The sequence below is a fragment of the Gymnoscopelus braueri genome (genome assembly GCF_963280865.1).
Source record: "Gymnoscopelus braueri genome assembly, chromosome: 24".
Classification (NCBI taxonomy): domain Eukaryota; kingdom Metazoa; phylum Chordata; class Actinopteri; order Myctophiformes; family Myctophidae; genus Gymnoscopelus; species Gymnoscopelus braueri.
Window position 1 is genome coordinate 26,894,210 of NC_137626.1, and position 254,735 is coordinate 27,148,944.

The following is a 254,735-nucleotide window of genomic DNA, read 5'->3' on the forward strand; positions in this document are numbered from 1 at the left end:
TAAACTCATCAGTCTAAACTCTGTACGTTGAAACTATACAAATTATAGGAAATTACATTTTAACCTAATATCGATCAATTCATTAAATTGTAATCGTTTTGACAGCCCTATTAGAAACATTACACCTCTGTATTCTGATAGTACTCATTGCTATCTGTGTTTGTTCAACAGGGGTGTCCCTGTCTCTCCTGCTCTTTAATAAACAGAAAATACATTTTCAGGTGGGTTACAAATTTCATCCAATCAGGAGAGAGAACCCCACAAAGGTAATTTATTAGCTTGTAGCCTACTCCCGTTCCAATTTTGTCTGCTCATTTATTTGTTTCATCCTTTCACCCTTTGAGAAGCACTATCATTATGACTGTACAGACAGTGTTTACCACCCTAAACAACATAACCACTGAACTGCTGACAACAGTTCTTAACTGTTTAATATTATGTACATGTTTATTAAAACCATCTGTAGCTTATTCACCTTTGGTTTCCTACTCCTTTATTGCATCCTATGTTTGAGGGTTTCATGCCAAAGTGACGATTCAGTGATAAGTATGATTCCATTATCACTGATAGAGACATTTAGAACTTCATAAATGACTTGGTTTTAATTACATTATCATCTCAGAGGTTTGATTTGTTTTAATATGCCACACTTTGAGACCCACTGGTGTAGCAGAGTGTTTCACAGACATCCAGTGAAAGTGAAAGGATCGATCGTGCCACCTTAAATACACACAAAACAAGCGCTATAATCTGGCAATATTGCTTTTTGCCCCGCTTTTACGAGTGTTCTGCAGATCTCTTCCGGTTACATTACAAATCATAGAGATTTCTTTTGAATCAGGATTACTTTATTTACGTGAGTATAGGAAAGCCTCACGGGAGAAGTTGTGAAAATTTAACTCAGTGTGAAACGTGTGGGCGTTCCACATCTAACATTTTTCACGGAAAATACTTTTGAACTGGAATCACTTGTTCAAATAGACTCGTGTCTCTAGACTATGAGTCTCAATTGTTATGGTATTTGGCGGTCTCTCCAAATGTCTAACACAAAATATTAGTATACTCTAATATTTTAGACAACATTTAATTTTGACATCAGCAGTCTCTCTGATGTCCATTAATTTATGTCCAGCGTTCAGTTTTAACATGAGCAGTCTATCTCATGTCCCTGTTCGGGCGCCATGTAACGACCTGCGAAGTCTAAACCAGATATGCCACAGTAGTCTGACTGGCTAGATTTTATAGTTTCGTCAAAGACTTAACCGTTCCCAAAGCATAATGGGACTATGCCTAAACAGAAATACCCCAGGTCGAGTGTAGCTGGGAAACTATGAGTATTCCTGTATAGGCAAACACTACATGCAGTATTCTATTAATAGACACACACTCACCCATGGTCCACGGTGAGGAAGTTGAACCCACAGGTCCCTTGAAGAATTCAACCCTTACAACTTCTCTCATAGGAAAACGAGTTATATTTTAAAACTCAAAGTGATACAGGGTATGGCAATAGTATAAAATAATAAAAAAGGGAAAGGTAACATTTCTGGTAAAACAGACAACAGACCCCCAAGCTCTATGTCCAAATCCTCAATCTAAGGTGCCCGGCACAGAGAGAAAAATACCCCCAGACACTTAATTCAACCAAGATACAGGCTTGCCTAGAATTCTTGATTGAATGTTAAATCTGGATAATATTCCTCAATTCCTGCAAACTACACGGTCCTTGACAACATATCCCCAGAGTCAGATCTGGAAAATATCTATCATTCCCATGCAATAGGCTACCTCAGATAAAATGACCCAGCAATCGGTAATGCTAGGAGTTGAAAAAAATCTCTGTTTATTCAACCAGATTATGGGCAATGCCAAGGTCCCAGTCAAATACAGCAAAATTAAATATCGCTCCAAACAGCATCGTTGCAGTCTGGTCACCAAGACGATCAAAAGGAGAGAGCCCAATGGAATATTGGGGGGGGGGGGGGGGTATGGGAGAAGCTCCGTACAAGGCTATGTCCCTCGCCCGATCGTAAGTCGGAGGAACATTTTGACACCTCATACGCACACCAGGCTCCTCTAACCAACCCTCCGAACAGAATTATACAGCAGTATTTATACAATTTGATTACATCCGACAAGCTTAATATGGCCTTCCTTCCCCAAAAGTCCCCCATTGCAGCTAACACCATAGCAACGGGTCATAACATACAGTACGTTGTCGGAAACAGCAAGTCATTGATAAGAGGAAGTTTTGGTGTATGCCGTTCTGATGCAATCATGTCTGGCGGACCTCGGGCCCGCTCATCTTCATCATGGGGAACAGGATGTGGGTCAGATCCACACCCACGAAGACCCAGTCTCCTCGACAGCACGCACGATGATGAAATTGACCACTTCTGTAACTGCTCACTTCTCTTTTTGTAATCAGTTTCCTGGCAAGTAGTGTCAAAATATGAGATAGTTTCATAAGCCATGTGCAGTACAATACTGGTTTGTAAAACAGACCGTAGGGGTCTTACCCTATAGATTATCATGTTGGGGCCCTTTAATTTGTATTTATTTTATTGTATTTGTTTGACATATGAGCTTTCACTACTTATTATTGTTATTATTATTATTTCTTTAAATTACAAATATGAGGGCCGCTGTAATTAATATTCCCAGGCTTCCAGTCCACCCATGACATGAAGTTGGTGATGAAATTGACCACTTCTGTAACTTAGTCATACTTCTCTTTTTCTTCTGTCTTCAGTTTTCTCCCATAAAGTGAAACAAGCTGTTTCATAAGCCTGTGCAGTACCATACTGTATGGTTTGCAACCATCTACAATATACAATTTAGGCATTTAGCAGACGCTCTTAATCCAGAGCGACTTACAATAAGCAAGGTAAACACATACTTCAAATGCATAGAGACAGTGTAGTGCCTCAGTAATAGGATCATAGGTCAACCAAGAACCTAGCATCAGTCTAAACCCTAAACAGCACAATATCAAAAAATAAATGATCTGTACGTTGAAACTATACAAATTATAGGAAATTACATTTTAACCTTTGCATAATATCGATCAATTCATTAAATTGTAATCGTTTTGACAGCCCTATTAAAAACATTACACCTCTGTATTCTGATAGTACTCATTGCTATAGAGTGTTTGTTCAGTAACAGGGGTGTCCCCGTCTCTCCTGCTCTTTAATAAACAGAAAATACATTTTCAGGTGGGTTACAAATTTCATCCAATCAGGAGAGAGAACCCCACAAAGATAATTTATTAGCTTGTACTCCCGTTCCAATTTTGTCTGCTCATTTATTTGTTTCATCCTTTCACCCTTTGAGAAGCACTATAATTATGACTGTACAGACAGTGTTTACCACCCTAAACAACATAACCACTGAACTGCTGACAACAGTTCTCAACTGTTTAATATTATGTACATATTTATTAAAACCATCTGTAGCTTATTCACCTTTGGTTTCCTACTCCTTTATTGCATCCTATGTTTGAGGGTTTCATGCCAAAGTGATGATTCAGTGATAAGTATGATTCCATTATCACTGAAAGAGACATTTAGAACTTCATAAATGACTTGATTTTAATTACATTATCATCTCAGAGGTTTGATTTGTTTTAATATGCCACACTTTGAGACCCAGAGGTGTAGCAGAGTGTTTCCAGTGAGCCAACATGCACAATATCAACACCCTGACTCTGTTTGACCAGAATGGAACAGGGCCTTCCTTAGTATCACTGGTACGACCCCGTCGTACGACGAAGTAAATTCGGCTTACCGGTGCACAGGAATCCTGTGGAGTCTGGACACCCACACAGGGCGTAGCCATTACGCATTGAATAAAGCGTTCTTCTATTGATTAATTTAATTCAAGAGTAGTCTATTTCCTTATTGCTGAATCCGATTGCTATTTATCATTTGATTAGACCCATTGCAAAGTGGAAGCGGATGATATGATCCAGTGAAAGTGGAAAGACTGGTGATGCGAGGTTAGTGAAAGTGAAAGGATCGATCGTGCCACCTTAAATACACACAATGCCGACTTCATAAACTCACTAATTTGCAAGATTATTCTCGCAAATTTGCGAGATTATTATTCTCGCAAGATTATTCTCGCAAAGTTTCCTGTCTCTCAACGATGCAGAGTCTACTACATCATCTCTCTAAATGAGAGCAAATAAACAAGACAAGACACATGAGAACAGCATCTAAATGCCTAAAAATATATATTTGAGATCATGTGCAAAGTGTTGCCCTGACAACTGCACTCTGCATCACAGAATAGTGTCTTGTATTGCTTTTTTGTACAAACCGGAAATATACTGTAGACTACCAGAGTTTTAGCTCCGTTCTGCTGGCAGATTTAAGACTTCCGGTTCTTGAGCTAGCACATATAAGGTTTCCAGTTCAAAATAAGATCATTGTGGGATCGCTAAGGCGATCACACTAATGTTATCTTCACTATTTATTTATTTATCTATTATTCCGCCAGTTTTTCGGCCCCGAACTAGTAATTCATACTTTTAGCTCAAACCTTTCAAACCTTTCAAACCTTTCAAACCTTTAGAACCTCAAACCTTTCAAACCTTTCAAACCTTTAGAACCTCAAACCTTTCAAACCTTTAGAACCTTAAACCTTTCAAACCTTTAGAACCTCATACCTTTCAAACCTTTCAAACCTTTCAAACCTTTCAAACCTTTCCAAACCTTAAACCTTTCAAACCTTTAGAACCATAAACCTTTAGAACCTTAAACCTTTAAAACCTTTAACACTAATAATATTTTAACACCTTTAACACTTGATAAAACTATCAATTCTCAATACTCAATACCATCAACATTCTTAGCGATCCCACACTGTTTCTTCAGGAATAGTACTTTCTAGTTGTAATTAATGTTTTTTTAAAGACATTAATTTATTTTAAAAATACATTTATGATGTATGTCTTTTTAAATGGATTATACAAGACCAGAGGGTACTCTTATTCTGAAGAGATTGCCCACCGGAAGTCTTAAATCTGCTGGCTTACATCTGCAACCGGAACACAGCTCAGACTTTTGTGGTGCTCCCCAACACCAATCTCTACACATTTTCAGTAAGGCCATTTCCTAGTGTCATTTTATTTTATGATCAGAACAACCTGGTGAAGTAATTGACTTGAACTGCTGGTAATCATGACTAAAAACGGTTTTAAAATGATGCTCATTCTTGTTTTTCTCATCTTACTTGACGATATATGTCACACCACTGAAGGTAAGGCAAGTTATGTTACAAGTTATAGGTTACTGTTATGTCAGCTTCCTCGTACAGAACATGCAATAACTGACAACGTTTAATGTTGAAGTTACCGTCTTCACAAATTTTAGGAGGGACTGTTTGTTAAAAATAAACTTGTCATTTAGGTTCCTAGATTTACGTATATCCACAGTGATCAGTGGCGTAGAAAGACAGTGCAGCCAATGCGGTTGCATTGGGACACGGGTCCCCCACTAGGGCATGCTTGCGGAGAACGGTCCATTTGCGAGTGATTCAGATTGCTGCCTCGAAAGTCTGCACGAAACAACTTAGCTTAAACTACAAAAAAAGGTTTTGCTGCCATTTGCTATATACTGTATACTCAAAAAACGCAAACCAACCCATCACAGTCATGTATTTTTTTTTAGTTTTGGCAAAATAGTCTCATAAGCTATAAATCTGTAACTACAACTTTATATTTATTGTTACCCTTGTAGCAATCCACAGAATGGAAATGGGGGGGGGGTTGTGTTTGTCAGTGTATAGCGTGGGATCAATACCTTTTTCTGGTTTATGATCCGGTCGAGAGTGGAAGTAACCCTACTTCACTACTGGTGATGAAGGGGTCTCCTAAATTGCCTGCACTGGGACCTGCCTGATATTGATAAAACACAGTTAGAAGATTATAAAACAACTTGCCAGCATGAGACAATATCACTCTTTATAACCTATTTTGTCTACATCATATTATTTCATGTGCCACATGGAATGCCCAATTTGTTAAACCACAAGTGAAGAATTATTTTTATTACAGGATTAAATTGTTGCATTTCATTTGTTGGAAGTCTGATGTCATATCTCAATGTTGCCAATATTATTGTACTGTGATAACAAAAATTGCCAAGTGATGTTATTTGCTATATTTAAATACAGAAACTGGTTATTGCTTGCTCAGTAAAATATATTTCCTAATGCAGTGTCTCTTACGAAAACCATTGGTGAAGAACCAGATGCCACTCCAATATGCGCCAATGAAACATTTGATGTCATCAACAGTATAGGATGTAACATCAAAATGGCAAGGAATGGAGGAGAAGAATGTCAACTGCTGTATAACTTTGAGAAGGGCATTGAGAGTTCTTGTGGCTCTAGCATCACACTGTTAAAACAGAATGAGAGAATGTTTCTACACCTCAACAAATTAACACCAGCAGATAATGGAATCTATAAATGTAGTTGTTTTTTCCATGGAGGAAGGCATTTGGTTGAACTCAATGTTACTGTGAACAGTAAGTCATTTTTGTTTTGTTTTGTATTGCAAATTATCACATACCCTACCTTTAAGCCAAGACTGAATTATATTATTGTCTCTGCCAGGCCGAAAGGCATTGGAATTTTGTTTCAAATTCTCTTCCGTCTCTCTCCTAGAAACCCTCACGGCGCAAGTTGAGGAATACATTGTTCCTTTACAGGATCCCACTGTGTTAATCGTGGTCATATCTGTCCCGGTTCTCATCCTAACTGGGATTATTATCCTGTGGAAAATATATCAAAGGTATACAAATAACAATCAGCACCATAAATTGTATATCTGAGTTATATTAAACAAAAAAAGTCCTGTACCTGTGTCAGTAATTATTTATACTGTAATTAAACCCTGTATTGCAGGCCAAAAGGAAAACACAAAACGGATGCTTTTGAAATTAAATTTCAAAATGTAATATGACCAAAATTAAACAATTAAAAATCATAATTCAATTCAACTAAGCAATCAGTGCATTGACGTTCAAAATACAAATGAACAGAAAAATATCAAAGCCTGATCTTTTGTCCCTTCTTCAGTTCCTGAAATTACTTCCTGATATTCCAAAGTAATCCAGTAATATCCAACAAAAACTAAACATCTTCTGTCTGTCCAAAAATCTGGTAATCCTCAGTGTCCAAAAAGAAAATAGCAATACATTGCATTAAAAAATATATATATATTCCTCTCACCCAACCTCTATGTCAGGAAGCCCCAGGAGATTCCTTTGTTCTGTTTCAGTTCATAATATCCACCATCATAATATCTTCTTAAATTCAACCAAGTTTCCCTTATTAAAGTCTATCGAACACACTATTCAGTAGTTAAAAGTTCTGTTTTCATTTGGATTACAGTGTAGGCTTTAAAGAGTCTCTTTGTCAAACTACCACACCAAACACTCTTTCATGGCCAAAATGGAACTTCAGCCAGCGGCCGCCTCACTTCCTGGAACTTTTCTATCAGTTATCACTTCCTGGAACTTTTACTACTTGTGCTGCTTTTTCCCCACAGCTCCCCCTATGAAATGAACTCTGACAACAGAAAATGAATGGCTATATTCATCAGAACAAAAAATAATAATTCCGGATATAAATATTCAACCATATTAAATCTTTTTAACCAATATATTCCTTTTGTTATCACCAAGTATGTTATGTTTCTTTTAATACTCATACATGGACAGGACAGGATATGAACTCTTTCACACTTTTATGTTGCAGTGTTACATACAGAGTGATCTCAAACTAATTAAACATTTCAATTTGCATTCATTCTCATACAATTTTGTGATTACTACAAACTGAGGCTCCATATAAGTGGTACTGTTCCTTTTTTCTGTATTTCTTATTGTTTTATTTATAATAAGTCTATTTTGATCCTCATATTCATAGCAGTAGCACACTAACTCTGTTGTTTTCTGAAACAGAAAAACAAACCCAGAAGTCTCACCCATCACAGCAGCAAATCTTCATTCTCCAGTGAACAGTGTATGAAGTTCACGTTTCAAGTTTCAACAACATAAGCTAGTCTAGTCTGTGCCATCATTTGTTAATCCACATTAAACATTTTAAATGTGCATTTTCATAGGACCCAGAGGATCAAGACACATACACTGCTCTCCAGCATCCAGACAGTGATCTCTACCAGACTGTCTCATCAACACTGTCCAGTCAGAACCCGGTGGTTCTCCCTGCCAACCAAGACACATACACTGCTCTCCAGCACCCAGACAACGATCTCTACCACTCTGTCTCACCCATCAGAGCAGCAAATCTTCATTCTCCAGTGAACAGTGTATGAAGTTATTTTTTCAACAACATAAGCTAGTCTGTGCCATCATTGTTTAATCCACATCTAATTAAACATTTTAAACGTGCATTTTCATATAGGATCAAGAGGATCAAGACACATACACTGCTCTCCAGCACCCAGACAACGATCTCTACCAGACTGTCTCATCCATCACAGCAGCAACTCTTCATTCTCCAGTGAACAGTGTATGCATTTTTTCTGTACATTTCAACAACGTAAGCTAGCCTGTGCCCGTTTTTCATCACATCTAATTAACTAAACATTTTAAACATGCATTTTCATAGGACCAAGAGGACCAAGATACATACACTGCTCTTCAGCACCCAGACAGTGATCTCTACCAGACAATCCAGGCAGGACGCTGCGGTTCTTCTTTCCAATAATTGGCTGCTCCGAAGACCAAGAAATGTGCGGAGGGATGTGATGTTCATTGACTTAGTGGAACAAAAAGCTGAATATATGAAAGTCCCTGAAGGGTTAGTAGGGTTATTTAATTATTATCTGAGGGAACATTAAAGAAGAATAAAGAAAACTAAATAAATGTAAAAGTTTACATTGTAAAACATGCTACAGTACCTACTTAGAAATGTGTTTAAAAATGGTAGCCTGTGTTCTCCAGTCATCACATGATTTTGAACTTTGACTTGAGGTGACGCTTCTTGCTCTCTCTCTATGAGCAGCCGTTTGTTTGGGTTCCTGCCTTACTTTCATTTCACTTCACCCCCCCCCCCCACACACACACATCCACCCACACACACACACCATACTCCACTCATCCATACACTGCAGACACGGCTGATACCTATATCATTTATTCCCACATCATTGTTGTTGTTTATGTAAAAATTGTTTTACTTCATAGTAGTTCACTTTAAATAAATTACATTTTTTTTGGCTTAATGGTAACAGGGGATTAATGGTTCCAAAACTAATGACCTAATAACCCATCTCAAATCCTTGACACCCCAAGTCCCAACACTGATCATGTTCACCACCAATAAACAAACCCTTTTCATTTAAACCAAAATCTAGGAACAAAACAAATGCTCCTCTCCTACCTCTAGATTCAGACCAAAACAAATAAATAAAAAACCCTGCCTCAAAATCAGCACAACTCAAAACTCACATGCACGTGGAACTCCCAACACTGGCAAATTAAATTAGTCTCCTATCCGCACCCAAAGGTGCTACCAGTCAGACTATTTGTAATCAATTAGCTCATCTATTACCAGACTGAGCCAAAGCAAGTCCTCACAGGAACAAAACAAATGCCACCAACTTAAACCAACCCTCAAACTAGAGAGTACGAGTTTACACATGAACCCTTACCAAATAATATGGGCATGCCCATACTGTATGGGCATATACTGATGACATCAGTCATCTCCATATATGGACATAAAGGGTCACAGGCAGATAGACAGATACAGAGATTATCTGTATCCGTATCTGTATCCATTGATTTTTCCGACTCTGTACATATAGTGTTATTTTTTCTGTATTTTTGTGATACGTTGTTTTTCCAACTCTGAACATATAGTGTTGTTTTTTCTGTATTTTTTGTGATGATCTTGAATTGTTTGGTGCTATTTTATGTGTTTATGAATTGAGTACAAGGACCGCAAGGACCTTTTTGGACGGATCTTTTAGACAAAGTGTTTTAACTGTACTTGTGCTGTTTTTATATTTTTGACTAATAAAATATTCAATCAATCAAAAAAGAGATCTCTGTTTATGGGCACAAATGGGACACCGCCAGACGGGTACAATGGGTGTTCTGAAAATAGGTACAAGGGGTATAGTATAACCGGGCGGGGCATGCATTCCCAATTTGCATCGTTCCCAAGTATGATAATGATTAAGTATATGTGATGATGTTTAATAGATAACCCTGTTAAAAAGCCTGTCAACAGCAAGTTCACACTTTTGAGCGTGATATGCATGGTTGGCCTAAATTGTAAACCACACTTCATACCCCCATTATGTCTCAGAAATGCATGCTGCTGTGTGTTATTAAGAATTTCCTGTTTTTGTGCCCTTTATACTCTGAATACTTGAGTTGAGCATGGTAGTTCCCGTTTCTTGCTAAAACCACCATCTTATCAGGAGGAAAAACTAAATAACGTAGCCTTTGTATTGAATGAGAGCGGGTGGAGATCGAATGTGGTTCAGCAAGAGATAAATGAGAGAAATTAGCCCTGTACAGTAGGCATAAAAAAACTGCACTTTCTCCTATAGTATGAAGGCCATCGGGTAGGTGCCATATGTCTGACTCAAGTGATGGAGTCATGCCACACAGGGAGTCACTTTTAGTGATGAATTATGTTATGGACTCATGAAAGCTGTCAATTTTGTCACGAAGAATGCTTTGCATGCAAACACATCTCCTCTACCCTCTGCTGTGGGAGAACAACACACTGCTCTACTACATCATTCTGAGGTTTAATGGCTTTCACACAGAACAGGGTTGTCACGAGTGTTGAAGTTACGCATGTTTATTCGGGGGCTTTCACTTCTCCAATAATGTGCAGAGCTAGCAAATTTCAGTGACAATGTCTGGGTCACTAAACTTGCATATCGTGCAGAAATTGTTTTTTATTTTGAACTGAACAGACTTAACAGTTCCATGCAAGGCCACATGCTATTCATCGTTCTGTATCTATGAAATAAAATAAAAACGATGGAGGGACTGAGGCCTAGTTCAATATGCAAAACTGTACACTCTACTGTACCTTTAATACAACGTATTAGAGGGTCCCTCCCTATTTAAGGGGTCCTTGGCCTGAAAATATTAAAGACCCCTGAATCACACATCATCATAACACTGCCACAGCACAACAGCCACAGCACTGTTCCATCACAATGTGAAAGAGCCTTTCAATCATTCCTCCACCACCGATTGACTGAAGACTTTTAGTATGACTCCTTAAATCTTACAAGTTACCTTTTTGTTTATGACATAAGAGACTTATTTTGACATAGTATGACTTATTTTATTTTTCTGATGACAGTAGGAGATTCCTTTTACACTATGGCACCACACCAGCTATGGTTGTGAACCGTAACCTTTATGGCCTACCCGGGATTTGATCCATGGACCCCCACACAACTGCCAGATTTACTACTGCTGAGCTAGTCACATGTATTACATAGACAATTGGCACTGGGTGTAAAAAATAGGGTTACAAAATCGTGGGATAAAAAATAAAAAAAATAAAAACACAGCATTTCATTCAGTAAAATTAGTCCCTGATTGTAGTTTTAAGTAAATTGACCCTTATTTATAGAACTGGGGCCTAAAATGTTATCTTTCTGCCCTAACTCTACAAGTGAGAGTGACTAATGACATGTCATTAGAGGTTGGATGTATCACTTTGAAACAAAATTTCGTCTCTCCTAGATACACACACACACACACACACTACTCCACTCATTCATACACTGCAGATAGCATTATTCACACATCATTGTTGTTTATGTTCATTTTTCTTTACTTCATAGTAGTTCACTTTAAATAAATTACTACTTTTGGGGCATTTAATTCATGTGTGGACTCCCTCTTTGTCACTTTCTACACCCGGTATGTGACAAAAAGATCACCAGGCCAAGAGGCAACCAAATAGACCCAAGCACCCAATCCCAAATAACTTCAGACTCAAGTCCAAATGTGAACCCTCAAATTAGCTTGGTATCATGCATGAAGTCCAACAATTTCTCCCTCATACAGCGTACTCCAATTACTCCTCTGCAGGAGTAAAATCAGCACAAGTCAAAACTCACATGCATGTGGAACTCCCACTGGCAACCAAACTTATCTCCTATCCGCACCCCAAGGTGCTACCAGTCAGACTATTTGTAATCAATTAGCTCATCTATTACCAGACTGAGCCAAAGCAAGTCCTCACAGGAACCAAACAAATGACACCAACTTAAACCAAAAAGTACGAGTTTACACATGAACCCTTACCAAATAATATGGGCATGCCCATACTGTATGGGCATATACTGATGACATCAGGGATCTCCATATATGAGGATAAAGGGTCACAGGCAGATAGACAGATACAGAGATCTCTGTATATGGGCACAAAAGGGACACAGCCAGACAGTATACAATGGGTGTTCTGAAAACAGGTACAAAAGGGTATAGTATAACCGGATGGGGCATGCATTCCCAATTTGCATCGTTCCCAAGTATGATAATGATCAAATATATATGAAAATGTTGATAAAACCTGTTAAAAAGCCTGTCAACAGCAAGTTCACACTTTTGAGCGTGACATGCATGATGGCCTAAAATTGTAAACCACACTTATACCCCCATTATGTCTCAGAAATGCATGTTGCTGTGTGTTATTAAAAGGGTTGCATAGCAAGTGCTGATGACAGGATTTCCTGTTTTTGTGCCTTTTATACTCTGAATACTTGAGTTGAGCATGGTAGTTCCTGTTTCTTGCTAAAACCACTATCTTAGCCAGTGCTGATGACAGAATTTCCTGTTTTTGTGCCTTTTATACTCTGAATACTTGAGTTGAGCATGGTAGTTCCCGTTTCTTGCTAAAACCACTATCTTATCAGGAGGAAAAACTAAATAACGTAGCCTTTGTATTGAGTGAGAGCGGGTAGAGATCGAATGTGGTTCAGCAAGAGATACATTTGAGAAATTATCCCTGTACAGTAGGCAGAAAAAAACTGCACTTTCTCCTGTAGTATGAAGGCCATCGGGTAGGTGCTCCAGAACTGGTTGGCTCCATATACTATATGTCAGACTCCATAAGTGATGGAGTCATGCCACATAGGGAGTCACTTTTAGTGATGAATTGTCATGTTATGGACTCATGAAAGCTGTCAAATTTGTCAAGATTTTTTTTGCCTGCAAACACATCTCTTGTCTACCCTCTGTGCTGCTGTGGGAAAACAACACACTGCTCCACTACATCATTCTGAGGTTTAATGGCTTTCACGCAGAACAGGGTTGTCACGAGTGTTGAAGTTATGCATGTTTATTCGGGGGCTTTCACTTCTCCAATAATGTGCAGAGCTAGCAAATTTCAGTGACAATGTCTGGGTCACTAAACTTGCATATTGTGCAGAAATTGCTTGTATTTTGAACTGAACAGACTTAACAGTTCCATGCAAGGCCACAATGCACGTGCTATTCAACGTTCTGTATAACAGAATGGAAGGATTTCTATGAAATAAAATAAAAACGATGGTGGGACTGAGGCCTAGTTCAATATGCAAAACTGTACACTCTACTGTATCTCTAATACGACGTATTAGAGGTACAGTACAGAGAGGTATTAGAGGTATATGACTCTAATACAACGTATTAGAGGGTCCCTCCCTATTTAAGCGGTCCTTGGCCTGAAAAACATTAAAGACCCCTGAATCACACAACATCATAACACTGCCACAGCACAACAGCCTCAGCACTGTTCCATCACAATGTGAAAGAGCCTTTCAATCATTCCTCCACCACTGATTGACTAAGACTTTTAGTATGACTCCTTAAATCTTACAAGTTACCTTTTTGTTTATGACATAAGAGACTTATTTTTAATTGACATAGTATGACTTATCTTATTTTTCTGAAGACAGTAGGAGATTCCTTCTACACTATGGCACCACACCAGCTATGGTTGTGAACCGTAACCTTTATGGCCTACCCGGGATTTGATCCATGGACCCCCACACAACTGCCAGAATTACTACTGCTAGTCACATGTAGCCCAATCTGGGAACCCATTTGGTAAAAAAATAAAACGGCCAAATCTGTGTTGAGAGATTACGTACAGCCAGACACTCTGAGACCCCTGCTTACTGATACATGCAAAGGGATGGGTGAACATTTTTGTACTGGAGTTTTTCTCGTTGTTAGCTTTCAAAACATCCTTCAGTCACAGTCATATGATACTATGTTGTCAAAAAAATGTCATACTATGATGTAAAAAATAAATAAAACTAAGTTATTGGGAAACAAAAGAAAACAAACAAATGATACTAAACCTTGTTGTCAAAAAAGCCAATTGGCATAATAGCATCTTGGTATTTGGGTATCTTCATCTTCATCTTATTTCAGATTTCACATTCTTCTAGCCTAAAGAAGGTGGAACGCTGTGGAAATATTTGATATCAGAGCATATATCGAGTCAAAAACGTCATGCTATGCTATGTAGACAATTGTTTTTATGTAAAATATTTGACATCATCATACTGTAATACCAAAAACATACTATACCCACGTTACTCCATGTTGTCAATAAAGTCCTGTTGTGGGGGGAAAAAAAAGCATAGCGTACAATAACGCATTCAAAAAGTTAAATCATAAAAACCCTTCTATGACTTAAAACCGAAGATACAGAGACAGACAGACAGACAGACAGACAGACAGACAGAATACACACTTGGCCATTAGTGGCAGCAGGTATGAAAGGCACATTTGATTTATACAAAGGTTTTATTTTAGGAAATGCAGCATTTCAAAAGACACGTCAGGAAAAATCTATGAAATCTATAAAAGTTAATACACATCTTACTGCATGATAATGTGGTTACAACTATACAGGAATACCGTTCCATACTTCCAACTGAAAATGATGAATGACACTTTGATACAAATCAAGTGACATTTTTATATCAGTGTCCACGTTCTCTCCGTTGGACAATTGGGTAGCTAGCTACAGCACAGTGCATCATCATTATGAAAAAAAAAAAAAACTCCTGCAACAAAACGTTTAACAAAACAAAACTAAAAACGATGATTCTTATAAACAGTGCATAGACAAGAGAAACACATTATGTCTGATTCCTTATGTGGTATCTGCACATACACTTAATTTGGAGGCATATTATAATGTTTCCATGTCTCCCTTTAAATGCTATTACAGTAGCTCTCTCCACTGGAATTGCCCCTCAATCTTCCTGCAGGGTTTCAATATGCAAAGGCAAATTTGTGTAGAGGGTTGAAATATTTACCTGATGTGAGACTTTAATATTAGATGTCCAACTTGATTTATTTGTGGAAAGAATACATCACTGCACAATCGATGAAACATTAAAACTACTTTGTTAATCAAAAATAAATACTCCTTTGTTATTGCTAAGACATTTGAAAATATCTCCCCTTGTATGTCGATAGTAAAATAAAAAAGGCTGTTATTCAAGTGCTACTGGTTGTAGGTTATTATAACAGTGTATACAATTAAAACAGAAGATAATATTTGAAATGAATGAACATGAAGCTTGACAATGGAATATAGGCCTTGATGACCATACCGTGATATCCATCTTCCAATTCACTTGTACAATTGTACAGTTTGGTGGAGGAGATATATAATAATGGATATCATTATTTAACACATGACATTACCAACACTGTTTTTGTCTAAACTACAGCACAGACGGCTAGGTTTGATGTGTATCACACAGTTGTTTGGTCAGCTGCTGTCGTTCCTGAGTGCAGGAAAACAGGGGAATAATTAGGCTAAGAGTTTATTTCTCTTCTCTCTGGTGTCTTGAATTCGTTTCACAGTACTTAGTGGGGAGCTGACCAGGTTCTGGTGGATTTATTTGGACAGCTGAACACAATGACGTGCCTTCGTTTGGGGTTAATCAGTCCGATCTACAACAGATTTGTAATGATGTACAACACCAGAAGTAGTTTCTACCATAGAGATCTGACACAGAGTGTGGACTGGTTACTAATCGTTGTGAGCTACAAATCAGAAGATGGAAGACCAATAACAAAATGTGGTATTTTAAAGCTACAATCCGTACGTTTTATGTCCTTTGTCCCGCTCTCCCAATGGAGAGAGGTCATTGCAATGTCCAAACTATAATAAAGACGGTGGCACATGTAGTGTCCAATCCGTTGTAACTTGTGTGCGGTCTGCTTCAAATACCTTTATTGACATTGTTAACCCTAACCCAACACCAGGGTCTAAATTTCTTAATGGAAGAGTAGGGAGATCACCCCCAACCACTGCAGATATGCTAGTAGTACAAGTAGTCATATCAACATACTCTACCATATCGATCGGTTAAAATGACATTTCATATTATTCATTAGATTACAACCCAGATTTTAGCTTTACCGTTGTTACCTGTTCCTTCTCTCAAAAAAAAAAAAAAAAAAATCAGAATGGTCGCAAGATGTGTAGATACTGCTGTAGGCACATGAAAGCAAGGTCATTTTGTAGACCCTCAACTCAGACTGAATTTCTGATTAGTTGAGGAGAAAATGAAAATGGATAGCCATGACCATGAGATAAGCATGTTCTGGACAGCTGCGTTCTGTTTGGCTCTTAAAATGGGAAGCACAAGTCCCCCCTCCCCACAAAAAGTTCACAATTATAGGGGACTGAGGTGCACCCCCTAGTGGATGGTCATTGTATAGCACCATATATGAGTGGATTTCAAACACAAACTAATAACTATTTAGAAAAAGGGCATATTTACAAACCGCACCACATTTTGTGCATACGTTTGTGTGTGTACTGTGTATTGTACGTGTGTGTGTGTGTGTGTGTGTGTGTGTGTGTGTGTGTGTGTGTGTGTGTGTGTGTGTGTGTGTGTGTGTGTGTGTGCGTGCTCGCGTGCACACACACATGCGTGTGTGTGTGTGTGTGTGTGTATGTGTACGCATGCGTGTGTGTGTGTGTGTGTGTGTACTCACACTGTGAGAATTTCAGTGTTTGACTGCTTTAGTAAATTAAGAGGGGCCTGTCTAGTTGATGTGGCCGTGTATAATGTATGTGTCTATGTACAATATGCATGACGTATGTGTGGAAATGTATATGCAAGTGTGTGCATAACATATGTGCCGGACGGTGCATGTACTCTCATGGGAAGGCCTCTCTCAGACTGGCTGGTGTAACTGGTGTGTTTTACGTGAATTCAATAAAGTTATCAGCTATACCTCCAATCTGATATTGTGGTAGGTGTTGTGTGTGTGTGTGTGTGTGTGTGTGTGTGTGTGTGTGTGTGTGTGTGTGTGTGTGTGTGTGTGTGTGTGTGTGAGAGGGAGGGGGCCTATCTCTTGGACGCGCCAACATAGCTGTTCTCGATGCACAGCACGACGAAGGAACTCGAGCAACTACTGGAGCTCTGCTGCAGGATGCTGCCGCCCCCCTGCAGGGGCGAGGCCACTCCGGTCAGCGCCATGTCGCCCACGCGCCATGTCTCGCAGTAGCTGTCCACCTGCCTGTGCCCTGCCGCGGTCGCGCCGTGCCACATCATCTTCTCTGGCCTGGGAGATAAAAGGTTCAAGGTGTAACTTTGCTGTTTAATAGGCATAACTGTGCTTAACTTTAGTCCCGCTTTCCCGGAAGTGTCATAACCGCTCCCTGTTCACTTGATTGGTGTGGCAGCACATTTAAACACTGTTTCCGGTTTAGATCTGCTGCTGTGCCAATCAAGCGACGCTATGGGAAACTGAACCCGTCAGGATAGAGAACTCAAACAGAAGTCAAATTGAAAGTGATGAAACAAAAAAATTAGCAGACAAAATTGAAACTGGAACATTGTAAAATTTGATAAATTGGTATTCGCTCCTGATTGGATGAAACTGGCAAGCCACCTGAAAGATTATTTTGCTGGAGAGATTGGTAGACCGCTGTTACTGAAGAAACACTCTATAGCTATACATAGAGTTCTAACCTCTTAACAAAAAACGTTTAGTTTAAACCATAAAATATCACAAACAGCACATTTAAGGCTTAGCGATCACTTTATATTAATTATATTATATAACTTTTCTGGATCAGGGCCCACTTTAAAACTTTAAAAGTGTTCGTAGCTGCTGTGTTAAGTGGTCAGATGGGTGGGCTGTGTGCATTTACACAGCATGTTTATTTTAACGATCAATCAATTGATTGTGTTCCAGCTTTGATCAATGGAACTAGTAGGAAATAGTAGTTCCTATTTATCGGTATCACAATGAAAACTAATTTGTCAAGGTTTTAAAGAAAAAAGAATAAATATATATTACGATCTATTAAAAAAAGAAAGGAGAACTTTTTTTATAATATATACTGTATATATAAATTGTTTTTGACTTAATGTTATAATATCAATAAAATATTAGTGTTTTGCCGGTGTTTTGCATGTGTGCAACCATGATGGCACTGTTCAAAGCCCACAATCTTTGGCTCACCATGCACTGTCAGTGAGGACGTCCTTGCCGCCGAAGGAGTATATCGGTACGTTGTCCTTCACTCTGCCGTCGTTGAAGATGGAGTCCCAGTTGTCAAACAGAATCTCATCCTGGGCAAGAAGAGAGAGGTTAGTTGAACAGATACAAGACAACAAATACAACATTTTACCATGTATCAGTATACACAAAATGTTTAATGGAATCCATGTAGAGGTGGTCGGGAACACTATAGCCTGTAACATATATTGTATTAAACAAAACATTGAAACCCCTAAAGGTCCTTACACACCGGGGCGATTTTTTTCATGCGAATATTACGTTTTTTTTTTTAAGTCATTGCAAGCTTCCGTCTTTTAATTATTCGGAACGAGTCCGAATTTTGCGTATATTCGCATATTCGCCGGTGTGTAACCGCCTTAAGGCTGCCAGTATTGGTGTCATGCACTAAGATACATACAATAGGATGACACTGACATGAATTATAAAGTAAAATAGGTATTATAATTACACACTGAAACAGTGAGAGAAGGAGATAGATGGGGACAGAGAGAGAGGAATTTGTGTCAATTATCAATACTTTACTGATTGGAGTGTTTACTACCCGACACCAGGGTCCAAATTTCTCAATGAAAGAGTAGGGGGACCACCTCCAACCACTGCAGACGTGCTAGTTGTATTAACATGCTGTACCATACAGATTGGTTAAGAGAACGTTTTATTCATTCAAATAAGTTGCTAAATATCGAACAGGCTACCTTCAGGTTGACGATGGGCAAACTGCCCCGATCAGTCTTGCGGACGATGCTGTGTAGGTCTTGGAGCTTGGACGACAGGAAGGCCCGGAACGTCCCCGTCATCCCGATGGCTCGGGCCTGCGTGAAGCACATGTAGTCTGCCCCGCGGATACCCCGCATGGACCCCGTCTGGGCACTGTTGAGGGCCATCAGGTGGAGCTGGAGGGGAAAACAAGCCCATGGAGAGATGAACTCTCATTCATTGCAAATGGAGAGTGTCGCGCCTAATTTCCTCCATGGATCAAATCAGTTTAATTGACTGAGTATGTCCATTTACAAAAGAAAGAAGACTCGGTTGGTTGCTCTCTCTCATTCCACACAAATATAAAAAGGCAAAGTAAGTCATAAATCAATTCAAATAAATGTAGAAATGTAAATCAATCATTTGGAAATCCAGAAGTACATTTCTTTGTCAGAGATATTGGGGGAAAATGTGGAACCATGTGCTGCTGTTTGTGCATTGTTTGGGGTTTTCCCTTCTTTACCTTCCCTCTCTAAAGCTAAGAAGGATGCTATGGCCTTTGTCACCTTATTGGCTAGGAGACTAATCTTGTTGAAATGGAAATCTCCTGACTCTCCCTCCCATACTCATTGGATGAGAGATATCCTGTATTTTCTTAAACTGGAGAAAATTAGACTGTTCTTGAATGGTTCCACCGAAGAATTCTGGAACCCTGGAAGGAGCCCCCTGCTCATTTTGCAAGGGTCGGATGGCTCAGGGTTGAGGACGGAGTGCAACTTGCAATGGGCCTGGTCTACAAGATACACCACAAGATACCCATGTACCTGTCAAAGTACTTCAAAAACGTAGGTAAGTCCACAATTACACACCAGAGGTAGCTCCACTGATCACATTCAACCCAGATTTGGTTTTTGTTCTGCAAACTTCTAAATAAAGTATTCAAAAAAACAAGTCCTTTCTTCCAATATGTGCAGAGGATAAACTTTCCTTTCATTCCAGATTGTGTAAGGTCTGGTGGTGTGTTGTTATTAAGGTGTCGTTATCTATATGGTTCAGCTTTGAGTTGGCTTCAAATTGGCCACCCACCCACCACCCTCAAACAAATCAGCCTCAATCAATTTCAACTCAAGCTAACCAGCCTCAAATAAATGAGCCGGATGGACAGTCACATGCAATGAGTACAATAATGCAAATCAATCAACCGGATGGAATTTCACCTGCAATGAGTGAAATAAATCAAATCAATGAGCCAGATGGACAATCACCTACAAGCTGACTGATGTGTGTTTTTTTTAAAGTTCCTGCTTTTGGTTTTGTGTATTGTTGTTGATTTTCTTTTTCTTTGTATCTTATTTCACTTTTGTCTTGCAAGACTCTAGTCCTTTGTGCTTTTCATTTGGGGGGGGGGGGGAGAGACAAAAACAAACTTGTCATGTAACATTTCTTTCTTAATTGGGCTCTATATGAGGCAATGCAATGCTATATGTTGCTGTCAAAATTCAATAAACAAACGTAAAAAAAAAGAAGAAGCACAACATCATAACCGTTTCACACATCGAGTCTGACCACATGCATGAGTCCCTCCACTCACCGAAGGCCCCGAGGTGTGCTCATGTGTTTGAGGTTCTGGGGGGCTGGGTCGTCGCTGAGGAGTAACTGGGTAGCGGCCGTCCGGGTAGACTGGGCGCTCCTGGGGTGGCTGGTGGGGCTGCCGACTGTCCGGGTTGTTCAGTCGCTCAGTGAAGCTCGGGTACCGCGGATCTGTCGGCGCCGGGTACTGCGGGTCTGGCAGTGTGGGGTACTGCGGGACTCTAGTATCGGGCTCGGGCTGTGGTTGAACCTGAGGTGGATATCTGGGGTCTGGTTGTGATGGGTATCTGGGGTCTGGTTGGGGATGGTATCTGTGATCTGGTTGGGGTGGTGTGTATCTGTGATCTGGTTGGGGTTGGTGTCTGTGATCTGGTTGGGGTTGGCGTCTGTGATCTGGTTGGGGTTGGTGTCTGTGATCTGGTTGGGGTTGGTGTCTGTGATCTGGTTGGGGTTGGTGTCTGTGATCTGGTTGGGGTTGGTATCTGTGATCTGGTTCTGAAGGGTATCTGTGATCTGGCTGTGATGGGTATCTGTGATCTGGTTGTGCTGGATCAGGCTGTTGGGGGTATCGGGGCTCCACAGGGCTCTGACCCTCTTCTCGTCTCTGAGGCTCCTCTGTGGGGTGTGCCCTGTGGTCTGGGGTGTAGTGTATCACTGGTGGGGGCTCCACAGCAGCAACCTCATTACCCTTTAAAATATCACACGGCACATGGGGGGCATGACATGAATGTAATACACATCATTCAAGGAGCAAGGTGTATATTATATTGTAAAAACTCACCTGATCGTTGGGCAAGGCAATGTAAGGCCCAAGCTGAGAAAAGAACAAAATAAGAATGAAATTAGTATAAAAGTATTGAATTCTCAACGTTGCAATGCTTTGAGGCTGTACCCTGGAGAATGAATGAAGCCTATCTGTGGTTTCCGTAAAAAGGCTCATTGCCTAGTGCACAGGAATGTGTGTGTGTGTGTGTGTGTTTGATAATCCTGCAGCTAATCTTTGATCAGCAGGTAAAACTCCTTGCTCTATAGTGATTAGATAGACCCAATATTTCCTTTTTATTGTTTTCAACAAGTGAGAGTACCGCACAATCATCCTCACTGCTTGACTGTTTGTTATGCAAAACGTTTGCAACTAATAGTATAACGGCAACGGACTCAGTGTGCAAGGTGTCTGTGCGTTTATCGGATGACAGATTTCTTTATTTTATAGCCAAATTAGCCAAACAAAAGTCCCATACTCTATATGTGAGTAGGGGTGGGACGATATATCGATATATCGCGATACTTTCTCCCGCGATAAATAATCGATATGCTGCCGAAAAATATTGATATTAATTTTTTATTTTGTTTTGTGATACGTTGTTTTTCCTACTCTGTATTTGTGTAATGATGATTTTGAACTGTTTGGTGCTATTTTATGTGTTTATGAATTGAATACAAGGACTATCGTGATATATCGTTGGTGAATTTTCATGCAATATATCGTGATATCGCAATATATCGATATTTTCAGATATCGTGATATATCGTTGGTGAAATTTCTTGCAATATATATCGAATATCGTGATATATCGAACATCGTCGAATATCGTGATATATATTGTTATCGTGGGCCTAATATCGTGATATATATCGTATCGTGAGGTACCCATATCGTCCCACCCCTATATGTGACATGTGTAGGATGTATTTTGTGTGATCATTGCATAGATTATCTCGACCGTATAGCACAGGTGTATATTTACATCACAGGGTTATGGTTATAGCACTGGGTTATGTTTACAGCACTGGGATAATGTTGTACCTGCACTTGGCGGACTCCGTCTCGTACTCTTAAGTAGAGGTCTGTTTGTTCCTGAACATACACCAACGTTCCTTCCGCTTGACTTCTAGCGGTGGCTGCCATGGTGTTGTAGGACCTCAGCACCATCACCTTAAACACAGTTTAAGTCAATGCACAACACCATGCAAGGTTCTGCAAAAAACAGCTTAGAACAATTAGAACACGTTCCAACTCACTCCTCCTGAGGATGATCCTGGGTGTCCAGGCGCTCCGGGGGGTCCTGGGGGTCCTGGGACAGTGATAGCTAGCACACACAAGTTACATGTCAACAGAGTTCCTATCAAACTGAATAATGACATTATCTTGAGAAAGTCTACCTTTTTCTATGTGTCATGAATCTAGTGGACACACATGCACAGAAACATATACGAAATCCCAGTGTGTGTGTGTGTGTGTGTGTGTGTGTGTGTGTGTGTGTGTGTGTGTGTGTGTGTGTGTGTGTGTGTGTGTGTGTGTGTGTGTGTGTGTGCGCGCGCGCGTGCACATGCACATGCGTGTGTGTGTGTGTGTGTTTAAATAAGACTCACTCTGAGTGCCCCTGTAAGGTCCTGGTAGTGACCCTCCTGGAGGTCCAGGGGGCCCAGGTGGGCCAGGATACCCCGCTTGTCCAGGATGCCCAGGGTGCCCTGTTCCTGGAGGACCAGGTGGGCCCTGGGGCCCCGGGGGTCCCTCAATGGAGTCTCCCTGGGGTCCCTGGTGGGACAAAAGAACAGATTTTCACAGCAATCAATCAAGTGGAATTAAATTCTGCTCTAAAGGAAATTACATTCACTTGGTAAATTATCTGATTAATATACCACAGAATTATTGTACGAATCCTTCGTATGAAAATGTGTATATTTACTTTTATGAGGTTTGATCAGAACCCAGATTAACAATGTCTACAGTATATCTTTACATTACAGAGAATATATTTCTTGTTTACGGGACATAATGTCATGGTTGCATGTTAATAGCTATTCTCTTCATTGTTTTCAGTTAATTATCACCGTTAACATGTATCAATTAACATTAACACAATGTAGCAAATGAAGTAATTAAATTAATTACTAGGAGCAAGTATATTTATGAACAGTGTAGTTTAAAGGAAAACTGCAGAGTTTGTCAATACATGGTCAATACTGCCATCGCTCTCGCTCTCTGTGTTGAGGAGGCAGCATTATGCAAAGTTGATACAGTTAATGTCCCACAATGACTAAACATGCACACATTCTTTATGTATCAACATCAACAAATATGGTTTAGAAAAAGTGATCTTACCGGAGGCCCGGAGGAAGCACTTCCGCCTCCATATCGGGGGTCATAGTGCCCACCTCCTGGCTCTCCTTTGTCCCCTTTAAAACCTGGGTCACCACGTTCCCCTTTCATCTCATTCTGGTGGACAACCAGACACAATAAGAAACTAATTCAAATGTGCACTAAGTTCAAATGAGTTACAATGTAGTCAAATAGGAGACACTCTTATCCAGAGTGACATACAAAGTCCACGTAAATGCCATGAAACTTTATCAACTAACGCATAGCCATATGCCATGGAGTTTAACATTACATTGTTGAACCAAATGTGTGACTATCATAAGCCATATTGTTTGCCACAGAGCTTTATCCAAAACTCAATGCAACAATTCCATTGGCCCACAAGATGTCATCCCTGTAATATGCCATTTACTTTGGCTACTACTGTTCATATTGTTCATATTGGAGCACTTCTAATTTACATCAATGTTTGGGTTAGCAACAGCACAGGGTGGAATAGTTTACAGCTTACCTTAAAGGTGTAAATGTCAAAGTTTGTGGTAAGACCTAGAACAGAAAACAAAAATTGTCACATTGAATTTGTTTAAGACTGTTAGGCAGGTCAAATCCACATTGAAGTTGCAATTTAAAATGACAATTTAGGCCTTTAGCAGATGCTCTCATTTGGACGACGTGCAAGATCAGGGCCATGAACCATAGTCATCCAACAATGGCGTTAATAAGTGGTCAAGGAAGTTCTTGTAAAGAAAATGACATTTATAAGCAGCATCCTACAGTACATACTAAATGCTGTTGTTTAATCTACTTTATCCTCATATATTAACAGCGGAACCATGAAACTACCTGGAATTCCAGGTATGCCCGGATTTCCCCGGTCACCTTTATCTCCTTTAGAATCTGAAACAGACAGATTCAACAGAACACAATCTGAACTGGAATTCTATAAACGGGTACTATAAATGGGACAACATAACAGCTCACATGAAAATGTGCAAATAATAATACATAATATCATTATTACTATTAGTTTTATAATTAAAAAATATCATGTTTGCAAAGCGAAAGAGAGATCAACCAGGTGCTTAATGGAGATAACAATAGAGTAAAAAAATGTAGATTGGTGCTTCTAGGATGAATGGAAACCATGATTTGAAAAATAAGAAGAGCTCCGACCACTCAAAAATGAACAGAGGAGAGGGCGTAAAATCAATATACTTTAATCATGTCTACTACAAGATTCAAAAGCCAACATGTTTCGACCGAACTGGTCTTCATTAGAGTAGTATGACAAGTATGCCTACTTGCCCTGAAGAAGGTCGAAACATGTTGGCTTTTTTGAGTGCTTGAATCTCTTCTTCTTCAAAACAATAACAATTTCAAAACAATATCATGTTGTTGATGTGCATTTCAGTTAATTGTTAGTTATCATAGCTTATATAAACAAGCAATATTTCTGATACTGTCCATACTGACAGTATAGTATGGTGACTGTGTGCCTACAATTCCCATAATGCATTTCATGGGCAAGTATTGGCCCCACAAGGTCTATGACCACCAATACTATCAATATAATACTATTATTTTATCTAGTCAAGATTGTTATTTGCTCTACACACAGCGAACAATGTTACGGCTACTGAGAGTACTGGCTAAAAACCAGTTAGTATTCATGTTCACAGATTCTACCCCAGTGACATCACTGGAGTAAACTTCAAAGCACAACTTTGGCAGTGCTTCAGAGACATACAGAAGATGCTCGTTGAATGGCTGCAAATGGAACATTATAAAATCAATAAAGATTAGGTTGAAATTATGACCTTGTCCCTTTAACGTTACCACTCCAGCAGTCATAAACAGTCTTTTATTTCACATAGGGCACAATATGGAGTTAACTTACCAGGATCATGCCTGGAAATGTCTGTGTGACCCTGAAATCCAACAGAAGAACAACAATATAGTGTCAATGCTCAAAAATGTATTATTATTATTTTAATAAATGTTTCTTTTAATATTTGTTTTCTAATGAACATAGATATGATTGGTCCATCTATTCTCCACCAGATATGAAGTTGCAGGTCAACTAGAGGTGGATTGTGGGAAATGGAGTGTGGGAAGTGACAGGCGGCTCTACTCACACTGAACCTGTCAACAGGAACGGCTGGTCCAGGAGGTCCTGGGGCTCCGGGTTGTCCTGGGGGACCCTGGGAGACAAGAGAACTGGTTCAATCTGTGGTAGTTATATGGCTTTGTGTGTTTGGGGTAAAGTAATTAAAACTAGTTCAGGACTAAATCAGTGAGAAACTAGAAAAAGTGCTCCTCGGAGCACAGGTCTCCGCCAGGTCAGGTACCTTATTGTGGCCTCCTGGTGGCGCTATAATAGGCCAGTGTGAAAAGGGGGGCATTTCTTCTTAGGCCTTTCACCGCAATCGGACACTGAATGCATGATTTGAGCCATTTTGTTCCAAAAATGTGTTTTGCTAAATTAGACCTGCTGGTGGCGCTATAACAGGCCAATGTGAAAAGGGTGGCATTTCTTCCTCGGCCTAGTGGGAATGTGCATGTGAAATTTCACAGAAATCGCAAGCTGCGTTCATGATTTGAGGCATTTTGTTCAAAACGGACCAATCCTGCAAACTTTGGAAGCCAACCTTAGCCAATGAGGATGGAATCTGGAAAATCGGACAGATCCGGGTTGATCACATGACTATAGAGATACTGTGTACGGATTTGCATGACGTTTGGATCAAATCTGTAGGAGTAATATTAAAAAATGGGTTTTGCACAAATCGGCCTCCTGGTGGCGCTATAACAGTCCCATGTAAAAAAATCTGAGGTTCTGAATTGGCATCGAGGGAGTGTGTGTGCACAGTTTCGCAGCGACCGGGCCAATGGTGCCGGAGATTAGCTGCTAACTGAGAAAAAGTTCTGAATCCGACCATCAGAAGTTCTGAATGACGTCAATTTGTAGTTATATCACCTGCCTTTCCGAAAACTTCGGAAGGAACATGTTTTTCGCTTTAAACTTCTAAGAGGGATAGACGTCCTTGTTGATAAGCCGCCAGTACAGTGGTACAGTTATACAATAATGCTAAAAGGAGAACACAAAAGCCCAGAGGGCTTGTTTCCATTGTGGTCCTATATATTCAATTCATCAAGACATATAAAGACAGTACTATACAAGAAATCATCAATAGTAGGAGCAATAAAAGTATATTTACAGAGGGGGGGGGTTCTAGTGGCAAGCTAGACAACTTGTCTACTCCCAGTTGAAAATTGCAGACACAGATCGTGTCATCTGTGTGTGTGCGTGTGCGTGTGCGTGTGCGTGTGACTGTGTGTGACTGTGTGTGTGTGTGTGTGTGTGTGTGTGTGTGTGTGTGTGTGTGTGTGTGTGTGTGTGTGTCATGTTCCTCATGATGACAGTTTCTGCCTGAAAGGGTTATAAAGTGTGTACAGTATGTACGTGTACGTGTATCTGTGCATTTGTTTGTGTGTGCGTGTACATGTACAACTCACTCATTGGATAATCAATAGAGACGGTGCTTCACAGTGCATTGACGTAGTGCAAACAGAACATTTTAACTTACTGGATAGCCATGTCCACCGTCCCCAGAACTTGAATCTCCTTTCTCTCCCCTCGCTCCGTTCAGCCCAGGACGACCCTACAACGAAGCATGCCAGTCACAGAATAGTCTTCAGTATGTACATATATGAACAAAACGGTGCTGTTCTTTCAACCTGCCGGCCCTATTTTGGGCATGTCATTATAGGAAAAAAATATATACTTTTTTCTAAAATAGTGAAAATAACAGATCTATAAGCTCACAATGCATCGCAATTGTGAGTTTGTAGATCGGCTATTTCTCGTACGATGATGTATATAGGGCTTAAGTGGTTAAAAGCGATTTGATCTGTGCATTCGGAATCTCATATTTATCTGTATTGTATTTGTCCCATACATTTCTCCCTGTCTAAAAAAATATATTAAACTTTGAATATGTATGGAAAGTGTGTGTACACAGTAAAATTTACAGTTTTAATATTTAACACTTTCAGTGTAAAAAAATTACACATTTGACAATGTATTTGGATGTTATAATGTATAGTGGACTGTAGTAAAACCTACTCACCGGTCGACCTGGAAATCCAATTTCTCCTTTAGGGCCAAAAGGCCCAGCCGGACCCTACAGAACAGGGGATAACATGTATGTATTAAAATCAATAACACAAAGAAAAGAAAAATCTGTTTTTAAAAAGGTGTAAAAATATTGTTTTCCCAAAATAAATGATCATGATGATATGATAATATTTCAATAATTTTGTCGGTCCAGCAAAACCGAATCATAGTTTCTGAAAGGCATGAGCTGGTGGCTACCATTATCCATGTGTTTTTTGTTGGGTAAGGTATTTTTTCTTGCAAGGAAGTCATTGTGTTACTACTGTACGTATGTTGCAAATAACACTGCCTTATAGACATGACAGGGAAATAACAAAGCATACAACAGAGGAGTTGTGAAGTGCGAATGTTGTCTATTGCTCCTCTAATGTTGTACTGCACTGTTAGCTGTTGTATGTGATTGTGCACACAGCACTGAGCCTAGAACAGAGTTAAAGTACTACTGCACTGTTAGCTGTAGCTGGTGAATGTACATGTACATGTAGCACTTCCAGGCATGCAATGCTCATTTGGTATGTTCTGGCACTCTATTTCAATGACGTGACGCGCACGTCGCTTAACACCTACACTGCAAGTCACACAATGGACAATTGATATGCATCTAGGCTTATTCCTATGTTAATTCGCTAGGTGTGAGTCGGGAGCCTTTGAAAACTTTGTTGAGGTGCGAATTTAAAGTAGTTTTAAATCTATGCGTGTGCTCCTGGTCAAATAGGTTCCGGCACGGCGTGCAAGGCCGTCCAGTGAGCATTGCACCCCTGAGCACTTCCAAAGTATAACAGGGTTATACATATACATATATATATGCTACTTACAGACGGTCCCAAAGGTCCAGGAGGCCCACTGTCTCCCTGTAGGTACATACAATTTGTGGTACAACATATGAATGACTCCACCATGCACAAACTGAGTTATAGGCTACACATCTTCGGTGTTAATTTAACTCAGAGAATGTACAAATGGAACCAAATGGACCCTGACAGGTCCATTTGGTTCGATTTGTACACTCTCTGAATTATGGGTGCATTTGGTAAAATTTCTACACTCTCTGAGTTAAATTAACAATGAGGATTTTAATGTGTACCACAGTATAGGGTTGTTTACCTGGGGTCCCCCCAGCCCACCCAGGTACAGGGGTCTTCCATCAGGTCCCATAATAATACCAGGCTCTCCCTTCTGGCCCTGAACAAAAACATAAAAAAAAAAAAATCTTTTAAAAATGACATACAGTATCCACTATTTGAAATGAAGTGAGAACTGCTCTTACACAATTAATGCTGGCACAATGCTGGCTTAGAACAGGGGTATGAAAGGAGAAAAACGTTGTAATATGCCTGACTGCACATGGAGTAAGCACACTTTTTATTTTTCTCCCAGTTTAATCACTACACCATGATTTCCCCCACACAAGTGTGTAGTCTTGTCACCGCTGACCCCTACTGGTTGATCTTCAGAATGGTTTGTCCTAGGGATGGTATTGAAACCATCTGTCTCCTCCGATGTACATGGAGTTGCCTGCCGCTTCTTTTTAGCTGCCAGTGAGGAGCTTCAGTGGGAGGATGCAGTGCATGCGGAGGAACATCCTATTCCTCACGGTTCAACAACCCTGCAGACAAGCACCCTTGACCAACCTGGCCAACTGTGTTTGTTGGAACACCATGGCGGAGGCACCATGGAGGATTCAAACCCCTAGTCTCCAAGTTTTTGACCATCCTACCAAATTATTGTAGCCACGTGTCATGTTGTGTGGTCTTTGGTTAATAGACAGACCGTTGGATACAATACAATAATCATTATGCACCAAGGAAGCAAACATCCGACACACAGTGGCTTATTTTGTCAATACATACAAAATAAGATTATGAATCACTCTCTCTTACAATAAATGGACCTACCTGTATGGTATCCCCAGCAGGTCCTGACTCCCCTCTGTCTCCCTTGGGTCCCATAGGCCCCTGTATCAAAACAAACATACCTTTAATTTTACTCCAATCGTTGGTTTTTATGACATTTTTCCAGTTGAGTTTTAAGTCAAACAGACAGTCAAAACATTACATACTGGGAATCCAGCTCTTCCAGGAACACCTGCTGCTCCTCCCTTGATAACAAAACAAAACAAAACACACACATGAGAAAAACTCATCTTCACTGATCATACATTAGAACTTCTTTACACAGTAACATAGCCCATGCTAGGGGGGGGAATACACTTTATATGTATGTTTCAGGAATATACTAACTAAATTAATGTTATTATTATTTTTGACAATATTTACTATAGCCTACTATTACTTCTGGATTATAATAGATAATAGATATAGATATACTGTATGGCCTCTCCACATATATTTTTCAAGAGAGACAATGTTGGTATATTTTGAAACATGTAAAGTGTATTTTGGGTCTGTATGGGAGGTTAACAGGCTGGAGGGTGAATGTACTTACCTGCCACTCGTCGTTCCCAAATACGTCGTTATACTACGGCGGAACAAAGTTAGGTCAGTTAGTAGGAGTAACTAAACAGGTGAACAAGCAAAGTGAGCAATTGTTAGCAACTACTACGTGCATAACTGAAAGGAAAAGAGTGAAGGAGTGATTGAGTGAGGGAGGGATGGGGGTCAGTGAGTGAATACTGGAGTCAGTGAGTGAGTGAATAAGTGAGTGAGTGAGTGAGTGAGTGAGTGAGTGAGTGAGTGAGTGAGTGAGTGAGTGTTATTTCTATGGTCATAACAAAATGAGGGAACTTGCACAAAAACAAACAAATTGTTTTTTTTACCACTGTTTTTACCACTTTTTTACGGCTGTAAACCTGCGATGTGACAATAAAGCTGAATGAGATACAATCACAGGCTATGAAGGTTAATCTCTGAACAAGTTCAGGCGTCACACACTCTGTTGTGTGACACGCAACTCACATCGCCTGCCGTCGTCTGGCGAACGGCCTCCCCTGGAGGCCCCGGGGGACCAGGGGGTCCTGGTGGCCCTCCGTCTCGTCCTGGCAAACCCTACACCAGTAATGAACACAAGAACAAAAGCAAAAGAGACTATTCTTATTACCAAGTACAACTGAAAGGGAAATGTAACAGTGAAACCCCCCAGATAATGGCTTAAAAAGGTCTCTTCCAGTATTTTTCAGCTGTTCACTATTTTGTAGTCCATAGGGTTGCTTTTTTGTGAATTTGGGGGAAAACAGTAAGGGTGGGGGGGGGGAGTGATAAAAGCTGAAACAATTTAGTTCAAAGGTATTATGACTTACACATAATAGTCAATGACTGAGAAATAAATTGATATTTAACTTACAACTCATAGTACATAGTAGCCTTGGACAATTTATCCAAATGGACACTGTACCTGGATGCCATGTACCGTAATTTTCGCACTATAAGCCGCACCTGAATATAAGCCGCAGCAGCTAAATTGAATGATTTGTACATATATAAGCCGCACTGGACTATAAACCGCGGGTGTAAAATCCATAGATTTAGGAGGTCCCCTAGTGGCCGTTAGCTGTAAAAATCCATAGATAAGCCGCACCGTTATATAAGCCGCAGGGTCGAAAAATGGGGAAAAAGTCGCGGCTTATAGTCCGAAATTTACGGTATTTCCTAATTTCATCTGCTGCGCTACAACTTCCGGTACAGATCGATATAATATAGCTCAGTGGCACAGACAGGATTAAAACACCTCTTTATTGAAACATACGGATTCATATAGCATGGTACATGGTACACAGTTGGGTAACATCCGTGGCTTTACTGTAAGCATTTCATATTTTGTTTATGGAGAAATACTGGCATTACACCACAGAATTCCAGTGGCTATCTGGGGAAATGTCAAAGACTGTCAGAGATACACAAATGTCAGAATTGATCAAAGAAATCTCTGTCTTGGTCCAAGGCTAGGTGCCCAGGTACTTTTCTTCAATTGTTTTAATACTGTAATGATGTCGGACATGCTTTGGAGAACAGAAGCCTGGAAGGTTAAAATTGGCAGAGCAAAACGTAACAGTGACTCACCAGATCTCCTTTATCTCCTCTTTCTCCCTTTTCTCCCTATGGAAAGATCATGAGAAATTGTTAATGAATTATTAATATTTTTGTAAATAAATAAAGAAACAAACAAATAAATATGTTCCCACCCATTGTCCAGGGAATCCATCCAGCCCCGGTGCTCCCATCGGCCCTCTTGTTCCCTCTGCTCCCTTCAGTCCAGCAATACCTGGGAACCCTGCCCTTCCCTAGAGAAAATAATACATTATTTATAAGTAACAGCAACAGAAACATTATCCTACTATGCTACTACTACTATAAAATGAAGAGAACTCTGTCCATCCGTCTGGCTGTCTTGTTAATTTCCTCCTCAGTGGGTTGACCAATCGATCTGAAATTGCACATGGGCATTGCCCAACGGCATATACAGGGAGCGACGATGTCAAGTTTCCCAGGCAGGGACCGCCGAAGATGATTTTTCAATATTTGTGAACTCTGTCGCTCAATTAAGACAACACAAAAATGTATAATCACGCATATGATCACAGCAGTACTTACTGGCAAGCCTGCAATACCAGGTGGACCCTGAAACAGAACACAGCACAGCATTACACGGTGCATCCACCACAACAGAGACACAACACTATGGGGAGTGTGAGTTATCTGGTCACCTGTGGTCCTGGGGGTCCTCTCACTCCTGGCACACCTCCAGATTCGTCCTATAGGACGAGCAGCGGAAAGGATATCAATTACAGGAGTTGATCACCAGCAATGAGACACTGTACAGTAGTGTGTCTCATTTCTAGTGATGAAAAAACTAAGCCAAGTAAATCTGCACAAGTATAGTAAGTCTGATTGGTTGATGGCCGTGTCCATGTACAAAAGGTCGACATTCAGAAAAAGATGAGTTTGACGACCTTGAAAAAAATAAACAAATGAATAACAGCGCGGCTTCCATGTCGCCGTCATTTACAGTATGAGGTCAGTACTATGAGGTCTGTACTATGTCATCTATTATCAAAACATCAGATGTAACCTAATCTCTCTAGAACAGATCCATAGCTGCGCTTGGATCTTTCGGGAGCCGTGTTGACAACCCATGCACATTGGCTACAAGTAGGCGTGCCTTCAGATCACGAAACAGGGATTTACATGTGTGCGGCTCGCTTCCCACTGGAAACAAACCGAAACTCATTTAACAATAGCGTCCTCGGAGCCGGCAAAACCACGAAAAGTTAGTAACATTTTAACTTGCTCTTTCATCATAGAAACAAGTGGGCTTATAACCAAAACGATCCATGTTCTTTGGGAGAAATGGTGTTACTGTTCCGTGGAGAAATATTGTTAGTGGGAATGAAAACATAGGCGCACCACCGGAGGTGGAGGGCTGAGGGCAGACCAAAACCCCGGTTTCCTGTGAGCATGGGTCCTCCGTACAGCTCCGCCCAGAGAAAAATGGAAAAGTGAAAAACAGCAGAGGGCGCTGTTTTTCCTTTTTATTTGACGATGGGTTCCCAGATTGGATGTAACCTAGCAACTATCCATCAATTCATTCCATGACTCTGCATCGAGGATTAGTACTTTGTATGTTTAACCAGTACTTACAAAGCCTCCCGTCCCCGGCGGTCCGGGTTGTCCCGTAGGTCCCATGGGTCCTGGCAGCCCATAGCGCCCCTCCTCCCCTGGGGTACCTGGTTGTCCTGAGGTACCCTGAGAACCCTGAACTCAGGCAGAAAGACGCATGAGGGTGAGAAAAAAAACCAAAACAACATAGGCAAGAAAACAGAGTGTGTTGCGTTGTGTCATGCAGAATGAATCAAACAGGTAGTGTTGCTGTCTTCACAGATGAATAAGTGAACGGTGAAGATTAGGTGTTTGTGCAGAATCATTGCTGTCTTTTGAGTGAACGGTGAAGATTAGGTTGAACACAAATCAAGCGCATGATGGCAGAGAGCTGGTGCAGAGGTTAGATTTTAGAGTGAAGTCAAGACATGTAGTCATGGAAACGTGCAAATAATAGCAGAGTATCATGAAAACAATCAAAAGCAGGAGATGACGAACAGCACAATCAATTCAATCAAACCCTCTGCAAGTTAACTCAATTCATTTCAATACATTACATCAGAACAAAACAGCCTTAAAAAAAAACGTTGAGTAAAACATGTAAACTCGGGTTATTGCCGTAATCACACTTATGCGATGCATGTCTGTCAATGCATTAATAGACGTATTGCCATAACCTGATTATTCACAGTAACCAGTGTTTTAGTGCGCATGCAAACACTCACTGAAATATGGCCAACATCATGCATTGATAACAAGGAGAAAGGACAGGACAGAGAGTCTATGACTTTGCTGTGATGGGGTTAGTAAGGAGATAGAAGCGGCAGAAAATAAATAGAAATGGAAACCAAACCAAAGCAGAAACCCAATACCTGTTCCCCGTTACACGCAGGAGTACCAGGAGTAAAGTAAGACAGGAGACCGGTGAAAAAGTCGGAGGCAGATGAGTCTTGCTAGAGGAAGGTAGATATCAGGGAGAGAAACCCATCTATTTTTGCACCAGCCAGAAAGTAATGTTCACTTCAGTTTAGGGAACAAACCTAGGATTTATTTCCACTGGAATTATCACAACTGTGGTCTAAGCTCTAAGAGCTGGAGCCCCCTCCACTAAATAGATTTTCGATTCCTCTGTAAATGCACTACAGTAAATGCGCAAGATGTGCATTTACGGCATTTAAATCCATCAGATTCCTGTTAGTCATGTTCAGCCTGAAGACAGACTTACTGTAAAATGAATCCATCTGGGACAATTATAAAACTCACCTTCTCTCCAGCAGATCCAGGAAGGCCAAGGTCACCACAGTCACCCTGAAGAAATAGAAGAAATGAAAGATCGAACAGAGAGATTTATAACGCATTTTAATCATCTGTTTCCCTGACAGGAGTCAGTTGAGCATCAACACATCAGGTTAAGTTGAAAACACTGTTTCTCAATGTTGGGTCCAGAAAAATGATTGATAGTTAGGACTAAATGGACCCATTGCTGGTCTATATTTCTGAGAGTTAACTCTGAGGATTTTATAGTGTAGCTTGGGGTCTCAGAGATAAAAAATAATATCAAATGGGGGACCATGTCTGCAGGTCTACTGCATATTAAGCTGGGGGGGGGGTTACTGAAATTAAAAAGGTTGAGAAAAACTGGTTGAAAAAATATGATGAAATCAACTTGTAGTGTGACACTGAGGTGACATGATGACCTCAAGATCCTCCGTGGGTTTGCACTGTAACGCTGCACACTTGCATTTATGATTTCAGAATATTTGAATGTTTTACTCCAAATGGTGGTCCTTTTTAAGCGGCAGAAGATAAATACAGCAATGTAATGTATATAGCAACTAACAAACTTCATCTTCATATACTGTAGCTTTAAGAGATGTTGAAATCTTGAATTCAGATAACGACTTTTCACCCAGATTAGATGTATATAGTATAACATTTTGCTTTCCAAGTCCTCTGTTTGTAGTGCGTACGTGCTTGCGTGCGTACCTACGTATGTGCGTGTGTCCGTGTGTGTGTCCGTGTGTCCGTGTGTGTCCGTGTGTGTGTGTGTGTGTGTTCAGCACACTCACCTTCGCTCCAGCAGCCCCAGTTGGGCCTACCCGTCCAGATGGACCTGGAGGTCCCTGAAACAGAAGACAGATATAAAGTGAGACCATCACGTGTTCTGTAAAGTAATGTACAGTGTCTATAATATAAAATACAAGATTTAGAGATGGAGACAAAGTAGTAATGCAGTGAAATATTGTGTTTCCCCACTGAAGTGCAAATGATGCCATAACCAACCAAACCAATGTTGTTATTCACATCACATTTCAAGTTGGAAAGTGGAAAATAAAATGGCAATGCTTGGATGTCTGAAATACCTCACCTTATAAATAGCGTTTGATGGGTGTTTATTAATTAGGCATTTTATTGCTCTGTGGGCGCCTGCCTTGTTTTCAATGTTTTTTAGCTGACCTATTACAAGTTGGGAGTGAGAGTGACACTTCTGCATTGTCAGAGGGACTAGCGGGAACGTTGAAAAGCGACGAGACAGGGCTGTGTCAAACGGGTGACAGGGTTGAATCAAATAGGTGACGCAACGGGTGCCTTTGCCACAACTCGCGAGTTGTCACTATAGTACGAAGTGAGAGTGAGAATATGTTGCTGTGATGCATTATTTTGCATGGTGCAACCTGCAATATCACTACATCAAACTGATGTTGATGACGTGATAGTATTATAAGTATGGTGCTTTCTGCCATTTTAAGAACATTATTTAAAGGCATAGATAGTACAGCTGAAGGGGAACTTTAAGAGGAGGCAGGGAATGAGGAGATGGTATTCAACGTAGGTCTTGATTGTTTGTCTTGATTTGTACCCATTTTGTCAGTCAATTAGGTCTGTGTTCTAACATTTAATAACTGTGCAAACTTTATAACATCATGTAATCAGGTTCTCAAAGAAAACACAATGATACTCACGGGTAAACCTGGCACTCCATTATTCCCTGGAGGTCCGGGAGGTCCAAAGGCTACAGGGCCATCGGCTCCCACAGCCACCGATCTACCAGGGGGTCCTGGAGGACCTGGGGGTCCTGGAAGCCCCTGGAGCCCCTAGAGAACCACAAAAAGAATAATTAACCTCATGTATTACATGATGTCTTATACATTTGCGCTATGTGGGTAATTAACCCATTAATACCGGGAAAGCATCTGTGTCATTTTTAGACTTCTTTGGGCTATCAAAAAAATTGCAGATACACAAGCTCATAGCACGGCACCGAGTGCCGCCTATGAGCTTGTAGATCTGCTATTTTTAGAAAAATCGTGGAAAATGTGTGCAAATCTATAAATTTTTTAAAGCGAACATTTGTAAAATATCTTGTTCCAGGGACCTCCAGAAGCAAAGATTTGAGTTAAAAATGTTCGCTTAAACAATATAATACTCAAAGATTTGCACAAAGTTTCACGATAAAAAAGATGCGTTCCCGGATTGAAAGGGTTAAATACAATTTATTATATCGAATTTATTGTATCCGGAACATTCAACCTACCCGTAATCTGTCCAAATCTGGGAAACCGGAGCCTTCCATGTCAAAGAATGTCTATGAAACAGAATTAAAGCAGCATTATAGAAATTACATATACTGTACATGCCATGTAAAGTGTAATCCTCACATCAGTGTTCTCTCAGAGTGCACCTACCGGCCGGTCACCAGTGGAAGGTCCGGCAGCTCCAGGTGGCCCTGGGGGACCCCGCGGCCCTGGGCGACCGTCGCCGCGCTCTCCCTTGAAAGGTCAGAGGTCACACACGTTTCCATTTTTCACAAGCCGTTACGATCTCATTCCCAAAGAGCAGAAATACATTCTGCACAATGTATCTACATTTGTTCATCCATCCATCGTTTCACAATGTATCTAACCACCCATTAATTAACCCAATCCATCCATCCATCAATCCATCCATCCATCCATACATACATACCTTATCTCCTCTGAGTCCAGAAGTGCCTGGTGTTCCTGGAAAACCTCTTGGCCCAGCGGGACCCTGGACACCATAATCAAATCATGTGTCATACTGTATATTCACATTTTTTAAACCCATTTTGAAGTGTCATTCCAGGGTTTTCAATGAGAATTGAAATGAGAAAAACTTACCACTTTCCCATCCTCTCCTGGATCTCCCTGTAAGATATAATATTTATAATCAATGAGTTGATTCATGCTTATGCAATACATCATCATACATGGAGGATATGAGTGACAAATTGGCTCTTCATTGGATCTTAAGTTTAGTTTTAGTTATATAAAACAGTCCAAACGTTCAAATCCAGCTACTGAATTGTCTATCAACTACGTGGCAAGGTTTCTACCCATGAAGCCACCACTCACAGCTTCTCCCTCAGCTCCTGGGGGTCCCGCGGGCCCTTCCAACCCTGGGGGTCCCACTGGCCCCGGGGGTCCGGACACCTGCTGGACGGAAGAGCCATCGCCAAGTCGGACCACCTCCGCTGCAGGCCCATGAGGACCAGGTGGGCCACGAGGTCCGGCTGGACCACGGTCTCCTTTGTTTCCAGGGTAACCAACCCCCGAACCACCCTGGTAGGAGAAAAAAACAACACCGTAATGTTGAAGACTGAATGACTTGTGACGTATTGTGTAGATCTACAAAAATGTTAATATATAAGTCAGTCATACTCATAAGGTCAGTACAGGATGACTTTCATCCCAATGATTATGTGAAAATTGGGATTGAACGTGGATGGAAGAAATGACAAATTTAAATGAAATTGATTTAAGAGAACATACCTTGGTGCCTTTGTCACCCTGAAACAAAGAGAATAGGATAAAGTTGATTACAAACTAGTATGTTTTAGTAATTTCTGTCCTGCAGCAGTTTGATCACTCATATTTTGCAGATATTCAACATTCCATTCTTCATATGGTTCAATAGTATATTGAATACACCACTGCAGCGGTTCCCAGACCTTTTCTGGATCAGAACCCACTTGAAAATCTCGAAAGCATTTGCGGCCCACCCATCTGACCACTTAACATGGTAGCCAATACAACACATGATGTGTTCTCAGAGCAGTTTATTTTACTGATCAATCAATTCTTCATTTTAAAATGTAGTCGTTATGCCAATTAATTCCTCCCCACACACATTTCTGTGTTGTCACTGTTGTTGTATCCTACTGACTCACCTGCCAGTGAGGAGCCCCCACCGCGAGGACATACAGTAGGGCCTTCATTCCACAGGTAACACCCCACCCCAGCCCATAGGAGTACATGCAATGACCAATATCACCCTCTCCGTCCGGCTTCCAGAATCACAGTGATAACACATTTTTCAAGGTTTAAAAGAACAAAATGCCATGAATTTTTTTTAACATTACTTTTTTATATTATTATAGAATGGTGCTTTGCCAATGATTTGGGGGCCCACTTGCACTACCCTGGAGGCCCACAGGTTGTGAATTGCTGCTCTTCCCATATGAGACAAGTCCAGGTGTACCATGGGATTTTCTGACAATCACATTTTATTACTGCAATATACTGTTTGACTGTACTTTATATTATTTTTTGTTTACTATATCAGTACTTTGTACACACATTTTTTTTAATTTACTTTTTACAACTTCCAACCTGGCGTCCCTATTTTGGGCATTTAAAAATAAATTTAAAGTGATTAAAATTGTAATATAAACAATCCTGCAACTTGTGCCTTGAGTTTTGACTTGCCCATTGGTGTGCACTGGGCACAAAGATGTTTGAAAACCACTGCTCTACGTAAATAAAGTTTATTGACACACTGACAGGCACGTACGCACGCACGCACACACGCACACACACACACACAATACCTTTTGCCCTCGTTCTCCTCCACCTCCTTGTGAGGAGGTTCCAGATCCGGTGCCGGAAACAGAGTCTCCCTTGGGTCCCACAGCGCCTGTGTCCCCTCTACTGCCCTTCTCCCCTCTGTCACCCTTCTCACCTCTACCTGCAGGGCCTGGAGGACAGTCACAGGTCAAAGTCAGGATTAACACACACAGACCCTCTGTGACCTAGAATCGCAGAGAGCAGTTTGTCCCAGTAGTGAAACTGAGCGATGTCAAGTTTATCTCCTGTAATTTTAGCACACAAGTATTAAGGGAACCGTTTTGTAGTAGTGTATACTTTGGCACAGTTTGTATTTATATATGATTAAAATCCTTATCATGACCTGTGACCTTTAAATAGACAATTGCCATTGTTGCATGAGGGTACTCTACTATTTGAGTAGAGTGTGGGAAAACATAAAGTACAATACAGTAAGTGCCTTGGGAACCAACATCTCCTGAGCCATGTGGCCCAGAGGTCAGGAGCCTATATCCTGTTTCCATAGCATGAGGCAACATTGCAACCAATAGAAACTAGGTTCTATTGCACATTCTAAGATCCCTATATTAAAAGATGGCTTCTCATTGTCAAACACACATTTGCCAGATGAAGTCTGAGGCTCTTAACATGTTTTTTTCTCCACTAAGAAATGTTTTGGTTCCAAATATAAGAGAGAAGGGCTCGCAATTCACTTTTAACACTCCAAAGATTTTATTCAAAACAGCACGTACGAAACGATGTTTCAACCTTGCGGTCTTCTTCATGTTAATTTCAAATATAGACATTGTTCAGGAGTTTGTAGGAACTGAGCCATGAGACACAAAACAAAATGTACCAAATATTGCTTATACTGCTTATATGAATATAATATGACAGATAACTAGAAAATGTGCTCCTCGGAGCACAAGTCTCCGCCAGCAGACTATAGCAATTATATTATCATAGCAATAACTAATGAGATACAGTAGAGTAAAAGATATATACTGTAGTTAAATAAAAAGGTGTATGTTAAAGAAATATTTATTTAAAAAAAAATGATTTAAAAATCATATTTTGTCTTCTAATGTTTAAAAATATGTTTAAAACTAGAAAATGTGATTGACACCTATTTATAGAATTGTATTTCGTCATGCATTCCTCTAGCCAATCAAAGGCATTGGTGTCAACATATTAATACGTATTAAGATTTCGGTCTTGTTGTGGGATCAATTCAACTCTAGTCCTCTTCTGTGTTACTGTTGTAGATGAGTATGCTTTCTTAGCTTTGGCCTTCTGCGCCTTTGCTTGACCAATGTCAGGTGTTCTCAAAGGGACACACACACGCACGGATGGGTGATTTGGACTAGAAGATACTGTTCCAATCAAGACTGATTGATCCTGTCTTACCTCGCTTCAAAAACGTAAACGGCTTTTTGAAGTGACTAACCTTTTTATTATAGGATTGTATTTCGTCATGCGTCCCTCTAGCCAATCAGAGACATTGATGTCAACATATTGACACGTATTAAGAGTTCGGCTTTGTTGTGGGATCATTTCAACTCTAGTCCTCTTCTACGTTACAATTGTAGATGAGTATGCTTTCTTAGCTTTGGCCTTCTGCGCCTTTGCTTGACCAATGTTAGGTGTTCTCAGAGGGAAACACACACGCACAGACGGGTGACTTGGACTTACTGAAGGTACTGTTCCAATCAAGTCTGATTGATCCTGTTTTACCTCACTTCAAAAAGTAGGGGCTTTTTGAAGTGACACACCTATTTATAGAATTTTATTTCGTCACGCGTCCCTCTAGCCAATCAGAGGCATTGGTGTCAACAAATTGACACGTGTCACGTGGAGCTTGCCCAATGTTAGCTTGGCTAACAATGTTTGCTCACACAAAGCGAAAACATATTCTCCACCTTCGGCGGAGACAATTATTAGATAGCTTTACTCTTTAGTGATATCTCACTTTTCTTAACAGTCTTTTGTGGCACGGTGTAAAATAAATAGAAATAGTAGACATGACTTGGTTAGTAGAAGTAATGTAATGTAGTGTCCATTAGATGGCGATATAGCATAATACATACCAATACTACAGTAACCCCTGCATAGTTTTCATATGTGAATCAAATGTACAATATGCATAGCATGATAATTTATTTCTCCGATAATGTTGCAAATAGTTTGTTTTCTTTGTTGTGGGCCTATCAAGCCCTTTGAGACTGTAACAGCGATTAAGGGCTCTACAGATGAATGTGATTTGACCTGAACCCTTTCTTCAATGCATGGACATGCTTCTGTACAGGATGCTGTACAGGCAATTGCCATTATGTCAGTCAATGGCATTGACTTTTTTATGGGATTCTGTAGGAGGTGAGCAGTCTAGAAATGGGTCAGTCTCTGAGTGGGTTCCCCAAGGGAAATGGGAAATACCTCCCATTGGTAGGGGAGGTACTGTATTCCCTATTCTTGCTTGCTCCCAAGGTGAAATTCTTTTAGTACAGCATTTCAACCTGAGTTGACCATAAAGGTCAAAATGTTGTACTAAATATATGTCAGTTTTGGAGAAACAAGATTCACTGTGCGCATAATCTATCTTCTTCTTGCTTGTACTATATATTTTTCATTTTGCACCTGTTTAAATTCTCGTTTGGATGCACTTCCTTGGACTGACGTCACACGGACATGAAGTCCGAGATCCACATGAAGCCTCGCTGTTATTAGACCCCATCTTATGGTGTGGCTCTGCAGGAGTCTAGCCATTTATGCAGTAAGAGGGTCGTCTGTGTGTCTGTGTGTCCAGAGGTAATCTCACAAACCGCTGGACCGATCAGCACCTCTTGTGCACACTACCAGTAGTACCTAATTTTTCTTTTGAAATATTTGACTTTAATTTTCTAAAGTAAGTCAATAAGGCTCTGATCAGACTGAAACCTTGCCAAGATTTGAAGTCATAATTACATAGATATGTCATAGACGGCTGATAGATGACTGTGATGTCCCAGGCTGGCCACATGAATCCTGAGATCCACATGATAACATTTTTTACATTAAGCGTGACTAAATAAGTAACTACTATTTTGGAGATCTTAATACAAAGCAGTTAGTTTTGCACCACTAACTGCTTTGTATCAGTCATTCATTTAATATGACAAATCAAGACCAAACTATTAGCCCAACACATTGTCCATTCTATACTGTGATAGCAGGACTTTCAAAACCAATGAGCTGTGAATATGAATGAACCCTTCAATCCATTTGATTTCTTCAGAGGCAGGTTGTTGAGCCTTTGCTTTCCCAGTGACCCATGTTTGTAGTCCACAGGGGGTTGACGAGAACCGTCAGCCTAGCTGTCTACAGTGCACAAATACAACACAGACCCATGTTTTCCCCGGTGCCTACCGCTGGATGCACGAAAGCTGCATGTACCAGCCTGCACAGAGAAGCCTGTAAGACCTTGTTAAAATCTCCACAAATGTCTTGACTGAGAAGTGATGAAAGAAACTATCCTTGTTTTAAGAAGCTTTCAGTCTTGTTCATATAACCAGATTCAATATAATGCACAGGAGTGTACAGTACGTACAGCATATTGACTGATTTGAGTTTTTTACAGTAGAGAGACACAGGAAAGAGGGGGTAGAGACAGGACATCGCAATGCTGCTTTAAGTCATGAGTTGTTCAATTGAACCCTTAAAGATTTAAGAACCCATGGATTCAAGATTTTATTTATCACATTTATATGCAGTTATGCAATCGTAAAATTCTTTGACCTTTACACTGCATCACATGACACGTTCTTTTTTTTCTTCACAAAATAACTAGTCTCCGATTCATCTTTTTGGTTGAAGATCAGTCAGTTATCTTTGCAAGCGATACAGTCGCGTGACAAAGTATAAATTGGGCTTTTGACACGCCACAAATCCATGCTATATTACCTAGTAGGAGTGGCTCGAAAGTTGAAAATGTACTTCTGACAGATTGTCTTGTTTCCCTCTGCTGAACCTGAAGCATGAGACCTGATCAACTGTCCAATACCCCCCATAACAGGTCATTCTGCTTTCAGTCTCCCCTTGAGGGCGCTAGAGAGCTTCATGTCCACATCACTCTAAGCTTACTGACAACTACTTTCACATGTATGTCTTTAAGATGGCCTACTACAGTATTTTAGTGTAATTTTAGGAAGCGTTTTTGTTGTCAGAACAACTATATATTACAGTATACAATGTATATTTCTCAACGGTTCAAGGACAGTTGTCCTTGAGGGGGTTCCGGGGGGTCTCCATCTAAAAGATTGATAGTTAGGAACAAAATGGACCCTTAGAGGTTTATAACTCCGACAGTGCACAAATGGAGTTAAATTAGCACTGACAATTCTGCAGTGTAGATTGGGGTCCCAGATATTGTCAGTAAATTGTATCAAATGGGGGTCCATACCAAACTGGGAGTCCTTGATGTTAAAAAGGTTGAGAATAACTACCATATATAAATGACTGTTGAGATTATATGACACTCAATACCCTGAAGAAGACTCATGAAACATTAGTAGCTTTTATTTAATACATCTTTCTTGCATCGTGGCTGCGAGTGTGGCTTCCTTCATATTTGAACATTTCCACTACCCTTTTCCACAATGTATGTTCCTCAGTGATAAAAAGAAAGAAAGAAAATATTTCGACCACCATGAACGCTGAGCTAAATCTGCTCATATTTACTCTAAGTGCAGCCGACTAAATCCATGTAAAGATAAACTACACGACCACGAGTGATTGAGTGCTCATACCTGAGCCTGCTGAGACTCTGGAGCCCTTTGATGATGTCAGGCTGGGCTCTGGCACCGGCTGAACTCGAGACGGAGGGGTGGTCTGTGGGACAGAAAACACAGAGGAGCAGAGTTAGATAGAGGGGTGGTCTGTGGGATGGAAACACTGAAGAGCAGAGTTAAATAGAGGGGTGGTCTGTGGGATGGAAACACTGAAGAGCAGAGTTAGATAGAGGGGTGGTGGCCCGGACCGCTGGCCTTGAGGTCCGGGCACCTAGGCTGCAATGGTTCGAATCCCGATCACGACGACCTTTGCTGCGTGTCACTCCCCGTCTCTCTCTCTTCCCATTTCCTGTCTATCTACTATATACTATCAATAAAAAGGCAAAAAAGCTGTGGTCTGTGGGAGAGACCAGAACATTGACAGACCAGAGCGGAACAGGACAAGACAAAACATGGAAACTATAGAGGTGTACAGCTGAGTCGCAAGGCTGTGTTTCTGCCCAAGTTTGTTTTTGTGTTTTCAGCACCCTCTGGTGGACAAATCTGTGGACAGAGTGACAGACAGACAGACAGACAGACAGACAGTATTATAAAGACAGACCTTTACTCTGGTATTAGTCTGTCTCCTGTCCCCATCTCCACTCCCAAAATCACCTGAGCCCTGAGAGAGAGAGAAAGAGAAAGAGAAAAAGAGAGAGAGAGAAGGGGGAGATGTGTCAGGCAGGGGTTAGGCGCTGCTCAGTATAATGGCAAATTAAATTTCATTCATTAATATAGGTCCCAACTCCTTGGGGTGTTTTTTGTCACTATACATTTGCACATACCTGAAATTTGTCCTTTGCATTTACCCATCCTATAATCACTATAGGAGCAGTGAGCAACCATTGTGTGGCGCTCGGGGAGCAATTAGGGGCTTTAGAGTCAGGGAGTCACATCAACACATTGGAGACCTGGCCTGGAATCGTACCTGGGACAACCAGGGGCTCTGGCTCCCCCAGGCGGGCTCATGCACTTACCACTCAGCTTATGGCCATGTCTGGAATTCCTTTTCTACGTTCTGACAAAGTGGTGTGTTCCATGCATTGTCTATGGCGAGGAGCCATTCGTTGCGACAGCCGGCAAAAAGTGGCGTGTGAAATAGTTGAGGAAAGTTCTACTTTTTCATTTACGTCACACGAAATACTCACAGCATCAGTGTCATCCTCGTCATCGCAGAGGCGCTCCGCGGCCTGAGGGTTCCCCACGACTTTCAACATGGCAATGCCACCCTACACACACACACACACACACACACACACACACACACACACACACACACACACACACACACACACACACACACACACACACACACACACACACACACACACACACACACACACACACACACAACATTGACAGTGAGCTCTTCCGTTGTGAATGACAAAACTCTTGTCTGTTATTCCACAGCTTGCAATCAATCAGGTCACAACATGAATCCTCCATGAATCTCCTGAGAGGTGGAAAATGCGAGCGTGGCAGAGACATGACTCATAGCATTCACAGTCCACAGTAATACCCTCAGTGTTATTGAAAACATCCGTACACTCTCCGAGATAATTGAAATGGAAAGACACATTTGACATCACCGGGCATACACAGAGAAAATCACAGAAGACATAGGGTGTTGTTTTGTATGGCGTGGTTCTGCAAGAGGCTAGCCATCTATGAGAGAGGGTCTTTGTGTGTGTTTCCGTGTGTCTGGGGCTAATCCCACAAACCTCTGGACCGATCAACACCAAAGTTAGCATGCTCAATGCACGCCACAGAGGTACCTATTCACATATCGTCTCTGTGTGCGGTGGAAATCTCATACAGTATGTCCAAAACTGTTACTTTTCAGAATAAAAAATAATAATAATGCAGATCTACGAACTCAAAACGTGGCGTGTAGTACAGTGTCACACTTTTGTGTGACACTGTACAGTAGTATGGTGACTACTGTACTGTAGTATGATCAAGTAGGGTTTGAAAAATCCCCCCCCCGTGAGTAGAGGTTAAAGGTGGTACAGGCTGCAGACCAGATGGATTATGACCTTTGCCCCTGGGTGACAAAATGGAAACAAAAGACGGAGTTGTACATGTAAAGAATGATCAGACAGGCATTAAATGGAAGAATAGAATAGAATAGAATAGTGTAGAACTGAATAGCAGTGTTGAGTTTTTTATCGTCGTCGTATGTTTGACAAACTGTAATCAAACAAATAAAAAGATCAAGATATCTAAATATATACACATACTGTTGCATAATACCAGCAGATACAGTATGTACATGAGGTTAAGCATAAGGTGTGAAAGTGGTAACTCATTGGTAGGTCCACATAGTGGCAGGTATGTGCATGATTAGACATTAGGTGCAAAAAAACACACATGGCAGAAACTTTACAGGGGGAAAAGTGCAAACCCATGGGAGACATTTGTTGGAAACTACAGGCCACGAGAAATATTTAAGGATTTTAATTACCGCCAGTCTTCTTTGTCACTTCAAGGTTCATGTGACCATCACATGTGGTCAGCTGGGTCACTGATTGGGCACAACTAAGGCCAGGGTCAGAGGTGAAAGGTCATGTCATAGCTTTACAGGGGATAGGAGGAGGATTAAGTCTGTCTTTCTTGTTAGCACTGACCCAGACACTTACAATGCCACAGGGAGAGCTTCAAGTAGGGATTTAGTCTGAATTGGGATATAAATTAGGTTTTCAACATGTGTGCTAGCTCAAGCTGTGCACGCTCACCAAAACAAATCTACACAGGCTACTGCTAACTGCACACAGATGCATAAAGATACACACATACAGTACACGTGCGTCCACAAACAATTCTACATAAAGAAGGCCGCCCTGACCCAAGAAGTGATGCAGAAGTCTGCATCCTGAGTCCCGTTCCGTGCAACAAGACAACTTTACCTGCAACACACTTAATTCTACCAGTCTATAGGCCAATAGCCATAGTGAAATCAACATTATATAATTCAGTTCTCAACCTCACCAACTTGAAAAGGCTGGTCTCTGCATGATTGTATGCAGCAAAAAACACAGTGTAATTTTTTCTATATTAAATTAACTAATCGATTAGTTGACAAATTCCCATGACTATTAGTAAGCTAAGAATAATTTTGATCGAGGACAGCCCTACATCCCTGTACTGCTGGCAAAGACCCCAAGCTGGCAACCTTCATTTATTGCCTTATTGGCGAATAAAACAGATTACAGTTCTGATTCTGAAATATGAAATCAATTTAGAAAAGGGTATAAAGCATTTCAGCTGAATTATCAAAAGTGGTTAGGGCACTGAAACGATTCAAAAACACTATGCAGCCCCACTGACAGTTATGATCCACATGAAAGTCTGACGCGCTCACACATTACCTGGTAGCGGTCGGGGTCAGCGCCGCCCGCCTGGCCCACGAAGATGCCCGCCGCGGGGTCCAGCTCCATATCGTCGGGCGAGCGCTCGAACTTCACCACCTGCGGCACCGAGTCACATCCCTGGTAGAAGGTCACCTGGTCCTCAAAGACAGACAGCGAGAAGCGCGTCCAGGTCTCCGTGAGGCGCGGCACGTCGAAGGCGGCCGCCTCGTACGACTCCTCGGAGTCGGGCTCGGTGTAGAAGAAGTGCAGCCGGCGGTGGGTCCCCCCGGGCGCCACGCGGCTCAGCTTGACGCCGATGTACATGAACTTCTGAGGGCCGTCGGTGATGGCGAACAGGACGGACTGGTCGTCGGTCGCCGGCTTGACATGGAAAAGCAGGGAGAAGTGGCGGTAAAAGGGATTGGGGACGTGGGCCAGGGCCGGCTGGCCGGCCGCCGCCGAGGGCCCGAAGAGGTAGGCCATGGTGCCGCCCGGCCCGAATATCCTGGTGATTTCATTTGGCAGAGGGTCTCCAATCAACTGGAGCAGAGAAACACCACTCTCTTCTGTGGAATAAAACAATTAAGATATTCATGGTTTTAGAGGAACACAAACAAAACAATTTGTTTTTATTGAGTTATTTAAATCTTAAAACTCTAGACAAGAAGTTAATATTCACAGACACAACAACATGGGTAAGTGGTCAAGAAATTAAGAGTGCAAGAAAACAAAGATATTATAGATACCGATATTATGGTACAAAGTCACACGGATAGCAAGTAAGCATATATACCTATAGCATCTGGGCTGTCTAAATGGCCAGTGAGAAGGAAGTTCACATAAGTAGTAGTCAATTAAGTCTGATTCACTGAGTCGACCAAAATCCCTCAGGTCATAATGTGGTGGAATAATACAAACGTCTAATTCGATAGGCCAAACCACCCGTAGCCCCCTGAGGTCAAAATGGTGAACCACAGACCTCAATGGGAAAATCCCACCGACATGTTGACCGCACATTGACCACGACTGGTTTAACTGATGCTGTGTTCCTGTTGTTTTAAGTTAGTCAAGCCTATCCCCGCGAGGATGAATTCGAAACAATTCAGTGAGTGAATTCTCCTTCCTTGTGGCTTCTTCTTATGTCTGATTTATACATAGTTGCGCGGCGGTGTCTCACACCAAAAATAGCCGTTCTGCCAGACCACAATGCATGTCGCAGCGCAATGTGTTGAGTGCTTGTAGATCTGCTGTTTTCTGAGCGTGACACCTACATGCAACTAAGCATTACTCAAGCTTTATAATGCCATCTACACCTCACCCAGAATGAAAAGCCAAAAAAACAAAACAACTAAGTATGGCTGGACCCTTAACTGCATCATTTTCAGTGAACATGATATGAATACTTATTGTTCAGTTTCAACATGTAGTTCAACATGCAATCTACATTTCTTTATTAAATTCCTTTTAAATTCATATTGCATTAATATACATCCTAAATGTCACCGATAATTTACAATATAAGATGCAATTTTTACAATTCTATTCCTCTCACTTCCACTCCACTCTGGCCTACTTTGAACTAATTACTGACTGTACGTATATTAAAAGCAACAATGTCTGTCTTTGATACAGTATGTGCTCGGAAATCTTCATGTTCACTACACCACATGCGTTCTTTATTTGGGTATTTCCATTTAAGCATTTATTCAGCCACATTTAGAGGAAAATACAAAACATTAACTACATTTATGAACCAAGAATGTGAAACACTTTCAAACTTTAAGCCTGCCAGCTGTAAGAGGAACAAATCAAATATACACACAAACAAATACTGGACCTGGCTGTAACCTGTGTTAAATAGTTGAATGCTCCCAAACAATGAAATACTAGACAGCAGGGAGTGATAAGCTCCAAATACGATTTACTGTTGATAAAGAAGAATACCTCTGACTATAATGTATAGTTTCTCACTCGTATTCAACTATGTTTTGACACTGACTTGGCGTATTTTCAGAAGACATAGGATGCAGGAGTTTTTCTATGCCTATATTGTATTGTCTGCATTGCACCAAACACCTGGTAGATGCACTTGTATTAATGGTATGCGCATAAACTACGTTTTGAAAACTTGAAATGCCACTCTGACACAAACAACAATACAATTACAGTACCTTTTCACACTTGACAACATTTAACATTCAACGGTTCCAAGTTTATTTCCTGTTGCAGTGTTTGTGAATATCAGCAGCATGAGAGGAAATAAACTTGGGCCAAAGCGGTTAACTAGCAGCAATGCAATTCCACTGACAATGTCTATAGGGACTAACAAAATATTAAATATCAAAGCCTCACAAAAACACTTCAAACTTAATGCACCCATGGGATTGTGATAATACAAAACCAGCCCTGACCGGACTACATAGATGTGTCCAGACATTAATGATTTCACTGCACCATCCGCCCAGGACAAACAATTAACATATTACTCATCAGAAATGATTGAGGGGCATTTCACTTCTATTTTCACACAAACACACAACCCACGGCTGCTGCTATATTGAACATAGTGTGCCTAATCTAAACAAAACTGTACATCCCATAGCCTGATGTGCTATTTGATACTTTGTTGTTAGGTCAACCGAGGATAGACTACATCCCATTGCCTAGAGGGTTTGCGAATGGCTTGTTTGATGTTAGGCCAGCCAGCCGGCCGAAGCTGTAACTTCATCACTCAGTGACTGAGTCACTCAGTCGGTCGTTCAGTCTGTCAAAAGTCATGCGCATCTGTAGGGCTGGCCCCACTGGTCCAGCCAAAATACAACAGCAGATAAATACAGACATAAGAAATGTATGAAATTTAGATACAGAGAAAGAGTGATCAGAAAACTGTTCAAAAGACATGGCAGAGTAAAGAGTTGAACAGCCAGGATAGAGAACATGTAGGATGGTAAGGTTTGGCGTGCAGACATAGACTGGGAATGTCTTGGTTGTGGTCATCGACAACAAGACGCTCAAGGGCTTTTGGGAGAAACAGGGACTTTAGAAATGCATCTATTGTATAATGGAGACTGCATCCATTTTTTTTTACAAAATAGTCATGAGAAACAGTAAAATAAATAGATACACCACAAATACCATTCTCAAGTACAGAAATCATACAATATCGGAGGTGATATCTATTCCATATTACTATAAATGAAAACAAATCATAATCTTAGAATTAGAAGACTCATGCACAGTATATTTTTATCATCTATTCTTTCTCCTAAAAAACTAATATAATCATACATTGCACGGATGAACACACTATGAATGAATCATGTCATAAATTGTAAAAAAAAAAGAAAAACTAAATAGTCAATATACAGTGTCATCCCAGACACTTGTTGTGAAATAAGTGAACAATCAACTCTGTGTTGCAACAATATGGACTCTTTCCTAGTTTCCATTCTTGAAATGGAAACTATGCACTTCATTCTTGCTGCATAGCGTGTATACAGTGTAGCACACACATTATGGCTAACTCTGAAAACATTTCTATGCTGGACCAGGGTACTTTAGAGTTACTTTTGGTACATTTAGTAGTCAGTTCAGTATAATTATTATCCCTGTTACAGTGTTAATTTCGTCGACTAAAACTATGATGAAAAATGTTCGTCGACTACCTTTTTTCACTGATGAAAACTAAATAAAAACTAAATAAAAACTAAATAAAAACGAAGCTATGATGACTAAAACTAAGATTATATATATTGACAATTTCGTCAACAAATAAAAAGTAGAATAAAATGTTAGGGAAGGACTAGTTGAGAAGAGATCCAGCAGAACTAAAAGACAAGTCATTTTAATGTATGTTTGGTTGCGCTCGGCGGTGTTGCTCTCTGAAAATAGCCGATCTACAAGCTCACAACGCGCCGCCACGCGTTGTGCGCTTGTAGATCGGCTTTTTTCAGCATGCAACCAAGTGTAAAATCAGCCATTGAGACGCCATCAAGGCTGCCTAGTTTACCATTAATTGTACGAAGAAGCATATAGTCCATAAGCAGTTGTGCAGTATATAGTGCCATAAGCAGAAAATAACCCCCACAGAAAATAACCCCCAATTTTTTTTTTACAAAATCGAACCCTGCATGAATTCATTACAAGCTTAAATTAGTCTCTGAAATGAATGCATAACTTGACATAGTTCCTGTAATAATACATTATCCATTAGAAAAAGTAATGCGCTGCAGAAGTGATACTATTACATTGTTAGTAACAATTTGTTACTCATGAAAATAATATGGTTACATAATGTGTTACTTATGCAATGCAGTAATACCCCCAACACCGATGTTGACTACTGTATGGCACCTTTCTGTGCCATGAGAAGTGTAAATCAAATGCACACAACACATGTGCAATCATAATTCATGCTGCAGCATACATGCCATAAATTGTGGACAGTACTTCCTGCTCTGCTCTCTGTCGGAAGACCCCTAGCCTTTGGCGTGTTCAGACCCCCTCCATCTCATCACAGTTCCTGTTTCATAAGACACTGCAGCCCTCCTGCAAAGATCACTAACAACACTAACCCTGACGTCCCTATTTTGACAAATGCCTTTAAAATATATATTTTTTCAGAAATAGCAACAAATAGCTGATCTATACCAGATCGTAGAGCTATTTTCAGCATTTGTTGTATGACAAAGTATAGGGCTTAAGTGCTCAAAGAACAGCCTTTAGGCCCTGTTAAATCAAATAAAGAAATGCATTTATATATTATATATTTATATAACATATTTGGTACTGTATGACTAAACCATTTGAAGGCAGTGATGTAATTTCATGGGTTATATTGGTAACACAACACATGGGTTATACAAACATGGATTAATCACAATGAATATGATTAATGTAGTCTTTAAATGGCAGGTATGCATGATAATGGCAATCTACTAAGCAAAACAATACTAAAGCGCCCGCACTTCAGAGTGAGTTTCGGTGTTGGTGAGACAGGAAGAGGTCAAAGGAATATTTTGCGCATGGAAAAGATTTGCTGATTCAGTTCCCATAGACTGAAATAGCCTTTAGGGCAGAATGAGCAGCTATCTGTGAGACTATTAGATTCACATGAATTCTCACCACATGGGACCAAAGCACTAGATCAGCAGATACAGTAGTTCCTAACAACAGCGTCTCGAGGGTGGCCTGTCACAATAAATTCATGACTACGGCCTTTTCTCGATAGGAGCTGACCAAAACGTCCTAACTGCACATTAAAAGGTCACTAACTGGTTACAGACTATAGGATTTTCCCAAGCTTTTGTTAGCTAATGGTGCACTGTATAGTGTATACATCTCTGCTTATGACAAATGTAGCACAACTGAGTGCAGAGGAAGCTATAACTCATACACAAAGGCCGTCTGACAGATGCCTCCAGGGTAGAGAGCTACATTTTCCACCCATTGTCATTAATGACTGTCAAAAGCTTTTAACTGTACAAATATGATAAAAACCATTGTGTGAAAGAGGGCTCGCACACTGGCTGTCAAGCCGTACAAAAGCACTGTAGCTTGTAGAATAGATGTTCACTAATTCTGTGCAGAAAATAAAAGCGTTTTGACTTGGACTTCACATGGCTGTCTAGCAGAGTAGCCCTGCCACTAGCCCACAAACCTATTATTTGTCTTGGCCAGGGCGTTTGGCTGAACGGTAGTTGGTTGGTTTCCCACACAGGACACCGGGGTTGCAAATCCATGTGGTAACGTGCAAATTACCTGTCAAGTTACGCTGGGAATTGTACTTCTTCGCCTTTCAAATCCCAAAATGTGAACTTCAATTTTTAACTGGATTTGTCTTTTGTTATCTTTAAAACAGAGGTCCCTAAATGAGCCTTGGATGGTTGGGGGTGTAATGAACACCTTCAAGCAGAATTCAGGTATAGTGAAATAAACTGGATAACCACTGAAGCCCTTATGTTATAGTTCATTGTATGAACAGAACACACAACACCTCGAATCAGGATTCATTGTGAGCTTGTAGATTTTGGCTATTTTGGAAAATGTTGGAAAATCTTCACCTATATGTTCAGTATGTTGAAATGCTCAAAATAGAGATAGAGATAGAGATGGGCCATGGTTAAGGTCACATTAATTTAAACTACTGTTTTGACATGAGGACATCAATAAAGGCAATAAAGCAACATCATTCAAATAAAAGCATCAACCTGGCATCACCATTCACCAAATTAAGGGTTTGATGTGAGGTATTCACAAAGCATTTTTGTATTGTTCATTCACCACATTCCCGGTGTTAGGTAATTTAATGTGGTTAAAATCGGAACGCACTTGACCCTGCATGACAAGTGACTGGGGACCTCTGTTTAAAAATACATCCGAGAAATGACAATGCTACAATTGAAGTGAAGGTAAATTAACTACATTTCTTTTCCTTACAGTGATTTATGAAATACTGCCTAGCACTGACTGAAGCGTGACTAAATTAGTTGCTGCTACAATCTACACTCCGCTAATGCAAACCCTTCGAACTTCCATCACCGGCATGGCAAATGTAAAGTGCTAAAATAAATTCTCTGGGGAGTTGTGTTCACTGCAATAATCTTTCAGTGCAATAATCAGTTACAGGGTGATAACAGTGCCATTATGAGTCCCTTGGGGCAGAAGCTGTCATGAGAACTTGTCAATGTAAATGCATGGTGCACACTAACTTCTGACACATCTGCAGTGGATAACTTGAATCTGTCTGGGTTAATGCATAACACATGTTTTCACACACTCGCACGCACACACACATGCGCGTGTAGACACACACACACACACACACACACACACACACACACACACACACACACACACACACACACACACACACACACACACACACACACACACACACACACACACACACACACACACACACACACACACACACACACACACACACACACACACACAAAGTGCTGAGTGGTCAGTGACGTACTTCATCTAACATACACATCAGCTAGATCTGTGTGGGATTTCAGCCATTTAGAGCTGGAGAGGCGAATATGGGTTACAATGATTCCCACAGAGTGCACCTGCTATTGGCTAATCTCACATGGCGGCAGGTCCCGTCCAGCTGTGGTCAAATCATAGATATAGAATGAATAGATCAGAACGCTATTTCCCAGACAATGAGTTTTAAATAAATATCCCTCTTTTTTTGTCTCCTACGATTTATTTAGAATTGCCCTTCCTGTGCCACCACATAGTGACACCACATGGTACAAGTGTTGTTTGAGCGTACATAAGTCCTGTAAACAGGATAATTTGTTCAAAAATGCATTTCTGAAATGATTTAAAAACCGATATTGGAACAATGGGAAAATAGCATAACATGAGCTCAAGCTTGGACTTTCCCAGTTTTCTGGTTGGGACGGTTGTAATATTACACCCAACCTCCAGTTGAATGAATGCTCATTTTGCAGGCCAAACATTCCTCGTTCCTGAATCCCATGAATGAGTAAGATACAGAGGGAGAATCTCTAACACAACGCTGCCAAAGAACATTGTAAGTTATTCCATCTAGAAGAGTCCAAAGGAAAGCACACACATCCAAAAAGTACAAGCGCTGGACAACAATAAAATCTCTATACAGTATCTTTCTATAAATGTCACCAACAATTTTCTCACAAATTTTCCAAAATAGCAGATTCACAAGCTCAAAACACATTGCATTTATGAAAGTATGAAATAGGGTTAATACTAGTGAATAAAAGATAAACGTTTACAAAGCGATGATAACATGCAAATTTGGAGTTTCAACCTTTTGCAGCTCAAAATACAACTTTGGAGAAAATATTTTTGACTTGAACTGATATATCTGATTGATAGTTGATCTAATAAATTAATAATGGTGAATGTGCAGCATAACTCATAAAATGATTATAATATTCAAAAGTAACGCTTCATATTTGAGCTCTAATTTGATGGTTAATTTGGGAATTTCCAATTTATGGAACAACAACGCTGAGGGACATTTTACGGCCTTGCAGACATTGACCCAGTCTACTTCCGTAGATCATTGAGATAGGGTCTCTGTATTTTCCACACAGGAAATGCAATGAGGATACCACGAAAAGACAGGTCTGGTGTACTGTAAATGTGTGTGTGTGTGTGTGTGTGTGTGTGTGTGTGTGTGTGTGTGTGTGTGTGTGTGTGTGTGTACGTACGTGTGTGCGTGTGCGTGTGCGCGTGCGTGTGTGTGTGTGCGTGCGTGCGTGTGTGTGTGTGTGTGGCGAGACATGCAAAAGACAGAGTCTAAGGAAATGCATGTCCATGGGAAAGCTCCAAAGTGGACCATGAGGGAATCGGTACGTTGTAGCGCACATACCAGTCCCTAAAGCCCACAATGGGCTGACGCTGCAAACTACATGCCAGCTAAAACACACTCCATTAGTTTCTTGGGACCAATGGTCTGCTCACGGGATCTTCAAAGTGTGAGCGCGCCTCCCCAGGGTGGCGCGAGATAGTTTCATGTCTGTTGCAGAGATGTGAGAAGAAAAATAAACTGGTTTTATTCCAAAATGGGAGAGCCATCATTTGAAAAGGAAATGTGACTCGAGTCCTACAGTATAATGAATATATGACAACTTAAATCCAAAATCACATATTTACAGACTAGATGCTCCTTTATTTTGTGGATATTGATTACACCTCATTTTCAAATCCTCAACTGTGCAGAAGGATATGTATGACATCAAAGTAGCTTTACTGTCTCTTTCCATTGGCATACAAATTGGGGCCTGCCTAAGTTGAAAAGCTACAATTAGAAAGCAAGAAGCTGGCCTGCGAACGTTTGCGCTATGTGCAACATTTAAAAACAAGAACAATCTCTTTCAAAGACTGAGAAAGCTGAGAAAAATACATTTAACCATTAAATCCTGGACTGCTCTAGAGCATTGGTTCTTAAAGTGGGGTCCGGGGACCCCCAGGGGTACTTGAGGGGGTTCCAGGGGGTCCCCAGCCAAATTAATAGTTAGGAACCAAATTGATCCTTATGTGTATGTAACTCTGAGAGTGTACAAATGGACCCTAACGGGTCCATTTGGTTCCATTTGTACACTCTCAGAGTTAAATGAACATTGATTTTACAATATATATTGGGGCCCCAGAGATAGAAATGCCATAAAATAGGGGTCCGTAGCCTTATGCATGCCAAACTGGGGGTCCTTCAATTAAAATGGTTGAGAATTGACTGCTAGAGCTGTAAAAATCATCTCTTATGGGGGTCCCTGGCATATCTTTTCAAATGGGGGTCCACGGGCTAATAAGTGTCAATTTGGGGGTCCTTGACATGAAAAGGTTTGAGAACCACTGCTCTAGAGAGACACATCAGACTTTCACTATATGTCAGGTCTAAATATCTAACACTTAAATTCACACCAAAGTCAAGTGACCCTCTTCCCCTCTCCCTGTCGAAGACAAAAGCCAATGGGTTCAACCATTAACACACTCAAAGGTAATTGTACACGCTGGGGAAACGTACCAACTGGACTGAACTACTGAAAGGGGGGGAGCACAGGCACAAACTCTGCCCATCAGTTAACGTTTCAAAACAGAGGCGACACAGCTGGGGCGACTCTGTTCCCCCCCGTCAGCTCTTAATCCATGTTTGGTTCGCCAAGAGCACGGGCAATTAAAGTTGGCTGATAGGGGGATCAGGGAAAACAAACGGCAGCCTCAGTTTGGATGACATCAGCCCTTTTGTCAGTGCTAGACTTTGAAAGGGCATCTTTGCCGGTCTGAAGCACTACTTGGGTCATCTCTGCTCTGATCCAGTCCAGCATTATTGTTCCTCCGAGTGGACAATCTGGACACTGTGTAGAGATGACTGCTTTACTGTATGCTGCTCCAACACTGATGGTTAATATACTGTAAAGTTGACTGTGTACTATTATTATACATGTTGAATGATATGTATTGTTTACTATTAATATTACGCCACGGCTCCCTTTGTAATTTGATGTCCCTTGATGACACCACGGGTGTTATGATGTGCAGTACTGTTGTGTCTCCGGACGAATGCCTATTTATTGCCCTTGCTGTCTAAAGCGATTATGATTGGGCTTTGATCTCTTCTTTGGACAGGAAGACTGTATTTCTGTCCTCGACAACAAGTGCAAACGAGTGAAAGACTGTTTCCTGCCGACATAAAAGTGTCTCTTACATGGTCACACGTTCACCCCTGTTCTGTCTCAGCTCATCCTCTGATGAGCAGCCACAAATCTAATTACCGACCATTCACTATAATTGGTTGCTATTGGCAGCAACTGCGTGCATGAGAGGGTGGGCAACTGGCCGTTGCCCTTTGACCCCTGATGGAGTCTTTGAGCAGTACTGTCTCATCTCCGCCACAAGGATTCCCTTGTTATCAACAACACCACCCTCGCCCCTCTCTCTCACACGGGGCGACACAATTGCAACACTCTTCCCAAGATCATTCCCCCACCCACGGCCTGCATCATAAACCCAAAAGACCCCACCCCCTCCTAAAAATCTGGATCAGATAGCGCTATTGTTTCTCTATGTCTTTAGATGCTGAGACCCCAGAGCTCACTAGACGCATGGCGCATTCCTATCCAGCTGATGGTGGACCGCAGATTGTGATCCACAACAATCGCACAGTGCAGAAGATACTCTAGATATGCGTGGCATGGCCTTGGTAGTAGGATGCGATCACAGGATAAGGGAGCAATGCCCTCTGATTATCTCATCAGCAGGCTGTGTTGCAATGGCAGCCAGAGGGCAATGTTCTGACGGCGTACGGACAATGCTATAGACTTGTGTTTTCAGCACGAGATGTCTACACAACAAGTAATAGCTGCACTCCACACTGAAATTAGATGCGTTCCCATAACATGGATATAGAACATACAAGATACGGAAAATCCAAGAATCCAAGAAGTTTATGTGCGCCATTCTCTGTGTTAATGTAACCAAATGGATTTTGTTATAGTACACTCAGATAAATGAACACTGGGTTTTACTGTGTCTAAGCACTAAGGTGTTTGGTGTATAGCCAATATAAACAGTGAACTGTCAAGCACAGCAAGGTTTGCTATCTTCCCTTGTCAAGTGAGACAGCATATACTCAAAACCGTATATGGAGAAGTCATTTCCCCTGTACTTGTCAAATTAAACATACAGTAAGCACAAATTATTGGTGGACAATGCACAAAAACTTGTGTTCATTGGCACGTTGTTTACTACTTTGCAAAAGTCTATAGGAGTGTGATGTAAGAGCAAAATGGCTGCTGTTTGTATTCACTCAGACTGAGAACATGTGTTATGTAAAAGATGCAAAGGTTATCCAAACAAGAACCCTATCTGGCATAAAGTGGCACTTCACATTAAAAGTAAAACGAGTTGACGCTTAAAACCAGACCTCCTACTCTTTCCAACCAGAAACCTCTATGGGAAAAACAAATTGCTTGATAAACATGGAAAGAGTTGTCATTTTATGTGTTAGAACACGGGCCATCAATTCCCATATGAATCGTGTATAATGTGCAATTTATGGAGCTGCTAAAAGCAAGTTGGCCTGACCTCTGAGGCCCCGGGAGTGTTTCCTGTCTTAAGGGGCTCTGCTCAGGGGAATGGATTTCTGGCCATTTTAAATCATTTACCTTTTCTACAGATTCTAGCCTCTACAAGTGCACTGAACATGGCAACATACTGTAATGACTTTTTCCACAGTGTGAGCTGTGTTGGAACAAGGCATTACATCTCTCAAAACCTATAAGGTCTTTTACTGTTCCCAAAAACCTTTCCTATCAGACACATTCATTTGTTCCATTCCTATAAATAACTAATGTAACATTCTTGGAATGTACAGTATGGTAAAATCAGTGTTGCAGAATCCCCAAAAGGCTGGAGCGCAATAAAACTCACTTGCAGTACATTGCATTCAAAATGTTGCATTATCACATATTTGTGCTGTGTATTATAGCTGTGGTCGGTGCTTAGCTCAGGGTGGGGCTTATTGCTGTGCAGCTGACAGAACAGTGACAGAGGCATAGCATGCAACCTGTGGCAGTAAGTGACTTGATGCGCGGGCCATGCTTTTGCAGTCAAGCAACTTCTCTAAATGAATGCAGAGCAGAATGACAGTGACAACACACGATTAGGAGTGATCACCTGCAGCTCCACATTTATAGCCAGAGACCAAAAGCATTGGAAAGGGACCTTGTGATCGGCCAAGACACAGCACATGTTCAAAACGGAAATGCTACACGCAGCCAGCAAAAAAACGACAACAAACAGCAATGCACATCATGCCATCCACAACGATGTCAAGGCAGACAACATCGGATTCAAAATGTATCCGCATGGGGGACGGATACATTTTAACCCGCCGGAGTTACCTTTCCGGTTACTAACTGATACACAGGGCGGCCACCCGGGCTCCAGCTCCCTGTCAGGCAGGAGATCGCACTCTACGGGGAGCCGCCCGTTCTCCAGGGCCGCCCAGCAGCTGTCTTGCAGAACATGGCAGAAGCTGCGGCAAGGCAGGAGGCGGGGGGCGGCGGCAGCGATCTCCCGGGCAGACGGCGGCAGCAGCGAGGCGGGCGCCTCGCCGCCGGGGGACTCGGGGCAGCCGGGCGCCAACAGGAGACAGAGGAACCACTCTGCGCCGTGGTGACACCCGGCCTTTGCCAGCCACGCCCACTCCCGCAGCACCGCCCCCACCTGCTCCACAGAGGTGTGGTTGAAAAAGTTGGGCAGCGCGAGCCGCTTGGACCCCCTGCCAGAGCAAATGGGCCAATCAGAGGGCGTGGGTAGACACGACGGGTCAGAGCCAGAAACAGAAAGCGCACCTGAGGCGTCCAGGGAATCGACCCCGGATCCTGACCCGTCCCCTGCCCCAGAGCCTTCCTCCCCCCCTCCCGCCCCTCTGGACCCGTCTGTATTACCCGTGGTGTTAGGGGTCTTGTCTCCCAGTCCTCCGTTAGTAGTCCACACGGTCGGGGTCTCGTCCCACTTCTCGACAAACTTACGGATGCCGCTGGCCACATCGATGATTTCCTTCCCGACCCCGGCCAGGTCGTCCTTTTTCTTGCTTCCTTTGGGCGCCGTGGGGGCGGCCTTCTTGGGTCCTGGCGTGGTCGTCGGGTCCGGATCCTTGACCCAAAACCACGCATCCAAGGTCCCAGTACCCAGAACCAAGAGTAGGAACCACAGCTGGATCCCGGCCATTCCTGCTCGCTCTCTGAGGTTGTCAGGGTATGAGTGACTTCTGTGACGTTGCACCTGTTAGCCAGCGGGTCAACAGTTAAATCCCTGCTCCTCCATGGGCCACTGAGGAACTGCCAAATGATGCAGACACAGACAAACACCTCACTGCACGCTCAGAGACCCTCCCTCTGCCAGAGCTCTGTGCGCTCTCAGTCTGACACACACACACGCACGCACACGCACACACACACACACACACACACACCCACACACACACGCACACGCACACGCACATGCACACACAGCGGGAGACCCCAGTGTCTAGGCTTGCAGAACTCATTGGCTGATGAGTGATGAGTCACACCGTGACTCCTCCCCTCCTGTCCCCCCTTATGTGGAGTTGATGAGTGGGTCTACGTCTCCTCCTCAGAGTGTTTCCAGCATGAAGAGAACACATGTGTGCATGCAGCCCTCAGCTTCAACTGCACAGACATGCTGTAACCTTCTCAGAACGGGTTTCAAAACAACGTTTCAAAATGTGCAAATCATGAGTCTGGAAAGGCGCTATAAGTAATTACAGAGACAGACCATGTCATTGAAAAGTCACATGTCTGATCTCCGTGACAGCCATGTTACTTGGCTAAAAAGCCTGATTTATACTTCGTTGTACAAGGGAGCATAAATTAGGCATAAGAGTCCCAGGGCAGAACTCTAACATCCTCCCTGTTAAGATACTTTGGATAAGAACCTCAGCTACATTCGCCCAGCGTAAATGGATGAGGAAAGCAAACGTGCAGACGCCTGCACTGACATACGTTTTTTCATTAGGAAGTGAATCCCTTTAACAGAGATTCATTTGAATCATGCCTGGCGTTTGGTTCAGTGCAGAAGGGAACTTGTGAATTGGAATAATACCAAAATGGTGAACTTGAGGATGCCAAGATTTGGGTGAAAAAAGGAGCACAGCTTGAAGGACGAAATGAGGGGTAAAGGTTGAGAGGACCACCTACTATGTTCAACTTTACCTAAAAAAATCTGCTGAACATCTCTTGACAGGCCATAGCACCTGACGGTGTCAGACGACGTGCTTATTATTACACAAAAGAATGACAAGATGTTGTCGTTCAACAAGACGCCATGCTTCTCCTTACAACTGTATATTTTGGCTTGAAGGGTGGTGCTAGGCCATGGGGTCATCTATATCAGTAGGGTTCATCCTGCAATAGATTATGAGACGTCTTGCATGCAAATTTGACAATTTGTCCTGAGGGTGGCGCTAGAGGAAAGGTCATTGGGTCATCATCAGTATTCTGTACTGTGGGGAGCATGAAGGTGCATAGCAAATGCCATGACGATCCAGCCAGTAGATTTCGAGATATCTGACCGGACGGACAGACCAGCAGATGAAGTGACTGACCAACAACATTACCATCCTCAAGGCCTCGCTGCTAGAACTAAAAACACATAAGTAGGGAATGCCGCCAGTAGTTGATTACGACCACATAATTGCAACATCCCCGGTTCAATTCTGTGTGGACACCTGTGTTGAAGGTCTTTTCCAGTGTTGCTAATTTTGGAAGTGGGGGAGTGCACTTCTGAAGTGCCTCTCTGCTCCTGCTCAATTTCCTGTCTCTCTGTCTACACAGTCCTGTCTAAAGGCAAAACAACAACAACAACAACAACAACAAAACACACAATTTACTCCTATGCCTATGGGTTCTTGACAGTGATATATAGCCATTCAGATTGAAATTAATCAAAAAAGGAATACACTGGAGAGAGAATACTCAATATTCACTAATAGAAAAGAAGCAGATAACCCTAACATCCTTATTCTGGGCATGTCATAAAAGAGTTTATGTTTATGTTCAGCTTTCAGCAGTTGTTTAAAAAGACAGGTGCCATTAAAAACACTGAATTATTTTGCTGATTACATAATAGGTGAACATTTGGCAAAACTAGCAGATCTACCAGCAATTTTCACTACTTGACGTACAACTAAGTATAGGGTTCAAGTGGCAAATAAAACGAAAGCAAGGGTAGCTTACTAAGGATGAATACAACCCAGCATGTGTGTTGCTAAATGGGTGGACAGAACACCAACAGGAGATGTGCAAATCATCTTCAGGAAGAGTGAGGGATGAATGAAGCACAGCAGCTGACAGAATGAGGCAGCAAGGGATAGGGAGAGAGAGAGAAAGGGGGGGAGAGGGAGGGAAGGCGTATCTGATGGGATGTAAGTCTTAAGCTCTGCTCCCCGGGGACAGAGCTCATTGCCTCATTGCAAAAAAGCCTCCGTTAATTGCCCGGCTCCCAGTTCCCACAGATGGGGCGGAGGGAGGTGTGGGGGCTGGCTGGCTCCCCTTCCTCTCCTCCTCCTCCTCCTTCTCCTCCTCCGCATGGCCCTGGGTGCCCCCATCATCCAGCTACCCAGCTCGCCTCCCCGTCGCCCTCATCTGCCAAGCCGGCACTTCCAGCTGCTGCACATTCCAGTGCGTGGACCTCCCACGCCCACACGCAGTCACGCACTCTGTGACATTTGGAGGCCTGAAAGCTGCTGCGATATCTCCCCATAAGCTGCACATTCACAAAGATCCGATATCGGTGTGAACCAGCGTTCTCATGCACCCTGACCGGCTGCCCTGTCAGCAGATTAATGTATGGAGGATGAACTGTTTGAAGTGTGGAAAATATAAGACTTAATTCATTTATCATTACCTAGTTTGAAAATATGATATAAGATTCTAACCCACACAGACGTAGCATTAAGTGGGCAGAAGGATTAAAATTGTGATTAAATGGAACCATCGGGCTGCTCCAATATACCTGTACAGTATGTTTGACTTTCATGTGTGCAATCATTTTGTAAGACAAGGTGCCATATTTTCTTAAACTGGTGGAGATCTTAATTTGGACCGAGAATCTTCTGGGCCCAGTTGTTCAGATATAATCTGACTGGATCAAATCTTAAAAATGTATTTATAATAATTCTGAAATCAGATTAGATCATGTAATTACACTGAAGCTTTGATCTGGATCAAACCTTCAGTGTGCCGAAAGGGTGGATTCAGGAACAAAATGTAAAAGAAAAACAAATAAGAATTGATTTCAATATATCAATATGGATAGCAAAACATGGGATTTCCAAATCCAGATTTGTGTTATCATTTAGGAAACCAGCTGTCTGAGACATCCCAGTGCAATGAAGTATTTAGTCAGTCAGGCATTACGTCAGATTTTCTGCTCAGGGCAGATTTATCTTCTTAACTGAATCTGAGAATCTTTTAATCTGCCACTTATAAAGGCTATGATGCTACCAGAACACTTGCTTCTTGTACATAAACATGGGATTACATACAGTACAAAGAACCTGACAGGGCCCTTTCCTCTACTAAATCCCACCCTCTGAAACTGATCTCTCCCTTGCTCAGATCAGGAAATCCAATCCTTCATAACAAGACAGTGTCTAATAATGGTGTGGCTTCTCTCTGACATCATGTTGATGACGTCATATTCATGGCAAAAGTCTTGCCCAAATATGGAGGGATAGCAGGAAGGTGCATCTAAGGTTATGAATTAACAAAATGTGAACAGTATTCAAATAGAGATATACAGTATATTTTTGCAATATGTGAACAATATTCAGAGATTTACTTTGGCGAACGCGCACAGGAAATTTGGCGCTGATCTGTCCAGCAGTTTGTGAGATTGGTCCGGGACAGACAGACACACGGACAGACCCTCTCCTAGACAGTTCGTCTAGTAGAAGCATGGCGTAAAAATATTCACAATATTCCTTGGCGTAGTAGTCCAGCGGTTTGCGAGATTATCTGGACACACACACACACACACACACACACACACACACACACACACACACACACACACACACACACACACACACACACACACACACACACACACACACACACACACACACACACACACACACACACACACACACACACACACACACACACACACACACACACACACACACACACCTTTTCAACTCTGTTTACAATATTTGATCACATCTGACTAACTGGTGTATTAAATTGTCATTTTATTTTCCTATGCTCGGTTTTGCTTTTCATTTTACCATTAATTTAGAAAATAACTGCTATACTTTCATGTGCCAGTGATTCATCTCTTCAGCAAATTATAAGGGCTGGGTAGGTGAGGGATCAGTGCCCTGCTCAATGGCACTGAATGATCCATCCTGTTCAAAACCTGCTCAAAAGGACACACTGGCTGTTGTGGGGATTGAATCTATACACTTTTGGCAATGACCTCTGTGGTGTTGGCATTCAAACTTGAGAAAGAAGAGGTTGTGTACTTTTGTAATGATATACATACAGTATATACACGGTATACAGTATATTTACATAGCGTATATACACATGTGTATACTGTGTGTACAGTATGTACGTGATTTGCCACTTGTGATTTTGCCACTTGTTTAGACATGTACTGCCAGCATGCACACAGACACACCAGCATCCATATTATTTCTAAAATATACGGATATTCTAAAATAGACGATCTACGAGCTTACAGCGTGGCGTCCAAGTACTGAGCCAACTCGGTTCCAGTTTACGAATTCTAAAGGGTTCAAGTGGTTAAGTGGTGCGTCATTTTTGAAGAATTGCATGTGGCAGGAGTTTTATACTGTATACAGTACCTCTTTTGAAAAAAGTCATAATGGACAACACCGTACTCGTACATAAACATTGTGATATCACGGAATTCAGAACTACTTCTTTAGCATGTATGTAGGTCCATCAACAAAAAACCTAACTTTACAAATCAAATCTACAGTACGAACTGCAGGTATCATTAAAAAAAATATTCAAAACAGGTATTCAAAGTATGTACTCAGAGCGAGAAGGAGCCTGCTGTATTTCAAACAAACGTCAGTGTACTGTATGAATATAGATGACTAACCTCTCCGTGGTGCATTCCATACGGTCTGAGACATCCCCCCCCCCCAGCCCTCCCTCCCTGTACCTCTCTGAGACGCTGCTCCGATGCATTTCATCAGAGTGGAGACGTCAGAGACACTGACCTGGACGGGGGGCCAGTAGCGGGGCAAGTCAACAAACCGAGGTCGGTTCAGTGACTCGGTGGATGTGAGTTATAGAGCCACCTGGTATTTACCTACCGCTTGAAATGTTCAGCGGCAACACCTATAGGCGCATTCCTTACTGCAGAGAGTGTAATTCGAGTGTACAGCCTGATTTATGCCTAGTTGCGAGCCGGTGTCGCGCACCGGAAATAGCAGATCTACAAGCTCGCAGTGCGTCGCAGCACGACGCGTAGTGAGCTTGTGGATCTGCTGTTTTCAGTGTGCGAGACGATGCGCAATCAAGTATAAATCCGGATGTGCACACACTCCAAGGCACACATGCACATTTGGTGCATACAGGCCGGCAAGGCATGCGTGCCTGTGTTTATGTGTGTTTTTAAACACGCGTGGCCGTGGGTCTGAGTCTGTGAGCTGAATGACACCTCAGGGAGTCGCAATGAGACATGACACTCCGATTATTAATGATATCTATCAATCGCCTATGAAGTCCAGGGACAGATGGATGGGATCATATTTCATCAAATAATAGAGAGAGAGAATAAAAGAGAGAGAGAGCGAGAGCGAGAGCGAGAGAGAGAGAGAGAGAGAGAGAGAGAGAGAGAGATACTGTAGAGCATACATGGGCAAATGGCGGTCCAGGGGCCACATGCGGCCCCCATGTGGCCCACAGGTTAATATTGGAATACTCATATATTATTGATTTCAGCTGTTCCAATTACAAATATGCAAACATGACCCGCTTTAATTACTTCAGTCTATATTAGTAGTTTAATGACTAGTATTAAAATGATATTGTCAGTTTTTTATGTCCAATGTATTTGTATTTAAGTTCATTAAGTTAACATACATATAACTAAATGCATTAAATAAAAATGCTTTTCAGGATTCCAATTAAAAATTTGCAAAAAAGAATTCAGGATTCCATTCAAAAGTAACAAAAATAGCAGATCTACAAGCTCAAAACGCATGCGATGTGATGCGTTTTGAGCTTGTAGATCTGCTATTTTTGCTACTTTTGTGTGACATACTAGAATGACTAAGTAGGGCATTAATTTATGAAAATATGGAGATAAGACGTTTCTGCCCGACAGTATGCAACACTATGCAATGCGGCCCCCTGGAATGAGTTTGGATATAATAGTGGCCCTCTCCATCATCAAAGCTGCCCACCCCTGCTGTAGAGTGAGTGAGTGAGAGAGAGAGGGAGAGGATGGTAGAGAGAGAAAAGGGGGGCAAGAAAGAGGAGAGAAGGAGAGAGCAAGAGGGGGGATTGAGCAAATGTGTGTGTGTGTGTGTGTGTGTGTGTGTGTGTGTGTGTGTGTGTGTGTGTGTGTGTGTGTGTGTGTGTGAGAGAGACAGACAGACAGACAGAGATTGAATGAGGTTAGGGCGTTAAAGTGGTACTGTAAGTAGGATACAGTGGCTCTTGTTCAAATGGGTGTTAGTTAGTAGTAGATGGTTGTACAGATGTAATTGCTACTAATCGGTGACTTATTATATGTTGCTCCCGCTTTCAAGGGACACTATACGGCACGCCACGATCGTATCCTGGATTTAATTGTTAAAGATTATGTGGTTGAGAGCTCTCCTAATATGCCGTATGGGATCATGATTAATGACACCACCAAGACTGTTTTTATTTTAGAGATTGGATGTTCCTTTGACATGTACATGCATGGATACTTGCTTCAGCTGTAAAATACAGAAATACCAATCACTTGCACATGCCATCTCTGCATGTGGGTACAATTGTAAAACAATTGCTTTGATATTTGGCAGCTTAGGGTGTGTGTGTGTGTGTGTGTGTGTGTGTGTGTGTGTGTGTGTGTGTGTGTGTGTGTGTGTGTGTGTGTGAAAGAGAGAGTGAAAGAGAGACACGCAGACAGACAGAGATTGAATGAGGTGAGGTCAGGGGGTTAAAGTGGTACTGTAAGTAGGATACAGTGGCTCTTGTTCAAATGGGTGTGTTAGTAGTAGATGGTTGTACAGATGTAATTGCTACTAATCAGTGACTTATTATCTGTTGGTGACAAGTCTGAACACACACACACACACTAGGTGCTGTGTTTGGCAAAACACAACAAAAACAATAGAGGATTTGTTCACTTAAACCACAATGTTGTACTGATACAACCATAATTATGCACTTCCATGCAACCACACACACACACACACACACACACACACACACACACACACACACACACACACACACACACACACACACACACACACACACACACACACACACACACACACACACACTGATAGAGACGAGAATGATGGTACAGAGATAACAAAGATAGAGAGAAATAGATTGGGGGAGAGAGAGAGAGAGAGAGAGAGAGAGAGAGAGAGAGAGAGAGAGAGAGATATTGGGAGAGAGAGTGAGAGACCCCCAGCAGTCCCACAGTTCTGGAAGTGTCTTGTTGCTGTGACGATTAGTTCAGGTTAAAGTAGTGATTTAGAGTGAGCCTGTGACAGGGCCCTCCACCAAAAATCTAGCACAGCTGCATGAACACACACACACACACACACACACACACACACACACACACACACACACACACACACACACACACAATGACTTCAATTCCTTCCATATCCCTGTACCCTAGCACTTCCTACTAAAGCTGCAATCCAGAAGTGTATTGTCCATGTTCTCCCTCTCCCAATGGAGAGAGGTATACTTTAATTTGCAAATAAGTAAAAACTACAATTAAGGTGTCAGTCCATCTAGTGTCCAATCCGTGTGCACTGTAAGCCAGCTATTACCAACCTGTGGGCCAGTGCGCCCCCAAATGATTGGCAAAACATTAAGATTTGAATGATGATATAAAATGTATATAAAAATGTTTATATAAAAAAGTCATGCTAATTTTTCTTTAAAACCTTGAAAAAAATGTTTATTGTGATATCGATAAATAGGAACTAGTACACTACATTAGTTTGATATTTAGAGCACACAGGGAGGCAAAGCAGTCAAAGTAAAATGTGCTGTGAAGATTATGTCTGCAATACTGACACTGGCCACAAGATAGAACTATGGAGGCAGTGGTGCTTGTCCACTTGTAATCAGCTACTGCAGGACACCTGGTGTCACCTGTCTAAATAGCTTATAATAAAACACAATATATTTAGGTCCCCAGTACTGGAGCTCCAAAGTCCAAAGAAATATCCTCCACTTCACTTTTATGTTACCCAAAAAAGTGAAAAGATTCTAATAACCATATTATTGTTTTATAGTCTTGGCTTTACACACATATATTTTAAAAATAAATAATAATAAATAAATGTCCCATTTTCCCCAAACATTTTACTATCCTATTGTAATCACTAATCAGTGGACAATAGCTAGAACCCTCATTCAATGTTAATTCAATTTAATCATTTTATTTTATTTACAAGCAAAACTGTTTTTACATTGATAACAGAATGAACTAAAAACCGCATTGAGGTTCCATACAGTCAAGATACTCGACTGGTACTGTCTATGCAATAAAAAACTGGAAAATTAAAGATGATGAAATGCCGCCATCTGCTGTTTGGGGTATGTAATACACTTAAGGCCTACATGGGCAACTGGCGGCAAGAGGGCAACATGCGGCCCCCACCTTCACTTAATGCGGCCCGCAGGTTAATATCGGATTACTGATATATTATTGGTTTCAGCTGTATTTCCGCTTTAATTACTTCAGTCTATATTAGTAGCTTAATGACTAGTATTAAAATTATATTGTCTTTTTGATGTCCAATGTATTTGTATTTAGGTTCATAAAGTTACCATAAGTATAACTAAATGCATATTCAGGATTCCAATAAAAAAATAGCAAAACAAAAATGGCCGATCTACAAGCTCAAAACGCGTCGACGTGTTTTGAGCTTGTAGATCGGCTATTTTTGCTACTTTTGTGTGACATAGAATGGTGAAAAAAGTTAAAATACGGAGAAACAGTGTATGCAATGTGGCCCTCTGGAGTGAGTGTGGAAATATAGTGGCCCTCTCCATCATCAAAGTTGCTCACCGCTGACTTAAGGTGTTAAAGGAGAAGAAATGCACTTTGAGGCAGATATACAGACCTACACAAACTCCTTATCAGCTTCTCTTTTTGTAAAGCATGAAAGTGGCTTGAGGTGACAGAAAAGAGGGAATGCACTTGGAGGTAGATCAGACAGACGGACAGACAGACAGACGGAAGTACAGACAGACTTCAAGCCTTCAAATAAATGAAACACTTTAAAGTTTAAGGTTTAAAGCAGCAGTGCTTCTTAACTGGTTTCACACCGTTCATGTTTACCATGCAGTCACGCCCCAAACTCTATGAGACCACACAACGTTCCTTTATGAACACTGGTGTCTGTGACCGTGCCAGAACATCTCATGTCCCATCTCTCCTCTACAGAGTGAGGAAGAAAAGAAAGCCGCCCTGCGTGACATCTTGGCGGATGTGAGGGAGAAATTAAATCACCAGCAACGCCACTCTGTTTGCCTCTTCACCCTCTCCCTGGTCGCCATTCTCGCACCCTGTGGTATTTTGAAGTGGGTTGTTTGTTTTTTTGGCAAGGACAGCGCCGGGGCATTTTCATACGAGAGGGTGTCAGACGGATTAGCTTGGTTTCATCCCAAGTAGCATTAAATAAGACAGGAGGGTCTGGATAAACCCAGACAACTCATCCTTTGTTATGGAGACAGTTTGTGCACAAACAAGAACATTTGTTTGTGCGAAATGCAGCTGCAATGATTGTGTGAAAAGCTGTGTGCCACAATTGCACTTGCACATGAATACATACAGCCAGCAGAAAAAAATAAACAAACAAATACAGTTCTTTAAAAAAATCATCATCATCTGTACATTCTACGATGGGCGTTCCTGTTTTGGGTATGTCATTATAGCCTAAAATCTTGAGAAAAGAATGTTCAAAGAATTTTAAATTTTCTAAATTATTGGAAATTTGTGAAAATAAAAAGTAAATCTGTGCTTGCTAGGTCTGTTAATTTAGGGAGGAGGGAGGCAGAGGGAGGTCATAGGACTGATGAAGTAAAGCAGCGGACTGTATTCATGAGGATATGTAGGAAGTAAAACAGCAACTGTTGCATTTATTTAGTTGAGTTATTCTCTCTTAAAGCTCGCAATAGCCTAATAATTTTCTTCTATTATCATACCATACACAACTGACATATTTTTCTGACAGAATAAAGTACTGAATCCTCATTCTCCTGTTTCTGCCGAGCGTCCCTCCCCAGTCGTCTTTCTTTGTCTCAGGCTCTCCGCCTCTCACCTGTCAGTGACTAATGCATTCTGCTGGAGCTTCCAGTGGGATGTGACATTCAAGTCAAGTGGAAGAGGCTGGCTGTAAACCCTGTCAGGCTCACTGCTAGGGTTACATTCCAGGGCAGAGGAGCCTGGTTACTGTACACAATGATGCATGAACGCAAGAATCCCTCGGAATCCCAGCGAGACAGGGCCCTGTACCATCTGGGGTATAGATAAAAGGCAAGCCGCAAGGACATTGTCTCATCCAGGGCACATGCGCAAGGACAAGGACACCAAACCCAAATTAAGAAAGACCACACAGCTAAATCTAATCCCTGAGATATCTGAAGATATAATCTAACTCTGAGCTACAATGCGATACATTAACACTGAGGATTTGACTGTGTAACAGTGATTATCAATGGACAAAGTAAAGATGTACTCTGTGTTGCTTTTGCACTTGCCAGGGTGCAGACCATAGACTCTGCCCACTCCACTGAGTGGACTGCTTCTCTTCAGACTGATATCAGGATCGCTTTCGCACAACAGCTGGTCTTCAAATAAACATACGGTATCCTGTATGTCAGAGAAGATCTTGATTTCCTATAGTCAAGTCAAATTAAATTAGTGTAAATGAGTGTAAAAACAACAGTAAGATAGTACAATATTGTATTGTCTGTCTCCCACATACAAATTATGTATTTTTGCATAGTTGCTCCTCCTACTCCTCCAACACAATTCACTACAGTCACTAGTTGCCACATTTTCTGGATTAACTCTAGACTGGCATAATCACGGACCGCAACTCTACTGTAGCTTGGAATAAACACCAGCCACAACTCTAGATTGGCATAAACAACAACCACAACTCTAGGCCGGCATAACTCTATACTGGCCAGGCCTAAACACCAACCATGACTAGAGTTCAAAGGTGAATCGCTGGTCTGTAAATCTGCTAGTCAATAAAAAGACAAGCTGTCCTCACAGGCACAATGTGATCCCTTCATCCAACTCTTTTTTTTTGTCATTCCTCAGTGGAGCAGTCGTGGTGGTGGTCTTAAGTGGTTCATGGTCGCCCCAATTCTTGGCAGCTGGCCAGTTCTCGTGGCTGATACAGGCATGGTGCCCCGTTTGGCCCACAATGGTGGAAATGATTTAAAACAAACTTCCTCCTAATGTCGCTCTCACATGTCTCCTCAGCACATTGTGTAGTGCCACAAAACATGCCAAAAAAATGTGGAAAGAATGAGATGGAACCATCCTTAACCTTTGGGTTAAGGAGGCCAAAAAAAAGAAAAGAAAAGAAAAACATACAGGTTTGGAAGAAAGGCAGTGCCACGGCTTGGGAGTTCTTATTCAGGGAGAAGAAGGTACTGGCTAACTGATCTATGGACAGTTTCCCAGTAAAAGCACCACTGTTGCTTGTGCAGTCAAGTGAACCGTAGATATCTAAGGTCCTTTATGTGCATTTCAAATGAACTTTCAAAATACCTTCAGGGTTGAGTTTTTGGTATATATATATATATATATAGTATTAATTTGTTCTCCTTCTTTGCCAACACCTGCCCCTCCAGCATGTGTGTGTGTTAGGACATGATATACAGCATCAAGTGAAGGTGGCAGGCCTGGAAGAGGAAATTACACCTACAGTATTTATCAATGCGGTTTTACTGAATAGACATAAATTCCATGAGCTTATATGTGGTTTTAAGTGGTACACTTGAATCAAGTCTGTCATCCTTGTCGAGGCACTGTCACATCACGATGCCCCAATAGGTAGAAGGCCTAATCTAGGCTTCTTCACTGATCAGATGTGAGGTTTCGGTTCATGGTCGATGGAAACATCTTATCTGATCATGACATACATTTATATATATCTAAATTTATACATTAAACAGCTTATATTAAAATTGCCTGATGAGTGGACCGTGAGCGGGCATCACAAACGTAAAATGCCATATATAGAGACCACCAACTAAATTAGATTTTCATCCTATGATAGTCGCAAGTCGTACGATACTTTGCCATCGTACGACGAAGTATAATATTGCTTAAATGGTTAACTCAACACCCACTGTCTAAGTACATAATAGTTGGAAGGACCATCATCACTGGAAGACCACAGGTGTTGTCCTTGTGACATTCAATGTGTCCAAAAACAGCTCCTGTTCTGCATCTCCTTGCTCAAATGGACCCCTGTCGGCTCACTCATTGTGAGATGAGGGCATCATCTAAATATCTAAAATGATAAGTGTAGTCAAAAAGAGCTGAATAGGGAGGAGATTCATATCTCTACCCTCATCTCAGTGCAGCAACATTTAACCAAACCACTTCAAAGCCAACTATCATCTTTGTCAGCAGCTGGGGAAACATTACATTCCCCACTGTCGAAGATTAATTATTCACTGGCCAGTTGAGACTGGAGATCTGATAATAGTGCAAGAGCGAGCCAAAACATCCTCTCACCTCTCAAAATCACCTAGTACCCTCGTCTCTATACTTCCTGTGTACGATTCTTCTCAGCCTCATAGACTGCAGAGAAGACCTTTACTCACAAAATTGATTATACTAATAGCTGTCTTCACAATATTTGACTAAATAATTGCTCTAATCCCCAAATCGTGCACCACTACTTCAGATTTTGGATTGCATTTTTGATTCAAAGTATTTGTTTGAGTCCAGAAAAGTCTAAATTTGCTTCTGCCAATAGCTCAGTAAAAACAGGCTTTGTCAAGGTCGGACAGGTAAAACGGTGCAGACAGAGGATAAAAGCAGTAATTACAAATGAAAAGGAAAATCAGAATATGGGAGTTAACCTTACTAAGAACTCTCCTCAAAGCTGCGTACAGATAAGGAGGAGTACCTCGACTTTGTCTGAGAGAATTAAACTTGTGGGAAGCACACATTCCAAGTGTATTAGACTCTTCTCCCTCCTGGCTCCCAACTTAGCTGTGGACTGACTTCCACCTGTCAGGACTGAATCGCTCCCTATTTTCTGTCAGTCTTACAACTCAGACTCTACCTCACACCCTAGCAATCCTCTCTGCTTGTATTCCTTCTTGTCACCTATTTTACAAGTATTACAGTACAAGAACGAAATGCAATTGTGTGCGGTCTACAAAGTACTGTGCTACAACAACAATGACAATAGTAATAATCAAAACTAATTTCATCCGCTTTTTAGCACCTGTAAACCTGTGTTTTGACAATAAAGTTTATTCTGAAAAAAGAAAAACTAAGACTATGAAAAAAAATATGAAGAAGCAGTATCCACATCAGTATAATATAATAAGTGCAGGGAGAAAAAAAAGGCATATAAATGTGCATTGTGTAAATTGTATACTCATCTTTCAAGCTGAATATACTTTCTTTTAATCATCGTTTCCATCTGCTATTTCAAACTACAAGCAGTAACCTAATTTGAAGCTCAAGCTATAGTATATTCAAGACAGCTTCATATCTGGGGATTATTCTTGAATCCAATTCTTAAAGGCCCAATCAGTGATACAAACATAAACAAATGGGTAGCTCCACGATCCACCACCAAAAATATTAAATAACTCTAGAGACATGTTTTATGGCAAGGCTCTGCAAGAGGCTAGCTGTCTATGAGAGGGTCTGTGTGTGGCAGCTAATCTCACAAACGAGCACTTCACCTATTTTCTACCTACGTTAGAAGGCAGAAGCCATTGTTGTATTAATAAATACAAAATAAATAAAAACTAGAAAATGTGCTCCTCGGAGCACAAGTCTCCGCCAGCAGACCCGTGCTATTTTAATAGCACGGGTCGTCTTGGTAGAACGGGTCGTCTTGGTAGAATGCGCATGGTTTTTGGTGTTCTGCAGGGGCGACTGAATATGTAGTGTCTGCATCTAAAAGATGTTCTTCTTGAAGCAATGTGTCATATGGGAGTCGTCGTAATTGACTGGTTTGTTCAAATGCTTGTCTGTCTTCTTCATCTTCATTGTCTTGAACAGTTTCAGCAGTTGATTGGTGTGTTTGATCTATGTCAGTTTTCTCTAGTGCTACATAATGTATTTGATCAAGGCGGCCAATTGTTACAGTATTAAGACTTCGGCCTTGTTGTGGGATCAATTCAACTCTATAGTCCTCTTCTGTGTTACTGTTGTAGATGAGTATGCTTTCTTAGCTTTGGCCTTCTGCGCCTTTGCTTGACCAATGTTAGGTGTTCTCAAGAGGGACACACACACGCACGGACGGACGGGTGATTTGTACTGGAAGGTACTGTTCCAATCAAGACTGATTGATCCTGTCTTACCTCACTTCAAAAGACATAAATGGCCTTTTGAAGTGACACACCTATTTATAGGATTTTATTTCGTCATGCGTCCCTCTAGCCAATCAAAGGCATTGGTGTCAACATATTGACACGTGTCACGTGGAGCCTGACCAATGTTAGCTTGGCTAGGGGCCATGCTAACACACGGCGGGACGAAGCGAAAACATACTCTTAATTTCATTCCTTCTCTCTGTTTCTTAGCTTTGGCCTTCTGCGCCTTTGCGTCTTCATCAGGTTTCAGATGCTCATTTGCTGCTTCTTTAGTTTGCATAATGGGAGTTAGTTACACTGTGTGATCTCAGCCTCCTGTTTATATATTTATATTACATATTGTGATGTCACGTAAAACTGACCAATGTTAGGTGTTCTCAGAGGAACACACACACGCACGGACGGGTGATTTGTACTGCAAGGTACTGTTGGTAGAATGTGCATGGTTTTTGGTGTTCTGCAGGGGCGACTGAATATGTAGTGTTTGCATCTAAAGAATGTTCTTCTTGAAGCAATGTGTCATATGGGAGTGGTCGTAATTGACTGGTTTGTTCAAATACTTGTCTGTCTTCTTCATCTTCATTGTTGTCTTGAACAGTTTCAGCAGTTGATTGGTGTGTTTGATCTATGTCAGTTTTCTCTAGTGCTACATAATGTATTTGATCAAGGTGGCCAATTGTTACAGTATTAAGACTTCGGCCTTGTTGTTGTGGGATCAATTCAACTCTATAGTCCTCTTCTGTGTTACTGTTGTAGATGAGTATGCTTTCTTAGCTTTGGCCTTCTGCGCCTTTGCTTGACCAATGTTAGGTGTTCTCAGAGGGACACACACACGCACGGACGGGTGATTTGGACTGGAAGGTACTGTTCCAATCAAGACTGATTGATCCTGTCTTACCTCACTTCAAAAAACGTAAACGGTTTTTTGAAGTGACACACCTATTTATAGGATTTCATTTCGTCATGCGTCCCTCTAGCCAATCAAAGGCATTGGTGTCAACATATTGACACGTGTCACGTGGAGCTTGACCAATGTTAGCTTGGCTAACAATGTTTGCTCACACACGGCGGGACGAAGCGAAAACATACTCTCCACCTACGGCGGAGACAATAAATAAATCTTGTTTGAAATGACCAAACCTACTGTACCTACCAATGATTTTACTGGTAGGTAGGTTTCGGTAATGACCACAGCTCTCCTCAGACATAGAGCGAATGATGCCATCCACAATGAGTGAGGACCAATTATATTAAGATAGGTTGAAAATGGGTGAAGTGGTCCATAATGGAAGGCAAGGGTGAAGTGGTCCATAATGGAAGGCAAAGGGGCTGTGATGTCACTGAAAGTTGAAACCCTGCCCAAGTTTGGAGTCATAGCTACGTCATAGACGACGTCATGTTGATGACATCAGGTACTCCAATAGGGATTTACAGATGTATCTATATTTTTGGACAACCACCCATCCAACCAACTTCCCACTCAGCGCATCACTCTCATGGGTTCTTGGCGATACGTGTTTGAAGTCAATCGGTCGGGCAGTTCTCGAGATACACGGAGGAAGCACTCTCTCACACGCACACAGTGATTTCGTGCATTTATAGAAGGATGATTGACTCAGCTCTTGATATAAGGATAAATACTACAGACAACAAATAAATGGTTTTAAAACTGTATTTGCTGTATTTGTGGGCTGTAATAGGGTTTGGTTACTTATGTTGACAATGTTTGTAAACATTGGAATAAAACAGAAATTGCTTCATGATGATGAGGTAGGAAAGTTCCAAATACCGTATTTTGTCCATCTACAATCTACAAATTAGTTCAGAATATATATGTGAATTTATATGCTCAAAATAACTCTGTGCTGGACCTTTAAACAGCACAGAGAGAAGCTAGATGCTAATGATCCCGACATGCTAAAACAGAATCGAGCCAGACGTGTTTTCTAGCCATGCCCAAAGGGCTGGATTCCTGCTCATAAGTACCCTTTTACACCATAATGAGCAACAGAGGAGGAACCTACTGTACAGTACATCTGCCTCGAAAAGCAGCCTTCATTGCCTTTAGGTGCATTACATTTGTGCTTATCGTTTGTACGTTTCCTGTCAGTTTTAATTGATCAATTATTCATTGGCCACTATAGCATAGTCAACCACATCAATCATTTCAAATAATTAATAATACAGTGGATTATCATAAAAACGTACACCACTCCTGATAACTCCAGAATGTGCTATGACTCATCTTATGAACTGCAGTACATGTGCAGTATGTTAACAGTATCTCATAAAAGAAACAAAACAACTGATTAGACAGTCTGCTTAAACTGTCTGCATCTAAATGACATCCACATAAGCTGTCTTGTCTGTGGTCGTACAGGTGGCTTACATACAGTACAGCAATTTCCCCAAAGCCAAGCAGACAATAACGACAGACGCTAACGTTCGTCGCAATTAACTCTTTGACTGCCAGAGTATTTTCATAAAGTACTCCCCCAGTGCCAGCAATTTTCGTGTTTTTTTATTTTTATATTTTGAATTTTTCTCATGAAAATAATTTAAGGACACATAATGTAAAGACCCAGCACAATTCCGCCACTAGAGCGCAGCACATGACAGCTTGATCCATGTCGTTGGGTCTCTCTCACCCTTCTTCATAGATTAGACAAGGAAAAACATGAAAACGGATGTGACGTCCCCCCCATTGTTTTGATCAGCGAAAATTACGTTGTGATATACGACGGCGATGACTGATCGTCACCCAGACCATAGATTATAGAAGAGAACCGTTCCGTTTGTCCGTTATACCGTGTGAAAACCCGTTTATTTACCTATTTTGGACGAAAATGACTGGGGAAAAGAATCAAAAACCGGAAACGGAATCCAGGTCATGGAACCGGATGCAGATGTCCGTGAAGTAAGTGGAACTCGAGAATAACATTGAATATTAAGCAGCATAGCGCAATCAGAGATTAAACAATGAACGCGCGTCCAGCGCGTCGAGCGCGTCGACGGCCAACTGGACAAAGTAGCACTTGACGCGTTATCGCGTCGTCCGCAGTCAAAGAGTTAAGATGCCTAAAACCCACAACACATCAACATGTCAACCGACAAATATAGCTATAATAAAATGCAATGAGAACAACTGTGATGGTAGAGACGTGACTCGTGTTCATACAGGTTTGAACCAGCTGTGCAGTCAGGAAATAACCCATATTTATACACCATATATGATCCCCAGGTGTAATTATACCATAAGATTCCCTATATTACATCTGCCGCTTCATTTCCGATGTATGCTGTAGGTGAAATAGTTATGTACATCACTACGGAAACAGCGGTAAATAAGCTTTTGTTTGGCCAAATACGTAGGTTGGTGGGGAATGGAATTGAGCTTTTTAAACGTTCCCGATAAGATTCCATATTACATCAATCTTGTTTTAGTACTTATGGGCAGCTGTAGTCGAGTAGGTAGAGTGGCCGTTTGAATCATTAGGTCATCGGTTTGACTTTCGGCTGGCCCAGTCTACATGTTTAAGTGTCCCTGAGCAAGACGTCTTCTTGCGGTGCCTACGCTCATCTAAGCCATCTGAGCAGCCATGTGCTGGGTGACGCAGTAAAAGTAATTTCCCCTTCTCCAGGGACCAGGAAATATTCCCTTTATCACACTTTGCATCCTACGTCTGAAGTACTGTATTTTACTGTCTGGAAAGTGTTGCAGACAGTAGCCTGTATTGTGGTCCAACGTACAGGATGTAGCATCTCTGTTTCCAGACAAACAGGTGGAGAAGGGGGACTTTGCTTTTGTTTGTCAAGGGAAATAAAACATCTGTTCCTTGTAATGTACTGTAACCCGGTCAGAGAAACTCATATGTGAGTAGAGATAAGTCGAATTCCCCAGAGAGTAGGACTTCATGTTCAAGCCACTACAATACCAAAAGAATCTACTGAAATGAAACGCCCGTTATTTCCAAGCCTGAAGCAGCCCTGAGGCACTTTGGTTGGAAAAGAAAAAGGTCATCCATCCACCCCTCTGTCGTGACTGGTTTTGACATAATGTCCACAGTACAAAGACTGATTATGGTGGATCCCCGTAAATCATGTCCATGCCCGCACACACAGTCTAATAATCTTCTGGGTGGCTATAAACAACAATCCTCTGTGGACATGTGTGTTGCATGTCTGTTTCTTAGAGCGGACAGCTCTCATCCCCTAAATTCTGAATATGAACACTTGCCTTCCGACCAACGGTTAGACTAGAGGCCCCTGCAACAATAGGAACACATTCTCATTTATTCCTACTTCCATTCGTGCCATCGCTGGTGGAAGCAGGAGGAGGTAGCTGTTGTTCATGGGGACAGTTGACCGGCCCATCTCCATCTGGGAGGATGGTAACGATGAGCTGATGTGTTTCTGTCTTTAGTTGCTATGGTGCAATATGGTCGTAGTCTGCTGTCCACAATTATGGAAGTGGGTGGAGAGGATGGTTGTTGTTACACCATGTTCTTGTATATGTATGTTTTCTGTGTTTTAGAGTTTTTATTATCTGCTGTAACATAAATTGCCCAGTTTGGGACATATTAATAAACTTGACATTGACATCCCACTGCATGTGGACAATATGCACGTGTCCACCAGTGTATGTGCATGGGTGCATACATGCCTGCATGTCTATCTATGTACACATACAGTATTATCTATCTGTCTGTATGCATGGTGCAGATGTGTGCAACTATATGCATCTATAAGCAAGTGCAATACAGTGAAGGATTCAGGGTTGGGTCTTAGTTTCGCTCTCATGGGTGTAAAAAAACGGACTCTGGTCCATGCAGCCGCACATGGTGCCTGCTGCTTCAACAGGAACAGGAAACAAAAGGCAGATGAAGTCAGGCGAGGGGATGAAGAGCCGTCTGTTTCCCTTTGGAGGGAATGACAAGCCCTGAAGAGGGGAAAATCTGAACTCACCGCAAATCACCACCCTGTGGGCAAATACACACACACTTTCACTCACACTCACACAAGCAGGCACATGCAAACACACTATCACAGACTACAACAGTGCAACACACACACACACACACACACACACACACACACACACACACACACACACACACCTCTCTAACCCCCATACACAGACACATGCCAAACACACAATCACAATAACTTGCACTCACAAGCCCATTCAGTATGCACATAACACACACATGCACACAAATTGGCACTCATGTCTGTCAGTGCTTTAAGGCTGGCTCCTGCATGCCCTTTATTTCAACAAGAGGGTTGGTTCGGGTCTGATTTAGCAGAAAGTCAGGAAACTAAGATTAGAAGAGGCTAAATCCAACTCGTGAATGTCTCTCATTGTTGCAAGACTTAAGCTGGAGGTAAATATACTACTCATCCTTGTAAGCACTTTACTAGGCCCCATGCATTGCATGCTCTAGCCCAGTGGTTCTCAAACTTTTCAGACCGTGACCCCAAAAATAATCATATTTGAACTGGGGACCCCCCACCCTGACAAGCACTTGGAATTGTAGGAGTTGAAGCATTACATTTAGTTGGACTCGGTTCCACATGTAAATATTGTGAAAATAGCAGATCTACAAGCTCACAACTCATCTCAATGTTGTGAGCTTGTAGATTGTCTATTTATATATTTTTTGCCTATTTCTTACATTATTTGACAATTTGGCCAATGTTTGACCAGTTTTTATGGTAGTTTGATTACTTTTGATGCAGTCTTGGTCTTTTTTCATTTTTTAAGTATTAAAAGGTCTTAAAAGTCCTTAATGGTCACTTTACTGTCATCTGGGGACCCCCCCAAGATCATGTGAGGACCCCCCTGGAGGTCCCGACCCACAGGATGAGAACCACTGCCTCTAGCCTACCTGGCCTGAAGAAACAGAAAATCAACTTCAAACTCAACATTAATGAGCGAAACATTCATGTTTTCCAAGAGACAAGTCCAGGCATTTAGGCTACAAACAACCTCGAATCCGCCCTCAAAAACCAAGTGCTGAGATATCAATATCAACGCGCTTTCCTATCATCATCAAATCTAGCCATAGATCACACGACGGTCGTCTGTCACGCCCGTCATGGATGAACTTCAACCTGGTGTTTGCACTTTCTCCATTTATGGCCCGTACATCTATATAAACGTTCAAATTTATATTATTAAATCTTACCCCGTGGCAACGGATGTTACAATTATTTACGGGCCCTCAAAAGTACCCGTATCTTCCGTATTGCTCAATAAAAAGCATTTTAATCCGATCGGTGGCCATTTTCTTCGTACTTTTACCACATGCTTTCAACTACACGACCCTATCGGTTGGGAGGTGTATTGCACTCTGATAAGTCATAACTCTATGAGAAAATGGCCACCGATCAGATTAAAATGCTTTTTATTTAACAATACGGAACATAGGGGTACCTCTGAGGGCCCGTACACAATTGTAACATCCGTGGCCATGGGGTTTGCACTTTATATCATGGGGTTTGGACTTTGTATTTGAAAGTTTGTATATTTAAAGTGCAAACACCAGGTTGAAGTTCACCCATCACGGTCGTGACAGACGACCGTAGTGTGATCCATGGCTACGCACTTTAATTCCTAATTTCCTATCATCATCAAATCAACAATCATGTATTCAACCTGACTGTCTATTTCCGTTTGAATCTGTGAACACAACACTGTCATTTAAAGTAATAAAAATGTCTCTAAAAAAAATCCAAACAAACGCAAGTTGTAGCCTATGTCATGTTTCTTTTTCGATATTGCACATTAATTAGACTATTAATGCCCTCATTTATCCTGCGCAACTTCCTAATCCTCCTTTCTGTAGCATTTAGAGACCATGTTACACAAAATAAATGAATAGCCTATGGGAAATTATAACTGTTTAAAACACTATTTCCCAAACAGATGGTCGGGACCCATGTTTAGGTCGCGGACCAATTTTTATTTTTTTTAAATTCTATTTTCCATCAATTAAAAACATTTCCAAAAAGACTTTCATCAATAAATAAATGGAGAAAAAAATACATTCCAGAAAAAATAAATTTAAAACAACTTTAAGAAGTAGTGAAAATAGCAGAGCTACAAGCTCACATCCTGTGGCATTGTGACCCATTGTGAGCTTGTAGATATTTTGACAAGTTTGGGTCCCCGGCTAATCTAATTTATCTTTTGGGTCTTGAGCAAAAAAGTTAGGGAACCACTGATTTAGAGAGCATGTTACACACAAAATGTATAGCCTAAGGGAAATTATAACTGTAAAAACACATGTGATCATGAATGATGCATTACCTCGTCGCTGTGCATTGATCGGTGAGACAACAACGACCAAGAGGAGGAAAACGAAGGGGATCGGCGATCCGATCGACCACCTGTTGGGTTTATGCATGATATGCTGCAATAAAGCGCTGAAGTCCTTTCATATGAACGACTGAGAAGTTGTCCTCCGTCCGGGTGGTTGCAGCTAGATCCAGAAGATCCTGATGATCGTGTACCTGCCAGTGCAGTGCTGTAGCCTACTGTATGTGAACTTGAGGCTCTGCACCAATTGACGCGCAACTGTCTTGTCCAAGCTCTCCAGGAATTCGTGCAGAGTGCGCGCTTGGGGCAAGACACACACAAGACCCCAATGGAAACAAGCCATAGTGCTTTCTTGGGTTTAATTCTTTTAGCATCCCTTTGTATAGATCAGTACTTTATATGCTTTTTTTGCAAACTGCTAAATAAAGTATTCAATCAATCAAATCAATCAATCAAAAAGATACAATCAGTGATGGAAGAAGTACTCAAATGTTTTACTTAAGTAAAAGTATCAATACTGCAATGTAGAAATACTCTGTTAAAAGCAAAAGGCCTGTGTTCAAAATGTTACTTGAGTAGGCCTACAAAAGGATTAGCATCAAAACATACTTAAAGTACCAAAAGTAAAAGTACTAAATTGTTTGAAAATAGCAGATCTACAAGCTCACAATGTGTAGCATCGGGACACTTTGTGAGCTTGCTATTTTCAAATAGCCTATGTATAAAATATGGGCTAAAGTGGTTAATGTATGTTTTATGATATAATCATTTATAGTTACTAGTTACTGCAAAGTAACTAGTAAGTTTTCAAATAATTGTAGTGGAGAAAAGTACAACATTTGCCTCTGAGATGTTGTGGAGTGAAAGTAAAAGTACTGAAAACTGGAAATACTCAAGTAAAGTAAAAGTACCTCAAAATTGTACTTAAGTAGTACCTACAGTACTACTTTACACCACTGAGTGCACGCCTGGGGCAAAGATACAATATTGAATGAACTTGAACTTTGTGAGGCGACTTATTACCCCCAGGTCCTAATTAAAGGGTTGTAAAATTACTGTCAATCTTCCAAGTGATTGATTGTCAGAAGACGACGATATTAGCTCACAGTAGTCAATACTTTCCGGGGCATTTGAGTTAAAATTTCTGACAAGGTCGATTGCAAGATTTAAAAGCCATGGGTTTTGTGTTGCCTTGAGGCGGGGAAAGTGCATAGAACACACATACACACACACACACAGTAACGTAATGGGAAGATAAAGTCTCTAAGGTTTAACATTTCTTCATTTACTTTACAAGAGGCTTACATTTACTTCATGGTAGGCCAAGCCAGCAGTCATTATAATTGTGATACACAGAAAATGTGCAATATAAGCAGAGGGCATAGCATTGCATGTATTTGACTATACCCCTGTCCAGACTTGTTGGCTTATAGTAGCATATACAGCACCTGTCTGAGCTCTGGCCTAAATACTGCATTCCATAAAGATAGAGAAAGGCTTGAGAATGACAGATCCCACATCCACCAACACAGTCTCTCTCTCACACACACACACACACACACACACACACACACACACACACACACACACACACACACACACACACACACACACACACACACACACACACACACACACACACACACACACACACACACACACACACACACACACACACACACACACACATCTACCTGGTCAACTTTAATGTAGAAGCCAGCAAGACAAATCCCAGCTCTCATGATGATATACAGTAAACTTTATATCTGTCATTTGAGTAAGCTAACATTGTCCAAGTAATCTATTTGAAGACATTAAGTCACTGCATAATGCATGGTGAGCTCGTCCAGGTCACACATGCCCACATAGATCACTCAACACAATAGAATAGAATAGGGCATTCTGAAAGTCCTAACTTGCTTTCATTTCCCAAACATTTTGCTGGATCTAACCTAAGAAAGTTTGTTTTCCACAGCACAGTGAGCCAAGGTAAGTAGGCCTAAATATCAGTGCCTTTTAATAGGGTCTGTCAGAACATGCCCTCCTTAAAAGAGGCGAACCATTACAATTGAACAGAAGAATCCCTTTGACACAACTCCCCCTGTGGATGCAAAGTGTCTCTCTGAACCCCCCCCGTGCTCATTTCTAATGTCAATCCTGCCTGTACATGTAAAACCCAAAAAAAGAAGGTCGCTATCCGCGGTGATTTCACCACACTGCTCCGAAAATCCTGCCCTCGGCTGTGTTTCACTAGGGCCCTCCGTAGAGCATCGACATTCCAGCCGTTGTCTTTGTTACCATAAGCTGTCAAGAACTCAGGAAGGGCAATTTCGGAGGTGCCACTATATGCTGCGACCTGTGTGCGACTGTGGTGAGACACAAACGCCTGTCAGGTAGGACCGCCACCATCAAGGAGATCTAACCTGGCATAAGTGGAAAGCATTTTTGATTGACAAGAAAAAGAGGAGATGTGGCAAGGTTCACACAAAGACACACAAAGTTGAACACACGCTGTATACCACCGGGGTTGAGAACATCGCAAATTCAGACAGATTACGAATTACCTGCATCAGTAGTCTAATAAGTATTGTAAACTGATGCATTTCAGTAACTACAGTAATTACTTCATTTAACAGTGTATTCTGTTGATTTTGGAGTACCCCGTAGCCTGAAAGTAATCACATTACTTCCTAATTACAATGACAGTGCATGCAGTTAATTGGTTATCTGTTACATTTTGAACGCAATGTAACCCTGCATTTCAGGTGACATTTCAAGTATTTCTATTCAGTGACTTAACCACTTCAGGCCTATAGCCGATCTACAAGCTCGCGGTCACAACGTATCGCATCGCGTTCCCACCCAGTGACATCACTGGAGTCAACCTTTCAGCCCAGCTTTGGCAGCGTTTCAGAGACACACAAAAGACTGCTTAGTTGTATGGCTGCAAATGGAACATTCGCCCTGCAGCAAATTATATAGCGATAATCTTGCAAATCATAAGTATCATTTTAACATTGAGCACAAAAGCCCTCATTCCACACAAGCAACCAATTGTTTGAAGTACATAGGCCAGAGTTACAGTAACCGGATTATTTTCTTCTAATCCTGAAGGAAGCAGAGAAAGAAGTGTTAAAAAGTGAAGTATACATTTTATTCTTTTCAGGACAAGGGCACACAGCACATTGTGAATCCGGTTAATCCTAGGATAGGATAGACAGGACAGATTAGGATAGGATATGTCAGGATAGGATATAGACCATTACTAATACAGAGAGAAATTCTGTCGTCATAGCAGTACCACAGTAAGGATGAAAAAGTAGAGAACAACACAGAGAAGTAGTAACACTAGTAACACAATAATATCAAAGCATAAAGATGACTTAACATCCAACCTGGCCTTCTGCACCAGGACTGCTCAGGTGTGCATACTGCACAGTGTATCGGCCACCAATAGGTGGACATGGCGGCGAAAGTAACATTAAGTTTGCAGTCACCTCACTAAACCTCTTCTATGTGGCCGGTTTGCAAAGACACACATGCACGCGTCATGCGCACAGACACAGAGATACGTTCACCCAAGAAAGGGTGTCAGCACTTGTGTTCTTGGCAGAGGTGAGCCCTATATCTCTTTCTGACAAGTGTTGTTTGACTGTAGCTGCTAATGCAACAGTAACTTACCTACCCTCAGGCAAAACAAGTCTTGCAACTCAGAGATGTTGATCCATGCAGTAGCTAATGAACAAGAAGCTTGTCCTGGCAATCTCCTTGATCAGTTCAATTGAGATCAGTTCAATTCAGTTCAACATAATTCAGTTCCAAAACAAAACAATGTTATATTATATTGTATACAGTGCAAAAATCTAAACAAACAAACCACACATTACTCACTATATCATGTTAAATCACTTCCTGTGCAAAAAGAAAACAATGAACGTTGCCATGTCTCTCATTTTAATTCTCTCTGGATTAGAGCATTAACTCCTAAGTGCTTGATAAAATAAACCTCCTCTCCCTCCAAATTACTGCTTTTCTTTTGTAAAAATGTTGAGACTTTGATAAAATCATGGTTGGTTCAGCTAGGGTGAGCATCTACACAGCAACCAACAGAAGCTTTGATGTTGGAGGAAAATACAGTGTTTCTATTAAATAAATACATGTACATATCAGTTTTTATCTGCCTTCTATTAGTGAAGAGCACATACTGTTGTTGAAATCCAATCACTCAACAGTATGATTTTGATTCCTAGTACGGTTGTCATACTGAAGCTTACTAACAGCTGTTGAGGGATGACTGTGGTGGCTATGAGAATGTCATAAGTACTGATCACCTTATGTGGAGTGGTCACTGTGGCTTGAGACCTTCAAACAGCACTAATATATATAAAGATAAATCATTGCATCAATACAGTCATGTTAACTGAGTTCATTGTTTTCTTTCAAGCTGTTAATAGCAGTGTAGATAATCACTTAATTTCTATTCAATACATTTCTCAGATTTGAGGGATTTGGACTTTCATTGAGTGCCGTTTTAAAAATGGTGACAATTTGTCTGACAAAGCTGGCATGGAGAAAACACTTAATGTCATCTAAGGGTCTTTGCTACCTAGAGACCATTATCTGCATTGCTGCTTGTGAAAATAATCTACTCATCTATATGGGGTGAGGAATTAACTTTTTGCATTAAAACTTACCACTTTGACACAAAGAGTCCAGTTGAAGATCCCAGTTACAAACCTTCTCTCACCCAATACTAATTTCTTGAACATCCGAGGCAGGATACTATGTACGCCCTAATTTAAATATAGCACAAAAGAAAACTGGAGATATCCTGTAGAGAAACTTACATTATAGAAGAGACTAGAGGATCACCGCCCTTTCCCCCAGGACAACACGGTCTGGTTAGATAATAAGGAACACAATGTGATTCTCCTGTGTAAAGCCAGTTTGAAAAGGAATGTTGAGTGTTGTCAGTCAACAACTGTCACGCAAATAAAACAAAGGAAATGGAGATACGAGACCTCCTTTAAAAGGTCAAATGCTGATGATGACAGCTTGCGTTTTCTATCAGTCTTTGGGTGCCCAAACACTCCACTTCAGTGACAGCTTAGCGAGTTATCGTCTGAGAATGTGGACGAATGCGTGTCAGCAGAGGATTCAGACCTGTCACAAAGGGTGGCCGTTTCCTTACCGCACAAGTACCAGTGACACTGAACAAGTGTTAGAGGTTTAGACTGGTTTAGAGGTGTAAAGAAACAGGTGAAATTAGTTTTTGCTTCATATCAAATCCATAAAGCCTGAGTTAAGGCGGTTACACACCGGCGAATGTGCGAATATACGCAAAATTCGGACTCGTTCCGAATAATTAAAAGACGCTTTTTCGCTTCGCTTTTCCGCTTTTTCGCGCCATGTACGCTTGCATTGACTTTATAAGGTTTTAAAAAAAAGCGTATTATTCGCACGAAAAAATCGCCCTGGTGTGTAAGGACCTTTATACTTGAGATAGTTGATTGCCGGTGTCTACAAGCTTGTAGATCGTCTATTTCCGGTGCGAAACATGATGCACAAGTCACAACCAAGTATAAATCAGGCATAACGGCCTGGTGGTGAGGACTCTATATATGCCAGGTCATAATGAACCTCAGTGCACAACATACCCACTGTCACTTCCTTATCTTTGTCCCATACGTTACTGAGTGAGTGGTCCATACTGGCCTTATCACAACAAATGACGTACAGGGGTCCATTCCATTCACACGTGACGTGACACATGTGTCACTCACAACCTCTCGACTCCATTTCACTGTGTATTCTTGTCTCCAAAGTGATAGTAACGCTGTAAAGTTTGGTGTTTGTTTGAGGGGCTTTCTGGAACCAGAAAGAAGTTGTAGGCAACATGAAAACTGGTTGAATTGCATAGCTGCGTGTTTTGAATTAAAGCCCAGTTCATTCATGCCTGATCCCCTTTGTTTTTCCCCTCAAAATCAGAAAACATTTATTTGAAGAGGTTTCCATAAACAAGCCAAGACTCCAGATCAAATTAAAGGAATCCCTCATGATGAGCTCTGGCAACTTTCAAAACAGACACCAACACCAGAAATCCATACGGTATTGATGCTTCTTCAATGACACATCAAGCTACACTGCGTTGCCAATGAGGTCACATACAGTGAGTACACACCATGACGCAAGGATTCAGCGGCCCAGCAGGTGGGGTGGTCTTCTCTTGTGGGGTTTATGTCAGGATATCTGCTAAGCTGAGTGATCCACCACAGAGCTCTGCCTCTCCTCTATCTTTAGCAGGCCACAGTCTGTGAATGGAGTGCCTAACTTTATCTGACTCACTGTCATCGAAGCTGGTGCTATTTTTAGGGGGTGGCTTGCAGTGGCAGCAGCTGAGAAAGCGTTTAATACCCCCCACTGCCCTCTTCAGCCCGCCTCCAAACCCAATTCTCTCTCTCTTTCTCTGCCTCTTTCTCTCTCTCTCTCACTCTCCCTGTCGTGCCAGGCCACCACTGGACTAACTGACACAAATATCAAGCATTCAGAATAAATGAACGTGGTCCATTTCCCGGTGACTCTCTACCATCACTAACCAATGCTAAAACCAAAGGGGACACGACCAAGACGAACTGAGGAGGAACCAAAGCTTTGGCTCGAAGTTGTGAATGGAGGTTTTTAAGTTTTATTTTGTAACTTTGATATTGACTGATTGAGTCCTGTCATACTATGTAACAGAGACAATATACAGGACTGGATGACGTGAACCCACCGCAGCGAAATTCTTCAGGAAGGACACAGGAGTTAAGAGTCTTGGTACGGTACGACACAGGCGGCGGATGCTCTCCATTTTGAGTAGTTCTGAGAATCACTTCACACAAGGGGCAAAGGTCACTAACGGAAATTCAACTAAGCAGACGGGCATCATAAATCTACTTGAACTTGTTGATCTTCAGCAGAGTCTGTAGCACCATACTGTCAATGTAATGTTCTAAACAGGACACAGACGATTCACTGGTAAGCTCAGCCTATGAATTCAATTAACAACAATTTCCAAAGTATATTCACTAGACATGATTGTAAAATCAAATATCACAATGCTTTTGACCAAATACCTTGATATCAATAATGCAAAGATATTTGACTATTGGTTAGTAATGTGGATCTACTATAATTAGAGGGTCTATTTAGGTATAAATAGAGGATGTGGGAAATATGAGCAGCTTGCAAAATTGTGGTAATTGTGCTACCAGCTGTAGCTAGTCAATGTTTTCTACCCTATGGGTTTGTTTACATTCTAAATATCACTGTCCCAAATAAACACATGAAAATACTTAAGTTAAGTTTGGAATCCATCAAGATTGGAATCCATCAGGGGCTTGATTAAATAGTTTCCTGGCCTATGCATCTTCTGTGAAATGCTGGTGTGTCATTACCATTGGCTACATCAAACAAACAGCTCCTAAAGCAAAGCTAAACCCACATTGATGAAGTGCATAGTTAAAAACTACTGTACTACAAACCTTATGAAAACATGCCTATAACTGAATCATATCGAACAACAAAATACACATATTGTTGACATATTGGTTACACAAATGTCTGAAACTTAAACCTATGGAAATAACGGGATAGGAACTTCAAGGCTTGATTTATCTTCTAAGTCAGTCGTTCAAACTATTTCATGTCAAGAACCCCCAAATTGATATTTGACCACAGACCTCCATTTGAAAATATTTTGTGCCAGGGACTCCCATAAGAGAACAATTGTCAACTTTTCGCAATTCCCCCAACGTGTTGTATTAAGACACGCTGTGAGCTTGTAGACTCGTCCCTTTTTGAATTGCCAATTTCCATCTTCTTTTCTTAGTCTGTGTCTCATTGGTAGGCTGTGGACATTTCAGACTGGCTACCAATGACATCCTCGATGGGGATTCGAAACTAATAGAAACTACAGCCTACAGCATGCTGAAATAGAAGCATTGCTCACATGAATAAAACTGAACTGAACACAGCCCTCCCCTGAGACACAGAGTGAGTACACAGAAATGGTGCTGTGTATGTGTGAGATGGGTTGAAAATGGGTGAAGTGGTCCTTTAAGTCTTTCAACTGTTCCTCATTTTGCTCTGGACCCCCTAGATCCCACTCAAGTTCTAAATCCTATCAACATCAGGACAGCCATCAGGGAGGATACAGTAGCTACTGTAGTAGCATGCGCCAGACGGTGCCGGTAGATCTGCCATTTCCACCAAATGTTCGCCTATTTTTGCAGAATGTTTGCATATCATGCTACTGTATACCCAGAATCGGGACTCTAGCATCCATGTGGTTGAACAATAGTAGTACAGTGTTCCATAGCAATTAGGTTTTACTGACTGCAGGTGTGATGTCGCGCTGAGATTGTGACACATGCCGTGTCTTTTCCTGGACACACTGCTGTATAAATACACTCTTCAATGAGTAACAGCACCAGCTGTTGAAGACTTGTCAACATAGACTGGATGCTCAGAGCTCTGTGTGTTCACTTAACATTAGCTGCGGTGACTGGCATTTTAAGACATTTGAATAACTTGGAAACTGTGTCATTCAGTTCACCCCCTGCGATCCAAATACCTTGATGGGAGTCATTTTGGAATAGATTGTCTGCTCTCTTTCCCAAATTAGACACTTTGTCATGTGACCGCGATGCCAGCTGGCTAAGACTACTGTAAACTTGAGGAGACATAAACAGACAGAGGACAACGCATTCATGGAAAAGGAGATTATTAGAACAATAGTTGAGCCAATAGCTTATGTTCTCCGTTTCAAAACTTGAGATTCTGAAATGATGACTTTGTTTACATGTGTGAATTATCTATAAACGTTAAATTTGTATGGCAACATAAGTAAACTTTCTTTTTCTTTTTTCTCTTGCTATATCTACCCAAGACAACTGGGACTTTCAGAGGAGATTCCAGATAAAGCTTTTTTCATCCTTCAAAAACTAGAAAGAGCTCGAAAAGGCCAGCGTCATGGACATCTTTGGGGGTGCCCCGCGTGTATTGGGCTATCCACGTCCTGTGGTGGCACAGTGGAGTGAGACTGTCACTCTGAAGTGCCAGATAGGTGGTGACCCACGTCCAGATGTGATCTGGGAGCGCAAGAACGTTCAGATTTCGACTGAAGGACGCTACAGACTCTCAGAGGACGGAAAGGCTTACTTGCTGACCATCGCCGGAGTGACCCCGGAGGACGCCGGCCAGTACACCTGCAAGGCTAGAAATAGCATAGGAGAAACCTATGCCGCAGCCACCCTAAAAGTGGAAGGGGAAGCCCCGAGTGAGGAAGGGGAACAAAGGCATACAGGGGTCAACGGCGTGAAGCAGCCGACAGACGAAAATGGAGAACTCGGAGGACAAGTTAACGGCCATGCTGAAGTGCACCAGAATGCACCTTTGAACCAAAATGGTGAAACCTTGAATGGTATACTTCGCGAACATCAGAATGGAGAATCGGGGAAATGTAATGGCGACGTAGGTGAGAGACGGCAGCCTCAACGGGAGGAAGACCTGCCGTCGGCCGATAAGCCTCGATTCCTAATCAAGCCTCTGTCCTTGCGAGTGGATCGGGGAGAGGATGCCGCCTTCTCGTGCAAACTCTGGGGTACGCCCCTGCCCGAGGTCGACTGGGAAAAAGACGGCAAGAAGCTGAACGACATATTCGAGAGCACCCACTTCAGCGTCGGCAAACAAGAGGGGGGCTGGGTCCAGCTCAAGATCTTCCGCACACGCATGCCCGACAAAGGCGTCTACACCTGCAAGGCTGTCAACTGCCATGGCGAGGCGCTAGCCGGCGCCGTTCTATTGGTGGAGCCCGTTCCAGAGCGGGAGGACAGCAAGAGGACTTCAAATGGTCTACCTAGCGGCCTGATGTCACCGAAACATAGGGGAGGGAGGCACAGTTTAACAAGGTACTCGGAGGAGCCGCCCGTCAACTCGGCCCAAGTTAAAAAATTTGCGGTGGCAGAGGGCAAACATGCAAAGTTCCGCTGCTGTGTGACCGGGAAGCCAAAACCCGAGATCATCTGGAAGAAAGATGGAGTGCCTCTAGATCCCGGGAGACGTCACCTCATATTTGAGGACAGAGAGGGTTATTACACGCTGAAGGTTCTGTACAGCAAGGTGCAAGACACAGGGCTTTATGTCTGTGCAGCATCAAACGCCCTGGGAAACACTCTCAGCGCTGTTCACCTGTCTGTCAAAGGTAGGCCTCGCCTTCTTTTTTAGAAAACCATAGATTTTCATAATCTCATAATTTTAGTTAGTATCATTTTTATTAACAAACAGTTTTGATCACAAAAAAAGATTTCCAATCTTTTCAAAAGTGGCAACTACTCTGTACTTAAAGATTACATTATGAGCAAATTTTTATTATTTAAAAACAGTTTAGCTGCAACCTACATGACTGGTGGTGAGGATTCTATATCTTTAAAAAAAGGTGTGAGGTATCTTACGTTGTTGGTTGATGAATGTAACTGTCACTGGCAAAATCCTATTTTATAGAGACATTAAAAAGACATTAAAGACAGGAAAAAAAACACAGGCAATGAGTAATGACATGTGATTAAATCAATGACAGAGTTTTAGTTGATCATAGTCATTAACTGACATGTTCCCATGTAATTCTATTGTATTATCTTTTCTTACTTAAAGGTAGGGTACGTTTTTTGTTAAAAGATTCAACGTTTTTCAGGCCAAGGACCCCTTAGCCGAGAGAGATGAAGCAGGGACCCCCACTACATTTTGTATAAAATGATGTTACAAATTAAACTTTTTCATAGATTTCATTACACTTTATGTATTCTCAATTCTTAGTATACACTTGACCTTTGGCTCTGTAGTTGGTCTGCTCTTTTTCCCTTTATGCCAAACCTCTTTGCTGAAAATAGCCGATCAACAAGCTCACAATGCCTTGTGTGCTTGGAGATCGGCTATTTTTGGGGAATGTTCCCCCAGAATAGGGATGCTAGGGTTCAAGTGGTTAATGTAAAAAGATAATAATAGTTCCTATCTCACAAAGATTTGGCAGCCCCCCCTGAAGTAACTGAGGGCCCCCTAGAGATCCCGGACCTCCTGTTGAAGACCCCTGCTATAGCGTGTTTGTTCAGTAACAGGGATCTCCCTGTCTCTCCAGCTCTTGAATAAACAGAAAATACATTTTCAGGTGGGTTGCCAATTTCTGCCAATCAGGAGAGATTACCCATTTATCATCTTCAATTTTATAGTGGCCCAGTCCCATGTCACTTCCAATTGCGGTTGTTTAATCTGTATCCTGTGTGAGTTCTCTCTCCTTATTAGATAAAATTGCTATCACAACCTGAAAATGCATGTTCTGTTTAATAAAGAGCTGGAGATACATGGAGACTCTTGTTACTGAACAAACACTCTATAGCAATGAGTACTATCAGAATATAGAGCCATTGAACACTTATTTTATTTCAAGAATTAAAAATTCAAGGTAAAAATGCAGCAATTGAAAGGAACTATATTTCCAGTCATATTAAAAGTCAGCCCAACAGCTGTATTAGAGAAATACAGTAATTTCAGATAAAATATATGGCATAGTGACTTTCAAAAGGATGAATTTCAATCTGATTGACCTATACCTAACTTTAAAGTCTCAACATGAATGGCAGTGAATGACATTTAATAATGTACAGTATGCTACTAAAGTATACACTGACTGCATACACTTACTGAATGTACACAACATATTTTGAAGACCGGGGCAATCTCTGCTAATGGCTATACAGTAAATCAAAATGAGACTGCTATGGTCCTTTAAGTCCCAAGCTGCATCTGTCATCAATCGCTCTGTATGGACAGTAGAAATGGCCCACAGACGTCATGTTTCTAACTGCTAATCATTTTCTCCTAATCCCATCATAATGGAAGGGATAAGTCTAGGGTCACATAGCTCTTTCATAGAAAACACTTTGCCAACTGGCAGCATCAGCTGTATTAGGTTTGTCTCACATTTTGATCTTTAATTATAGAGCTCGAGTCCAGCTTAACCACTTTAACCCTGGCATGTCATCAGGTGAAAACAAAAAACAAATGCGGCAAATTTAGTTGTGAGCTTGTAGATCGTCTTTTTTCAAAAATAATGTTGACATTTTTGGTGGTTAAGTGGTTAGAGGAAATGTAGCGTTGATGTGTAGTATTCGAGACTCACAATGGAGGGCCAAAGGTCAAAGATCCAGGGTTTCATTTCCACAATGAGAACGTATAGTATTATTCAAAATATATCACATTATTATTTTAGTTGCTGCACATTTAGATATTCAAGCATCAATCTTATTGCCAATATTAAGTTAGCTCCCCACTCCTGTATCAATGAAGTAAAGCAGACAGGCATAGTCAACAACTATTCCAATTCTCCTTGTATCGTCAACGCCTCTTGCCTCCCAATTGTGACCCTTCACTCTACACAAGCACGCGTGTCTCTGTATATTTTTAGTACCTGAATCATGGGCTATGGTATGGCAGCTAGAAAGCACAGGCTGCCTGTAAGGCTTAGGCTAGACTATCATTTTCGTTTGTTGTTAATCATTCTCTTTTTGTTTGTCTTTTTCAAGATATTTCATATTTTCTAGAAAAGCTATGTCTGTAAATGGAGAGTAATGGTGATCTGACAGTGGAAAATGGGCAGTTTTTATAAAAACAAAATTGTTGAATTTGTTTTAGCCTCAGCACAAGCCAAACCCTAGCTGGCCTACATTACGTGAGAAAAAAAAAAATCACCCCGGCCAAGCACAAACATACAGAAGTCATATTAAACATCAACTCTAGTATGTACATGGCCTGCTTAGTTAGCACACTTAAAAGTTATTGCCACTTAACTTTAGTCTCTGGTCTCCAGGCCCAGCGGTGCGGTTCAGGCGTCCTCTAAAAGACATGGAGGTGAGGGAGAGAGATGCAGCCATACTGGAGTGCGAGGTGCCTGAGGACTCCATGCCCATCTCCTGGTATCTGGAGGACCAGAGGTTGATGCCCAGCAGTAAATACGCGATGGAGCAGAAGGGGGGCAAACGCAGACTCACAATCCACGACGTCGGGGCAGACGACGACGGGGTATACCTGTGTGAGATGCCGGATGGTGGAAAGAGTATTGCAGAGCTGGCTGTGAAAGGTATGCTGAGGTCAAACTGTATTGTTAGAAGCACTATCTCATTTCGACAAACCGATATTGCCACTGAGACATTTACTATAGGGCTAGCAGTGGCGGCCATTTTCTGGTTCCACTCAAAAATAGTCCATGCATTTTTCCCATAGAGATTTCCAAAAATATTTTCATAAATGATTTTAAGCCTAGAATCAAGCCATCCAGGCTCCTGGTGAATCATGACCATAAAACATTTTATTCTTTGTAAAAAAAGTTTTAATATTTAATTATATGATATACTATATTTAATAATTACCCTTTGTTTCGCGGTTTTCTTTTTTTTCCTTCACAGAATCAAATGTTTTATGGTCATGATTCACCAGGAACATGGATGGCTTGATTCTAGGCTTAAAATAATTGATAGAAATATTTTTGGAAATCTCTATGGGAAAATGCATGCTTTTTTTTTGTGGAACCAGAAAATGGCCGCCACTGCTATGCCCTATTGCCAGCTGCAATTGGTGGCATGTACATGATTACGCCTATATTTTGATATTCCATGCAACTGGGGAGTAACTAACTACCTTTACTCAAGTACTGTCTTAAAGTATAATTTTTGGTACTTTTACCTTTATTTGCATTATTTTATACTTTATTCTTATACTCCACAGCACCTCAGAGGCAAATTGTATTTTTTACAACTACGTATTATTTATTAATGATTTGATAGCTTTAGCTACTTTGCAGATTTAGTTACAAATACTAATTTAAACATATACATTATGTATTATTATAGTTTAAGCTGCCAAGCAGCACATAAACTAATTAAAATCAGCCACACTTTAAGCAGCTGCAACATTAAAGTGATGAACAAATTAATTAAGCAGCTGCAACATTAAAGTGATGAACAAATTAATGCACTACTAATATATCCAATAATACGATAGTGAAATAGGCCGTTCTGCATAATGAGTACTGTGTGAGGGGGCCGTGCTTTTTCAATTATGTTTTTCATTTATTTTTTATAATTTTTGGGGTAAAATAATAAATGAAAAAAAGGAATTGAAAAAAACACAGCCCCTCACTTATTTGAGGGACAATATCAGTCACCAGAACCAAAATACGGTAGTTTTCAATGATGGTTAAAATGGAGTATGAAGTTACTAGACAACTGTATTGTATTATATTCTAGGTACCATTGTTCGCAAACTTCCCCGCAAGCTGGAGGTTATGGAGGGGGAGAACGCTGCTTTCTGTGTTGAGGTGGAACATGACGACATGGAGATCAACTGGTACAAAGACGGTTTGCCGCTTCACGAGTCGCACCAGACGATCCTGAAGTCCTTTGGGAAAACCCACATCCTGGTGTTTGTCAACGTGGCCCATCATGACACGGGGGTCGTCACTTTTGTGGCAGGAAGGTCAAAGACGTCCTCGCGGCTTAAAGTGAAAGGTAAGAAATAGGAACCAGAGATATTAACACTTTCAACCTGATGTCCCAATTTTGGTCATGTTAAAAGGGCAAGACAGGTCAACTACCTGTTCATTTTACTATTTGAAGATCCAGATACGCGGATCCAGCCCGGGTTTTCTTCCTAATACAATTAGCGAAATCAACAGGAAGTTGACATTTTTATTAAAAAAATAAACAGTACTGGGTTTGGTGATGTTCTATATTGTCTGAAACAACTTTGTTTATGTTCGTTTACGTGCTAAAAGAGTCATGACTTCGAGTCTAGTTGTTGTATGACCAATAGGGATTACGCGGTTTAATCTCTACAATCACAGGCAATGTTAGCAGTAAATGAAATGTCTATACATTGGTCTTTTTTGTTTGTGTTTCTGTGAACAAAATAACTCGAGAACAGATGAACAGATTTTCATTAAGTTATAAAAATGTTACCTCCTCTCCTCCAGTTTATTGGTCCGATTTTTTCTTCTTTCTTCAGCACCTTTTTTCCCCCTGTAATCTCTCAGTTAAAGGATAGTTCATCTGACCACTTTGCTCACATTATTCCTTCTTTTCCCTATCCTTCCACAATTTATTTTCTCACCAGCTGCAAGACACAGTCCCCCTACCTGCCCTGTGGGGATCAAAATGGACATAGACGGTCCCAACGGTGCCCTCCTCACCTGGGTACCTGCCCCGGCCACCCAGACCACCACGCGCTCCATCTTCGTGGTGGAGAGGCAGGAGGTGGGCTCCCAGGAGTGGCAGAAGTGCTTCACATCAGAGACCGCCACCTCAACAGAGGTGACCGGTGACAGCGTGCCGTGTGAGGGGAACTTCCGCTTCAGAGTGTGCTGCATCAACAAGTATGGGCGAAGTGGTCACGTGGAGTTCCCCAAGGTTGTCCATCTGGGTGAGTCAAACAAGAATGTGGGTTTTTAGATGGAAATATCAGTCTGTCGGTAGGTCCATGCAACACCTTGGTCCCAAAGAGGGTTAACGACGGTGACCCCATGACCTTTCCTCTAGCACCACCCTGAGGCCAAAACGTTCACTTGCACACAAGATATCTCAATTTAATGGATCCATTTCCATGAAGCAGAACTTCTCTTTTTTGCATCTATGAGTTTGGGACAGCATGGCTGATTGCGTTATTTAGAGGCATGTTTACTGTTCAACATAAGTGTCCACAAATCACGGGTGGATCACTATGCTGATGCTAAATGAAAATTCTCTTACACTGTGTAAACAGACTTGAATGGTTCATGGAGAGACCAGGTGCCTCGTATTGTTTATTTTCCAATCCACACTCTAACCTATTCGTCAGAACACAAACCATTGTCTCTTCTTTATTACTTAGATCTTTCTTGTTCATACTCTCATTCATTAGCACCTGGGCCCAAGATCCGCAGCCAACTCCAAGGCTGTGAGGTCACAGAGGGAGAAGACGCCCGTTTCTCCATTGAACTCTCGGCCTCTATGGCCGGAACATGGTTCCTGAACAGCACGCAGCTGCAGAACGGCGGGCGGTACTGCGTCAAGCACTGCCAGACGCTGCATTCCTTGTCTATCCGCGACACTTGCACCACAGACAACGCAGCCGAGGTCACGTTTATAGCCAACGGCGTCCGGGATTCAGCCGTCCTCAAGGTTCAACGTAGGTGTAAACACAGTTTATTTAATTAATTACTATTACATGGTATGGTATGTGAAGAGGCAAATTGATTGTTAAGTGAAACACTTAATGACCTTACTCTATTGAATTAACCTTCTAGTTATCTCAAAAAGTATTTTTAGCGGCAATACTGTGTATATATTGTGTTAGTACAGCGAGTCTCAACCTTTGGGCCGGGGCCCACTGGTGGGCCGTGAGGATATTGCACGTTGGCCCGCAAATAATTAAGATTATAATGATGATATAACATTAATATAAAAAATATAATGTAAAAAGAAAAGGGTATTTTTTCATTAAAACCTTGAAAAATGTGTGTTCATTGTGCTAGTATAGTTTCATTGTTCCAAGCTGCAACACAATCGATTGACTGACCATTAAAATAAACATGCTCTGAAAATGCACACGTCCCACCCATCTGACCGCCAAAAGGCTGCGGGTGGGCCACGAACACTTTCCAGATTTTCAAGTGGGCCCCTGATCCAGAAAAGGTTGAGAACCACTGTATTAGCAGGTACAATGAGTTGTTAATTTCAGCTCTTCCTCTGTTTCCTACCAAGCTGCTGAGGTGAAGTTCAGCCCGCTGTCAGAGCAGGACGGCAACAAAAAGGTGGACCTGGGCGAGCCCATCGTCCTCTACTGTGAAGTCTCCCACCCCACCGCCATAGTGCGCTGGTGCAAAGACGGGGAGGAGCTCCAGATAGCCAACGGACTCAACGTCCAGTCAGAGGGGAACATGAGGAGGATTGTGATCCATTCAGCTGAGGCGTCACACTCGGGACTGTATACCTGTGAAAGTACAAGTGATGTCATCGAATTCAAAGTGGAAGTTGCAGGTATGTGTGTGTGTGTGTGTGTGTGTGTGTGTGTGTGTGTGTGTGTGTGTGTGTGTGTGTGTGTGTGTGTGTGTGTGTGTGTGGGGGGGGGGGGTTATATTATGAATAACCCACATCCTATACTGAACATCATGCTATCACAACCATCCTACAACCCACCATAATGACAATGTCAATTTAAAATCGTCATTGCAAAATGCCACAGATGCAGTAGACTTAATTTATTTTGGACTTAATGAAATTAGTAAAATAATAGGTTTGTACTCTTCAAATATTTAGATGATCGCTTAACCACTTAAGCCCTGTATAATTTGTCATACTACGAATAACGAAAATGTCTGATCTACAAGGTCAAAACGCGTCACATTGTGGCATGTTATGAGCTTGTAGATCTGCTGTTTTGGCTATTTGTTTTAAAGTTCTTGTTTTCTTTTCTTTATTACTTTTTTTGCAATAGTTTTAATAAAGCATGTTTTTTAAGTCAAATCTTCACCTACAATGGCATGCCCAAAATAGAGACGCCTGGGCTAAAGTGGTTAAACTTGTTTAAAGTCCATTTCGACCTCGAGTCCAATTTCAAAATGAGCTGTACATTGAAAATGCCATTTCTAAACTCTCATCTAAACTCTCATCTGCCACACTAACCAACTCCAAACGCTCATAGCGGCTCCGGTCAAGTTCTACGAGATCCCAGAGGATGAACGGACCAAATCCGCAGAGGAGGGTGAACCCATAGCTCTCCAGTGCTATCTCACAGACCCGTGCGGCCAGGTGTACTGGTACAAAGACAGCGAGCAGGTCTTCAACCATCCAGGCGTAGACCTGCTGGAGGAAGGGCATAGAAGGACACTGATTATCCAATCAGCTGTTTGGTCTCACTCGGGCGTGTACACGTGTGTAACGGCCGACGATTTCGCTACGTTTCAGGTCGAGGTCAAAGGTGATAAAGCTGAAGACTCGTCGTGTTCTTAACCAGACTAGTGTTTTAACCAAACATAAATCAGGGGTTTTGGTTAATCGCTTGTTATCAGGGTCGATGTTGTTGTTTTTTACTGTTGAATGCATGAACATTGTGTTTCTATCTAATTGCCTCCTTGTCTTGCAGCTTGTTATTTAAATTGTATTTAATTTACTCACTTTGATCATCTATTGCAACTGTATGTTGTATGTTTATTCTGAATGTGTTCTTTACTCACAACATTCCTTGTGGTCATGATGAATGTGTGTTTTTGCAGAGTTCCAGTTTAAAACAACTAAGGGAATATTCAGGGTGCCAAGTGGTGCAGACATTTAGTGCACTGGCCATATGGTCAAAAACTACCACTAACAAATGGTCACTAGCAACAGAAGCTCACTTCTGTGTGTGTGTGTGTGTGTGTGTGTGTGTGTGTGTGTGTGTGTGTGTGTGTGTGTGTGTGTGTGTGTGTGTACACTTTTATTTCTATACTTGTGAGAGCCAAATGTCCCCACAAGTATAGTAGAGTTTGAGAAGAGTTTGAGTCCTCACAACACAAATGTTTTTTTATGGTTAATTGATTTGGGGAGATAGGCTTACAATTTGTAAAAGATTCAGGTTAGGATTGACATTTAGAGGTTAGGTGTAGGGGTTAAGGTTGTAATTGTGCCAGAAAGCTTGTAGATCGGCTATTTTCGGCTTTAAGGTTATAATTAAATCAACATCCTAAAATGTTGATATCCTCACAAGTATATAGTAATGTGTGTGTGTGTGTGTGTGTGTGTGTGTGTGTGTGTGTGTGTGTGTGTGTGTGTGTGTGTGTGTGTGAGAGAGTGTGAGTGTGAGTGTGAGTGTGTGTGTGTGTGTGTGTGTGTGTGTGTGTGTGTGTGTGTGTGTGTTAGCCTACATTTTAGGACTTTTAGGTGTCAGGTGGCTGGGATTTGCCACAAAGACAACAACATGCGTGCCCGAAATGTAACACAAACACTTTTCTAACACTTTCAGGAGACAAAGTTGTCCCCCCCACCACCCTATCATTCCTCACCTCCAGTTGCTTACACAACGTTTGTCCCTCTCGCCTTCTTTCCCCCATCAGGACCTGTGGTGGAGTTCACTCCCATTCCGGAAGAGGACCTTCATAAGAGTGCCATGGAGCTGGACCCTGTGGTTCTCTACTGTCAGGTCTCTAGAGAGGATGCTGCGACTGTGTGGTATGACAAACACATACACACGTACTGAACTTGCACACAGGCATTGGACCATTGGCAACATTTTTCACTTTTCCCAAAGCTGTTTAATTACCATTTTTGTGAACTCCAACATAATTAATACAGCTGTGGGTGGAGTGTGGGGGGAGTGACTAATAAATATAAAATAAAGTAGTTAAGTAAATTCTCATCACAACTGAAGTTCTGAACTAACCAAATCTCATAATTGATTAATACATTTACCTAGAAGTCGAAACATAAAATATTGTGTTAAAAGTTTATAATTTCCTATTCACTATGGCGTTCCACAGGTATAAGGACGGCTGTGAGATCCAGCCCAGTGACAACATCACCCTGCAGGCAGAGGGCACCATGAGGAGGTTGATCATCCGTTCTTCAGACGTCTCAGATGCTGGCATCTACACCTGCAAGGCTGGCAACAACGACATGGCATTCACTGTCAACATCAGAGGTCATTTGTTAAAACACATCAGCTAGCAACACATATCTAAATGATGGACACATTTAGCTTACATAGTTCAAGGTTCAAGGTTGTTCTTTATTGTTACATTTTGTGTACAGGTACATAAGAGTAACACTTATTTTTGTTCGGCTTCCTTCAGACAATGAAATTTAAAGAAAGAGTGCAAATTTCTTTTTTAAAAGAGAACATCAGCGTATGTACACGTGCATATGATCATGGTATATTATATACACCAACAGCATTTTTTTCATTAGGTACCACATTACTTTAAGTAAACAACTTCACAGTATCTTCTTAATACAGCAGTTTAGGTAGGAACAGTTCAAGCATGTTAAAGTGCAACAAAAGGACAGGAGAGGGGAGGTGAGAGGGATGGGGGGGGGTGTTAGTGCTTCCTTTTGTCCTGGTTTATCAATAATAATAATAAACTACCGTATTTGCAGTGTTGGGCAGTAACTAGTACTGTAGCCTCGATAGCTCAATTCTTTAAGTAGTTTGCTGAACACTATTTGTTTAGTATGTTCCATGCATAGAATGCAAATTGTATTATGGCAGAGAAAACAAACTCATGAATGTGCATATTTGTACCTCTTAAATACAATTGCAGAGCCTCCAGTCATGATTGTGGAGCCCAAGCAGGACGTGGTCATGGAGCGTTGCATTTCAGAGGAGATCAGCCTGCAGTGTGAGCTCTCTCGTTCCAGCGGCAAGGTCCACTGGTACAAGGACGGCCAAGTGCTGGAGGAGAGCGACGGTAAAGTCCGAGTGACGTCCGAGGGGCCGTACAGGAGACTGACCGTCCTCTGTGCAACTGTAGAAGACTCTGGAGAATATGTCTGTGACACAGATGGAGATTCTGTCTTCTTCCAGCTTACCATTACAGGTAGGATGAAGAGTTTCAGAAAGTACAATATAATAGGGGTGGTGCAATAGCTAATCGAACTAATCAATTATAATTTTTGGGGAAAGCATCTCATCTTTTTCTCTTTTTTATTTTCCAATAAAATTGCAGCTCAAGCTCACAATGTGCTGCAATGTGCAACACATTGCATTGCATTACACAGTTGCATGACGAAGTATAAAACAGGGCTTAAGTGGTTAATCAGACTAATTGATTTAGTCCATATGAAAGATATGATTTTTTTCCGCGTCAGTTCGTTGATATAAAACAAATACATAGTTCCCAATTATTAGATTAATCGAAAAACTAATCAATGGAATAACCAAATAATCGATAGTTGCAGTATAATAAGGAAAGTAAGGTGCCTTTCTGGTCTATACTTTATGTAATGGAGTGGCCCTGTCAGCTCATAAGCCAGAGCAGAGAGAGAACAGTACACACACACAGATGAAAGTCGTTCTATTTTCCTAAACACTAATAACAATTCTACGCACCCATCTTTCTGCATCAGAACCTCCAATCCGAATCATCTCCCCTGAAGAGTCTGAAGTGGAGCTGACCCAGTCGGCTTCTGAGCGGCTGGAGCTCAGCTGCGAGATCTCCCAGCCAGACGCCTCTGTCCGCTGGTACAAGGACGGCCTGGAAGTGGAGGAGAGCTCCTGTCTCATCCTGGAGGAGGAAGGTGCCGTACGGCGGCTCGTCATCCCCATGACAACGGCGGACGACACTGGGGAGTATGTGTGTGACACCGAGGATGACTCTGTGGCCTTCCTTGTGACTATTTCAGGTAAGGGACCCTGGGGTGTGATTGATGGATCGTTCCTCGCCAGCCACCAGGATTTGAAGATAGACTGTCAAATTAAAAGGAGCAAAGTGATTGTTTTACACCCCAAAATAATAATAAAATAAGACATGTTTTGGACACATTTTAAAATGTTTTCAAAATTGAATGTCATTTAAAAAAAAAAAACAGTCCTGGACCGTTGGCGTCGCGGTCCAGGCACCTAGGCTCAATGTAGCCTGACAGCGTGTCGTGGGTAAAAGTCCCGTTCCCGAAGGAGTTTGCTGCATTTCACTCATCTCTCTCCCCCCATTTCCTGTCAGCCTACTGTCCTATCAAATTAAGGCATAAAAGTCCAAAAAGAAATCTTAAAAAAAAAAAAAACATTTCAGAAAATAGCAGATCTACAAGCTCACAACGCATCGTGAAGCTACGGATTGTGAGCTTGTAGATCGGTCACTTTTGCTATTCGTCATACGATGAAGTACATAAGGCTTATGGGCTTAAGTGGGTAAATACTGTACACTCGCCTTACAGACAGACGGCTAGCCTCTTTCAGAGCCATGCTGTAAAAAGTGCTATATAAATAAAGCTTGACAGAGTACTAGTTGTGTGCACCTGGATAATTCATTGGTAAAAGTACCGTACATTGCATTACTATTGTGCATTATTTCTAACAAAAGGTCATAAACGAGGTTATACCTCGTTTATGACCTATGAAGTATATTATATACTGTACTATCGACAGTGACTCTTACAATGATTTCTATCTTTCGTTTATTATTATGACCATAAGATCCTGCACTTTGTCACCTTCCTTGTTTTAGATCTTCCCGTGACGCTTACCCGTCCCAAAACTGTGTCAGATGACATGGTGCATTTGGCCGGTGATCCCATGGTGTTGGAGATCGAGGTGTCCCGGCCCAATGCAGAGGTGACATGGTGGGTGGATGGAAGACAGGTGGAGGAGAGCAGCAATGTGACCATGACGGAGGACGGACTCATCCGTCGGCTGACCATCCACTCTACCACAGCCGGGGATTCTGGGAAATACACCTGCGATGCTGCCGACGATAAGGTCGAGTTCCAAGTCAACGTTTCAGGTAAGGAAATGTGTGATGTAGGAATGTTTAAGATTTAATTAAGATTTTCCTTTTTGCCGTTCTTTAAATTCAGCTTAAGTTATTTGCTATAAGTTATAATTGGTGCTACAATTAATAGTGTTGCAACCGTAGTTTAAAGAAGCCCTTCACCCATTTTTTACCTTATCTTCGTATAATTGGTCCTCACTAATGCTCATAATAAAATGGCACAATTTCCGTCTGCTCACTCTTTGCCTCACTGTTGGACTGGAAACTTGATTACTGTACCAATAACATCATCGATGAGGATTTTGAGCTTATAGAAATTACAGCCGTTCTTTCCTGGAAAATGTGCATGCTGAAATAGAATTTTTTTTTTTTTTTTTTTTTTAACACACACACACACACACACACACACACACGCACGCACGCACGCACGCACGCACGCACGCACGCACGCACGCACGCAGACTGCTAGCCTCTCTCGGCCACACCGTAATAAAAAGGTTCAATCAGTTGTGGTCTAATGATATTAACATTACAGTTAACATAATTCATGACAGTTATCCATTAGATATTCTAGATCATCATGTAATGATTTAACATTTTCCACTTTTGTATCATCAGAGCCTCCGGTGAAGATCGTTGGGAAGGCAGACCTGAAAACAGACCTGAAGGTGCTGGTTTCTGCCGATATTGAATTGGAATGTGAGCTGTCCAGGGCCAACACCGCCAGAACTAAATGGTACAAAGATGGCCAACGTGTTGAGGATGACGAGAGGTTCTGCGAGGAGGAGGAAGGGACGTTCCGCTCACTGATCATCCTCAACGCTGAACTGGGAGACTCGGGAGAGTACCTGTTGGACGTTGGCGATGATAACATCACCTTCCACGTTACCGTAGAAGGTAAACTGATTCAGCCAGTGGTGATTTTACATCTTCTTGTGGCTTGTAAACAGAGTAGACATTTATTTATACTTTGACTTAAGACTTGTTCTGAAACACATTGTACAGTGTTTAATGTTTGGATCATGGATTAATGTAAACTTTAGTTTTTGATGGACATAGTCTTGAGAAAGAAAGAGAGAGTGAGAGAGGGAGAGGTTTTTTAACAATGTTTTTTACACAGACTGCAGGGGGTGTGTGCAGATAGATGTATGATACATATGTATTTTATTTTATTACTGTATATAGCGTCTTAAAGCAGGGCAGCACCAACGAAAGTGTATGACAATAACAATCGATCGGTGTTGATTAAATTGGACTAGGCTAAATAATGTGCATACGGTCCTAAAAACTCTCTTATCTCCCAGAGCCCCCGGTAGCCATCGTGGGTAACTCAGACGACGCCGAATACCAGGAGATGATGGCAGGTGAAGATCTGATCTTGGCCTGTGAGGTTTCGCGTGCCAACGCTCCCGTCCAGTGGTACTGCAACGACACACTGCTGACCAGCGACTCTCGTATCACCATCGAAAGCCACGGCACTCTTAGAAGGATCATGATCTGTAACGTCCACTCCTCGGACTCCGGCCAGTACGTGTGCGATGCAGTGGATGACAAGATGATGAGCATGGTTAGGATTCAAGGTACTGAGCTTGGGGTTGAGGAGACAAAGTTTCATTCAAATACGGTTCCCGGTACGAAAGTAAAAGTCCTATTGAATATTACTGGAATTACTGGCCATCCTGAACCCTTTACTTACAGACGGTAATATAATCTGATTTGATTTAATCTGGGACTATAATTTTTTGGATGTAATGTCGATTTGATCAATTGAACAATGAAATATTGTTATTGAAATATATGTATATATATTTTTTTACCTAGAATGCATATAGAGCATTTTGAAATTAAACCCTTCAGAGAAACTGGAAATTAAATAATTTGTTTCTAATAACAAGGTTAAGCCAAATGGTGATTGGACTCTCTCTTTCCCTATTCGTCACAGAGCATCCAGTCACCTTTGTGAACAAGCAAGAGGACGTGGTGGTGACCGGGTATGAGGCGGAGAGCGTCACCTTGACGGGAACGGTGTCCAAGGACAGTGCCCACGTGCGCTGGCTCCGAGACTGGACGGAAGTCGAGGGGGAGCGCTTCCACACGAGCATGGTGGGCCACACACGCACGCTGACCATCGACCCGCTGAGGCGCTCCGACGCTGGAGAGTACACCTGCGACGTCAACACCGACAGCATCCACTTCAGCCTGTTGGTCAAAGGTAAGATTCATTTACAACCAGCCTGAGGACGTCAGGGCAGCAAGGTCATGTTCATCTTTTAACACAGTACAGTAGACTATTAACATCTGCTTCGATCACTTACGTCACAGAGATGAGGATCAAGTTTGTGAAGCCGCTTCAAGACACGATGGCCCACGCCGACGGAATGGTGACCCTCCGCTGCGACGTGTGCAAGCCCAAGGCCGACGTACAGTGGCTGCGGAACGGCGTGGAGGTGGTGCCGAGCAGGCGCTTCACTATCCGCGCGGACGGAGTGGAGAGGAGTCTGACCATCCACCGTCTGACCAAGGAGGACGCCGGGGAATATGCCTGCGAGTCTAGAGACGACAGGACCGTGGCCAAATTGAGAGTGGAGTGTAAGTGAAGAGATGCACTTTAAAATCAAATGAAATTAAACAAAACTACAAAAGGTGTGCTCAGTAGAGAATACATCTCCACCAGATGGCATGCCCTACAGTACCTACCTCCATCTTTCTGGGAAAAGTGATGACGATGCTTTTTACTTGGTGGTTAGGACAACGGATGGCCTACTTGCAGCGTGTACAAGACACTAGGCACTGACCGGTGTAATTTCATAATAAAGATTATCTCCCCCCCATTACCTTTAGCCTGGCGGAGATAATACAATAAAATGTGTTTCAAGCACATAAAATAAAATGGGAGGATACAAAATTGAAAACCGTGTATTTTCAAAACTCGTATATGAAAGAAAATATGTTTTTAGAGCTTACAAGACTGTACAGAGAGACGGGTATTCTGGCGGAGAAAAACAGCCTGAATCAAACCAGGAATGTTGTGATTGCATGGTCAACGCACCTCAGAAAATGTGCCTCAATACATATCTTAACGTGATCCATCCTTCCCTTTATTCTTCCAAAATGTTTCCCACCCTTCTGTTCACCTTCCTACTGTGCACCTGGTTTTCTCACAGTGCCTCGGGTGGTGGAGTTCCTCACAGAGCTCCACAACACCACCGTTCTGGAGGGAGAGGACGCTACCTTCAAGTGCGTGGTCTCCCCCGACGACGTCCAGCTACTGTGGCTCATGGACAACGAGCCCATCTCCCTCTGCGACCGTTTCCAGGTGTCGCAGAATGGCCTGTGCCACACGCTGGTGATCAGGAAGTGTCAGTTGGTGGACAACTCCAAAATCACAGCCGAGGCGGAGGGGACAGTGAGCAAGGCCAGCCTCAAAGTGCAAGGTGAGTGAGAGAGAACGTATATAAGGGATGATTTACAGCGAGACAGTCATTATCATTGCAAAACAAGGACAATCCCTTGTTTTGAGATTTGGATTTTGACTAGTTCAAAACAAAACAAAAAACAGTATTGGAATGATATCCATTCTGTGATCATAAGAAGTATCTCAGCAATATAAGTTTGATTAATCAAATAATGTCTTTAACACCCCAAATCCAAATCTGATCCAGTCGGATACACGCTGGGCAAGACCTTGCTGGTTGAGTGTCTAAACGGAAGTACCGGAATTTCGCGGAAGTACCGCCCAAGGAAATGACGTTGACGCTTTACAAATCCGTTTACGTTCTTCGTGAATGAAACGAGTGTTGTGATTGGTCGAAAAATATAGTTTCCGGGGGAAATGCGTACGACGGAAGTTCCACCCCTATAGACACTCTCTGCTTTAGGTCGTGACCTAAGAGAAGTGGCTTGAGACAAGCTTGGAAATGCAAGCAGTCTCAGTCTTCTACCATAAAGAGATATCAGAAGTTATGTACGCCAATATTTGTTTTCTAAAATAAACTAAAATGTGTGATTATTTACATTTCTCCACCCCATCTCTGTTCTGAATCAGAGGCTCAGGTCATGTTCACCAAGAAGATGGACGCCGTCATGGCGGAGGAGTTTGGCGACGCCACCCTGGAGACCGAGGTGAGCCTGGAGACGGGCGAGGTGCAGTGGATGAGACAAGGCGTGGTCATCCAGCCTGGACCCCGACACGCGCTGGGGCAGGACGGCTGCAAGCGCACCCTGAGCATCTGCAACCTGACCCTGTCCGACAGGGGCACCTACCGCTGTGAAACCCTGCACGACCGCACGCAAGTCAAGCTCAACGTAGAACGTAAGCGAGCGTGTACAGTCGCACAAAGAGGAGAAATAGATGTTAGATGTCTGAAAACACTTTCAGCATCACAGAAGGACTCTTACTTTGAAACGTTCATTTGTCTTTTTTTTCCCACTGACACATTTATACATTACACTGCATTTTGTGGTTTGTGTTCAAGTGCTCCTCATGTACGTAACAGGATAGGTGGGCACCAACGAAGAGTGGGCAGGCACCTCTGTTACATTGGCTATTTTTTCCAAAATGTTAAAAAATTTAATATTTGGATAATGTTTTAAGTAAAGTATACATGATTACTACATGCTTAAACGTTCGACAATTAAGGTCTGATATTTCTACAATTGATACAAAACCTGTATAACGGTATCCAGTCATTTTGGGGAATAAACAAGAAGTTGAAGGATAAAATTAAGTCTGATAATGATGTACCGTGCATGTTCACATCATGTATACTTTACTTAAGACCACATATTTTTTTCTTTTCATTTTGGACATTATTGCCAATTTTACATTGAGGTGGACAACTATTGTCCTCCTGACCAGCCAGTTCTTCCATTATACAGTAGCTGGGACTCACTATTTAGCATGAGACACAAACAGATACTAAAAATAGTATCTAAAGCTTGCTGGTGAAAGGGTGCGATGCTGTTATACAATAGTGTATTGAGTGATGCTGGGACTAAAAGGGATCATGGACCTAGGTGTGGGGTACTTTTTGCCACATGTCAGAAGCAGCTGCTGTGTAGAGGCTATACTTGAATGTCCCCTGATTGTCCTTTGTAACATAATCAACAACAGACTCAACACTGTTACTGTGTATTACTGTGCAACTCAGGCTTTTGCTGGGGCTTTATCTGATGAAAGTTATAGATGCAACAAATCTAAATAATCCCTTAAAGCTGCAATCCATACCTTTTTCTGTGTAAATGAAACATTATTTTAACCAATCCGTATGGTAGACTAAGTTAATACATCATAACTAACAACTGTGGGTGTTCTCCCCTGCAGGCTTTACGTCTTAGCTCAGCAGTAGACATTTAGATTCTTGTGTGGGAGACCCACATTTAAATCCCCGAACTGAGGAGACAACATTTAAAGGGTGTTAAATCTGACTCTCTATTAAATGGAATTTGATTTTCCAAGTCACGTCCTTCAATTTTCACCAGACATTTCAGTCACGAGTCTGCTCCTCAGAATCCAGGTTTAATTTACATTATTGAAATGTAAATGTGTAGCTCATCTCTCTCTCTGCATTCTTTCTGCCCCCAGCTCGTAATATCTCCATCCGCAAGGGCCTCCACGACACGGAGACGTTTGAGCATGAGACGGCATCCTTCGAGGTGGAGCTCTCCCATGCTGACGTAGAGGGGGTGTGGCAGAAGGACGGAATCCGGATCAAACCCAACAACCAGTGGCGAGTGAGCGTCAACGGACTCACGCACGGTCTCACCCTCCCCAACCTCACCCTGGAGGACACGGGTACCATCGTCTTCTCCGGCGAGGGCGTCCGCTCCACCGCCAGACTCACCGTTAAAGGTACCATACCGGCAGAGGTTTCTACTTTCAGGTTTATTCATTTGAGCACGAAACCACAAGAAGAGCACATGTAAAATGAGAGACCTGCTACCTTTAAACTTTGTGGTATCGAGTGCATTACACAAAGTTTTCATATAAAAAGGTGCCAAATAATCCCAAAGTTAAAGCCTCACTATGTAACTTTTTATGAATAAAATGTAATTGTGTCCAAACTGTATGGTAGAGTATGTTAATACAATATAACTTATACAATTGGGGTGGTTGTATTTTGTCTCCCTGCTCTTCTATTGAGACATTTAGATGGATGTCAAAGGTCATGTCTCACCTACACACAGGATCTGACATAAAGTTTGACCTGATGATCAAGATTCAATGTATCCCCTGAACAAGCAGGCCGACTATTAGCTCAATGGCAAAAATGTCAGCACTTGAGCAGGAAACCAGGTTAAAATCCGGGGTAGAAGAGGAAAGTTACATTGTTACAAGTTACAGTGCAGCTTCAAAGGTTCAGAAAGTGAACTTTAAGTTTCGGAGTTCCAAAATGTCATTTAAAAAAAGTTAACGATCTATGGTAACTTGTTTAGAGCCATGGAGTTATTACTGTTTAATAAAAAAAAATACACTAAACTACTAAAATAGTAAAATAAAAATACCAGTAATATCAACAAATAGGTCACCCTGATTCACAGTGGAGACCAACAGCATAACAGAACCATGTTTGACTGTCATTGATTGATTGACTGATCGACAGAGACACCGGTGACGATCCTAAGAAAGCTGGCTGACGTGCGTGTGGAGGAGGGTTCGCAGACCACCCTGGAGTGTGAGTTCTCCAGGCCACACTTGGAGGTCAAGTGGCTCAAGGTAGAAACAAAATTAAGCTTCTTTCCTCTTTACAGACCACAGTAGCTGGTGAATGTCAAAACCAATTAGCCATTTTCATTATTTTACATCATTATCACCCTGCTCATCATGCAAAACAAGAAGTTCTCATAACCTGACCTACTGTAGGCTCATTTTTAAAGTTGTTTGTTTGTTTTCTAGCCAATGCTGTATATTGTATTGTTACACCAGGATTCTCCTCTACTGTCCAACCACACTGAAGTATTTAGATCCTATTAATCCTACGGCATGTCTACCTGTTCATTCTGTTGTGGGAACATAGACAGGAGTGGAGATGAAACCAGGGAAGAACTGCAGAATCTACTCCATGGGGCGAAAGCGCTTCTGTCAGATCCTGGAGAGCAGCGTGTCCGACTCCGGCACCTACACATGTGACATGGGAGAGATGAGCACTTCCTGTTCCCTGGAGGTTTACGGTATGCAGCATAAGCATATCAAAAAGTGGAGGATCACACTCGGAAACTAAATGTTTTATTTTATTGCTCCATATGACTCAATGGCAGACGTTTCGACTAACCAGCCTTCATCAGGGATCAGTTCTTCAGTGGTTTCTAAGTGCGACTCTCTGCTTTTTTATTTGTTGAGCAGTTTGTTAGGACAACGCACCAGAGTGGGCGTAGCGCGGTGGTAACACGTTTGTTAATGCATCATAAGCATTATATTATAATTCACAGAGATCTGCAGATGTCTGACTAATTGGATATTGTTCATTTAACATCTAACAGAAAAAGATATCTTTGTGAAACCACCAACATTGTGTATTATATGGGACATTTGTGTATGGGACAATTTTATATCTTAACATTTATCCCATCACTATTATGTTCATGGTATTACTTATATGTTACTTATAGCTTTTATGCTGCATGTTGATTGAAAAACAAGTAACTGAAAGTTCAGTTGTACTTACTGTGTTTTACTGTAGCACCACCTAGTGGTTATAAGGAGGAGATGACATCCAAGAACAATTCCTTATAGAAAATGATTAGTGGTTTCTATTTTTGTAGTAGGAAAATAAAGACTTGTTACAAAATGTACCAACTCTTCTAAAGTAATTCACAGCACAAACCAGGATAATACTTAAGATTCATTGACAAAAAGTTGGAATCGACTGCATCATCCATCCATATATCCAGAGACATCCAATTATGAACTCTTCAAGCATACATACCTCCATGGGAGGCTGTGTGTTTTACACAGCTCGCCCAGGCCCCCAGTTCACCTGATGGAATCCCATTGTGTGTTTCACAGAACATCAATTGGAGCTTGTCAAACATCTGGAGGATCTGTTCGTGCAGGAAGACCACAATGCCGTCTTCATGTGTGAGGTGTCCCTGGAGGATGTGACAGGGGAGTGGTACAAGGATGGACACAAGATACGGCCCACCAGCACCATTAAGATCCGCACTGAAGGTAGAGAACGCAACCACTCCAGTTGTTCACTGGCACCAGGTGGTTTACTGGTTATGGGAATTAATTAGTTAAGGCAGATTCTGTTTGGAGAAACTTCAGAGCACAGAAAAGTAATTAAGATTACGAATATACAAATGTGTATACATTTTTGTAATTTAGCAGAATTTCAAAACTGTGATTTTCTCCCCCAGGGACCAAGCACTTCCTTCTGATGTGCAACGTCAAGGCTGAGGACTCCGGTGATATCCGCTTTGTGGCCAAAGATGTTGAATCCACAGCCTACCTTGAGATAGAAGGTAAACAGGCTTTCCACCGCAACACTTTTCTGTGTCAACAGGGTTATTTAATGAAACCATATCCTAATGAGACTAATAAAAAACCCTAAATTCACCTAAATCTACTTTTCTACATTATTTGTGTCCAAGAGCGCCCGGTGTCCATTGTGAAACCCCTGCGTGACCGGACGGCCCTTGAGAAGCACCGTGTCATCATGGAGTGCACCGCGTCCTCAGCTCGCTGTGACGTCACCTGGTACAAGGATGGGGAGGAACTGGTCTCCTCGGACCGGCTGGAGATCCTCGCCGACGGCTGCTCACACAAACTGGTGATTCAGCAGGTGGCAGTAGAGGACGAGGGCACGTATACCATCGAGGTTGGCGAGCACAAGTCCAAAGCCAAGCTATTGGTGGAAGGTCAGTATATATATATATATATATATATCATACAGATTTGTTTGATACTGTGATATAACACTGCTGCTGAACAAATACATGATCAATGTATTTAAAGGCCCAATCTGGGATCGTTTTGAACACACACATTTGTAACTCGCATATATTCTTCAAGTTTCATTTGTAGATGTAAAATATGCCTACTCCATGAATCTAATCACAGTTCTATTTTACTGTAATGTTTTATTATGTTTATAAACATTATAAATGTACAGTAAACAATGTATTAACATTACAGCTTCAAAATACAATTTCTAAATAATTTATCAGTAGAATAAAAACAAAACGTTTGGTTTTGGGGCTAATTATTTCTTTATATTTGGAACACTGATTTGGCCTTTACTACCAGCATGTCTATCTTAAAATTATACATGTTTTCCCCTCACAGCCCAAGCCCTTCTGATGGTCCAAGAGCTTGAGGATGTGGAAGTGACAGAACCAGATGCGGCGTGCTTCCAGTGCAAAGTGTCCGTGGACATCAGCAAGGCCCCCATTTGGACCCTGAACGGGGAGGCCCTACAGTCGGGCCCAGGGGTCCGCATCGAGAACAAAGGGACAGTCCACAAACTCACACTGAAAAACACCAGTGTGGACATGAGTGGAACAGTTCGATTTACCACGGGCAAGGCTAAAAGCACTGCCTCTCTGTGCGTGAAGAGAGAGTAGATGACTCGGGAAGGAGCAAAAGAAAGTGACTTTGTGAGAAAGAGAAAGTGACTTTGTAAATGTGAATTACTTACTGTAATGCACGTTCCTTACAGCTTGTCTACAGCTAGTGGTTGTGGAGGAAACATCCGAAGTCAGCGTTGATTTCAAACGGACAGTATTCAGCAAGGTGAGATATTCTGATTGGATTGAAGTCATGTAATGGAAGGGTTCTACGGCATAGAAACTTTCACTAATACAGTTCCTCTGGTGGACAATAACTTTACATTCTGATGTTCTCCGGAACAAAACAATTAAAAATAAATAAATATGATAAAAGTAGCAGCGTTTTATTCCATAAGATAACTCTGGTCTATTTTGAAGATTGCACTGCACATGACAGCGCATTTTGGAGGAGTCTGTAAAGTTGTACATGTACTGTACAGTATGTAGCTTGGGAATTGAATAGATTGGACACATTGAAAAATATTTGTGGCCTTCCAGCCCAAATTCTATGTATCGATAGTAAGCTACTATGAGTGCAGTTTGTGAACACATTAAGCCACAAAAATCACAATGTGGTCAGTTGTGAAGCTACTATACAGACTGGCTGCTTGTGTGAATGTCTTAGTATGGTGACGGTCTATGCATCATTTGGTCGAATGGAAATAGTAGTCTTTGAACATTACATACTTCACCTAACAGAAGCGCTTCACAAGCACAATTTTAGAGTGAGATACATATTTCAGAACATTTTTGCATGCATAGATTTTCAGCTACGATCAAAAATCCTTCATGAGTTTCAATATTAATTCAAAGGCATAGACTTCTGTTTCATGACATCATATCGTAATTCCATGAGCTGTGATTGGTTTACACAAACCTTGTTCTAGATGTTAAAATACATATATAAATATACACAGTACATGATAGTATAGTGTAGTATTTATAGTATATAAATGGAATTATATTGCTCTTTGTCTATGTTTGGAAGGTTTTTCATAAGACAAAGATGTTACAAATACGTGATTCAAATGTTTATTCTGAACTGGTCAGAGTAAGAATATGCCCTGCATTATGGCTGAATTGACACACCAACTGCTAAATGACAAAATACACTCTTGACAATATTGATTACTTAGCTGATGTACAAACATATCGTCTGTCGAGTGGAAATCTCATTTGTCCAAACCTTTTACTTTTCAGGATTCAAATAAAAAAGTAGCAGATCTACAAGCTCAAAACGCACCACTTCGCACCACTTTTCGAGCTAGTGGATCTGCTGCTTTTGGTATGATCAAGTGGGGCATTAATTTACGAATAAACACAAAAAGTTAGAATATGGAGATAAATATGGAGGTTTCTGCCCGACAGCAGCAATACACGTTTGTAACTATAGCTTCACATGAGGCATAATGAAATTTGTGAGTTCCCACCATAAAAATATAGTTCAATTAAACATATATTTTTTAAATGAAATTCACAAATCAACCTGGACTTTCATTTAGAATTTATGGAACAAAACATCTTATTACATACAGTTCAATACAATTTGGTATGATAAACAGACGCCAAACACTAGGTTACATCTATTCAATCATGAGTACATACATGAATATTTCCATATATTAATGTCATTTGTTTGCTTTATTACTGTGCAAAACAGAATATACATATCCACCGAATGTATAAGTACAGTAACAAGGGAATGTGCCCCATCGTGACAGAACATTCACTTTAAAAGGCAATAAGTAACTAGAAACAAGATGAATATTCCTCCAAAGTCATTCTCTCCCTCAGGTCCTGATATTTAAACTCCAAAATGAAAAAGTACCAGGTGATAGCTACGTCTACAAAATAATTGCTGGTATGTAAGTAAATCTCACTCAGTACTATTTATTTTAACAGCTGTTAGTCATCTTGTTTGTAAAAAAAAACGTTTGAAATACTAAGCAATGAGCATGTAATTTAAAATTGAATTTATATTAAAACATTTAAGTGAATCTCTTCAATTGCAACTTTTGATCTAATTGAGATATGTGTTGGCTTACAGTACATGGAATATACTGTTGTATGTTTCAAATATATTTACCCTGTTATGTTCCTACAACAGTAGATGCTACCCTTTTAAACGTTTGCTGGTGTGATTTATTACCTGTCGATATATGAGGTAACCAAAAATTGCATTACAATAGCAAGAACCATGTTTCTCCTCTGGGAAACAATATCAGAGCATTACCATCTTGGGTAAAAAAAAAAGAAGAAAAAAAGGCATCTAATCATTTTAGTGATTATTCTGAAGATGTTATTTTTTTGTTTGTTTTTATTGAGAACAACGGTCAAAATTTAGAAAAATAGTGTAATCTGTTTTCAACTGTGGATTTACCTGTTGTCGTTGATCCACTTGGGACTATCATGTCTCACAGGCCTGTTAGCTTAGTCAAATCCACTGTTGCATTCATCCGTGTCAACATAACATTGCCGAAGCAGACGTATAGGGCAACAAATATTGTATGGAAAATATATTGCAATATATGATGTAGTCCCTGTTTAAACCCTGTCATATAATCTATGAAAAACAAATACCTAGGCAGCAATGACAATTTGCATTATGTTTGCGGATATGCTCTGCAAAGAAATGCTAATGATCAAAGACGCCATTACACAAAGGTTGGCACATTCAGACATGTATTGATACTTGTTGCTGATCTCTCAAGGCACAGAAACTTACGCTAACAACTCACAAGACATATTCCCACCAGTCCCTATGATTTATAACAAGATCCTGAAATTGTTTCAAGCCCATATGTACCGATTAGTAAAGAAAAAGATCTTTACACTGCAGCTTATGATGGAGCGAAAACGACTAACTGCCCCCAAAACATTTCTGTTTGAACTTCACAACTTTCGTTTGCCACACAGCTGCAGCGCTTTAATGCTATTAAGGTTCAAGTTTTGTTTAAGGTTATAAAACAAACGACAGATGCATTACAAAACCAACACCTATGCAACTGAGGCCACTCTGTTGCTCAAAACACGAACATCGATGCATTTCCGTTTGCACTTACATACAGTTTCCCAACACAAACCTAGACAGTTCAACCACTGAAGAGTAAGATGTAATCATTTCCCAGGTCTTCGAAAGATTTACTCTGTTAACAGAGCTCATCAATACTCAATCGTAAGTCATTTCACTGTGTAGGAACATTACTAGAAATCAATCAAGTATACATCCCAGTCCTCTCATTTCTGGCATCAACATCTGTTGTTGACAACCAAGTCCACTGCAGTGATTGTAAACTGCCATCCTGAATCCTACCAGTTAGCTAGTTGCATTCAACTGGTGTCTAACCAAAGTCAATGGAAGATCCATCAAATATAAATAACTAAAAGGTTTTTTTTATACCTTCGATAGGATTTTCGAAGAGCCAAATGTCTTCTGGCTATTTGACATAAAATTCAACACACACACACACACACACATATACAGTATATGTATATATATATATATATATATATATGGAAAGAAAGCGAGCAGTGCTCGGGGTCCTCAAGGACTTAAGTTGATCTACAGTCTTTCAGGCTGCCATTGGAGCTCCATGTCCTCCTATACACATGTTAGCTGCACTTTCATGGTCATTTGCGACTGGTTGGATATCCATTTTAGTTTCAGGGGATTAGTGTAGAAACACTCAATTGTTTCAAAGCACTGTCCCTTTGAAGGGGGGGGGGGGGGGGGCATTTCACTGTGCCAATTTTGGTGTCCAAAACAGATACAATTTGTCTCACAAAAATAGGTTTCTGCAGCACAGTGGAACTGAGGCCAGTCCTAGAGATTATCATGTAAAGTGCTGTCCAGTCTTATATTATTCTGTTACAAAGGGGTTAAATTACAAAACGGGGAAGGGGAAAAATGTAGAAAAGAAACAAAAAAACATTAGATGAGATGCGCTTATCCACGTGGAAGTTCTCAAGTCACAATTTTTAGCCGTTTCACAAATCCCCATGGATCACGCGCGCTTCAGTACACAGAAGAATCCAAACTCACCGAAATGGGAAAACGTGTTGAAGTTAAAGTCAAGTTGAGAAAAGAGAGCGTGAGGCTAAAACATGAATCATTCAGAGTATTGCCAAAAATGCCTATGCATACCAATTACACTAACTAGATTCTTCAACTTTTGTTGCACAAACAAAAGATAATCCTCCATTTCAGTCCTGCTTTAGGTTTGTAGGACCAGATCACTGCATCTGACCTACAGTATCAGACAATTTCCAGCACCCAGTTCTGTGTTATGGATGCCTTTGACTATTGTTATTTTACTGTAAGTTCAATGAGATTTAATTTAATTTAAAACGAAAATTGTGTTTATGTGTGTGTGTGGGTGTGTGTGCGTGGGGGGGTGTTCTTATTCTGGACATCAATTCAATATCAAATGTTTCATGACAGGCTGAGTATTGATAGGAGGGGGCACAGTTAGAACTCAAAAGTCAGTCAAGTTGTCTGTCTGACAACAAGAGGGCAGTGTTGGCAACACTTGCCCACCAAGCGCATGCTGTGACAGTGATGTCGAGACGAAGATGTTGTGAAGCCAAGCGCTTTAATCAGCTTCCCGCATCTACTTGGGATGTTTTAGGTGTGTTTTTCTGATGGGGAGTAATATCCAGCCAAGCTGACATCTAAATGCTGTGTAAGGCCTGATAGTGACTTTCTTTTCCTGATTCAGATACAAAGTGATGCTGCTAGCTCATGATACCTTCCTGCTTGAGGACTGTGTAGACGTTATCTACTTTGCTCAGCTTCTCAAAGAAGGGGATGAGGTCCAGCAGCTCCGTGTCAGACATGTCATCGAACCACGAGACCACAGGCACCTGGACACAAACACAGAGGGTGGGGGGTGGGAGTCAGAAAAAACAGGTTCACTCTTCACAGCAAAACGTGCCTCAATAAGTTGCCAGGATTCATGCTGAAGTGTCCTTGAGCAAGACACTGAGAGTGAAATGTATCCCCCCTCACTGAACAACTATTGACAAAATACCTTTGAGCAAGGCACTTGAAAGGACCATTTGTGTCCGGGTAGCTCAGTCGGTAGAGCTCTCGCCTTTGGACCACAAGGTCATTGGGTTCAATTCCGGGCACGGCCAACTCAGCGTACGAGTAGCACGACTTGGGTACGGCAAGTCGTGCGGTAAGTACTGGGAGCTGATGGTAGGAGTGCCGATCCACCTCAGCAATCCATCTCCCAAGGGTCTAGCGCAATGTAACGGCGATAGACTCCCGTGCTCTCAGCTGATACTGACAATAAGCCTCTCCGACCTTATTTACATTCACAATCATTATCTAATCACAGCTTTGGCCATAAACATAGACAATTGTCCTGTTAATTGTTTTCCTTTTAGACTTGGCTCTCATCAAAGCGTTACTGAACTTCAATTTAGTTTGTAAATCCATGCAGGGACTATTTTCGGCAAGCCTTTGAAAGTCAGCCTGTGCATTCAAATGCATTCAAATGCAATGAAACCACAACTTTGCCAAAGGGAATAATGGCACAAGTTCACTGTATTGGATTACCTATCTCAAGTCTCAAGCTTCAAGTCTCTGCAGGTTGAGTTTCATACCGTACTGAAATAAGTTACAATATTCCCTAAGATGACAATGCTCCACACGTCCTAGTCTCTTCTCCCTCCTGGCTCTCAAACTGGGGAATGAATTCCCCCTTGGAGTCGGAACTGCAGACTAACTCCCCTCTTTCCACCCCAGTCTGAAAATTCACCTCTTCAGACTTCACCTCAGGCTCACCCCCTAGCACTCCTCTCTCCTTGAATCCCTTCTTGTTACCATTTTCGATAGATCTACGTGGGTTACTTGTTCACATGTTTTTGTTATACAGATTTGTTTAGCTTGACCACAAATGTTAAGAATGTTATTAAGATGTGTAGCATGTTCACATGTTTTTTAGACTAAAGCTGATGTTTACAGTGTACATGTGTACTTGTAGGCTAGTTTCTTTGAAGCACTATATTGTTCTCTTTGCACTCAACCCATGTGCCTGTGCACTGTAAGTCGCTCTGGATAAAAGTATTTGCTAAACTCATACATTTATTAATTTAATGGAAAACATTGGCTTCAAGAAAAAAACAAAAATGACGGTATGCTTTGAGAACGGTTAACAGTAATGTCAAGTATATACAGTGAATCATAGTCAATAGGCTAAACATACCAGACCATGCTATGGACTCAAAGATTTGATCAGTGACAGTACACATGTGGAGGAGGGTGTGCTCAGTCAACCTGACCTGCATAATTATGCCTGATTAATAATACATGTAAGGTGTCTTACTGCGTTGTCAGGGTGGAAGATATAGGAGGCGGGGGAGTTGTCAATGATGATGACCTTGTTGAGGTCACGGCCCAAGCGACTCAGGTCCTTGACATAGTTCCCGCGGTGGAACACGCACGACTCTCGGAACAGGCGACATCGGAAAGCGCCCCACTTATCCAGGAGATCAGAGACAGGGTCTGCATACTGGGGCACAGACAGGCAGACAGTAGATTTTTTTTAAAACATGTTTAAATATCAGCTACATAGTTTATAAATGTTCAACTGCTTTCCCGTTGTAAGCATCTGGAGGGCTGGATGTGTGATAAAGTTGAACTGATAATCTCACCTTGGCTAAACTGGCAGTGAACAGGACACACTCAAAGAGCTGTCCCATCCTCTTCAGGAATTCATCGACATGAGGCCTTTTCAGCACGTACACCTGGAACACCCCAGATTTCCAAAACGTTATGTCAGGACAGGAGGAGGGTAGCATAGCATACAGTAGACAGAAATCCATCAAATCATAGGCATATAAGGACTCACCAACACTTCCCCATTGTTTTACATACTGCTCTGTTCAATTCTTAAACCTTTCAAAATTTGGAAATGTTATTTAATTTAATTCTTCCATATATGTGTCCTGGTTCTAAAAAAAATACAAAAATTCAGAATCAGATCAATGGCAAAAAAACACAAACAAATAAAGATGTTCCTTGAGCTTCCTTCCGTGTTCTTTCCCAGGTGTGCGCGAATGAGGACAGCGTTCCTGAACCAAGTCATCCGGAATAGGCTCTGCTTGTCTGAACAAACCTATCCTGGATTACTTGAATCAGGCCCGGACCTGGGGCACGTCATCTGTCTTCACACGTCCATTTTCAAAATCCCTTAAATGCTAGCAGCACCGGCACGTAGCAATTTGAAACTCCAGAGTGCAGACCTCGGGCCAGCACAGGTAGAATTAAGGGTCAGTGGATGAGAACACATAACGTTACCTGTGTGGGTACTACTGGGTAGTTGACTAGACAAGACATTAACACATGCCTGCGTGTCCTGACTTCAAAAACAAAGAACAAGGTCTTTTTCTGGCCTGCAAGGATGTGCGCTTTCATTTTTGGTGGGTTTTAAACACAAAAATCTGAGGGCACTGATGTACTAGCCTCGCATAGCCAGACTATATCACTGCGTGGATATGAGTCTGGTGCTTCTTTTTTTTTTTGCACTGGCAGATTCGTCTTGTACCAGGCTACTGATGTACAGTAACATTAGAGACATCATACAACCAACTAAACACACAGTGTAATCAAAAGAATACAATCCCAGTAGGATTTTAATGGTTGACAGTTAGTAGTATGGGCATCCGTACCTGGTGTTGCGTGCCGTCAATCTCCACTGGAATGATGAAGTCTGCGTTGTTCACTGGCTGTTGGGAGTAACAAAGACGAATTAATTAAACATATTCCATCGTTTTGTGGATGTACTTACCCACAATGCCTTCCACCACTGAGTGCATTCTTCACCAAAGTGTTAATCAAACCAAGAATGATCTTTGGTGCCAACAGCCTCAGTAACGTTGGTGGTCTTAGTTCAATAACATACCCATTGATCTACAAAGGCAATGCAAACCCTAACTATGGTGCATTTACGGTAAATAACGCCAAAGCGCTTTACAATCACCCATTCACACACACATTCACACACCAATGGCGGAGGAAACCATGCAAGGCATCATCAACCTTCTCATCGGAAGTAGTCAGTTAGCAGCAATTTGTCTGAGGTTTCGTCATATTTGGCGATAGATACTTTGGACAAAGTGTGTGCGATCTCCGTCCATTAATTCATTGCCATCTGGTTGTGTTTGTAGTCCCTCACAGGTGTTATACATGTGTTTGTACAAATCTCCTCTGACAACCTTTATTCAACACTGTAATGGTACATTGCGGAAGTAAAACAATATAAATCACGAGCGCATTGAGTGCCTGACCAGTCACCCGTGATGTTTGCATTGGTGTCTCTCTAGTGATGGCTCATTTGAAATTGGACTTCAGCAAGGCACTGAGTTTAGTTTTGCATTGCCAGACGATCAGAGATCTCAGAGATTCTAAATTCAATGTGGACTTCAAATGTCTCGGTGCTGCCTCAAAGGGAACAGGATCTGAAGGACCGGAGGGCACTTGCCTGGAATACCCTACATGGGATGAGAAGAGTGTGGAAATCTGACATGGGAGAAGACCTTAACTCATTGAGTGCCATTAACGTGTTTCACGTGTTTTACCGCTATGGTGCAACGTGCCATTAACGTGTTTCACATGTTTTTGAAAAAAATTGAAAAATAAATAAATAAAAATGCATTTTTTTTAAATTTATTTTTAGAACCCAAGATATCATTATCCGAAGATTTTCAGCTCCATCCACTCCTTGTTTAACTTATAACTGAAAAAGGCTGTATCTCGCTTCCTAAGCACTTTTTTTTACTTTGAAAAATAAAAATCGCACTGGCCAGAAATAGCCAGAAATAATTCGGGCACTCAATGAGTTAAGAGGCGGCCACTACAGTGGAGTCAGTACTGCTGTATGGGGCCGAGACATGGACGCTCACAGCACAGCAGGAAAGGGCCCTGGATGGTGTCTACACAAGAATGCTACGAATGGCACTAGGTGGGAGGACACCATCAGAAACGTGGACATCTACGGGGACCTACCACAGGTCACAGACGAGGTCAGAGAGAGAAGGATGAGGCTGGCTGGGCACTGCGTCAGGCACCCGGAACTTGTGGCAAGTAAACGGATACTGCGGGAGCCAACCCAAGGTATAGCCAGAAGGGGAAAGAGGCGCACCAACTACGTAGATACACTGCGGTGCGACAGTGGATCCACGCCGCATTGTGAGCTTGTTGTAGGTCTGCTATTTTCAGTGTGTGACATCGCAACGTCATGCAACAAAGTATGTATGAATCGGGAGACTAGTTTGTTCTGCAATGACGTAATTTTGTTCTTCAAGTTTGACTTTGTTTATAGTATTTAGTGCTTGACCCATGCTTCTGCAGCAGCTACATAGGGAATATAACCCACAACTCAGACAGGGTTAGAGCCAAGCTCTACCTGGAAACATAAATATGCCTGCGGCTTAACTATCAGCTGCATGTAGGAGGATATCCACGGTTATTTGTGTTCGAGAACCAGCTAGTCTGGGTTTGGTGTCTGCCAAAGATGACAGCAATGTATTGTATGTATTGTAGCTGCCAACAACAACCAGAGGACGATTAGCTAGACCTTACGTGTGTCTTACTATAGACCATACGCATCTGATGGTGTAATGCACCCACAAGTGGCAACAGCTCATTTTTTTTCTTTCCATAAAAAGAAGCCAGGAGATACACAAAGATCAAATGACATGTCACTGTCCATATATCAATCTTTGAACAATACCAACAATATTGTAACTGCAATGTCGACTACAAGTAACTAGCAGTTCTCAAAGGGAGCCGTTTGAGACAGGTTCCTACAGTAAGATAAATTGCCATGCCACAAGCCATGACCAATACATCTTAAGTTTTATTCCAAATGAGCAAACCATGTATCACAATTCACAAATGCAATTATATAGATTAGATAACATAGTTAGGCAGACAAATGGTACATTTACACTATGCAGAGGGATTATTATAATATATTTTTTGTATACACTTACTTACCTTAAAAGAGCTGTGAACTAATGTCTCATCCAGGTCGATAACCACACAGATCTTTCCAGCGTCTTTGGACTTTGCCGGAGGCAGCAATGGTCTCACCTGGATTTAAAAATGAATAAATACACACAGTATATATCACATTTACTTGAAGCTGCACAAAACAACGAACCATTAGCTCTAAACAAAAACATTAAGAAACGCTTACTTGGGACTTACAAAGCAACATCTGAAAGATGAGAAAGTCAGAGACTGAATGCCATGGATGGAGAGAGAGAGAGAGAGAGACAGTGAGTGAGAGAGAGAGACAGACAGACAGAGAGACAGAGCTAGTGAGACTGACTCTAAAGCCGCTTATCCACTGCATGGTACCGGCTCAACTCTACTCAACTCTACTTGTTTTACTTTGTTTTCCACTGCAGATACAGTAACACCCCCGGCCTCAATGTAGCTGGTCGTTATACTAGCCCCTTTCGTAACCCTGTATAACTTTTATGTATTTGGGATGACGGTATCCAGGGTCCCTTGAAGGTCAATACCTTCTCCCATTCACCCGTGGAAACGTGTTGATCGCCGTTGCCATTAAACATGTTTAGAGTGGAGAGTTGCTTAACAATGCTCATCTTAAAAGGTGAGGCTAACGCTAATGCTGTCAGGAAACAATATCTATTTCACCAGTACGGTCCAACAAAAATAGTTTCCGACAACATTTTAGGTGAGTAATAGGCCACACAGTTACTCAATATGGATTCCTCTCACATTTACAATGGCTAGTTAAAAGTTTGTTAAAGCAAATTTATGCTTTGGTAAAGGTTTGGTACTTTGTGTAGTTACCTTGCCATGATGTACACAATCAACGATTTAATTGTGTTTCTGTCGTTGAACATTGTGAATAAAAATCACATTTCTGTTTGACTTTTAGGCTTCGTAAACAAAAGTTGCACAGAGCACATAATGACAAAAAACATATACATTTAATTACTTTATACTTTTAAAAAAACATTAATAGTGGAAATAGCCGATCTACAAACTCAAAATGCGTTGCATAGAGTTTTCTTTTTTTTTTGTGGCTTTTTCTGCCTATATTGATAGTATATAGTAGATAGACAGGAAATGGGGAGAGAGAGACGGGAGTGACACTCAGCAAAGGTCGTGGGGATCGGGATTCGAATCCGCGACACGCTGTCAGGCTAGCATTGCAGCCTAGGTGCCCGGATCGCAAGGCCAGCAGTCCGGGCCAATATATGAACATTTTTAACATGGAAATGATTATGACGATTATGCAAAAAAATATTGCTATTATCTCAAATAATTGCGATTAGGCGATTATGTAATAATTGGGAACTTCCATTGCAGTTTAGAGGAGTCTGTCATGATGCAACGATGCAATCATGCTTGTGATGAGTCTTTCTGACATCACCTATTTCTCTCGTCTCAGCTCGCTTTCAACTTTGACCGAGGTGATACCAGGTACTTTTGCCTAAATGTAAAACAGAGAAAAGGCAAGTAGAGTTGAACTGAGGAACTGAGGAACTGTGCCGCTACCACACAGAGGAAAAGCGTCATTAAAGAGACAGAGAGTGAGAGGTCAGATGTACGCAATCTACGCTACCAGCTTCAAATTTATTTTTTTGGTTTCACTCTCGTGTAACATAAGTCTAATGCTGCCGCTGCTGTCTAAACAGGCAGACACAATAAACAACATCATCTGATTTGGCATCAACTCATCCAGGGACCACCAGAGGGGTCCAAATGGACCATTATGGATCTGTAAAAGGCACCTTGGAGACTGTTCCGTTCTCTTCAACCAGCAGTGGGGCGTTGTTGTTGACCGGCTGGGTCTCTGAGCGGTCCTCACACAGGCAGCAGAACAGACTGGAGAGGAGGCCTCCACTTCTGGGCTTTTTGGACGACTGGGAGGAACCTGGGAGTAAATGAGGAAGGACAGAGGGGGCGGGGGCTTCATGTTAGTCATAGTGTCATTTGTGGATGAAACAATAAACCCATTCAAACCGGGAGCGCATCTGTGTGGGGGGGGCTGGAGCTAAATATTTTGAGATAGGGGGGGGGGTCCTTGACATGAAAAAGTTTGAGAACCACTGATGTATAGCATCATACGTTTAAAAAAAGAAAAAAAACTGAAGAGATTTATTGGTTTAGTGATGTAACAAGGTTTCTGCACCAAACCTGAGAGTAGGATTTACCGATACAACGGTGGAGTTACCACAGTGAGAAGGCATGAGGCAGGGCATTCAACTTCACCATCAGTGGTTTTATTGACAAGCACAGCACAATGCGCCCAACTTGGTCAACAACCTGATTCATACTAACTGCCTTTCATGGCCCTTCCTGCAGGTAATTACCTGGATGATATTACCATTCACTGGGGGTAATTCCTTATCACATAGATCTAATAAATACATAGATGAAATGCATAATGCCCATAAAACCATCACCAAAGTAAAAGTATATACAAAACGACATAGTTACAAAATGACCCACCCCATATAATTACTAAATATAACATAACTCCACAAGTCAATCAATTCACATTCCTGAACACCCCTTCCATGTTGTACTTCTCCTGAACCTTTAAAAAAAGGTGCCCGGACCCCTACTCTTTTGATGGAACACTGCAGCAGACAGATGAGTTGTGCAAACATTTAGTTTGTTGCTAGTTTGTTAGATTTTCTTTTACACAGGTGGGATGGCCAGCCCTTCCTGCTCTTTGGCCTCCCAATCAGCAAAAAAAATAGTCAACCAATGTTCAATAAAATCAATCAATCCATAACCCTGTACAATTATTCCTATGTGCAACTATGCTGTGCAAATACATAATGCCCATTCCTACTGCGTAGCGGCCCGAACCCCTAGCTTATTGAAAATGTGTGCAAATCTTTCAATATATATATTTTTAAGCGAACATTTGTAACTTAAATCTTTGGTTCTGGAGGTCCATGGAACAAAATATTTTACCAATGTTCGCTTTAAAAATATATATATATATTCAAAGATTTGCACACATTTTCAAGATAAAAAATTATAATACAATATACAAGCTCGTAGATGAGCTTGTATATCTGCTATTTTTGAATAGCCAAAGTATAAAATAATGGTTATAGCTAACATCTAAAATGACACAGATGCGTTCCCGGATTTAATGGGTTAAGCACCTTGGAAGGCGCCATATAAATGCATCATTTACCATTTAATTAGACTCATGTACAGTACAATAAAGCCAACACGTGCCTCACAGGAGTTCTTGCATAACCATAACACTGCTGTCAGTGACAGACATTCTACTCAGTCCACCAATGAATGTTTTCAACCCTTGGTAGTGTTGCTAAGGCAGCTCTAAGAAGCTGTCCTGGTTTAACATTTTCGCCTTTTCTTACCTGAAGTGACATAAGACGTTTGTGTGTTGAACGAGTTTCCCGTTCCCTCAGGGCCTTCAAAACCTCTTAAAAGCCTGCATCGTAATTTCAGAACTACATGGGTGTCAAAAATGTGTAATTGTGCAACAACAACAGCAATAAGTATGTCATATAGCCAAGTCTGGAGTCACCAGCTGCTTTACACATGACAATGAGGACTTCCATTGGGAGAGCACGGCGCTTGTGGAGGAAGAAGCCCTTATTTCTTTCCTAGTTCCTACCAATGAATGACATACACCACCATCATTACCTACTTTTTGAAAAGAATTGGCCTAGGGCTAAGAGATGATGAGGCCACTAACAAAAAAAAACACCTGCTTGGAATATGAAATAAATGTCCTGTACAGTAATGTGAATGTAGAGTCTAAATCAATTATGATTCAGAATTCTCAACAGCGTGCTCAATCACGTCTCACATTTACCATTTAAGGTATTTTACAGACACACTTATCTGGAACAACTGAATGAGAAGCATTCGTAACCTTGCCTGACTGTACACTAGTACAAAAACAGAGATGATAAGAAATAAACTGTGTATTGATTTAGAGAAAAAATTATGCACAACCTTAACTAGTTAGGTAGGGCTGTCACGATTATAAATTGAAGTTGACGATTAATTGTCACTCAAATAATTAAATTAACAATTTCATTGTGTGTTTGGCCATTGAACATTGGATCATATGAATAAAATAAATATTTCTCTTTGCCTTTTAGGCTTCGTAATCAAAAATTTCACAGGGCAGATATGACAAATAATTAAATATACAAAGAAATTGTTGACATATTTAATAATGTTATACATGTAAAAATAGCACATCTGCTTTTTTTAATATTGAAAATGTATGAACATTTTTCAACATGGAAACGATGACGATTATGCAAAGAAATAATTGCGATTATCTCAAATTATTGCGATTAGACGATTATATAATAATTGTGACAGGCTAGGCCTACACACAGGTCTCTCCAAAGATAGATTTCTAATTTTTCAGTGTTAGAATGGACCCTCCCCACCCCAGCCCCTCCACCCCCCTTTCGTTCTCTTACACCCCAGCCCATCTCTTTCTCTGTCCTGCTCTGGACGTGACCGCGTTACAAACACACAAACCTCTGTTGTCCGTGTCTCTGTCTCGCCCCCTCTCTTTTCACTACCTCTCCCCTATTCCCCTCCTACTCTATTTGTGGACTCAAGCCCGTCTGACCCCGCGGCCGGCATCTGCCATGGGCACACACACAAACAGGAAGAGGAAACAGAAGGGTATCACACGAGGAAGAAATGTAAGGTCACAAATGCTTCATTCCAAGGCAGTCTAAGTGCAAGGCTAAGTGCAAGGCAAGATTTATGTAGTATACCCGGATTCTGGTACCCTTTTTCCTGATCCTGTGTTCTGTCTTACAAAATATTAAATTCTTGGACAGAATCACAAAATTACTGACCGACTATAACATAACATGTTTTCCCATGGACACAAGACAGTTTAGTTCTCTTACCCTTAATCTCTCTCCCGTTGCCCTATTCACTCTTTTGTGCCTCTTTCCCATTCCCTTGGGTCCTTATCCACTTCCTCTGGCCCCAGGTTCCACCCTCATGTGTTTAGTCACACATGTGATAAGACCAAAAACAAAATAGAGACCAAAAACACCTTTTGAAAACACCTGTTCGGTAACATGAAACCTAACATGCTCCAAATAACTTAAAATGTTACAATTATAAACTATTTTCTGACAAGAAGCCAAACTTGTTACTGGTAGATTGCGCTCTTAGACATGAAGTTAGGCCAGGGAAGAGAGAGGGGAAGTCGGCCAGAACCAAGTCTTGTTGTCAAGTACCAGAACGGCATTAACCTTTTTCAGAGTTATAGGAATGCTCTTCACATGTACAACAACAGCCACTCTGACATGCAATTTATTAAGCAAATCTGTAGAGATTTAAGGTCGACTTCATACATTTAAACACCAATTAAAAGTGTCCCAGGAGGATCATTTTTTTAAGAGCAGTGGTTCTCAACCTTTCTGGTTGAGGGCCCACTTTATTAATGATCAATCAATCGACTGTGTTCGTGCTTGGATTAATGGAACCAACGTAGTAGAATAAATACATGCAATTATTTTATTTTCTTATATTAATGTTTTAGTATAGTTTAGTGTTTTGACAATTATTTGGGTGCCCACTTGCAATACCCTCGCAGCCCACAGGTTGAGAATCGCGGTTTTAGAGTACATTGATTATGTTATTATTGTCAATAATGAGCCCGTGTTTTCCCCTGCTCTCCCTAAACAAACTCATTCCAGCACACATTATATTTGAAGAGGGATCTTCAATCTGTAGTTTATTGCTGGGGGCTTGTTAACCTTTATGAAATCATTTGCATTTCAAACACCCTCATCGGTGTGCCTGGCCCTGTCTATCTGTCTATTAATATTCTGAATTTGATTACGAGCCAAAAATAAACCTCGAACCCTGATACATTCTTCTGTGTTTTCCTCTGCTGTGTGAATTCCAGAAGAGTTTGACAACAAACACTGAATGATGTTAAATAAATTATGCAGCGACTCATACGCTTGGTGTAAAATGTAACCTCTGGGAGCTGCACCCTTGTCACATAATTATTCATTTGATAATTCACTGTGTTTGCCACTATTCTAAAGATACTATGTTAATATGAGGGCAATACATAGCACGCAGTTTGCAAGCATGGTGAATGAACCCAAAATACTTAATTATGCCAATTTAGGTCTATCCGGCCAACATCTTGATTAATTTACATACCGGTAATAGACCAATCTCTGCAGCATCGTTAGTGGTATACTGTACAGCACTGGTAAGGACTGATAGGGGAAGACCCTTATAGGGCCCTTCTCATTTGTACCCTCTCAGAGTTCAATTAACACTGACGATTTACAGTGTAGATTGGGGCCCCAGAGATGGAAAAAACATGTATTTAAGGGGTAGTTCAGCCCCAAATCACTTTTTTCTATCAATGACTTACCCCATAAAGCCTTGAATTCATGGAGATTTTTTTGAGCAAAAACTATATTTAAAACATTCCCTTATATTTTAAACATTCTCAGTGCGAATATTCTCAGTGGAATATTTGATCAGGAATGCAACAAACAAAAAAATCTCCATAAATTCAAGGCTTCATGTAGTGAGTGATTGATAGAAGAAAACAAATACTATTTTGGGGGTGAACTACCTCTTTAAATGGGGCTGTATAAATGCACATCAAACTGGGGGTGGCTGAAATTAAAAAAGGTTGAGAATCACTATCCGATGTACAGCAGAATATTATTGTACCACTTCAGTTGTCTGCACTGCAGCTAACATGGTTCCAAATGATTAACTAGGCTTGAAGAAGAATATCAAATACTGCAGTGGAACTTCTAAATGTTTTATCAGTGGGATAGGTAGCTCATATACGTCCTTATAAGCACTGGTGGTTTACACTACAAAGCAAAGCCATCTTGAACTGGCGTGGCGGTCTCTTTGAAACCAGATGTGAAAAATCTCATTTCTTGCCGAGTGTAAACATGCTCTCTGAGGCAGCAAAAGTGTGTTTTGACTGGGTAAACAAATGCACAACAATGTGTGGGCTGGGGACACGGTTATGCAACAGATTAGGCTACTATAAGGCCCAATTAGAATGCAGCTACCAAGCAATTCAACCACCACACACCTACTTTTATCCTCACCTCAATATAAAACATAGACACTAAATAGATACCCCAACAACACACACAGCTTGTCTGTGACACACACACACACACACACACACACACACACACACACACACACACACACACACACACACACACACACACACACACACACACACACACACACAGTTTAAAGCCTAGTTCTGCATGAACTAAATGTCACTTTAAATTTCACCCAAATGTCAACATTCAGATGCTACAAATCCAAGAAGCGGTTGAAATGTAACAGCAGACACGTTTAAATATACAGCAGTCATAAGATGATGATGAAGACGACATTATGGCAATTAAGATAATGACAATAATATAATCATATAATGATACAGGGTCGTTCAGAGATGACGAATGGCAGACTATAGTAGCCCAGCTTTCCAGCTCTCTAAAAGGTCTAAACTTCATGCATTTTCTTGTAGGCCTCAAGAGTTACATACTTGCAGTGACCTGCTAATAGGCTCTATAGTATGCACAGCAGCCATATTGGAAGGAAATTGGGCCTCTTCCTTACTTCCTTCACAGGTCTTACCAATGATTCTAATGTAGGCTCTGTTCCATTTAGTGTAGCACAGTGGTTCTCAAACTTATTAATTTCAAGGACCCCCATAACTCTGAGAGTGTACAAATGGAACCAAATGGACCCATTTGTACACTCTCAGAGTTACACACCCGTAAGGGTCTATTTGGAACCCCCTCGACTTGCCTCAAGGAACCATGAGGGTCCCTGGACCCCACTTTGAGACCCACTGGTGTAGCAGAGTGTTTCCAGTGAGCCAACATGAACAATATCAGCACCCTGACTCTGTTTGACCAGAATGGAACAAGGCCTTCATTAGTATCATTGGTAACACCTGAGAAGGAAGTAAGGAAGTAGAGGCCCAATTTATTTCCAATATGGCTGCTGTGCATAGAGCCTATTGCTATTAATATAAAACTAGGTGTTCATCTGGAAAGCTGTGTCAATCTTAATGTCATGGTCTTCTCAGACTAGTAACAAGGAGAACAGAGTTTGGGAAGACAAATAATATCAAACGAATGAAATGGAAATTAAACCTGATTTAATCAATGTCCAAAGACACTGTGTTCCAAAGTGCTATTTTCAAGTCAAGTATTTTAAATTGCTCAATTGTGGTTCTATTTATTCAAGAATACGGATCATTTAGCCCTCAGAGGGTGAGTTGCAGTGGTGGAAGAAGTACTTTAGAAGTACTCAAGTAAAATTATCAATACCACAATGTAGAACACTGTTACAAGTAAAAGTCTGGTACTCAAATTTTACTTGAGTAAAAGTACAAAATTATTGCCATCAAATACCTAAAAGTTTCAAAAGTAAATACTACTTATTCAGAATGTCCCATTGATTTTCTAAATGCATTAAAAAAACTGAGAATAGCAGATCTACAAGCTCACAATGCATCTTTTCAAATGGCCGAAATGAAGAGGTTAATGTTTGTATGTTTTGTATAATAATCCAAATCTACAAAGTAACTATAGTAACTAAGTTTTTAAATAATTGTAGTGGAGTAAAAGTACAATAATTGCCTCTGAGATGTATAGTGCGAGTAGAAGTAAAAGTACTGGAAATAGTCCAGTAAAGTAAAAAAAATACCCAAAAATTGAACTTACAAATTGAAGTACAGTACTTGAGTAAATGTACTAGTTACTTTACACCACTGATTGAATACGTTTATAAAGTTGTTGTTGAGATTAGTTGATAGTTTAAGTTGTACATGTTGTTGACATGCATGCGTGCAGCAGATCTATGAACTATGACGTGATATGTGCTCAAACTTTTTAATTAAAATGTACTTTTCTTACCTCTCTGTCTGGAGGACTTCTTTGCCTCTTCATCGCGACTAACTTGAGTTATTATCGAGGACGGATCGTCCATCACATCCAGATTATTTGGTCCAGAATATTAATATTATAATATCTACTCTTTAAACTGAACCTTTAAACTGATTGTTCGCCAACACAGTGCATTAAACACACATAAAACATAACACCATCTATACACAAGTGGAACTCCCCGGTGATAAACGATACATCGAATTATCGTCCATTTAAATCGTAACCGTGTAAAGTTGTTATCTATCTGTAATCTGAAGACTGGAGGTTATAGAGAACATTTGGCAAACAGTTGACAACTTTGATTCAACATGGAGTTCAGTTCTACTCTCTCCTCTAAAGTTTCAGGAGGTAGGGCTGCATCCCATGGCCCGCGGGGATCTGTCGCGCTGTGATTGGCTACTTGGTTACCCCGGGCAACCGTTGACTTCGAGTAGAAAATATGATCATCATACATACAGTGGTGTAAAATGTATTTTTAACTTAAGTAAAAGTATCAATACTGCAATGTAGAAACACTCTGTTACAAGTAAAAGTCCGGAATTCAATGAGTAATGACTTGAGTAAAAGTACAAAAGTATTGGTAACTATCAAAATGTACTCAAAGTACCAAAAGTAGAAAGTACTCCTTGTGCAAAATGTCCCATTTCACGAGTTCAAAATGTGTAAAAATCATTTGAAAATCTTTAGAAAATAGCAGAAAATAGCAGATCTACAAGCTTGTATCTAGTCACTATCTACTATTTTCAAATGGCCGAAATGTATATGGTCTAAATGTTTTGTAATACAAATCTAAATCTAAAAAGTAACTAGTAACTGAAGTTTTAAAATAATTGTTGTGGAGTAAAAGTATAACATTTGCCTCTGAGATGCAATGGAGTAGAAGTAAAAGTACAGAAAATTGGAAATACTCCAGTGTAGTAAAAAATACCTCAACATTATACTTAAGTACAATACTTTAGTAAATGTACTTAGTTACTTTACACCACTGTATATCAACAAAAATTACTTTATATAGTATTATAAACCTTAAAACCGCATATATATTCATTAAAGCCAGCGGTTGCCCTGAGAACCAAATAGCCAATCAAAGAGCGCGACAGAATGGCCCGGCCTTCGGGCTATGGGATATACGCTCTACCATGACTGACTGTGTGGGAGGTTTCAAGGCCTCCCATTTCACTTAAAGGCAGCAACACAACATTACAATGACTAGTAGTAGTTACCATAGAGTTATAGTATGAGTTAGACCAAGGTCTCTAAAGTATTGGTTCTCAAACTTTTTCATGTCAAGGACCCCCAAAATTATATGCATTTGGCTGCGGACCCCCCATCTCAAAAATATTTTGTGCCAGAGATTTTTCAAAATTAGCAGATCTACAAGCTCATAGCGCAGTACAAAGTGAGGCGCTATGACTCTGAGCTTTATGATTTTTTCAGGGGACCCCTTGGTACCCCCCCAAGGACCCCTGGGGGTCCTCAAACCCCACTTTGTGAACCAATCCCTTACAGTAGCCAAAAAATAAGTATTGTAAAAGGATCTTTTAAACCCTTAAAATAAACATCATACAAGCTGAGGCTTTATCTACACTTCAAGCTTTTCTTTTGTTGTATATTATTACAGTGTATTATATTTTTTGTAATGGAGTTACATTTGTGTCTTTAAGAGAGAACTAAATGATCAATGTACTGAATTTATCTTATTAATTATTACAGTGCATTATAATTTTCATACAGTACATTAATCATTTAGCTAAATTTTCTCATATGTACACAAACTTTAAGAATATATGAGACAAACGGGTGCCCTTGAACCTGACTTTTGTAAGGGAGGGAGCGTCACTCAAATGTCATAAAAAAGAAACAATGGATTTCCAATTGTATCAAGTTTATTACATTCTATATCATAAAAACGTTTTAAACTTTTTTTCCCCACATATAAACACCGCAAATTGTTACATTTACAAATCTTCAACCGTTCAAATTCATACAAAATTCAACAGAGCAATTCACAAGACATTCTATTCTTACAAGGACTGTGCATGTACTATGTATGCAAGTATGTTAATGTATTAATGCATGTATCTGTATATGTATGTAGTTATGTATTTAAGAATCTATGTCAGTATGATGTCCAAATAGATCAATATAATCAAACCTTTGCTTTATTTAAACCAATAAACAGATCTATTGTGAACTGGTACTGTAGCAGTAATAACACATTTACAAGATGAATCATTGTGGATATTTATCCATTTGAGGCACTGATCGGGTGATCATGCTTGGAGCAACTTGACCAACCAATGGATAATACTGAGAAACCACAGTAACTTAACAGTGTGTATGACTTTTCCTAGTAAACCGCTATCTACATTATTGACGTATGTTTCTCATACAACCCTATTGACAGTTAACTTCAGTTATTAACCACAGAACGATATTTTGAACCACAAACTGTAATTGCTAGGTTACTCTATGAAGTTTCATCTTTATTGTGTGAATCCTATGAACACCGACCACGAACACAGTCCCCATGTTTACCTTGTTCTGATGATAACATATTTGGAAAGTGAATCAAAAATGCTGGCACGCACACTCATGCAAATAAATTAACATGGAAAAAAGTAAACAAGTTTGAAAAACAGAATATTTTTGTTTTGTTTTGGTGGTTTTAAAATGTGTAATTAAATGCAAAATAAATTAGCAGCTTAAATCATGGTACCTTCACAAGAGTAGTTTAATACCAAATTTGGTGATATGAACAAGACTGTGCGCAAAAAAAAAGTATTGATATACATGTTTTCAGGCTGTTCGTGCAAAGTGGAGAGCAATGTTCATTTAAACCAAATATCAATATGCAATTTCAGAATTCACATTGCGACAGAATTCTGTGAATCAAAAGACACAAAGAAATCGTGCAGCCAATCAAAGAAAGACAAAATCCATAATCCTGGTGACATTCTCGCTTTCATACCCACTTCAAATGAGAGTCTACTTTGTTCCCCTCTGGGTATGTTTTTCATTTAACCGTGGAATCCTACTAGAGCTGAAATGATCCTGCCACAATCTCCTACATGAGAGGGTCCTGTAGGTAATGAATCCATAGGGCTATACTGTTTATAACTCTATGACTGAACCACATGCCCATCTGCAGTGCCATTTCCTCTAGGAGATTCGTAGACATTTTTGCTATGCAGCAGTGGGACTTCAGAACAGTTTCTGGACAGGAGATGCAAGAAGATGTCACTTGGTTTCGCTGTGGGCACATCTGCATTCGCCGCAATGGTTCTGCCTGCTACGTAGTTCTAACTGACACCAACACTTCATTTAGGGTCAGGGCAGCGCGGCGAGGTGTCAGAGGTCTGGGTTTGGGGCGAGCTCTGGTAGGTCCGCAGCAGGACCTTGTGTTTGGTGGCACCGTCGGTGCGACGGCTGTGCTGTTCCACCAGGAACTCTTTGAGGCGGCTGGTGGTGAAGGTAAGAGTCTGCCTTCTCAGCTTCATCAGGTAGGAGTCCTGGAGCCAAGCGTGGGTGAAGCAGTCCTTCGTGGTCGGACGAGCCCTGGACACACAGTAAACACAAGAGTTGACACAAGGCAGACTGAGCAATGACAACAACATTGCCTTGTTTATGTAACATTCAGCCGAACAAAACACATTTACTATTATTATTATTATTATTATTATTATTATTATTATTATTATTATTATTATTATTATTATTCATAAAAATCAACCCAACTGATATCCAAGCTTGGGTTTTGTGGGGGCATAGATTTCAACTAATACAAATGTAGCGTCAGAAAAGATGGATGTATTGAAGATGGTTGCTTGACTGAAACAATTTCTCACTATTTTGCACCTGAAATAAAACAGACATATTGTAATCTGTCAGTAGAATCCTCCCAGCCAATCAAGACAATATACTGCAGTGAGCAGCTCATTCACTGCAAAACACTATGGACAACAGCATCAGCTAAATGCTTTATGTAAACTAATGTAATAATCCACTGTCAAATTTGTGATATTTCTAAATTAAATAGAACAATGTTTCTGTTTTATTCTCAACATGGCACTCTGCTGTCTGATCCTACAATTCCCAGAATTCATGGTGAAGGCTTGGTTCTTGAGAATTTCCCAAGGGCATAGCCCCAGGTGGCCACTAGTGGCTGAGGTTATAATGGATGTAGTTGTACGTATGTCTGCGGGATGTCACTGCATGGGAAATCTGCAGTGCATTTGATTTCCTTGCCTTGGAGATACAGAGAATGAGTTATCACCTTGTGTTGGTCATTACTCCTATCGATAAAGACACAGAGATATGGTAGAATAGCGGTGATGTATTTTTCTTTTTTTGTTCCTATTTTTTTGTTCCAATTTAGTCATTATGGTAATTAATTCCTCCCACAGCTTGCCACTGCTGTTGTACAGTACTGTCTCACCTGCCAGTGAGGCGTCCTCAACACAGCCAATTGTGTTCGTATCGATGCCTGGCAAGCCAGATGCACCATGGTGGATTCAAACTGCTAGACTCCATAGGGGTGGGCAGGTGCTTTACCCAGGCGCCAGTGTGCCACCCAAGAACCCTGAGAGATTATTCCTTAAATGAAATGATCACTTACCAAGGGTAGCTACTCAACATCTTCTTGAGAAAGGCAGAGGCACTTTGGGACACATTCGGGTACAGTTTGGTCGGCTCAAACTTCGCCATATGGATTCTGGCTTCCGTCGTCAGAGGGTCCTTTTCTTGAAAAGGCAGTCTGCCACTAAGCCTAGTCATCAAAAAAAACACAGTAGATCGTAGTTAAACGAGTAAATCTGTCCTTCCAAATAAAATCTGTCTTTTTAAACACACGACGCATTCTCTGATATTTGTAAAGATTGAGCTTTTATTTAAACAGCCAAGACAATTTTGTCAATCTTATCTTGAACCACTTATTTACAAAATAGTAACATTAGAGATCATCTTCTGTGCATTTCTTTTAACGATATCAATTAGATAATACTAATCCTTAGCCTCTTCTTTGAGACAGTGCAAGAGGTATATGGGATGACTTCTACAGTACTCACATAATAAAGGCGACAACTCCCAAGGTCCATACATCTGCAGGGGGTCCCACCAGGTCACCTTTCAGCATCTCAGGAGCTGGATCATATAAGTAGGAGGCAAGATTAATGAAATGCCGCAACCAACAAAGTATGTGTTCTATTCCATTCCATTCCATTCTGTTCCAATCCATTCAGTTCGTTTCCATTGTGTCATAATTCTATTCTCTGCGATCAAACCAGTTGCATAGCGAAATATTCAAGTTTGGCAAATGTGATATTTGTATTGTTATTTTTTTGTGTGAATTGCATTTATTGATTGGTATTTGGTCTATAATAAGAATAACCTCAAGGTTTTTCACGGTTCAAGATTCAACCTAACTAACATTTTCAAGTCCTGTGCCATCATTGGTTGCCTGATCCACTGTAATCAAATCTGAAGCCCCGACCTGGTACATTCTTGACTGACCGTAATACCGGATGCTGTGAGGTCACTGAGGAAAAATGAATCACTTGTGACGTCATTGTTTCTCACCCATATACTCCAGCGTTCCTGATGAGGCCTCGTACTGTTTGAGGCTGAGGGGGTTGAAAGTCTGAGCACTCCCAAAGTCCACTATCTTGATAACGTTGAGGTTGGTCACCATGATGTTGTCCGGTCTGAGGTCCAGATGGAGGACACGTCGATTGTGGAGATACTCCAGGCCCTGGAGGATCTGAACCAGGTAGCCCACCACGTCATCCTCAGAGTAACGGAACCTGACACGGGGAAAATTACAATTTACAAGTAAATAAAGCACGCACGTCCACAGTTTAAAATGCCAGGTGCTGGGCCGAAGCAAATGTCGAAAAGCAATAGAGTCCAGTCTGCACACCGGATCAAGCTCCAAATGTATTATTTGGTGAGGTTTCCATCCTGGCAGCTCTTCCTTTTTGAACCCTAGCATCCCTATTTTGTGGGGGATTTTTGCAGAAAATACATATGTGACACGTTGTGAGCTTGTAAATCAGCTATTTTCGCTGAAGTCATTTAGTGTAGAGGGGGGGAAAAGAGCGGTCAATTAAGTATTAGTTTACAAAGTATAGAGAGTTAAAATAAGTGAAGCTTACACAAAGACCTAATATTTGCTGATAAAGGATATTCTTATTGTCCAGGGGCTGGATTTATAGACTTGGGACCTCAGCCCAAAACTGGCTACCATCCTCATACCATTTCCATTAACCCACATTAAACATTGATGTTGACTAATGAAGATTTGAATGAAGAGTTATGCTGAGTTAAGCTAAGCTGAGCTAAAAAACTGTCCACTTAGTGAATATACAGTCCCCGGCCTGGGAAGTGTTTCTGTGTGTCTCAGTGATTGTGTGTGCGTGTCTGTGTGTATGTGGGTGCGTGTGTGCGTGCATGGAAGAATGAAGATGCTTCATTAAGGATACAGGTTGGCTAGCCAGCAACATCATTAGAATAATGGCACCATATAGGTGGTGAATTTATCATTTCTAGATAGATTTGTCTTAAATATATTCCCATAATTCAGCAGCGATAGGATTTAAAGACAGTAGCTGCTTACTGTGCTATCTGGCTACCATCGCCATACCATCTCCATTAATCCACATTGCAGTGTTAGCTAACTAAGTATTTTGTGTGTGTGTGTGTGTGTGTGTGTGTGTGTGTGTGTGTGTGTGTGTGTGTGTGTGTGTGTGTGTGTGTGTGTGTGTGTGTGTGTGTGTGTGTGTGTGTGTACGTGTGCGCGTGCACGTTAGAGAAAGACATTAGACAAAGACACAAATGAGAGAAAGAGAATGTTTACGCTTCACAGTAAAATCCTCAGTGTTAATTTATCCATTTGCAACTCTGAGTGTGTACAAATGTAACCAAATGGTTCCAAAGGGTCCATTTGGATACATTCATACAATCTCACACTTAGAAAATGTTGCCAATCTTCAACCTAAATCCCATTGATTTGATTTCAGGAGATCAATAATGCACTTTATCATAGAGCTTTATTGATCAGCAATGGGATTTAGGTTGAAAATTGGCAACATTTTCCTTGAAATTAACATTTGACTGAGTTCCATCCTACCTGTCTACGAGGCTGTAGAGGAGTTCTTTGCCTGTGCAGTATTCAGCGACCAGCACCAGGTAGCGAGGCGTGACGTAGGCCTCGTGCAGAGCCATCACCTTGTCGTTGTGAAGACTCTTGAGGATCTCGTACTCCTTCAGTATTGCTGGCTTGCTCTCCTGGTCGTAAGGGACGATCTTCGCCATGTAGACTTTGCCAGTCGCGTTTTCCCGGCAGTCACGGATGACGCCGAACCGTCCCCTGAAGATAGACAATAAAGCTTTGTTAAGCTTCAACTGAATAGATTTTTTGGCCACTGGTAGTGCTTTTCAGCAAAAGTGAGTGTAGTGCACGCCACCAGCACAGAGGTATATGTAATTGATGGAGGTGCCAATAATCAATTTAAGGGGCAGGTGCTTCCTCTCTCCAAAGCTGCTGCACTGAATGTAAATATTATAGCGTTCTAAATATCAAAAAAAGTAAATGTCGTACCATTTTTAAGGTAATAATAACTAGGTAATAACTAGACAACAGTCGTGGGGGTCTGCACGAGTGAAATAATGAATGTAAACATATCCATACATAGAAAACTCCCACAAAGTTAGAAGATTAAATTAAAGATGAAAATGCATCCAGTTGCTAAAACTGTAAAACAAATTGTGCTTAATGTTAAGAATTCCAATAGCAGAGATGAAATTTCCCGTTTGCTCATAGCGAGTTTCCATACTGCAGGCCTCTCACCTCGCTTTCTCATCCAGGAAGGTGTAGGGTTTCTGGGGCACCCCTTGTCGGAGAACATTGGAGGGCGTGGCGCGTCCCGAGGGGGTCCCTCTGGTGGGGGTGTTCATCCCCTCAGCGAGGGGACTGAGGCTGGACATCTGGAGCACATGGGGGGAGAAGGAGGGAGCCGATACTTGGGTGGGAGCCACGCGAGCGGTGGCAGCCGGCGGGGTGTACGAAGGCACCGCGGAGGCCGGGGTGGGTTTGGTGGGCGAGGACGGAGGGGTGATGAGGAGCGGGGGCGGTGACAAAGGCGGGCTCTGGGTCATGGGTGACACCACGTTGATGTTGGGTTTTTGGGGCTTCGGGGGGACCGAGGGTGGAGTCTTGACCCCCGGAGGAGAGGGGAGGCTGGGGTTTGGCCTGCCGGCGTGAACGTCCTGAACGATGCCGGCGGCAGATTGCGCCGGAGAGGATTTCATCGCGGGGATGGAGGACGCTGAGGATGGAGGGGTGGGCGCGGTCGCTGTCTGGGATGAAGGGAGTGTGGTAGTCGGTGGAGGGGAGGGAGCAGGGGGTTGTTTGGGGGAGGCAGAGGACCAGGAGACGACAGTGACGGATTTAGTGGAAGCACGGCTCTGGACTGTTTTGAGGGGAGGAATCGTTATGGAGGTGGTGACCATTGGCGGGGTTGGGACTGTCTGTACAACGGCCACTGGAGGTGAGGCCCCTCCCACTGCAAATAACAAACAAGGTTAGATGACACACACACAGGGAGAAGTTGTGTGTAAAAAAAATGAAAGTCACATTATCAAGTTCAAAATGTGTGATTTTGTGCTAGACAGCTACCTTATTATCATTATTATAGTTTTAATAAAAGGTTGATTATATAGTTTTCACATCACTCTAATAGTACATAATTATGTACTTCACATGTCTATACAGTATGATAACTCTTTGTGGATGTATATGATACCTGATGGGTTTAAGGTGACTTTAGGAGACATGTTGCTGTAAGGTCCCTGTCCAGCTTTGTTGACACAGGCGACTCGGAACCTAAAGGTGCCCCCTTGTGGCAGGTCTGTGACATTGTAGTAGCAGTCCACCACTCCGGTGGCCACGATCAGCCAGGTCACATCTCCTGTAGAGAGGAAACATGGGAGAGACTTTCACTTTTCTTTACTTATCTTATCAATTATCTACAATAATTATACTCCAATAAAACTCAGAAGAAGCACTGAGTTTGCTTTTTACTCCACTACAATTATTTGCAAACTTTAGTAACAAGTTAGATTTAGATTATTGTCCTCTGTTCACATTTAACCAGAATTCACATTAAAGTTTTCACAACACTAAGAAAGGAGAAAAAAAGAAAAGATTTATACAACTAAGTACATTTCCAAATAAATCTATGGGTTTTTCAACATGAATGGCAATTTATTGGCTGCAGTTCTCACACTAAACCCTAGAGAGCAGTGTTGTGAAACAGATGGAACAGAGCTACCAGCTACAACTGGAATGTGGTGAGAGCGGCAATTCGAGAAACAAAATAAAAAAACTAAAACTATCTGCCTGAAAAACATAATAAATATTTAAATTATTTAGTCATTCTGCCTCACCATATTATGAAACTAGAGTTTGAAAATGAGTCATTGTGTATAATAACAAATAGTATTCTGATATTGTTGCACTGAACGGTGAATGGTGAATTTGGATTTGAAAACAATAAGCAGCAAATAAGAACTGAACTAGATGCTGCCCCTCTGAGCTTTCTAGTGTTGCTAGTTTTGATGAGCATACTTTTATTTGAGCAAATAGTATAAGTCTCTATCAGGCAGAAAACTTGCATCTCCATTCATAAATGAATGGCCTATTTTATACTTTGTCGTATGACATTGTTGCACAAAAGAAGCAAAAATAGCTGATCCCACAAGCACCTGGTGACAATTACAAATGTCATGCCCTGCTATACAACTTATCTTCCATGTGTAATTTGATAGATACTGAGTGACAAATCCTCTAATCTATATTGCTCCAAGCTAATCTTCACTACCTCCAATCAGAGATATTGATTTCCAGTTTTCAATAACATTTCAGGGTCAGGTTTATTTTTTTTCATTTTAAAATAGACCACAGAAGCACTCATTCTTTGGATATCACACACTTCTGTGCAGGAAGTTGCTGAATTAATTCTAAATGTTGAAATGTCATAGAACATAATCAAGGTAAACTTCCAAAGTTTAAAAGCATATACACAATTTGATATAATACCTACCACCCGAGTTTTACACCCTACCCCCTTGAGCAATGCAGAGATTAGAGCCCTAACGCTAGGCCGTACCCACTTTATGCTACACGGTAGACACGGTAGTGTATAGTATTATATATATAGTATACTGGTTAATGACAACTCACCCTCTGTCCTCCTCTCGAGGGTGTAGGTGCACGGTGCCTTGGTGTCCGCAGGTTTCCAGAGCACCAGGGCGGTGTTGTTGTATGTCTGGGGAATCTCAGGGGTTCCTGGTCGTTTAGGGACACCTTGGAGAGAGCAATATATGGGAATGGGTGGAAGGAGGGTGGATATGAGGTGGTAAAGAACGTTAAGTATCAATGGTGGAATCAGGTGAAAAGTAGGGAAATAAATTAACCACTTAACACATTCAATGCAGGAACGCATCTGTGTCATTTTTTAGATTTCTTTGTCTATTAAAAATATACAAACTCATAGCGCGGCACTGATCTGCTATTTTTTGAAAAATCGTGAAAATGTGTGAATATACATATTATTTTTTAAAGCAAACATTACTCAAATCTTTTGCTGCTGGGGGTCCCTGGAACAAAATATTTTGAGATGGGGGTCCATGGCCAATTTTTTAACATTTTTGGTGGTCCTTGACATGAAAAAGTTTGAGCACCACTGATATTTAGCAGCATACGTTTTTCAGAAACCTGTTAGGATTTAGAAGACATTTGTTGATGCGTTCCCGGATTGAATGGTTTAAACCCTATATACTTTGTTGACTGGTGTCCGCCTATAATCTATACTAGGCCCCTCCTTTTTCTTCTCTATACCAAAGCTCTACAATCTCTGCAAGCGCACAACTTGTGTGAGCTTGCAGATTGGCTATTTTTGCTGAATATTCACACCATAATAGGGACGCTAGGGTTCATGTGGTTAAAGTCTGGCGGCTAATCACTGTGTTTAAATAATACTGTAACTCCTGCTAGTGATGCATAGATGTCTTTATAAGGTGCAAGGGCCTGCTAAAGGAGGGAGAGTGGCCGCCTCCCCCCCACTGGATTAGTTTCAAAGTGTCCTTGAGCAAGACACTGAACCCCTAACTGCTCCCGATGAGCAGGTTGGTTGGTTTCCTCTGCTGTTGGTGTGTGAATGTTTGGGTGAATGAAATGCACTTCGTAAAGCGCTTTTGATAAAATCCCTATAGAAATGCACCAGTTTACAAGGTAGAATTGAATGTCACTTCAGGGGAAATGTGTTCCATCTAACACAGAAAAACAGGACAAGAGATGATAACAGATGATAATAATATAATCTGATACTCCGGATTCATCCTCAAGCATGATATCACCATCACGCTCATCTGTGCATTCCCTCAGTAATCCTGCACCAGATTCACATCAACTTGATTTCACGCAGGCGGAAAGAACGATTACATACTTCAGACAGTCAAGATTCAAGAGGTCAAATAGCTCTGAGCGAAATGATACATAATTCATCACCCTTAAAAGTCGGTCAATAACAAGATGTTGAATTTCACAGGAGCAACTGCTGATTAATGTGAGAACCAACAAGAAGCCGTAACTGCTAAACATGTAATACATAATTCATCATCACCCAAAAAAATCTGTCAATAATGTTCATTTTAAGAGGGGGCGCATGATACAAAACACAGGCCATAGCGCTGGTTTTGCTGTTACGCCAAATCAAACCTGACACTAACATGATTTTACATGTGCTGAATGAAGGTGGCTTGCTGTGGTTAATAAGTGGGCCAGGCCTTGAGGGGTAATGATCTGCTGGATTTGCTGTCAGACTCAGAATATCAAGCGGCAGCAAACAGCGTCAGTGCTCCAGATTAATAACACCCCATGGCTCGCGTCCCAGGACCGATTCAACCCCAAGTCATGGTAAATAATGGTGAAAAACAACATATTGCACCTGACGTACCAAAGGCGTTGTTTGCCACAGGAGCCTTTCAAATCACCTTGCTCCTATGAACAAGGCTGGTAATAATTTAATGTAGCTTATTTTTGTTGTTGTTTGCACAGAGCAATCCACCACAGATGACTCCAGTCATCAACAACAACATAATTGCAGCAAAGTGCCATTCAATCACATGAATTACGTGATAAATGTGGGAACAGCCATTAGACACAGACATTAATATTCATATCGACGGCATTAATAGTCATATTGTTCACACTCTAATTTAAATTCAATTATGTGAAATCCTCAATGATACATCACATTATGAAGACAAATATAGTATTTGCTCATTTGGTACCGACTAATCTCTCAAGACAGATTTGTACTGACTGGCTCCACGTTCTGTAGACTCATTAATTTAGTATTCATGAAGGAATGAGCTTTGTCTCAATTTAATACAAAGACAGCAGAGACTGTGCCCACTTTGCGAAATGACAGCACAAATTATATTTGAAATGTAAAAAAAAAAGCTTATCATGCTTATCATTCTTTTTTTTAAGCATTAACATGGCATTTAACAATGATAATCTTTGTTACACCCGCTGACAAGCTACTTACAAGCTAGGGACAATGTGCAGGAGCTGTTGATGGTGCCTATTGGGTTGACAGCCACACATTCGTATAGCCCGGCATCCTGTCGAGTTGTTCTCATGATCATAAGAAGCTGCCTGCCGTCTGGATGGGAGATCAGGTTCATTCTGCCATCCACGTCCAGTGGTTTCTTATCTGGAAAACACAAGATCAGGCCACAATAATGTTGAAGCATATTTTAAAATACAAGTATAAAAAGCTTTTAAAATGAGATTTAGTGTATTTGTTTTCCCCCCCGCAGGGGTTCCATTGTATCTGAGCAAAAATAACAGCCAAGCTAGATTTGGGGATGTATATGATCTTATCATACCTTTCTGCCATGAAATTTGTGGATGCGGACTGCCGGCTGGAAGACAGCTGAGGGTGACAGGATCTCCTTCCAATAAGACATGATCTCTCAGCTTGATGTGGAACACCGGAGGGAAATCTGATGCAGAGCGGGTGAACTGTTGACCCTCTGGGGTGTCATCTTCTTTGGGGACAGATGAAGGCAGATCCGTTTGGGAGGGGGTTTTGTCTTTCTTGCTCCTGGTCAAACCCCACCTGTCCCAGCGTGATCGCCTGTCACCCTCTGCAGTGTGGGAGACTTTTTCGGAATGACTGCTTGTAGTGGACTCAATCGACTCCTTTGAGGCACCAGCATCCGTCTGTTTAGCTAGCTGATTCTCAGGAATGCCCATTCCTTTGAGTCCACGTCCCTCTGATTGGGAATGACGATGACGGGTGAACAGAGGAGTTCTTTTCCCCTCCGATTTTGCTTCTGTTTCAGTTCTTCTCTCCTCAGACTGACTCCGGAATTTTGTGGATATTCCTGCCACCTTGTTCTCGAACTTATGCCGCATTGCCAGGACTGGAGAATCGCTCACCTTCTTCTGATCCTTTTGTTCTGGATCTTTCTGAATACCCTCTTCAGCACTCTTCTTAGCCTCCTTCCTATCATCTGACTGGGTCCTTATTTTGGCAGAGATGCCTGCTACTTTTGACTCAAACTTACGCCGCATGGCAAAAACAGACGATTCTTCCATCTTTCGTTGTTCTTTCTCATCCAAGTGCCCCTGTGCCACTGCACTGTCCAGCTCTTTCGTATCCAGGGACTTACTTCGACCAATGGCCCAAGTGACTCTTCGCTTGCCGGGAGAAGCTTCTTTTTCCTTCTGAGCCTTGTCCTCCTTTACCTTCTCTTCTTTTTGTTTCTCCACTTTTTTGTCAACCGAAGACGACCGCTTGGTCCGCAAAGAGAATCGTCCAATTCGCCCCAACCCCGACTCCTTTTCATCTTCCCTCAGATCTTGTACAGATTTGGATTTCTCTTGAAGTCCTCTGGTTACCATCTCAAGAGGTGATCCCAATGGCCCTGGTCTGTAAACCTCCTCACCCTCACCGGCCTTCCGGCCTAGCACGGGTGATTTCTCCTCCGATTTGTTTCCCGTCAGTCTCCGCAAGCCACGGGTCAAAGATGATTCCCGTTTCTTAAACTTGGATTCAAAGACCTCCTCTGAGTCAATGTCTTTGATGTCAGTTCTGAGTACAGGTTGATGGGGGGTGGTAGGACGTTCAGAGGCAGATGATGTGGATGCAGCACTCCCAGGGCGGTCAGTAGATGCCACCTTGGCATAAACAGCAGGGTGTTCAGGTAATGAAGTGGCACTGCCGGATTTGGTTTTCTCAAGTGTGGCTGTAGTGGTAGCAGGAGTTGTTGTGGAGTGGTTTTGGTCAGACTTTACAGGTGGCACCACAATGCTTTGAATAACACTTGCGTATGCAGATGATGGTCTGCTTGGTGAAGGTGCATCTCTGGGAGAATGCTGGTCTTTTTCTACTTCTTGATTAATATTTATTTCCTGCTTTTCCTCTGCTTGTTTTTCATCATCATGTTCCTCTATAACAATTATCGGAGGTTGTGAATACAAAGTAACTGATGGTTTATTTGCCATTTCTAAGCTGTCTTTTGTTGATAATGGCATCTCTTCTGCATCATTATCTTCACTACTTTCAATCTCTTCCAGTTCATTGTCTTTCTGCTTTAACTGTTGGTCCACTGTGCCCGGGGAGGGTAGAATGAAGGAATTGCTGTCTGTTGGCGAGGCAGGCATGGATTCAACCGTGGTTTGCTCTGTTAGCGCTGACATTGAAGTGGCTTCTTTGAGCTTCATTCCTTCCATGCTGCCCTGGCTTGCTGATGGGATCTCCAATGGAGCTCCGAACCGTCTGTGTAGGGGCATGGGCTCCGAATCCCCTTGACTGAAGGAGGCACTTTTTTTGAAAACTTTGGTCTTTGGCGTATCATCTCCAGGAGTTTCAGAAGACGCAGCTCTGGTGAGTGATGGTGGCCCCACTCTGGATCTCCTCAAATTCCGATCGAGGGACCCGGTACTCCTCTCATCGTCCATACCCAGAGTTTCAAACAAGGGGCCTCGCAAACCACTCATCTTCTTGTCGGCACTTCCTCCCCGGAGTAGCCGCTGTCGCATTAGCTCCAGTTTCAGAGCGTAGTCCTCCTGGCTCAACTTGACCCCACCAGGGCTTGGACTGCGATTCGGCAGCTCCATGGAAATTGCCTTTTTCAGGCTGTTTTTGCTTGTCTCCGAATCCTTGTTGGCATCTTCAGCATCTTCAGCATCGACATGTAGAAGCAGGGCCGAATCAGCAGAGCTGCCCCTCCTCATGGTAGCCCTCCTGGCTTTTGTCAGTGAGTCCCCATCCAATTCCACGCTGGATCCTTTTTTAAGGGGAACTCGTTTAGTCTTCACAGCTTTCTCCTCATCATCGACACTCATCTCTTCCTCCATCATCGTCTCATTGGTCCCTCCCCTTCCCCCTGCCTCCTCTCTGTCCCCTTTTTCACTTGTTTCTTCGATGGCCCCATTTGACCACCCAATAACATCTTCATCCCCAGGGATCTCGTTGAGGGACACCCTTGAGCCAGAGAAGACCATGGACAACGGCATGGGAATAAAAGGCAGCTCGTCTACATCTTCATCAGAGTCCGAGGATGAGGAGGGTGGTGGAGAGCCTTCTTTCAGATGCCGCACCACAGCGATGGAGATGTGGTTGGTTGAGTCATTAAGGAGCTCTGGAATGGTCCTCATTACCATCTTGGATTTGTAGCTGATGAGGGAGCGCTGTCATCAGAAAAGACAGGTTAGGACATGGTAAGAGGGAGGTTTGTGTGTAAAAACTGTATGAATGTGCAGTCTGTGTTGCATATTGAGTTTTTTGGGGGCCAATGTTCCTATCACACAAAAAATGTGGCTGCCCCCCTGAAGTAATTCTGAGGGCCGCACTATAGTGTCAGCTGCATTGAGTCTGATTCCTTTCTTTTCATGGCCACATGAATTTGTGACAACATTAATACGGTCTACCTTTTTGATTGAAAATGCCATACCTGCCACCGTCTTCTGGACAGAACTTGCTTCAGCGTTGCCGTGCTGATGCTTTTGTTTGCTGACGACTGCAACATACAAAAGAAGAGGTAAGTTCACAGTACACTAACCCGGGTACTCTGTTTAATAGAGAACTTAAACACTTGAACCATTTTCCAAAAGCAATAAAAATAGGAATTTGCTAAATCCTTGGCCTAAAATCAAAATATATGGAGAGCTTAATAAGATTCATTTCTCAAAATATAACTTACCTTGAACCAAGGATGGCGAAGGCACTCAACTGCACTGGGCCTCCTAGGAGATGGTGAACATAATATTAAGAAGAGCATTTCTGCCTCCATTAGGTACCACTTAGACAGCAGTAACAATAATTGAGATTGATCTTAAATGGCATTCAACTGTTTGTGAAAATGACCCTGTGTGTCAGAGCAGTGAAACTAGACCTCATCAAGTTACTTACAGCCTGTCTACCACCAAGAGCTTGATGATAAATCCCCTGGCCTCTTTGCAGAGGTCAGAGAACATGCTCTCCTCAAACGCTACGTTGGCATTGCGGATGTTTAACACAGTGACTCTGTCATTCTCTCCAGCAAACGGAGATACACCAGTGAGGCTGAAATGAAAAATATCAAGAATCAAACATCCACATAAACTCTTAATTGACTCTTAAACTCCTGTTTTCTATCTACACTAAATATATTTGCTGAAAATATGAAATGTTTGACCCAGAATAGGGACGCTAGGTTTCATGTGGGTATATATGTAGAGAGACAGGAAGACATGCAAGACGAGACAGGGCTAGGATTCGAACCTGAGCTCATGCTCACAAGGACCATATGATGTGTGCACTAACTGGCTGAGCCACCAGGCACTACCATAATTTTTTTAATTCAAACTATTCAAGTTTTAAAAACAAAAACAATGATGCCATTTCATCGGAATGTGTCGATAAAAATGCAAGAAAACACAAAAGTGTAATTTGCGTTTTAAGTCCGGTATGTAACAAATGACCCAAACTACAAATGATGTGTTGTTACGTATTGGGAATGACTCATGCACAGGATGGAATATGAAGCCACTTACCAGAGGTAAGTAATAACACCAACAGGCCTGTTGGAAGACAGCAGTGAATATGATAAATTAATTTGGGTATAGAAGAACAGAGGCCATCAAGGGCCACGGTTTTATTTTGTCACAGACAAAAGGGTGCGGCCAGTCTATTACTGTTCCCTCAAAGGCAGGAAACAGGTGTCTTACCAGATGTCTGTTGCCTTGGAGACAGGGTTCTGGTTAACAATCTCGGGTGCTACATATTCTGGAGTGCCGTATTTGCAGTATTGCTCCTCGGAAGGTTCTAGTTTTGTGGCGTTGCCGAAGTCACAGATGCGGATCTGATCACTGCCAGAGCTTGCCATTAAAATGTTTTCTGGCTAGGAAAGGAGATACGGAGCGATGGCAAAATTACATTTCTTGAGAAAGGAGGACACAGGTTTACCCTTTCATTATCAAATGAATGAAATCTGATATCTGAAATCTGAGGCACGGATTTGATAAGGTGTACCTTTATATCAAGGTGGACAATTTCCTTTTGGTGAAGATAGCTGAGTCCCTCCAAAACCTGCCGAACACCGGACCGGATCTGCAAGGGGAAATCATTCTCTTTTAATCTTTGGGAAATCATCTTTGGAAGTCAACATGCCATATGGCCAAGGCAACTTCACCATGCCATACGGCCAAGGCAGCTGGTAAACAAACCTCTGACTCCATAACTGTTGTTTTCCTAGCCATTCTCTCCAGTAGCTCCTCATGACATCTTGGAAAAACAGTTGAGGAAAGTACAAACAAGAAGGCAAAATGAAAGACATAAGCTTGCAGTGCAAGTACAAAAAAGGTTTAAGGATAGGGATGGTAGGTATGACTTGAGAGGGGAACTAAACTTAAAACAACTAAGTGTTGGTACTACTTTGAAAAATATGTGTATTTCTGTTTGTGGTGTGAAGCTGTGGAATGGCTTGCCTGAGACTATTAAGCAAAGTAGCAAAAAGCAAAAAGCAAAATAAAAGGTTCAAACAGTTTATACTGGACAAATACCGAATGGAATGATTGATGGATGTATTGACCAAATTGTGATCAAATGTAGGATTGATAGACTAGGGATCTACATTATGGATTTATGTTTAGTTTTTAGTTTTGTTAGTTTTTTGTTTGTTAGGTTCTTCACATTCTTCTTTTTTTGTTAAAGACGGGGTGCCGTGATTTTCAGTGATCCCCCCCCCCTGAAACATAATCATCAGGTATTATGGTTATACTAGGAGGAAGATTTTTTTCAAAAAAAGTGTACAGAAAATGTTTAAATTATTTTTTTATGTGGACACGCCTCCAGTTCATTAAGTATACCTGGTTCTCACCTTAGCACCTCCTCCACCACCTTAGCACCACCCACCTGTCCTAGTCCCTCCTCCTCCTCCTCATGCCCACACCTGTTGTGTTATGATAATGAGGGGGAGGGTATGTTTTTACTATGTCACTAAAGCGCTGTTTCTCTATTGGCACGTTTGACCCTCAAGGTTTCAGCCTCCAGGAAGAAACTCCAAATAGTCAGAGAAGACATAAAACACCATAAAACCACCACCGGGGGGCTTAATGAAGTTCTATCAACCTCATACACACATGAAAAACAGAAAAAGTGCAAACACATGGCACCAGCTCTTTAACATGTAACAAAATGTAATAAGGATAGGCATGAATAAGCTAGAAGCTTCTGCCTATAACTTTTTTGATCAGGTTAAAAGAAAAACATATTCTTGTAATGTCTCACTGGGGGAAAAAAAGAAAAAAATTGAAATAAACTAAAACTAAGTGGTCGAAAGTACAAACATCAGTCCCACCCACCGGAACTCCTGCCAATTTCACTGATCCGCGTCATTATGTGACACATCCAGAGATCTGTGATGGCCTGTGACAGAGCCACTGATTTGTCACAATCTGTGACAGATCCAGTGATCTGTCATGGTCTATGACAGATCCACTGATGTGTCAGGGTCTCTGACAGATCCACAGATTCTGTGATGAGTCACAGCTGTCTCTGTATATTCTGGGGGAGGGAGGATGGATTTATTCTATGCATGCTTCTCTCAAACTCAGACATAATGGACAGATTGGAGTGGAGCCGATTGCATTTCCTGTGTCCTTGGGATACAGAAAAGTGATTTGTTTTCATCCTGTACACATTAACATTGTGCAAAAATGAGGAGCTCTAAATATTTTCTTTCCTCCAGGCTTAGTGTTGAGTGTCACACTGTAACGCAAATGCTCCCCGGGTACTGTTAAAAGGTTGCCCTCTGCTCCCAATTGTTAGGGTGGGTATTTGGCAAATACCCCAACAACAACTTGTATAAATTGTGGCCTCTTCTATATCAGTGGTTCTCAACCTTTTCAGGCCGTGACCCCCCCAAAATAATCATATTTGAACTGGGGACCCCCATTTAGTTTGATTTAGATAAATATTGTGAAAATAGCTGATCTACAAGCTCACAAGCTCACAACGCCTCACGTTGCGAAGCGTTGTGAGCTTGTAGATCAGCTATTTTCAAATTTTGGTTGAGAACCACTGTAAAAAAAAAAAGTCCAATAGAAGATAGAAGAGTAAAACAAAAAGAGCAATACAAAGAAACAAAGGAATATCAGGGCAGATCAAAAGGATACAGATCCGTGATGACGACAACCATGTTCTTCTTCTCGAATGCGTCGTGGAAGTAGAGGATCCTCTCGTGGTCCAGCTCAGACAGCACGCTCATCTCTCTCAGAGCCAAGGCCTTCCTCTTTCCCCGGCCCGAGACGAACTTGGCAGCAAACTCCGCCTTGCCCTTCTTCTGGGTCACCCGCTTCACGTACGAGAAAGCCCCCCTGCAATCCATGGTCACACAATGATGACATCATTGTTTGAATCCACATGCCACTACTTTTGTCACTTTTGAGGTATGATGCATGGCGGAAAAGGCTGATCTATAAGTGAACTTGTAGATCGGCTATTTTCGGCACGCGACTCGTACGAATAAGGATAAATTAAGCATAAGGTTATTGACATCATGTTTTGTTGTACTCTGTTTAATTTGATAGTTTTTAAGCTATTATTCATGAACGGCAAAATAAGACATAATAAACAGGTGGAAATACATAAACCTATAACAGTTTAGAAATACTGTACACTAACAGGCACTGTTCACAATGTGATTTCAGAGATGAATTAGATGCTGGGTAAGACATTTATGATGCCGGGGGCATGACATTATATCTCAAAATGTCTGAGTATTTTCTTTGCTCTCTTGTCCATAAATGTGGGAACCAATCTAGCTGATTTATATACACCCAGTGCTTGGGATTCCTCCCAAGTTTGTGTTCAGAAACACCATCGGCATCTCAATAACTATAAATAAAATATACTGCTTTAGAGTGATACCTTGCACAAAGATACTTTCTGGAATCATGACTGAGTTCCAACTCAACACAAATATAATAAATGTTACACTTACAAACACACACCCACACCCACACCCACACACACTCACACAAACACACACACACACACACACACACACACACACACACACACACACACACACACACACACACACACACACACACACACACACACACACACACACACACATTATGTTACTATGCTTGAGAGGACATCAACATTTTAGGACGGCAACTTGGTTTTCTTCTTAAAACATTTTGTCATTTGTAACACTAAACCTAAAGCTGAAAATAGCAGATCTACAAGCTCATAACGTGTCATGCTGCAACGTGTTGTGAGGTTGTAGATCTGCTATTTTCGGTGCACGACACCGGCGTGCAGCTGAATAAACCAGGCGTAACTCTAACCCCCAACCCCTAAACCTAAAATCTAATTGCCAAACCCTAACTTGAATCTTCTGTTAATTAAAAGCCTAACTGCCTGAATCTTTAAACCATAAAACAAACATTTATCTTTTAGGGACATGTGACTCTCACAAATATAGTAATACAAGTACTCTCTCACGCGCACGCGCACACACACACACACACACACGCACACGCACACGACCCTGCAGGTTTTTTTTCTGACACGCAAATGCACTCACCTCCCTATCTCCTTGTGAATGTCATAATAATCAGCCAAGTGTCTCATTTTCCTCAAAATGGTTGCCTCGTCTTCCACTGGCTGAACCAGTTGTTTACGCTCTGCAGGGACAAGGGAACATTGGCGAGTTCATTTCTCTAATTGTGCCTACTGTATTGTGTGTTCTTCTGTATGTGTGAGAGATAGAGCATCAGAGACTTTGTGGCGTGCGTGCGTGCGTGCGTGCGTGCGTGCGTGCGTGCGTGCGTGCGTGCGTGCGTGCGTGCGTGCGTGCGTGCGTGCGTGCGTGCGTGCGTGCGTGCGTGCGTGCGTGCGTGCGTGCGTGCGTGCGTGCGTGCGTGCGTGCGTGCGTGCGTGCGTGCGTGCGTGCGTGCGTGCGTGCGTGCGTGCGTGCGTGCGTGCGGAAGGGGTTGACCAGAGAGAGACAGTGTGTGTCTCTGTGTGCGTGCTTCTGTGCGTGTGCGTGCGCGCAGTGTGTGTGCTAGTGCAGTGACAGATGGTGGTCATGTTGATTCATGTCACACCTTGTGCCTCTACTCCATATGCCGCGGATTCCATGCCGGGATTTTCGGTTACAAATCATCTTGCGCTCATTTTAATTACATACGCAAACTCACTTAACACTCCAATAGTCTGAGGAATAATAACGATAATTCCCTACAAATGGCAGCAAAGCCTATCCATCATCACAGATGGTTATTGAATAGATATTATACTTGCAATCCAATCTTTTTCTTATGGCCTGGTTGTGTAATAGTATGTGAGTAGAGGCAAGACAAGACCATTACCTTCCGTCTTCCCTGTAAAAATGTTATTTATTAATCTATTTAAGCTGTTAATCACTTAAGCCCAATAGAAAAAAATAAAAATAATAATCACCTACAGTATAGCCTAATTTACACGGACGTTGGGTTAAAGTGGTTAAGCTATTTATAGCTCTGGAAATGTCAGAATACAGCATATTCCAATATATTCCGTAATATTCCACTAGATCAGAGATTTGTTTTTAAAATAATTTGTAGACTATAGTATAGCTGACAATTATTACTTAGCGCTTAGATTGTTTTCAATGTGCTAATTTGTCCAAACTTGTGTTATTTTCCATTGTCGTAATGATGACAGGTAGCTGATAGCATGCTATGTTTTACTACAATATGTCTCTACGTATGTACAAAAGTCAGGTTATGGCTCTATACTGTTTAATATTGGCTGTTTGCAATGTTGGTGATCTAAGAAAATGAAGCTCATTCGATGGGTGCAAATGTAAAAAATGTAATATCTATATAATATGTTAACGTCGATGTCAGATTGCTCACCGGTGTGAACAGTGAGTTCAGCCTTGCAGGAGACAGATCCAGCCAGGTTCTTGGCCGTGCAGGTGTACACGCCAGAATCCTCTTGACTGGCGTTGAGGACCACCAGGGAGCATTCTGGGTCGTCATATACGAAGGTGAAATGGCTGCTCTCTGATAGGAGGACGTCGTCCTGGGAATGACCGGTGGGACAACATTCAGCTCGCTCCAAAACGAGATCTCATTCAAATGATATTGCATGGAAAATGTTCGTTTAAATACAGGCGATGCATACCTATATTAGGCCAGGCAAGTTTATTTGTAAAGCACATTTCAACAACAAGGCAATTCAATGTGCCTTACACAAAACATCAAGCAAAGGAAACACATTATGAAATGACATTAGGATACAATGACATAGTAGACATACTGTGATGTATACGAAAGATTTAGAAATGAATGTTTTAGAAAAAGATATAATGCCCACTAAGACCTGAGGCGATTCTTTAAACAAATCTAAATCCTAACAGTTTTTTGAAAAAAACATAAAAAATATTTTTTCACAATTTTTCAAAAATAGCAGATCTACAAGCTCATAGCGCAGCACTCGGTGCCACGCTATGAGCTTGTATATCTGCTATTTTTGAATAGCCAAAGAGATCTAAAGTGACACAGATGCGTTCCAGGTCTTAACAGAATATGATATAAGAACAGAATATCTGGATATGGTTCATATATCTGTTTCATAACCTACCTTATACCACAGAATATCCGGATCCGGTTTCCCCTCAACCACCACAGCGAAGCGGGACGTATCCCTGACATCCACATCCAAGTCCTCCATGATGGACTCAAACTTGGGCGGCACTAACAACGACAGACATTAGAATGCATCGGTTAGCCACTTAAACCCTATAATGCTTCATTGTACATCAACTAGCCAAATTGCCACGCAATGTGGGCTTGTAGATCTGCTATTTTCGCCGAATGTTTTTCTATTTTTGCTATGTTCAGAATCAGAATCAGTTTTATTGTCACAAGTAAAAGAAGAGTAAAGAAGTGGGTGAAATTTGTTTTTGTGCATAGTTCGCCTATTATGACATAGAATAGGGAAGCTAGGGTTCATGTGGTTAGTAGGACAATACTCAGTATGCATTGCACAATGAGTGAAACCAGCTCAGTGGCAAATTGGGAGTTTGGGGTTCGATTACCTGGCCGGGTCATTCCATAGACTATAAAAATGGGACCCAATGCCTCCCTGCTTGGCACTCAGCATCAAGGGTAGGATTGGAGGTAAGTCCTTGCAAAATACTAGCGTCATGTCCAGGGGGTGTACTTGTACATCATGGCTCGGGGATGCTCCTGTACAACAAGCCATGTCACGTTACAGAAAGGCTCCTGCCCTACATGGCTCGGCATGGCTTACTACTACTACTACTACACTTGCACATGAATGAAGAATAATCTCAAGTTACTAACCCCTCCTTTCCAGATCCATACCTTATAACCTTAACCACATCAAAACCATGCATAAACTTAACCATAATAACAGTGCCTGACCTAGACATGGGCTATTGACCAGGTAGTCAATCTTAGCCAATCAGGATGAAATATGAGAAATTGGACAGGTCCGTCTTGATGACATGACTGATATAATGTGTACCGATTTGTGTGATGTTTGGACAAAATCTGTAGGATTAATATATGTAAAAAAATGTCTTGTAAAAATCTGCCTCCTGGTGGCGCTATAACAGGACAATGTGAAAAGGGTGCAATTTCTTTCTTGGCCTAGTGGGAATGTGCGTGCAAAGTTTCACGGCAATCGGATGCTGCGTTTCTGATTTGAGGCAATTTGTTCAAACGGCCCCTCCTGCAAACTTTAGATGCCAATCTTAGCCAATCAGGATGGAATATGAAAAATCGGACAGATCCGCCTTGATCACATGACTATATAGATCATGTGTACCGATTTGAGTGACACACACACACACACACACACACACACACACACACACACCTGGCGGAGCCAATTAATCAGAACCAGCTTTATTTGTCACATCACAGCCTTACAGGTTGTAAATCAGTGGGTGAAATGTGTCTCGCGCAAGCTCCATCACCCACTGTTTTACACCTGCAAACTTGTGATGTGACGATAAAGCTGATTCTGATTCTTCTGATCATCTCGTTATTCTCCAGGAAAATGCAGAAATGAATACCTAAACTCAAAAGTCTCTGGTTGTTCATAATGCAATGCATCATGGACGGCTCCACTGTGACAACCTCCACCCGCGTCCGTAACCTCGGTGTCATATTCAATTCCACCCTCTCATTCCTCCCCCACGTAAACCAGATCACCAAAACTGCCTCTTTTCATCTCAGGAATATCGCCCGCATTCAGCCCTCTCTGACATTTCCAGCTGCCAAAACACTCATCCACGCATTCATTACATCCCGGCTTGATTACGACAACAGTAACGGCACCACCTCCAAAGTCCTCAACAAACTCCAATACGTTCAAAACTCAGCTGCCCGTCTGCTCACCAGTACCCACTCCAGAGACCATAAAATTACACCCGTCCTCCACGACCTACACTGGCTCCCTGTCAAACAAAGAATCCACTACAAAATCATGCTTACCACCTACAAAGCACTCAATCATCTGTCTTCCCCCTACCTCTCTGATCTTCTAGAACCTTACACCCCCTCTCACAAAGCCAACCTCCTGGAGGTCCCCAAGTACTGTACCTGGGGGGACAGGGCTTTCTCTGTTCCTGCCCCCTTCCTCTGGAACACACTCCTCAACCATATTAAAGACACAGTTGAGGTCTAGTTAGGTTGTCTCCCCAACCCATGCTGTCTGTGTTGTTTCAGTTTTTTCTTACTAAAGTTGGTTCCTTCCTTTCCTTATGTAAAGACTTTGGGTACTTAGAAAAGCGCTATATAAATCTGAGCTATTATTATTAATATTATTATTATTAAATTATATAACGAGAGAAAGAGGAAACAGCTGCTTGGTACAATGGGTCGATTAAGATTCAACATTACAACTGGCTGTAGTGCAGAAAAATGTAGGGAAAAAAACTAAATTGAATAAATGCCACAAATGAACTGGAGCTCCTAGGCTATATCCAAATATAATATGTATGAGTGTGACTCATTTTATTAAGAGGAAGTTGTATGTCCTCCAGCTCTGTTTAATATAAAAATGTTTAGTAAATCCTTAATTAGGCCATTCATTATTAACCGCTGCTTGGACATGGTTAGCGCTCACATGCACAATACAAAGGACTTTTAATGACCCTGATGTTTTTTAAATTAGGTCCAATTTGCACTGCTAATGACAAACGCACATTCTGGTCCCATGTGTTCATTGGTCGGTGTGACCTTTTGGGGGAAACAAGGTTTGCAAAATATTAAAATTGGCTAATGGGAGGGTGGGCCGGCGGGCGGGCAGACCACGTCACTCTGACTCAGACATAACCATAAACAAACCCCACGTCCACATCACTCTGACTCAGACATAACCATAAACAAATCTGATACACCCATATATAGGCATGTCACTATGACTCAGACATAACCATAAACAAACGTGATACTCCCATATATAGGCCTGTCACTATGACTCAGACATAACCATAAACAAACTTGATACGCCCATATATAGGCATGTCACTATGACTCAGACATAACCATAAACAAACCCGATACGGCCATATACTGTATAAAGTGGGAATATATGGAGATCCGGTTGTCTTAAGCCACAGATCGGACCGATATGCCCATACATGGTCACGTGCATAAATGGGACAGACAGACTTCAAATTCGGCTCGCGCATCGGCAAGGACTCGAGGGGTTAAGCGGTTGTCCACAACCGCCGATCCCACCGATATGTCCATATATATATATAGGCATATATGGATATCCACTTGTCAAGAACCACCGATCCAACCAATATGCCCAGATTTGGGCATCCCAATATACGACATCAGAGATCTCCATATATGGACATAAAAGCGACAAGGACAGACAGATACAGAGATCTCCATATATGGGCATAAAAAGGGACACAGGTAGACAGAGAGATACAGAGATCTCCATATATGGGCATAAAAGGGACACAGGTAGACAGAGAGATACAGAGATCTCCATATATGGGCATAAAAGGGACACAAGTAGACAGAGAGATACAGAGATCTCCATATATGGGCACAAAAGAGACACAGACAGATGGGTACAACAGGTACTCTGACAAAGCCCCCGACACTATGACTCAGACATATCGGTGGGATCAGCAGTGCGACGTAGGTGTGAGGGCTGCATACCATGTTAAAATGCTGTTTTAAATATTATGAATACCAGGTTGGGACCTTAGGAACACAAACTTCATATATATTTCATATCCACTCTTTTTTATTATTTATTCATTCAGTACACACCTTATGTATATTTAATATTGTTGTTTTGTTATCTATCATTTTCCTTTTTTTTTTTCTACCTCCACTCTTATGGGAGCTTGTTTAAATCATTTCACCCAATTTTTTTACACCTGTAAACTTGTGGTGTGACAATAAACTTGAAGTTGAACTTGACTTGTAGACTAACGAAAGCATTAAAGTCACACTGTGTAACGTCCATGTTAAGAAATCGTAAGAAGCCTCTGGCGACGCTCTTACAGCGTTTGTATAAACGAAACAAACCACACAAAAGGACGGATGCACTGTCCTAGCATTCGAGGATATTTTGGAACAAGTCATCAGAAACACTATTTATTAACGTTAAAATACATAAATAAATACATTTCTGGTACATTTCCGGTGCACATGTCATTTTGTCCAGAGTGTCGGGGGCAGACAAATTTTGCTTATTTGTGCTTAGAGAAGAATAGTTATAACCCTAACTAAAACTGTGAAAAGTATACCAGTGAAAAAACTTTTGTTTAATTGAAAAGGTTACACAGTATGACTTTAAAGGTTCTATGACATTCATTTTCCCTTTTTTCATTTTTTATGTTTTTTTGGGGGTTTTATGACCTCAATTACACCCAAAAAATCTGAACTTTGAACATTCAGTGGATTTTCGAGGGACAGCGAGTGCATTTTCCGGCAGCGGCTGCTGCCGGTGGCGGCGGCGGCGGCTGGAGCTGCCGGTGGCGTCAGCTTTGGGAGTGTGCTGCGTTTGTGTAACGCAGTCCCCACCAATATTATTTACGATTCTGTGCCTATCGGTACATAACTCGGACGGCGCTTAGTCGAATAGCAGACCATCGGCCGGTCGTCGCGGGCACTCGCGCCTGGAGGCGCTCGGGCGCGACTCCTTGGCCTCAAGGTCTGCTGATTCGGCGCGCCTCCGTCATGGTCCAAAACTATACTTTATCGGCGGAAAAAAGAAGTTGACTGCCGCTCCTCCACCGGCAGTTCCGCGACTGCCGCTCCTCCACCGGCAGTTTCCGCGGCAGTTCCGCTGCTCCACCGGCAGCTGCCGCTCCACCGCCGGCAGTCACTGCCGGGAGCTGCCGCTCCTCCACCGGCAGTTCCGCGGAAGTTCCGCGGCTGTTGCCGCTGCCGGAGAATGCACTCGCTCCTTCTGGGATTTTCTGTGGTCTGGGGTTTTCTGAATAATTAGGCTGAAACGTAATCTGAGCTTGGCCTTTCGGCATTGAGGTCACAGCCGATTAATCCCGCCCACTCTCCTCCTCGCCCCTCCCCTCCCCAATCCTTTCCTTTGGGGGGGGGCGGAGCAGAGGCGATGATTGACAGGCAAAATCCCTCACCAGCGACACCCGCAGGCAAAGATTTATTTTTTCATTGCAGTTGAAAAGGCTTTAGAAATGTGAGAGAAAAACACCTGCCATGGATCAATGGAGTGGAATTTTTTGTTAAAACTTTCTATACACGTTTGAAGGACCATGACAAAGACTTTTAATGTGTGGTAAAACTGAACGTCATGAAACCTTTAAGCTGATTCATTGTTTTTCATATGATGGTGTTGCTCATCAAAAATAGCCTATCTACAAGCACCAGGCACCTTGTGCCTGTCGTCCTGTCCTAGAACTGACCTGCCATAGCCATGTGAATGGTGCAGAGGTCACTGCCAAGCGGGTTGTTAGCCGTCACCACCAGCTGCCCGACATCTGTGGCCCGAACCCGCTGGAACTTCAGGTTGTGCTGGTCGTCGTCCGGCATGCTCATCTCATACATCCCTGGTCTGTTGAGCAAAACTACACCCCTCCTGAGAAGAAAAACAGTCACGTCACATTTATCGGTACAGTCCTCATCCACTTAAATCCTCTATACTGTACTAATACTTAGTTGACCGGGGTCGGCTCTCAAATTGGCCAGGTCTCACTTGAAATAAGAGGTCTCAAACCTGTGTGACTTTCCTGGTTCAATAAAGACTACATAAATTCTAGTTCAAGGTTCTTTTTGCATAAGTGTAATACATATTTTGCTCACATTGCAGCAGCATAGGAACATGCCAATAATGGGGGAAAAAAGCAAACATTCCATACAGTAATTATAAACACAATAGCAGTCAGTGTATAGTAGCAGAAAATAGAGTGTGACTCTACACCTAACTGTAAACATTTTATCAGCATGTCGAAAGCTGGAAAAAAGTGGCCTGTGTCACTGTCTTTGGCAAAGCTGTATCATGGCTCTGCACTTGATCCTCTTTTTTCCCTCTAAAACCAAATCTCTTCGCCGAAAATAGCCGGTATGTACAAGCTCACAACTCATCACGTTGAGATGCGTAGTCCTGTGTTAATCATTTTATATTACATTGTTGTCACGCTACATGCCAAAGGAATGTCAGTGTGAGAAAACTCGCACTCAAATGTTTCTGATTCTGAACTACGTACGTAGGAGTATAGCCCATAAGGCTCCCGATCCATTTGAATTTTAATTGCCATCGGATGTTCGCCGCTCAGTATTTGTAAAACGGGATTATGCCCTTTAAAAAGGCAGCTATTCTGTGAGCAGATGACTCAGAGCTGCTCTAGAAAGCGGCGATGTGCTTTAGGTAAATGCCAGCAATTATTCTGCAAGAGTAGGTGTGAATGTCTTTTAGCGGGTGTTTATCACGTACTACACTCTGACGACTTGGTAGATGACAGGGAGAAGTGCTACCCATTAGAATCCTAACTAGCGTGACAATGTTATATCCATATGAGCATATTTAAATGCCCTTTTTTAACATGATATTTAAATATATCGTCGCTGTCGGGTGGAAACCTTGTATGTCCAAAAACTGAGACTTTTCAGGAAAAGGAAAAAAGGAACCTGTGTTCCTATGGATGTATGGAGCTTGTAGATTGGCTATTTTTGCTACTTTTGTGTGACACTATAGTATGCTGAAGTACGGCATTATTTTTCAAATAACATAAAAAGTTGAGATATCGTAATACACGGTTTCTGCCCGACGGCAACAATATATTTGCAGCACGTCAGTGAGAGCGGTACCAACCTTTTCCATGTGACAACAGCGTGAACGTGGTTGAGCGTGATGGTGATGTTAGCAGGCTGGCTCTCCACCACATACAGAGCGTCAGGCTTGTCCAGGATAACTGGGGCTTTCCTCAAATAGGGACCTAGACGGGTGTCAAAGATTGAAAACAATTTATTTTGAAACTAAATCGACGTAGGATGAAACTACTTTTCCTGTCTTGTCTATTCAGCAAAAGGTCGTTAATGTTTCCAGCCTGGCTTCCAGTTCTTTATCTGACACACATCCTAATAGGCCTCTATACACCTGGCAGAAACATAATCTAATTTAAATGCTTTTACATTTGTGTAAAAAATGTAAAAAAAAAAAAATTGAACCCAGATTGTGTTCACATGTTATCTAACCTGCTTTTACATCTGACATTAAAGTTTGTATCTTTTATAAATATCAGTCAATGTTATCTGTCAGTTATCGTGTCTGTTATGTGTCTGTTATTGTGTCCGTTATCTGTCTGTTATCATTGTTGTTAACATTTAGCTCTTTCCTCCTCAGTGGACAGACACCGTTAGCCCTCACTGACATCACAGACATGAACCCTCCTCCGTACCTCTGTCTATGAGCTGGACCAGGTCAGTGGAGGGCGATGGCTTGCTGAGGGTCTTGCCGGTGGATGCTAAGACCCTGAAAGCGTAGCGGACCCCCTTGGACAAAGAGGTGACCGTATAGTTGGTCTCCTTCAGGCTGGAGGCCACGATGGTCCACTGGATGGACCCCAGTGGCTGCTGCTGGACCGCATACAGCAAGGAGCTGGCGTCTACACACACACACACACACACACACACACACACACACACACACACACACACACACACACACACACACACACACACACACACACACACACACACACACACACACACACACACACACACACACACACACACACACACACACACACACACACACACACACACACACACACAAAATACTATATATATATAAGTGCATTAACCACTTCAACCCTATGTATTTCGTTGATCCGGATCCCCAGGGATCTATCCTTGGCCCCATCCTTTTTTCCCTCTACACCCAATCTCTTTGGTGAAAATAGACCATCTACAAGCTTACTTGTAGATCTGCTATTTCCTCAGAATGTTCACCTATTATGACATGCACAGAACAGGGATGCTAGGCTTCAAGTGGGTAAGTCCATCATTGAATATTTGTCAAAATATGCGAGGTTTGGTCTGTTATGCGATTCTTTTTGTATTTAAGGCACCACATTATTAAAGTTAAAATCCGATACATATTTAATAATTAAAAAAAAGTGTATATGGTAGAATATTTGAGTAGGGTAGCACACTGACGTAAGTGATTGTACCGATGTTACTCATCTATGTCCATGTACTTTGTCATCAGTCCTGCGTTAACTGTTCATCGTTTTACGTTGTGTTGTCACTGCATCAAAACAAAAATGTGAATCAAAGGAACAGTGTGTCCTGGTTCAGCACTGGCCCTACCTAAAGAGGTGTCCAGACGCTTTGGTTTCTTCCAGCAGAGCGTTATGGTCTTCCCTGTGATGGCCTCTACCACTGGAGGACCATCGGGGGGGTCAGGAACAATATCTGTCATGAAGAAAAGAAATCTGAAAGTTTATCTACGATTTTAATCTCCAATGGTAATTCTTATTTGTCGTGCCAATGTGAAAAAAAGCAACTGCAGGCATGCAGTTTGCGTTCATATTTGCACACACACACAAACACACCTGTGATGTATAGGTGCGCGTAGCAGGCTGCCTTTCCCACTTTGTTGGAGATGACCCCCTTGTAGACGCCCCCGTGAGCGTGACAGACACTCTTGATGAGCAGACAGTGGACATCCCTGTCTGGAGGACAGAGACACAGAGTCAGCTGGGGTCCAAACACTGCTGAGATGTCACTCTCATCCTATCTCACAGATCATCTCTAGGGCTGCAACTATCCATCCATTTATTATTCTATCGATGACCTTTTCAATTAATCGAATAATCGAGAAACGTGGGGTTTTCAATGCTATATTTTTATATATCAACGAAAACGTCATGAATAATCGAAACGTCATTTATAATCGACTAAACCAATTAGTCATATTAATCACTATTGCTCTAAAATACCAAAAATAGGTGTCATTGTGAGCTTGCAGATCTGCAATTTTCTGTATTTTTGAACGTTTTTGAAGAGTTTTGGAAAAAGAAAACAAATTTCAAAATGCCCCCAAATTTGATTATTTTATTCAAATTAATAGTTTTTTTATTTATCAATTAAATCCACTAGCTCGATTAACGCTTGCACCCCTTTGCACATCTCTTATTATCTCATACAATATTCTACCTTTCACATCCCATAGCAGATCCTAAACCTAAAAGGTTCCCTTTGTATCGTTGACGTGCAGTATTGCACAAGCTTGTTCTCTAGGATGCTGCAGGGTGCTTACAGTGGGTCATTTTCCGCTCTTCAGTGCTATCGATGCGTTTCCCGTTGTGATACCAGGCGATGGTTGGGTAAGGTAGACCTGTGACTTTGCACTTCAGCACAGCCTCTTTTCCATCGATCACCTCCACGTCGGCCAGAGGCTTTACAAAATCTGGCATCGTTCTCTTCTCCACCTCGCTCTCCAAAACCTCAGGCTCCTCTGGGATGGAGGGCATCTTCTCCAGCTTGGCCCTAAACAGAGAGAGGAGAGGAGAGAGAGAAGAGAAAGGGGAGAGAGAGATAGAGAGATGAAAATGAGATTCGAGGACATTATCAACGTTCTAAGTTTAACCACATGAACCATAGCGTCCCTCTTCTGGGCTTATCACAAATGGTCCAAGATGAAACATTGTGAGGTTGTACATTGGCTATTTTCAGCGAAGAGATTTGGTATAGAGGTAAGAAAGGTAGGGGTTGAGGAGACGGTCGCCAGTCAAATTAACATATTTTTCACAAATACTGTACCAAAGAGTTTGTTGTGTCTGGCACCACTTGTGCTCCTTTTAGATTTGTTGATGTTTCAACATCCTTGAAATGAAGTAAAGAGATATAACAAATACAAATGTTCCTACATGTGAGAGGAGATGGCAGCACGCGGTTCTTGCATGTAGAGTTCTGCGGTGCTTTCAGCCTTGCCGTGAAAGTTCTGCGCCACAGCCGTGTAGAACCCTTCTGTGTCACTGCTGACATGGCCGATGACCAGTGAGTAGCGACCGCCTTCCCGAAGGATCCGCACGTCATCGCTCTCCTCCACTGGTGTCTCTGGAAGAAGTTTGAGGCAAAACGTTCAGCTCTAACAGCAGCTAGCAACAAAATTAAGACAGCCAGATATGGATTAAAGCCTTGGGTTTGCATTGCTTTGTAAGATCATTAAATAACATGTTAAAATTACGGTAAAATTAGAAATGAACAAATTTGATGCCATCACATTTCAACTGAGCAAGGTACAGAAAACAAATACAGGTAATAAACAGCCATTGTCCAGTACAAGTGCCTGCTCACAATGGCCAACATACTACGTTATGTGGCACTGACTAAAGGTGGTGATCATTTCAAAAGGCTGCAAGTTCCAATCCTTGCTGGGGAAGTATGTAAATGGGACACACTCTCGCCTAATTGAACAGTTACTGTGAGGTGATATTTGAGTGAGACACTGGGGAGTCCACATGTGCTTGTTGCAGAATATAGATCAAAAGCAGGACAGCACACGTGCAAAGCTAAACCTCTGGGTCTAACAAGAAACCCTCACATGATGTGTTAAATATGTTGTTAAAAATGTTTACCAAAATGCATCCAGGTGACGCTGGGAGCCGGTGACCCGCTGATCTTGCAGTTAAATCGGGCAGTGCGACCTTCAATGACCTCTAGGATGTCCAGTTTGCGGGTGAACAGGGGCTCCTTGGAGGGTGTGACCTTCAGGCTGGCGCTGGAAGTCAACTCCTCTGCAACGAGAAAGAGCAAGAGGATTCTATGTAGAGAGCTGACCCATTTTCTTCGAACAAAATTCAATTGACTGCCCGCTTCCCTCCTTTCCATAATAGGTGTGCGTGTGTGTGGGGGGGATTATTTGGAGGTCTCGTTCACCTTTGGCAGTGCTTAGCTTGCAGGTGTAGGTCCCACTGTCATCCTCATGCACTGAATTGAGCAGGAGACGGCACCTGTATCATGAAACAATGAATCATCATCAGTTATCTTCAAGAAAGGGTGACTCTGGAACGACCTGACTGAGGAGCTCAGGTTTGATAAATCAGTGTCTTCTTTACTTCTTAAAAGATACTTTTATCGAAAGGCCTTTCCATTATTTAAAATATATAATATATATATTGTATGATTCTCTTAATGTTTTACTGCATATACATTATTGGTAATTTTTTTTATAAAAATAATGTTTTTTATGTAAAGCATTTTGTAACCTTGTTTTGATAAATGCTTTATAAATTATAAGGGTTATTTTAAATACATTTTGGTCTCCTTTTTCATTAAACAGCTGCACGGCACACGAAAAATCATCTTAAATGTTTGATGACACATTTATTCACCTTTTGCCATCAAAGTGCATCTTGCAGTTGAGCAGCGCCGGCTGAACCAGCTTTCCATTGGACAGCCAATCAACTTCCACGTCCGGAGGTCCGGTCATGTGACACTCAAACATGGCCGACTCTCCCGCCTTCACTGCCACATCCCGTATGTCCCTGATGATGGTCAGCTTTGTCGCTACTGGTGACCCTGGGGAAGATGTTTAAAAGAAATGAGCAAAGCCTGACTTAAGTACATGAACCTTAACAACCCTATTCTGGGCATGTCATAATAGGCAAACATTCTGCAAAAAGCCAATCCACAAGCTCACCACGCATCACTCACAACGCATCGCAACGCCACACGATGTGAATGGAAATGTATATCATTCATTGAGTTTACAGCATTCATTCAATCATTCATTGTACAATATAGAGCTGCTCCTTGTCCGCTGTATAAACTTGTTATATATACACATTTTCGGTTGTACAACTCCCACACAAATTTAAACCCTACACTTATAACACGTGCATTAACTTTGCGGCGTTATTCTGTTACTTATGACCGAAGCTTTCTCTTTGAACTTTTACTGTGCACCTGTACCGTTAAACTGCAGCAGAGCGTTTTCCCCTCATGCCCGTACCTCTGACCTCCAGTCTGCATTCACTCTGTTTGGTTCCATACTCGTTGATCAGCTTGCAGACATACACCCCCGCGTCGGCCCTCTGGGCCGAGGTGATTCTCATTTCGCTGGTGTCGTCGTCTGTCTCGCGCACGATAAAGCGCCCGCCGCTCCTCACCGCCACTCTGTCCTTCGACCTGAATCGATAAAGCAGCTGTCACAACTGGTTACGCTCAGACGTGTGAGGGTTCCCTACTCCCAGGATTTAGACACCCGTGTGTCAGGACCCGATGTGAGGTGAAGGCCTGGTCTCCACATGACATGATTATGTGTACCACAGGGCGGGTTTAAAAATCCAATATGGCACTTCTGCACAGTTTTACGATCCTTTACAGTATATGCAATATTTCTTAGCAAGCATTTAGATGAACGTATATGGCTGCTGACACAAATGATTATACATTTTCTTGCACATTTTCAAGGACAAACATCATTCATGTCCTTGGTGGTTTAGAGAGCATTGCTCATTATTCTAGATAGATAGATAGATACTTTATTTGTCCTTGCGGAAATTCATTTTGTGCCAAGCAGTCATCAGGATACAAAAAATCACAAACACATAACATAATTACAAAATACATACAAGCTAGACAAGGCCACCAGTCATGGTTCAAGAGGCATCACATTACATTTTATGCACAGAACTGAGATGGGGCCTGTTTGTTCAGGAGTCCTATACTTGTAGGGACAAATGATCTTGAAGCCCTAGCCTGCAACATTGGCACTGTGTACCGTCGTCCTGATGGTAAAAGGTGGTATTGACTGTATAACGGGTGCGTTCTATCCCTAGCAATAGCTCTCCCCTTCCTAAGCACCCGGGTCTCATACATTGCTGCCATACTCTCATGTCGTACCCCAGCTATCTTGCTGGATACATTGATGATTTTATGGAGTTTGTTCTTATTAACCAATGATAATGAGCCATACCAGGAAACAAAACAGAAAGTCAGTGCACTCTCCACGAAGGATCGATGGAAGAGTACCATTACACTTTTTTCCACGTCATACTGTCTCAGTCTGCGCATAAAATGCAGCCTCTGCTGACCTTTCTTATAGATGGCATCAGTGTTGGAATTCCATGTCAGCTTGGAATCAATTGTTGTACCCAAATACTTGTATTCCTCAACAGTCGCCACCCCATCCCCATCAATAACTATTTGCTGGTGTGCATCATGAGCACTAGTCCTAAAATCTAATATAACCTCCTTAGTTTTCTTAATATTCAATTGAAGGAAGTTACTCTTGCACCAACCAGCAAACTCAACCACTGTTCTTCGGTAGCCTATCTCATCGTTCTCAATCAGACCAACAATAGCTGTGTCATCGGCAAATTTAACAATATAGGTGTTATCTGAGTCACTCCTACAGTCGCTTGTGTACAGAGTGAACAATACCGGTGAGATCACGCTCCCTTGCGGAGCCCCCGTGTTGGTTGTAATAGGGAGAGATATTGCTTTATTCACCCTGACATGTTGTACCCGATCAGTCAGGAAGGACTCCACCCATCTGATGATATTGTTGTTAACACCCAGGTCATACAGTTTCCCCATCAAAATATGAGGTCTCATCGTGTTAAATGTAGAAGAAAAGTCTACAAAAAGTACCCGAGCATATCGTGTCTTTTTAGGTTGGTCTAGATGAGTTCTGTACACCTGTACACTTTGCATATTGGAAACATGAATTCAAAGTTCCGTTCTTCCGGGAAGGATATATTACAGTGACTTTCCTGTCATGTAGATGAAAACAAAAATTAGTTTTTATATTTGTTCACACTTACTAGTGTATGTGTGGGTGTGAAAATAATGCTAAACTAACAGCACTCGCTGCCAGTGACCTTGGGTACTGGGTTCTTGTTTATGCACTGGATTGTGATGAGTTGCACGCTGTCATCTTTTGAGGGGAGATGTCTGTAGCCTATAAGCTTCTAATGCAAATGAGATTCTGTCTCTGGATTTTTTATCATGTTTTCAGTTTGTTTACAGATCACCAAGATTCAACATCTTCTTGCTATGCAAGAAAACAAGTAAACAAAACCAACAGGAGTTTAGGGGATACGTTTCTGGGTGTGGGTCTTACCAGTAAACCACAGGTTTGGGCTGCCCTAGCACTTTTGCACAGATGACGACCTCATGGCCCTCCGTCACGCTTTGGTCACACAGCGCCACCTTTTAAAAAAAGAACGGAAACAGGCGTTGAGACGGCGCTAAGGTCCGGGCGGCGGACGCACTTACGCTTTGAATGACAGCATTGAGAAAGAACGATCCTAACCTGAAAGCATGGAGGGTCTCTGAAGTGGACGCGTTTGACTGGAGCGGGCGCCTCCACGACCTCCATAGCGTCTTCCTGGGGGCTGAGGTACTCTTCGTCCGATTGGATGGGGCTGCCGACGTCCAGGGACAAGGTGGGTTTCCCACACCGTGCACCAGATGGCTCTAGAAGAGACACGAAACAAACCATTTAAAGAAAACTAATGTCATGCCTGCCCTCTGGTGTGCCGTTAACTCAACCAGTCAGGAAACCCTGACGAAGGCCAACAGGTCGAAACGCATCCATCATTAATTGCTGCTGCGGCTTGTTAAAGACTTTTAAACTTTGTTTGTGAGTGCTGCACCCAGTTTGACCTAGCCTTTGAAATGAGTTGACTCAGCCCTTAAACCACTTTCAATCTGGCGTCTCTAATTTCATAGGCAAAAAAATATCCCAAAAATCCCCAAACTAAATTACGGACATTTATCAAAAATAGCAATTCTACAAGCTCATAACGCATTGCATTGTGATGCATTGTGAGCCTGTAGGTCTGCCATTTTGTGCTGGGTTTAAATATTGGCTTCAGTTCAGTTCAGGTTTATTTGTCATATGTATAAATACAAGTATAAATACAATGAAATTTGTTTTGCTCAGAGCATTCTCAGTCATTATATACACATAAACAACATCTATAGTGCAAAGAAAAGACAAACACAAAATACAAAATAAAGTGCAAGTGAATGCCCATACAGTGCAAAACAAGGTCAGCTGTTCAACAGCCTGACTGCCTGAGGGAAGAAACTGTTACTGAGACGGGTGGTGCGAGAATAGATGCTCTGGTAGCGTTTTTTGGAAGGAAGTAGTCTAAACAGGGTATTTGCGGGGTGGCTGGTGTCTTTAATGATGTTGTGGGCTTTTTTCATACAGCGAGTGGTGTAGATGTTGTGGAGACTGGGTAGTTCTGTGCTGCCGATGATTTTAGCTGCTGTTTTAATGGTCCTCTGCAACCTGTTGCAATCCTGAGCGGTCGTGTTACCGTACCACACTGTGATACAGCCAGTTAAGACACTTTCAATTATGCAACGATAAAAGTTCACTAGTCCTTTTGTACTTAAGCCAAATTTTTTAAGGCGCCTCAGAAAGTACAGTCGCTGCTGAAGTGGCTTCAGGCCCTGGCTGTGTTGAATGTTATTCCATGGCTAATCTCATCTTCACTGTCCTGTCAGAACAAAGCAAAGGATTGCAGGCTGACCCATATGTCCCAAATAGTGATTGTGATTGGACTTTCTGGGGCACAGTGACCTTCTCTATAGATCAGTGTGGTTCTCAACCTTCAAGTGGGCCCTGATTCAGGAAAGTTTGAGAACCACTGCTATAGATGTAACCCAATACCAAGTTTGGTCATCCTAGGCCTTATGGTCAGGGTTCCATAATTGTTTTTTAAACCCCAAAAAACAGAGACATTTTCTTAATCACTTAAGCCCTATATACAGTACTTCTTCATACGACAATTAGGGAAAATAGCTGAACTACAAGCTCACAACGCACTGGGACTCGGGATGCGATGCAAAATTTTTCAAAAATACATCGCAAATATAGCAGATCTGCAACCTCACAACTCGTCACAGCGCGATGCGTCGTGAGCTTGTAGATAGGCTATTCATCGTTACGACATATAGGGCTTAAGTGGTTGCAAAGTGGGTTTTACTTTGATACCAGTTATCATTTCATCATACTGTATTCTACAATAAAATGTATAATCCGTATGGAGCAAATGGGTTATTTAGTGTTAATCTCAGAGAATGATGTTACATCGCGAGAGGGCAAGATGGTGGCTTTTGTTCAAGCTGCGGATGCCAGCAGACCTCTGGAGTTCGTCTGTTTATGTGCTCGTCTCTCTGCAGATGAATCTCTCTGCCAAGATGAACGCTTGGCAGGAAGGAGATGAGAGTTATAGGTGAGTGGTATAGGCCACACACACAGACACACGCGCGCGCGCGCACACGCACACACACACACACACACACACACACACACACACACACACACACACACACACACACACAAGCGTAGTCAAGTCAATAGTACAAACACTCAGACACATACAGTACCTGACTGTACACACTTACTGGCACACAAGTACATGTTCAGCACACAAACTGTGTAAGTGAACATAACCGGCATGTGCGCATACAAACACTCTCAGAGAGAGAGAGAGAGAGAGAGAGAGAGAGAGAGAGAGAGAGAAAGCGCCCCGGGAATCGACAGAAGTGACCGTAACTGAACAGATAATGAATTAATCTTTTAATCCCTGACCCAATCACTCCTTTATTCCCATGGAGTTCCAGCGCAGGCAGAGTGTCTGGACTCCAACCAGACGCTCCAAAAACCCTAATTAATTCACAGCAGGATTGATAACTCTCTCTGGCTCTGCTACAGTACAGTCTCTCTCTCTTTATGTCTGTCTCCTTCATTGTCTGCATCTGCCTCCGACTCTTTATCCGTTGTCTCTGTGTCTCTTCCTTTGACTTTGACTGATAACATCTATATATAGAACAAAGACCACTACTCTCCCTCGTGTGACAATGAAAGACTAAAGGAAAACCCAACGAAGCTAATCATCGTGGACGTTTTCAACCACCTTTCATGTGACATTTTCCAACTGAGATGCACCGTTGGTAATACTTTTACTGATCTGAGGTAAGCAAGACAAAGCAAACAGTGGGGTGTGCTGTTCTGTGAGGTTCAGTTGATACGATCAAGACTCCAAGAGGCAGGCAGATACACTGACAAGTACAGATTAAAATGAGTGGGCATTAGCAGGAACATATACTTAAACGTAGGACTGACTTAGTGCATATATATAAGAACAACAGACCTCAAAGAAACCCCCCATAACACAACACAATCATTTCAATTCACAACGGAGCAATAAATTAAAGTGATCGTATGTTGAAATGTCGCTATAAGCAGTGAGAAACGTACCTAGAGTCACATCTATGAGCAGCGGCCGTTCACCAAGCGCTAACTCCTGGGAGTATTTACGTCAACCTGCCAACTCTTACACAACCGTTTCACAGAACTATAGCCGGACTAATCTGACAACTCAGTATCATCCTCCATCTCTTTCGGTTTGTTCTTCACATCCTTTTCACCCGTACTCCGTTTTTTCCCCCCGATTTCATCTCTGCTGAACATTCTGATCAGGAACAGATACTGAATGCTTTGGTAATCTTCATCTGTGCAGGAACCATCTATTAACCAGCACATACTGTATAAACCAGGATAATGTGTTATGGATAGTTTAACCACCTGAACCCTATCATCCCTATTATGGGGCGAACATTCAGCGAAAAGAAAGCAGAGCTTCAAGCGCGATTGGCTATTTCAGTCAAAGCTTTGCTGTAGACAGAGGGAAAAAAGAAGGGGACCATGACACATGTATAGACCAAAGAATACACAGATGAACTTTAAACGGGAATTTAAAGCTGTTTCAAAATACCCTCAGTTTAAAAGGGGTGTAATTCATATGTTACAAGTTTTCTACAAGAGTTTTCATGTGTCTTGCTTACACTGTAAGTCGCTCTGGATTAAGAGCGTCTGATAAATGCCTAAACTGTAAACTGTTAAAAAAAAAAACGGTTAAAGCTCTACATTCTGATAGTAATCATTTGTTCAGTAACAGGGGTCTCCCCATCTCTCCAGCTCTTAAAGGAGAATACCGGACAAATTAAGTGTTGTCTTTGATGTCTCGTTACTCACCTACCGACGTGAAAAGTGGCGTTCTTTTTTTCCATAGATTCCCCTGTCGTCATTTTTTAAACCCCCTCCGTTGTCATAATGGGAGCACGTGGGTTAGGGAGATTCGTCTATTATAACCGATGCAAAGTAGTTTTTTTCTCTACTGCTAGTCATTGTGGAGTCTCATGATAGTCAAACATGCGCTGAAACTTCCTGCGAGCCCACCGTTAATGGCGAACGACTTAACTCCACAATGACTAGCAGTAGAGAAAAAAAAAACTTTGCATCGGTTATAATAGACGAATCTCCCTAACCCACGTGCTCCCATTATGACAACGGAGGGGGTTTAAAAAATGACGACAGGGGAATCTATGGAAAAAAAGAACGCCACTTTTCACGTCGGTAGGTGAGTAACGAGACATCAAAGACAACACTTAATTTGTCCGGTATTCTCCTTTAAGCTGGAGAGATACATGAAAATACATTTTCCAATGTTATGCGACCAGGAGAGAGAAACTCCATAAAGATAATTCATTAGCTTACATTTTATAGTGTTTGTTTTGTTTCATCTCATCCCATTTCACTTGTTTATCCTGTATCCTGTATGAGTTCTCTCTCCTGTTTAGATTAAATTAATTGGTATCCCAACCTAAAGAGCTGGAGAGACAGGGAGACCCCTATAACTGAACACTCTAGTCTATAGCGATGATTGCTATCAGAATGTAGAGCTATTGAACACTTATTTAAAAAAAATATCACTTACACCCCCTTTAAATCTTTCCCTCAAGTTTATTTTGGTTTAGTGAGCCAAAAATGTACTCTACTTCTCAGTACCAGCTATTATGACTCACATACATCTCCAGAACATGACAGCATCTGACTCCAAAGCACTGCAGGGTGAAACAAAAGAAAACAACTTTATTGCAACATTTCCTCACTGGGACATAAAGCAGACTGCAATTACCAGTGTGAACAACAGGATGGCTAAAAATACTCCTCCTTAAGTTAGAGTGCAGTGGCCTAATATGGCCAGACAGAACTAGCGGCTAGCCGCGCGCTACTACAGTGTACACATACTTACACACACTCATTGTTGAGCGAATTGGGGAAGTGCAGGGATTTAACTCGTGCACAGTCGGGCACGAGCTAAATCCCCACTCTTGAGAAAGCAGGAGTGACAATGCCATGTCTCTGCATTCCTACACACGCACACGCACACACACACACACGCACACACAAAAACACTCTCTCTCTCTCTCTCTCTCTTCTCTCTCTCTCTCTCTCTCCTCCTCTCTCTCTCTCTCTCTCTCTCTCTCTCTCTCTCTCTCTCTCTCTCTCTCTCCTCTCTCTCTCTCTCTCTCTCTCTCTCTCTCTCTCTCTCTCTCTCTCTCTCTCTCTCTCTCTCTCTCCTCTCTCTCTCTCTAATAATAATAATGTAACTATACAAAAGCAAATATATACCACCATATAAGTCACTATAATTACAAATCATTTCGGAGTTCATTCTCAACCCTGCATGCCCCCGTCTGCTTTCAGGGCTCAGGGGAAAGGGGGGGATTTGGGCGATCGGGGCAAATTGTCTGGGTTTTTCAAACACATCAAAGGGGGAGCCGAACGCCTTTAAGAATTAATGGGTTGCCATGACAACCGTGACTGTGAGGCGCCCCGGCCAGGGATGATGCTGAGTTCCAGTATGCCTTGCAGCCTTTGTAGTCATTAAGACAGAATGTCAAGCAGGGGAAGCCTGGCAGAGGATTAAAGACACAAAACAAAATGTATTTTTTGTATATACATACACACACACACATACTGTGTGTGTGTGTGTGTGTGTGTGTGTGTGTGTGTGTGTGTGTGTGTGTGTGTGTGTGTGTGTGTGTGTGTGTGTGTGTGTGTTGTGTGTGTGTGTGTGTGTGTGTGTGTATACCAACATTAAGTGTCTTAGCAATATGCTGGGCCACCAGCTGCCAGTACAGCTTCAATGCACCTTGGCAAAGATTGCACGAATCTCTGGAACTCTATTGGATGAATGGAACGCCATTCTAACAAAAGATATTCCCTCGTGTGTGGGAGAGAGAGCTGTCTAACGCGTTGGTCCAACATCCCCCATAGATAGGTGTTCAACTGGGCTGAGATCTGGCGTCTGTGACGGCCATAGCAAAATGATTCACATCATTTTCATACTCATCAAACCCTTCAGTGACGTCCTCGTGCACTGTGTGTGTGGATGGGGATTATTTCCATTCTAGAAGAGACTGTGACGTCAGGATAGGAATGTTTCATCATAGGACAAAAGGTGAGGTGATCACTCAGGATAACTTATTGCTTTGCAGTGAACCTAACCCTCTAAATTAGACAGTCATGCCAGGAAAATGTCCCCCCCACAGCATAACAGAGCCACCTCCGGGCCCCCTCTAATGCGTGACCCCATCTAGGGGTCACACATTCAGACGATGTACTGTACCATTCTATTGGTGTATGCCACACATGCACTCGCCCACTTGTGGAGAATATGGTGAAGGATAAGTCATCGGACCATGATTACATTTTTCTCTGCAGACCAGTGTGCATATGGTTTTGCACCACTGCATTACAGAGTGCCCACAGGCATGAGGTCAGGCCAATGACACAATGAGAACCACCTCACCCGCAATGTCAAGAAGACAAAGGAGCTGATCGTTGACTACAGCAGTGGTTCTTGTGGGCCGGGGACCACTGGTGGGTTTTGCGAGTGGGCCCCCAAATAATTGGCAAAACACTAAGATTCTAATTATAATATAACATGAATATATTTGGGGGGAAAAATGATATGTAAAAAATATGACATGGTATTTTCTTCTTTAAAACATTGAAAAATGAGTTGTCAATGTGATACCGATAAATAGGAATACTGCGTTAGTTCCACTGATCGAAGCCGGAACACAGTCGATTGATTGATCATTGATCAAAAAGATAATTAATCCATTAAGACCGGGAAAGCATCTGTGTCATTTTAAGATTTCTTTGGCTATTAAAAAATAGCAGATATAAAAGTTTGTAGAAAAATATATATATATATTTGAAAATATATATATTTTTAAAATCTAAAATGTTCACGATTTTTTCAAAAATAGCAGATCTACAAGCTCATAGCCTATGAGCTTGTAGATCTGCTATTTTTTTAATAGCCAGAGATATCTAAAATGACACGCACAGATGCGTCCCCAGATTGAATGAGTTAAAATAAACATGCTCAGAAAACGCACGCGGCCCATTCATCTGACGTCTACACCGAAGGCGCAGCACTCGGGAGGATCAGTGACTTCACATTCCTCGGCGTGCAACATCTGCACTGCCTCAGACGGCTGAAGAAGGTCATGAGCATGAGCCCCCCCCACATCGAGGACGCTTCACAACCATCGAGAGCATCCTGACTAGGCCTGTCACAATTATTACATAATCGCCTAATCGCAATTATTTGAAATAATGGCAATAGTTTTTTTTTGCATAATTGTCATAATCGTCATAATCATTGTTCATCAAAATGTTCATATATTTTCAAAAAATTGCAAAAACAGTGGAAATAGCAGATCTACTGGCTCAAAACACGTTGCTATTTCCACAATTAATGTTTATTTTTAAGTATAAAGTAATTAAATATGTGTTATATCTGCCGTGTGCAACTTTTGTTTACGAAGGCTAAAAGTTTGTAATTCATTTGTATTCATAATGTTTCAATAATGTTCAACGACAGAAACCGCAATTATTTGAGTGACAATTAATCGGCAAGTAAAATTTCATAAACCTACTCCTGACGAGCTGTATTGTTATGGGAGGCGCACCGCCCCGGATCAGAGAGCGCTACAGAGGGTGCTGCGGATGGCCCGGCACATCATTGGAACGGAGCGTCCCTCCCTCGAGGACATATTGGCCTGGCGGTGCGTAGCCAAGGCAGAGCGGATCATCAAAGACACTTGTTACCAGGCATCCCAGCCACAGTCTGTTCACACCGCTACACCGTCAGGCTGGCGATACCGCAACATCAAATGCCGAACAAACAGACCAAGGGACAGTTTCCACAGCCAGAGCATCAGGCTGCCGAACAGACACTGAGCCTTATCATACTTATCATTTATGTATAACTTTATGTATGACTGTGTGAGTGTGAATACTATACACTATATTCCCACACACTTCATACATATTCGATATCTGTTGCTACTGTACATGATGTCTCTAACCTGCACAAGCGACTGAGGTACCCAATTTTGTTTATTGAGTGCACTTTAACTTTGGTTTTTGTTTTGATATTGGATATTATATATTTTTCCTCTATTATTAGTATTATTATTATTCATGTGACTGCAATTTGTGGGTAGCTTGTACAAAATACGTTTTCACAATTTTTACACAATGTAAAATGAAGATGTTGATGTGATAAATAAAGTGAAGTTGAACTCTCTAATGCCCATTCGTCCTTGTAATGAGGGATTTACAACTTCCAACACTATTACTGATCTATTTCCCATAGATTCCCATAGACGTGGCAGATGGAAACACTAACCACTTGATCAGTCGTTGTGGCTGAAGCTCCTGCCATCTGGGCTCCAGTAATGAACCCTCTTTCAGTCACTTAGATTGTTTACTCTTGCCATTGGGATACAAAATCCTGGCTCAGCATTTTCATACATGCTAATGATCATGGTAGGATGTTCACTGCGATGTATTTTTCCACACACAGTAATTCAGGTTTTTCCTTTAGTGTGCATGTGCCTGTGCGTGTGCGTGTGTGTGTATGTGTGTGTGTGTGTGTGTGTGTGTGTGTGTGTGTGTGTGTGTGTGTGTGTGTGTGTGTGTGTGTGTGTGTGTGTGTGTGTGTGTGTGTGCACGCATGTGCATGCATGCAGTAACTCTGGGGTATTTCAGGACAGGTATGTGCTAGTGTGTGTGTGTGTGTGTGTGTGTGTGTGTGTGTGTGTGTGTGTGTGTGTGTGGGGGTGTGTGTGTGTGTGTGTGTGTGTGTGTGTGTGTGCACACACAGAGTGCAGCAAAACATGTGTGTGCAACACTTTCAACTTTCACCTTTATGCTCACATTTGACCTAATATTATTAGCCTACTGTATCTGTTTGGTGTCCTGAACACGTGCTACACCGTTCAAACCCCCATGACTCTGTGCGTTCACTCGCATGTCAGCCCAGGACATCTGCACCCCATCTGGTCTCACCTGATTGGATGTAGAGAGTGGCGCTGCAGGACGCTTTCCCAGCGGCGCTGGCAGCTGTCACGCGGTACGTCCCTGCGTCGCCCGGCCTCAACTGTCTTATCGCCAGGCTGTGTGTCTTCCCCTGGGACCTCACATCGTGGAACGCATCACTTCTTATGTCCACGTTACTCTTCTGCCAAGACACTGAGCGATGGAAGTTATAAGTATCAATGTCGGCCCAGGTGGGAGTCAGATTACAAAACGGGTTTATAAAACTGCTGCTTTCACAGGTCCCTGAGGACCAGGATTGGAAGCAACAGCTCTAGGTATTAAAACGACAGCACAGGTGACTCTAGGTTCTCTGTGATGATCTAGTCCAGCGGTTCTCAGCCTTTTCAGGCCCCCCAAAATTATCATATTTGAACTGGGGACCCGTCCAAAATAATCACATTTGAATTGGGGACCCCCCACCCTGACAAGCACTTGGAATTGTAGGAGTTGAGGCATTACATTTTGTTTGACTCGGTTCCACAGATAAATATTGTGAAAATAGTAGATCTACAAGCTTGTAGATCGGCTATTTTCACAATTTATGCCTCTTTCTTATATTATTTGACAATTTGGCTTTTTTTTTGTTATTAAATAGGTATTAATAGTCCTTAAATTGTCATCTGGGGACCCCCCCCAAAATCATGTGGGGTCCCGGACCACAGGTTGAGAGCCCCTGATCTAGTCACTGAAGCTTCCCCCTGGATGAGATCGATCATACACATTTTCATTCATTCCTACCTGTAGGGGCTGGACTGCCAGTGACGGTACAGGTCAGAGAGACCTCGGAGCCGGCCCGCGCCGTGGTGTCCTCCAGGGGCCTCTCAAACTGCGGACCCTCTTCAGGGCCCTCTTCAGGGCCCTCGTCAGCGGACATGTAGTCATCAGATGAGCCCCCTGTGAAGGAAAGCCAGGATCATTTCACTCTCTAGGCTTCTTTCTTAGAATCTGAATCAGATTCTGTTTGTTTGTTCACAAGCACGGTATGTTCACAAACAGGGGATTTGACTTGGAGCATTGCTCTCAGACACCTCACATCGAAAACAACAACAAGACAGGGAGATAAGGGGGGGGGAAGTATGAGAATATAAACAACAAATAAATATGATTTACTCGTGTCTGTTTTGTCACCGATTCGAGTCCCGATTCGAACTTAAGTTAAAACACACACACACACGCACACACGCACGCACGCACGCACGCACGCACGCACGGCACTATCTATACAGTTTTTAAAACATTACCTGCACTATTTGCTTGTGTTTTTTAAACAGAACAGAATTGTCAACCATTCTGTACTTAAATTGTCCATTACTACTACTACTACTACTATTCCTACTACTACTACTACTACTACTACTACTACTACTACTACTACTACACTACACATACATGCATTTTCTGTAGTCTTTTAGGGGTCTCCCGTACCTTCCTCTGGAGACCGGGGTTGACCGGAACGCCCTTTCTTGCTCTTGCGTTTTCTCCCTTCCTTGACGCGGCTCTCCTTGTTGCTCCCCTCGCCGGCCTCCTCCACCTCCATGGTTTCATCCTCCACCACGATGGTGGGGATCATAAGCTTCAAGGCTGGAGACGAACGCCCCGCCTCTGCCTTCCTCCTCTTCTGCAGAGGGCTGACGGGCGGCGTGGGCGACGGACTGAGTCGGGGGGGCTTGCACGGGTACTGCGAGCCCGGCTCCCTGGACCTAATGGGGGACGTCCTCTTCCCCGCCGGGCTGGGTGACCTGCGATCCCCCCCGTCCTCTGTTTTGGAGTCCCTCTCTGAGAGTGGTTTGAGTTGCGTCTTCTCCAGGTCTTGGGACGGGGACAAGGCAACGGGCGGATTTTTGGTAGTCGCCGGGGATGGCTTTGCAGCTGAAGAGCTCTGGAGAATTTCCCTGTGGACAAATAAAAAAAAGTTACATAACGCTGTCGCAAAAAAAAAAAAAAAAAAAATCACCACGTCAAACAAATCATAATAGAGGTTCAAGACAACAACATTTTTTCATCAATCATCCGCTCCAACCTGGTGGGGCTTCTCCTTGCGACTGTTGGCAACGGTTGCCCTGGTAACTGGTGAACAGGGGCGGTCTCCATGGTAACGCAGACCTTCCCAGCGGGGTGCGGTGAAGAGCTCTCGGCTGGTTTCTCCTGGAGGTCTGACCGTGGCATTGTTTCCCGCGGGTGTCCGTTCCTCTGGCCCTCTGGGGTGCTCCGAGCCTGCAGGCTGCAGGCTCCTTCGCCCCGCTCTTTCTTCTCTTCCTCTGCCTCCAGGGCTCGCTCCCTCGCTTCCAGCTTCTTGACCACCTGCTGGGGGATGGGCTCCAGCTTCCTGCCCGCAGACGGACTGTCCATCTGGGACACCTGCTCGGTGGAGTACGCCTTCTTCATGCTGGGCTTCCCCACCAGCCTCTTGATCCTCTGCAGCTCTTCCGTGAACTTGCTCTGGAAGCTCTGGACCCTCTGAGCGTAGGTGACTTTGTCCTCCAAGGACGAGGCGCGCTGCTTGAACGACGAGCGGCGCTGCGCTGCGTCTTGGAGGACCCGGCCGTCGTCCTGTGCGGGCCCCCCCGCTTTCCGACCGCCGTCGGCGGAGTCGCAGGAAGCCGCCCGCCCTATCGCGGCCCGGGACTTGCTCCCCCCTCCTCCGGGCGGTTCCACGCTGGACCTTCGTTCCTCGAATGCCACGACCTTGTCGAAGATCTTGGGCGCGGCGCGGGCCAGTTTGGGTGTCATGACGCCACTTTTAACACTCGAGCTAGATGCCGGGTCTATCCTAGGGGACTGGTCAGGGGCATCGGACACTTTGGATTTGGCCACTGCGCCTCCCGGCGGGGACGGGCCTTGGGTTTGTGTATGAATGCCATTTTTGTGTGTACTGGGAGATGTGTGGTGGGACGGGGAAGGAGCAGGGACAGTATGCTGGGGAGGAGAGGACGGGGATGGCGTCTTTGATTCGTCAGCAGTTTGAATCCTAGAGGGGTGGGAATTGAGGGGAAAATGGAGCGTTAGGTATGGAGCGTAGAGCAGTAATGATGAATAATGTTCTGGGGGTGGCTGGATGAGCATGCCTGTCAGTGTCCATTTGTTTGAGCGTCTCTCGTTGTCTTAACGTCTGTGTGTTTTTGTATTCACCAGTGATTTCTGAGTACATTGTATTTTTCAGTGGGGGAAAACCATAAATGATGTGAAATGAAATGAAATGGAAGAGAAAATATAAATCAATACTTGGACCAGATGCGTATCCCTAACATTGATTTAATTGCATTGTGGTTTGGTGGGGCTAAGTTAATGGTATTGTTGTGGTTGGCCGAAAGAATAGAAAGATGTCGGAATTTCAATGTCTAATGTGAATTTAGAAAGAAATTAAACGCGAAAGGCCCCATTTTTTAACAAATACAGCCTAAAAAGAACCTCTGCAATACAAAACTGTTCATTGGAATGAAGACATTTTCGATCATATTGAAATGTAGAAAACCCATGCTAGCGTTAGCTTGAATCAGAGCTTGCAACTCATGCATATCACAGCAAATGTATGACGATATGCTATTCCAAAACCAAGGGCTTGCTATGCATGCAGTGGTAGAAAGTGTAATCACAGGTTTCAGAAATGCTTTGACAGGATATCACAGATTCAGATTGTCTACTGTAGTGGCAATGGAAACTAACAAGTTAGAAAGAACAAAAATTTGAAACAAGACAAGACTGGGTTTCAATATTAGTTTGAATTCAAACCACACTCAGGGCATCAAGTGAATCGCACAGAGCCAAAGGAAAGTATGAACTCAAAATGCTAATAATAAGAATAAAGAAATCAAACGTATGTAAAATAACAGGTACATGTATGGAATGGAATATTTTTAGAGCGTCAGGTCTATGTGGGGGATGTATGTACGTCTTGTATCAAGAGTCTGTTTGCAAATTGTTTTTTTGTTTATTTTGGCCAAGTCTTTTTATGTTGTTTTCCAGTGGAATCTTCAAATAAAAAATAAAAAAGGGACGCCATGGGTTATAAAGGCATAGAAAATGTTCTCCCTCGATAGAGGCTGAACATGCTGCCGTAGTAGTCGCTGCCTACGGACACACTTTCCTCTGACCCCTGCGGCATCGGCCGGGCTAGGTTAGCGTGCGACGCCCGAATCAGGGGCTCCACCCCCAGGTGACGGACGGGGGGGCCCCCCTCGGAGGAGCCCCCGCCGCCCAGGGCTTGCCTGGCGGAGGAGTTTGCGGGGTCCAGGTGGGACCCCGGAGGGCGCGAGCCCAAAGCCATGAGCTCCCGCTCGATGACGGGATCGTAGCCGCCACTGCCGCCTCCCGGTAGTGTGGCCCTGCGGTCGGAGCCGTCCGGGTTCGCGTCCATCATCCTTCCTCCTTCACCTGGTGTGACAGACAGACAGACAGACAGACAGACAGACAGACAGACAGACAGACAGACAGACAGACAGACAGACAGACAGACAGACAGACAGACAGAGATGAGTCAGTGTTAAAGGAGATAGAGAGTGCTATCAAAGGGAGTTGGCAGAGCAAACATACAGTAAGAGGAAAACAGCTGTGTAAGCTCCGCTACGGTTAAGACTGAGCGTAATGATGATTGAATGATGAAGAACGAGAGGAAGAGCAGGGCCAGGGAAGAGATATAGCAGTGCAGAGAAGGGTTAGTGTTCAAAGTGTTCATTTAAAGCTGCAATCCGGAACTCATTTTAATGAATGAGACACTATTTTACTCAATCTGTATGGTAGAGTTAATACAATAAAACAAAGCAAATCTGCAGTGGTTGGAGGTGGTCTCCCTATACTCTTCCAATTGAGGTATTTAGACTGTGGGCAAGACACCTACTGGTTGACAAGTAGTACTGCCTGAAGCTCACAAAAAGCTCAATATCTCGCGTGGCCAAGTTAACTTAATGCTTAATACTTAATACTTTCCTGTGTAGGTAGAAGAATAAATGCAAAGTTAATCAACCCGAAACGGAAAGATAAGCTGAGAGAAGAGATAGACAGGTTGGAAACAGGAAGCGGAGGCAGGAGCAAAAAAAAAAAAAGACACTCATTTGCACAGATGCAGCAACCCACCCCCCACCATCGAAAAAGAGATCCTCCCACGTCACAAATCAGGCCGCTGATTGACGTTTTAGTGATGAGAGCAAAGGGGGAGACAGGAACGCTTTGGTAGCGAAAAGAAGGAGCCGTCAGCATCTTCTGTTAACGACTTCCAACCTTAAAAAGGCGGGGTACCCACGGAGCGGAGGATGTTAAGAATGCTTACCGCAATCACCCCGTGGCACTGACTCAGCGCCAAATCACATCAGTTGCCCCCCCCCACCTGCCACCACCCCCAAATCCCCCCCCCCCCCCAAATAAACAAAGTGAAGGATTATGGCTGTGAAGGAGAACCGAGGAATAAAGATGACACACTTCAAAAGCTTGGCACAACAGGCTTTATAATCCCTCTCTCTCTCTTTTTTCCCTCTCCAATGAGTTTTCCTTTCTTTGGAAAGCGGTTTATTCTCAGTGCCACCTGAGGTCATAACATAAGATAGACTACAGAAGCGCACCATAGGAAAATGCATCTTCATTTTAATCATACGAACCCTAGCGGCCCTGTTCTAGATCGGCTATTTTCGGGCAAAGATATTTGGTGTAGAGCAGTGGTTCTCAACCAGTGGTCCGGGGACCACCAGTGCTCCTTGAGGGGGTTCCAGGTGGTCCCCAGCTAAATGATGGAGAGTTGGTAACCAGATTGGTAACCAATTATTAATTGTTAAACATCTGCATTACTTAATTAAAGAAGTGCTATTTTGATCAACGTTTGCCCGTTCTCTCTCCTATGGTACCAACATCAATACAGCATGGAATTGTGGACAAAATCGTATCCGACGATAACAAAATATTCAAAGTTTTGGATCTGAGGGTCTAAATCTCATCAAATGGTGGTCCGTGGGTCAAACGACGAATGAATAATGGGCCTTGATATGAAAAGGGTTGAAAACCACTGGTGTAGAGGGAAAAAAAAAAGAGGGGGCCTAGTATAGCCCCCTGGTTGACTCCGAGTAACGAAGTTATGCTAGGAACAGTTCTCACAAAGGGACTTCATTCCGAACACTGTTATACCAAAAACGGTGTCCTCTTTTGCTAATCAAGAGCATATTGAACGACATTGTGGAGCGAGGCATATCTTTGCCAAGTGTGAAGGGGAAAGAAAAGCCAAGCTGTTGAGGATTAATAATGAATGCATTCAGTGCAGAGAGGTGAGGCCGCCAGCGTCTGCATGGGGCTGATTCTTGTTGTGTTCAGCAACTGAACACGACAATCGCTGAATAACTCCATGCTTACACGTCTCATACGCTTTTGCGTGGCATAGTTTTCACATTCAGATCGAGCTGAAACCTCGCTCAAGTACGGAGTCCTATGTCATAGACAGTGGTGGAAAAAGTACTCAAATGTTTTACTTAAGTAAAAGTATTAATACTGCAATGTAGAAGTACTCTGTTACAAATAAAAGTCTGGAATTCAAAATGTACTTGAGTAAGAGTACAAAAGTATTGGTATCAAAATGTAACTAAAGTACCAAAAGTAAAAGTACTAAAATGTTTGAAAATAGCAGATCTACAAGCTCACAACGCGTCGCATCGCGATGTGTTGTGAGTTTGTAGATCGGCTATTTTCAAATAGCCATGGTATAAAATAAGGCTAAAGTGGTTAATATATGTTTTATAATGTAATAATTTATATCTGCAGAGTAACTTACAGTAGTAACTAAAATTTTCAAATAATTGTAGTGGGGTAAAAGTACAATATTTGCCTCTGAGATGTAGAGGAGTAGAAGTAAAAGTATAGACAATTAGAAATACTAGTACCTAAAAGTACCTCAAAATTGTACTTAAGTACAGTACTTAAGTAAATATACTTAGTTACTTTCCACCACTGGTCATAGATATGTCATTGGTGACTTCACCACACAAAGTCCGAGATTCACATGGAAGCCGTTTTTTATATCTTGAGAGAAATGCTGCTGATCCCCAGAGAAATTACACAATGACACTAAGAGACAACGATGCTTAGAAACTTGTGTTTGTCTATTTTTTCCTTTTTCTTTTTTTTTCTCTTGTTGTCTAACGTAATGTCTGTGTATTGTGGTGCCTGCCGTTTTCTTTGTGTTTGTTATGATTAAGGTAGCCAAGCTGCCAACAAAATGAGTGGTTCTACACAAACTGTATGCTACAACAAATGTTAAACTGTCAGAACCTCAATAGAGAAGAATAAAAAAAAGAAAATAAACTCCCAACGCTATAAACAAGCGGAGAGTGAATGTGAAAATGATCCGGGCGCAAACATTTTCTAAACAGTGAGGAAAGAATGTGAAATAGATTTGTGTGGGAAGTGCGTGGGGTCCCTATGTGGAGTTGTGGACCGGTTGGCTGGTTTGACTTCTCCAAAGCACATCCATCTCTTACGCAATATTCACTGTAAGTACCCAGTGGAAGGGTCAAAGATACAGGGCAGGGGTCAGCCAATCCATTGATCTCAAAGAATAGTAAGAAATATTCCCATGGCATGCGAGTAAAAAGGACCATGTATGACTCAGAACTGCAAAGAAAATAAATAAACAAACGCAGAGAGGAAAATATGGAAACAAACTGTTTTTTTACAGCGTGGCTCCTACAGTTAGAAGAGGTTCTGTCGATCTGTCAGCAGCTAATCTCGCAAACCACTGGACCGATCAGCACCAGATTTCTTGTGCACACTGACAGTAGACCAAGGAAGTACATCCCATTTCACATAATGTCAATAATGTTCATTAATATTCACTAATCAGCGTGACATCAGAGATCCACATGGAAGTCCCACCGTTATTACACCCAGTCTGGTGTTCTTGTCCCAGAGAGAAATGCTGCTTATCCCCAGAGAAATCACAATGGCGCTAAGAGACAAAGATGCTTAGAAAATCCAAACACACTATAAAAGAGAGGGGAAAGAATGGGAAATTGATCCGCGTGCGAAAACCTTCTTAACAGGTGAAGAAGGAATGTGAAATAGATTTGTGTAGGAAGGAGCGTGGGGTCTGTGTGTGGACTGGCGTGGCTGGTTTTGCACCTCCAATGCACATCCCTTACACAAGGACACAATATTAACTTTAAGTACTCAGTAGAAGGGTCAAAGATACAAGGGTCAGCCAATCAATGACAAGCAGTCATTGATCTCAGAGAATCAATGTAAGAAACATATTCTAGTGTAGGACCATGTGTGAATCAGCAGTGCAAGGCAAAGAAATAAGAAGACAATGTAAAAACTACACGATAACAGCCAGTGTTAATTTAACCCTAATCTGGGGGGGGGGGGCGAACATTTGGCGAAAATAGCCAATCTACTAGCTCACAACGTATTGCGTTAGGGTAGGAGGAGGGCATTATAGACCCCTCAGGCCCGGGGGGACTCCAGTCAATGAAGTATATAGGGTTTAAGTGGTTAAAGCTGCAATCCGTAGCTTTTATGTCCAACCCGGGATTCAAACCCAGGTCTCCTGCATGAGAGACCAAATTGCTACTGCTCTTTCAAGACATAATCTCTGCTTGGTCAGGGGAGCTATTGCACTTATGAGCTTGAGGCAGTATTACTTGACGACCAGTAGGTGTTCTATCCGTCACCATGCAGGGTCTAAATTTCTCAATGGAAGAGTAGCAGACCACCTCCGACCACTGCCGATGTGCTAGTTATACTGTGTCAACGTATTACCGTACTCATACATTTGTGCAGTCGTGGAGTTACAAATGGATCAAATCACACTGAGGATTTGACTGTACAACTTGTATCTGTTCTGTTGTTATACAATAATATTGAATATAACCCCAGGGTTTCTGTGTGACTGCTCAGCGGGAGCACAGCTCTCAATGCTTCATAACATAATCAAACAGGTGCTTTCAAGGCCAGTCCTGCTTTCATGTGGTTCGGTACATTTAGTCAATGTGTAAATTTAACGTGTCATGTCCCCCCAAAACAAGAAAGAATATATGAAATTGGTGCCATTAATGACATTCAACTTTCTCCTGCTGGAATGAATGCCCTCTGGTTTCTAGGCTGCTTGGTTTTCCAACCAGCCAGGTAACAGGTTTCTAGACCAGTGGTTCTCAACCTGGGGGTCCCGATTTGGGGGGGGGTCCCCAGATGACAGTGAAGTGACAGAAAGAAAGAAATAAAAGAAAAAGACCATTACTGCATCAAAGATAACCAACAAACTATACTATAAAAACTTAATATAAATTGTCAAATAATGTTGAAAATAGACGATCTACAAGGTCACAACGCGTTGTGATATTATATATTTTGCGAGGCGTTGTGAGCTTGTAGATCTTCTATTTTCACAATAGTTATCTGTAGAACCGAGTGGGGGGGTCCCCAGTTCAAATATGATTATTTTGGGGGGTCGCGGCGTGAAAAGGTTGAGAACCGCTGTTCTAGACCACGTGTTCTTTGCGGACCCCCATGCATTCAGGTAACAGGGTTTTCTAGACTGCGTGCTCTTTACGGACCCCCACGCAGCCAGGTGACAGGCTGCCCATGAAAAGTAGGTCAGTGTGACACGCTGTTGCATCAACCCACGTGGCATTATAAAGCCTTCTGCCGTATCGGATTTCATCCAATTCACCTTGGCCTGTGCCAACCTGATAACAGCGATCCATTAATCTATGTCTATGTCTATGTCATTTGCTGTGATGTGGTTCAGAGCAGTGATTTCAACCCGTTCAATTTCAAGGACCCCCAGTTTGATCTGCGTTAGGCCACAGGACCCCCATTTGATCAAATCTTTTCATCTTTGGAACCCCGGTCCATAGGTTTAAGGTCATGCCATTAGGTGGGGATCAACTGGAGCCTCCTCAAGGACCCCTGGGAGTCCCCCAGACCTCACGTTGCACTGCACTGAGCAATCATTGATATGGGACATATGGGATTGTAAACAAAGTGCTTGGGCTGAACACAAGCATGCAGTTGTTCAGTTCTGGGCGGAAACCATTTGTGGAATAATTCATGTGGTACCGAATGTTTTTTAAACCATCTGCCGTTCAAAGAAATATGGTTGCCGTCATTTCAGAGCGGCAATCTAATCAGTCAATACATAACAACAACAACAGATTTAGTATGGATTTTGTTTTTGTGTATGCATTCTCTATCATGTTTTTGCAAGAACTATACTAGTTTCGGCCATTTCCGATTAGGAATATTGAAAAGATGGAATACCATTAGAGAATGTACACTCTATAGGGGCAATATTGGAGAATGCTGACGTCAGGGTTCGATTTGCTGGGGGGGGGGGGGGGGGGGGGGGATAGGGGGGTGAATCCATGCCTTTTATGTTATCCCACCCTCTGGTCATTCTTTTCACCGGTGGCGGTGGGGATATGTTTTTATCCCTGCTTCTGGTCAGACTGAATTAAATACATGGATTTCCTTTTGGAAAATGTAGACTGATTGATATGCCTGATATTTGTGCTTGATAATATCACATTTTAACAAATTTAACAAATTTAACAAATAATTAAAGAATAATAATAATAATAATTGTTTCAATTCAGAAATAACTATTCGTTGTATGAAGAAATATATAGGGCATAAGTGGTTAAGGAAATCGAACCCTAATTGACAAATGGAGATGGAGCACAGTGAAATATCACATCGTAAAGGCCAAATACCTGCAGGCGCTCTGCGGCCAGCCTTATCCTGGTGCCTCCCGGTCCCCTCTTTGGTTTCCATGGGTACCTGGGATTCCGTCGCCTCATCTTCTGTCGTTTCAGAGTCTGAAAGGTGGGATAAGGAAACAACAAGGAGATTAGAGAGGGCTGAGGGTAGGAGGAGACGTGGTGGATGGTGCAACTGAGAGAAATGAAGAGGTGGAAGGGGGTTGGTTGGTTGGTTGGTTGGTTGGGTGGGTGGGAGGGTTGAGTCACATATGGAAAGGACAAAGTGTGTCACATTGGAAATGACATTTCACATTTGCTTAGAGGCACGGAACGCGATGGGCCCTTGAACAGAGCCACGCAGAGCCCCCTCGGAGTGAAATAAATGGGCTGCAGTTGAACCGTGACACTAATCCAGCTGAGGCTTTCTATAAAGGCATGGGGCTGGCTCGGCTCCCTGTCCATGTTGCTCCTTTGGGGCTGCATCTCTTTGACTTTAGACACAGAGGGCAGCAGAAGATAAACCAACATAATGCCTGTTTTGCTAGACATTATTGACGGAGCAGGTGGCGTTTTTTTGACAAACAATTGACTATTATACAATAGTATACACTCCGGCAAACGGTACAGATGCTACTCTTGCTAACGACCTCTTCAACGCCATCAACATAACCAACCAGTTAAATCGCTTGAAGAGCATGCTCTTAGATGAGATACATGCAAATCCCGGGGAATCCTAGTGCAGAGAGCCAAGCAAGCTTTTTTGGGGTACTTTACAGCTAATCCCTGTGCATTATTACTAATACTGCTCTAATTATTACTGTTATTTATTTATTATTGTATCTCCTTTTCTCTATCTGTCCTCTGTGTTTCATATTGCGGGAATGCCATGATAACTGCATTTCTCTCGTGGGATCATAAAGGTCTAACTATCTCACCCAGTAGTGGTCCTACCAGACCCCAGGATCTAAATAGAGACCACAGCAGTTGTGTTAATTAGATTGTACTAACATACCGTACCATACAGATTGGTTAAAATAATAACTTTAATTATTGTATTCACTGAAAGAAGTTATGGATTGCAACTTTAAGGTGTACAATAACCAGCATTTAAACTCACAGTTACAAGGCTGCCATACTTTGTCTACACTGACAGTGAAAAATACTCATTCCCCAGCCCTTCTGATAACTCAGAACCCCATCTGCCCCAAGGCTGTATTAGATCTCTTATCAACCCAGAATCCATAGACACCTGCTCCTGGCTGTTCGGATTCTCTGACACTTGCTTTCTTTGTCTAACTTTTAGCATCATCCATTTTGAAAGCATTAGCGTGAACCAATTTCAGAAACTGTCCAGATGTCTCCTGCTGTGGAAAGCCATTAGGTCTGCCCATTTGAAACACATTTTCACTAAGAGGGTCCCGATACTTAAAGGTCTTGATGTAGCCCTCAATTGTCAAACACATCAGGTTGGCATCCAGCAATAAAGCCTTTTATGAGAGCGTTGTCAAAGTCAACTGTCATAGCGACACATCTTTGAGCCTTTTGAGCATTAATGGAAAGGAGGTGATCATGGATAACCTTTTCATACAATCAGTTAAAAAGGGAAACAGAAGGATAGTATATGTTCCATTGTGGGTAGCTTCCATTAAGCAGATGATTCAATGTGAAAAGTCAGAGACTCACTCAAAGAAAAGCGAAACACAACCACGGAAATGGACATAAAAGATGACAAGGACAATGTAATTTCACCCCTGGTTGTAAATTCTTCTGGTATTATTCTATAGAGAATAAGACCATAAACACTGGGGTGTAGCACTGTAAACTGTTGTTGTGACCAAACACAAAACACCCAAAGTTTTACTGGCATCTGCTCATTGGTTCTCAGAGGGATACAGTAGATGAATTCAACACAGACGTCCTGTAATTCATTTGCACTGCTAAATAATGAAATAAAGGGAAGTGCGAGGGCTAATTCACATTTTGTCATACAGCCGTGTTTGCTCGACAAAAATATCGAGCGACTCGGTCGTACATCAAAGCATGGAAAGGGCTTAACCACTTATATATCCATATTCTGGATGCTGAATTCGGACAAATTCATTCTCAACATTAGCGTTAACAAAATTGCAGATCTTCAAGCTCACAACGTGGCGCATTGTGAGCTTGAACATTGGCTATTTTTGGCAAAGAGATTTGGTGTATATAGACTGAAAAAAACAGTCCAAGTACAGAGCCAACTCAGGTCCAGTTTACTACATCTAGAGGGTCTGTTAAGTGGTTAAAGGAAACGGAGAACTCAAAAGGACACAGAGAAAATGAAAGGGCTGTGAACCATGTGGCTGTGTGGATGAGTCTGAAATAAATACGGCCAACATCAGCAAGTGTAACGGGAATGAGCAAAGGGGGAGAAGATGAAGGGGTGGGGGATGAAGGGGAGGGGGGGGGGGAGGGGTTTGAAGACAAGCAGGCAACGTTTACCATAGCTTTGCTTTCGGCAGGAGCGGAAAACTTCGCTTCCGTAGTGGCAGCAAGAGAGGGCAGACGGGAGAGCACCGTTACTATGGAAACCAGCATCTCTCTCACCCACACGACCAATCCTCTTCGTACCCATTAGAGTCTAAAAAATCAGCAGCCAAACTGCCGGGTGGCTGACAGATATGTTTACCGGTTAGAGAGCTTGGGGAGGAGGGGTGATCCTAAACCACAAAAACAGGTTGTGCCTCATCGCACCTACTGTACTAGTCAAGTCAGCTTTCTCTTTACGATAATTGCTGAAGGAAAATTTGCGTAATGAAAAGAAAGCCTGTGTATGTATGAAGAATTACAGTGGTGCGTAAGCGTGTGAGTGTGTGCGGTTACGTGCTGTAGATCCACCCGCCCGTATCAAATGGCAAACAGCTTTGCACAGCAGGCCAAGGCAATCGACTCAGCAATGTAATTACGAGAGGCAATATTTCAAAACGTCTCAGTGCGATGTATACAGTATACAGTTGAATTAGGATTGCTGCTCCAAGGAAATATGATTTGGAGCCTTATGCAAGCTTCTGGTTTGGCCGGGACGCCAAAAACCATAAACCAGAGAGGCCAGAAATTATTCACTCAGTGATGTTATGCAGGGATGCAACAATATGATTACAGAGAAATTACTTTGTGGGGGTGGATGTACGATAAGAAACAATCTGCACACCGTGCAGAGTGTTAATTTAACTCGGAGAGTGTATGGAATGTACACTCTCCGAGTTACAGACCTCTAAGGGTCCATTTGGTAACATTTGTCAGCAACCATTAAAAATGCATCAAATACACTAGCAATATACTGTACAATTTTTATGCGAAATAAATGGCTTTTTAGAAGGATAAAGTAATGCAGTCTAGAGCATGCTGCTGGGGGCTAAAACATTATGTATATGATAGAAGCATGAGACACTGCTTGGGACGGCAATTTACGCAAATACAAAATTGACAATGACAGAGCACATTGCTAGGCAAACGGTTACACTGACTTGACATAACAAAGTAGAATAGAATAGAATAGACGTGTAAAGTAGCTCATCCTGACAACACACCATGGGTAAATCGGCCAAACGTCCGTGTGGTATGCCCAGTTCTCTGAAACAAGATACAGGATACAATGTATTATTCAAACGAGAACGCAGCCCAAGCCTCAATGTGAAAGCCCACTGGCTCATAATGGCTTTTTCTACTCCAAAGTAATATTTACACTCCGGCACTGAAAAAGTTATGAACCGTAACAATAGCTTTCACTGTGCGAGACTTGAACCGGTATTTAGGCAGCCGTCATCACAATTATTGGCCGCAGGTATGTTTCTGCACTGGGAAATAACCCTCTAAAATGTTACTGACGCTTTATTCATAGTTTATGATGGAGAACAAATTATATTTGAGCTCTTCCATGATGCTGCCAGTTATTTTAGTAGGAGCAGGGTAGCAATTAATCAGTTCAAATGCTGGGTACCTTCAAGGTACCCAGCATATGAACTAATTAATTGCTACTCTACTGGACACGGCTCGAATGCTAGAAGTTGACCCAGTGACTGAAGCAGTGGTTTCAAACTGAACAATTTCACAAAAGTTATAGGAGAGGTCCACAGAATGAGTCATTGCATTGCAAAGATTGGACAGAAAAGTTACCATGGAGTCCATAGTGAAATGACTCACATTCAATAGATTTTCTCCAACATGTCCTTCCCTCTGGATATAAGGATTTTTTTTCTTTTGTACTGTGCGTCAATTGGATCAAGAGTTGCCTGGTGGCTAGTGACAAAATCCAGTAGAAGCGTCAATTGTCCCATTGTTGTGGCCTCGAGGCAATCATATCACTTCACTCCAGCTCACATAGAACATCTCTTTCAGAAGGCTATTTTGGCAAGCATTTAGAAATGAATTCACACTGCATTATTTGAATCGAGTAAATGTCTAAGGAGATTTGACGTTGATGCTGAAATCCTCTGTGAATTGATCATAAAAGACGAGCATTACTGTGCGTTTCTAGCAACTGGGTCGATGCCCCATTTCTGATGTCTCAATAGGCTGTAGCCAGTAGCCCACTGACACAGATTCATCCGCTCAGGATGTATGTCACCTATACTACGAAGTAGCTGCCACCACAGACCTGACAACACACTGTACATACATATTTCAGGAGAGACACTTCATAACGACCCAGACGGACTCAAATACCTTGTTTGCTTGCCGCTGCAAACATGCCCTTAAAAAGTACTGCATACAGCGACAGAATTTAGAATGTATTTCATATTTTTAACATGCAACTTTGTGTCAAATTATAAAGCTTGTACTGTACCAAGTCTAGAATGTTCAAATTTCAAAATATACACAGTAAAATCCTTAGTGTTCGTTCAACTTTGAACTTTTGAAGAGAGTACAAATGGGTCGGGTCCATTAGGTTCCATTTGTACACTCTTTGGAGTTAAATTAACACTGAGGATTTCACTGAGTACCAGGCAACAACACAACAGAGTTACATGTGAATATTATTGCTGTGCCCCAAACACTACCCTTTGTGTCATTGAATATTTAGGAACCGAACGGTATAGCAGCATAAGAGGCTTGCTCATTGTGTAAACTACACAACTACATTCAGGTGTATTCAGGAGAGTTATATCAAGACCCTCTCTTTATCCGCTGGAAGAGACATTTTAAATCTACTGTAGGTTGCACACGATATTACTGTTCCAGGGTTTAAACGAAAATGTTCTCCTTTAAAGAGAACCCGAAAGCTTTTCTTCAGTACCATTGTAATTTACAAGTGAAAGGGTGTGGCGTGACATCTCACTGCAACTGTCCAGCTATACTATCCAAAAACATACCATCAAAGCCAACAATTCTGGTCATGATTGCGCTTAGAAATCCTGTTAGTTAAACTAGTTATTCCACCTCATGAAAGAAACCAACTCACCTGAAAACGCTTCTTTGACCAGATTTTCTTCATAACTGTAAGCAGTGTCGTACCTGTGGCACGAAAACTCACAAAGACATCACTTCCGAACCCTGTCCGAAAAGCCCCGGGTGTGGCATCAAAATCCTCAGTCAAAATGGGATTCAGCTGTGTGAGTGTGAGTGGGTGTATTTATCCTCCAGTCTGGCAGCGAGAGAGAGAGAGAGAGAGAGAGAGAGAGAGAGAGCCCAGGAGAGATCCAAAGAGGATGCAAATTAAGTGAAAGCCAGGTTTGTGTGTGTGTGTGTGTGTGTGTGTGTGTGTGTGTGTGTGTGTGTGTGTGTGTGTGTGTGTGTGTGTGTGTGTGTGTGTGTGTATGTGTGTGTGTGTGTGTGTGTATGTGTCCACTGATGTGAACAGCGTCTGTGTGACGTAGCAGCTGAGAGAGAGTGAGGTGACTCTCTCTGTCGGTTTGGTACTACCCCCCCCCCACCCCTCCGCCCCTCCACCCTCCCTGCCTCAGCTGAGAGCGCTCTCAGACCATGAGAGGCCAGTTATGACAGCTTTGTCGGCGGAGCAAAGGGTTTGATGCGGTGATGGGATCACAAAGGGGGAGGAGGAGGAGGAGGAGGAAGAAGAAGAGGGGGAGGCAACGGAGGGCAGAATGTGGGGGGGGCGGGGGGGATGGTGACCAAAACCAAAGGGAAAATGTTGTGTCCCATGGAGTGTTTTCTGTCCTTCTCTGAGCAGCTGCAGTGTGTGTATGAGAGATGAGAGGCAGCGGGCAATCAGGATAGAGAGAGGGAGAGAGAGAGAGAGAGAGAGGGAGAGAGATAGATAGATTGAGAGAGGGAGGCAGGGAGGGAGGGAGGGAGGGAGGGAGGGCAGAGAGAAAAGAAGACAAAAGGAGATGGAGAGGAACGGAAGAAAGTGTGGGGGGAAAGCAGATGTGATGCAGAGCAAGATAAAGAGAGAACTAGAGATTTAGTCGGTTCTATTTACCTCAGAAACGTGGATAAGCTCAGCCCTCCTCCTGTTCACGCCTACTTAAAATAAAACAAAAATAAAGAAAAGAACCTCAATGCACGAGCTCCATCTTCCTCTCTCCCTCTTCCTTTGTTTCTCTCTCTCTCTCTCTCTCTCTCTCTCTCTCTCTCTCTCTCTCTCTCTCTCTCTCTCTCTCTCCCTCTCTCACTTCCCTATTACCTCCCCTCCCCTCCTGGACGGGGGGCAGGTCCATGAGAGGCAGTGTAGTAGCCGAACACAGCCCCCGGTACACAGCGGCTCACAAACACCACCAGCCATCAATAAAACATCCATAGTCCATGTCTGCCAGCCTGAACCACTGTACTCTGTGCAGCCAGGGCTGGATGTGATGCAAAGCATACTGTAAAGCTGCCGGGGGCTGTTTGCTCCGGTGAACTAAACACCCCCCCCCCCCTTCCTCCTCCTCTTTGCATAATAGCACTGCCAATCCACGTGCACCGGTGAATAAACATGAGCAAGATGAAGATGTATGTATGACAACTTTTTTGGTGACTGAAGACCAAAGACGAATGGACAGCGGGCTAACTTCACACACACAGATGATTCAAAAACTTCAAAAACATAAACGTCATCTCAATGTGCATATCTTTCACTATACCTCGCCATGGAATACAACAACACTATATCAGAGCTCCGCTAGGTAGGAATATGATAAATTTGACACTGAATATGTGCGTCTCGCTCCACAGTCGTTTTATTTCGTCGGGGGTGGGAATAAAATCTAGGTCAACCAATAAAACATAATCCCTCAAAGAAAGCCTGTTCTGTTTGCAGAGACATGAGCAGAATGTGCAACTATCCATTCTGTCACTCGCTTTAACCCCCCCCCCCCTTACATGTTTCTGTCAAGCGTGTGCACGGACGCGTGCACACAAAGATACCCCGCACTGATGACAAAGAATCACACAATCGGGCATGCACTCTCATTTCAAACACAAATAGCTCTCTCAGAGACAGAGCGACTGGTGCACTGACGCAGACACAGTTTGAGACACACACACACACACACACACGCACACTTTAATTGATCAGACACATCTGTGCCCCCCCCAGCCCCCACCCCGCCACCCACCCACCCCGCCCACCTCTTTCATCAACTGGGTCTAAAAATAAACGTCTGAACATTCCAGAATCTCACTCTGCTCAACAATGATGTGCTTTTCAACGCCGTTAATTGAGACATACGGTCGGCGGCCCTGGAATGCACGTGGATCAATGCGAGAGACCCATTGCTGTTATAAATCAGTGACAGGTAGCTGCCCAGTGAAATTGGCATGTTTTAGTGTTTTCCATTTCAACTGAACTCCCATGATGACGTGTAGACATATAGATGGATACTAGCACGTTTTTTTTAAGCGATCATGCTGCAAGGAAAATTCAAGCTCAATTAAACCCATTTGGACTCGGGCTGGGTTGGGGCTCCTCCTATCCACGGCTGGTCCATTTCTACTCTCTTTAAACAGTGTATGCAAAGGCTGTTAATTGAAGATAGAAAGACAGACGGACGGAAATTCTGGTGTCATAGCAGCGCCGTAGTAAGCTTGAAAAAAAACAGGTAAGAGTAGAGAGATTAAGATTAATAAAAAAGTACAATTATAATAAAGATAAAATAATACAAATACATGTCTAACCTGGCCATCTGCACTTTGGACTGACTGGGTCAGCGTAATGAATAAACTCATAAATATAAATATAACATAGGGCGTATGTATTAAATGCCTTATTGATCCTTGGTCGTGTGCTGTGTCTTGCACTGAAAACAGATCTACAAGCCGACACCACGGCACGCTGCGACGCGCCGTGAGCTTGTGGATCTGCTATTTTCGGCGCACGAAACCGGTGAGCAAGAAAAATGACCCCTAATGCACATTCTACTGTATCACCAGTAGTATAAAGTGTTTTCTTATTGTCACACACGTCTCCCTGTCCACGCGGGCGTCCCTCCCCCCATCCGTCTTCTCCTCTGAGAGGGATTCGGTCCAGCGGAGAGGGCAGTAATCAATACCAATGCTTTATGCGTGATACGGGATACACCCCGCCCCTATAAGTACCATTTCCAGCCGGTGTAAAGTAACTAAGTACATGTACTCAAGTGCTGCACTTACAAATATTGTACCTTTTACTCCGCTACGATTATTTGAAAACTTTAGTTACTAACCACTTCAACCCTATACTTTGGCTATTTGAAAATGGCAGATCTACAAGCTCACAACGCGTCGCAAAGCGACGCGTTGTGAGCTTGTAGATCTGCCATTTTCAAAAGATTTTTATACATGACGAACTTGTGAAATGGGACATACTGCATAATGAGTACTTTTACTTTTGGTACTTTAAGTATTATTTTGATGCCAATACTTTTGTACTCTTACTCAAGTACATTTTGAACACCGGACTTTTTTCTTGTAACAGTAGTATTTCTACATTGTGGTATTACTTTTACTTAAGTAAAAAAAAATGCAGTACTTCTTCAACCACTGACCATATCACTGCACGGGGATCAACGATCCCAGCATAACAAAGGCTTCCATGACAGTCACCCACTCACATGTCCGATGAGGGGGGCCAAGGGGGATGAGGGGGCCAAGTGTAAACAAAGTACATTTACTCAAGCTACTGTTAAGTAAAAAAAATTAGGTACTTTTCTCTTACTTTACTTGCATATTTCCATCGTTCAATATTTTATACTTCTACTCCATCTCAGAGGCAACTAACTTTTTACTCCAGAACAATTATTTGAAAACTTTAGATACTAGTTACTTTGCAGATTCATTTATTTATTATTACAAAATGTTCGTTAACCACTTAAAGGGATATTTCACTGTTTGGGGTAATTTTATCGTCTACTCAGGCTTTTGCGAGCGCACCAGACAGTTTTTTAAGTTGCTTGATTCAGTATTTAGATATTTGACATTAATTTTATCAGTTTGAAGTTACCATGGGTTTGCATAGGAAGGGGCGTGTCTGATCAAATGAATAACAAATATCTAAATACTGAATCAAGCAACTTAAAAACCGGGGTGTTCACAAAAGCCTGAGTAGACGATAAAATGACCCCAAACAGGTTTGAAAGTGAAATATACCTCTAAGCCCAATTTTATACTTTGGCTATTCGGAAATAGCCAAAGTTCACAACACATAGCATCGTGTCGTTTTTCTTTTTCTTTGGAACTGCAAGTATATTTTGTTGCCAATGCTTTCACTTAATAACATTTTGAATACAGGTTTATACTGCTCCTTTTACTTGAGTAAAACAATCTGAGGACTAGGAAAATAACCCCCTGTGAGATGTTTCATGTACTGACACACACGTTCACTTTCAGGGCATTTATCTGAAGCTCCCATCCAAAGGGATGTACAATGAACTTGTGAGCATTACACGAGCACACTCTAATTACATTAGGCACAATGGTCCGAGCCATAATGTCCTGGCAATATTCCTGGACCGTTCATAAAAGAGATAAGCACTAGGACAAGACATGGGAGCGCCTGCCATTAAGAAGAGGCCTAGATTTAGAATTTTTAATCATGTCTTACTGGGCAAAAGAGCCAGGTATTAGTGATTATAGGAACCAGAGCCAAGATGGCACAGTGAAGAACTTCTTCAAGGTGATTTATTGTCAGATGCACAATGATACAGGAGGGAGCAAAATTGCAGGCAAATGAAAATGTTGTATCCACACTTACATCAACAGTGTAAATGAATGGAATAATAAATAAACATAACAATAATCAGGAATTATACCAGCCGAGAATAACTGTCAGATCACTTGATGGTATAGTGTAACATACTTTCCATTAAGCCATGAGATCAAGACTAATTTGATTTGCCTATAAGTGAAAGTCAAACATGCTATGATGGAACCATGAGGGAGGGAGAATTTACTGGGGGGGGGTTACTATTCTGTATTCGCCCAGCAGATGGCTGATCAGATCAACATGAGCGCACGAAGGTGAAGCAGGGGCTGTTAGGGGTTAACCCATTAAGACCAGAGGTCAATTCTACAAATGTCTTCTAAATCCTAACAGTTTTCTGTCAGTGGTTCTCAAACTTTTTCATGTCAAGGACCCCCAAAATGATATGTATTTGGCCGCGGACCAACAAGCAGATCTACAAGCTCGTGTGAGCTTGTAGATCTGCTATTTTGAATAGCAAAAGTATAAAATAATGCTTTTTAGCTCAAATCTAAAATGAGCTTTTCCGCTTTTAATGGGTTAAGTGTCTTGCTCAGGGACACTTCGATGGTCAAACAGGTGACCTTCCGATTTCCAGATGCCATCTCTCTAGCGGCCCGTAGCTGTGAGACATCAGAATACAAGAATGCAAGAACGCTGGCCAAAACCAGGACACAAACTTGGACAAAAGCCACCAACACATTGAGTTTTAAACTCGCAAGAAGACTCATTTGTGTCTCTTATTGCCACAGGACTGTCTACACTACAGTGTGTTTAGCTACAGCACTGTAAATAGTGAGTGTCAATTACCTCAGCCACTATAATGGCAATGGGCTTGTAGATCGTCTTTTTTCAAATAGGCCACGTATAAAGTAGAGTTAAAGTGGTTAAACTGGTTTTAACTAATTTAGCTGTTGACCCCCTCGGACCCCACTTTGAGAAACCTATAGCAATATGTACCACAAAAATGTCTTGTTGTGTGTCAAGTTTAAAAGGTCTACATTATGTTGTCCCCATCCAAACAAGACAAAAGGCCATATTAGTCTGGCTTCCATGCTTTCAGCTGACAAACAGCCCACTTAATGGACGAGAGGCAGAAATTACGGACGAAGAATGGGGATTTAACAGACCTCCATGTGCCCAATTTCCAAAGTGTCACACTTTTAATTAGCTTAAAACGACGGAGAAACCGAGCAGACTTCACGGAAACCCATTGATTTTGTGACAAGGAGGCCCTCTTTCTGCCGAGGCGAGCCCAGATGGATGACCACGGGCATACAGCTTTATCAGCAGCATGGGCTGGCATAGACAGAAAACGGTGCCTTAACAGAAAACGGTGCCTGGCGCTACACGCGCATCTCAATCACAATGCAGCTGCCGCTTTAAGTTGCAGGCCGAGTCGCATCTTTCTCATCTGGTTTTAGAGCGCTCCGTGGCCTTTTGCTTTGCAAAAGTGATTGATGTCAGAAGAATAAAACTGATTACTCTGCTTATTCTTTTCTAAACGCAAGCCGCCAGAGAGGACACGCTCAGATTGCTTTCACACTTGTATCCTCAGATTTCCCACTGCATCTAGTCTACTTTGCCACGTGGAAACATAAAGAAAAGAACTGTGTAAAATAAAATTTGGGGTCATTAACATCACTATTAACATTAAAACACACTTAATGTGAGGTAACAAACAAAGCTGTGAGCTTGCTTGTGTCTGGTTGGAAATGTTCAACTGTAATATTGCATTGTGTTCGGGGACAGTGCTGGCTTCAATAACAATATCCATTGTGTTCTGGGATGGTACTGCTGGTTTCAACACTATATCCATTGTGGTGGGTATGGTGATCCCCAAATGCGTTTTTACAATCTAATAATCCTCTATTAATTAGAATGTTTGCACTTTGCGACAACCTGCCAGAGGATAAGCAAACGCCAGTTTACGGCTGTTTGATGGATGTCAAACAAAGCAATAAAACTGCTCTACGTCGTACTGCGTGGAGTATTCTTCGTTACGACGCTGTAAAAACAGAACGGTTCTTCTTTTAACCCACATTCACTCCTCCAAGCGTCATTGAAAGACCCTTTAGACTAATTTGAAAAGCGGTATGCCGACTCACAGTTCACATGCTGGGGTTAGAGGAGGGGTTGGAAATCCCTCATGGCTGGCAGTGGACAGTGTTGACGGTCAAACTGCAATCTGATCCTATCACCTAATCCGCACCAAATCCCCCGAGGGTCCCAGTGAATGACTGTATGCCAATGGGGCGGAACACAAACACAACCCTCTGCCAGGCTAAACACTATCGGAGCGATGCCAGAGAGCCTCGCGCAGCGCCTCAGAACCCCAATGCCTCGCAAAGTTATGGAATCTAATTAATTGCACTTTAGCTTCGGCTTAACCACAATATTCAGGGAATGACAGATAATCAAACATCTAAAGGCTACCTCTGCCCGTGTTTGCCAGACCTAAGTAACTCACACACACCCGACAGGCGGGGCAGCCTGATAAGAAATGTTTGAAGGCGGAATACGATTTCTTATGAACCAATTATTCATCAAAGGTCAGCTGTTGAACGTGTCAGGGTCAGGCGGTCGGCATTGACGTAGGAAGGACAGAGGACCAACTGTGACTATATGCGTATGCTACTGTAAGAGAGAAATGAGAAGTATTTTCAAATTGGCCTAGCTAACTTAAGTCAGGGATTTTCTGGTGTATTGTCATATTATAGTGAATAAATGAAACTTCCTCAGTTTCAGAACTGAATACTGTTCACTGCTACTTTAACCAGCGTCCCCCAGGGGTCTGTACTTGGCCCACTCCTTTTTTCCCTCTACACCAAAAACGCATGATCTTCTATTTTCACTGGTATTCAGGCATTATGTTCAGGGGGAAATTCCATGACCAGCCTGCTCATTAGTAGGGTATTTGCCTCAGAGTCAGACACCTGTTTGCATTTCCTGCTCCCAGGCTTGCATCAGGGGAAGAAGGATGGGCCAGTGATGTCATCAGCTACAAGGTCTTCCTGGAAATAAAATCTAAAATTGGACGTGTTTGACATTCCCCCATCAACAGGACAGGTGACGGTGTAAGTGCACAGATTGGGCATCTACGCACCGAAATGTAATGCACTCATAAACACAAAGAGTGCGACCACAAAGCAAAGTGTGCACTTTAAATGCGTCCCTCGGTTGACGGTACTGTGCCTTTGCGGAGGTTTTCCAACAACAACATGACCTTGGCACCTTACCTGCATCAGGTAATCTCTTCAACAAAAACAAATCTTGGTCGTGTTATCTAGGTGTGAGCGTAGCATATCACACTCACCACTAAGCTTCTTCCTTTTCGGTCCATTACCCCCGTCTCTGACACTCCTCAAAGCCTTGCGCGCATCCAGTAGTTCCTTCCTTATCATGTTTGCCTCCCTTGGGATGAGATGGCTATACTTCTTATCAATGGCGGAAGTTTTCCCCCCGAAATTGTTCCACGTTCGAACTCCCCTCAAAGAATAAAGTTACTCTCCTCAAGGAGAGGAGAGAACCCAAACTGCAATGAGATCTCTCAAATGGAAACGTATCCTTCCAGGGTTTTCCCCAGCATGGCTAAAACTTAACCCCTAGTTAATTCCCCCGGTTTGAGGCTTGTTGTCCAGGCATGGATGTACACTCACAGATGGCTTCCCAGACCTCCAACCCCACCCCCATCTTCCTCAACCCATGTTTCTGTTTCTTGCCATCTCTTCCTCTATCCCCCCTGTCCACTGTAACTTTTGACTACCAAGCCCAGTGATCTATTTTGAGTGGTGCAACCCCCCTGTGTCTACCGTCCCCCCACCTATCCGGTCCCTCTTGTTTCACTGTACTCCATAGCTGTACCCCCCCGGCCCCCAAACAGAGGGCCCCCAGTCAGAGATGGATATTAGTAACACAAACGCACATACACACTGTCGCACGCCAATGTGCAGTGTAGCCCTGTACAAGCATGCTTGCACCCACACATGCTCACACATGCACTCACACGCACACATCTCACTTACAGTGGTGGAAAGTAACTAAGTACATGTACTCAAGAACTGTACTTCAGTACAATTTTGAGGTATTTGTACTTTACTTGAGTATTTCCAATACTTTTACTTCTACTCCACTACATCTCAGAGGCAAATATTGTACTTTTACTCCACTACAATCATTTGAAAACTTTAGTTACTATACTTTGTAGATTTTGATTATTATCATAAAACATACATTAACCACTTCAACCCTACATTTCGGCCATTTGAAAATAGCTTGTAGATCTACTATTTTCAAAAGATTTTATACATTTGAAAATTGGGTAATGGGACATTCTGCATAATGAGCACTTTTACTTTGGTACTTTAACTGCATTTTGATGCCAATACTTTTTTACTCAATTACATTTTGAATTCCGGACTTTTACTTGTAACTGAGTATTTCTGTATTGCAGTATTGATACTTTTACTTAGTAAGAAATGTGAGTACTTTTTCCACCACTCACTTACTCACTCACTCACTCACTCACTCACTCACAGACACGCTGACACCTCTACACACATACTGAATGACTGAATGACCTTTGCTTGTTTGAGACACTCTGCTTTAGTGCTTTGGTTTCCTGGTTCTTGGCTTGTACAACACAAACACAGATAGGAGGGACATTGGACATTTTTCTCTTCCTGCCACTTGCATAATTTAACCAGCTGAATGTTAGTTAGTATTCAAAACCTAGCTGTTATGGCCAGATATGGTTGTTACTTTAAAAATGTTATAGATTATGTTGCAATTACTTTCTGTGGGAAGTAGTAGATTGTGATACTTTCACAAAACCCCCTTGAATGAAGCACAAAGGACAAGACATTAAATTAAATGGAAGAGGAACTAATTGGAATGGAGGAGAATGCCACAATGATGTGATTGGTATTCAAATTATAATCATATTATATAATACTATAATTATATTTTAGCAGCCTACATTTTGTTTCAAATCTTTTTTATTGTGAAGCACAGGGTTATATTATACATTTGTTCATACATATGGATTGCTTCCTTTTTATTTTTAAACAAAAACCAACAGACATACACACAAAACGGAGTAACATGAAAAGAATACACTCAAACTTAAAGGTATCATGACATTCATTTTCACTTTTTTTATTTTCAATGTTTTATTTGGGGTTTTATGACCTCAATTACACCCAAAAAACCTGAACTTAAAACATTCAGTGGATTTTCTGTGGTCTGGGGTTTTCTGAATAATTAGGCTGAAAAGTAATCTGAGCTTGGCCCTTCGACAGTGAGGTCACTGTCAAATAATCCCGCCCACTCTCCTCCTCGCCCCTCCCCTCCCCTATCCTTTCCTTTGGGGGGGGCGGAGCAGAGGCGATGATTGACAGGCAAAATCCCTCACCAGCGACACCCGCAGGCAAAGATTTCTTTTTTCATTGCAGTTGAAAAGGCTTTAGAAATGTGAGAGAAAAACACCTGCCATTGATCACTGGAATGGAATTTTCACTTAAAACTTTTTGTACACTTTTGAAGGACCAGGACAAAGACTTTGAATGTGGTGTAAAAGTGAATGTCATTAAACCTTTAAGCAAAAAACAAAGGGACCCTCCCGCCTCCCTTCCCCCTCCCCAGAAGTGCTGCCCCAGATTACGTGCGACACCGGTCATCCACAAGGATTAGCCTATCAACCTTTAAGAAAGGAGACTAAAGGCTTCCAAATCTTTTCAAAATCTTTCAGTTTGTCTTTGAGTATAAATCTAATTATTTCTAAATGTAAGGATTCTGTCATCTCGGTGAGCCAGAGTTTGATTGTGGGGGCCTCTTTCTTCTTCCAAAATAATAGTATCAATTTTTTTGCAGCGATAAGGCCGTATATACATTTTAATGGCATGATGAAACACAAGCAACTCAGAAGCGGCAGCACCCTCTATTGGTGCAGAGTATACACATTTTGAAAAATCTAATAAATATTGAATGGTAGATGAAGTGCATTATCAGTGTGTGTGGGTGAATTTATATGCAGAGTAAAGGAGTATAGAGTTACTTGACAGAGTAACTGTAATAATATAACCCAATTTGTGAATGACATATTATAATGTGTTACATTTGTTACTTATGAAAATAATATGATTACATAATGTATTACTTATGTAATATGTTACACCCAAAGAAAGTTATGGCCAAAATTAATCAATATTTGACTGTCAATTTCCAACTATGTTTTAAAAAAGGAAGAGATTGTGAAGACTATTAATGAATGTGATATTTTCGAAGTTGAGAGACGGTATACTGTGATCGAGACATTGGCTGAAGTCTGACTGGTCCATTTCACTGGTTCTCAAAGTGCGGTCCAGGGACCCTCAGGGTTCCTTGAGGAGGGTCCAAATGGACCCAGATACAAAAGATGCAAAGAAACAAAGCTACACAGCATATTTGCAGCTTTGTAGCTGAAGTTGAAACCAGCTCAACTTTTTTTTTAGCTGTCGTAGCAGCTACAAACGTCTGATGTATCTCTGTATTTTCATGTCGCTGGCTTCGATTGAAAATGAACGGTAGACTGTAGCTTTGTATATGCCAGTGTGAACGCAGCATTACAGGTCTGTAACTCGGAACCGAATGTTCCATTATTGTACACTCTCAGAGTTATGGGAGTCCTTGAAATTAAAACCTTTTGAGAGTCACTGGTCTCTTACATACATGCTTGCAGCCTTGCACACATACATCCTTGAGGACTGAGGTTGAAAACAACACGGCAACCTCACTGATGGGTTAAAAATAAAGTCGAAAATGTAGGACTTCAATATTTAGAGCGAGGGGCATGTCCTTGGTAGTCTAAATGTGAACGTGCTTATAGCCCACTATGGCTGATATATACTAAATTTGGAGTGTAAGGCTATCAAATGCTGACCATGCTATGGCTATAAGTCCTGAAGAGGTGTCTGCGCTATTCTGTGTTTGTCAGTTTATTACATGTCTCGACTGTAATGAAGTGCCTCCAGAACCTTGCAATATTCATGTAGGAATACTTAGGCATGTTTTAATATTAACCTCGGCTCTGGGAACCACCAGTGGTCGAAACGGACCCTTATGGGTCCATTTGGTTCCATTTCTACCCTCTCAGGGTTAAATAAACACTGACGATTTTACAGTGTATAGTGGGGTCCCTGAGATAATATATATATATATATACCGTATGGCGGTCCGTGGCTTAACGCATATCCTCAAAATTCTAACGGTTGAGAATCACTGTTCTATATTCCCAGTAACCATGGGCATTGGCCACTAGTATCATGTTCAAGCAAGTATACAGTATTTATTTAAAATAGGACCAACGCAGCAGGATCCTTGTAATCTATACAGGCAGGCTGCTATTTGAGTCAAAGAAAATGACAAATGTACTGTATGGTGTGACATCACGTTCAACCTGGCCTCCCTATTTTGGGCGTGTCATTATGTAGGTGAAAATTGTCCAAATAGTTGCATAACAAACTAAAATATGGCTTAAACAGTTAAAGGATGTCAAATAGCGACGTAATATGGAGATAAAGTTTCTTCCCAACCGTTATGACACACACACGCACGCACGCACGCACGCACGCACGCACGCACGCACGCACGCACGCACGCACGCACGCACGCATGCACGCACGCACGCACACACACACAGAATGAACAGTGTTTTTAAAACTCAACAATAATATGTCAAAACTCCATGTGATTGATGTAATGGTCCATACTGGATATAGATCCATCTTAAGGATGACTGTGTGCTGGGTGTGACAGCATGTTAATGTGAACCCCGCTCGTCTGACGCTGACGTACACGAGAGAGTCTAGACTAATGACGCAGCACCGCTCTGCCCGCCGATTGGTCGGATTCCTCCGGTTGATATCTTAAAGAGACGTGCGCTGCATGTTTAGCCACTTATTTCTGACCCGTCTGGTCTTTACAATGTGCTTACATTAAAAAGAAAACACTCTCTCTCTCTTTCTCTCTCTCTCTTGTACAGTACGGGCTCACAGCCTGTCACACACACACACACACACACACACACACACACACACACACACACACACACACACACACACACACACACACACACACACACACACACACACACACACACAGACACACACAGACACCCCATCTCTCTTTCATCATGGTGATGGTGATTGAGTGTGACACGGCAGCATCTTGACCGCGCTGAGGCTATAATTACCAGTGATGTCTGCCTGTGTGTGCAACAGGAGAGTGTGGGTTGTCGGCATCTACACATCACACTACACGACTTCAACACTAGCCAGCACATACCACGGCCAGAAATAACCACAAGGAGAAACAGGGAGAGAGAGAGAGAGACAGAGACAGAGAGAGAGGGGGAGAGAGAGATGTGAGAGAGATGTGGGAGAGATGAGAGAGAGAGAGAGAGAGAGAGAGAGAGAGAGAGAGAGAGAGACACACACAAAGGTCGTAGAGCACAAGAAAAAAAAGAAAACACAGCATGGAGAATATAAATCTGCTTGCCGTTTCTACTGCCCGGCGTGCCTGTAACCTTGTTAGACAGAAGAAATAGAGATGCATGTCTGGCAAATATGAATTCCTAACAAATATTTACAGTTCAATCAGTGGGGGAGAAGGATAAAAGAGATAGAGAGAGAGAGAGAGAAAAAGAGGAGGGGTGGGGTGTAATGAGAGAAAGAAAGAGAGATTGATGCAAAAGGGGGACAAATACCTGCCAGTACCACAGTGTTCCCTGGCTGTCACATATGACACTCATAAATCCACAAGATAACATCAGGAGAGACAGACTGACCGACACACAGGCATACCAACAGACCGACAGACTGACCTACAAACAGACAATCAGACAGACCAATTGAAAGACAGAAGGACCAATAGACAGATACACCAAATAGATTGATCTTTCAATCAATCGATCAATCAATCAATCAATCAATCAATCAATCAATCAATCAATCAATCAATCAATCGACTGACTGACAGACAGATAGATATATAGATGAAGGACAGAGATGGGGAGAAGGTGAGGTAGTGAGTGAGTGATATGACAGCTGGAACATGCTTACGTCACACCAGAGTGTGAGAGCTGGTGACATGTCAGCTCAACTTTCTCTCAGTCACGTGGAATCATGCCACGGACCAATCTAACCGGTGATGTATTTATGTATCATGCAGTCGATGTAGCCTCAGAGTCCGGTGCAAAAAAAATACCCCCAGCTCAGATTTGCGAGATGAAAACGATCAGGTGTCGTTATTATTGTGGCTGTTACTCTAGACAAATGTCATTATCTAATTTGTAAATAATGATAACACCATTTTGCTTCTGTTATACCTGGAATGACTAAATCTGCCAAATCAATATAGCCACTAACCACAGTGATAAATCTGAGTGGGGGTTTGGCAGCCGGGTACGTTTTGGAACAGGTTCAGTGTTGGCGAAGAATCCAGATTCAATAAGCTGAAGTCAGTCATTTCTGCAGTTCTACAAGGCTGAAAGAGTATTGTCACTAAGTTCACTTGAAGCTGCAGCAGATATATACTTGTTCTTACTCTGTGTCCACAAACTATTTACTCAACACATTAGATAAGGGATTTGAAAGGATTCAGATTCAATAAGCGGTGTCACATTTGGATTCAGACAAAAAGAATCCTTTCAATGCCTCCCCCTGGCGCCTGATTGAGGGGAAAGGTTGGAATAACGTCCAACCGGGGAAACTCCCCCTGTCAGATGATAAGAAGCGGCCTGCTCACTCCTCATGCATTGAAGGAAGCATCAGTTCAGTTCGGTGGCTCTCCCCAGGCTGGCAGAGGGAGAGTAGCGCCCAGGATTACATTGGCACTGGGTGAAAAAATGGGTTAAAAAATAATCCTTTCAAAACATAAACACTCAGTTCAGTGCTGTTACTACCTGACTGGATGCTACAGCCGTAGTTACCATGTTCAGTGCTGTTACTAAGGTTGTTACTGGGTTCAGTGCTGTTAGTACGGTTGTTACTGGGTTCAGTGTTGTTACTAACTGACTGGAGGCTACATTCATAGACACTTGGTTCAATGCCGTTACTGACTGGAGGCTGGGTATACTAGCTGCTTAGGCAGGCGATTACTGAGCCAAAGGTCAGAGTTGGAACTGTCAGGGGGGTTCTGGGGTTTTAGGGGCTACGGGGGGCTGCCGCGGTAGTACAGTCAGGTGCTATAAGGCTGGGGCAGACGCAAACGTCACAACAACATACAAAAAAGGAGACGTTGATGGGTGCCATCGGTACTTCCGGGACACACAGCAAGTACAGGCGACACAAGACGAGAAACAGAAGAGGAGAGATGTTATGTGAGGAATGTATTAGAGATAAAGCACCTAGTTAGGATTAGGTCTTACCATTGGGAGATAGCTGGTGGGATTTCAGAACATGCAAAAGACAGAGGTATAAGTGAAAGGTGGGTTGAGAAGTTGCCTCAGAAAGCTGAGTCGGTTTCAGTTTTGAAAAGTGTCTTTTGGGCTTTTAAGCCGGTCATTAGTCAGCTGGTTAGTCAGCATTTAGTGACAGCTTGGAAAGAAAGGAAGCTATTAAGCATCATCTGCAGTGGGATGTTACACAGGTTGATGGAGTATTGGTGGATGGGGAAGGGAAGAGGAATTAGAAAGAGAGATAATACGTAATCAAAAGAAATGGAAAGAACGTGCTTGGTTTGCAATAGCATAGCATCAAATAAAATTCATGAATACAAAAAATTAGTCTTTTTTAAACCCTTGGAGAACAAAGACATAATGAAAGCTAATAAAAAAAGGATTCATGAAAGTGACTGCAGCCTCATACTGTAGCCAGCCGTACATTCAGTGGATGACATACAGTCCTGCGATATAGAGGCTTTTGAGTCAGCATTTCGAAAGCAATGATTCTCAAACCTTTTCATTTCAAGGACCCCCAGTTTGATATGCATTAGGCCACGGAGCCCGATTTGATAGAATCTTTTTAGTTTTTTTGTTTTTTTGGGACCCCCACTGTAAAATCCTCAAGGTTAATTTAACTGAGAATGTACCCTTTTCGTATCCATTTGGTTCCATTTGCACACTCTCAGAGTTACAGACTTGTAAGGGTCCATTTGGTTCCTAACTATCAACAATTTAGCAGAGGACCCCCTTGAAGTTCAAGGCTTGAACCCCCTCAAGGACGCGTTATTATGGATGCCACCGCAGTTCTAAGCAAAACCCGCTGTGATTGGCCAGTAGTCGCTGTGATTGACAGTTCTCGTTTTTGCAACAATGCCTAAACCTAACCTCAACCTTAACCCCCTAACCTCAGTAAAACTATGCCTGCCAGGGAGCCAATCAGACACAGGTAATGAGGGTCTATCCTATAACGTTGGCGGGATTAATAATCACGACTCAAGGACCCCTGGGGTCAGTGGTATTAGTCACGGAATTAGTCACTGGGATCCCTACCTTAAACGCCCTCAAGGACCCCTGGGGGTCCCCGGACCGCACTTTGACAAGCACTGTTCTAAAGGATCATTCATCTCTGCCATGCTTTGCCTCTCTGTCTGCCATGTGAATGATACCAAGAGAACTATCAGCCTGGCCGTGGGCACAGCTACCCCACCTAAACCTTCTAATTTTAGAGGCGTTGCAGTGCTGGTGAAGGTAACACCCCCGGATATCTTTTTATTAGGCATCACTGCATTACTTTCTCTTTAACTTTTAAAGCTGCAACTTTTATATCCTACCTGGGATTTGAACCCAAGTGAGAGACCAAACATCTACCACTTAGCCAAGAGGCAATTGCTGCTCATTGCTATAGAGTGTTTGTTCAGTAACAGAAGTCTCCATGTCTCTACAGGCTCAGCTCTTTATTAAACAGAAAATGCATTTTCAGGTCAGGATACCAATTTTATCCAATCAGGATAAAATCAGGAACTCAGACACGATACAGATTAAACAAGTGAAATTGGAAGTGATGACACAAAGAAATGAACAGACAAAATTGGAACTGGAACACTAAAGGAAGCTGATAATAAATTGACATTTTGCAACCTACAGTACCTGTTAGCTGGAGAGTTGGGGAGACTCCTGTTACTGAACAAACAGTACTATAGCAATGATTACTATCGGAAAATAGCTTTTTAACCTTTTAACAAAAAACCTTTTTGTTTTTACCAAAAAATATCACGTACCTTACCTTTAACTAGATTTTACCTTTAACTTTAACTTTTCAGCTTACAAGTTTGCTCACCTACTGTATAGCCAAAATGGATGCCACAACTAATTGTATCTGTGTATTCAGAACAATTTGAAAACGTTTCCTACCCTTGACCTTATGACTGCAAACTGGAGTATAATTGGCCCAAGAACTCCACGACTAACATTTTGTGTCTATGAATGCATGTAGCCCAGTCATGATTATTTTCTGATCCAAAATTCTTGAATGAAGATGGTGCAGATTTCTGCAGCCAGAAGTTGGAAGCTTCTGTGCTTACACTAATATCTCACAGGAAAACGGACACCCTGATCTTACCAGGTGTTGCTCAAAACAGCTTCTTCAAACGGACACACACAACAACAACAACAATCAACCACGGGGGTTGGAGAGGTGAAAGGTTCAGCTGTGCAGAGCTAATAGAAAGCAATGACAGACGACAGTGCTCACTCACGCCAGCCACATCCCCATCCCTAACTTCTGTCTCTCTATTTACATCTACAAGTTAATTTTAACTGTGTCCAGACATGAGGGAAAAGAGTGGGTTAGTGTTCAAACACAACGGGCCATGGTGGAAGTAGGTTTCGTTGGTTGAACGATCCAGTGGGTGAAGTGCAGTGGTGTAAAGTAACTAAGTACATTTACTCAAGTGCTGTACTTAAGTACAATTTTGAGGTATTTTTACTTTACTGGAGTATTTCCAATTTTCAGTACTTTTACTTTTACTCCACTACATCTCAGAGGCCAATATTATAATTTCACTCCACTACAATTATTTGAAAACTTTAGTTACTAGTTACTTTGTGGATTTTGATTATTATTACAAAACATACATTAACCTCTTCAGCCCTATATATACGTGTTGTGAGCTTGTAGATCTGCTATTTTATATTTCACTTGTAACAGTATTGATACTTTTACTTAAGTACAACATTTTTGTACTTTTTCCACCACTGGTGAAGTGATGAGTTGTCTTATTAGGACCTTAGCATAAAGTGGGGAAAACGAAATCACCTGTTATACAATGTAGTGAATAAACTCCATGTATCTGTCTTTGTGTTTGTGACAGTTAACATTTTTCATCTTGAGCGCAAAAAGAACCCTAAAAATGAATCTGAATGTACTTGTAGACTTGTCTTAAGGATTCATTATTGGTTCTTGCCATTCAACTCTTTCCAGTTTCCTCCATCCACCTAATCAAAAGTGCAAATCTTCATTAGATGTGCTTACCGTCACCGAGGTCCATAATAGCCAGGAGTGCGCTGGTCTTGGCCTCTCCCATGTCATTGGTCGCCACGCAGGTATAGAGGCCGGCGTCACACATGTGACAGTCACGTATCCATAGGCCCCCCGAGTCCTGGGCCTCGGACGGCGGTACCGGCTCGTCGTTGTGGTACCAGGCCAGCGAGGGTTTCGGACAGCCGGCCACCAACACCCTCAGGCGGATGTCACACCCGGTGCCCACCGCCGCCTTGCGGAGTTTACGGGGTGAACACCGGAGCCGTTGGTTCAGTAACAGGAACCGCTTGGTCCTGGATGACTTTGGCCCTCTTAGAGGGGATGTTGGGACTGCGTCTGGTTGGTCTGGCTTCTGCCATGTTTGTTATGTTAGGACGTTGGGTCTTAACTTGACGTTTTTCACATCTTCTGGTAAAGGAGTCTGGAAATGGCCGCCCTCTAGGGAAGAGCTGCAGTTATTTGACGGCCTGTTTGAAATCCTTCATTGCTTTGGGTATTCCTCAGCTCAAAGGAAGCATACACAACTCCATTTGGTAATGGGAAGTAGCATCTAAAACATAGATTATTTGTATCATTATATAGTGTTTACATTGTTCAGCATAGCTTTAAAGATCATTTACAAAAGTTTCATTTATGATGATAAAGTGACATGCCAGATCTAGTGAGTTTCAACTGAGCCACATATTTCACATTGCATTCCAGACAACCCTGAACCTAACTGCTATTATTGGACCCGAGCACACTATTCAAAGTGTGCTAGTGTTTAAAAAGTTAAGCACTAATTATAACTAAACACAATTACCATTTTCAAGTGTATCTATTATTATTATTATTATTATTAGAATTACCTAAATATGTATTTACTGTATTTACTGTACATTTCCATTTCATTCCAGCTAATTCAGCCAGCTTTAAAATGACAAAATCACCACTGTCCATGTACTTTAACAGTTTTCTCTTCAAAGACACCCAGTAATGCTCAAAGTGCTGACTATAAGTACTTTCCCTGTAAAATAAATATATATATATATATGAATGGCAAACTTACATCACTCTCTTCTTGAAGGCTGAAAGGCATTCCGTTTGACATCCTCATAAAGTCCCCATCAAGGTAATGAGATCCACAAAGCTAAATATTTCATCTCGAATCAATTACTGTCGCCTGTGACTCAGTGTGCCGTGCGCTGCACTCAGGCTGTAGGTGTAAGTCCAACCAGGATCATGGTGAATTAACAACCTCCACCAAGGCCCCCTTTCAAAGGCTCTGGGGTCTGCTGAAGACAGGTCAGAGAGGGGGGGAAGACAGAGGGGGAGAGAGAGAGAGAGAGAGAGAGAGAGAGAGAGAGAGAGAGAGAGAGAGAGAGAGAGAGAGAGAGAGAGGGGGGGGGGGGGAGGCGGGGGGAAGAAGAAAGGAACAGATTTTAACATGCACAAAGATTGAAGATTAAAGCAAACATAATTAAAATACTTTTCTATAATTCTATTATTTGACTTCTTAATTTGTGTTCTGAGTTTAGTCACCTCTCTCTCTTGTTCAACCCTCAATGAACGCCCCCTGGGGTGAGACTGGCACCCCTCACCCCCAGCCACGGGCTAACAGCTGCATGCTGGATAGGTCACATTTCTTGGGCTGCCATTTGCCTGTGCCCCACACACACACACACACACACACACACACACACACACACACACACACACACACACACACACACACACACACACACACACACACACACACACACACACACACACACACACACACACACACACACACACACACACACACACACACACACACAGACAGATACACATGCTGGGATACATATGCACTCAAACTAGCACAGTCCTCCCTTTTAAGATAATGTTATCAACAAAAAATGTCAATGCGGCTGTCTGTAACTGTGTGAGGGAAGAGAGAGAAAGAGAGAGAGAGAGAGAGAGCGAGAGAGTGTGCGTGTGCGCGCACGTGTGTGTGTGTGTGTGTGTGTGTCTGTGTGTTCCATAGAGAAGAGGGAGATGCTATAAAAAGGATGCCCAAGAATGCAGATAGGCTGAGTGATTCACGCAAACACAAATGCAACAACAGCTACGTCACATAGAGTAGGCAGCTACAGTCCCCCACAGCAGACAGCCAGACACATTTTATTTTGAAGGCGACCCATCTACCTTTTGATGTTAAAACCATTTTCAAACTTGTGTGCCTGTTTTGGGGACATCATTATAGGTGAAAATTGTCAAAAGGTCAAAATAAATAAATAAATAAATAGTGAAAATAGCAGATCTATCTACAAGCTCAGCTCAACACTCATGAGCTTATAGATCAACTATTTTTGCTATTGTTTTTGTAGGTCTCTCAAGTGGTTAAACATTCTCATGAATTTCAAATGTATGTTTCAAAATATTAAATTAAATAAAAAATAGAAAATTGGCCAGCGTTGACCCTAATCTTGTCTCTACAAATGTATTTTAGATATATTTTAGCAACTCAAATGATGGCCCAAAGGGTAACAGGAAGAGTGGGCACTAAGGAAATGTTAAATGTTAAAAAAATAAATATTTATTTTTATATAGCTATAAAAGCTTGAACATTTGACAATTAAGGTCTAATATTTCTGCAATTGCTACAAAACCTGTACAGTAGCCTATATCCAATCATTTTGGGCATAAAGTTAAAGTCTGTCAGTCTGATAATGAATATATATACTTAATATTACTTAAGACCATTTATCAAAAATGTTTTTGTTTTTTTAATTTAGCTAATTTTACATCGAGGTGCCCACTCTTTCTTAGTGCCCAATCTTCTTGTAGGCTATCTGTCCCAAAGTATGATTTTGGCCATTTATTTTCTATTTTCTTTTTTTTAAAACACAACATCATCTAGTCTACATCTTTTACTGCATTTATGTAGGATTTACCAGGGATACACATATTTTACAATTCTATGGGACAGCAGGAAACATAACTATGATTAATACATTATTAGATTACATGTTGCGTCTTGAAAATGAAGGCCAAGAATTTCATCAAAACAAGGTCGGTTGTATGCTGTCCATTTAGAAACTAATACACCTGAAAATCTATCTTCATTGATTTTTCATTCAAGAACAAAACTGATCATTTATAATTGAGCAGTGGTGGAAAAAGTGCTCACATTTTTTACTCAAGTAAAAGTATCAATACTGCAATGTAGAAATACTGTTACAAGTGAAAGTTCTGAATTCAAAATTATTCAAAAAGTACACAAGTATTGGTATAAAAATTTACTTAAAGTACCAAAAGTAGAAAGTACTCATTCTGCAGAATGTCCCATTTCACAAGTTTTCAAATGTATAAAATGTATAAAAAATATTTTTCAAATGGCTGAAATGTATATAGGGCTGAAGTGGGTGATGTATGTTTTGTAATAATAATCAAAATGTACAAAGTAACAAGTAACTAAAGTTTTCAAATAATTGTAGTATAGTAAAAGTATAATATTTGCCTCTGAGATGTAGTAGTGGAGTAGAAGTAAAAGTACTGAAAATTGGAAATGCTACTTTACAACAGTAAAGTAAAAATACCTCTAAAATGTACTTAAGTACAGTACTTAAGTAAATGTACTTAGTTACTTTACTGTAATTGAGGGTCCTCAACTCACATCTGATCCAGGTTGGGTTGTATGCTGGCATCTCATCATTTCGTTTGCTAAACTATGTCCATTAAAAAAAAAATTTAAATAATAAATATTTAGAATAAAATTCTAAATATTTCTACAATTGCTATACATTGCTACAAAACCTGTATATCCAGTCATTTTGGGGCATAAACAAGAAGTTGAAGGACATTTTTTTCAAATATTTTTTAACATTTTGGTCAAAATGGCCAATTTTAAATCAAGGTGCCCAGATCCACCTATCCTGCTGTATCCCTTCCATAAACACATTGTTTACATCATGGTGTCTGCTCAAACGTTACAATGCTAAATATGCTACTTAAAGTTGGTCATATAGGCCTTTTATACAAATGGTCCTCTCTCCACGGCTCATCTTCATAACAATACGCCAAGGCAATCTCTCCTGCAAAGAAGACTAGCTGCGAGATGCATCCTAGTGGTGGAAAAAGTACTACATTTTAAGTAAAAGTATCAATACTGCAATGTAGAAATACTCTGTTGCAAGTTAGCCCTCAGTCATGGTGCAAATTGTTCCTGCTTTTGGAAAATTCTCGATGTACAAACCGATGTGCATCACGCATACGTTCAGATTTCAAATATAAAGTGCTTACCCCACGGCCACGGATGTAACAGGTTAAAACAACGCCCGGGTCTAAGTACCCTTCCGTATTGTTCAATAAAAAGCATTTTGATCCGATCGGCGGCCATTTTCTCATAGAGTTATAATGTATCAGAGTGCAATACACGTCCCAACCGATAGGGTCGCGTTGTTAAAAGCATAAGAAGGACATTTTTTGAAAATAGCCACCAATCGGATTAAAATGCTTTTTACTGAACAATACAGAAGATACGGATACTTAGACCCAGGCGTTTTAACTTGTTACATCCGTGGCCGTAGGGTAAGCACTTTATATTTGAAATCTGAACGTTTATGTAGATGTACGTGTTGTAAATGGAGAAATTTCCAAAACCATGAACAAGTTGCGCCATGACGCATGTGACAGACGAGCGTCATGTGAACCTCTGAGGCTCCACGGCTAGTTACAAATGAAAGTCCAGAATTAAAAATGTACTTGAGTAAAAGTACAAAAGTATTGGTATCAAAATATACTTCAATTACCAAAAGTTGAAAGTACTCATTGGCCCATTTCACATTATTTTGAAAATAGCCGAAAAAGTGGCTAATGTTGTAATAATAATCAAAATCTACAATGTAACTAGTTACTAAAGTTTTCAAATAATTGTAGTGGAGTAAAAGTACAATATTTGCCTCTGAGACTGGAGTAAAAGTAAAAGTACTGAAAATTGTAAATACTCCAGTAAAGTAAAAAAAAAAAAAAAAAAAGCAGTGTGCCTAAGAAGAGGAAGGAAGAATTGAAATATGAAATACAGGCAAGGAGCAATAAAAGTTCATTTTCATTTTTTTGGTTGAATTGTCATAGGATTTTTTTAACCAAGATATTTGTTCTTTAGTCAAGTATATGTATTGATTTAAATGTTAGTGAGCAGAGAACAAGTGAACAAACCTAAATTGGGCCTTGGACGCCCTCTAGTGGACAATATAACTCTGGGCACTGGGCACAACTCTGAGCTTTCCATTATGTTGCACACATTATCCAGGCAATGAAGACAGGACTACAATATGGTTGTGGTTGTGGTTGTTGTTGTTGTTGTTGTTGTTGTTGTTGTTGTTGTTGTTAAATGTTATGAAATATACAGCAATGGTATCACAACACCTCCAAGGCCTTAAAAACAAGGCTCCAAACATCCCAAAACAAACTTGTAAGGCTACTTCTTGGCCTCAATCACATAACCCATCTAACCCCTGCTCATTTTGCTAGGATTGGATGGCTTAGGGTTGAGGACAGAGTACATCAACTTGCTATGGGCCTGGTCTTCAAGATACACCACAACATTGGGATCCCCCTGTATTTGTCAAAAAACTTCCAAAATGTTAATGCAGTCCATGATCATAACACCAGAGGCAGCTCTACAAATCATGTTCAACCCAGATTTGGCTCAACTAAGGGAATGAACTCGTTCTCATGCTATTCATCAAAAATGTGGAATGCCCTACCAAAAGGAGTAAAGGAGTGTAAAACCCTACTCACTTTCAAAACTGCCCTAAAGATACACCTTCAGGAGGCTGCAATTCGAAAATGGCCCCTGTCTAAGTCTTAACCTAAGCAACCTACGCCCCCCCCTCCTTCCTTTTCTTCTTTTGTATATATATTTCTCTCTTCATACCAGTAACCTGAAAGCTGATTGTATTCTGTATAGTAGTGTGTATATCTATCTGCCTCTTATATTTCATCATGATTTGTGTGCATGGGGTTCTCATCTTAAACAAGCTTAGTGCTTAATGAGAGTTCCAGTTTAGTAGACCTTGTATTGTGAATTTGTACTTCCATGTACTGTTATGTACTGTCATGTACTATTCTCATGTCTTACTAAATAAACTACATCAATCAATCAATCAAAAAGTATGTTTTGTAATAATAATCAAAATCTACAAAGTATAACGAGTCACTAAGTTTTCAAATAATTGTGGTGGGGTAAAAGTAAAATATTTGCCTCTGAGACGTAGTGGAGTAGAAGTAAAATTACTGATACTTGGAAGTACTCCAGTAAAGTAAAAATCACACCCTGTGTGAAGTGGGCGGTGTCTTGCTAGCTAATCACAATACTGAATGGAGTCAACCAATCATGTACAAAAAATAAATACATTTATTGAAACACTCTTTATGATGGACAAAACCATAACTTGAAAAAAACAAATTTATGGTTTTTTTCAAGTTATGGTTTCTTATATAGGGCTATGCACATGTGTCATGTGACACTGGCCAATCACAGTCCTGAATAGATTGTGATTGGCCAATCACAGCGCAGGATAATTGTACAAATTTCCAAACCTCACTTTTAGGGGCGGTTTCACTGCCCAAGATATTTGTACATTTTTCCAAATCTCACTTATAGGGGCGGTTTCACCGCCCAAAAATACCTCAAAATTGTACAGTACTTGAGTAAATGTATTTAGTTACTTTACACCACTGCTTACCTGTTATCAATGTATCAGATTGTCAAAGTAGTTGTAGGAACCAATATGGGTGTTAATGATTTATTTGATTTATATTCCTTATTTGGTGGTGTCATTGCACTGCCAAGCCACAAGGGAGCATATGGCGCATTGGTGGTGGTTCACGTCACCTACTCAATGATATAATGAACACGCGTGTGCGACTCCCGGTGTGTTTGGACGCGGAGAGAAGCAACAGTTCTTACCGCACGCTGTTAGCACACATTTAGGAATTTAGGAAACAAACATAGAAACAAAAGGAATTAGGAAATACACACACAAGGGTGACTTTGGGGTATTATTATTATTGTCAATACAAGTGCTGCTGGCCAAGGAGCCAGGCTGAAGTGAGCGAGGCGAGCGCGTCAAGAAACAAACTTTTGGTGAGTCCAAATGCCTCCGTGACTGAACTGAAGGCGGTATTGGGCCAAATTTAGTTCAATCACTACATTAGTCTTAGACCTGAAACATGACTGTCAGTCATGGTGCCGAGTCCCCCTGGTCTAAAGTTGTGTTCGATTTTTTCACATTGCCATCTCTCACATAAACATAAACGTTCAGATTTCAAATATAAAGTGCTTACCACCGAGCCACGGATGTTACAAGGCGATGCGGACCGCGATGAGTACCCGTATCTCCCGTATTGTTCAATAAAAAGCATTTTAATCCCATCGCCGGCCATTTTTTTTTTTTTTTTTTTTTTTTTTGTAATGTATCAGAGTGCAATACACCTCCCAACCATTAGTGTCGCATGGTTGAAAGTATCGGAGACAATTTGGAGAAAATGGCTGGCGATGGGATTAAAATGCTTTTTATTGAACAATACGGGAGATACGAGTACTTATCGCGGTTCGCATCGCCTTGTAACATCCGTGGCTCGGTGGTAAGCACTTTATATTTGAAATCTGAACGTTTATGTTTATGTGAGAGATGGCAATGTGAAAAAATCGAACACAACTTTAGACCAGGGGGACTCGGCACCATGACGCTTGTATACAAGCGTCATGTGAACCATGGCTACATTAGTCTATATTGTTTAGACTGATTCTTGGCTTACAATAACTTACAATAAGCAAAGTAATCACATAGGCCTTACTGTACATAGAAAGCGCTCTGGATAAGACCGTCTGCTAAATGTCAACATTTTAATTGTAAATTGTATTTAGAAAAATGAGGCCCTTAATTAACACACTTTACCTGCCAATCACGAGTATAACCGTTGATGAAAAATACACCCGTTTACTGCCAAGATAATCCATCCACGAGTATAACCGTTTTTCAAAAAAAAAAAAAAAAAGTTTTTTTTTTTTTTTTGTCTTTTTTTTTTCAATTTATCCACACAGAACCAGAGATATCACGATCCAAAGATTTCTAGCTCCATTCACTCCTTGGTTAACTTATTACTTTAAAATCCTGTATCTCGGCTTTTAAAATTTTTAAAATTAAACACTGGCACTGGGGGAAGTAAAATAAAAAAAAACCTCTGGCAGGGAATGTGTTAATTATTAGGGGCCAAACTCACAAAAGGTTAAATGAACACGAAGGATCTTACTGTGTATGAAAAGATTACATGTCACCTTATTATTTAGTAAAGAGATAATATCGTCCAAATGCTTAAGTGTTGTTGTTGTCATTGTTTGTTTTTTTGTGACCAAGCAGATAACCACACTGAGGAGGGTTATGGTCTCTTGCGCAGCCTCGTAAGGTGGAGGAACACAACCGAGTAAGTAATACTGTATTGGCCTGGGCGGTTGGCGTAACCGTCTAGTGCTGCATGTCACCCCCCCCCCCCACCTCTCCCCCCATTTCCTGTCAGCATACTGTAATCTATCAATAAAGGCAAAAGAAGTCAAACAATATCTTATTAAGTAATACTGTATTAAAGTTATATTCTTCCAGAATTGCATAATTTATTTTTCAAAGCAATTAATTCTCCAGGTGCTGACTATAGTAAGTAACTCTACACTAATCTGAGTTCCCAGAAGTTTTCGCCAGCTCTCGCATACAAACGGGAGGGGCGAGGAACAACTCTACAATGACATTGCTGTTTACTATGACAAAGTATAAAACAGGGCTTAAGTGGTTACCAGACAAATCAATGTATTAGATTATAAAACAATCTATAAGAATACATTTTCCAGTTGATATATGTACAGTATGTAGATAGATATATATTGTATGTAGATATATGTATTTTTTTCTCCCTGCTCTTCTATTGAGACATTTAGATCATGTCAAAGGTCATGTGATGTCCCACCTAGACACAGGATCTAACACGAATCTTTACCTGATGGTCAAAATTCTATTTATCTCAATGGTAAAAATGTCAGCACTTGCGTGGGAAACCGAGTTCAAATCCGGGGTAGAAGAGGAAAGTTACATAGTCCAGCTTTAATGTGTGCATGACCAGTAGTACTCAGGTTGAGTTTGTGTGTTTACTGCAGCCACCTCAAAGGGTCCCTTATAACCTGCCGGTGACCCTGCCAGATGATGAGGTGATCAGGGCTGATCTCCTCAAGCGAATTCATGGAGTGTGAGTATTTTAAAAAAACATCTAGTGTTAAATTTCGGTGCTTTGAACTTTATTGTCAACCAGTCGCTGTCCTACGCGATACCAGGGTCAAAATTTCTCAGTGGAGTAAGGAGATCACTTCCACTACCACTGCAGATGTGCTAATTATTTTATCTCAACTTACTCTACATAGATTGGTTAAAATAAAATTGTATTAATTAAAATTAGTCCCGGATTATAACTTTAAGGGAGGTAATATCAGACCTGTAAACTGGCATGCAGTTTTTGTTTGTTTTTTGTTTTACAGTAACCAATATTGAAACATGAATTGATTAGTTGCTTAGCTTAACTGTTGTGAAGTGAAATGAGCATTTCTGATGTAACTCTGTCAATAATCAGAGCAAACCATTTAAGTAAGCGCTCGTGGGATTTTTAGTTTTTACAGCTGGGTTGTCAGTTTGGTGGTAGGTACAGTTCTGACTTTTTACTTGTTGTTTATTTGCTGCAAACAAAGTAAAAAATGCTTTACATGTACAGGGTTAGTACCAATAAAAGAGTTGTCGCACACTTGTAGCTACCGATGCCAATACCTTTATTGTGGATACAGACTTTAAAACACACCGACAACTTAAGTTGAACATGGAATTCAAATCACCTGTTACTTACTTTTTTCTTCGATCGTTTTATCAAAGTAATTGCCAGGACTTTGTAAGACTTATTTTTTATTTTTTTTCTTCTCACACACTTGTTCCCCACTTGAGTGGGGAACGCTTTGAGTGCTTTGGATAAAAGCGCTATATAAACGCACCATTTACCATTTACCATTTGAGTGATTTGATGAAATGTGGATTTATATGTAGTTGATTTTAGACTTCCTAGCTGAGAAACGTTCTGAATCTGAGAAATTCGCTGTCTAATTCTCTTTAAGCAGTGGTTCTCAAAGTGGGGTTTGGGAACCCCCAGGGGTCATTGGGGGGAATTCCAGGGGGTCCCCAGCAAAATGTGTATAGCCTCAAAATCATTCTAGCCGCTTTTTTCTATTTATACCTTAGCTGTTAAAAAATAGTAGATCTACAAGCTCATAGCGCGTCACTTTAAAGCACATTATTGCTCCTGTATGATTTTTGGGGGACCCAAAAGACTTTTTGCCCCCCCCCCCCCACCACCAGCACCACCCATAAACTGATCCTCTGGTGTTTCCCCACTGACACTGTGGTGTTTCCCTTCATGTGCACAGCCCAAGTCTGGAGGTGGAGGACGCAGGAGAGGAGGCCAGCGGCACAGAGGGAAAGCTCTGAACGCTGCTCCCACCGCCACAGCTGTGGCTGCAGGAGGAGCCGGCCCTGCCTAAAACACCACCTCCACCAATCCCAGGAAAATAACCTATTTCATCACCCCCTCCCCTCCCCTTCTCATCTTAACACATTGGGTGCCAGAGGTTTATTAAAATATTATACGTTGAGTGCCTGCATTTCTTCCATCCACTTGCGTTATACGTTTCGTGCTGTGAGAAGCCCAGACGCGGAAGTGCATGTAAACAAAGCGTGCGTGCGAGACGGCGGAGGGTCCCGACTAACGCCTGGAACAATAATATTTCTAACGCGATCCTCCATTGCAGCGTGATCGCCGATCGAAAACGGCTCGTTTCCACCACATTAAAAAGAAATGGAGATATTAAGCTTTTAGTCAAGGAGATAACATTGAAAACGCCGACCGGAAGGATTTTTGACATGGAGCCAGATCCAGCCTCTTCTTCTCAGAAACTCCTTGGGTGATGTCAAAGTTTCGTTTTAGCGCCCCACGTGGCCCACATGTATAAAAATAGAATTGGGTCAAAAACGGTCCGGACCGTTTTCGGCACTTCTCGTTTGGATCCTCAAAAACGGTCCGGACCGTTTTTGGCATTCAATGTGTTAACTGCTCGCCAATAAGCTAATTAAATTGCTCTATTGAAAGAGATTTACATTTTCATTTTGTTATGAGGAGGGGCTTGCACAGAAGTACAAGTCAATGCTCATTTATAGTATTAACCACAGCCCCAGGCTTTGTCTGTTTAACTGATCTTAATGTTTTCTTTTTATATGCTAGGATGGGCTATAGAACACTTTATCTTTTGTCTTTATTGTCATTCCTAATCAGCACCTGGGAGGAAGAACAGCTATGCAGGGGCAGCTATAACGTTGATTCTGATTCTACCACCATTAATATTGAACCATTTCAGTGGCACACAATTTACCAATTTACCTTCTGATTCTCACAAACATCATAAAAGTTCAAATCGACAGACTGATTTGTGCATCTCGTTTGGTGGGATTTGAACCATTCCCATCAAGTTGAAGGTTAAGATCTTCAATGTTGTTGTAAGGTTTTTTAAAAAAATTATTTTAAGAACACCAAATCGACAAGTGTCACGCTGCCATTAACCTGTTTGGCTGTATCAGATAGACTATCCATCCAGTGACTTGTAATTTACCTCTCTGCAAACCAAATGTCCTGTTTGGAGCAATAAAGGCTGGAAGATTGAACAAAGTAATAAAAGCAAACACGAAAGAAGCCAAACTAGAGGTGTGCGTAGTTGAGCCTTGTCGGTTATTGAGGTCTGTAGTCTGTATGATTAAAAATATCTCCAACATGTGACCATTGATACATTTGTTCAATAGTTTAGGTATTAGGCTTTGCTAGGTATGTGGGTTTTTAGTTGGTTTTAAACTAGGTATGGTACTATTCTTAGGTATAAGAGTTAGTTTTTAGGCATTTCTCTCTGTTTTGTCATGTTGTAGCTTGTGTGCCTGTAGAGGATTTCGGTGCCCAGAATGTCAGCATGCATCCAATATTCATGTCTACCTGCAGTCCTCTGCACCTTCAAATTGGACAGAACAGCGCTCTCTCTCTCTGACTCTGTCTCTTTGTCTCTCTGTCTCTCTCTCTCTGTCTTTCACTGCCTCTCTGCCTTCCTCCCTCCATCTGACATTTGAGTACATGACATCTCTTGCCAGCTTCCTTTGCTTTCATGTTGTAAATTGTGTGTTTACAGCAGCCACCTCAAAGGGTCCCTTATAACCTGCCGGTGACCCTGCCAGATGATGAGGTGATCAGGGCTGATCTCCTCAAGCGAATTCATGGAGAGTGAGTATTTTCAAAAAACATCTAGTGTTAAATTTCGGTGCTTTGAACTTTATTGTCAACCAGTCGCTGTCCTACGTGATACCAGGGTCAAAATGTATCAGTGGAGTAAGGAGATCACTTCCACTACCACTGCAGATGTGCTAATTATTTTATCTCAACTTACTCTACATAGATTGGTTAAAATAAAATTGTATTCATTAAAATTAGTACCGGATTATAACTTTAAAGGATCTACACCATGAATTTAAAAAAAATATTTGATATTTAATATCATATGGTGTAGGTCCCTCAAACCTTTTTCAAAAGGTTTGAGCCTAAATCATCACTCAGATATACTCATCCCAAGTCAATTGTCTCTGGCTTATACAGCACTTTCAGCTGCAATACCAAAACGTCCTCTTGGGCAGGGGGGGGCTACTGAGCAATTCTGTCTGGCCAGCATCAATGCAATGGCAATGCAAGTGATGTCACTTGCATTGCCATTCTGAAATGGCCTGTTCAGACACGCCCATTCTGAAAATCTCTGAAATGAGAATGAATGACTGAATGTTAAAAAAAAATTTGGGGTACAAGAGACACTGGGGAGCCCAAAAAATACCCCCCCCCCAAAAAAAATGAAATTCATGGTGTGGCCCTTTAAGGGAGGTAATATCAGACCTGTAAACTGGCATGCAGTTTGTTTTTTGTTTTACAGTAACCGATATTGAAACATGAATTGATTAGTTGCTTAGCTTAACTGTTGTGAAGTGAAATGAGCATTTCTGATGTAACTCTGTCAATAATCAGAGCAAACCATTTAAGTAAGCACTCGTGGGATTTTTAGTTTTTACAGCTGGGTTGTCAGTTTGGTGGTAGGTACAGTTCTGACTTTTTACTTGTTGTTTATTTGCTGCAAACAAAGTAAAAAATGCTTTACATGTACCAATAAAAGAGTTGTCGCACACTTGTAGCTACCGATGCCAATACCTTTATTGTGGATACAGACTTTAAAACACACCGACAACTTAAGTTGAACATGGAATTCAAATCACCTGTTACTTACACTTTTTTCTTCGATCGTTTTATCAAAGTAATTGCCAGGACTTTGTAAGACTTATTATTTTTTTTTATCTTCTCACACACTTGTTCCCCACTTGAGTGGGGAACGCTTTGAGCGCTTTGGATAAAAGCGCTATATAAACGCACCATTTACCATTTGAGTGATTTGATGAAATGTGGATTTATATGTAGTTGATTTTAGACTTCCTAGCTGAGAAACGTTCTGAATCTGAGAAATTCGCTGTCTAATTCTCTTTAAGCAGTGGTTCTCAAAGTGGGGTTTGGGAACCCCCAGGGGTCATTGGGGGGAATTCCAGGGGGTCCCCAGCAAAATGTGTTAATATAGCCTCACAATCATTCTAACCGCTTTTTTCTATTTATACCTTAGCTGTTAAAAAATAGTAGATCTACAAGCTCATAGCGCGTCACTTTAAAGCACATTATTGCTCCTGTATGATTTTTGGGAGACCCAAAATACTTTTTGCCCCCCCCCCACCACCACCACCCATAAACTGATCCTCTGGTGTTTCCCTTCATGTGCACAGCCCATGTCTGGAGGACGGAGGAGAGGAGGCCAGCGACAAGCCCTGAACGCTGCTCCCACCGCCACAGCTGTGGCTGCAGGAGGGCCCTGCCTAAAAACACCACCTCCATCAATCCCAGGAGAATAATCTATTAAATTTGTTGTATTGTTCTGTGGCTGCAGGAGGGCCCTGCCTAAAATACCACCTCCATCAATCCCAGGAGAATAATCTATTAAATTTGTTGATTTGTTGATTTTTGTTGTATTGTTCTGTGGCTGCAGGAGGGCCCTGCCTAAAATACCACCTCCATCAATCCCAGGAGAATATTGTATTGTATATCATTGTATATCATTGTATATTTTTTGTTTGTTACATATTTATTTTTACATATTTACATAGTTACATATTTTACAATCTTCTAGTCTTTTCATTGGACTCATAACCCCCTACTTGAAACATGGATTATATTGTTCCATATAACAATATTTAAAAGAAGACCGTTCACACTGGGTAAGCATCACAGTTGCCTTCTGTTAAGCGTCTTCACATTTTACACACTTTTATCTATATACATAACTTGTATGTGTTTATTTACACTGATAAAATGCTCGGAAAGAATCACAAGGGGTGAGTTTCATGCTCATTTCCAGACGTGAGAACCACCTAAAAACACCACCTCCATCAATCCCAGGAGAATAATCTATTAAATTTGTTGATTTTTGTTGTATTGTTCTGTGGCTGCAGGAGGGCCCTGCCTAAAATACCACCTCCATCAATCCCAGGAGAATAATCTATTAAATTTGTTGATTTGTTGATTTTTGTTGTATTGTTCTGTGGCTGCAGGAGGGCCCTGCCTAAAATACCATATATAAATTTGTTGATTTGTTGATTGATGTTGATTTGTTGTATTGTTCTATATAAATGTGTTGATTGATGTTGATTTGTTGTATTGTTCTATATACATTTGTTTCAGAAAATCAAGATACTGAATCCAGTTTTATTTAAATTCATCTGATGCTCTTAATCCAGGGTGATTTACAGTGACTCAATGTAAATCACTCGATGAGGAAACCACAAGTGATGTTGTAACCCAGGCTTGAAATGACCCTGCCTGAATTTAAAAGAATTCATTGGATAAAATAAGTTAATTTCAGTTGACTTATAAAGTGCTAAAAACGATTAAAAGTGCTTTTGAAATACATACATTTAAGTTATACAAGTATACCTAAAATGTTGCTCTACAAGTCTGTTTAAAATGAAAAACAAGCTATATACATGAAAGGAAAAAACGTTGTAAAACAAACAACAAGGTGTCTTACAGGTGTCTGCAAAAGGTTAAAATTACCTGGCTCTACCTGTTGATTGCCTCCCCAAGTGGCCAATCAGTGAGCCTGTGAGCCATTTATGACCAGCCCACTAGTATGCTACTTCCTGTTACTATATAAGCAGAGAACTTCCTTTTCTTGTTCAGATACACATGGTGGTTCTTCATGCGCTGTTGTTTAAATACAGTAGCTGAATTCCAAGCTATCGTGGTGCATTCTGAGCTTGTAGATCGGCAATATCCGTAATTTCTTTTTCAATGCTTGAAAATGGATGAAAATTTTTCAAGAATCGATTGAAACCTTAAGGCTATTTATTCTCGAAAAGAGCATTGAGGTCCCATTTGCAATGCTGTCGAGATTATACACACAAAAATCAACAAGTTCAAAACAGTTACATAGTGAGATATAGGGAGATTTAAGAGCAGGTTATTAAATTGTCCATAGGATATTTGGGCTTTCATTTTCAGCATGAGTTTTCCCAGTTCAGACTGAACATGTGGAACCTTATGTGTAAAGCCAGTTGTCTGGTAAGTGCTGTTTTTTCACTCTAACAGACAGCAATTTGATATATGGTGGTAACTTCCCATCAATAGCAAACATTAGCCTTAAAAATAAACTGATACCAGTGCCTATTTCTCCTCTCTGAGAGGGAAGACCAACCTACTTTGTAGAGGATACAATGGTGAGTGCCGTAGCTTTCACCAGTAATACTAAATCTAAGTGCTGAGTGATAAACTGTGTCTATGGGTAAAAGAGTGGTAGAGGCAGCATTTCTATAAATGACATCACCATAGTCCAAAACTGACATAAAGACTCCTTCAACAATCAAATTGTCTGGATATGGAATAATATATGGAAACGATTATGACTTTCTTTAGTTTTTTGTGACCAACTTTGTATTTTATTTTCTAAAAGCTTTTCAAAGGGGAGAGACATTACATTATATCACTGTGTATGGGCAAACAGTTCAGACAATCCCACAGTAGCTTACAGAAGTGTATCTTTTCAGTACATAGATTGTCCGTCAGTGGTCATTAATGTACTCATGTACTCTATAGTTTTCCTGCTAGAAATAATAACAGTCTCTTCCTCTGATCTGGTGGTCCTGTGGTTGCAGAACAACCCAGGCCGCTTCTTAACCTCCTCACCAGACCCCCGGGTTCGCGTAGACATTACAGGAAAAATCATGATGTATATACGTATATTTAACACAATGTTTCTAAATAATACAATGAAATGAAAACCAAAACAAATCATAATTATGTTGTTGATACCCTCTAACCCTGCTTATGGAAAAACAAAACAAAAAAAGGGGGAATAAACATGCTTATTGCTCTATCTCTGATGCCAAAGTACAGGTGTTCAACCTAGTGGAGTACTGATTTAACCTTCTGGGCCGGAGTAAGTAATGTTTGGATCAATTCCGTCCTTGCTCCCTGTGTACCTCCAATCTCAAGACTTCGTAGAAGGGTAGCTTCCAACGATGAATACTAAGCTTATGGTGAGGTGGTTTCCATCTCATTACGAGCATTTTCATTGCTGCCGTTTTAATGCCTACAATTCCAAGTGCTTGTCAGGGTGGGGGTCCTCAGTTCAAATTTGATTATTTTGGGGGGTCGTGGCCTGAAAAGTTAGAAAATTTGAACTAGGCTACAACGAGACTAAAAGCAGTTTTATCCCGGCACACTGAAAATAGCGAAAAGTTAGACAATTTGAACTAGGCTACAACAAGACTACAGAAAGCTGTTTTATCCCGGCACACTGAAAATCTCTCTCTCTCTCTCTCTCTCTCTCTCTCTCTCTCTCTCTCTCTCTCTCTCTCTCTCTCTCTCTCAAAACTAAAATGCTGTGTTGAAATTCCAACCGAACATCTAAACCTAACCTCTAAATCTCTAATCATTAGTGAGCAGAGAACAAGTGAACAAACCTAAATTGGGCCTTGGACGCCCTCTAGTGGACAATATAACTCTGGGCACTGGGCACAATTCTGAGCTTTCCATTATGTTGCACACATTATCCAGGCAATGAAGACAGGACTACAATGTTGTTGTTGTTGTTGTTTCTCTCTTTTTCCAAGGTCGGATGATCCGTTTCTGGAGTCAGGGTGCAAATTGGTCTCATTTCCTCCCTTATACAGTATATGACAAGTTTTAGCCATGGTTCACATGACGCTTGTATACAAGCGTCATGTTTCAGGGCTAGACAAGTTTGAAATACTGAATAAGCTTTATGGCTAGATGTTCATCTACATACTGAATTTATCCAATTCAACTCACAGTATCAAAACCTAGCATTTTTAAGCTTACCAAATAAACATTTATTTATTTATTGTATGTTGTAAATATGGCAGATATAGCCAGCTGTTCATGACCATTGCTTACTAGAATAAAAAGTTGAGTTATGGGCAGATAGATAATACCTGTCTTATTAGACTTTCCAGACATTATACCAAACCGCCTAGAGGCACATACAGAATGTGAGTGACTCAGTGACTTTCCGCAATACCCCACCCATTGGTGTTCTGAAGTAATTGACATTACAGTGTATTAGCCATGATGCAGACCGCATGTCTGCTATGGCAGTATTACGTTCAGTACCAGGAAGAACAGCTAAGTGCTAAATCTAGTTTCACCCCATAGAGGAGAGGTTTCATTGAATCTTAGTGAGTGTATCCTGATGTAAGGTTTAAGGAAGCAATATGAACATTTGTAGCCTACTGTATTTGCAGCGTCCTATGGAGCCCAGCACAGTGGCCTTGTGGCTTGTGGTTAGAGTGTCTGCCCTGAGACTGCAGATGTCAGGGTTCAATTTCTGGCCAAGTCATACCTAGGCTAAGACTATACAAATTTAACACAATGCCTCCCTGTTTGGCACTCAGCTTCAAGGTTTGTTCTGGGGGTAAGTCCCTGTGAGTGCGACATAGTAGTGTCAAGTCCAGGGGGTCTACTTGTAGGCCTACATCATGCTGCCTCATGCTACAGAAACAGGAGATAGGCTTCTGACCCATTAGCCACATGGCTCGAGCCACGGCTACTTCCTTACTTACTTACTTGTGGAGCATTTAATGGTTAAAGGCTCCACAATTTATCTACTTAAGCCCTATACTTACAAAAGTGTAAATAGCCAATCTACAATCTCACAACACATTGCATCACAACACGTACACCTGCTATTTTCAAAAGAAAATGTAAAAGAAAAAAAAAATGTTACCCTGCAAATGATCGCCATGCATTCATCATTGCCCATCATCTGCCCTCGGCAGGCATATTAACCCTCAGATGGATAAGCAAAGATTAATTCTGGGTGATGATAATATGATATAACTAGAAAAAGTGCTCCTCGGAGCACAGGTCTCCGCTAGGTCAGGTAGGTTATTGTGGGCCAGCAATGTTCGGCAAATATCGGCCTCCTGGTGGCGCTATAACAGGGCAATGTTAAAAGTGAGTGCGGCATTTGTTCCTCAACGAAGTGCGAATTTGCGTGCAAAGTTTCACCGCAATCGGACACTGCATTCATGATGTGCGGCATTTTGTTCAGAACGGGCCACTCCTGCAAAATGCAGGGCAAACGTTTTTCTTTGGCCTCTAGGGAATGTGCATACAAAGTTTTACACAGATCGTGCAGTTATAGGTAAAAACGTGAATCGGCCTGTTATAGCGCCACCATGAGGCTGATTTGAACATTTTCACGGAAACCGCACATTGTGTTCATGATTTGAAGCATTTTGTTCAAAACGGAGCACTCCTGCAAACTTTGGAAGCCAATCTTAGCCAATCAGGATGGAATATGAAAAATCTGAAAGACCCGTTTCGTTTAATGACTATAGAGAAACTGTGTACCCATTTGCGTGATGTTTGGACAAAATCTGTCGGAGTTATGTCAATTTTTTTTTTGCAAAAAACTGCCTCCTAGTGGCGCTATAACAGGGCCATGTGAAAGATTTGGGCCAGAGATTCTGCTCTGGCATCCAGGGAGTGTGTGCGCACAGTTTCGCTTCGATCAAGCCAACGGTGCCGGAGATTAGCTGTCCACAGACGGACAGGGTGCAAAACATAGTCTCCCCATGCCTACGGCCTGGCGGAGACAATAATTATGTGTGACAAAAGAGATTTTCAGATATATTCCCCCACACACACACACACACACGCACAAGTGGCATTATGTTATTAATCAAGGCCTGGTGTTTTTTTTGTTTTTTTTTCATGTTATACAGTACTATCAGTCACATTTGTTAGACTGTGTTACATCCTAAGTTTTATCTCCCTCTGGAATGAAGCTTCCCTTTTCCCACAAGGGTGTTTTATTCAGCAGTTCTCTTCACATGGCAGCTTGGTTCAAAACAAACTTTCACAGCAGGTTTCAAGGTTTCCTTTGACCGTTTGAAATAACAGAAAAACCTGCCCTTTAACATTCAACTTTGAAAAACACTCCACTATGAAAATGAATTTGCCAGTGGGAAAGACATCTACAAAGTAAAATCCTGAGTGTTAATTTAACTCTGAGAGTGTTTTAAATGAACACTTTATTGTGTAGGCAGAGAGGAAATGAGATGGAATCGCAGATCTACAAGCTCATAGCGCGTTGTGGGTCATAAAAGGAAATATACAATCATTTGGCATAATGTTTGACTTGAAGACGAAACTGAGTTTTGAACAAAATAATAAATATTTGCTGCAGAACAACTGCATGTTTGCTAGAAGCTCATCAAAATAAATTATTTAAAAAATGGCCAGCAAAAAGGTTTTCTTCCTTAATATTTAGTTTTACCGTGCCTTGTAAAAATGTAAACAATTTCATTGGAGGTGATGGAAAAGTTGGGGGGGGAAACCTTCCCATTTCAAAAAGCAGAATAAAGATATTTTCTACAGGGCTTTAATTAACCACTCAGTTCATATTTAATTAATTAACAGGGACCAGACACATTCCCTTCAGTACACTGTGTGAAACAGTCACGGAACAGTGCTCAAGGTCAGCATGTGCAAGCCTCCTTTCTGTCCACTGGCAACACAATAATGACCCAGTCTGTAGTCGCGCTCATTCATGCCCAAACACACAGATAACGGCAGAAGTTACCCAAACAATCACGTCACAGAGTTAGGGAGGGACAGCTGGAGGCCTACAGGTTATTTCAGCAGAATAAGCTAAAATAAAAGCATTGAGGAGTGACTTTGTGAGAGAAAAAACAACTGCGATAGGTCTGTGAGAGAAAGTTTGGACTCATTTATTCTTTGAAACAGGCTTTCTGGTCATTACTTGGCCGATCCATGCTTCGTTTTCTTGCTGTATTCAAAACAGATCGAAGCATTTGGACCTACAAACTTCCTTTTTATTTGGACTTTGAGACGAGTGGAAGTCATTTTCTAACTATGTTGAGGCTTCAGCACCTGTCCTGCGTCGTGCTTCTCCTAAGCTCCGTGTGGACCACTACCTTGACACAGTCCTGCACAGGAGGTGACGAGCCACCTCGTGACGTTGTGTTGGCCTGGTTCAAGGACCGGGTGCTGCAGGGCTTGGGCCTCCAGCGGCCCCCCGTGCCCGGCATGCAGGGACCAGATGGGGACACGGCGCAGTCAGACGCCAGGCAACGGCACACAAGGTCATCCAGGGCATACATGGTTGACCGGCACCAGCACCAACACCACCAGCCCTCGCAAACATCTCAGATTATCGTCTTCCCTAGTGCTGGTGAGAAGCTTTGTCTTATAAGCCTTTACTGCATGTGTACCAATTTGTAATAAAACCGCCCTTTTGCTTCATGTTCTAATCTTTCAGACTCGCTCCCCGGCTCCGAGGACACCACCTCCTCCAGCTGTTTCACATATTACTTTCAGCCGTCCCTGAACAGCCAGGAGTCCTTGGTCACCTCGGCCCATTTCTGGTTCTATGCGGGGGAAGGAGCCGCGTCCAACTCCTCCGCCCCTCTGTTCATTCTCACTGCAGAGCAGCGACTACATCAGGCAGCCGAGGCTCCATCCAGGACGACCTCGGACGGCTGGGTCACCTACCACCTGGGGCGGGACCTCCGAGCCTCCGTCTCAGAAGGACCGTTTGTGCTGCAGGTGCGCTGCACGGCCTGCGAGTGCCACGCCAACGAATCGGACAAGCTGCCTTTCCTTCACCTTCACGCCGGCCCCCGAGGCGGCCCCGACCGCTCGCCGGCGCGCCGTGCGGCCGGCCCCATCCCCTGGTCGCCCTCCGCCATGGACTTGCTACAGCGCCCCTCACAGGACAGACCGCAGCACAGCGACTGTAACCGGGAGGACATCGAGATCAACTTTGAGGAGCTGGGCTGGGACAACTGGATTGTGCATCCCAAAGTGCTGACGTTCCAGTACTGTGTGGGGAACTGCTCGGCGTGGGACCGCGCCACCTCCATGTTGGGGATCAAGCAGTGCTGCGCGCCGGTCCCTGGGACCATGAAGTCACTGAGGATCACCACCACATCAGATGGAGGGTACTCCTTCAAATACGAGACCCTGCCCAACATCATAGCAGAAGAGTGCACCTGTATCTAGGTTTTGTGTGCATGCTGAATGATTGCTTAAAATAGATAGATATCATTTTTACAAAATCACTAATTACAAACTGAAGCACAAGCCTTTACAAAATCCATTGACTTTAAGGTTGAGTAGTCATTTTATTACTTAAGTCATAAAGGCAAATCATCTTCCAATCTAGAAAGAGCAGTGGTGGAAAGTAACTAAGTACATGTACTCAAGTACTGTACTTGAATGCTAATTTTCAGCACTTTTATTTTACTGGAGTATTTCAATTTTTCAGTACTTTTGCTCCACTACATCTCAGAGGTAAATATTGTACTTTTTAACTTCAGTTACTTTGTATATTTTGATTAGTATTACAAAACATACAGTAACCACTTCAGCCCTATTTAAACTTTGGCTAGTCGGTCTACAAGCTCACAGCACGTCGCATGTAGATCTGCTATTTTCGAAATGCTTTTATACATTTTAGGCATAATGACTACTTTTACATTAAGAATATTTTGATGGCAATACTTTTGTACTTTTTGAATTAAATTTTGATTACAGGACTTTTGCTTGTAACAGTGTGTTTTTACATTACAGTATTGATACTTTAAGTAAAAATGTGAATGCTTTTTCCACCACTGAGAACGTGACATCACGCAATCGAAAACCTCTCAAGATGGCGCCACCTGTCCATTGAACGGCTCCTCAAGCTATTATAGGCTAGATCAGTGGTTCTCAATGTGGGGTCGGGCACCACCAGGGGTCCCTGAGGGGGGTCCAGGGAGTCCCAGGGAGTCCCAAGCTAAATAATTGATAGTTAATCTTCACCATTACATGTCCAATTACATTCAACTAGAAAAACACGAATGGCTATTTTGATCAGTTTCACGGTTGTATCACTATACATGCAGTACACAGACAGTACAGTCTATCTCAATAAAGAAATACAATAAAACCATCAGTAGTGTAAAGTAATCAAGTACATTTACTTAACTGTACTTAAGTAAAGTATTTCCAATACTTTTACTTCTACATCTCAGAAGCAAATATCGTTTTACTCCTCTAGAATGATTTGAAAACTTTAAGTTACTTATAGATTTGTATTACTACAATACGTTAACCACTTCACCCCCATTTAAACTTTGGCTATTTGAAAATAGCCGATCTACAAGCTCACAATGCATTGTAAGCTTGTAGATCTGCCATTTTCAAAAGATTTGTATACATTTGAAAATTTGCGAAATGGGACATTCTGCATAATGAGTACTTTCTACTTTGGTACTTAAAAGTACATTTTGATGCCAATACTTTTGTACTTTTACTCAAGTACATTTTGATTACCCGTACTTTTACTTGTAACAGTATTTCTACACTGCAGTATTGATACTTTGTCTTTTAGTCAGGTAAAACATGTGAATATTTTTTCCACCACTGAAAATGGCTTGTATGTCTTACTTGCACTACACCTTTAGAGGGCAGTGTTGGCTACATTTATGGTGTGACCATCTGCTGATGAGAGCCTGGCAACAGCCAGCATGTAAAATGTAGCTTACCTCAATTCAAATCATTAAGATGGAGAATATGTCATTAGGACAACCAAAGTCACAATGAATGGTAGCATAAAGAGGTTAACACATTAATAATTTAGCATTTATATAGTTAAAATGTATCCTCAAAAGTACAGTAATTACAACAGCACTTTGAGTATTTTATTGGCTTAACTGGTAAAGCAATAAAACTTAATTGATCCCTTTTGATTAGCAGTTTAACAAAGAAATTTGTGAAAATTAGTCGTCAAGTGCCTTGAAATATAACAAACCAAGACAATTTCATTCAAATTTTTATTTTCTCTTAACAAAATAATCTCTAGTTACAAAACTACAAAATGCGCAGAAGAGGAAAAACAAAAAAAATAAACATCACGTCAAAGCAGTATGTAGTTTAATTTGGAATGTCAGGAGTAGAACTGGAAGAGATGATTACAGGAAGGTCTACACCAGTCTCATCATCGTAGTGCCTTAATTTATACTCCCGTCGTATGATTGTGTGACGCACCAAAAATAGTTAAGAGCTCACCCATATCCATGACAACCGGCTACAACGCTCTGCCACTGACTGATGCACTGCAAAGCTGCGTGTTTCAGTGCTCATCTCACACCGATATGCTCCATCTGCTTCTCATTTCAGAAATGTACAAATCAGTTAAATGGACAGCTCTTTCCATCTGTTTAAAGGTTATTTTAAGAGTTAAACGAGCATTCGCCATGAGAAGAGCAAAAAAGAAGTCACGCAATCTTCACTTGCAGCCAAAACAGTTGGAAGATATATTTGGGTCGCTCGGCCCGTCATCCGGTATACCTGATGAAGGGCCAAGAGACCGAAATGTATCTTGGACCGTCATCCGGTATACCGGAGGAAGGTCCAAGAGACCAAAACGTTATCTTTATTAATTTTTTTGGGCTGAAGACAGTGTGCAGGATTCCTTTTTTGCTCTTCATGCGACTGCCTACTCCTACGCACCTGTCCATTGCAGGTGTGCCAAAAGGACAACTAAAAGAGCGTTTGTGACATGCAAGCTTGTACATTGGCCATCTTCAGAGCCAGACATCATCGTACGACAAAGTATCAATCGCGCTTTTCTCTGCAATAAACAAACAAATCATAACTAAACAGCCAACAGGGGGTGCTCGTCTCATATTTAAACAAAGGCTTAAGGCATTTCTCTGATCCTCTGCTCTAACTTCATCTTACAAAATGCATGCGAGCATGCATTCAACAGAACAAAAGAAAACACAAAAACAGATTTCTGGGACAAGGCACAGCCTAACTGACCAGAAGGTACGGCTGGAAACAATACGTCACAGGATTACAGTCTATTCTTGTGGTCAGCAAACTTTAATGTAAGGTTTAGAATGACATGGGGAAATGCTTATTTTTTTGCAGGTAATGGTTTATAAAGTACACGTACCAAGTTATGCAAATGTTAAAGTGCTGATTTCTTCCCCTGCAGTCCTTTGAAATAAATGACATTCCAATATAGTGACGTTTACTGTGAGAAACTATAAGGTAGATGCTGTCTACACTTTAAATGTTAACCTTTGGTGCTTGACGAAACAGTCAAGTGTCAGATACCAAGCTATTGATTTAAGTAATATGGAATATGTCATGAAATGTGGCAAACCCAAAAGAAAAAGTAATGATCTAAGAAAAAAAACATTGGTAGACATTACACAATTCAAGCATTTCCCAGGTAAACGTTTTGGCTAATTTGAACAAAAGTAACGGCTTGGATCTCAGTGAAACAATGGCGAACAATAATCAATTAAGTAAAGAAAGAAACAAATTAAATCACTGCCATTAAACTTGGTCCTTCCTGCATACTCAGCCCATGTCCGTGCACGCACAAAAACAAAAACAGCATTCTTTTTGGTCCCATTTACGGCCAGCAACAAGCCTTAACAGTGTGCAATGAACGCTTCCAGACAATACAAATGACAATGAAACCCCTTTCATTAGGAAGACTGTTAAGAAGAACAAAGTACTATTAGATCACAACGTACAATTAGATCACAACAGTTTGAACAAAGTACAATTAGATCACAACGTACAATTAGATCACAACAGTTTGAAGATCAGGTGAACGTAAGGTTTCCAATGAACACTAGGATTACTGCATGAGAACGTTGGCCAAAAAAATGAAAGAATGGGATTGAAATAAAAGAGGGTGTAGACCAGAACGCAGCTACGGGCAGTCGGGTACTGTCAAGGTGTGGGTGTGGACCGGCAAGCTGAAACTCGAGACCAAAGTATTTGGCAGAAGTTCAAGTTTAGAGTTGTGGCGTTGTGTACAAACGCAAGCTCAGATTTGAGTCTCGTTTTTTTCCTCTTTCCTTTTTTATATTGGCCCTTTAATACTGACAAGGCATATTTATTTATTTCATCCACTAACAAACCCAGACACACGCACAAGCACACACACACACACACACTTTCAGTCGCTCTCAGTGGTCTGACTGCATTCCCATATGTGCTTCCCCCATATGTCCAGGGCCAGTAGAAATGACAAGACAGACGTCTGAGTCAGGAAGCACGCTCAGGCATGTACTCCTAGGAAAGAAGAGGGAATCATTAGAAAACTGAAATGCCAAACTCGACGATCTCTCTCCTGTACATCACACTGCATTTTAAACAGACAGAAAACAGGGTGGCTACTGTGGGGTTAGGGCTACACCAATTAAAACGTGGTGCCCATATTTTTCTTCCATTTTCAAAAATAGTGAAACAGCAAATCTACAAGCTCATAACAAATTGCGATGGGACTCGTTGTGACCTTGTAGATAGGGTATGTTCACTATTCCTCATACAACAAAGCATATAGTGCTTAAAGGAGTAGTTCACCCAAAGAATGTCATATTTTCTATCAATTACACACCCCATGAAGCCTTGAATTCATGGTTTTTTGGTTGCATTCCTAAGACAATAATTTGATGACCGGCAGAGGCTCGGAGACTCAAAACAGTCTCCTACTAACAGACAAACAAATCTCCATGAATTCAAGGCTTCATGGGGTGTGTAATTGGTAGAATGTCATTTTTTGGGTGAACTACCCCTTTATGTGTTTAACGGATGAAACACCCACCCCCACCAAAAAAAAACAATGACAACCACAGTAGTAGAAATGCATGGTCAATTCTTCTTGCGGATACTTCAATAGAAAACAAATGCCTTTTAGTCAATGCTAAATGTAGAGAAGCAGTGTTCTGCTTTCATACAGCACATACTGTATCTGGAACAAACTACTAGAAAACTGCAGGTCTATTACAACTCTGTAGTAACCTTTCTTCTGCTGATGCTTTTTACAGAGCAATTTTTTCCCCTTGTGCTGCACTGTAGTTTAATTTTAATGTTAATGTAGATCCTGGTGTCGGGTAGGACACCTACTGGTTGATAAGTAGTATTGCCTGAAGGTAGTACATAAAGGTTACAGATTGAAGCATTATTTTAACTCTTTAATAACCATTTTAATGTTTTGTATAAAGCGCTTTGATTTGTCTACTATATCGTCACTGTGGGAGGGAACAGTCTAAAACAGATACTTTTAAGGAAACAAAAAGAGAACATGTGTTCCAAATAGCAGTTGGATAATTCGTCACAAGCTCACAAACCTCTCACATTGCGAAAATAGCAATCCACAAGCTCACAACACATTGTAAGCTTGTAGATCGGCTACTTTTGCTCAACACTCTTATATGAAGAAGCAGGGCATTTACGATAAATATTAGCTGTACCTTTATCGCTGGATTCTCCTAGTTTCTCGTGGGCGAAGTTCAGCCGGTTCTGATCAGCAGCGGCCTGCGCTGCAGCGTTGACCTCAGGGCTGCTGCTGCGTGATGGGCTCCCCTCCTCTATCTGGTAGGCCAGGTCCAGGTGCTGCTGGGCCATTTTCATGTGTCGCATCCTCTCCAGCTCCCTGGGCGGTGGGCTCGCCCTCCCCGAGTCCCCCAGGGACCCTCCTTCCCTCAGCTTGCCGCAGAGATCCTTCTTCGTGACCGCGTGGTACTCCGGAGGGGCCGTGCCCGTGACAAGCTGGCCCGGGCGCCGTGTGGACGGGGCAGGAGGTCGCGGGTGCGACCTGAGAGTGGCGCGGCGGCGGAAGGTATCACGAAGGCCCCCTACGCCCAGGTGTACCAGTTCGAGGCAGGTGAAGAGCAGGCAGAGGAAAGAAACCACGTACATGATGAGCAAGAAGATGGTCTTCTCTGTGGGTCGCGAGATGAAACAGTCCACCGTGTGTGGGCAGGGATCACGTGTGCAGATGTATGAGGGCATCACCTCGAAGCCATACAGGGTGTACTGGCCAAAGAGGAAGGCCGCCTCGAAGGACGCACGCGACAGCAGCTGGCACACGTAGACCTTCATCAGGCCGTCACGTTGGATCCGACGCCGGCCGTCATGCTTCGTCGCACCTTGGAAGACAGACACGCGATCAGAAACTTCGGACCTGGATAATTGTTGTTTCATTCACCTTTATGCTTACATGCAATCTGTGTGCCCATACAAAGTTTGTATACAAATAATTGGTCAATGTACATTGCCATATGACAAATAGCTAAATTAGGGGAAAGAAATTGAGAATTAGCTAAAAATGGGGACGCCAGGATTACAGTGGTTAAACCAGGAATCTCTGTGCTGACAATGAACCACTTCTACTGGAGTTGAGAATGTTCCATCTTACTTGCTGCAGGTGGCGCTTTCTCCTTCTCATGCTCAATCTCCTCAGCCATCATGGGGTCGTCCTCACCGTCATCCGCCTCCTCATAGTCTCGGTCCGGCCTGCTGTTCACTATGGGTATCCTCTTGCGCGCACGGTGGAGGGGCCTGTAGTCGCTGTCTCCCATGCGGGCGATCTTGTGCATGGCGAAACCGAGATACATGATGGTGGGTGTGGTAATCATGATGACCTGGATAGACGCAATTCATAGATCAATTTTAGTTATATAACGAGTGAACTTTTATTTCTGTGTTTTAACCACTTTAACATGGATGCCAAGGTTGACCAAAACTATTTTACATTCACTTCTCGATGAATGAACCTGCAAAATAAGCACAATTTAGAAGAAAATATTTTCTCTCAAGCCAAAATAAATGATCTCTGTTCGCTTATCTCAAGCCATGTCTAAATAGCCAGAAAATTCAAATACCGGTACTGCATCTAGCGCTGAAAAGGCCATTTAAAAAAGGTGCTGTAAATGATACTTTTGTCAAAAAGCTCTATATTACCATAGCAACCAGTCAAAGTCCTACAGATTTCCAGCATGTTGTTTTCTGAATACAAATCAGCTCACCTGAAATGCCCAGTAGCGGATATGAGAGAGTGGAGCAAAGGCGTCATAGCAGACATTTTCACATCCAGGCTGTTGTGTGTTGCATGTAAACTTGCTCTGTTCATCATGGTAGATGGTCTCGCCTCCAACAGCGGTCAGCACAATGCGGAATATTAGCAGCATGGTGAGCCACACCTTCCCCACAAAGGTGGAGTGGTTGGAGATCTCATCCAATAAACGGGTTATGAAGCTCCAACTCATGATGCCGAGGTGACAGTTCTAAACCAGCTCTGGGAGGAGAGACGAGCACAAAGACATATACATTGGTGATGAGAAACAAAGTGAGCACAGATTTTTACTGTTCAACAACAGTCACATAAATAGCGAACTGTCAGATTAACTCATTTGATCTTGGCGTTCAGTATAGCAGAGCACTATACATTACTCCCTGCTCAGTAGTGATGTGTCGGGCATGATCGATCCGTTCATAAGAACTAGTTCTTTGCCGTGAGCGAACACGTTCATGACTCGAAACTGTTGCGTTCAAGATTTCATTCATGCCCCCCCCTCCCCCTCCCCCGCACACCGCACACACGACGGGCGGGCTGTTATTCCTCCCGCGACAGACAGACCATCAGACAGACAGAAAGCCTGCTGTAGAGTTTTCCAGTATAGACATGCATGCGTATTGCTATTTGAATTGAAATAGGTAGCCTACTGTTGTTCCTGGACAAAAGACAGATAGTGTTAGCACCAAATTTAAGTATCAAAAGAAATAAATATGCATGGTCCTAGACAAAGGACAGATAGGTCAATTAACACGTCTTAGTTTGAGTAGAAGATGCAAATAGTATGCTACAGCTACTATTCATGAAGTTAATAGTAGTTAAAGACATGGTTGGAAATCGATAGTCATGTGAGTGTACGGACTTGGGCTGCTTTGTATAAAATTATTATTATAAATAATTATCGACAAATAAAAATAACTACATTATATATTGCAGTAATTTATTACTTCTACACATTATATTACAAAGAAGATGGTGCAATTAGATCGTGAATGACAGTGCTGTGTTTCCGTACAGACTGTGCAGTCATGTCAGTGGGATCAGATGCACACAGTTGCACGCAGTTAGCGTAGCGCATCGCATACGCTCCGCCGGGACCGGAAGCGCTACTGAACGAGAACGTGAACGAATCATTTGAACGAATCTTTGCTGTGAACTTGAACGAAATCGTTCGTTCACCGAAATGAACTGTTTTTCCCACCACTACTGCTCAGCACATAAGACAACCATTTAAGAGCAGGAAGATATATACATTTATAACACCCTCCCCCCAGGGCAAAACAGAACCCTTAAGGAACTCAGAGCGTAATGGTGATGCTGGAAGCAAACAAAGTGCATACACTTACAGCGTTCAGTGGCACTGACACCAAGAGGAAGTTAAATGAACGAGGTGAGCTTAAATAAACCACCTATTTGGTCAGCTGCTTGACACGTTGCAGACATCGCCCACATAGTGCTGGCCTGGGCATGTGTGTAAAACTCTTGGGTGTATATGCCTGAACTAGCTCGCAAGCTACGCATGATTAAATGATGCACCTCGTAATAGATTTAGATCCATGTTAAAACACTATGTTATGTTGCCTGCCTAGTATTGGGGGAATGTCTGGTTTTGCTTTGTGGCAGTGCTTCAAACTTTAGGAATGACCGATTGTGTCTCATACTAGTCGTTAACATGCATAACAAAAAAAAATGAAAAAAACAAGAGTGCACAGAGAGGTGATGATGACAAAAGTTAAGCTGAATTCATGTCGTGCAAGCTTAACGTGGGTCTTTGGGACACAATTCATATAACAAAAAAAACAAAAAAACTCTGCAAATGTCAGTGGTTGAAACTAGTAAACCCGTCAAATAAAATCAGAACAGTATAACAAAAAGGAGGTCAACAGCACTGGTGAAGTCAGTATTCTAGCCATTTCCCATCAATCCAGACCTCAGCAGCTAGATCCAACATCAAAGTATTAGCTGGCAATTTGCAACTATATATGTGGGGTAAATGGGTTGGGTGGGGTAAATGGGTTGGGTGGGTGGATGGGGTAAACTGGTGTATTTAATGGGGGCAATTCACATTGTTTCCTTCTTTGTTGTTTGAATGGGTAGCTGCTCTTGAGTCTATGGTGCGTGATAACTCTGCTGTCCAATCAACTGTAGAGGCCTGTTTATGCCAAGGAAAAGAGCAATCAATCTAGTAACTTCTCAGATCTGCAGTGTGTAAAATGAATTACATAATCAACTTAGTTGATCAATTCAAAAATGAAACAAAGATAAAAAATTTGAATTCATGAGGAATCAACAGGTGGGTGAACCCTTAGAATCAACATAACTGGTGAACAACAGTAACAGATTCAAAAATCTATTCATGACATTTGTGTGCCAACATAACCCAATGCTAAATTCAAGCTGTTCAACAGACTATGATGATTGAGAGCATACAATGAGCTGCACAGTTCTTGGGACTACTTCTAAGTGTCTACATTAAAGGGAACATCCGTTTCCCCTTTTGCCATACAATTATCTACCCCGTTTATGTTTAGGACACTTAAGTGTGGTCACTGATCAAAGTGAGCATAGAGTCAATGATTAAGAGCTAAAAGTTGTGTTGACATCAAATGTGTTCACGCATACAGAATCGGGCCATATCCCAAATCACATTATAAATGGGATAACCGGTTATGTATCATGTACCCATATGTCCCATAGTCAAAATATTACCAATGTCAAACACAACTTTAAAATACAATAAAATACAAAGACATTCTGAGTCCCGATTGTCCCTTTACATGGCACGCAATTCCACGTGCCCCAGTTCAAGCTGTGTTTGGTTTCTTCCCGAAAACAATCTGTGATCTGATATTCAAGCGTCTCCATTTCAAGCTGTTATTTTTTTAGGGCAAACCCTGGTTGCACAAAATATCATGGGAAGAAAAGGCAACAAACCAAAAAAACACCATTGTCATAGTGAAAGGTATTATCGACTCATTGTTTAAAAAGAGGACTCAGGTGTGATCCTATCCCCAAGTGCCAAAATAGATGGGATATAATATCTAGGTTACATAATAGCAGTTATCAAATCACACAAAAAGACAACAATGAGGCGACTCATAGTTGGGATTAAGACTTCACTTCCTACGGGCTACACGTTAGAAACCCATGACACTGTGCTGTGGTCAAAAGCATCCCACTTAAAATGGCCCATATTGATTTAGGCAAGGCCGAGCATTAAACCTGATTTCTGTACATGCTTATGTTGAGGGCAGATTCAGATTTAGATACAGCCTACTTATCAGCTCTTAACGAACACCTTCTTCACCTCTGAACTTGCCAATACTCTTACGAACTTCAGCAGCGTACCGAGTCAAATTCACACCCCACTGGCAGATACCCACTGTAAGAAGTTTTTGTGGCCACATATTTGCCTACATTATGAGTTCTACCTATTCTTTCTGTCAGGGCTGTCTGTCCCACATAACTACGCCACTTCTTAGCCAATTGAGGATACTTGTGAACCACGGATGAATTCCTTCATACTGTGGTTTGATTTCAGAGTGTGCTGTGATTCAGATCAGCTGTCCTCTCTCCTTCCATACAGTCTGGTGGGGAATGATGCACACAAAAGACTAAGTAGTGCCTCCTTCATGCTGTCCTCAAACTGACAAAAGCCACGCACTGTTAAGCTTTCTTTCAACATGGGCCAGCCAACAGACAATGCAATAACAGACAATGCAAACTTGTCTACAGACAAACAAGAGGGAGGACTCGGCACACAATGCGCTTCCTGCTGACCAAAGACACCTTTTAAAACAGTAGCCTGTGTTTGCAGCATCTGGGTGAAAGCAAACACACAGAGCCATTTGGAAAGCTAACAAAAGTTTGCGTTAACGAGCTATTTGGCTTCTTAACGACTGGCCAGGCTGCGGAGGAGACTGGGGGGGAGGGGGGGTTGAGGACAGAGCAAAAGGAGAGTTAACATTCCACTCTTAACCAAAAGCAGAGAGCTGGATTTTTAGGGTTCAGGGAGCACTGTGAGGGCACACAGTGGTGGAAGAAGTACTCACATTTTTGCAAGTAAAAGACTGCACTGTAGAAATACTCAGTTACAAGTAAAGGTCTGCAATTAAAAGTGTACTTGAGTAAAAGTACAAAAATATTGGTATCAAAATGTCCCAACGGTAGAAAGTTTTCAAATGTATAAAAATCTTTAGAAAATAGCCGATCTACAAGCTCATAATGCGTTGCATATCACGATGCATAGCATGCAGACCGGCTATTTTCAAATGGCCGAAATATATATATTATATAGGGCTGAAGTGGGTAATGTATGTTTTGTGATACAAATGTAAATCTGCAAAGTAACTAGAAACTAAAGCTACCAAATAATAGTGGAGTAAGTAGAATATTTGCCTCGAGATGGAGTGGAGTGTAAGTAAATACTGAAGTAAAATAAAATTGTACTCAAGCACAGCAAGTAAATGTACTGAGTTACTTTACACCACTGGGCACATCATGCATGCAGTCCTCATGCACATTGCACTCCCAATATAATATAAACACTAAATGTCCACTGAAACAATGCTTTCTAAAAGTTTATATTGGTTTTGCATGATGGGACCTAAGTTCTGGCACATACCTTTAAGGAGTATCCAAACGCACGTTGCTGCAGAGAGTGAACTCGCTGTACAATAAACGAAAAATAGCAGATCTACAAGCTCACAACGACGTGTCCCATCTTCAGTGCGAGCTTGTAAATCGGCTATTCCCGAGAAGCGACGGAGTGTAAAGTCGATTGAACTGGGGGGGGTGATGCAATTCCTCGACAAAACGTCGACTTTTTGGGGGTGAAACACAACGTACAAAACACAAGACACGGCCATTAAGTGATTAACTTGATAGAAACAACACTATTTAGAGTTTATATCACTTTAAACACAAGACACGGTCTTCTTTAAGTGATTAACTTGATAGAAATGACACTTATGAGTTTGTATCACTTTAACGTGAGACAGGTATGCTACACGTTGGAGCTCGGTAGCGTTTCATCATCACACAGGCAGACAGTGGACTAGTGCCTACATGTTGAGCAAATTAGTCAATTTTAAATGACTAATGACTTTTCCATCAAAGTTTACTCTGTGAAACGACTATTCACAGAGTAAACTTTGATGGAAAAGTATTACCCAATTAAAAGAAACCTGTTGAAATAACACATTTCTTAAAAAAAATAAAAATAATAATCTCCCAAACAAACTCACCTGATATATTTTTTTAATATTTTAAAATTCTTGAAAAAAAAGTTTCCCAAACTCACCTTGTGACTGCAGCCCGTTCAGTTCACCAGGTTTCTTTAATTAGATTGATGATGCTCACGTGCGTCTCATCACCAACCAACTGAAATGAACTGACGTTTGGTTCTCTCAAGACTCGAACCCTGATCCATCCGGTGGTCTGTGGACCGAAGAAGACTCATGTGTGTGACTGTGACCCTTGTCGTGTGTCGGGGTCCCAAACAACAAACAAACAAGAGGCCGGTGGGGAGATCCTGAAGGATTTCTGAGTCGTGATTCTTCTTGTCCTCCTCCTCACCACACCCCCTTCTTTCAAGGAGGGAGGAGGCTGGGAGGAGGAGGACTGGAGGAGGCCCCTGGCTGAAACCTGAGATCCACATGTGTGACTACTGTTTTGTTGTCCTCTTGTAAAAGTCAATTAACAAGGCCCTCTGTGATGTGACCTGAATGTGACACAGGCTTTGCAAGAATTGCACTCACAGAATTGTACTGTTTTTTTTACTTAGGTAAAAGTAGCAATACAACAATGTAGAAATACTCCAACTTGTAAAAGTCCTGTAATCAAGATTTAACTTGAGTAAAAGTACAAAAGTGTTGGCATCAAAATGTAGCCTACTGGAAAAAAAAGTTTTCAAAATTGTTGATCTACAAGCTCACAATGCATCATGATGCAACTGAGTTCTGAGCTTGCATAAGCTATTTTCAAGTAATGCATGTCTTTTAATAATGTAAATCTGCAAAGTAAGTTGTAAGTAGGCAAATTTGCAGTGGAGTAGAAAGTACAACATTTGCCTCTGAGTTGTATAGGTAGGCTTTACAGACTGGTTGAAACATAGAGGCAGAGGTGGTAGCCTACTGTACATTGCAAATGTGGTTTCAATAAGAAATATGTTGTGCAGGATATACAGGCCAGTAATTCTCAACTTTTCTTTATTCCTTTATTTATTTCAAGGAATCCAAATTTGATATGCATGAGACCATAGACCCCCATTATTTATTTGTTTATTTAACTAGGCTAACTCACACTGGGGCCCCAACAGAACATTTTTTATTGTTGGGCAAGGCAATTTTATTTGTAGGCTGATGATAACACATTTCAACAAGGTGCCGTACACAAAGCAGATTAACCATTCAGATAGCCTATTCATTAGGCTACGGTAGTAAGGAAACATTTGTGTTTTAACAATGTTTCACTTATGAGCCATTGATCACGGATGAATGAAATTGTTTTCACTTCAGTGATCATATTGTCTCTCTCCAAACTCCTCGGGAGGAGGAGGGGGTCCTCTCTCCTCAGAAGCATCATCAACACACCACTCACTCAATGTAAATTACCCAGACTTGCATGTCCTACTGAGTTGGACATTTGCGTTTACACCTACACCCCCACCTGCTTAATTTATAGATGGCCTAATCGTGTGTGTGTATATATATATATATATATATATATATATATATATATATATATATATATATATATATATATTTATTTATTTTTAACTCTAATTTCCAAGGGAGCCCTGGGACACAACATGTAGACAGCGCAAATTAAAACAAGTCTAGCAGTAGTGGCTTTGGCCTGATGACCAAAAGCCTAATATTTCCCCCGACCAAGGGGGAATTCCCCTTTACAAGTGGTTAAGATGTTGGCTTTTCGAATCCCGGGCGTTTTCACAAGCAACACAGTAAAACTATGAATAAGTGAAACAACAGAATTAAAACATTAGCAGATTGAAATAAAACTATATTTCAGTATATAAAACATTGACATGATCGGAATGTATTTAGGCCCTAAAAGAAACATTAAATGCTTTATAAGCCAACAGCAGTTTAGACATTTAGCAGACACGTTCATCCAGAGCGATTTACAAGTGCGAGATCGGAGTAAGCAGAGTAAACATGAACCCTAGTAGTCAACAAACAACAGGGTAAATAGTCACATAAGTAGAGTGCAGAGAACAAGTGCCTCAAAGAAACTAGGATACCAGGCAAACATCAAACCTAGCATCTGTCCAAACAACATCTAAATAACATTCTTTACATTTGTGGTCAAGAAAAAACAAATATAAATAATATAAACATGAACAACTAACCAACATAGTATAGCCTATATGCATGGTAATCTAGCATCCATAAAAAATATTTTAAAAGGGTGAGAAGAAGTAGATGTGATTTGGTTCGATGTGGTCTCTCACTTTAGTCCAGAATTCCTTTACTAGTTCAGAATTCCTTTACTCTCTAGTCTAGTCTCTATGTACGATATAGAGATAACAGTGAAACTATGATCATAATAGCCATTCTTATTATACATTCTCTAGTTGTATTTCCTTTTTTGTGTAATAATGGCGAAGATTAACAATCAGTCATATAGCTGGGCATCACAGGACCACATGATACATTACTTAAAGAAAGAAAAATCGAATCTCAAAGCGAAAACCGTTAATTTTTATAAAGGGCTATAATGACACATTGATTCAATAACAAGTTAGCAAACATACATAGAAGCACCCCCCCCCCCCCCCCCCCAAAAAAAAATCTGCTTGTGCAGAATGTGCACCTGAAGACGGAGTGCCTCAGTATTTTTCTCCCTATATTCTGCATCACCACAAGCAGATTATTTTTTGGTTTTGTTTTGCTTCCATGTATACCTACCCGTTTCACTGAAGGGCACCAGCTGTTTGAGAAAGCCACTGCACCTGCAGCACTCGCTCGCGCCTTCTGTTTTAAACTCAGCAAACATACACTTTCACGTCTGTGTAAAAAATACCAAGAGGCTATATACTGGATGACCCAAGAGAGGATTTACAGTAGGCTATATCTGCAATGGGATCTTCTAAGATAACACTGTAAAGGAGCAACATTACTGCAGCTTTTAGATGAAGTGACATCTATTCCAAGAATTCATCGCATGTTTCCTAATACTGTACAACAGATGTCTTGCTATCATTCAAGGTACAGCTGTAGCCGTGTCAACGCTGACACCTTATCAGCACATCCAAAAACAATGCTGACTGGGAACTGTGGGAAATTCACACCGGTCCAGATGTCTCCTAGCCAGGACCCACGGGCCAGGACATCGTCCCAGGCAGCAGTCATTTCATTGCCCCATGCCTACTGATCCAAATATTCATGAACCCAATCACCTTCATTATTTTATTCATATTAAATATACTGTATATGTCCCACCCAGACTTCACACAGTCCTGGCAGTTTCTTCATACATTAAAATACACTGATGGAAATACAGTAATGTGTTCAATAAAATGTGTTGCAAAATTTTATCTGAACGAGTTATAGGCAACACCTGTTAAATTAACTAGTGTGTACAATGTGTGTAACTCACTGTGTCACACATTCCTTGCTTTTTTTATACCCACCACACCGCCAATCTAAACTGGCAGATCACTTCTGCCAACTTATAATATATACCACATGTGGTTTCGTACAGTAGTTCAGTCTGCCAGTGCCCAGCATTTATCGAGGCCTTAATGGGCAGATAAACTGTGAAATGATTTAAGAGGGAGGGCAGAGAACATGAAAGCAGATTGCATTAGGAACCGCCGGAGTTGTTAGCAGCCATGTTGTACTACGTAGGCCTAAGCCAACACTGCAACACGTCTTTGAAACCAGGGCTGTGTCGGACATGTGGGTGCAATTGTGAAACAGGTTCTTGCATGGGCATGTGTGCGGCACATGTTCAGCACTGATGCTTGAAGAAATATTTACACAATCACATTAGTTAACATCCTTTTCCAATAACCCCAGTCTCGATACAGCCACGGATCAAATTAAAGACGCTGAGTTACTTGTAAATTGATGCTTACTTTATCCCCCAGTTTACACCTTCAAAATAAACCTTGATTGAGAACATGAGTTTTTATGGTACAGTCATGCTATTGGTAACAGCAATAAGTAGTTGATGTGATGAAGTATGGCAGCCAGTTTGGGCTGGTTCCTAAAGAGAAAAGGTTGTATTTGAGTCTACAACACCTCCCAAGAGATGGGAGGTGTGGGTTGACCTTGGACTATTGCTTTCCTCATGGACCTACCTGTGGATTATACCAGTAAAGCAACCTTTTGTGGATATGGTTGAACTTGACACTTGCCGATACTCTGCACCTTAATCTCATGTACTCTGGCTGATACCGACAATAAGCCTCTCCGACCTACTTACTTTTTTATTCCTTCTTTCTTCCTTCCCTTGCCCCCCCTTCTTTCTTTTCTTTCTCTTTCTGGAAACAATCAAAAACAATGGAGCTTGCACAAAAACGAATTTCACACACTGTTTCACACCTGTAAACCTGTGATGTGACAAACTGACAATAAAGATGATTCTGATTCTGAAGATGCTGGTTGGTGTCAGGCTGGTGCAGACACTCACACCAACACTAATCGACATCCAGTCGACATATGTATTGTATTCAGTTACTGTATCTTCCATGGGTGTCTTTGTGCAGTGAGGTTTTCATTCCAACCTTTCATTCCAACAAAGTGTGGAGTCAGGATCTAGGTAACGAGACTAACTAATTCCTTCCTACACAACACTGCCCGCATTTCCCTACTTAGAGATGACTTTGAATAAAGATAATGCTAGTATGTGCAAAACATGCCACCAGAACACCTTTTTCACATTGTTCACTGGCTTTGCGAGCATCTGAGTGTGTGTGTGTGTAATTAATAAATCTGTGATATTTGCTTATTTGAATATTCATAGATCCACAATTTCTCCATTAGGGAGAACATGTTTTACTTTGTATGTGGAAAAACCACGATAAACTAGTAAAGTGGTCTCCGCCAGGCTGGGTTGCCTACCTAGGTCCTGCAAACTTTGGAAGGCAGTCAATTGGAATGGAATCTGGAAAATCTGGAATCTGGAAAGTGGCACAACATGGCGGGAAAACTATTTGTATGACCTATGGTTCAACATGAAAAGCCCTGTTAAAGCGCCACCATGAGGCCAATTTGGGGCAGAGGTTCTTCCTGGGAGTGAGTGCAAAGTTTCACACCAATTGGGCCAACGGTGCCGGAGATAAGCTGTTCAGACACACTGACGGACGGACAGGGGCGAAAACATAGTCTCCGGCCCTCAGCTGGTAAATGGTAAAATGGTAAATGGTGCATTTATATAGCGCTTTTATCCGAAGCGCTTTACATAGATTGTGCATTACATTCACCCATTCACACACACATTCATACACCGATGGCGGAGGAAACCATGCAAGGCACCAACCTGCTCATCGGGAGCAATTAGGGGTTCAGCGTCTTGCTCAAGGACACTTCGACACTAACTCTGGGGGAGCCCCCCAGCCCGGGATCAAACTGGGAACCTTGCGGTTTCCAGTTCACTCTACCCGGCCACTCTAGCCCTGAGCCACTGCCGCCCGCTGCCCCAAGAAGACAACGTATTAACAATAAAAGAGTATTTTTAGGTACTTTCAAATGTGTCTGGCGGTGAACTTTAAGAATGTGTTTGAGGATATACTTAATTAAATCTGGATTGGATTTAAACACTTAAACCCCAGCATCCGTATTGTGGGGAAAACATTTGCAGAAAATAGCCAATCTACTAGCTCACAATGCATTGCAAAAACTGAAAAATCTATAGGATACTCTGCTCAACAAAGTATAGGGTTTAAGTGGTTAAAGAATTAAATGAATACCTGTATTCAGTGTTTGCACTCGAAGAGAGCTTAAGAGTATGCTCCATTATGGTCTTTGAAATTCAGAATTGACCTGAAGGCCTCATGTCCAAATACCATCAGGTGCACCTGCCCATTGTGGAAGTGTCTTGGTGGTCAATCTGAGAACCCGTTCGTTTAATCACTTTTTCCCGCTACATCAAATCTCATTGTTGAAAATGATTCTTGAGGCATGCCTTTCAGTCACTGATGACCTTCTTCAGGCATGCCTGAAGGAGGTCATCAGTGACCGAAACATTGCTTCTCTCTCAATAAATGTGCTCTTGTACCGCACAGTTTGGCAGTGTGCGGGTGTATTCTTTTATTATTGATGCGCACTTGTTTGCCTAAGCACCTGCTCTAGGTGTGCGAAAGTTTTGATTGATTACTTCGTCTTGAGAGATAACTTATTGGGAAGTCTCTCGAGACAAACAGTAGGGACTCCCACCATTACAGTCTGTGCAATGGAAGCGCTGAAAGCATAGAATGTAAAGCGGATACCCCCTCCCCCACTTCCGATTAATCTTTGCAGTCGTAAATGTCTCTTACTGTAAATCAAATTAGTCAAAGCATATCTAAGATGCTGCAATAGTGGAAATGGAAGAAATTGAATATTTTAAAGATATTGAAC

At 41.8% G+C, this 254,735-nt stretch overlaps 7 protein-coding genes across 16 annotated transcripts; 3 read left to right on the forward strand and 4 right to left on the reverse strand.

Annotated features, from left to right (window-relative positions):
• The first annotated feature begins 5,130 nt into the window (after positions 1-5,130).
• On the forward strand, positions 5,131-9,493 carry LOC308080317 (uncharacterized protein). Its single transcript, XM_080422125.1, has 7 exons — positions 5,131-5,265; positions 6,225-6,536; positions 6,676-6,802; positions 7,977-8,037; positions 8,138-8,344; positions 8,440-8,547; positions 8,647-9,493. The coding sequence occupies exons 1-7, from the start codon at positions 5,187-5,189 to the stop codon at positions 8,743-8,745; spliced, it is 993 nt and encodes a 330-aa protein (XP_080278251.1). The 5' UTR covers positions 5,131-5,186; the 3' UTR covers positions 8,746-9,493.
• Positions 9,494-14,803: 5,310 nt separating this feature from the next.
• On the reverse strand, positions 14,804-83,095 carry col18a1b (collagen type XVIII alpha 1 chain b). 7 transcript variants are annotated; one of them, XM_080422798.1, is made up of 43 exons: positions 82,858-83,095; positions 47,710-48,257; positions 45,490-45,570; positions 44,904-44,963; positions 44,321-44,402; positions 39,545-39,690; positions 38,487-38,504; positions 38,070-38,276; positions 37,836-37,862; positions 37,663-37,725; positions 37,383-37,466; positions 37,232-37,282; positions 36,660-36,791; positions 35,766-35,819; positions 34,960-35,004; positions 34,569-34,649; positions 33,739-33,852; positions 32,805-32,852; positions 32,692-32,718; positions 32,283-32,381; positions 32,161-32,196; positions 31,060-31,149; positions 30,921-30,953; positions 30,590-30,622; positions 30,204-30,242; positions 30,040-30,099; positions 29,249-29,326; positions 28,960-28,995; positions 28,098-28,151; positions 27,555-27,629; positions 26,103-26,168; positions 25,865-25,895; positions 24,811-24,864; positions 24,479-24,513; positions 23,971-24,084; positions 23,238-23,403; positions 22,887-22,954; positions 22,672-22,800; positions 21,646-21,678; positions 20,866-21,552; positions 19,274-19,471; positions 18,519-18,628; positions 14,804-17,612 (listed from the first exon to the last, which is right to left on the reverse strand). In XM_080422798.1, the coding sequence occupies exons 1-43, from the start codon at positions 82,952-82,954 to the stop codon at positions 17,396-17,398; spliced, it is 4,506 nt and encodes a 1,501-aa protein (XP_080278924.1). In that variant the 5' UTR covers positions 82,955-83,095; the 3' UTR covers positions 14,804-17,395. The 7 variants fall into 7 exon arrangements, with proteins under 7 accessions (XP_080278924.1, XP_080278918.1, XP_080278923.1 ...); XM_080422792.1 differs by lacking the exon at positions 82,858-83,095 and adding an exon at positions 60,648-61,079; XM_080422797.1 differs by lacking the exon at positions 82,858-83,095 and adding an exon at positions 60,732-61,078.
• A 6,282-nt stretch (positions 83,096-89,377) lies between these two features.
• obsl1a (obscurin like cytoskeletal adaptor 1a) lies at positions 89,378-115,412 on the forward strand. 3 transcript variants are annotated; one of them, XM_080422851.1, is made up of 25 exons: positions 89,378-89,883; positions 91,796-93,109; positions 95,768-96,037; positions 97,203-97,463; positions 98,068-98,373; positions 98,851-99,117; positions 99,693-99,968; positions 102,020-102,134; positions 102,443-102,603; positions 103,223-103,498; positions 104,028-104,303; positions 105,125-105,400; positions 106,007-106,285; positions 106,693-106,968; positions 107,331-107,600; positions 107,711-107,977; positions 108,553-108,822; positions 109,434-109,700; positions 110,973-111,239; positions 111,991-112,103; positions 112,405-112,558; positions 113,394-113,555; positions 113,747-113,851; positions 113,981-114,247; positions 114,675-115,412. In XM_080422851.1, exons 2-25 carry the CDS (start codon positions 91,879-91,881, stop codon positions 114,950-114,952), a joined length of 6,690 nt encoding a protein of 2,229 aa, XP_080278977.1. In that variant the 5' UTR covers positions 89,378-89,883; positions 91,796-91,878; the 3' UTR covers positions 114,953-115,412. The 3 variants fall into 3 exon arrangements, with proteins under 3 accessions (XP_080278977.1, XP_080278978.1, XP_080278979.1); XM_080422852.1 differs by having other exon boundaries at positions 89,378-89,682; XM_080422853.1 differs by lacking the exon at positions 89,378-89,883 and adding an exon at positions 90,790-90,900.
• A 543-nt stretch (positions 115,413-115,955) lies between these two features.
• On the reverse strand, positions 115,956-134,259 carry LOC308080885 (carboxy-terminal domain RNA polymerase II polypeptide A small phosphatase 1-like). The gene is made up of 7 exons (XM_080422945.1): positions 133,901-134,259; positions 126,719-126,861; positions 124,944-125,039; positions 122,615-122,671; positions 121,598-121,690; positions 121,270-121,455; positions 115,956-119,800 (listed from the first exon to the last, which is right to left on the reverse strand). Exons 1-7 carry the CDS (start codon positions 133,971-133,973, stop codon positions 119,672-119,674), a joined length of 777 nt encoding a protein of 258 aa, XP_080279071.1. The 5' UTR covers positions 133,974-134,259; the 3' UTR covers positions 115,956-119,671.
• Positions 134,260-135,801: 1,542 nt separating this feature from the next.
• On the reverse strand, positions 135,802-215,748 carry spega (striated muscle enriched protein kinase a). Its single transcript, XM_080423032.1, is given in 43 exon segments — positions 135,802-137,491; positions 138,552-138,701; positions 139,000-139,075; positions 139,511-139,734; positions 141,060-141,299; positions 141,780-142,494; positions 142,735-142,899; positions 144,174-144,296; positions 146,545-146,712; positions 146,888-149,699; positions 149,963-150,028; positions 150,212-150,254; positions 150,421-150,573; positions 151,044-151,070; positions 151,218-151,390; positions 151,522-151,599; positions 151,716-151,773; positions 153,666-153,866; positions 155,087-155,186; positions 156,402-156,570; positions 157,132-157,244; positions 162,437-162,609; positions 163,843-163,966; positions 164,429-164,635; positions 165,342-165,446; positions 165,587-165,706; positions 166,294-166,523; positions 166,904-167,093; positions 167,615-167,773; positions 167,916-167,989; positions 168,371-168,557; positions 168,991-169,166; positions 171,106-171,194; positions 171,298-171,461; positions 180,220-180,402; positions 180,988-181,143; positions 181,675-182,141; positions 182,270-183,217; positions 184,455-184,620; positions 190,932-191,036; positions 214,506-214,761; positions 214,763-215,064; positions 215,563-215,748. Coding segments are annotated over 42 exon segments (10,482 nt in total). The 5' UTR covers positions 214,874-215,064; positions 215,563-215,748; the 3' UTR covers positions 135,802-137,253.
• Positions 215,749-235,133: 19,385 nt separating this feature from the next.
• inha (inhibin subunit alpha) lies at positions 235,134-236,282 on the forward strand (the record flags this gene model as incomplete). The annotated part of the gene is made up of 2 exons (XM_080422445.1): positions 235,134-235,452; positions 235,540-236,282. The coding sequence occupies 2 exons, from the start codon at positions 235,134-235,136 to the stop codon at positions 236,280-236,282; spliced, it is 1,062 nt and encodes a 353-aa protein (XP_080278571.1).
• A 1,800-nt stretch (positions 236,283-238,082) lies between these two features.
• LOC308080444 (gap junction gamma-1 protein-like) lies at positions 238,083-248,696 on the reverse strand. Of its 2 annotated transcripts, none has more exons than XM_080422331.1 (5): positions 248,450-248,696; positions 243,101-243,369; positions 242,491-242,716; positions 241,544-242,221; positions 238,083-240,362 (listed from the first exon to the last, which is right to left on the reverse strand). In XM_080422331.1, exons 2-5 carry the CDS (start codon positions 243,338-243,340, stop codon positions 240,349-240,351), a joined length of 1,158 nt encoding a protein of 385 aa, XP_080278457.1. In that variant the 5' UTR covers positions 243,341-243,369; positions 248,450-248,696; the 3' UTR covers positions 238,083-240,348. The 2 variants fall into 2 exon arrangements, with proteins under 2 accessions (XP_080278457.1, XP_080278458.1); XM_080422332.1 differs by lacking the exon at positions 248,450-248,696 and adding an exon at positions 247,772-247,917.
• Between the last annotated feature and the right edge of the window lie 6,039 nt (positions 248,697-254,735).

Bases quoted from the DNA above. Each gene is read 5' to 3' on its own strand.
- LOC308080317 (XM_080422125.1), top strand. From the start codon at position 5,187: ATGACTAAAAACGGTTTTAAAATGATGCTCATTCTTGTTTTTCTCATC. The intron at 6,537-6,675 runs GTAAGTCATTTT...TCTCTCTCCTAG, and splicing joins ACTCAATGTTACTGTGAACA to AAACCCTCACGGCGCAAGTT. The intron at 8,345-8,439 runs GTATGAAGTTAT...ATTTTCATATAG, and splicing joins TTCATTCTCCAGTGAACAGT to GATCAAGAGGATCAAGACAC.
- col18a1b (XM_080422792.1), bottom strand. From the start codon at position 60,930: ATGGCCGGGATCCAGCTGTGGTTCCTACTCTTGGTTCTGGGTACTGGG. The intron at 22,955-23,237 runs GTGAGTCTTATT...TGTGTGTGCTAG, and splicing joins ACCTTACAGGGGCACTCAGA to CTATCACTGTCCCAGGACCC. The intron at 17,613-18,518 runs GTGAGCCAAAGA...TTTATCTCCCAG, and splicing joins GTCCTCACTGACAGTGCATG to GCCAGAGAAGATGATGTGGC.
- obsl1a (XM_080422851.1), top strand. From the start codon at position 91,879: ATGGACATCTTTGGGGGTGCCCCGCGTGTATTGGGCTATCCACGTCCT. The intron at 102,135-102,442 runs GTATGACAAACA...GGCGTTCCACAG, and splicing joins GAGGATGCTGCGACTGTGTG to GTATAAGGACGGCTGTGAGA. The intron at 113,852-113,980 runs GTAAACAGGCTT...TTTGTGTCCAAG, and splicing joins AGCCTACCTTGAGATAGAAG to AGCGCCCGGTGTCCATTGTG.
- LOC308080885 (XM_080422945.1), bottom strand. From the start codon at position 133,973: ATGGACGATCCGTCCTCGATAATAACTCAAGTTAGTCGCGATGAAGAG. The intron at 126,862-133,900 runs GTAAGAAAAGTA...ATTTACTCCCAG, and splicing joins GAAGTCCTCCAGACAGAGAG to GTTCCTCCCAGTCGTCCAAA. The intron at 121,456-121,597 runs GTGAGATTATCA...TCTGTGCCCCAG, and splicing joins TCACTGCCAGTTTAGCCAAG to TATGCAGACCCTGTCTCTGA.
- LOC308080444 (XM_080422331.1), bottom strand. From the start codon at position 243,340: ATGAGTTGGAGCTTCATAACCCGTTTATTGGATGAGATCTCCAACCAC. The intron at 242,717-243,100 runs GTGAGCTGATTT...GCGTCTATCCAG, and splicing joins TCCGCTACTGGGCATTTCAG to GTCATCATGATTACCACACC. The intron at 242,222-242,490 runs GTAAGATGGAAC...CTGTCTTCCAAG, and splicing joins GAAAGCGCCACCTGCAGCAA to GTGCGACGAAGCATGACGGC.